Raw genomic sequence first — 243,458 nt, 5'->3', positions numbered from 1 at the left:
TAGTGTGAAGGGACCGGAAGGGCATATGGGCGCAGCTTGCTTGGTTTTGGATTTCTTACTACTGCTGTTACCATTCCTTGTTTAAGTTTTAACTTTCCTCTGATATTGAAATGTGTATAAAATGATATCGATGTCTTCATTAACTTAACTAGCTTTTGCATGCGACTCCGACCGCATGGTATTTAAAAAAAAACAAAACTAAGTAGCTTATGTATTTTTTCAGACTTTCGTCTACACCTATGCCAAGTTTTATCGATACCCGTTGAGCCGTTTAGGATACAAACTCTAACAAATATCCATCCATCCATCTAAACTTTCGCATTTATAATATAATATTAGTAAGCAGTAAGAATTAGAAAGATGTAAAATTAAAGCAACTTTCTTTATAAACTAAGTTAATCTAAGACAATCTAGTATGGATGTTAGGTTCAAAAAGTCAGTATAAGGGCTTGTAAGTTTTCATAAAGTGCGTTAATTGCCACAGTCAGTTAAGGGAGGCCCTTAGTCTTGATATTACGTTGAAAATTCACACTATAGGACTCTCTTATTGAGAATGAATTGCTGTGGTAAGATTTCAAATAAAGTCATTTAATAGTCATGTGAATAAATCATCTCAGATTATATCAAAAGTCAGAAAAGGATAGAAGATACAGATGTATACTTACGGGAAGGAGAGACCTTCAACCGTTAAGGTATAATTATGGCTTGAATATTATAACGAGTTATGAAACTGAGAGAGTTACCTTATGGGATATTATTCGTGTTTATATGTTTGAATTGAGTTATATTTAATTTAATTACAGATGTACATGAAATTACAGTATATTTACGTACTTTTGTTCTTACGTATTTCTTCGCAAGCGGTTAAGGATTTTTTTATAATTGTAATTCGTAAAATTTATTCGTTTGTAAGCGTCTTTTTGATCGTAACTTTTTACTTTTAGTGTTTATTTGTCAGGCTTGAATTTGGTAACAATTTTGTTAAATTAAAATAAATTTATTGAATGAATAAATCAAGGCAAATTGATTGTCGCTTTTTTAAGCTTTAAGTCAAGACATCAATCATCCCTTCCAAGCTGAAGAACCTTTTTATCATATTCCGAGAAGCGTCAGAATTATGGCTGTTTTACATAGCACCCCGGCTACCTGCTATAACGCTTGATTACAGAATAAAAAACCTTGTTAACGGACGAGGCTGTTTTTTGCAGTATCTAAACGAACCTTCCCACTAATCGTTTTATTGGGTTTGATGTTTTAATGATTAGTCGGCTTTCACGACTTCTGAAAATAATGTTTGCCATTTCGTTGACGTCATAATCATTAACAAATTTAATTAGAACTCGATGACTGAACAATGCAATTGCTGTAATTACAGCCTACGACTATGCAGAAATCCTAAGTTAATTTGGACAGTTCGTAATTTAGTAACAAAGTTATCACAACATAAAGCGTCTTTAAGTATGAGGAAACGGTAGAAACTGTTATGTCAATATTCAGAGAAAACCACCTTGTGTCGGCGTGTTTTTGAGCGCTTTTTAATAATATACGCTTCATAAATTAATCCATAAGTAACCAGCCTTAGCAGATTACTGTATACTTAAATACATTGAATGTCTGTAATTTGTTTTTTCATCTGCTAGATATTTTTATTTATATATATATATTTATATTTAAAAAAAGAAGGATCGCCGACATTACAAATTCACGTCGCTTTGCCTTCATCTCGCCGCACGTCCTTACAAGTAAACTCATAATTTACAGCCGCTCTCATTAGTATACGCCGTTACGAAGTCACTGCGCACACCGTGCCAGAAAGGGGCCGCCTAACAAAGCTATTGAAATTCATATTTTAACGCTCAAACTGACCGCAGACCGCTATATGTCGTCCACCCGGTTACAAATTTTACGCCCAATCGATATCGATAAAAATTAATACATCACTCGGGAACTAAGCGATGCGTACAGTAATGTCGATAAGCTAAAACCGACCCAATCGTTTCGAACCCGCCGCCCGATATTTCAACTATTCGATAAAAGTACGATAAAGCGGTATTTCGGGTGAGCTTTTTGCGAGCGGTTACACGAATGTCGCACGGGTGACCAACGCAGACTCAAATGGAATTCGAAACGGATCAACTTATTGCTCTCGATCGATGATTCGTTTTTTTCCTCTATAGATTCGTACATCGATGACTCGGTCGGTTCTCACACATTGCGATGAAGACATAAAAATTTTGGAAGTCGCCTGTCGGTGTGTCAAAAGGGGACCACATACGTTAATTTCGTGATATTTCGAGAAACTCATCTCGTTGCGGCGCTCCCCAAATTGGTGGTCCCTGACGCCTCGCATCGAGCCATTATTTGTGGCCAAATAGCCCGCCGGATCGCCTGAGCGTGATCACCAAATCGAGCCGTTTTGTTTTTGCTTTATCGTTTCTTTTTTGCCTTAAAAACGTGTTTGTTTTCGAAGGAATGGGCGTATAATTGTTATGGTGATTCGTGGCCGCCATGACACAATCTCGGCGAGGCGTCCCGCTGATTATCTTTGATTAATAACTAAATAACTACGTTAGGTTATTAACCACATTCTCCCTCCGTTGAACCGGCCGCCGGTTGAATCGCACGCTACTAAATAAAACTACAATAAGGGTTTTAAAGCAACTATTCTGTTATTGCTAAGTATTTTTACATTGAGTCTATTTTCTATATTCTTCTAGTTATGAACACCATACTCAGATACATAAAATTTAAATATCCATGCATAAATCAATACTCAATAAATGAGTATTTGATTAACATAAAATAAATGTCTATGAATCAACGAATGCTGGACGATGATTGTTTTATGATCGCCTCAAGCAATTTATTTATTCTAATAGATGTTTTATGAGGATTTGCATAACATAAACTTCAAAATAGTTACTATATTTCACTATAATATTATGTTGATTTTTAATGTTTACTGTTATTAGCATTTTAAACTCAAAGTAAAAAATAAATGTACGTAGTTCAAACAAGTTCAATCAAGTAATATTTCCCTTTTTAAATAGCAATAAACTTGTAGTAGGGATGAGCTATAAATATACATTTTTGTTGGCCTGTTAAAACTTATCAAGAAAACGTTTATCGTACTAAACGTAAAATAAACTCCACAAACGCGCCGCTTATTATTTTGCCAACAAACAAATTTACGACTAACAGCTAGTAATAAAACGAGCAATAAAAGCCCGCTGGTTAGTCACATTATAAGGGAAATGTGATTATTACGCCGAATTGCCAAAGATAATTAAAAAACAAATAGGTAATATTAAAAAACCACCAAAACAAAGTTGGTAATCTATATCCAAAATTGAAGCGCTTAATGAGGTATGGACTACCGATCTTACTTTCAATTTTATTTATTCAACGCGAAAGGACTCGCGGGCGAAAGCCAGTCGTTTGGTACGGGTTTACAAAGTGCATTTAAGTTAAATTCTCGTAATGCACCATGCCCATGTTTTTATTAATCACCAACAGCGATAAATAGGCAGTTTATATTCAAAATGCTTCTAGCGCGTTGACATCTCAATTTGCAGTTATTACCGTCCAGTATGACTAACCCGGCTTGATTGGTTGCCTTATAAATATGCGCTGTATTCCATTGTAGACTTATTAAATTCGAAATAGATTGCGGCGACTTTTATAGTAGCTATAAAATACTGATTTCAAAGGATCGGATCGTTAGATGTGTTTATTGGTTCGCTAAAAATATTTTTAATTATTTATGCCAAATTAGTGAAGATATATCTTCAGGTAGAGCTACATTTAGCTATTAAATATTTATATGACCCTAAATAGTATGATGTTTATTACTGATTTAGACCATCTCGAAGACATCTGCTTCTTTTATTTTGTCGCCGTTTGAGCATCTTTAATCAAAAACTTATTTATTAAATATTTAAAGACTGTGTTAACTAGTTTAGTCAGTTCAATGTTAGAATATCACCACTGTTCCCTTAACCTGATGTACGTCTTTTCAAATATCTTAACGGACTAAGATCATCTGTGCGCTGCATTGTCTGCCAAACCTATATGCCCTGCCACACCTTCGTGTAAAAAGTCTTCTGTTCAAGCTCGTCCGATGTTCAGAGCCTCCAAGATATTTGACAACAACTATACTTTAGTAAGCTTTATATTACAATTGAAGGTTACCTAGGTCACTACACCATTAGTAGATTAATTACCTGATAGACTTGTTTAGTAAAGTTTTTATTATTTATTAATCATTGTATTTTATTTTGCAGGTTTAGAATATCTAAGTGCAGCGAGAAGTTTACACCCTGAGTTACACGCAGGAAGTACGCTCGCCAGTCAAGACTTTCAGCTGAGTTTGGAAGGTAAGAACAGTTTAAATACATTTTTAAATGTGTTTAAATAAATTTTATATCGAAGTCGAAAGCAGCACTAATTGTTAATATTCCTATGTCTTTATGTTAAGATATATCTATTTAAGATTAATTTATTATTATATATTTTATCGATTTAAATTTAATTACCGTTGATAATTGAGCAAATATTGGCAATGAATAAACTAAAACAAAATTATTAAAAAGTACTAAAACCTAATTTATATCATTCAAAACCTATTTTCAAAAGACCAAATAAGATAATCGTAACGTATTAATTCCCTGAATGTTGCAGGATCAAGAATAGCATCACCGACAAGATTAAGATTGTCAGGGGGCGCGATAAGTGCGTCAGCGAACCGTAAACGGGCTGTATCCTGGAGTCCTTATTCTGCAGAGTCGCTGGACCTGGCGGCCGTCATCCGCGCCTCGCCCGCCAGCCTCGCCGTCAGGGCGCCCTCCGCCGCCTCCACCGGCAGCTATGGCCACCTCAGTGCTGGTGAGGATTGGATTAAGTCTTTCGGTAAATTATAGCCTTTTTACTTCTATTGCTAGTGCATGTTCAATTTAATTCTGTAGCTTCTCTTATATCTTATTTTCATGTTAGTTTTAGTTCAGTAGTCTTTCTAACGCTGAAATCCTAATCTCTTCTTAGTATGCTGTTACTTATTTCGTTGATTATTCTAGTAGTTGCATTGTCTGCTTCTAACTGTTATTTTCTAGTCGACGATGAATTGTCGTCAAAGCTGGTGCGACGGCAATTGGTACATTTGTAGAACTTCTTTACAAGTTTTTATGATTGCTTTATTTGTTGTAGGTGCGATATCACCAGCACTGTCGCTGTCGCACGCCTCGCTGGCGCAGCAGTTGCTGGCGCGTGGCGGTGTGGTTGGTGGCGGCGGCGTGCTGGCTGGCGGCGTGCTGCTCGACCCCGCGCACCAGCAGGCGGCTGCTGCGGCAGCACATCATGCGGCACACGCGCATCTTGTAGCGGGGATACATAGGTAATATACAATATCGGATTTGCCGACCTTGTGAGGTTTTATGAAGGTTGATGATCACTTCAAGTTGAAGAAGTTAATGGAATTTGAAACTCGTGTTTTTTTGGAACGTCGGTGGCTCAGTGGTTTAAGCATTTGACCTGTAATCTGCAACAGGTCTTGGGTTCGAATCCCGCCGTGTACCAATGTGATTTTCGATTTTTCGAATTTTCATATGTACATAATTTACCCGACGTTCTTACGGTGAAAGAAACATCGTGATGCAACCTGCACGTATCGGCGAAGAAATTCAAAGACATGTGTGAAGTCGACCAACCCCCACTTGGCCAGCGTGGTTGACTATGGCCTAGTCACCCTTACTTAGGGTAGGCTCCGAGCCCCTCGGTGGGGACGTATAGTGAGCTGGTGATGTGATGTTTTTTTTGTTATTACATTTTTCCTTTGTTTTATTGGTACTTATTAAGCCTAACTGTTGCTCACGTGCAATAAAAAATGTAACTTATGTTACTTACTGAAAACGTATGTAGCTGTTCAATGGTGCAAAAATTTTTGAAATCGGCCCTACAAAAATACAAATCATTCCACTTTATTATATTGGTTTAGAAATATAGATAACACATAAATATATTAAAGCTTGTTGTGATTGCGTTTTCCAGATCTCACATATCCTCGCCGACGCAGCTGCTACTCAGCGGCGCGGGCGGCGGCGCGGTGGAGGTGCGCGGGGGCTTGGCGCTGGACACCGCGCACATGCAGCCACACCAGCAGCCGGAGATCACCAGCGTTATGGAGGCTGACAGGTGAGATAATTCAGAAAGCATCAAGCAGAACAAGGGTCTTTTCAATATTTTTGGTCGTAGCTTCAACTTTGTTGGCCCCATATACTTTTTTTTAATATTCTAACAAATGACAAAAAAAAATTATAATTGTCTTCAAACCCATTTATTTTATAAATCTATATTTAAATTATTAAACTCGCCATAACTCACAAGCATTGTCTTCTACTTCACCAGCGCATCAACGGCGTTGAATCAAAGGAAGTCCCCGCAGAGTGTGATGTCACACAGAGAGATGCACAGCAACAAGCCGCTGTCGGCCGCCGCCGAGAGCACCGTGCACGACGGACTCGACTCCAAGGACGAGCCCGGAGACTTCATTGAAACCAACTGCCATTGGGTCAGTGGAAATGCGTCTTAATCTAACACCTTTCGCTAAGAATAAATGAATTGATCACCTCTTACTTAGGGTAGGCTCCGAGCCCCTTAGTGGGGACGCATTTTTTTTTTATAACATAAGGTGGCAAACGAGCAAGCGGCCACCTGAATCCGCCAAAATGGCGAAGCGACCGCTGCCCATAGACATCCGCAATTGCAGATGCGTTGCCTAACCTTATCCGACAGAGGAGGAGACGCACATAAAGAGGATATCTCCCCTTCCTATGTATCTCCTCCTCCGTTAAATCCACTTCCCCTTCCCATCCTCTCATAAGAAAAGGGTGGTAAAGAGAAAGGGACTTAAATTAGGCCTCCGGCACCACACTCATCAGACGAAACACGGCATTGGTTCCATTTCACGCCTGTCTTCTGTGTGGTCGTGGTATTACACCGGGCGTCCGGCCCTGCAGTGCTAAGATGTTAAAGCGGGCACTACCACTGTTAAATATGCATAGTGAGCTGGTGATGATGATGATGATGAAATGCATTAATGGTTACATTTATTTGATTCTCTTGTTTTAACTTTTACTATGTCAATTTTTCAGGTGGATTGTAAACTAGAGTTTCCAACACAAGATGATCTGGTGAAGCATATAAACACGGACCACATCCATGCCAGCAAGAAAGCGTTTGTGTGCCGCTGGGTGGGCTGCTCGCGGGACGAAAAGCCCTTCAAGGCTCAGTATATGCTGGTTGTGCATATGCGGAGGCATACGGGAGAGAAACCACACAAGTGTACTGTGAGTATTGATAATCTTGGAGAAATATTACCCATATCATCACTATCAAGGTTTTTAGATGGTGTACTAGTAACGAAAGATAGCATCATGTAGTATATTTGGTTGTAGACTAACAAATTACCTTTAAGAGATCACTTTTATAGGGTTTTACGAGTAAATAAGCATTCTTTCGGCCTTTTGATTTCTGATTACTCAAACTTGATTTACAACTTTTTTTTACGTTAGAAAAAGGGGCAATACGGAAAAAGATAAACGATATTGGCATTGTAATACATATCTTATTGCGTAGCTAATGTAAGATGTGCTTCCAGTTCGAGGGCTGCTGCAAGGCGTACTCGCGGCTGGAGAACCTGAAGACGCACCTGCGCAGCCACACCGGGGAGAAGCCCTACACGTGCGAGTACCCCGGCTGCGCCAAGGCCTTCTCCAACGCCAGCGACCGCGCCAAGCACCAGAACAGGACTCACAGCAACGAGGTATGGCTTGCTGTCCATGAAGTAATTCATTGCTAATCTTTATGGAATCTCATAGCATATAAAAAATACATAAATATGAATGTCACTAAGTCAAAGAAACTGTTACAACTTTTTATTTTTTCTCCTTTTTAACAGAACGTATAGTTTGCTTCAAAGTGGAACTTTTATTTACGTAGTATATTTACTTGTATTTATAATATTTTAATGATGCGTTTCAGAAACCGTACGTGTGTAAAGCGCCGGGCTGCACCAAGAGGTACACGGACCCCTCGTCTCTGCGCAAGCACGTCAAGACAGTGCACGGCGCTGAGTTCTACGCCAGTAAGAAGCACAAAGGTAAATGTCCACTTCACAACACTGAAGTAATATGAATTTGGATATGTATTGAGTTGTCACTAAGTTTTTGTTGTATAACTTGACATTAATTTGCAATTTGGGTCCATAACCTATACATAGAGAATTCCATAAAGAATTCCATTCAGAATGCTATTTGGTAATGTAAATGACATAAATTTTTTTCTTGCCTTACTTTTGTGCTTCGGATTATCTATAGTTCATTTATCTTTGGATGAATTTAATATGAAGTACGGGACGGATAAATGATTCTAACTGCTACTCTCCAGTTGTTAATGCTCGGTTTATACTCGGCCAGTACAGTGGGATAGTGCCGACGGCCAGTTACAAATTGTATGGATTCACTAGCGCCATTTAGTGTTTACACTATGCTAGTTACTCTACGCTTCTGACCAATTGTACTGACCAAGTGTAAATCAGACATAATAAATCACTAAGGGTAACATAGGACTACTAAACTAATATTACTCACGTGTCCTCCCCAGGCTGCAGTCGCGGCGACGACTCTGCGGAGTCCGGCGGCGGCGGCGCGGGCTCCTCGCCGCGCTCCGAGGAGGGCGGCGCTCCCGCCGGCCGCGGACACGCCTCCTCCGCCTCCGTCAAGAGCGAGAGTCCTGCCTCGCCGCTGCCGCACAGCTTGCACACTCCTGCGCATCAGGTATATTAGTATGGAGTCATAAAGCTTTTGCTAGATGTTTTCTAGAGACGTCCAATAGAGGGCGTTAATCATATTTTGTGTCTATTTTTCAGTTGTCAGCTCAATGCGGCGGAGAGCTGGACTTCGGTGGCTCCGGACTCGGCGGCTTTAGTGATGAGAATGGCGCTCCATACTTTAGACTTGATGGCGATGTGAGTATATGCAAAATTTTTCATGATTTTCTAGAGTTGACAGATTAGTAAATCTTCTAGGGTGTAAGGAAGACATGGGAGGGCGAAAACAATAGTTAAGAAGGTCGCAAAGAGAAAAAAACATAACAGTAACGTGGGGTTTAAACAACAAAAGATTGAAAATCTCTGATTGATAACTTGTGTAATCAAATGTTTACTATATTGTTTATAATGCAGGTGGAACAAGAAGTGGTGGGCGAGGTGGGGCAGCTGCCGCTGATGCTGCGCGCCATGGTGGCCATCGGCTCCCCGCGCGCGCACGCGCCGCGCTTCGGACACAAGATGGCGGCCGGCGCGCGCCTGCTGCACCCGCACGACCTGCCCGCGCCCGCCGCGCCCGGTAAGACACACATTTCATTATGATAATCTATTCATATAATAATGTAAAGATGCGGAAGCATCGCAAGAAATTATAAAAACATTATTTTATTCTTTACATTTGTCGAATTCTCAATTGCAAATGTCAAAATGACATGACATGATGACAAACCATTGCAATCTTATTTCCTTCATGTTGGCAACTTGTAGCTTATGGTCCCTTTCCCACATTAACGTTTTCATCCAATTTATTTACCCCATAAGTTTAATAGCGTAAAAATATATAGCCTAAAGCGTGACATAAGTGTAGGGATTTTTATTAAAGAAAAAATTATTCAAAATATGCTGTGATTGCTGATATCTTACGCCACAAAGTTGTGTGTGTTTACGCTTTATTATATTGGTACAAATTGGAGTGTGTGAGTGTAACATAGAAAGGAAAATTCCAGATTTGATGTGTCCCACAGTCCACAGTTCCACTGTGTTTCTGATGACCAAATTCGTATTTAAAAATGTTTGTACGTCCGCAAGCCGCGTTTGTTCCGAGTAATCTACGAAATGACTCGGCCGATTTAGACGGGACTTTCACTGGAGGGTAGCTGATGCTCGCGGAAATGTTACAGACGGCTATTTTTTTTTATTCTGACCTAACGAAATTTGCGGGTGACAACTTTTTACCCTAAATAGCTGAAGCAATATTATCTACATGATTTGATTTCTATTTTCTTCCTAGTGTAAATCAGATTTCTGAATTAATAAGTAGTCTTATTAGTTATGTAATTGTTTACCAGGTATCCCAGGTCGTACGGAGCTGGGCAGCACTAACGTGGCCGTGGAGCTGAAGACCGGCCTCCCCAACACGAGGCGGGACTCCGGCATCTCGTCTGGCAGCAGTCTGTACAGCGCTAGGTATGTTAACTTTTTATCGTTGCATATCTTCAGTAATCAGAGTCGATATAATGTTATTAAAGGGATCTTCACAACTCAAGCGGTCCCTACCGCTTAAGTAACTACCGAACGACTCTCCATGAGATCTTTATTTCTCTAAGAATTTGCAAAATTTCTTCATGAGAAATAGAATTCAAACTCTAATGCCATTGAATTGGCACTCTTCAGAACAATGCCATTTATTTGAATTCAAATATTTTACTAAGTATAAGGCTTTTAGTGAAATCATCATCACCAACTTACAATAGTTCCCACTAAGAGTCTTGAAGCCTACTTTAAGTTAGGTGTGACAATTCAATCACGCTGGCCCACGGTGGGTTTGGTTGAATTAAATGGAATATTTAATAACAAATCTATACGTGTAAGCAGGTCGTCAGATATATCTCGCAAGAGCAGCCAGGCGTCGGTGGTGTCTGGCGCGGTGGGCGCTATGGGCGCGATGGGCGCGGTGGGCGCGGGCGCGGCGCCGCGGCTGCTCGCGCAACACAACGTCTACGACCAGCTGTCACCGGATAGTAGTCGAAGGTACACATATAGCCAAGCCAAAGTCTTCCTTAACAATAAGGACTCTTTTTTCCCCCTTTACCCGTGAAAAAACTATTTAGAACTATGCCGACTCGTAGGACCAAGTTTTTAATGTTATTAAAATATCCAGTTTTTATTAATTTATCAATATGTTTGGCAGATCTAGTCAAGTGTCGTGTGTGGGGTACGCGCCGCCGCCCTCCTCCGCGCTCGCCGCCGTGCAGGCCGTCAGGACCTCGCAGGGGAATCAGGTCAGATATCGTTTAATTACACAAAGTTTTAACAATAATAGAAATTATCATTATCTATAGTCTAACAGCCTTACACATAAACGCGGTATAAAAGTAAACTTAGGAATAAACTGAATATAAACAAAATTTGTACTAATATTTGCTTATACTCCCTTTATTTAAGTTAACACCGCGTTTTTTGTAAGGCTGGCAAAGTTTAATTGAATTCATTATCATACTAGAAAAAAAAATTCTGTGGGAAGATTGTAATAATACTACAGCAGACAGCAATATAATTTATTTGCAAAACTGCTGCTGTAGATAAAACCTAAACAACGAATTATATGTAGAATGATTAGCATTATATAGCATTTGACTTGACACATTGGTAAGAAGTGTACTCTTCCGCTGTACGTGCCAACTTGAGTAGTTTGTTTGCAATAATGATGTATTTGTGCAGGCGGTGCTGCTGCGCGGCGTGACGTGCTCGGAGGTGCGCGCGGAGGAGCTGGCGCTGGAGCTGGAGGCGGAGGTGCAGGTGAAGCAGGAGGCGCGCCGCCTGTCGGAGCACTCCAACCTGAGCGACCAGCACGCCTACCAGCCTTACCCCTGCGCCGCTGATGAAGTCGTAAGTTAAACACCGTCTTGGCAACTGGCTCCGTGACACTAGCATGATGCGCGGTTCCCACTTGGCCAGTACAGTTGGTCAGTAGTAAAGTAGAATGTCAATCAACTGGCACGTGTGTTTGCTAACTAGCGTCAGTGTGTCTATACATTCTAAGACTGGCTATCGCAACTGTCCAACTGGCATTTGTCTGTTAGCCGTGGTTGTCATTGGAAAAAGTATATTGCCCATACCTGAATCAATAACAAATGCTATTTTTGTGCGAACAGGGCGACGCTCCATTCCAATTCAAAACGGAGGACGAGCACGAGGCCGTCACTTACAAGGAGTCGCGCTCCAACTCCACTAACACGGTCGTAACCACCGCGCAAGTACACCATCCCAACCAGGAGGTCAACTTGGAACAGGTAACTTACATTACAAATATCATGTTTGCTTTTTAGTAACTAGTAACAGATCACAGGGACAAATAGATCTTCGATTTATATGATTAACTACAAAATTATTACAAGCAAGTAATTAGAAACAAAGGTACAATTATATTTGTCTTTAGAATATCACATCTTCTTTTATTATTCAGGTGGCGGAAGGTGAAATGGTGGAGAACAAGCTGGTGATACCAGACGAGATGATGCAATATCTTAACCAATCAATATTGGCCACCGACACGGTAACACCAGCTAAGACGGACCCCTCAGCCGCCAGCGACCCCGACTCAAAGGACAAGGACCCGCCGACCAAAGACAACGCCGGTGACAAGAACACGAACAATTCCAGTGACAAAATCAGTGATGTCGCCACCAGTGACGATTCCCTCCTCAAAAACTTAGGTGCCATAGGAAGTGATCTCAACATAAGTGATATTCCAGTCGATTTAAGATCTTTAGACGTTAGTATGTCTGGTAACAGCGGCTCTCTTCTAGCTAAAACTCCGGAAGACAAAAGCGCTCCACTCCAGGAGCAAGTCATACCTGAAGTCGTAACGGAGAAATGCGACCAGGATTACACCAAACCGCCGACAAGCAACACACCGAATAATCCGTTACAATCTCTGCAAACGATGACAGCGAATCAAACGGAACAATCGAATAGGATGCGAATAAATAATCCTCTACCTCAGAAGACGGCGATGAGCCCGAAGACAATAGTGATGACCCCTCAGAATGTCCTCAGCCCGAGCCTAGCTCATAGCATGCTCAGTCCACAGAGTCTGCCGCACAGTGCCATGAGCCCACAAAGTGGGATGAGCCCACACAATCTCCAGAGCGGAATGAGTCCGCACATGCCTCACGTCATGAGTCCCCCCAGTGTGTACAACGTCATGAGTCCTCAAAGTGTCATGAGCGTCATGTCGCCTCAACACAACGCAATGAGCCCTCAGAGCATGCAAAGTCTCATGAGTCCACAGATGCCGAATCAAATGATGATGAGTCCACGGCATAACAATATAGGCAGTCCTATGTCTCAGAACATCGCCAGTCCCATGATGAATATAGCGAGTCCGATGAGCCACGGTATGGCCAGCCCCATGCACCCTGGCCTGCAGAGCCCGCTCACCAGCCCCATGGTGCAGAATATGTCAAACATGACGATGAACGGCACACCAGTACCCAACCAAACTCAGAATGTTATGATAAATATGAATCAACTCAACCAAAATCAAATGACTGCTGCTCCCTACGTGAATAATCGACAGACTTGCAACGCTAAAATGCCAAATAAAAATTATTCCAACGTTGCTCCTAATCAGTACCAAAACCAAAACTACGGACCGGCACCTCCTTATCCAGTACAGGTACAAAATCAAAACATGCGAAGTCAACAAAACATGCAACAGTATCAAATGATGCAATACAACCAGAACCAAATGCCGAGACAGGGACCGATGCAGAACCAACCCAACATGGCGTATAATAACCAAATGTTGAACTACCAATCCGTTAACTACCATAATCAAATGCAAACATCACGATCCTCGGCGATGAGCACCGACAACAGTACAAACATGAGAACCATGAACAGCTACTGCGACCAACTAAATCAAATGCCACCTCAAAATCTTTACAACCAGAACATTCAATATCCACAACCACCTCCGTACAACTCTGTTGTCAACGCGACCAAGGTGATGGGACCTCCTCCACCCAAAAACAATCACCAGTACAATCAAGCGATGATGAACAACAACCAATACTACAATCATCAACGACCTTACAACCAATGGGATTATCCGGGAAATCAGTTCAACAAGCACAACATGCAAAAATCGGTACAGAATTCCGTGAACATGTCTACGGGGAGTCAGAAACCGGTGAACGGGACTCGAGTATCGGTGAACTGCAACCAAATGAAAAACGACCAACAAACGGATTGCAGTATGAATAGCGTTCGCAGTCAGAATCAAACTAGTGAGGTGCAAGTATGGGACATTTCGCAATCACAGATCGAAGCTTCTAACGGTAGAAAGAAGAATCAGAACACGATGCGTCAAGACACGTACCAACGTACATTAGAGTACGTGGAGAGTTGCGAGAACTGGAAGAGTTCGGAAATGGTATCGAGCAGCACACACCCGCTACAGGCTGACAATATGGTTGTAAACGACCTGCAGACCTCGCTGTCATCATTTTATGAAGAAAATCAATATTTACAAATGATACAATAACACAATTTTGGACTGAAAATAATATGAAGTGATAAACGATCAAATTTTTTATCAAATTACATACTAAAATAGTACAAAAACATTTTGTTCGTTATAATGTCTCCGCTCCAACATAATGTATTTCAAAGTTTATTTTAAAATAGTATATATCACGTTGCTCTACAGACTGACTAATTATAAATTTCTAAATTTAGTTCGATATAAGATTTTTCAAAGTACATTAATTTTGGAATAAAAGAAAAGACAAAACTCTTCAATTTCTGTAAATAATATTAACTCTTATAGATCGTCTTCCATGGTTAATTAAGTACAATAATTAATTTAAGCTTGTTATAGTTAATTATTATAAATAATATTGTACAGTTAAGACATTTAATGTAACGATACAAAGGTTGACAGTGCCTTAACTATGAACATAAAATAGAAGTGCCTTTACATGACGATTTTATCGACTTGTAGTTATTTAATTTATAATGATCGTAGAAAGAAAATAGTTTTAAAATACAAGACAAAGGAAAGCTGACTGAAAGGACTGACCCTTTTGATCGGTAAAATGAGATTTTTCTTCCTATTGGGCCATTGGATCTATGGATTCGATCGGTCCAATGGGAAACACCTGACCGATACATCTATATGTTTGTTGAATAGAATTGGGGTCTTATTATGTATAAAATAAAAATTGAATTGTAAAATGTTTTAATGCCATTTACATTATTTCAGTCCAGTTACCGGATCCAGCTCTGGAATACAACTGGAAAACAATACTGAAACTTAAATATTGCATTTTAGTGTGGGTTTACAACATTCCAGTTGAAAGAACTGGATCCGCTGGACTGGAATAGGATACATTTTTAGACAATATTTTCTGAGTTAGAGCGAGCTAGCAATACAGAATTTCCTAATGGTGCTTCAGAAGTGAATCAACTCCAGTGAACATATGCAAGGTAAAACTTAACTTACTATGACTTTTGACTGTCTTTACAAATGTTTGAAAACATGTTGAGAATGTATGGAAACATGTTTTCTAACGGTTGTAAAGTCAGTATCCTTATGATTAATTTTTCTATAGAAATATTGTACAAATATACACTTTTTTTTAGAATTTTTTACAGGATTGTTAAATGTAATTTTTCTAGTGTTAGTTATTAATTGTAATCTTTTATTTTAGCTTGTTAATTAATGCAATATTCTGATACGTTTCTATAACGTCGAATCTCTTAGTTTAATTTTTATGAGATTACTAGATAATAAGATTTTGTTATATTTTTTATTATTTAAATAAAGATAAATGGTACGCACAAAATAGCGCTGTAACAGAACAAACTACTATTTTGTAATAAATTATTGTTTTTTTTTAATATTGTAAAAATGCATTTGTAAACCTGTGAACGATATTTTAATGAATTTATTGAATAAAAGTCCTTATCACTGAAACGTATATTTTTTTTTAACCAGCTTTCGACTGTGACTGCTCGCGTAGAATTTAAAAAAAGTAAGTAGCCTATCTGTTTTTGCAGACTATCTTATACATCTATACCAAAGTTCATTGAGATCCCTTTCGGCTACAAATGCTAACATCCATCCATACAAACTTTTACATTTAAATACTAGTACGAGTAGAATAAATTAATTCACAATAAATTTATGACAAGTTATTACAATTTTCATCTTTACTAAGATTTTTACTGTCAAAATACGTAAAAAGGAAGTTGTTATTCCAAAGTAATAAGAAGAAAGTATTGATATCGAATGAGGATAGTGTTAGGAATAAAATTAGTACCGTGCTATAGAATTGGCGCAACTCTAGATTATCGGCATAAACGTCACGTCCCTAGCTGACAGCTGTCAATGTCACTACAAGTATGGATAGATTGGCGCGCATCCTAAGTCTTGACGTGAAGTATTGCTCTGAGTTAAAAGCGACAGTATCAATTAAATAAGTTGTCTAATAATAGCTATAAAGGTAGAGGAAAACCGAAGAAAGTATGTATGGGTTTTGTAAAAGAAGATATGCTTAATCCTTAACTTCACTGAGCTTTTGTTGTAGCAAAATGAAATTGAGTAGCCTTTTGAAATATAATTATGAATGAAATACATTTTTAATAAGTAGTTTGTCACACTGGACACTGTCGAATTAATGGTTAAGAAGCTAGTGAATTCAGATATGACGGCTGATAGAGATGTATGGAAGAGTAGCACATATTGTGCCGACCCTGCGTAGGGACAAGGGCAGGTTGATGTTGAGTAATCGAATAAAACAACAAAATTCAGTAAACTTTAACAATTCTACATATCTTTTAAATTCAATTAACATTAAGTACAATTTAAAAAAAACAATATCCAATATTCCAGTGTATTCAAGAACGTTCTCTTAGCGATCATTCTTAAAAAACTGGAAAATAAAAACAGAAATAGAATGTGTTGTCGTGCACATTCCCGCCGACTACGTCACCGGCAGAATCGAAATAGACCGAGATTATTTTGGAATATGTTGCCAACACGCGTCAGCGATACGCCTAAAGTCTAGTCGAATGCTGCATTCGATATATACTAACAGTTTCACTGGAAACATTAGTATTACAACGATTATTACAATAAATCGAGATCATACTTTGTCAGTCTTGATGGATACAGACCATTCTTTCCTCCTGCAGTAGTTATGCGGTCCTGTCATCATAAGCTCAATGGTTCACCTTGAAGAAGGGCGTCTCAATGTTTTGATACTCATAGTCACAAGACCAAGGTAATACGATCATGTACCATAGAGAATTTATTTAAAACCAATTTTGATTTCCCTTTATTGACTCTGAAAACAAAACTGAAAAATATTCAATACTGCTGCCACTCTAAGAAGTGAAAGATTTCCATAATAATAAAATTTATGACACTCTGTGAGTTAAATCATAATAATATTATGAATGAGAAAGTTTAGATGGATGGATGGATGTTTGTTAGAATTTGTAGCCAAAACGACTGAACGGATTTCAATGAAATTTGGTATAGTTGTAGAGGATAGCCTGGAAGAATACATAGGCTAATCACTTTTGATTTTTTTTCGCGGTCGACTAGTCTAGTATAAAAATTAAAGATTGCATATTCTGAAAAATAGTTACATATTGCATGTCTCAAAATTCTTTTGACATTTGAACCTTGCATTTATTTCCACGACATCGAAATTTAAAAAATAAGTACGCATTGTTATTATCATCTTTTGTCGTAAGCAATAAAAAAGTATGGTACCATATCCAAATGAGTGGGATGTTAACAACCAACGTGTTGACGGTCAATAAAAATAGATTCCCATCGAAATTATAAAGAAATTGAGTAAATAAACCATTGATTGCAACCAAAGTTCACAAAGATCATAGTCTAAGAGTTTGGAAATTAAAAAAAAATCAAGAGTAACTCGAGATACAAGTATCTGTATTAACTTCAGTTTATATATAGACAGACCAAAATATCTAACCAATTAATAGCGTCCGTTGAAAAACAAAGATTCTGGCACTTTGTACAAACAATATGAGCGTTTTAGAGAAAATTACGAAATAACACGTTTAAAAGTATCTCTAAAATGTTGAAGCTGTAAACAAATATTAACCAAAAAAACAAAATAAATATTTAATTAGACAACGTTAATGACTTCAGTAGAATTTTCTTAAAAAGTTTCTCAAGTGTTTTGAATATTATTCTCATCATTAAAAATACTAACTAGAAAAAAGTAATTCAACAGTTGTAAATAGTTAAAATACAAGAAATAACTATGGAGTGAGTAAAGTACAATTAGCTGCACAAATATCTATTCAATTACAAGACTTTAGAAAGTAGGCTTTCAGTTCAAAAGTAAATGGTTGAAATCATACATCATCATCATCCCCTTATCCTACTCCCGTAGGGTCGGCGCAACAGGTTTTTGTCCTCCACAGAACTCTATCCGTCATCTCAGTCATCACTCCCTTTTTGATCATGTCACCTTTTACACAATCCATCCATCTCTTTCTAGGTCTACCTCTACCGATGTACCCTTCCACACTCAAAACAACGTTCTCCTTGTAACATGCGATTAATTCCTCCTCATAACATGCCCATACCATGCTAACCTTTTACTCCTTACCTTCTCTACTACGGGGGCTACTCTCAAACTTCCTCTAATATACTCATTTCGTATCTTATCCATTCGTGTTACCACACATCCATCTTAACATTCGCATTTCTGTCACATGTAGTCTCCTTTCATCCGTTCCTTATACATACAACATGCATATATATTTTTGGAACTGAAAGCGTATCCAAGCACCTGAAGTTTGGTAAAAGTCTACTTAGTATCTGATTGTACAAGTTGTGTGATGTAATGATTCAAAGTAGAAAATTCATGTATGTGGGAGCGATGATTCTACGCCTGATATAACATCGGCCGTGCGATTTAGTGCACTTCCGGCTTTATCAACATCGGTTGCCAGCCGCAGCTTTTATTGATTTATTATTTAACTTGTGACCCGCTCGAACATTGCTATAACAAATATTAATAGTCATATAATGTTATGAAATCAAAGGTATTGCGGATGTCCATAGGCATGGATGAACATCTCCGAGTTCCCGCTGCTCATTTGCCCACTTCTCTTATATATAAAAAACTATAGCGTTATTACAAAACGAAAATGTTATTTAAAAAGCCAAAAAACATTACTGCCTCTACTAATGACACGCCACAGAAGAATACAAATCAGATGCTACAACACTCCCCAAAACTAGTTCAGTCGATTAGACTAGCTAGAGGATAGGTGCTGGCACAATTTTTCGCGTCGTCTTCTCCAAGAAATCTAAAACTGCATAAATGAAATTATAAATAGTTGACTTACAAGTTTTATTGCATTTTTACACACTAACATCATGATTACTTGGACAGCGTCAGGCAATGAGGACGGCTAACGGTACAAGAATACCCACGAAGATGGCCGTCACCGAGGCTATCTTGTATTTGTGCTCGCGTGCTTTCACGTTCAGGTACGCTTCTAGTCTCAGGAAACTGTTCACATCATAATTCATCCGCTCGTATTCCTTTAGCTGGCTAATAAATCCAGGGTTGGGGTTGATGAACCTCCGTCTATTGCGCACGTAAGAGTAAGCTTCCTCAAATGTCAGTTGGTATTTCGCCATTAGATACGCTATCACGATCGTCGCAGAGCGCGAGACCCCGAAGTGGCAGTGCACAAGAACATTTCCCCTGTGAAGCCCTTCATCGATAAATGCGTTAGCCATTGGGAAATACGGCAGTAGATTGGTGTGCGGAGAGTCGTATGCTCTGATGAAGAGAGTCGCTACATGTGGGTTTGGGAAGGCCGACTTGGGTATCCTGTGAGTCTCGATGGTAAGGACATGTGTTATGTTGAGGGCGCGGATGACGTCCGCGTCGACCGCTGCCTTCGCGTTGCTGAGATAGAGGCCGGGCACGATCTGGCTGTAGCACGACTGAGTGCAGAGGTCGATCTTTTCGTACACGACCCTCCTGGACCACGACCTCAGGCCATTGAATGCGAGAACAGGGTTAGGGATGCTGAGAAATGCCGCAACTATTGCACTTCTCAACATCACCAATAGAAGTCAATAAAGTTATGTTATAATGTCCATTTTTCTTTACATTGTTAGGTTTCTGAAGTTTTTTAAATTTAAACATGTGGTTTAGTTAGTTCTTGATAATTTTGACGTGAATCAAATGACTTATTGTCATAGCAATTGTTGACAGCGCAATTTATATTTTTCTGCAAGAGCCAGTGGCTAAATGACAATGTCTAATCAGTTATTGATAGAGTTTTTATATATTCAAAGGTATTATAAAATTTATGCTCTATTTCATGTTGATCTGATTCCGTACTCTTCCTTTTTCCACTATTCGCACAACCGGAGAAACGCCCATTTCATTAAAATTCTGAATGGTTATGAATCACAACGATACTTGTCTTTAACCGAGTTCTTTATACAAGATTGCAACTTCAAAGCAATCCGAAAAATTGGAATGTTCATTACAACTAAACATTACAGATTTATTTTGGTTGTTCGCAAAACAAATAACTCGGTCTGTATACAGTGACCTAGATGTAACCAGGTCGGTAGTCGGAACGCGCTGAGTGCGGTGTTCGACGCCCCTCGTCTCACGCCTAATCACAACCGCTAATATAATTAATTCAAAACTATCTCAGTTAAGATAGAAAAGCTCTCGCTTTGTATTTATATTAGCACTAGATGGCGTTGTCCTATATCCTCAAATAAATGATACTCCTGGTTGAAAAGAACATTATGAAAAAATGTGATAAAAAAATTGCATTTATTAAACGCCCTGCATTATTTTAGTCCGTATTTTGCTAGAGAAAACCTGTGGTAAAATATTATTTTGGGCTATTGATACCTACAGAGAAGGCAGATGCATGAATCAATCGCCACTTCTCATAAAGCACTGAAGCAAAAACATAAGACTCGAGTCACGTATACAGGATGTATCCTACGCGATGTCTTTAGTTTTGTTGTTCAAGTGCAAAATAAACAAACTCTATGCCAAGTTCAACAATTAAATAATAAATGTTGCACCTACAATATTTATTATTAATCAGCGTTTACTAGAATGTATAAACAAGATTTATTTTCCTACAAATTATAACGGTAACAAACGAATACGAAGACAAAGCCAGTGTTAAAAATAACTATTTATAGGGTAAAGATAAAGAAAATATTCCAAAGGATAACACACATCAAAAAAAAAAAACAAAAAGTCGGTCAAAAACGTCTACATAACGTCCTTAAAATCTTAAAATCTTAGCTTTGTTTCCCGCCTGTAAGAAGTCACCGAACTTATTAAAAACGTTTATAAAAGTTTTTACAAAACATTTGTCTATTTGCATTAGTGTCACACCACTGGGACCTCCATTAAACCGTCAGTTTAATGTGTACTATTGGCAGACCATTTTGTCATCCGATAATTTAGTCGGTCGCCAATCAGTATGTATGAAGGAGCGCAAATTACATCAATTTTGTTTTATATGATTTTAGCTTAACAGAGTACGTAGTCTATTGGAACTCTCAGAGCATGCGCACAACACAAAAAATCCTTTACATAAGATAATAGGAATCAAAGTGCGACTAAACAGTTGTGCGATAGTTTAGTCAAACGTGCGCGCTCTTACCGTGTATTTTCATGCAAAATTTTGCTATTTCAAGAGATAATGTAATTAATGACAAGCAAAATTTATAGTTATTGAATTAGATTACTTGTTAGTTTATTATTTTCAAATGTCAAGGTTAGTTAGTCGTGATTTAAAATCACTTACAGATTACGATTTTACGTATGTAACATTTGCTAACATAAACACACTGTTAATGGAACATAAAGTCAAAATAACTTTGTATATTCAAGGTAGAGTGTTGGCAAAAACAAAATTATCCGATTTTAGTTCCATCAATACTAATAAACTGAAATAAAATATAGTGGAACCCTTCGGATTTGTTTTATGTTAATTAACTTTTGTCCGCATCGTCAATGTGTAATTAAAAACTGAGTATTTATGTATTTCTTTACGTTATCGAAATCTGTATAAACAAACAAATTTCTTGAACGGAAATTTTACATTTTTTTGGATCTAAAGTGAAATACACTATATATTCTACCAGATTGTTTCTACGACGAACTACATGCACATCTATTCAGCCGTTCTGGAGTTAACTAGTACAAATTGTTGTCCAAACTTTCGTATTTATAATATAAGTAAGATAAACAGTTTAGTATGTCCCTGTCTCATCTTCCATAACTCTCGATCAAAAGTTCTAATGCATTACACATTACATTTATGAAATGACATTAGTTTATGGAAGGTCGTTCCAGATGTCGCTAGTTGCAATTAATAACAACGTATTCTGGACCAATACCAACACAATAATTTATATTTTATGACCAAAATATGCGGAAATATTTGTGTGCGGTTTAGTTTTGAATTAGTACTTCTTTAAAACGTTGCAATAATGTAAAGATTGAAGTCTTCAACTGAAGAGACAGAAAACTATTGTCTCATGTATTTATCAGTATTCAGTTGAACTATATTTTTTTATATTATAAGGTGGCAAACAAGCAAGCTGCCTAAATCCACCGAAATGGAAAGCGACCGCTCTCCATACACATCCGCAATTGACGATGCGTTGCCTACCCTTAATTGACGGGGGAGGAGACGCTCTTAAAGTGGACATTTCCCCATTCCACCGTCAAATCCAGTTTTAGGCTCTACCATTATTAATATAACATTTAAGTGATGTACTAGAACGTTCAATTTACTGCGCAGTGACATTTTTCACTTCTTCAATCTCTAACGCACTCTAACGACCTCATTCAATCATCGACTTAACCTTTGCGTTAGCTCAAAATACATTATGTTGACGCTGACGGACGGAAGACAACACAAAATGAAAAACTTAAAATTTAACTTTTTACATATTCTGACTAACCTTACCTCTTACTATGATATCTTATCAATATTATGAATGCGAAAATTTTGATGGATCGATGGATGGTTGTAAGAGTTTGTAGCCTAAGCGGCTGAACAGATCTGGATGAAATTTTCCATAGACGTAGAGGATAGTCTGGAAGAACACATAGGTATTTTTTTTAATTTCACGCGGACGGAGTCGCGGGTGTAAGCTAATAATATTATAAATGCGAAAGTTTAGATTGATGGATGGAAGGATGGATGTTTGTTAGAGTTTGTAGCCTAAACGGCTGAACGGATTATGACGAAATTTGACATAGATAAAGAGTATAGACATGAAGAGCATCTAGGCTACTTGGTTATGTTTGTTTCTATTTACATACAGACGGAGTAGCGGGCGAAAGCTAGTTAATTAATGACGTTAGTGGAGCAGACAGAGTTTAAAAGATTCAATGCTCGTCTTGTTTTACCTGTGAATATCTTTCTCATAGGATTTCAAATGTCAATTATAACAGAAATCGCTTTCTTCACACTTGTAATAAACGATTTTCAAAATCACGACCACGACTAGTTATAGATAAGTTTTGTTTATTTTCTAATATTTAAAAAGAAAAGCTGGAATATCAAAAAATATACTTCTGTTTGTTATTACAGCTAGAAACAACTTTTGTAAAACGTAAGGAAAAAGAAATTTTTACTTATGATAATTGATATGGAATATAAATAAACTGTATTCAGAATTTTATTTCAGAACCAAACAATTTTATTTTCAGCGATGCAGCGAGAAGTGATTCCTGAAAAATGCGAAATTTGTTATCGGGAACGCAACGGCTGTTATTTACAAAATCTAATTTGTATCGTTTCAGATATAAATCATGAAGAAACACGTAAACAGGGAGTTAAATAGGATTACGAATGTGAAAGTGAAATATTTTGACTAAACGAATCTACATATCTTGTTAGGTCTGTACTTAATATTATAAAGAGAAGTTTGTTTGTTTGATTGTAATGAATAGACTCAAAAACTACTGGGCCAATTTCAAAAGTTACCGTTAGAAAGGAAATTTACTTTCACCGTTAGGAATGAAATTTATCTGTGAGTGACAAAGACTATGTTTTTTTTTATTATTTTATATTTCACGTGGACGGCGTCGCACGGTTGGTAAATTATTGTTTTGAAAACCAGGTCAAAAATAAGGTTAATAGCGGCTGCAGTTCAGTTGTATGCCTTTACTGTACCTAAAGTATACTAATCGAAGATTAATATGAAAGCCTAGGTATTAGGTAGGTGTTGTGAATGTACACACAATGGTGGATATTTTGGGAGTGCGTTAGGCGTCGTAGGCGGCGTGCGCGGCGACGGGCAGTGCAGGCTGGGCGGGCGAGCGAGCGCGTGGTGTACGCGACGGGAGTGAGTGGCCAGTGACACACGTGCAGTGCGACACGATTGTAAGTCAAGAGGGCGCTTTTTAATCGATTAATGCTACGGAGTGCTTCGTTGCTGCGCCGGCGATGGATTAAGTGAAGTTATGCTAACATACTAATGCATGACCGCCGCCGGCGGGGGATGAGAGCGGAATGGGCGAGTGTCGAGTGGCGCGTGGGCGTGGGCGTGCGCGTCGCGCGGTGTGGGCAGGGAAATTTGATAAGGCGATATGTCGGCCGACTGGCCAGTTTTGTATGCAGCTAGTGTCGGTGGCGCGGACTATTTTTGACCGGCGGCCGGATATTTCGGCTGTTCCCCGCCGGCGCCGGCACGAGCGGCCGTGTTTGTTAATCTTGCCATTTTCAAAGTACGCTGCGCACGCGCACCTCTTAAAAGATGTATGATTTCCAGGAATATCACAAAGTTACGCTAAAAATTGAATTATCACTTCAATTTCGCTTTGCATGTTGTGTACTTGGTTACATTTTTGTACTGTATGGAATTTTTTTGTAGGCAAAATGCACAAATAATGCAGAAATTTGCTTCCTAAATGTAAAACACATGTATCATATAATAACAATGTAAAAGAAAAATGTAAATTAAAATTAAAAACATGTATGTTAACTTTACATAAATCTTTGCTTAAATGACCCATCTCGTGAAAAGACATAAGGTGACATAAAACGCTCAAAAATAACTATACACTGAACAATTTGGTTCAAGGACATTATTTACCTGCCAAGTGCACTGAAGACACAAGCTTTTTACACTTTTTCTTACTCCAAGATACAATCTTTTGACTGTTCGACAAAAATTTATCGAAATTTGTCACCATCTCAAACTTAATATACCGAAAATGAATACATTTTGTTACTATTTCATTTATCAAATGACATTACAAACGAAATATATATCATTTTTTGAAATAAAAAACTGATGTGTTTGATAATTTGTCTGCTATTCAAAGGTTTAAATACCTCTTTCATCAATTTTTTTTAAATAAAAAAACAAAAAGCATTATTAGTTATAGTTATCTTAATTTAAGAGAAAATTATTAAAACAAACAACTTCTTACAAAACATTGTGCAACCACGAAAATATACGTAAAAACCTATTTTTGTGCGGAATCACTAGGTAAGTATTAATTTCGCGCCAGTTGTTTTAAATCAGGCGTATAAAAGAACTTTACAGATGATGTTATTTTAATTCTTAACAAACTAAATATTTTTAATATTAATTTGGCCGAAAAAAATCTTTAAGAATTGACTTAATATTCTAAAAGGTTCAAAACATGCGTAACAACAAATTGCCTTCGATTACGTATATATTAGACTACACAGTACATTACAATGGGTTTACACGTCTCTGGTTCTAGCGCTCAACTTACTGGACTGGAATGTTGCAATTCATTTGCTTGACAAATGTAATGTTATGCCTAATACATACTTGTACGTCAGATTATGCGAAAAGACTGATTTAAAATACTTTAACTAAACAATACATAAACAATGTCAATCACTTTCTCTGACATTATCCTATTGTAAACAAACTACCCTCCCACTCTACAATGCCTAGTTTGCAACAGTTTAGTAATTTAGTAACTAAACGTGTCAAAACAAGGAAAATTTAGACATGTAGATGACAGTATAGCTATTAAATTACTAAACTAATGTGAACTAGGCATAAGAGATAAATATAAAAAATGGGTGTTTCCTGTTGGACCGATTGACCTACAGATCAATCGCTTCTATGGTTTTTTTTTCGTATTGAGTCGATTGATTGAATCGATCGACCCAACGGCAAACACCCCAAAAATATTAACTTTACACGTTGTTAGAAAATGTATAGTAATTTTGAAATAAATTCAGAATAAACAATAATATAATTTCCATAATAATTTGTATAATATAGTTTATTGTAATCATTCGAACTGAGCTCTGAGTGGTACTAATAAAAAACGCTAAAAAAAGGCAAGGAGCATATATTCGGAATGGATAACAGTTAAGTCAATATACTTGCAATTAGATTATAACTTGTTTTATTACCAATTCTACTTCGCTAACTTCCTGCTATAAAATTTTCTATAAAGTAAATCACAGTTACGAGTAAAACCGGTCTATTATAGAAATAACAGGAATGAGTTGTTAGTAAAATAAGCAATAGAGTTTTGCTAACTAAATCCGTAGACGTAATTAGGTTGCAGACGACGAGCGCTGCCGGAACATGTGCGACAGACAGATTGAACGATGTCGATATGTACTAATTAATATTCTGTAAATGATAATTAATAGTTGGCATCTATTCGATTTACCTTTTTATCTAGACATCCTGTCTGTCCTGGATATTACAGTAACAATTCACATAAAAATGTGCCCGAAATTGCGCGCACAATTGTGCAATAAAAAAAGTGTTTTCACAAAAAAAATAGATAATCGCTGTTGTTAATCTTAAGCGCCAATAGCCCAATGGTTTGGGGTACGGACTACCGATCTTGCGGTCGTGGGTTCGAATCCCGCCTTTCGACTATTGTCCATAACCATATCCTAGCACAAGCTTAGAGCTTAGTTGGAGTAATTAAAAGAAAAATTAGTAAATTAACTAAAATCTACTAACATTTTTGAAAAAGAATCTGAATGAGTTTAAGAAGTACAGTTTACGTAAATAGTTTATTTATTATTTTTGACAGATAGAGATAATATCCCGCCCATTTTTATTTGACTCGTACTATTTGTGTTTACGTGTGACAACCCTTTGCCTAAATATTTTTTTTTTATTTGAAAAATATTAAAATATTTTTGTTAATTTACTAATATTTCCTTTAACCATTCCGACAAAACTCTAGGCTTGTGCTAGGATGTAGTTCACGACAATGGTCGAATGGCGAGAACCCTCGACCTCAAGATCAGTAGTCCGTACCCCAAACCATTAGGCTATTGGAGTTTTACAAAGTAGCATAAACAATATTGAAGTGGGACGTACATTTAACTAATTAAGTAAATATTCTTCTAAGGATTACAATATGAGAAAACACTATTGATAAATATTAAGTTAAAAAATATCAATAAAAATAATAAAGTTCTAATTGTAAAGTATTAAAGTATTAAATCTAGTGTAGTTTTAACTTACTTTTCCACATTTTACTTACTTTACAACTACAATATACATACCTCCTCGTAGCGCCGCGGCGTGTAGCATTACTCTACGTTTCTGTTTAGTAGAGGCCGTAGCTGCGTAGATGGCCCGTGGACCACGTATCTACAAGAAAAAATTACGTTTCGTTTTATTTTTTTAATTTAGTATTTTTTAAGATATGATATCAAATACAGATTAGGTTAGGTATTCAAAAGTTGTAAATTTTAACATAGCTAAAATGGTTATGTCCATACTGAAGAGCCTTTCTAAATTGACTTGCACCTTTTTCCATAGGCTTATGGTTTGAATTTTAAATAAATAATGGACACAGTTATAAAATCACTTTACATCAATTAGTTTCAAAAGAATTGAAACTTTATTTTACACTAGCTTTCGCCCGAAACTCTGTCTTCCAGACTATACTTTACATGTATGCCAAATTTCATCCAAATCCGTTCCGTTCAGGCTACAAACTTTAATAAATATCCATCCATCGATCCATCTATACATTCGTATTTATGATATTAGTAAGAGTAAGAAAGTAACAGTGTTAACAGTGGTAGTGCCCGCTTTAACATCTTATACTCGACCACACAGAAGACAGTCGTGAAATAGAAGCAATTTCGTGTTTCGTTTAATATAAGTGTGGTGCCGGAGGCCTAATTTAAGTCCCTTTCTCTTTACCATCCTTTTCTTATAAGGACAGGATGGGAAGAGGAAGTGGATTTAACGGTGGAGGAGACGCATAGGTAGGGGAAATCTCTTTATGTGCGTCTCCTCCTCCGTCGAATAAGGGTAGGCAACGCATCTGCAATTGCGGATGTCTATGCCGCCATTTTGGCGGATTCAGGTGGCCGGGTGCTCGTTTGCCAGCCTTACGTTATAAAAAAAGTAAGAAGTCAGAAGTAAGATATGTATAAACCACGTGTTGATCATTTGCTTACGTCACAAGTCATACGCCCGACTATAGTGCATCGCCCAATTTAATTCAATGAAATTATGTTTTAATTATTCTTTCTAGATAAAGTTCTATTTCGGTGTACGTGAAATTCATTAGACTATCTATCAGAGTTAGAAATGCCAAACATTTGCCAAGACTAATGTTATTTTCGACTGTTGAACGTTTTATTAATCTTTGAAGCATTAATATTAAAGAAATAAAAATATTAGGTTATCTTTACTTGAAATTTCAAATGTTATCTATACTATTGTAATAAAGCCTAAACACACACTTCTTTGTTGCCTAAGATGTCAGGAATTACAGCATATTTTCAAACAACTCTTTTTTTTAATAAAAAGCCCTACACTTACGTCACGCTTTTGGCTATATATTTTCACGCCGTTAAACTTAGGGGTAAATGTTTTGGATAAAAACCCTTATGTAGGAAAGAGACCATAAGTTGCTGCCAACATCAAGGAAGCAAGATTATCAAGGTTTGTCATGTCATGTTATTTTGATATTGGCAATTGATAATTTGACAAATGTGAACAATGAAATGAAATTTTTAATATTTCATGCGGATGAAATCGCATGGAAACAGCTAGTTAATAATATAAATGCAAAAGTTTGTATCCTAAACTGCTGGCCGGATCGCGATGAAATTTGGCATAGATGTAGAGGATAGTTTGAAAAAACACATAGGCATCTTATTTTTCTTTTAAGTTTTTTTCCCAACGAGATGGAATCGGGGTCGAAAGCTAGTATAAAAAAGTTAAGTAAATATGTGTAAAAATAAGTACACATTCAAATAAGTCGCAAATAATTTATGTAAGTAATAATTATCGTCACAAGTTATCTAAAACAATTATAATTCTAATATAAAACTATGTACAATTAATTTTCTAATAATTTCGCTGCCAAAACTGATTAAATCTGTTATCGTAAATCTTGTGGAAAACTAAATTTTTCGAGATCAATGTTTTTGATAATGCTATTATAGTTTTGTAAAATAATACAAATACAATTATTAATGTTTATTAACTTCAGAATCTGTATTTTAAATTTCGTTTACAACACGCAGCAATAAAAGATTAATATACGTTCATCTACTAACTTTACGCTTTTAAATATAAAACATTCGAAAAAAAGCGTACTCATCGATCTAGATCTTACGAAATCCTCCAGAATGCTAAAACAAAAAAACATTTGTCGAAATATTCCTTTATATACCTATCTCGTAAATTCAGAATAATAAATCACATTTTAAAAATATCCGTTTCACTAACCCCATCAATTAAGGTCAGTAACCGCAATTTGTTAAAACACAAATTTAAAATCACAAAGAGAAAATTTCTTTTGAAACTTTCGAAACATCGATAAGTTGCTAACCTTCAAATTGTAAAACAAAAATAACCAACCGCTGAACCGACCGACTATTCATAGAGCAAACGGACCAGAAGGCCTTAGCATAAATATTTTTCACACAAGATTATCACCTGTCCCACTCGCACTCAAGCGGATCGCCATCACTGTCTCCACCGACATGGCCGACGTCCAACATGTTACGAAATATAATTATGAGTAGTTATTATTAATAAAAGCCACAATGTTACTTTTAATCATCGACTATTTAGTAATAGTCGTAAATTTTGTTTACTTAAATTTTTGAATCGTAAATGATATTTTAATAATAACTGTCATATATTTGCCTTTTCATCTGTCACTTCGTATTAAATTAGAAAATCTAGAAACTGATTTTATCCATCTATCATTATCAATCTACACTATTATAATAAAGCGTAAACACACACTTTGTTGACTAAGATGACAGCAATTATCATCATATTTTTGAATAATTATTTTTGTAATTAAAAGCCCTACACTTACGTCATGCTTTAGGTTATATATTTTCACGCCATTAAACTTAGGGGTTAACATTTTGGATAAAAATTCTAATGTGGGAAAGAGACCATAAGTTGCTGCCAACATCAAGAAAGTAAAATTGCCGTAGTAAGGTAATTGCTATTTTGACATTTGCAATTAATTCTTTGACACATGTAAACAATAAAATAAAATTTTCATAATTTTATGCGGATGAAGTCGCACAGGAACAGCTAGTTTACATCATAAGAAGGCTAACGAGCTGCCATCTGAATTAGCCAAGTGACCGATTGCCATAGACATCTACAAATGCCGATTAGCCCCGTAGACAAAATGACTTTCGATTAGCTATGTCGCTTGTAGAATTAACAAAAGGTGTCAAAAAGTAGAGGAATGAATACGTGACTTATCGATTGTTTTTGTCAGTTCCTTACATTTTTGACTTTTAGATCAGCGATAGCGACAATAGAATGTTACTTGCCTAAGGGGGCTGTTTATTACAAAGGCAACGAATCTGTAATTTATCAAGTAATGCGGAGATTCATAATAATCGTTGATCACCTCGGTATTCTCCCGCTCATGTACTTCCTCATAGAATAAACAAGAAAATATGCACCACTAAGCATATTGTATCAGCATGAAAAAGCTAGAAGCGATGATAGCATTAGAATTGACAATATACAGAAATAACCGTATAACTATGTCATATTTAATGACCGCCATGCGCCAGCTGTTGCAAGTTCTTCAAACGCTCAAAAGCACGGAAACATTTATTAGTGGCTATTTAATAAATGTTATGTCTTTGGAGTTGAATAAAGATTTTACAATCGTCTTGTTGTTTAGTGGTGACTGTGGTTTTGATACAATACATTATACTACTTATTACTTTTGCTCGCGACATCTTCCGTGTGGAATTAAAAAAAATAGTAACTTATCTTTTCTTCCAGACTATGTTCTAAATCTATGCCAAATCTCAACGTGATCCGTTGAGACATATTGGAGAAACGTAATAACATCCATACATCTAAATATTCTCATTTATAACATTAGTAAGATAGAAACAAGGTGTTAATAGTAGACATTACACCGTATATATCTAACATATAGGATTAATTTCCGCTTTTTATTAGCACTATTATTCAGTCGTAGTGTACGTGACCCGAGACGCGTTTGTCTTAAAACATGTAGCTACTATTCTTCGAATTGGCTCGGGAATCATTTATAATTTTCTACTTGTAATAATAGACGTAAATCAACAAAGAACTTTGTTCGTTTTTCCGTGAACTTTTCTATTTAAACAAGCAAACTAGTTTATCGTACTTACATATCTGCATTGTCTTCACTGTTATCCTGTGTATTTTGCTTGTACTGTAACAAATGTGATTAGTTATTTACACAAACTGGCCGCACTGCTCTGCGGTAATACAGTTTTATACTAGTGTGGAGGGTAGCTGAACAATTTGCTATTAACCAAACTAACTAACTTCGCTGTAATACCTTTCACTTTTCTGTTTATGTAAATTTAATACCATCTGCAAAAAAGTTTGAGTTTGTGTAAAATATTTCCTATCAATAAATTTTACAATCATTTTCATTGTCTATTCCTAGAATATTATATGCAAAGAAAAAAATTTTAAGTCTACTATGCAAGTTTTCAGTTAAATATACTAAACCAATCATTTTCAGAAATATTTTCGCGATATTTCTTTATCCACCTGTAGTTTAACCTTAAAACTGTAGAGTAGAGCAAGGTTGGGTTATGATTTAAACAGTTCTTTCTTGTCTTGGCAACTGTACCTAAATAAATTCGAAGAGTTGAGTAGCGTCTCGATTAGTGACAATAACTCGTTCGTTCGTTTTGGCACGATCGTTTGCTTTCTCTGTACTCTCGGAGGTCGCTTTTAATTAACCGATGCGTAAGTGCATAAGCTATTAAAACGATCGTAGACTTTTGATTTTATTGAATCTGTTAGATTTGAGATATTTATTGATATTTCCTTTAGATTGATCTTCCAAAGTCTGACAATATACATTTTACTTAGATGAAATAGACAATAATCTTCAAAGATATTCCAAATGAAATTCTGCATTACAGATATATCCAGTTAGATCTGCAATGTATGTAAGAATTAAAGCTTTCTGTCAGTAGGAAATTTGGTTAGTTTTCCATCAGCTCAGATCGATTGGTGGGCCAACATCCGTCATTCGGCGTCGTTAAATCCAACCCGCTGTGTAACTGTTGGACTGCACTCGTTAAAAATACACATAAACGCGCCAATCAAATACCAGTTTACAGCTTCAACGAATTGCCTCTGCTCTGGTACCTTGGCAAAAATATACACCAATTTCTGTTCAGTTATGATTGCTGGAATTATTTATTTTCTGGTTTGTGTGTTTATTTTTCATGAATTTTAAATTTTTGAATCACCCGAACAAGTACAAGGCGCATTAAAAAAAGAGAGTTGTAAAATTTCTTAAACACCACTTTCTTTCGAAGTTTGGCGACACCGCGGCTCTAAAAAGAGAACGAGTGATCCTTCCAAACTTAGTGGTTTTGATTAGGGTTTTCAGCCGGGATGTGTATGTTGATGGAAGATGTATTTGTAAAACGCTGATGTAGAAATTGAGAAGCCGTTAGCGTGGTATAGATATATTATGAGGAGCGATGATGATGTCATAAAGTGGTGGGCTACAAGGGCAGGGGACGATCAAAGAAAGTAAGGAATGATTGTCTGAAAGAGAAAATGCGTAAGAACGGAGTGAATTCAGATATGACAGCTGATAGAAATGTATGAAATATAAACTGTGTCGACTCTCCGTATTGAGAAGAGCAAGTTAATGATGATTTTGTAATGCGCTCGGTACGTCTAACAGTTAAATAATTATTGAACAAGCGAGAGACTAGCCATCCTTACTCTCAGGGATGAAGACCGAAGCATTTTATTACGGCGTTTTTGTAATCGAAATAAACAAATATCCAGGTATTACGATTGAATTGGTCCTTCTTACATTGATTTCGAAACAACAATAAATACAATTGTTTATTAATTTGATATAATTATATGTAACGGAAGTTCTCTTACCAATATCAATGACGCAAGACTTATTCGTATAACGAAATCAAAAATAGCAAGTGAACTGGTTGATATAATTAGACTCTGTCAGTTCGCAGCCGTCACAAATAGTTCGTCAATGCATCGTAATGCATACGCCTTAAGTCGAAGGGTGCGTGGTATCTTTACTCTTGTAAATTTTCCTTTTGTTTTACAATTTACAATAGACTTTATTTATAAGCAACTAGCGACTTGCTCCAGCTTCGATCGGGTGGCAAAGGAAAATGCAAAAGTTTAGAATATTTTAGGACTAAAATTTTAGCATTTTAGGTGCAGTTATTGCATTCTCAGTTGTCATGACCCGACGTTTTCTTCCGCCTAAATACAACAATTTGGTGACATGACCTAATTTACAATATTTTACATACTTGTATTAAAAGACCTTTTTTTAAACATCTACTTTCGAAAATCAAGGTCGGCGATCTTGACAAAAAAAACATAAAACTTTCGGGTGCTTTTTCCGAACCACAGGGATAGTTTTTGGAGCTGCAGAATGGATCAATTAAAACTAGTCTTCAGACTCGTAAATAGTACAACGCACAATCGGACAAGCATATATGTAAAAGAATTTTTGAAATCGGCCCAGTAGTTTTTGGGTTATTTCAATACACTCAAAATTAAAAATCTTTCCTCTTCATTGTAGGCGACTGTTTTGCAGAGAAAGAAACGTATTGGTTTACGATAAAATTGATACACGCCAAATAGCGATCTAAGTATTTATAGTTGCATGTTGCATGAATCATACGCCAGGCATTACCGAGGTTACATTAGCTTATGCTATGAATATGTAACACGAATGAACATCATAACAATCAGCGTCTGAATACGCAATAACATAATCGCATACGTTTGGCAAATAATGCTCCAACAATTAGGTTTTTTGAAGAGAGCTTTTGGATTGATATTTGTTAATAAGTTTGTGAAATTCTAAAAGTCACCCAATTTAATCAGAAATTGGAAAAAAGTAATTCAAAATCGATTACACAAGTCTATAGTTGAATTCAATAGCATAGAAATATACAATTACTCGTATTATCCATTTTAAACAATTTTATGCTTACAACTCTGTAAGAACAGACTCGTCTGTGTCAGCAATTTTAAAAACTGAAACTTTACAAAAACGTATTGTTATTTTATATTTTTCATTGCAAATTAGGGGGATGTAAATATATTTTGGACGAGTATTTCGTCAGTAGAATCATGCTAATATCTAGCACAGATGTGAGCGACAAATGATCTATAGAAGCCAAAATACACTCGTTACTCATTAACTAATGATTCGTTGTTTATCTCTGGTATATATTTAGAGTTGGCTGTTTTCTTATAATTTCTTTCAGTGTTAATAGTGTGCGGTGTTAGCTATTAATAGTGTAAGAAATAACTCAAGAAACAGTCAAAGCTCTAGGTTAAATTGTATTTAAATTATTGGTAGCTATTTTTTGAAGAAACAAACTTGATTATGTTAAGATTGAACCAAAATGTATTTAAAATATTAATTTGTGTTTTAAAACACCAATGAACTGAAGATTAGATCAAATTGAAGGGCCAAAAACCTTATGTACCGATAAAGGAAGATTAAAGACAGAGAGACGATGTGTAAAATTGCATAAAGCCATAAGTCTTAAAAGGGATAAAATAGTGTGTAGATTGACCTTATGAATCCCATATTGCATCATACAGCACGTGCACAAAACATTTGCCAAATCACGGGATGCTTTACCAATTGCTCATTACCGAACGTAACCGATGCCGATGATTTCGATACCAATTAACGAAACACGTGATCGATAGTCCAAGAATCTTGCCAGTTGATTTTACAGTATCTGACTGGTGACTAATTTTTCTTTGAAATTGCACGAGGAAAATATATGAAAACTCTCTTCATCGTTCAACGATTTGTTTCATAATTACAGAGTAATTAATGTTTCAAACCAATTTGATGTCCTTGCCTAGTTTCTTAAGACCGGTGAAAACTAAGGGTGTGAAAAGGACGAAAAGTAGACCGTAAAGTTTGACTATGCGAAACGTAAATTTTAGGTTTCCTTCCACTGAATCGCTTAGTCAGTGTTCCGTACAGTACGGCACAACCTACTCTTAAACTACACATGCATTGGAGATGATGATAGAGGATAAACTTACCTTACCTACTCGATGACCGTACTTCAAGTAGCCCACTTGCACGCGAATATTTATCGTCCGTACCTCACTCTGTGCCCGACTGAACCGGAGAGGGATTCAAATCTACCCTCCTTTATGGGCGAATAAAAATGGGCCCATTTACCCACAATATGTTCGCCACTGAACGTGGTGAATTCGCATGATCTGTACCGAACAGTCAGTTATTCTGATTAATCGTTCACCTGGCCGTCCAGATGCCAAGCTTCGTTCCAGATGTAACACGTCACGAAAAATATATCACTCACAGTTTTGATTTATTTGCACCAAAATTAGTTTCAATTAGTCTTTGTGAAGGGATACTTACTAAAACGCAAACTGAACGCAGTTTCTTACTTTCTAGGTATATTTTTGTGTATTGCCGCTACTAACCTTTGACGAGCAATTGCACTAGAGACTGCTGGGTACAAATGTTTGTCACTTGATGGTCAATAAAGAAATGGTGATACTACTGTTTACAAGAAATCTTCAATCGATAACACTGGTTTACTATGCGAGATAGCTTATCAGTAGGGAGGGTTGTAGGGTAGTTCTATTGTATTGTAGTTAGATCACCAGCTATCTTGGAGGGAAAACACCTCTGCAACGGGCACGTCACAGGTGACGGACGGGGCGAGTTATCCAACGGACGGGTGCAGCGGCCCACGCGCATTCCGGCTCGCCCCGGCCCCGTCACCCGCCGCGCCCGCCTCGGCCAACAGCCAACATTTTCATAGTTTAGTTACGACTCCGACAACGACCCGACGCGTCCCACCGCCGGCGAAACCATCCCGATTTCTCGACGAATCCAGTTTCTAAAACCTTCGTCAAGTTCTCGATCGATCGTTCGATTTGTACTATTGTGTGATTGTGTTCATCTCAAGTGCTTTGTGTATCTATATTTGGATTACTTTCATCTTGATTTAATTGGTATGTTTTTTTATATTTCTTTATTTCTTCCTATTTCAGCAACATCTTATAAATTATTGTCTTTGTAAGAATCAAGTCAGATTTTAACTTAAATTATATTTTGAGTTGAGTACATTGAGTTTTGTTAGGTAATCGATGAAAGTTACGGAATATATATTAAAAGAAAAGCTCAACGTCAGTTTGCCCAACTCCGAGGCCTTCAGCAGTTACAGAAATAGATCGAGACGTTTCGTTTATACTTGTGAAAATTTTAACATGCCCACAACTACACTTCACCTTGTCCAAGTAGATGGCGCTGAACGTGTGAGTCACAAGCTAGTGTACCAAAGCTCTTGAGCCAAGGAGCTTTAGACAAATGATACTTGGGGATAAATGTATGTTCACGTCTTATGATTGATGATTTTGGATACTTAAATATTGATTTGATAAATATTATCAGTCACATACACATCTATCTTTTGTTGTCTTGTCCTTCAGATTATTAAGATTATTTTTTTTTCAATAACATTTCGGTTGTTTATAGTAATAAAGTCAAGTATGGTTGCTTCTGCTTTTACTATCCAGTACTTTTCAAGAACCACGAGTTTAAATGTGGCATGGAATTTACCTTTTTTAGCATCTGCAATATCAAACAAGGGTTTGATATTGTGTTTTTTTAGGATTAGATATTACAAACATGTGTTAAGTAGAAGGTTTCGTTACCATAGACGAAGTTTATGCGCGACTTCGTTGTAAGCTTTACTAACTTTTTTAGTTAAGATTTTGTTTTGATAGAAATACTTTTGTAAACTTAAAAAATTTATATTAAAGATAACTTAGATTCTATCAAAAAAAAGTATTCTGCATTTACTTCTTTTAAGACGTTCTTGGATAGTTTCACGACCTTGATTCCTTCAATCTATTGTCATTGATAAGTGGATGTGACAAGCCATTATCTCTTAGTAATATGGACTTCTTAAAACCTCTTATGTTTTTTTGTTTTCGATACTATCATTAAAACAAACTTTTCTATCTATAATGGCTATTTGTTGCTGTAAGTAGCGAAGGTTAATACTAATTTAATATTTTTCACTTGAGTGGCCATTTTATATCGATGTTAAAAATTTGACAGAAAGTATTAGGGTCATCCTTATATGTGTATAGTTTCTTTTTCTTTTTCGGAATTCTATCTAGGTTTCAAGATTTTTCATTTCTGATTTTAAGATAAATTAATTTTAATTGACATAGTTCCAATTACGAATATTACAACTTTCATTTATTTACTCTGTACTATTAAAACTAGAAGTATTTTTTAACACACGAACGATTCGAATATCGTAAAGAATGGCTTTATTTCTTAAAATTGGTTTAACTAGTATATTAAATATTCATGCAAGTAACACTAGGCTAGCTAGTTAAGTATATTACTATAGTAATCTAGATGCTGTTGACAATGTCCTTTCTTGTACTAGATATCTCAGATGCGAAATTTATGCACAAAAATGTTTAAAAACGAAACAAACTCGAAGAAAATAGAGATAAAACTAAATTTCATAGTTACGATTACCAATTGATACAAGCATCAAACGACGTATAGCTTCATTATAATTATACACGCTATATAATACTCAAATATTATAAAATCCACAATATCTTAATACATTGCATTTATGAACCTTGACTATGAGTATTCGTCAACTCATGTATGTACATACACATATATGTGGACATACCCACCTAGTGTTTCAGAGCCTACCCTAAAATTTAGAAGTGACTTTGCCATAGCCTACGCTGGAGCAGTGCGAGTTAACTTAACAGCCCCCTAAACAATGTGACTTTAGATTAGCGACATCGCTTGTACAATCGTGACAAGCACGTGACTTACGAAATGTTATTGCTAATCCATACTTTTTTGACTTTTCGATTAGCGAAAGCGATAATCGAATGTTACTTTGTCTGGGGCAGACATGTTTGAATTTCTTTGTCAATAGACTTGTGTACTATCTTTTGTTTCTGTTTAAATTAAATGGCTTCAGTAAGTCAAGTAAAGAAACATAAGTTTTTTGCAATTATTATACTATCAATCTGAAAAGTCTCAGTGTTTATTGTTTAAAATTAAATTTTAAATTTTAGAACGCTTTTGTTTTGGCCAATGTCCAGCTACGTCTACTGAAATGAAATGTTTTAGTTGTTTACGAAATTACTTTACGTATGCGGTCGGTGAAATGTTCTTTAGTAATCCCGATCAATTCGTAAAACTTGTAAAATAGGTGGATGGATTCCGCGAATATTTCAAGATACATGAAATAAAAATAACATTTTACGTGCTTTTGTAATACCGGCATTTACATACTTTATGTTAACTTTCACGGAGTAGTTAAACTATTTTTTTTAATTTCGTTAATAATATTACCAGATTAAAAAAATATCTGACCCAAGTTTTGACTTGCAGGAAAAGTTATGGTGTTATTTCTCTATGACCACCTAAACTAAACGTACAAATTACTCTATATTTATTGTAACATTACTTGTCAATATTACTTTCAAAAATGTTTATTATCATAACAATCGTTTATTGAAATATATTTAGTTGTTAAAATGATATTTCTGATTTATTAATTTTCCTTATATTCTAAAGCAGAATAAATAAAGCTATGGTAAAAACGATATATAGTATAAAAAATATAGTTCCTACATAGTACTAAGTGTTGCGTGCAACAATAAATAAAATATAAAAAAATTAAAAATTGTCTATGACAGTTGTAGTAGTGATTCGAGGTGCTCCTAGAACTCAGCAGTTTTAATACATAGATCCAAAAATGATACAGTCCACTCTCCGAACAGTAAGGTTTAGGTTGTAAATATCCCAGTAAAACCCGTTAACATCAAGTCATGAATGTAATCTACCGCCGATACTACGGCAAATACTTTACTCTAAACTGTATAGGAGATGACAACAATAATATACAAAACAAATATTAGCAAGAGAGGTGTTGCCACTATACTTGTCAGAAATGCAAATATCACATTGCTACGAAAAATTCTTATAATAAAAATCAATACAACAACCGTATCCATTGGTTTTTCTGCAGTACCCATGCATTTTTATAACACCGGAAATGAGGGCAACATGAAGAATAAGATACTTGATTTTATTTTAATTTCTTGTTTTTTTGAATTATTATGCAAATATCTCGTACGATCTAACCTCAATTTTATAACATAGCTATCGACTTACTGATCTAATGCTAATGACTAACATGGAAATACCGTGATATTGATAGTATTTTAAAATTATTCTGATGAAAGAAAAAATTTTTTTTACATACCTTCATCCATTTTTATGTATTTTGTCAAAGAAATTGTTACACCTCAGCATCCTGCGTTTAATAAGTTAATTAATCTCCGCTTAAGTAATTAAATCTTAGTGCTTTTCAGTCTCTAGACCCAGTAACTAGTTTTCTAAGTGTAAATCAAGTCAGTGGCTTCTTTTACCTACATTTGTAATGTACCTATCGAAGTTTGCTTATCGCCACAACCGGAGAAAGCAAAGAAAACTTTGCGCTTTCTTTTACAACATATAAAGCTAGATTATTTACCTATTTACGTTAAAAGGTACAGAATAGATTTTTTATTATTTTGCTAACCTATGAGAGTATTACTTGTGACGTAAATAAAATATGCACCGACATATATTTTTGTCACATTTACGACCTTGAACTCTATAAATGGATTATGTATAGTAGTAATATTTGGTAATAGTTTAACTTTGCCTTAGAATCATACATATCACGATGACGTCACGACAGAGTAAATCGTGTTTTGTTTCTAACAATGACGTAATTGTTACCAGGTGTGGGAGTTCGTGAGGTACAAGGAGGCTGTTGTTCCCGGCAGTAATGACCCACAGTTAGCACGATGGGGGTGTCTGACGATTTAGCCCCGAGCTTCACACAGAAGCCGCAGCTGCGCCAGGAAGATGACGGCAACAAGCTCATCTTCGAGTGCCAGCTCCTGGCCTCCCCCAAGCCGGAGATCAGCTGGTACCGCAGCGATGAACTCCTCAAGGAAGACAACAGAACTGCTTTTAAGTGAGTACTAATTTGTATCAATCATATATTTATTGTTAACTATGAGCGCTTTGTATCAATCATATATTTATTGTTAACTATGAGCGCGCACACCTTTGACTAAACTGTCACACAACTGTTTAGTCGTGTTTTGATGTTGTGCGATACTTTATTCAAAGGTGTGCGCCCGCACTAAGACTTGGGGATAAGAGTAGATTGTGTAACAGCGACCATTGACATTATTATACGGCCACGTTATTCTTCAAATTCCACTAAAATTTTGATGTCTGTCAGATTGTAAGCGGCGTTTACGAAGTTTTTAAGATTCGTTACAGTAATCGACCGAATGTTTATCAATTCCATTGTAACTAAACCGTTTTTGACAAACCTGTCATCATTCGATTCGTTATAACCTATATGTAGAAATGTTTCGAGTATTTAGTTAAAAATAATACAAACAACAATGAATTATTTGCTTTAGATTTTGAGTGAAAGAGTGCTGATATCGATAGTCACTCAAGACTATAATTTACGTTTTATCTATGACAATTATTTTATAGAGCACTTGGCAACCGAACATATATTATTTCTTTGATAATCGGTATACCGTTTAAATTTGTGTGTATGGACATTAAGGATTATGGTAATGTAAATCTCAAAAAACTGGAGTTGTTTTCTGGAGAGGTTGATGAGGTCATTGACCTACATTAAACTATAAATTGTCTATATAATTTACTTTTGCTATTTTTGTTTTTTACATTTTAAAACAAATGAAACCATGGTCGCGTCATGGGTAATCCGTATCTTTAGTCTCAACTGCTTCAGTTAATTATTAAAATAGTGTATTAATATTTCTGGTAACAATTCCAACTACGACACTAAGTAACGGTTCAATTGTATGGCATAATCCTTCATGATACTTAACCACTGAAATCTACCATATGTGTACCATATACCGATGTATGTGCAGAATCCAAAGTATCACGAACAACAAGTTCCTTGTGGTGCTGGAGCTTGACGACGTGATCGAGACGGACGCGGGGCTGTACAAGGTCAAAGCTAAGAACAAGATGGGCGAGGTGGCCGCCTCCATCAATCTTAACTTTAGCCGTAAGTTATATCATTATTATCCACACATGTGTAAGGAGGTATATAATTTTATTTAGCATTGTGCAGACAATGCTATCGGGTTCCGTGGCACATACCCTTTAACTACATATGAACTCAAATGACGAAAGACCATTCTAAATTCTTTTAATTTAACAGCGTCAAAATGATAATTGGTTAAGATTACATTTCCTGCAGGTTACATATGGAACTAATGTTTATTATCTTATGTTTGAATATAAATAGATAGATTAAATATCAATAAAAAAGACGGCTATTACACTAATACAATGTCTGATTATTATTTAGTTTATTAAATAAGTTTATCGCTGTTGTAAACCACGCAATTAGCCAATAAAGTTATTAGTTTCGACAAACTGTATCAAACATTTGTTAAAATGTTCGTTCGTAATCCAATACTAATGCCAATAAAAATGCCTTCGCAAATAACGGCATTAGTCATAGACGAAAATAAGTGACGACAAAAAATGACTACGGAGCACTAACCCACGCTTTTCGTTACGAGCCAAGACGAGAACTTTGGCAGAATGGCTGTTGGTAAGGAGTGCTTCTTAATATTCTACGATGACTATAGCCGTTGAAAGCTATGAAGATAACAAATGACGAATGATCGACCAAACAAAACATTTAGATAAAACACTGTTTGAAAATTCTATAAACAAAAGAAATATCTCCTATGAAAAATACATTTAGTAAAAGTTTATAGAATTTTCAATACAAATGTCTTACATTCTTATGATATAAATATACTGTATGTTTATATGATTAAGGAGAAAAATTACATTGAAGAGACGAGAGATAGTAAATATTACAATATTTAATTAAGCAGGAATAATAATAAGTATAGGAATAAAAGAATATAAATTTTCAAGAATATAGACCACTGCCTTATGTCGATCTTAAATCAGGTGCTCCGTTGTATAGATAATATTAACAACATTCCCACAAAAAATATGAAGTATAAAAAACTGCCGAGTCTCGTTTTCCCTACAAAAGTATGTTAGATGTCATGTAAGTTAGTGTTTATTATGAAACTTTGGCAATTACACCTTCTTCACTTCCTTTAAAGTACATATTATAAAAAATATATAATATCAAAGAGATTTATAGAATGCAATGTTACCAGAAAATGTTATTCTTGTATTCGGCTTTATATCTAGAAAAAAAAACTTTATAAAAGCTGTAAGATCTAGAATAAACCCAACACCTGGGATGTATTCTGAGAACATCAAGATAACATTTTACATCTGTTTGATGTTATTCAAATTCATAAACATTCGACTTCATCCGCTAAAATTGTACCATGCGATTGTATCTAGGCACTTCCAATTACTTCTATCGTAAATCAAGTTTGTATTGACCGATACTTTTTTATATTCCAGCCGCTGACGAGGAGAAACAGAAGTGAGTAAAATATATTTAACTATTTTATAACTGTAATAAAACTGTTTGGCGTCGGTATATAGGCCAAGTGTTTCACCTGATACTAAATGTTATAACCACACAAATGCAACATCACATCACATTTTTAAAAAGAAATTTAAAAAGTTCAATAGACCATATAATATATAGCAACAAGAGATGGATGGATTGCGTAAAAGGTGACATGATCAAGAAGGGAGTTATGACTGAGATGACGGATGATAGAGTTATTTGGAGGACGAAAAGCCGGTGCGCCGACTCTACGGGAGGAGGGAGGAGGAGGAGTAGGAGCACGGGAGACGATGATGATAATATAATAGATATCAACTGCAGTAAAACCGTATGCCTTGGAAAGTTCATTATATCTTGCGATGTGTATCCAATATTTAAAGACATAAAATCGATTAATCCTTACCTTGCTGTTTAAACAGACAAGTGGACGGCAAAGCACCGACATTCGCGCGCAAGCCGGCCATAAGGCAGGAGGACGACGGCAAGCGACTTATCTTCGAGTGCCGCATCGAGGCGACGCCCGTGCCCAGCGTAGTCTGGTTCCACAACACGACAGAAGTAAAACCAGGAGCTAGACATAAAGTAAGTAACATTGAGATTTCTTGCCATACTCTTGCTCAGGAAAGACCTCAGCAAAAAGGCATATTTGAATAATATTTACTAAATCAGTTTTTTAAAAAATCAATTTGAGTAAAGTCACTAATTTGAAAGTAACCCTAATCGAGTTTAGAAGTAGTTTTTATAACGTAAATGTAAATGAAGGTAAGAATTTTAAAGTAATAAGAGATGGCCTTGACCTCGATCCATTTGGCTGTAAACATAGACAGGTGTACACAAGCAAGACATTCGATGACCTACATCTGTTTAATATTATTTTATACTATTCTAAAAAAAATCCTTCTCGAATTCGAATAAATAACAAGTGAGTAGTAAATATTTAAACAGAATTTCTAGTTTCCATCTGGATTTTGGTCCTATATTCCAAAACTATAAAGAGCGTTTTTCAACCCGAACGGCATAACGTGTGCTTAAATAATTAGTTACACAATGATTTTCTGGTTTGTTCAACAGTTGACAGTAAGCAAAGACGGCAAGTCGTACTACGCGTCGTTGGAGATCAACAACGTGACAGTAGAGGACGCAGGCAAATATCGGGTGACAGCCAAAAACGAACTCGGAGAGAGCAATGCAACAATCAGCTTGAACTTTGACAGTAAGATTTTGTTTATTACTATTTATAAGTTTAATTTAACACTTATTTCGATAATGAGCAACACAAAACATGAACCGTAGCAAAAATATTATTTAAAAATGCATACTACATATCTATTTTATTATTACCTTTGAGATTAATTTACAATTGAACATTAAAATACTTTTTTACTTTCATATTGAAGAAAAAAGAAACTGTCATTTGTTAAAGTAATTAGAAACTTGCATAATGCTCATTAGCAGTATTAAAAATGCTCATGTTTAACTTAGCTATATGTGTGAACCTAATCCACTAGTCATAAACATTGTTAGTTCCATTTTTCACGTAGAATTTGCAGCTAAGCTTATACGATCATCAAACTAATACATTATGTTAAATACTCCACATGTTACACGATACCAGCTTATAAGTATGGTAAGTCAAAGTGGTCACAATTTAAGATGTTTTCTTACATATGACGAATGCAACACAATTTTGTACACTTTACATGTCTTAAATTCATATTATTTGCCACGTCATTTTGCTTTTCACCTATATTTACATACGCATGCCATTGAATACTCCATTTTACATCATAACGCATCCATAAACTACTTTCTAAACCAATGCTTTGATATTTTATAAATGTCCTTTGTAAACGGAATCTGTTAATTTTTGCTTCAGCACTTTCATCGTTTATTTAATGTTATAGCAATGCAACTGATATGCGTACAGTTTGTGAGATTATACAGTAGAATTAAAAATATAAAACTTAATCCGAATATGATATTTATATATTTTATTATAATAATATTCTCTTAGTATCCACAATTAACTTTATAATATACCGTACCTGGCTGCGTAATATACTTAATAAGTACACGTATCAAAGAAAACATCTTAAATAAGACATAACAAACAATGAGAATGAGAAAGCTGCAAATTTTAGTGAAAATGGACTAGTTTTAAAAGCTAATTATGAAATTGACACATTAGGCGACGAAGCCCCCGTGCCTGAAGACTCAATCAAACCTACTTTTACGGAGAGGCCCGTCATCAGGCAATCGGAGGATGGTACCAAAATCACTTTCGAATGTCGATGCGTTGGCAAACCGAAACCAACCGTCACATGGTAAGAGTAAAGATGATGTATGTTGAGAAAGCTGTTGTAAATTATGAAATTAAATAAACATTTAATGCACACAACAGGTACCATGGTAAAAAGATAGTTAAAGAAAGTAATAGATATAAAATAACGCTCGAGGAGGATCAAACTTTATATTATATGGCGCGACTAGAAATCATAGGCGTGGAAAATGCTGACAAGGGAGAGTATAGAGCTGTAGCAAAAAACAAATACGGAGAAGGTGTAGCAAAAATCAATTTAAATTTTGAAGGTGGAGATAAACCAAAGTAAGCTCTTAAATAATCTATCATTCAATAAAGAGCTTCAGTTAGGGATTTTAATAAATCTTTTATTTTTCAAACAGAATTCCCGCTGGTAAAGCACCAAGGTTTCCTAAAAAGCCAACTATTAGACAAGATGGTGACTTACTAATTATGGAGTGTATACTTGAAGCACATCCAATGCCAGATATTACCTGGTTCCATGGAGATACAGAAATTAAAGATGGTCCTAAAATGAAAATGTCTAGAAAAGCAACCGGAAAAGATACTTTTAATTTAACATTAGAAATCTTAAATCCGACTAGGGAAGATGGCGGAAATTATAGATGTAACGCCTTTAACGTATTTGGTGAAAGCAATGCCAATATTGCTCTCAATTTTCAAGGTAAAACTACAAACAAAATTCGAATTTAAATAAAAGTGTAGATACGTACGCATACAGGAGCATGCATGTGGGCCTTTGAGCTTGTTTTGCAGCATGATTGGTTTTTTTACATTGTTCGATGCTTTAAATGTTTAATGATTTAATTCTTTATAGGTGGGGATGAAGAAAATGGTTTCGCTCCATCATTCATCGAGAAACCAAGAATTATACCTAACGAGGATGGTACGTTAATAACAATGAGGTGTGTCTGCAAAGCAAAGCCGGCGGCAGAAGTAACGTGGTACAGAGGCACAACGGTTATCAAGGCTAGCAGTAAAATTCAACTTAAGTCGACCGTAATTAGCGAAGACGTTTATGAACTAGTATTGCTCCTATCAAACCCTACAGCAGCGGATGGTGGCGCGTACCGCTGTCACGTAAGAAATGAATTTGGCGAAAGCAATGCTAATCTAAACTTAAATATTGAGGCTGAACCAGAACCTGAAGGTGAAGGGCCGTCATTTGTTGAAAAGCCCACTATTCAGTCCAAAGACAACGGTAAATTGGTAATCATGGGTTGTAAAGTTAAAGCTAGCCCGAGACCAACAATTGTGTGGTATCACGAGGGTAGAGAAATAAGGGACTCGTCGAAAATTAAAACCAGGGTCGAAGTCAAAGAAGATATTTATACAATTATTTTGGAACTCATTGACCCTGGTATTGATGACTCCGGATTGTATAAATGCAACATCAAAAATGAACTTGGAGAGCTCAATGCCAATCTTACGCTCAATATTGAAAGTAAGTGCATGTTAAATATGAGTCAATCAATTTTACAAAGATGTTGTTCAGAGACTTATGGTATTTTGTTTTTATTCTAGTCATTCCAGTTATCAAAGAGAGACCAAAGATCATTAAAATAGTTAAGAAGAAGACTGTGATCGTTGAATGTAAAGTATTAAGTAAATTTGCACCTTCTTGTACGTGGTTCAAGGAAGCAAGTGCAGTCAAAGAGGATTCCCGACATACCGTATTGATTGAACCACTGAGAGAAGTATAGTTTTTTGTCAAAATAGTTATTTATGACATTATTACAAAACAGATAATTATTTACCAGTAACAATGTGTTGCAGGGCGAATTTACGGTTAAATTAGAAATTTCAAATATTTCTCAACAAGACAAAGGCTCATACAAACTTGTTGCCAGAAACGAGAAAGGTGAAGCTACATCACAGCAAGTTGAAATAACTGAAATTCCCGAAGAAAAGGGTGATAAACCGTACATCATTAAACATCTAAGAAGTCTGGTAAGTATCGAAGTGTTTGAATTTAATCGATGTTAGTTAAATACTGATAGATTTCGTAAACTTTTACAGTTAATCCTTAAACGCTGAATTTTACTTTTATAGGCAAGAAAAGAAAATGAAGAAGCAGAATTTGTAGCTGTTCTCAAAACATCAGATCAATCCTGCAGATGTACTTGGTACAAAAACTCTACAGTCATCAGAGATTCATCTGAGGTCAACACTTCCTTTGATGGTACTAACGCACGGCTGATCATCAGAAAAGTGTCGGTAAAGTACGTCGCAAACTACCGAGTTGTTATAAGAAACGAATTTGGCGAGGACGAATCCAGCGCTGATCTAACTCTTGTAGAGGAAAAGGTAATTTTTACTACTACTATGAACTTATAACCGAGTTTCCATTGAGATTTTTGGCTTAACTTTTATAAAACGAAAATATAGAAAAAGGTATTGCCTCATAAAAGTATTGTTACATTTAATTTCTGTCAAAAACATAAATTAACTATCAAATTAACCAGAAATCGGATTTATACTATTATAACTAATATATTGTGTATGTTCTGATTTTATTGAAAATTTAGTTTAAAAGTCATATATTTTTAAGTGAATTTAATAACCTATCTGCTTCAGAAAAAGAAAAAGGAAGAGGAAGAAGAAGAAACAACTGTTATCGAAGAATCTGAAGAGGAGATGTCTATAGTAGAAGAAAAGTCGGTTATTGAAGAAAATCATGTAGACGAAAGGAAAGAGGTAAGTGTAAGACAGTTTTTTTATATATTTTTTTATTCTCCAATTACAATTACGATTGTTGAAGCGAATAAAATACGAAAACTTTTTCCAAATTCATGTTTATAAAGAAAGCAAATCGTAGTAAAATAGATTATTTAAAATATAAAATTGTACTTCTGTTATAAAAGGAACAGATTCAAAAGCATGAAGAGGAAACGCAAATAATTCAAGAAAAGAAATCTGCCGCGAAGAAGGTGACAAAGAAAGAAGAAACGAAGGTGGAAGAAAGCAAACAAGAAATGAAGATTGAAGCCAAAAAAACGGAAGCTCAAGTAGAAGTTAAGAAAGTAGAAGCTAAGAAAACTGAAGCGAAAAAATCTGAAGCTGAGGTAGAAGAAACCAGGAAGGTATTGGAAAAGAAAACCGCTAAAACTGAAGAAGAAAAGTTAGCGTTATTAGAGAAAATTGAGGAAAGAAAGAAGAAACCAGAAGCTGAACCTGAAGCCAAAATTGAGGGTATTCCTAAACTCAAGCCAGTGAAACCTAAAGAAGAAGAAACCAAAGTTGTCGACGAAAAGAAGGAGACTACCAAAAAGGTCGGAGAGAAGAAGAAAGTCGTTAAAAAGAAGGTTGTTTCTAAAAAAGAGGCCGAGGTGAGTAATTTTAACAATCATGCGTTAATTTATGTTAGAACTTACTGTTGTAAATATTGAGCGTGTATGTATTTTAAATAAGCCATATCAAACTGTTTTATGTTGTAAACAGCCAACCACCATAATAAAAGTTACAAGTTACTAAGGCGTTTTGTAAAAGTACTATAGACGGCGTACCGTGACACATTGTGTAAATTTACATACAAATTCTTACTTACACGAATCATTTTGTTTATGTTTGTTGTATTAACGTTTAGATGTGCTAAATTGTATTTAACTGTAGGATGAATTCGAGTTCGAGGATGATTACGAGCGTCCAGTTTTGGAGAAATACGAAAAAATTACACCTACACCACTTTATAAAAAACCTAAAAAAGATGACATTCCTAAGGTAACTGCCATATACACTTACAGTGAAATAATTCGAACTTAAAATTTTAAATTAAAACATGCGTATATGAAATAGGGTAAGCGGGGGTCAATGTCTGAGAACATTGAAATTGAAGAAATCGAAAGTGAAGAAGAGCCATCCTTGGCTGGACCTGTACCTGATAAGAAACAAAAACCTGATAACAAAGAAAAGGTAGAAAACAAAATAATTTTATTCTTTACATAAAGTGTTCAAGTTACTAAGCGTAGTATTATTATATTTTTGAAATTAAATACGTAGGTTGAAGAGGAAACAAGACGACCTAGTCTTAAAAAGGGTATTCCAAAACCAGAAGAGCCTGTGGATGAATTATCGAAAGTTAAATTATCCAAGGGCCCAACAAAACCTGGCCAAGTAGAACCAGAAGAGCCGCAAGTTGCTCAGGTTAAAAAGACAGCTAAAAAGGTAACAACGGGTTACTTTTTCCTTAATTTACACATTTTGTGAAACCTTCTTAACTTTAATTTTATGAATTTTAAAGCCCGAAGAAGAAAGAGAGTACGTCGATGATTACGAAAAGCCAGATTTAGAGAAATACGATAAAGTATCGCCAACAAGCACAGATAGAACTAAAAAACAAAACGGAGTAAAAGAGGTACAGAACGAAAATCTTTAACTTAATTTCGTTTCCATTTAGTTGTTTTTTTTTTAGTAAGAATACGTAATTTTTGTGCAATATAATGATCGAAAATCTTAAAACCCGTACTAAATTTATAGGATGAAATGATTGTCGACGATTATGAGAAACCAGAATTGGAAAAATATGAAAAAATCAGTCCTACGCCTAAGGGCAAACGAGGCTCTAAAGAAATTCAGGTATAATATTAAAAGGCAGATTTGTTACTTCTTTATATATTTCACATAAATATCGTTATTAATTTATTTTAAATATGTTGCTAATTGTCTGTAGGATGAGGTGGACATAATGAAAGGTAAAATTAAACCCAAAGATAAAGAAGACGAACCACAAATCCCAACACTACGTAAACGTTCTGTACCTAAAGATAAGGTAACCTCTATTTTTAAACTTTTCTATAAACTAAATTATTCGAAAACTAAAATAACGTACCAATGAATCTTGCCGCTCAGGACGAAGATAAGAAACCCGACGAAAAGCCAAAGAAAAAAACTGTGAAAAAAGTTGAAACGGGTACTAAAAAACGATCATCTATCAAAGAAAAGGAGGTACATGAAACTAAACATAATTTACACTTAATATGCGTAACATTTAAACTGACATTATAACACTTTAACAAAATATATGGTCTGGTAGTATTAGGATAATACTTTGACACAAAATAATAATTCGAAACTACAAAAAATAAAACTATGCTTTAATAACTGTACCGCAAAATATGTTGTTATTTAACAGTGGCATATGCTTAAATACTATTTAAAGTGTAACAATATTACTTACATATGGAATGATAATATTGCTATACACTTGCTTCTATGTATATGTACATACGTATATACATTTGTTGTGCTTACATGTGCTAAACTGTATTTCAATGTAGGATGAATTTGAGTTTGAAGATGATTACGAGCGACCCGTATTGGAGAAATACGAAAAAATTACACCAACACCATTACCTAAAACACGTAAAAAGGATGACACTCCTCAGGTAAATACACATTACTCTTTTACACTTATTGAATTAGGTACAAAATACACTTTTTATTAAATCGCAACTTAAATAATAGGAGAAACGGCCATCGGTATCTGAAAAAATTGAGAGCATTGAAAGTGACGAAGAGACATCGGTAATTGAATCAGTACCGGACAAAAAACACAAAATCGACAGCAATGAAAAGGTAGATATGTAAAAAAAATACGGTTCTGAATAAAATCTGTATTATAACAGATTTCAATTGGTTACAATAGAATAGTAGGAAAAGGTTCATTTTTAAAATTCACATTTATATACGTAGGTTGAAGATGAAATAAAGCATCCTAGTGATAAAAAGAGTATTCCTAAACCAGAGGAATTAGTTGATGAGCTATCAAATATCAAACTATCTAAAGGGCCATCAAAACCTGGTGACGAAAAACTTGAAAAACCACAAGTTGCTCAAGTTCATAAGATAATTAAAAAGGTATCAACTAAAACATTTTTCTTTACTAATTAGGCACGGTTTCGTAAAAAAATACGATAATTTAACTTTATTTTGTAAATTTTAAAGCCTGATGAAGAAAGAGAGTACGTTGACGAATACAAAAAGACAGATCTTGAGAAACACGACAAAGTATCGCCTAGAAGTACAGATAGAACTAAAACTAGAACAGATTTAGATGAGGTAATGCTTGAATCTAACTAAAAAAAGAATAAAAAACACGTATGTAGTTTAAATTAATCTTCAATTCGCATAAATTTATAGGATAAAATGATTGTCGACGATGACGAAATATCAGAATCTGAATATGAAAAAGTTACACGTACAACCAAAGGCAAACGTGATTCTAAAGACGTACAGGTAATAATTTGTAGGAAAAAAAAAGCGAGTTAAGCACATTTCATTTTTAATTATGAAAATTATTATCTCTAGGACGAGGTGGATATTATGAAAGGTAAAATTAAACCCAAAGATAAAGAGGACGAACCACAAATACCAACACTGCGTAAACGTTCCGTACCTAAAGATAAGGTAAAATTTGAGAAAGCAAAAATTTAACTTATGAGATTAAAAAAAAATCACTTTAATTCAATGACACTTATCGTTTAGGGTGAAGATAAAAAACCTGAAGAAAAACCAAAGAAGAAAACCGTTAAAAAAGATGTTACGGTTACTAAAAAACGTCCATCTATTAAAGAGAAGGAGGTACACAGATTAAAACATTGCACACTTAACAAACTTCACATTAAACACTCACAATTGTTAACACTAACAAAATAGTCTGGTAGTAGAACAAATTTTGGAATAGAATAAAATTTTTTTTCCATAAGAATGCTATGTCAAATTTTATGAGTTAGCTAAACTAAATGATTTAAGATATAGAATTATATTCAATTAAAAACAATATACATTTAACACGTCCAACGTTAGTCTGATGCGATTTTTAACACTGTAACAAAACACGTGATTTGATAGTACAGAGATAGTTGTAGTGTAGATCTAAAGTTGAACAATTCAAAATTGTAAATATTCTAGCTTTTATAACAATACCGCAAAATGTTTTCTTATTTTAACAATTGCGTATGCTTTAGTATATAACATTGTTACATATGGAATGTCAATGTTGCTTATACTTGCTTTCATGTATATATATTTGTTGTGCTAACATGTGTTACTGTATTTCAATGTAGGACGAATTTGAGTTCGAAGATGATTACGAGCGTCCAGTATTGGAGAAATACGAAAAAATCACACCAACACCATTACCTAAAACACGTAAAAAGGATGACACTCCTCAGGTAAATACACATAGTACACATTACACTCACTCACTTTTCTATTAGAATAGAAGTATAAAAAAATAATGCAATATTAAAATAATAGGATAAACGGCCATCCGTATCAGAAAGTATTGAAATTGAGGATGTTGAAAGCGAAGAAGAACCATCCATAGCTGAACCCGTATCCGATAAAAAACCAAAATCCGACACCAAAGAAAAGGTAGATAATTAGTAATATCGTTAAAAACGTTTTTTATTAAGTTTAAATCTTTTTGGTATATAAAACCGTGTATGTTATGTAGGATGTAGATGAAACCAGACGACCTAGCATTAAAAAGGGTATTCCCAAACCAGAAGAGTCCGTGGATGAACTATCCAAAGTTAAATTATCCAAGGGTCCAACAAAACCTGGCCAAGTAGAACCAGAAGAGCCGCAAGTTGCTCAGGTTAAAAAGACGGTTAAAAAGGTAACAACGAGTTACTATTTCGATGATTTTTAAAATATATTTAGCACCTTCTTAACTTTAATTTCTAAATTTTAAAGCCCGAAGAAGAGAAAAAGTACGTTGATGAATATGAAAGACCAGATCTAGAGAAATACGATAAAATATCGCCAACGAGCACAGATAGAACTAAAGTACGAAGAGATTTAGAAGAGGTAAAATCTTCTCTAACTTTCACTTAATAGCGCAATAGTAAATTTTCTTTATCTGTTTGCTTTTAAAGTTAAATTGTCAAAATTACTTCCAATGTACGTAACTTTATAGGACGAAACGATTGTTGACGAGGACGAAAAATCTGAATTAGAAGAAAATGAAAAAGTTAGACGTCCAACAAAAGATAAACGTGGTTCTAAAGATGTACAGGTAAAACATTGTAGGAGATAAACAAAAAAATTCCTACATTGACAGTGTTTTATTTTTATTCAAATGAATCAAAATCTTCTGTCTTTAGGACGAGGTGGATATTACGAAAGGTAAAATTAAACCCAAAGATAAAGAAGAAGAACCACAAACGCCAACACTGCGTAAACGTTCTGTACCTAAAGATAAGGTAAACATAAATCTAAATATAATTAATCAAAAACTAAAATTTATACTTTATATAAACTAAAATAAAATTAAAACTTGTCACTTAGGACGACGAACAGAAACCAGAAGAGAAACCAAAGAAAAAAACGGTTAAAAAAGTTGAACCAGGCACTAAAAAACGACCATCGATCAAAGAAAAAGAGGTACACAATCAGAGAAACAACAATTTACACATAGTCAACATACGAACACTTCCACTTACATAACATTTAACACTTAAAATTATGGTGTGGTAGAATCAGGGTAACATCAGCGTAAAGATTTAATCTGTTTGCTTTATTTACGATCCGAAAGCCCAATTTATTTCGCGAATCTTCTCTATTTTGTTTGCTATACCTAAAGATAAGTATACTAATTTGTTGTCGGCATGCATGTATTCAGCTCTCTGTTTAAAAAACATACAAAAGGATGTTTTATACTATTGTCTCGTTGCATCCAAGCTTACTAATTTTAAGAATTATATACATACGGCAACTTTTTACTATTAAGGTTTCTGTAGTACTCATTTTCTGCTCATCTAAATGATATATTATAATCTATGATTATTACGCAGCACCACTAAATAAAAAATAATCGCCTTCAAATATAACATCTAGATAGATTGTAATAGTCTATTCAACATTTTAAAGGTTATGGAAGAAGAATTTGTCGATGATTACGAAAGGCCAGTACTTGAAAAATACGAGAAAATCACACCAACACCAATACAGAAAAAGAAGAAGGTATATTGACATAAATCCTTACACTTTATCACATACAAATAAACTTTTAAAGAATACTCACCCTATAAATTTCAATGTATAGGACGAAAAGAAACCAGATGAGGAAGTACCTTCCGAGTCATTCACATCTAGGCGACCTTCTGCTAAAGACAAACCAGAGGTACGAACAGAATAAAACGTTTTAAGTCATTTAATCAATACTATTGACAATCTTACAACTTAATATACACTCTTTCCTTAGCCAATGGATGTCGATGAGGAGGTTCAGTTGAGTAAACCGAAAGCTCCAACGAAACCGGCACCTGAAGATGTCTCACTAACACACAAAACACCAGCAGAAATAACTCCCACGGTTGGTATACACAAGCACTGTTCTTATTCTTACAATGATCACATTTAATAACGAAATACTGTATAACATAGGAGGACGAGGCTGAGGCGAAATTAAACGTCAAAAAGCCAGAAATTGTCGAGGAAAAAACATTTAAGAAACCATCTATTAAAGACAAGGGCAAAAAGGTATGATTTAATTAAAGTTAAAAAGATTTAGCTACAACTTATTTGTAAAACAGCGTTAGTAAGAATTATTTTTGTTCAATTGTAGAAGTAATTTTTTTGTCCTATTTTGTTGTCTTCATATTTAAAATTATACGACTATCCACAGACTGAGATTTATAAATCTCAAATTGTTTCACCGTCAGATATTTTAAGGAGAGTCAGTGTTATCACAAAGGTATTTTTGTATAAAGAATCTATAGAAAAAAATACACATAAATGCACAATAGCACTATCGTAAATGTTCGTGGGTAATTAAAATCACAATTTAGCTAAAATACACCGCCCTAGTTCCATAAATTGCAATGTTAAAGCACTTAAGCAGTAAATAACTTGTACAGTCTTAAGAGCAATCGTTCTTCAAAACACTTTTTCTGTTTGTCCTATTCTTACTTAATACTTTATCCCACTATTCTTTTCCTTATCGGATAGATGAATCACTTTTCTTTTAAACATTACTTTGTACAACTCTGCTGCACTATCTAACATTTCTGTATATAATTTCGGGGTCAGGGTGAGGACACAGAAGAGTCTGTCAGTCTCACCAAGCCTCGCACTAAGACAAGCACAACTGCTCCGGAGGATGCATCTCTCACGCACAAGACACCAGCTAAGAAAGAGCCTACGGTACTACCACTTTTTCAATTTTTAAATATCTCAACCAATCTCAAGTTATTCGAAATTTTAAACATCACAAAATAATGTGTTAATCAATTTAGGAGGGAACTGAGGCGGCAGCACTTAAAGTTAAAAAGCCAGCTGTTGTCAAGAAAGGAGTCAAAGATGACAAAGAGGTAGAATAGTCAATCAAATTTTACCCTTAAAATGTATTTACAGAGAGTGTGGAATTTAATAGAGTTTAAAATGGTTGAGATACTTAAATAAGTACACTAACGAATCTCTTTACGCATGTCTTCTAATATCACATTTTGAACACTGCACCACCAATCTAACTCGATAGAACCTGCATTAATTATTATCAATTATGCTTTAAATAATTTAGATATCCGATATTAAACTTATTTTGATTCTTTAGGAGCCTTTGGCAATACAAGGAGGCAAATTTGAAATACCAAAACTTAAGAAAACAGTTAAGAAAACTACAGACAAACCTAAACAAGCAACACGTAGTGAACAGGAAATACACGATGGGGTAAACACTACTTTATGAGTATGAAAATGATGTCATTTTCTTCTGTACTTGTATCTACAAACTTCAATCTTTTGTACATACTTTATATTATATGTTTAAAATATTACTGCACACGTATATACACAAGAATACCTTTCCTATTTCTAAATGTTCACACACTGCACACACCTACTCTTAGCTTACACACCACATTCGTGACGTCGATTGCCTCAAATATATTTCGTTGTTCCTTCAATCTGTGGCCTTATGTTTTTGTGGTCGTCGCAAGTCGCATGCTCTTTTCTTTTGTCTTTTTTCGCAGCTGTGGTATGTATGTGTCTTTTATGTTTAATTTTTTTACAAAGCCTTATCATATATTTATAAGCTCTCTTTCTATCTTGCATAACTGCTAAGTTATGTTCTTGAAAAATCACTTACGATATTAAAAAATAATTCAATTTATGTAATTTTCCAGTACGAGCTTGACTTTGTCGACGACTACGAGCGACCGGTATTGGAGAAGTACGAAAAGATTTCTCCCACGCCTACAGTCAAGGAGAAGAAAGAAAAAGAACAAACAACGGTGAGCAACAAACGAGAATTTTAACTGAAACTTATAAGAATATTTCTTTTACTTAATAAACAAAAAAACTATCAAAACAGGTGATGGTAGCACAGGCACAACATCAAGCACAATACCTCGAAGTGAAGGTAGAAATAAAGAAATTCATGTGTGACCCTACAACAAAACATCTTTAAATATGGATAAAAAATTAGCCTTGTTTCAACATCAGTGTTTTTGTTTTTTTAACTGTAACTATTTAAAGATGTTGGACCCAATGTTCGATTCCATTTCGGTTGTCCTGTGAAAATGGATTTCCTTGACAAACCGACAAAAGAATGATGTCAATGTAAATAATCATGAAACTTTTTGACCGACTTTCCAAAAGAAGGAAGTACGCAATTCGTTCGTATATTTTTTTAAGATTGTACAGTACGGTATACGCATCCATAGAATTCAATTCCAAAGTGATTAACTCTAACATACCGATTGTTCTTAAAATTTTGGAGAACGACACGATTGTGTTTCTTCTTCAATTGTACTTCAGGTTTTAATTCTATTTTTTATTTCTCTTTTTAGACTGAAAGCAGAAGAACTTCGGTTCAGTCAGAGGTAAATATTTCCAACATATTTTAATAGAATAATCCAACGATTGAAAAAAAAAGGTGCATGAAGGTACAGACCAATTATATTAATATTAACTCTGTTTAACAGATGAAAGAAGAAATCAAAACCGAGAGCCGTAGAAGTTCCATTATTGAAAACAAAGCTCTTAAGGTAATTTTTTAAAGTATAAAGGTAACATTTGTAATGTAAAAACAGTTCAGTTAAAATATTTAAATAGTTTTGTAATCGTGTACTTTGATCCAAAGAAATTAATGTTACTAGAATTTGCAATAAATTTTTTTACACATTATTTTTACCACAGCTTACAAAAGAAACGGCTGAAAGCAGAAAGTCGTCGATTTCTTCAATATCTGAACAGCAACAAGTATCCTCTGTGCGCAAGGGTTCACTTAAGGTAATTTATGAATTTTACACAAAAAAAACAGGATAGATACACGAGCACAAAAACATGAGACTTGAAAAAAAATTCAAATCCCGTTTCCATGCAAGTGGCCAAATAACACTAAAGATGTGCCTTATTAGTCTAGAATCTAAAATTAATCGCCGGTACGAAGATATGAAGGCACACGTACTGAAGTCGCAGTTTATTGACATAGTATACTAATACTATAGGCAAAAATATAGTAATAAAGAAAGCTATACTTAGTTTGAATTAGATATTTTACAAGATCTGTTTTTCAAATTTCGCTTACGAGCTTCCCGCATTTCCTTAAGCCAGATCCCAAATTTATATTTACACTTTGAAGTTTGAAACATTAGTGCTAACTTATTTTTATTGGTTTCAGTCATAAAATTAAATATACAGTGTTTCGCTTACTTTAAAATATTTTACGTAGTACATAACTTTAGTATTTAAATTTTTTTTTTAGTCCAGTTGCGTTTTGATTGATGCTTTTAGTTCCATCAGAAACGTATGAGCGTGAATATATTTTTTTCCTGCTTTATGCTTTTAGACCGCCGTAAGAGAATCTGAAGTAAATGAATTAGAGCAAATAAAACTGAAGGTAAGATTGCTTATTAGATGTTGAGCATGTGTTAGAAATATATCTGAAGGAACTGTGAAGAACTTATGTAAATACAAGTCCATGTATGATTTATGTATTGTTATAGCTTTATTTGTGTGTCCTGTAAATAACAATCTCGTCAATAATATAAAACGTACCTATAAAGATATTTTGTTAAAAGAGGTAAAAAATCTTATTTTCGAAAATTAGGATGACGTTGCTAAAGGCAAACCAGAAGAAAAACCCGACGAACAAACAGAACACACAACAGAAACACCACACCCATGGCGAACATCTAAACCAAACACAGAGGTATACAAACATATACATTTACACACAATTACACAATATATTACTAGTCTACAATACTCATTACAACCTTATTACCTTTGTTAGGAAACAAATGACAAATCAACACCAAAACGCAGTGTTAGTTTAGACCAACCTAGGAAGTCATCCTTCCCCTGGCGGCGATCAAGCAGAGGAGAGGTAATACACATACAAGGTCCACTATAAAAAATGTTATACATTTACTTAACAAATATACTTCAAACAGGACGTTGAGGATGACACAGAAACAAATACAACACAAACAAAAAGAACATTACACAAAACACCGAAAGAACCTACACCTACACGACGTGATTCTAAACACGATGAGGTATATTTGAAAAACTCTTTACCATCATTTTTATCTAATGTTCGATATATTCAATTAAATTTTAAAATATGTAAACAGGAAACAACTGAAACTAAACCAGATACGGACAAAACAACAGATAAAAACGATTCCATAGAATCTAAGTACCCATGGCGACGACGTAGCCTAAAAAAAGAGGTATTTAAGTTAATTAATTTCTAATTTCGTATAAAAACATCTAAATCATTAAAAATCATAAATTCTTCTCTTTAAAAATAATGTTTTCAATTTTTAAAATAAGACATAAATAGATTTCTTAGAAAATATTGTAAAAATAATTATTACACACAGGATGTTATAGAACCAAAATCAGATAAACCTACAGACATCTCACCCAGTCTTTTAGATAATAAAAAAGACACGGATAAACCAATTAGTAAAAAAGACAACGAAAACAAAATTGATGAAACGGATACGTACCCATGGCGCCGATCAAGTACCACGAAAGAGGTATAATTTTCAAAATTATTATTTTTTTATTCTCATATTCTTTAAACGTCTTAATTACGCGTTAAGATACTAAATATACATATTAATTTTGTTTAGAAACCAGATATATCTGATCGCAAAGAATCAATTCCGAGTTCTGAGACGAGTGAACTAGTTGAGGTATACAAAATTATTCAATTGTTATTAGATACTCGTTTATCCATTTGTACATAATTAAAAATTATTACAACTTGTCAGGTCACTGATATTAATAAGCCAACAGAGCCCTCTTACCCTTGGCGGAAACAAATAAAAAAGGAGGTAAACAATTAGTAGAAAATTCGTAAAACATAATAATTTTAAACCCAAACATAAAACACTTTCATCGTGTTCTTTAGGTTCCGATATTTATCACACCAGACGATGACACTAAGCAAAACGAAGTACCTTTTTCATGGAACGTTATTCCTGAAATACCACAGGTACACGCACATTACTTTTACACACAAAACATTACCTACAATTACACAATATAGCTAATATTAATACAAATTTAACTATTAGGCAGAACAAACGCCAGAATTGGAAGACAAATTCAAGCCAACACTACTCGACACACGTGACACTGTACCATGGAGAAGGGCTAAATCCCCTCAGGTACACACACACCTTTATTCTATGTATAATCAGCACGTAATCAGAAGTAAATAGACTCTTATATAATACCATAGAAAAGTACCAGTCTCTAAATCCGAATTCAAAGTGCAATTTTTTCGTTTAGTTGATGGACGCTACCTCGCTTCTGAACAACGACATTGGTTTAGTTTTTCATTCCGATGCCGTGCTGATTATATTACTCACAACATTTTTAACTCCTGCACCAACACCTTCTACACTATTACACTCTATATTAAAATTAACACTACTCTAAATAAAACAAACAGTCATAACTTTAAATAATTTCAGTAGTTAACAAAAAAAAAATAGACAGGGCAATTTATACCTAAGCAATTATACGGTCATTCATATCGTCTATTCTATAGGCTGAAGACAAGGAACAGAGCAAGCCGACTACATTAGAAACACCGCCTAGCAGCACTCCAACACCTGATGAGGTAGAGCCTCAAAGTAGATTTAGCAGCAAAATTAAAAATTCACAAAATTTTACAAATAACATGAGCACCAAATTTTGCACCAACTTTTGATTGCACAGATTTTTATATCGTCACAATTGGTATTTAGAAGAGCACACGTAGTTTTAGATAACATAAAAGTAGATAGTATAACTTATTGGAAATTACAAATTGTAGGTATTATATGACAATTTAATTGTTTGATTAAATATGAAACGTAAGTATGAAACTAACTAATAACATATATGTTTCTGTTAGCGATATCTGCATCTTTTTATTTTACTTTTTTTCATGTTTTTAAATTTCCCGCTTCAGCTATTGCTTCTAATAATTTTGCACAAGTTTAAAATATTCGTTTCTGTATAAAAATAAATGTATTGTATTATTTTTCACGACTTTCACAGGATTGGTGGTAAGTTATTTGTTACATTATTGAATTATAAGTCAACTTTAAGCAATCTTTTGTATAAATTGTAACTGTGATTTTAGGTATTTTTTAGAAAATCTTACATTTTCAGAAACGGATTTTGCAGATATTTCTAGATTACTCATGTTATTTTAATTACAGAAAGTGGCAATGAAGGAAGAAAAGGTGGAGGCCGAAGTGAAAAAGGCCAAAGCTACAACAGTTAAGAAGAAGGCTGAAGAATTACCAGAAATCCCAGACTATGAAAGGCCAGACCTTGAGAAATATGAAAAGATTTCGCCTACTCCCACTACCAGGGAGAAGCCCGAAAAGGATAAGGTAATGTTAAAGAAAATATTTTGATAGAATAAGCCATGCCGACAATTTGTGTAATGAACACAATCTCTGTTTGCTGTTTTGTAGCCGGCAGACAAACCGAAAATCGCAGAAGTCAAAGCTCCTGAAGAACCACCAGCACCAGCTGCTCCTAAGATCAAAGAGCCTGAAGAGAAGCCAGCCGCACCTAAGATTGAAGTTGTACATGAAAAATCACCTAAACCGGAAATGCCCAGGAAACCTTCCCTATCACCCGCTCCCCCCGGTAGACGTGGCTCACTCATTCCTCCCCCGGAGGAAATGGGAAGACGTCCTTCTCTCATCATCAGCGATGAGGTATGTATTATGATTTTTAGTAAATTGTCTGTAATCAAATATTTTAATTTCCCTTTTTACATAATTAAATCTTTAGCTACATTAAAATGTACATCGTCACTTTTCTAAAGGTATGAATAAGTAGCTATACATAATTATGACATACAATTTAGAATAGTACGTTTTATTGCTTAGTACAAACATCAAATTACAATTCATCTTTTATTTGTTAATATTTTGTAATTTGTATTCAATCGTAATTAATTTTGATTTTTGTACTAAGCTATACAATTTTGAGCCCCTTTTGTAGTATAGTATCCTACTCTCTCAAGCCGAACCCGTAACCTTAGACACCTTTGGTTATATCCTTTGAATTACGCCAATAATCAGCAATTTCCACGACACAGCTTTGATTTTAAACTTCGTTCGCTTGATTAGCGTCGAAAAGGTTAGTTGATTTATACGGATTTAAAAATAGTAGAGTCCTACACTCCCCGCTTTTAGATATTTAGACCTTAGCATTCACAACGAGTTTCACAAAATACACCAATACAGCGACAGAGCGTTTGTGTAGATATTAAGATCGTACAAAACATAATCCACAGGAGAATAGAAAACTAAGACCTGGTGAGGTGATCGAAGACAAGAAGGTAACAGAAAAACTGCTAAGAATATTACGTGAATGCTATACGTTAAAAATAACGCCGTGATGAGGATTTAACTATAATTGTCAACGAAATCTTAATGCATTTGCATCTGACGCGGTTAAAAACAACTCATGCGTGGGTAAAATTGGATATTCACATATTTTTATCTTTACCTCATTTATCCTTTCAAAGTATTTAAATTTTTAAGAAATACATCAATATGTGACTATCCACATTACCCATTAGTTACAATACTTTTTCTCGTACAAAGCACAAAGCTATTGCACACACTTTTGAGGTTCAGAGCACAAAATAAACTGCACAGCTTTTACGCACGTATGCACACAGAATAACGGACACACAGATTGAACATGTATTTCTAAGCAGAGCGTATTACAGACATTAACTACAGCGCAAGTTGTATGGGAGAAAGCTAACAAAGATTAACAATATGATGACGTAATACATAACGTAATAACTTATGCACTAGCTGTTGCAATCAAGCACCAAATAATGATTCAGAGGCGTTAGTCTAGGCAGGTCACTCAGGTTCGGCATCAGAGAACTAGGTAGGGCACACTGTCATGTCTAAGGGGGTTATTATCAATATTTTTTAACAACAGGTCACGAAATTACGTCCTGGAGAAGTTTTAGACGAGAAAAAGGTGAGATCGTTTGGGTCTGGTCACTTTTAGGTGGACGCTGCTCGCTTTTGCAAAGCATTTTGTTTAGTTTTATTTTTTCTATACTTCAATTTCACCCATGTTGTATGTCTCTACGGATTCTTTATTGTTATGTCGTTATGCACAACTCAATACACAATTTTACAGTTGAATTCTTAACTTCTCACAATTTGAATATAAAAATGAACATGTTAAAGAACAAGTAATTTCCCTCACCATCTTTCTCGTTCTTTGCTATCTTAGATTCATCTTGTTTCTTTTCTATATCATGATATAGTTCTTCTAGTTTGTTCTTTCTATACTATTTTTCAATATGTGCCCAAAATCGTCGTCTTCACAAGCCGCTTTGCTGACCAGCGGTGTTCTCTATAAGCAAGATCGCTAATGCAAGTTAATTTAACTCGCTTATAAGAGATCTTGGAGATTCTCTTATGAACTTTGCTTTTTAGTTTATTTACTAAAACAGCTTCTGTTTTCGTTTCGAATTTCCAATAACGATCGATTTAGAATTTATTAACTTTCCGCTAATGTAGTGAAATAATTTATAATATTAGAATGCTGCATCTATTAAAAGTTAATTTCAAAACTTACATATTTAAATTTAATCATACATCAATAATTTTTCACTGGATCTCTCATTTCCGAGAATTAAAAACATCTCACGATATTTCATTTCAACAGAAAGGGACAATTTTCATAAACATGACGGCAACAACGGCAACAATACTCACATTTAACACTACATAAACACACATTTGTACAGAGCACATGTTACTTTAAGCGCACAATATTAACAGAGAATGTCTTACTAAAATGATTATTTTTTTCCCCAAAAAAGAAACGCGGCAGGCCGGGTGAACTATCGGACGAGGTATAAAATGTGTGAAAGATATATGTTTAGAAATTATATGTCATAGAAAAAACTTTTAGATACGTGGCTAACATAGATTTTTTTCAAAAGTGATTAATTTTTTTTTAATGCTCAAGCCGAATTTTAAAAATGTTACCAATTATAGACAGGTGCAGACCCGAAATAATTGGTTTAAATTTCACTCGCTGTCCAATTGAATAATATTGGTTCTCACTTTGTTCATTTTATGTAAATAATAGTTACGATACATACAATATAGAGCAACTAACACCTGGTCATTCTAACTCCTAAGTTGTTAACAATTTAACTATAATTAAGTACTAGAATTGTCACAACGTAAAAGAAGTTTTTAAAACAAGAGCTATTTTAGCTTAGTAAAGCGAGCGATTTAATATTTCTATCAACTAAAGGAGTCAATAAATTATCAAAACTTTTTTATGTTATGACTTGTGAAAATACTGTGATAAATGTTCAAAAAAAACGAAAAAAATGACAATATTGTCCGTTAAAATTAAGCCGCTTATTCCGTGCAATAAATAACTGTTCCGCTTTCAATGTAATAAATCACAAATCTAGAACTCCGTATGCATCCGTACTCATAAATCTAGCATGCTGCTAACAAAACAACCACGATATTGATATCGTCAAAATGTATTCAAATATGTATTTTAATAGTAGAGTTGAAGATGCCGCAAAATTTTCAGGGATGTTCCTTGAGTATTTTTTTTAATATAAAAAGCTAGAAAAAAATAAATTAGACTTACCGGAATGTTTTAAATAATGAATGTCTAGTCTTGATCTGAGCTAGAAGTATAGTCAGACTATTCTGATGATTGATAATTATTATAATAGATACAGCTGTAAAGGTAGGCCAAGAGCGGATTCAAGGTGAACTCAAAATGCACCCTTAACCATCGCGATTTGGCATCTTGACTGAGTTATGTTCAGTACGTCGCATTGTTAAAAAGATATTAATCTTAACGGAACTCGCTTGTCACTTTTGAATATTATATTCCAATGCACGTGATCTGACGATTTCATGGCATAGTATTAATTACCCAAAGTGCAATACGCGTTAATGCAAGCTTTAAATAATCTAAATTAGGTCTACAATTCTATCGTTTAATTGGAGAACCTTATTTCGCTTTATTTAGCAAATATTATTTAGTGTACAAAAACAACAAACGATTTTAAACAGTGTAACCGATTCCGTGCAACATTGGCAAACAAATCAATACAATTTAAGGTCGATATAGATACAAGATCGCTATGCTGACAAATATAGATACAAATATTTCAATGACAACAACAGAATTAAACATGTTATTATTAAAAACAAGGCACGCCCCACAAATAGAATGTTTGGGAAGAGTGATTGATAGACACATTTATGCAGGAGATACGAGAATATACTGTATAGTGCTGCGTGGGACGACAGCTGACCAAAGTGTGGCAGCCGACGACCATATCCAAAAAACACTTGGCATGCCTAACGCCACTCTCACGGTCAAAATAGTTCACGATCAATACGAGAGAAATCGGATAACCAAAACTATCAAACCCTTTAGAACGGAGTACATTTAGCAATAGATTAAGCATTTAATTTCAATGTGTTCTACATAGCATTATAAGAAATCTTAAAGAATTATCGTTTGAGATTTAAGTTATAATATACTAATACTGGCAAACATATCTATTTAATCTGTTTCCAATTAGCATTTAAAATGACTTGAATGTTTAAAGTGTAGATCTCTAAATATATCTTGATATATCCTCTGCTTAAACTATGAGAAGATAATTTAAACGTAATAGTTTAGTCATATTTTTAAGAAGCAAACGCACTAGACAACATGGAAAATTCAATATACTGTAATTTATTTGGAATACATCAATGTCAATAAAAACGTAAGATCCCAACGCAAGTCAACAGTGGATCAGACATCAGCTGGCGACGTTTTGTACATATTAACACGGACGTTCAAGTACATACTGCACGAATGGCTCACCTTAATCTGATAATTAATTGAATTGGTCCGTTGATTTGTGTTGAGCATAAATAGATGCCCCCCCGTCCCCCGCAGCCCGCGCACACCCCACTATCTGTCCGCGACGCTCACCTCAGTCTTTTGACATTCGCGCCCATTTTTACACAACGATACTGATCGAACTGTCCCCAATCGAAACTTTTTTCAAAGTAAAAAAAATATTTTTTACAAAAAACCCCAAAAGAGGGTGTAACACTTATAGTAAACTTAAGCATTTAATGATAATTGTTCAGTGGATATGAACGAAACGATACTAAGCCGGGAAAATAACAAAATACGAAATGTTCATTATAAAAGTTTCCTATTTCGCAAAAGATATTTATAATTCATCTGTGATAAGTGACTGTGATTCAAAGAACTCTGATTATTTATATTTTCTTTCGTTTTGTGGCATCTTTAACTTAATTTGTTGAAACTATGACGACAACTATTGTAAAAAAACTTTCAATAACTACACTTAGTGTAGAATCAACGCTAGATGTGGTAAGTATTATTTTAATTCATGTTAAAGTGCGACGATTTATTAAAAGTTATTATGATTAGCAGTAAAATGCGAAATTTCTTACTGCTTGGAAGATTTTAATTTCTGGTCTTGATTATTTACATATCAAAAAGTATAAGGATGTAATGAATTACGATAGTTTTGTTAATCGTAATATTACTAATTAACACTTGCGCCATATATATCAGGAAGTCCAGATCTTCATTGTCAGGTCATTTGGCGAACGTTCATGACGCACTGCATCTGTCATAACGTAACTTATGGCCCTTGTATTTAGTTACAGGGCCATTTTTCAATCTAAATATAATACATTTCGTACGATTGAAGATTTAATGACTTTTAATATCGTCGCTGTTAAATTTTATATCACTGTTATATTTTAATATCTTTGAGATTTGTTCTAATTAACTAAATTTTATTCAATTACTAGTTATTTAGTAGTTCAGACAAATAAAGTATTGAAATTGTCGATAAAAACAATATGCCGTCATAGCTATTTAAATGTGATTAACATTATAAAGTAAAAAAACTAGGACACTTTTTAACATCAATTTATTGTGTAGCGACGAAAATCTGGCGACTCGAGAAGACCATCAGTACAAGACTTGGAAGGTCTTATCAATAAGCCTTCGACGCCTCTGAGACCGACTGGCAATGATGGTCCACCAGTCATCGTTGATGCTCCAGAGAGCAACTCCGCCGTCGAAGGTGACATTAAAATTTTTCATTATTTTCTTCTACTAATTATGGGCGTCACAGCCATGTTTTGCTTTAATAATTCATTACCTCTTATGTTTTCTTCCAATTTGCACAGAATACCTTACCAATATGGCCGTTGTATCGTCGAGCTTTTTGACATTTTGACATCATTTTGATTATTAACATAACAAGCACAATTACGACATTTTAAAACCATGACATAAATATTTTAAAATAATGTTTTAGATCACAATTACAAAGCTTATATCTTTATTTCAAATTATGACAAATGGTACTGATTTATAGCACAGACTAACAACCTTCAAGAATACAGAATACGTCAAAATAGTCAAAAAGCTAACATAATGATCAACTAGCTTTCTATCGCTTGGAATTAAAATATCAAAAGTGAATAGTCTATGTGTTCTTCCAGACTATCCCCTACGTCTATGCCAAATTTTGTCGTCATCCGTTCAGCAGTTTAGGCTACAAACTCTAACAAACACCAATTCTTCCATCCACCTAAAATTTCATTTATAATAATAGTAAGATTATAGATTTTCCTTCACACTGATAATTACCTCCGAAAAGTTAAGTTACATGGACAGCCTACCATTTCTAACAAAAAGCTAATTTTACTATCTCTACCTTTCGTCAACCAATTAAAAAGATACGGTCATATTATTCATTTCTTGACGCAGTGCCAAATGACGCTAGAAAAATTCCTACACCTGAAATCTCAGTTGTGATAAAATAACACATTGTAAAAGAAAATTAGATAAACCGCATCTTTAAAAAGAACATCAAAGTAGAGGAAATATAAATGAACTCATTTAAATAACAATTTTTGAAAAAAATGTCTCCGTTATTACTATAGATAACGCAGCCAGGAGCATAAACGTACCTCGAAGGTATTTTAAAAGCAAAAAATAAATGTGGAGATAAAGATGTCACTTTTTACTATGATAAACTCACATTACCACAGCTGCTATTATTACAAATAGCACACCCACTACTCAAAATGTGTGATTATCAGTTGGAGACATTCTATTTTTTTTTATAACATAAGGTGGCAAACGAGCAAGCGGCCACCTGATTCCGCCAATATGGCGAAGCGACTGCTGCCCATAGACATCCGCAATTGCAGATGCGTTGCTCCCCTTACCGTGGAGAAGGAGACACACATAAAGAGGATATTTTCCCTTCCTATGCATCTCCTCCAACGTCAAATCCACTTAGCCTTCCCATCTTCTCCTCATAAGAAAAGGGTGGTAAAGAGTAAGGGACTTAAATTAGGCCTCCGGCACCACACTCATCAGACGAAACACGGAATTGCTTCCATCTCACGCCTGTGTGGTCGTGGTGTTACACCGGGCGTGCCGACCCATTCGTGCTGAGATGTCAACTGATAATCTTAATTCTGCAATAAAACGTCTATATCCAAATTTATCTTATAAACAATCACTTCTGTTAGTTCAGATTAAGCTAGTGCAATATTGCTTACCATCATTATTTTAAAATTACCTTTTTCTGGGAACAGATCAAGTTGGTTACCTCTCCATTTTGGTGGAGGGTAAACCGCCGCCGACATTCAAGTTCTACAAGGGAGTGACAGAAATTATCGAAGGAGGCCGTTTCAAGTACATCACAGAAGGAGATACGGGTCGTATTACATTGTGTATGAGAAAAGTAAAGCCCAACGATGAGGGTAAATACAAGGTTGTTGTTAGCAATATCCACGGTGAAGACTCGGCTGAAATGCAACTTTATGTATCCGGTAAGTTTATTTACGCTAAAAGACTTACGTACCAGACACAATTCGTAATCCGAATAAAAAATGTCAATTGTTATTTAAGTAATTTAAAAGATTATTTCTATAATATATCTGAAAAAACCTGCTATATTATACAATGATTCAAATTTGGTTGTATTATAAATTATAATTATGTGATTAAAAGTCTGGTACGAATTTGTGTATTAATAGATGCCAGTGGTATGGACTTCAGAGCTTTGCTCAAAAAGCGGAAATACCAAAAATGGGGTGAGAAGAATGACGAGCCTGATTGGGGTGACCTCAAAGAAGTTGAGAAACCAATTCCACCTCTAAAGAAAGTTGAAAAGGTAAGTCTTCTAGAAATACGTACGAAATATGGATACCTTAGTGCTAAGAAAAATAAGGGACTGAATGGCCCTTATTAGCAAAGCGAAGGTGGTGATATAAATTCTTAAATAAACATTAAAATGGAGAACTGGCAGATTATTTTTCAGTTTTAGAACTCCATTAAATGAGAGAGATAAACAGAAAAATATCGGCCGGATCTTATAAACAGAAAGTTAAATAAAATCTTAAATGTATTTTTAAACTATTACAAATAAAAACTAATATAATAATTAAATTCCGAACCTTAACTAGTAGAGCTTCCAAATTAGATTGTGTTTAACCAATGTTTACAGTTTCCGATTGCAATGATTTGCAACCCACAGTTAAATTATGCCTCTTTCAATTGTCGATGTTGTTGATATCATAAAAATTCATGTGCGATGCAATACCGAATCAATTACGTGCTCGTTGGTACATTCTTAATTTTATACTGCGGCTTTTTTTTTCTCTTCAAATTATGTCCATAAAATGTAAGCTCAAGTAAACATCGAATGCATCATGTTACAAATTGATCCATAGGGATTAGAGACCGGTTACTTCGAAGACGATGGCTTCATTGTGGTCGTCTCAGAAGGAGTCGAGATCTATAGATTCCCGGCTGATAGACGCAGAAACTCTTCAAACTGGTCCTGGGTTAAGGTCCTCGAAAATCATTGTTCATTCCGCATTACAACATTCAAACTTACACATTTTACCTATATTTTATTCTTATGACTATTGAAAACCTCTTTGAGTGCACTTTTAAAACGACACAAATACGTTTTTATGACAACGTCAATGTCTGTAATTTCAAAATACTATTTTGGCACAATAGTGATTTCTTGGAAAATTCAACGAAAATGGCAGGATGGTTGTTTAAAAAATTAATATATCACTTCAACGTTAGTACTATCTCTTCTGTAATTAACTGTACGTGTACTTTTAGCTGTTACAATGCTCAGATATATACACACCACATAGCTTACTGACATAATGGCTTGGTGTCATATTTTCAAGTATTTGAAGTGTCACATATAAAGAGTACATCATCATTATTTATTATAAATTCTAGGGCATTTATCAAATAAGGAGACGTATGTCTCTTCCCGAAATAATACCCGATTGGCCCGCATTGATGGAGGCTGTGAAATCAAAGGTTCGATAAAATGAACGAATAAAAACAAACCTAAAAATACAATAGACTCATACTCTTTTAAAATAATGAGACAAATAAATTGCATTTAACGTAGTAACTATTATCTTTCTACTTTTAAACCTTATTTTAAAAGGGTATAAGATCTATTTTAAAACATGGAATGATTTAAATAAAACGATGAATAACAAATAAACTAAATTTGTCCTCTAAAGTTGATTTTATTTACGAAGTAAACTTGTAAACCGAGCTTTGCCAAGAATATTTGTATCTGTGTATTGGTGTATACCATTATTTACATAGTAAATGGAGTCAATTTAGAGCGATTTAAATAAAAATGGCTAAATAATGAAGTTTTAAATAACTCGCACAGTTTTTGTATCACCACCTCATTTCACGTTTCTTTTTAACTTCATTTTAAGGGAATGTAAGTGGAATGAAATGTAATATTTATTGTCTCTTGCGTTGTTGTCCGTTTTGTTTACAGGTTTATCTGTGACGTCGGATTGAGGAGCTTCTGTCACGTCATTTTTTTTTCAAATATTATTTCTGTTCTCATTTTAACACGTTCCGTGCCACTGACTCGATTGTAGAGTCCGCTTTTATTTAAAAAAAACGTGGCATAGAACATGTTTAATCATTATTTCTTCCGGTGCATCCGGTGTTTGCCAGATTTTGGAATTTTTGACAATTTATTGTGCTAATTAATTGAATTATTAATACAATTGTAGATGATAGTTATTTTTAGTTCAAATAGATTATTAAAACTTGATTTAGTTATAAATTAGTGGGACTAAAATGAATGAAGCCGTTAAGGTTTTCTACTAAAATTAGGATAGTAATTTTAGTTCAAATTAATCACTAATAAGTACCAACACAAGTCTATAAATTGTAAAGAAAGAAAAGTCACTAAGAGTTATGGATGTTTTATAGAAATCGCATAGTAGACGGACGTCTCTGGCAGAACTGATTCCGGATTGGCCGGTACTGCACAAGTGCAAAAGAAAGGAGGTTTGACAACGAGCGTTTCTTCGTCTAAGACGACACAGTGCATTTCGTGTTGTATGCAAATTATTGTCGCACAGAGAAATATTTCACGAAACACGTAAACTTTTTGTCTAGAAAAAGTAGAAAATGCCTTATCCTATACATTAAAAAATGTTACTAGTATTATTGAATAAAAAAATCATAATAACTATGCGTATGAAGTTCGGAGCAAATATAAAAAATGTGAATAGGACATAATACAGTAGAACCTCGATAAGCTGAAGTCCAAGAGAAACACAAAATATTTCAAATTATAGAGGTTTTATGTTATCAAAGGTCTATGTTGTAGAGGATTTGGGCTCTGATGGGAAGGGAACATATTATTTTTTGAAGTTATAGAGGTTTTTAAGTGACCGAGGTTTTAGTTATGGAGGTTCTAGTGTATATCAAGGACAGATTTTTTAATTTAAATAATCAAAAATCGATTTGAAAAAAATCTCTTAAGCAAGCTTCTGTTGGTTAGATACTTAATGCTTTTTTTTAGGTTTTTGTCAAATTCTTTGCGGCTAATTCAAAGTTTAACTTCTACGGAATAAATCGATCAGAGGCATATTTTCTGCTTTATCTAGTATTATTTATGGAGAAATGTACACTTGTTCCGTTGTATAAATAGCACAATATTGTTCCCAAACTTATTCTATATGTCAGTATTGCAAAAACTTTTTCAGCACATGAACGAAGATATTTTCAGTAGTAGCACAGAGCACAGGTCACATTGATGCACAGATATAAATGTATAAGAATTTTATTATGTCAAATGCCAAAAACGATGGAATTCAAAAAAAATGTTTAATTTGAGATTTTGGTCTGATTTTTTCATCGTTTTTGGTTTGTAATTCACCATTATGTAGTAATTCAAATCGTTACAATTTAAGCACGTCTATTACAATGACGAAATTCCAATTTCTGTACAGAAGCATGGGTTTTGAATTGAGGGGTGATGATGACGAATGGCTGATGTATCTAACGCCTCGGTACCCCACGTCGATTTCATTGAATGTGCGTTTGAATCGTTGAGGTTAAAAATTGAGGGTATTTTCGTCAGCACTGGCAGCTTTTGGTCTGAAGAGCACATTTGTTTATCGCACACGAAGATCCTTTAATCTTTATAGTTTAATTCATTGGTCACTGACATTGTTTTCAGAAACCTGAATCTTTCTTGAAGCCCCTTGTTGATCAATCCGCGAAGGAGGGTAAAGATAAAAAGGTGACATTTGAAGCCATTTTCACGAAGCCAAATGCTAAGCCCAAGTGGTTCTTCCGTAAGGATGTAAGTATCTTCTATATTTAAACGTTAGTAACATTTCTATGCATTTAATATTTTACTAATTATACTTTTTGTAAAGGAACTTTTCCCGGGCTCTAAGTATAAGATGACAAATGAAGGAGACTCTTACAAATTGATCATCATGAATCCTAAAGTAGAAGATACGGGCAAGATTACAATTGAAATTGGTGGCGTTACAAGTACTGCCTTCTTGCAAGTCGATGAACCAGACCCGACGTATACCTTCACAAAACATTTGAAGAAAACTCTTACTGGATACACGAAACACGAAGTGGTTCTGGAGTGTGCGGTATCCAACAGCCTGGCTATCGTATCTTGGTGGAAGGGTGAAAAGAAATTGGAAGACAGTGATGAATTCCAGACTTCCAAAGATCTATCAGGCGTTTGCAGATTAATTATAAAGGCAGCGAAATTAGAAGACGCCGGTAAATACATGTGCAAAATAGAGAAACAACCAGACAAGACTGAAAGTGAAGTTAAGATTATCGGTGAGTTCATGAAGCTTAACATTTGATAGAAAAACTGATAACATTACTTTTTAAATAACTTTCTATTACTCATGTTTCCTTTACAGAATATCCTTACAAATTCACCAAGGTACTCAAGTCGCAGCAGGCTATAGAAAAGGATACCATCACCTTACTTTGTGAACTTGATGATGCCATGGGTGATGTTAAATGGTTAGTCAAACATTTCTTATATTAAGTATTAAAATTTGCAAGAAATAATAAATGTAATACTTGTTTATTATTAATATTTCTCAGGTTCAAGAACGACCAGCCACTGAAGGCTGACAAACGTGTCTCGATTGTCAAGGAGGGTCGTAAACGTAAAGTGGTTATCAAAGACGCCAAGGTTACTGATGCTGGCAACTTCAAATGCGTCAGTAACGCTGATGAGACTGCGTGCGAATTGATCGTCAAATGTGAGATTTTTTCTACGTTATATTGTAGTCTTATTTTTATTTCACTTTTACTAATATTTTACAAATTTCGTTGCAGACTCGAATCGCTTCAACAAGAAGTTGAAGGATACCGAAGCAGTTGAAAGAGACAAGGTGGTGCTTGAGGTGGAATTGCAGGACCAGACTGCAGAGGCCGTTTGGTCCTTCAACGGTGCACCCATTGTACCGGATGAGAGGTACATTTGAAACTACCTATGTGTAGATACTTTAGCCATAAATTCGTACAATTTTACTAAACATTCTATTATTGAATGATTATTAAAATCAATTTTAATAATCATACTATTATATTTGGTACATTTTTCATACTCTGATTAATAATACCCTAATCTCAACAGAATCGAAATTAAGAACCTGGGCGGTGGAAAGCATCAACTTATCTTCAATAGGCTAGAGATGGAAGATGACGGCGAAATCCTTTGTGAATCCGGAAAACTGACATCATCATGCAAACTTACAGTTAAAAAGGGAGAATCGAAGCCATCCATTGAATGTCCTGATGAGTTTAATGGACCCGCAGGACATCCCTTCGTTATTGAAGTGCCGTACAAAAGTAAGAGAATATTAACATTCTAAAAACAGAATGTTAAGGATAAATATTTTCAACTTATAAATGTACTATAAAAATTGTCCTTTACAGTTTCAGGCACACGTCAAACTCCAATTGAGGCTAAATTATTCAAGGATGGTAAAGCCCTACCAGCTAAAGAAGTTGAGGTAGTTGTAGAACAGGAGAAAATCCTTTTCAAACTCAAAAAGCCAACGAGAGAAGGATCTGGCAAATACCAGATCAAACTGTCCAATGCTCAAGGAGAAGATTCCAAGGATGTTACCATTATCATGCAGAGTGCGCCAACGCCACCACAAGATGTTGAGGTCTCGGAAGTATTCCAGACATCTTGTGTTGTTGCATGGAAAGTCCCACAAGATGATGGTGGATCACCAATTATCAAATATGTCATTGAAAGACAGGTAAGAATATACGTATTCTAAGATCCTTACAGTAGTTGTCAACAGTTCTCTCTATTTTCTATAAAATGGTAAAGGGTTTTTTTAACAATTTTACAATGTAAACTTTTACAGGATCTGTCGCTGAAAGCTGGATGGGACAACGTTGCTGAAGTCGCGCACGGACAACCCACTAAATACAAGGTTGAAGATCTTATAGCAAAGAAAACATACAAATTCAGAATTCGGGCTGTTAATAAAATTGGATCAAGTGAACCTGGAACCTTCGGCAAGCCTGTTCTCGCCAAGGATCCATGGGGTAAGTAACTAACTACAAGTGCCTTAAAAGTTTCTCTTTTATATTTATCTTACGATGTTATTTGATATTTATTTAAATCTGGGATCCTACTATCGTTATCCTTATTTCTAATACTTTTGTAGATGAACCGTCGAAGCCAAAGGGCGTAGAACTGAAGGATTGGGACAAAGACCACGCTGACCTTAAATGGCAAAAGCCTGACAACGATGGTGGAGCACCGATCACTGGCTACGTCATTGAGTATAAGGTACGTTCAGCTTCTCTTAATTTTTTCGATTAAGTCTGAGGAACAAGATAAAGAATAATGTCACTTTTTAGGAGAAATTTGGCAAAGACTGGGTAAAGGGCAAGGAAGTGGATGGCGATTGCCTAGAAGCAACTCAAGACGGACTTAAAGAGGGATGCACGTATGAGTTCAGAGTCCGTGCCATTAACAAGGCAGGTCCTGGTGAACCTAGCGACAGCACAAAGCCGATTGTTGCTAAGTGCAGATTTGGTAAGTACCGCGATTTTGAATGTAAATATCTGTAATAATTTTCTTATAGCCGAATTTTGAAACGAAACTCTAACACTTTGTCTCGTAACCGTCGCTTACAATCTCTTAGAAGTCAATATTTCAATGAAATTTGGAGTTAACTGACGCATATTATGGATGTTGTTTTAACATTTGACCATTTATTTATTTCAGTCAAACCATATATCATTGGAGAAGGTCTTCAGAGTATGATTATCAAAAAGGGACAAGTCATTTCCTTTGATATTAAATACGGTGGCGAGCCCGAACCGGAGGTTAGATGGATGCATGGGGAAGAGGTAAATATTTCGTCTATAATTTTGTCATGTCATTTAAATACAATCACAAAAACTGTTCATATTTCACTAATCATTTTTTACAATATTCAAATTGAATTTCGTAAAGTTGTAAAGTACTGATTGTGTTTACATTAAAATTATATTTTAATTGGTTTAATTATTTAAAAAAAATAATATTGTTTTTATTTTCTCCAAAAAAGAAACGTGGCAAGCCGTACAGGGAACAGGTTAGCTGGGTGATATCGATGTTGCATTTCATAAATGTTTTTAAAAACTTCTTTCACACGTTCTACTTTACACTATCATGTGGCTAACTTAACTACAGACACTATTTTACTGTTATATCTCAGTTGTGCCTTATTGAATGAGAAGGAATATTTACTCCTACGTACCAAATATATGTTTTTTTTCAATAACGCATAACTGGCAACAAAAACTCGCAAGAGACGCGATCATTAACATTTTACATACAATATAAAAGCTTTCGATGTTGTACCAACACTTTGTTCTAAAAAATATGTGTACTTGTGTACGCACATATGAGGTTATACTTTTATTTGCGGAACGAAAAGTGTTTAATACAAATAACGCCGTAAAATTACGTTGTTATTTGTAACTTTTAAATGGTCAACGAAAATTAAATTAGCAATATGATTAACTAACATTATCAAGGACGGACGCTAAAAGAAGTATGACCTCAAACTCAATGTCAAACGTCACCAATGCGCAAAGAAAACATGACAAGCACATGGTGGTAGGTCACGCACATTACGAAAGATGACCATTCAGTCGAATTTTGTTTTATTATTGTCTCTATATCTTAATAACAATATTACATTTTCAACAACGTGACATTATTCAATAAATGTCTACAATTTCTAACTAAATCTATATGTATGTATTTATTGTTTTAACACTCGATGTTGTGATTCATCGCAAACGGTTTTTCATGGTTTATTTCATATTTTATTGACTCTACTAGACATTCATCATAATAAATGAAATGTACCATGAAAAATTAAATGCGACGTACGGTTTATATCTTTCTTATACATTTGTTAATTATAGGAAATTCGTGACGATGGAGAACGTATCACCATCGACAAATATGAGAGGAACACCGTACTAACTGTAAGAAAAACTACTCGTATTGACAGTGGAAAATACAAATTGGTTCTTACCAACTCGTCTGGTACTTGCGAAAGCATTGCTGATGTGGTTGTTCTCGGTAAGGATGCAAAAATAAACTTCTTTCTAATCTATGTTAATTTTCACTTCACTGGGCATTAATCACTTGTTTATATTCCAGACAAACCTAACCGACCGAATGGACCAATTGAAGTTGTTGAGATTCGCGCTGAAAAAGCAACTGTCAAATGGCAAAAGCCTGATGACTGGCAAGGGTCAGATATTACCGGATACACCCTTGAGAAAATGGATTTGGTAGGTTTATTTGAATTATATATAGGCAAACTTGTTTTCCTTGTGTTTGTTTTATATAATATCATGTATGATTGGTAACCGTCGAAAGCACATTTTAAAGAAGGAACATGTTTAAACTCTTAAAGAAAAATGGTAAGAGACTGTTTTTAAATGCTGATATTACGGTTTCAGGATACTGGCAACTGGGTACCATGTGGCGAATGTGGTCCAGAACCTACAGAGTTCACGATCAAGGGTCTGACACCAAATCACAAGTACAAGTTTAGAGTTCGAGCAGTTAACAAGGAGGGTGAATCAGAGCCCTTGGAAACTGATGGAGCCATTGTTGCAAGGAATCCTTACGGTTTGTTTCTAATTTATTTGAATTATTACGGGTAATAATGTTTTAACAACAATGGCTTGCCAAAAATCGCGCTGGGCGCTAGTTTCTATACATCAGGGTTAACGTGTGTAGGTTTAATCTAAAATGTAATTTAAAAAGTCAGTTTTTCATTATGAAACCCTTGATGTTTGCCTCATTTCCTGGTTTTTGCATTTTATATCTAGTTTTTGGTAAAATCAAGTTGTAAGATCGTCTAAATACAAATTGAACGCAACCAAAGACAGCTGTCATCCTGTCTATATACTCTTTGCCTCGAACGCTGTCACTTTCATGCTGTTTGTGTTTTTGTTTACAAACAAGATATTTAAAAATTTTGGGCGCGGAAATAATGAAAATGAATTTCATTAATTGTTTTCTTTTTAATCAGACCCACCGAAAGCTCCCGGAAAACCGAATATCGTCGATTATGACAACATGTCGGTTACTCTACAATGGGAACCTCCAAGTGATAACGGAGGTAGACCGGTACTGGGCTACGTGATCGAAATGAAAGACAAATTCACTGCTGATTGGATAGAGGTAAGCTATTAATAAAGCTTTTTAAAATTAGTATTCAGTTTATGCAAATTTCTACATAAGTTTTACCTTTGAACTTAGAAGAATTAACCAACACAAATATACCCTCAATTATTTTTTTTTAACAGAAATTACTTTCTCTGACAAATATTACTACTACTATATGATGATAACAATATTGTCACATTATTAGAAAACTTTTTATTTGTAAAAACTTGACAAAGAATTTGGCAGATTGGACAAATCAGATCACTTACATTTTAAAAGATTTAAAGGATTGAATATTTACTATAACTGTTTATACCTCTTCAGGTTGGTAAACTAACAGAGCCCAAAACGGAGTACAAGGTTGAGGGGCTCAAGGAAAAGATGATCTACCAGTTCCGAGTGAAGGCTTACAACAAGGCTGGTGTGGGTGATGCTTCACAGCCAACTGAAAACCACCTCTGCAAGCATAGGAACTGTAAGTACCAATTGTTTAGTAATAGCTGTTGGCCATTACTCCGACATGAATTAAAAATCAGGCAAATAGCTTATGTGTTATTCCTGACTATGTTCATTTGATCATTCATTCATCCTTTCATCTAAACTTTTGCATTTATAATATTAGTGATTAGTAATATTTATGTGCTCTCTCGTGTCGGAAGCCAAGACCCACTTTGGGTCGCTGCGCCAACGCAGTAAGTAAGTAAGTAATATTTATAGAACTCTGTCTTAGTTAGGCTCAACCTTCACAATACTTTTCTATTTGTATTTATTTATGTGTCTTTAATTATTGTGTATAAGAATTTATAACAGCATATTATTATACAGGGCAGTTTTATAATCATAGTAATAATGTTTCTTGTTATTTATAATAATGCTATTAAATCTTAATTTACAGTGAAACCTCGCATTGAGCGCAGTACATTCAAGTCTGTCATCATCAAGGCTGGTCGTACACACAAATGGTCAGTGGATGTGATTGGTGAACCTCCACCGGAGACCACTTGGTAAGTTGATAACCAGTATAAGTTATATGCTCAACTAATTTTTTAAATATATTTATAAGTAATATGAGTTTTTAAAATATTAATACATAATTCTATCCTTCATTACAACTATTACAAACTATATTGTAAAATAGATTAACTATGTTAATACTGGCTATTGCCTGTGACTGTCCATGTGGATTAAAAAAAAGCAAGTAATCCATGTGTTCTTCTAAACTTTGCTCTATCATTTATATCATTGCATAGAGGTCCATTCAGCCGTTTAGGCGGCAAACTCTAACAAACATCCATCCATCGGAAAACTCGCATTTATAATATTAGTTTGATTTCTGAATTGTGACCAGATATTGGATTAATATTGCTATTTTTATGCTTACTAAGTTAAGATTTCTGAAATCTCAAAAATTTAACCTTATCTCATACCTCCAGACGATTGAGAGTAACACCTATAATTCTACCAGTGTGACCTTGATTTACAAATTATAATTTTATTTTACTTTATTTGTTTTATTTTATTTTATTATACTATAATCTTTTACAAACAGTTTCAAAAAGTTTTAGCATACTATTCAATCTATATTTGTCACTTCCAGGTCATGGCGTGAGAACATAAAACTAGTTAATACCGAGCGTATTAAGATTGAGAATAAAGAGTACCACACCGACTTCACGATAGTGAATGCGGTGCGACGAGACACTGGAAAATACACGCTGCGTGCTGAGAACTGCAATGGCTTTGATGAGGAGACTGTCGAGTTGACAGTACTGAGCAAGCCAAGCGCACCTAAAGGTATTTTGGTTAATTATACTTATAATGAGATAGATTTCCCATGACTCCGTCTGTGAGGAACTAGTAATTACTAAAGTAGCCTATGTGTTCTTCTAGACTTCTCTATATCTGTGTAAAATTTCATCCAGATCCATTTAACTGGTTAAGAGACACCAACATCCATCTTAACTTTCGCATATTTGTAACATTACTAGCTGTTCCTGTGCGATTTCATAAGCATATAATTATTTTATTGTTTACATGTGTCAAATTGTCAATTGCAAATGTCAAAATGACATGACATGACAAAACTTAGCAATCATGCTTCCTTGATGTTGGCAGCTTATGGTCTCTTTCCCACATTAGAGTTTTTACCCAAAATATTTATCCCCGAAGTATAATGGCGTGAAAATATATAGCCTAAAGCGTGACGTAAGTGTAAGGCTTTTTATTAAAAAAGAGTTATTCAAAAGTATGCTGTAATTGCTGACATCTTAGGCAATAAAGATGTGTGTGTTTACGCTTTATTATAATAGTATAGATTTCCATTTATATTTATTGAAAATTACAACAATAAAAAAATAAATTATTAGTAATAATTTATTATTTGATATTTAATATTTAATATTTAATAGAAAATGGTTTAAAGCATTGAATTCTTGGTAGCTTATATTATTATTATTTTAAACTAATAGTATTATTAAATACATTTAGATTCTATTTAGAGATTCTGTTTCTTGTATTAAGGATTATAAAATATATAATCCAAGAAACAATGTCTAGAAATATTGTTATTTCTTGTTTGTGTTTAAATTGTTTGTCTCTTTCCAGGACCATTGGAAGTAACTGACGTGCACGCGGAGGGCTGCAAGGTGAAATGGGAGAAACCGGAGGACGACGGCGGTTCTCCTGTCAAGGAGTACGAGCTGGAGAAGATGGACCTCGCGACTGGCAAGTGGGTCCGTGTTGGAAGGTAAGGCTTGTCATTATTGTTTTTTTTTTTAAATTAAATCTAGGTTTATTAAGTACTAGTTAAGCACAGCAAATTGAGTTACGGCGAATGACAGTAGTACCGTATTTTAAGCTGTGCTGTGATGATTTTTTTTTATTTTGTAATTCAACTATGTTTTATTGTTGAATAGTGGAAATGAAATAGAGATGAACTAGGCCATAAATATAGGTATTGGGAACTTGTATTTGTTTATTCCAATAATTGTCAAAACGTAGATATTTATTATTATGAGAAATGGAATATTAACAACCATGTAGTCTATTTTTTATTATATGGTTATCACCGCTTAGTGTGTGTTCCTTAGCATTTTGTAGGGTAGTCGCAAACTTCTCGATTTGTGTAGTACATGTTATATTTATCGTATTTCAGAGTGGCAGGTGACAAGAAGCCACTGGAGATGGAGGTGACAGGTCTGGAGCCTGGCCACCAGTACAAGTTCCGCGTCACCGCCGTCAATGACGAGGGAGATTCGGAGCCTCTGGAGACAGAGCGCGCGGTACTCGCTAAGAACCCATACGGTTAGTAAATTATAGAAAAAAATACATTAAAAGACATTTATTTTCATTTTCTGACTACTGGTCTAAGAACGCGTACGCACTTTGACTAAACTATCGCACAACTGTTTAGTCTCGCTTTGATTCCTATGAGCTTATATGGAGCGCACACTATTGGATTTTTAGTTGTGCAACTAAACAGTTGAATTGACTGCAAAACAATCGACAATCGCACAACTGTTGTGCGATAGTTTAGTCAAAGGTTTACGCTCGCTCTAAATGTAAAATAGTCATTAATTTTTTTACAGATAATAGACATTATAATTTTGGAACTTGTATCTGAAAAAATACATTTTTGTAGCGTAACCAAGAATGTAATTTCTAAGGGCGATTCAATCAGCTAGATAGTCTAGGCTAGGTCCAAAGGGCAACTATCCACTCTAATTATTTAGTCGAAGTGATACATCTATGGTACACAATTTAGATACCCGGGGGGGAGTGGGGGAGGGGACTGTCCTTTGTCCACGTCCATAATTTTTATATAACGTAATAATTTACTCGCAGTATTTTTACATCAATTTTACTTTTTTTGATTCCCTAAGGGTAGGGATAGGGGGATACTGTCTTTTACCACGTATCTGATGCTGATGTAATAATGCAGATGTATCGGACAAGCCTGGTAACGTGGAGGTAGCAGACCACGACAACCAGAGTGCTGATATCAAGTGGGAGCCTCCTGCGAATGATGGAGGCGCTCCCATACTCAAGTACATCATACAGAAGAAACCTAAGGGCGGTGACTGGGAGACTGCAGCTGAGGTAAGAACATGACATAAATATAACTTAAAAACACTAGTTTTTGTAGTACTAGAAAGATTTCTCTGACGGTTATTTATATTTCTTGAGTTGAAGCGATACCTCGTTTCACAAAATTTTCTTCAAGATAAGGATGGGAAAGGAAGTGCTTTTGACATTGTTGGGGAGGCACAGGAAAGGGAAATATTCTCTCCTTGTGCGTTCCTTCGTCGAGTATATGTAGGCAACGCATCTGCTGCTGATGTCTATGGACAGCGATGGTTTCGCTATTTTAGCGAATTCAGTTGGCTGTTTGCTAGATTATCACCTTATGATATAAGCATTTGGCAAAATTCTCTGTCTTTTATTTAGACCTATCATAACGGTGTTTACTTACTTTAATGTGAGCTTTGTTTAAAATTTTCAGGTGCCAGGATCAGCGACATCAGCTAAAGTGGACGGTCTGCCCGAAGGCAGCGAGTACCAGTTCCGTGTGATCGCTGTCAACAAGGCAGGACCCTCGGAGCCATCTGATGCCACAAAGATGACCACAATCAGGCATAAAGCATGTAAGTAACGTTATTGTAGAAATTATTAGATAATAGCTACTACCAGCGACTTCGTACGAACGTAATTAAAATGTTAAATCGTTGTTTTCGAGATACGATAAAACAAGTATTTAGTTTTTGTTATGAAGTTTATATGGGGATCCATAACACTATGTCTTTTTAAATAATTTATATAATACTAGCTTTCGGCCGCGACTGCGTCTGCGTGTATTTAAAAAAAAAAGTGAGTAGTTTATGTGTTCTTCCAGTATCCTCTATATCTACGCTAAATTTCATCTAAATCTGTTCAGCAGTTTAGACTGCAAACTCCTCTAATAAGCATACATCCATTTAAACTTTCGCATTTATAATATTAGTATAGATTACAGTCTACAATGGCGCCATCTATAGTTCAAATGCTACATTACACGAATATTTGTGTTTTTTTTTTAATATTTTCATTCGTATTTGCAGTGAAACCCCGCATCGACCGCACTAACCTGAAGGCGCTGGCTGTGCGCGCTGGAAAGCCCATCTTCTTCGATGTGAACGTGCGCGGAGAACCCGCACCTAAAGTGCAATGGTTCCAGAAGTGGAAGACTGAAGAGAAGGAGGTATTTACTTATAGTTATAAAAAATGCATAATGGAAACCAATATAACTGCCAGGTCTTTTCATCTCATCACCTTGTTCTTGTTCCTATATAGACAATATGTACTGCTCGTCCATACATCTCATCAGTTGTCATATCTGAATTCACTTCCTTAAGCATATCCTCTTTTACATTATCTATACATATTTTCTTCAGTCTTTGTCTACTTTTGCAGCCACCATATACTTAAACGAGCAGTTCCCGTGCGGCTTCATTCGCATGTAATTATAAAAAAAATATTTACTGAATAAATTTGTGAAAATTTTATTTGCAAATGTCAAAATTCAAATGCTAAAATGACAACTAGGGCGTTTAAAATTAGACGATAAATACCGTTACCATGGCAACCTGGTTCCTGAATGTTGTCAGCTTGTAGGTTATAGTCCCTTTTACACATGATGTAAGTGTAGGGCTTAAAAAGATAATTATTTAAAAATGTACTGTAATTGTTGACTTCCTACATAACTAAGTAGCGTTTATTTAAGATTTTTATATTAGTATGTTAGTATCACAATGAAAAACCAACTCTATCACAACACACTAACGTTCATATTCCCTTACAGGTGACAGAGAACGTAATCAACGTAGATTACAACACGAAATTGGACATCAAGGAGTCAGTGCGGGCTATGACCGGCACGTACAGGATCCTGGCCACCAACGAGCATGGCAGTGATGAGGCTGAGGTGGAGATCACGGTGCTGTCGGCGCCAGGCAAGCCTACAGGACCCCTCAAGGTCACCGATGTCACCAAGAACGGCTGCAAACTTGCCTGGAAGAAGCCAGAGGATGATGGCGGTGAGTATTGAAAGACTAAATGATGAGTCATTAAGAATACCTTATTTTTATTTTGACCCAGAGCTCCAGTTCGTTCTTTCTGATAATCTTAAACGATGTAAAAATAAATATTTATTTTTAATTCCAATTATAATGCTTTCTTTCAAATAAAATAACAGTGTAGGAAACATAACATCAATTTTGTAATTTTTTATCTATATCCCTTAATTCTATATTCTAATGTGACGAACAACTAATTTAAAAAAAAAAACCTACTGAACTAGTTTAGAGAAAAATACTTAAGATTTTGGTTTTTGGGTGTTGGTAACATTTTTTTTGGTCCTAAAAGCTCCGAATTAGTGGTTAATAAGGTAAATGTTTATTTTCAGGTAAACCTGTCACTGGCTACGTGGTAGAGAAGCTGAACAAGGCGACAGGCCGCTGGGTGCCTGTGGGGAAGACTGATGATACGGAGATGGAGATCAAGGGTCTACAGGAAGGAGAAGAGTATGAGTTCAGAGTGCGTGCTGTCAACGAGGAGGGAGAATCCGAGCCTTTGAAGACGGACCACTCTATATTAGCTAAGAATCCATACGGTTAGTTTCTTTAGAACTAGCTTTTGCCCGCGACTCCTTTCTTACGGAATTAATAAAAATAAAAGTAAGTAGATTATGTGGTCTTTTCGATTATCCTCTACGCCTATGCCACATTTCAATGTGATTCGTTTAGCAGTTTAGGCTACAAACGCTACCAAACATCCATCCAAACATTCGCATTTATAATATTAGTAAGATTTAGAAGTCTGTATGGTTTAGAATGGGGCGTGGCGATATATGTATACGCCTACAATGAACATGTATCAATATAAATAATACAAGATTATCTCAAACTTTGTGTCTTCTTGCGTTCTATCTCGTTGTTAATGAATTTTATTTTTATCTATACAAAACAGTCCATTGTATAAATATTTATAGACATAACTTAGAAATTTATAAAGTTCTAGTAGTATTATTCAATTCAGGATAGATAAGTCCATACATAATTTTAAAACTAAACGCTTATAAACGTTTTCAAAATTCTGTAAAGGACGCTTTATAAAGAAACTAGCTGTTCCCATGCGGCTTCATCCGCATGAAATGATGTATTTTATTGTTTACATTTGTCAAATTATCAATAGCAAATGTCAAAATGACATGACATTATAAACCTTGGCAATCTTGCTTTCTTGATGTTGGCAGCAACTTATGGTCTCTTTCCCACATTAGGGTTTTTATCCAAAATATTTACCCCAAAGTTTAACGGCGTGAAAATATATAGCCTAAAGCGTGACGTAAGTGTAGGGCTTTTTATTAAAAAAAGAGTAATTCAAAATAATCCTGTAATTGCTGACATCTTAGGCAACAAAGATGTGTGTGTTAAGGCTTTATTGTAATAGTATAGATAAGTCCATATATATTTTTTTAGCTTTATAAAGTACAGTTTTGTTACATATAAATTTCTGATAGAAATATCTGTTGTGTTAGATATTCCTGGCAAGCCGTCAGTGCCGACCATCGAGGACTGGGATGTAGATCGCGTGGACCTGAAGTGGGAGGCGCCCAAGAACACTGGAGGCGCACCCATCACTGGATACATCATTGAAAAGAAGGAGAAATTCGGACAGTGGCAGGAGGCTCTTGTTACCACGGTAACTTACAAGTTCTAACTTCTTTATTGAAGTATAAGGTTACTCATGACTAAACTATCGCACAACCGTTGTGCGATTGTCGATTGTTTCGGAATTAAACTGTTTAGTTGCACAACTAAAAAATCGAATAGTATGCGCACCTCCATATAGGTTAGTTATAGTTAGGCTCATAGGAATCATAGCGAGACTAAACAGTTGTGCGATAGTTTAGTAAGGTGTGCCTGCGTTTTAAGCTAGCTAGTATTTCTTTGTGTCTAAATATTATCGTGTAGGGGTTATTTTTTTTTATAACATAAGATGGCAAACGAGCAAGCGGCCACCTGAATCCGCTAAAATGGCGAAGCGACCGCTGCCCATAGACATCTGCAATTGCAGATGCGTTGCCCCCTTATCCGACGGAGCAGGAGATGCACATAAAGAGGATATTTCCTCTTCCTATGCATCTCCTCCATCGTCAAATCCACTTCCCCTTCCCATCCTCTCATAAGAAAAGGGTGGTAAAGAGAAAGGGACTTAAATTAGGTTAGATTTATACAGGAAATTTCAGATAATTTTATCAGCATATTAGATTTATTAGATTTATCAGTAGCAGCGCCACCTAGCGCATCATTTTAAACTATAACAGCCTTACAAATAGTACAAATTTTGCTTATACTCGGTTTATTCCTAACTTGTATTTTAGCTAAATTATTCCAAGACACGAGTACAATGGCATTTCCACTGCTACGAGTATATCAAGCAATAATAACCCTTATGGTACTATATTTACAGACACCGGAGTGCAAGGCGCGTGTACCAGAGCTGCGCGAAGGCAATACGTACCAGTTCCGCGTGCGCGCCGTCAACAAGGCCGGCCCCGGGGAGCCCGGAGAGCCCACGCAGCCGCATGTCGCTAAAGCAAGATTCTGTAAGTCATTATAAATTATTTATTTATTTGTTAATAATTTATTAAGGCGTATTTTAGGTAAGGTTTTATTTGAAGAGATGGTAACCCTCCTTATTACATTAATAACACTAAATGCCACACTCTGAATCGTTTAATGGTCACTAAAGTGTTTTAGTGTAGATTTATTACAAGAAAACTATACTAAGGGACTGCTAAATAAAGAATTACCAAAAATTTAATACACCAGTAAGACTAAGAACAAAACTACACATCTCAAATATGTCCCCACAAATGGGCTCGGAGCCTACCCAAGTTGGTGACTAGACCATAGTCAACTATGTTGGCAGTGCGGGTTGACACATATCTTTGAATTTCCTCTCTGTTATGTGAAAATTGCATCGCATAATTTTCTTTCAACACAAGGAACTCCGATAAAATACAGTAGAACCTCGATAACTTAAACCTTGGTAACATAAAAACCTCTATGACTTCAAAAAATAATATGTTCCGTTTCCATCAGAGCCCAAAACCTCAATAACATAGACCCTTGATAACTTAAAATATTGTGTGTATCTCTTAGACTTTAAGTTATCGAGGTTCTACTGTACATGCCATTTTTAAAATTAACTTGAACATGTAAATTTCTGTTCTATGTTGCCAGAATAAACTGTACTTTATTATGCTGTGTTAATTTTTATTTATTTTTGTATTTCCAGTGAAACCATACATAAACCGCGACAAGATGGTGGCGATCCGCGTACGAGCTGGTACCACCATCAGACTGGATGTGGACGTGAGAGGAGAACCTCCTCCGACCAAGACATGGACATTCGCCAATAAGGTAATTAAAATTTACTAAAGATATTAACTAACTGTAGCTCGCGATTTAGCCCGCGTGAAATTAAAAAAAAATATATAACCTATGGTACTCACTGATAACGTAGCTTTTTAATGTAATTTGAAATAAGCCCAGTAGTTTTTGATTTATTTCAATACGTACAAAAATACAATTTTTTCCTGTTTGTGATAGTACTATAGATTTAAAATACAGCTAAAACCTCCAATACTTTCTCTTTCTCTTTCTCTCTTATTTTTCTCTTTCTATCTCTTATTCTTTCTATGTCTCATATGATTGTGTTTTTAAACCATTGTTTTTGTAAATATTGCAGGTGGTCGAGACCGGCCTTGGTGTGAAGCTGGAAAACGAGGACTACAACACTAAGCTGCAGATCTTCGAGTCCACCTGGAAGAACTCTGGCATCTACACGCTAAAGGCTGAGAATGACTCCGGAGTAGATGAGGCTACCGTTGAAGTTACCGTACTTGGTAAGTACAAATATATTAAACTGCATCATAATTTACTTTGTAATTTAATTATTACTAGCTGTTCTCGTCTTCTCGCTTCATCCGTAAATTGTAAAAACTTTATTTTATTGTATACATTACGCAAAAATTGCAAATGTAAAAATTTAAATGCACAAATGACAACGAAGACCTTTGCTATTGGATAATTACAGTTACTATGGCAATCCTGCTTTGCAACAATTGGCTTGTAGTTTTTATTCCTTTCCCATATGAGACTTTTCAATTTATTCACACTCTAAATTAAACAGCATGGAAATATGTAGCCTATAGCGTGTCATAAGCTTAGCTTTTTTTACTAAAAAAGTAAAAGTAAATTATACTGCGATTGCCTTCGTCCCACATGACAAAAAAGTATGTCTACGCTTTATTAAATTAGTATAGACTATTCTCTTAGTTGTCTAACGAAGCATATTCCACTTTCAGATAAGCCAGGTAAACCTGAAGGTCCTCTGGAGGTGTCAGACGTACACGCAGAGCACGTGAAGCTGAGCTGGAACAAGCCGAAACACACAGGAGGATTGCCTCTCAGCGCATACGTGGTGGAGAAGATGGACACCCTCACCGGAAAGTGGGTGCCCGCGGGTACTGTGGAGCCTGACACTACTGAGGCTACTGTCACTGGTGAGTGCTGTTTTACCGACGATTACGGTTGTCAAAAATCAGATATGTGTACTGTTTTACCGACATTTGCTAAGTCATGCTTGGCTTACACTTGGACAGTAGAGCTGAAACGTAGCGCACAAAAACTGGACTGGCATTCAACTGGAGCTAAGCGAACACTAGCAATTTACAACTAGCACTGGCCAAATGCGAACCAAGTATTACATGCCGATTGAAACTTGTGGCTGACGTCGTTAGTTCGGACTGTTTTACCGACATTAACTGAATACATTTAACACTGTTTTATTGACATATACAAAAAATTTAAATATATAACCAAATTAGTCTTTCGGTTTGGGCTTTGGTTACCTTTGAAACACTAATTAACTACTAAAATCTATTGTCCACTTTTAAACGATTTTAAAATGTGATTATCTGTCTTTTGCAGGTTTGGAGCCAGGTCGTACCTACCAGTTCAGGGTGAAAGCTCTGAACGAGGAAGGTGAGTCGGAGCCCCTGGAGACGGACCACGGCATCCTGGCGAAGAACCCGTATGACGTGCCTGCGGCTCCCGGCCTGCCGGACATCGTGGACTGGGATGAGAAGTCCGCTAAACTCAAGTGGGAGCCCCCCATCAGGGACAATGGAGCACCCATCACGGGGTACATCATCGAAGTCATGGATAGAGATAGGGGCGAGTTTGTTAAGGTATGCTGATTTTCTGGTTTATCTACATTAAATTTAATTATTGATTTATAATACTAGATGTTTCTCGTGACTTCGTCTGTGTAAAATTAAAAAGCTTATGCTATTCACAGTCTACATTAACCGTGAATAGCATAGGCTTTTTAATAGTGAAAGTTTTTTTTTTAAATCGGCCCTGTAGTTATGTTATTTCAATGCATACAGAAATACAAATCTTTCCTCCTTATAGTATTAGTATAGATTGTTAGAGATAAATTTGAGGATTAGTAATAAAAACAAAAAAATGTGAACAGAATTACAGGCAGTGTAAACCAAAATAAATTAGTTAAAGCAGTTATTTTGGACCCGTTTCTAAATTGCATTGTATGTTAATGTGTTTTGGTTGGTTTTGGCTTTTTAAAAGCGTGATTTTTCATAATCAAATATTTCTATAGGCCGCTGAGATCCATGGCAACATCTGTCAAGGCACCGTACCCAAGCTGGAGGAGGGCAACCAGTATCAGTTCAGAGTACGCGCATTGAACAAGGCGGGACAGTCGGAACCTTCCGAGAACACCAACTGGCATACTGCTAAACCACGATTCTGTGAGTATTATAAGTACTACACGCCCACTAAAACATGACATGTGAACTATGACGTCAGAGTTAAATAGAGAAAGGAAGGTTAAATAGGAAATAAGATCACAAAGTGATCTTTTAAAGCGATACGTATTTGATGATGTATTTTTTACTCTTTCACTCGAATGTATTCATATAAGTCTGTTTCCATTGTTAATAAATTATTTCTCTCATTCCAGTGAAACCGCGCATCGACCGTACAAACCTGAACCCATTGACAGTAAAGGCTGGATTACCAGTGTCTTTGGATGTGAAAGTGTTCGGTGAACCACCAGCCACGGTGACCTGGCACTTCAAGGGTGAGGAGCTGAAGAACGGCCCCAACTTGGAGATCATCAACGTGGATTACAACACCAAGTTCCTGATGACGAAGAGCAAGCGCGCTAACACCGGAAAATACGTCATCAAGGCCAAGAATGAAGTTGGTGAGGATGAGGCCGAGATCGAAATTACTATACTTGGTAAGTGGAAGGTTCTAGAAATGTGTTTTGTTTCATACTAGTACGTCATAGACGACTGTTTCTTAACATTTGATAACAATTTTTAAATTGATTATAGCTCTTATTACTGAGGGATTGTGTAACTCAGAAATTATGAAAGAATTTGTAAAATGAACCCAGTGGTTTTTCAGTTTATTTGTAACAAACATACAAATTTTTGGTGGCTCAGTGGTTTAAGCACTTGACTTGTGATCTACAGGTCTTGCGTTCGAATCCCGCCATGTACTAATGTGATTTTCGATGTTTTCGAATTTTCATATGTATGTAATTTACTCGACGTTCTTACGGTGAAGGAAAACATCGTGATGCCTGCACATATCGGCGAAGAAATTCAAAGATATGTGTGAAGTCAACCAACCCGCACTTGGACAGAGTGGTTGACTATGGCCTAGTCACCCCCTTATTAGGGTAGGCTCCGAGCCCCTCGGTGGGGACGTATACTGAGCTGGTGGTGATGATACAAATCTTTCCTCTTCGGGAAATTAGTGTATAATATATGAGTAAGCAAATTTACTTCGTGATAATTAGTGTTTTAATACTTTCGGTAATAAGGTTTTTAAATAACTCGAAACTTTACTAATTGTAATGTTATGAACAACATTTTGTCCGATTGTATTAACTGATTTGTAGTTTCTTATACTCTTTTAATTATTTGTATTTATTATTTCCAGGCAAGCCATCTAAGCCCAAGGGTCCATTGGAAGTGTCCGACGTGACAAAGAACAGCTGCACACTGACGTGGGACAAGCCGGAGGACGACGGCGGCGCGCCCATCGAGTACTACGAGATTGAAAAATTAGACCCACTTACTGGTTTGTTAAATATTATATACTAGCTGTTTCCATGCCGGTTTGTGCACATGAAATTATAGAAACGTTATTTTATTGTTTGAAATTTTCAATTGCAAATGTCAAAATTCAAATGCATAAATGACAAACATGGCAACCTTGCTTCCTTGACGTTGGTAGCTTGTGGTTTTTGGTCCCTTTCCCTCATGAGTTTTTTTCAAATTACTTACTCCCTTAAGTTTAATACCGTGAAAATTATAGCCTAAAGCTTAGGGCTAAGTGTAGGGCTTTTTATTAAAGAAAGAATTATTCAAAAATATACCACAACTGCTGACATCCTACATAACTAGGTAGTGTGTTTATTTTATTATATTAGTATAGATTGATACACAGAAATGTATACAAATGCTTGTAATAATGTAATTTTGTGTGTTTCAGGACAATGGCTGCCGTGCGGCACCGCTAAGGACTGCAAGGCGAATGTCGCGGGTCTGCAGGAGGGCAAGCCTTACAAGTTCCGTGTTAAGGCTGTCAACAAGGAGGGAGAGTCTGAAGAACTCGAGACTGACAAACCTATCATCGCTAAGAACCCATACGGTAACTTAAATATAACTAGCTTTCGCCCATGACCGTCAGTGTGAATTAAAAAAAAAAAAAACAAAAGTAAGTAGCCTTAGTGTTCTTCCTGAATAAGTTCTATATCTAAGCCAAACTTCATCCAGATCTGTTCAGCAGTTTAGGCTACAAACTCTAACAAACATCCATCCATCTAAACTTTCGCATTTATGATTTCAGTGTAATTAGGTTCTCGAAACCATTATCTTTTGCAGAGTACAAAAACGTAATGTTAAAATTATTACCAAGCTATTTAGAGGAAATATTAGGGCATCCTACTATCTACATTATTGTATTTTATATTATAATAGGCGTTCCAAATATAGAAGTTTCTCTGTATGTTAATGTTTGCCAAATGTAACGTTTTCAGACGAGCCCGGCAAACCTGGTCGCCCTGAGCCCCGTAACTGGGACAAGGACTTTGTGGACCTCGAATGGGCCCCGCCCAAGGAAGACGGCGGCGCGCCCATCATTGGCTATATTGTACAGAAACGAGAGAAGGGTGGAAGGTATATATACCCTTCTTATAAAGCCTCTTTGAATAGTAAAGCTATGAGTAATTCATCTTATATGTATTACAAGCTGTTGCTCGCGTCTTCGTCTGCGTGATATCAAAAAATATAGCCCATGTTACTCACAGATAAATTACCTTTCTAACGGTGAATGAATTTTTAAAACCTGTCCAGTAGTTTTTGAGTTATTTCGAAACATATAAAAATACAAATCTCTCCTCTTTATAATAAGAGCATTGACCCGCAATTCCGTTTGCGCGGACTTAAAAAGAAACGTAATTAGTCTATGTATTTTTGCAGACTATTCTCTACATTTATGTCGAATTTCAAAGAGATCCGTTCAGTAGTTGTGGCTAGATCCATCCATCCATCCTTTCCCATTTGTAATAATAGTAGGTTGAAAATGTTTAAATTATGGTTACAGAACATGGCAAGACTGTCTGAAGACGAGCGGCGAGCGGCCCACAGGCCGTGTCACTGATGTTGAGGAGGGCCACGAGTACCAGTTCCGTGTGATCGCCGTCAACAAGGCCGGCCCCGGAGAGCCCTCGGAGCCAAGTCGATCTGTCATCGCCAAGCCTAGATTCTGTAATTATCACTAATTTCCACATTCAAAATAACAGCATTTACTGAAAACTAGCGGAAATTATAAAAATTTTATTTTACTGTTTCCATTTGTCAAATTCTCATTTGCAAATGTTAACATTACTGTTACCAATGACCTTGCTTCCTTAATGTTGGCAGCTTGTAGTTTATAGTCCCTTTCCCACATTTTTTTTTAATTTATTTACCCCCTAAGTCTAATAGAGTGAAAGTATATAGCCTAAAGCGTGTCGTAAGTGTAGGACTTTTACGCCACAAAGTAGTGTGTTTACGCTTTATTATATTAGTATAGATTCAGTTAAATTAATCAATAATTTGTTTACAGTGGCACCTAAAATCGACCGCAAATACCTACAAAAGAGAAAGATCAAGGTTGGCCAAACCCTTAAGATGGAGGCCGATGTGAAGGGAGAGCCCGAGCCTACCATCACCTGGACCTTCAACGAACAAGCCCTCAAGACAGAAGAAAGGCTGAAGATAGAGAACAAAGACTATCACACCTCGTTCTCACTGCTGAAGGTGACCAGAGCTGATAGTGGCAAGTACACCGTCACCGCCAAGAATGACTCCGGCACTGATACTGTGGATGTGGAAGTGTCCGTTGTTAGCAAACCTACTAAGCCTAAAGGACCATTGCAAGTAAGTACACAAGCTGTTGCACGCGTCTTCGGCCGCGAGGCAAAAAATGAATATAGCCTATGTTACTCTGATAATGTAGCTATTTACCGGTGAAATAATTTTGAAATCGTCTCATTAGTTTTTGAGTTATTTTAATACATTCAAAAATATTAATATAGATTAGTCAACCTCAATACATTAGTGCATAGTGCATATCAGTGGTAGAGCCTGCTTTAACATCTTCGCACGAATGGCCGGCTGCCCGGTGTAATACCACGACCACACAGAAAACAGGCGTGAAGTGGAAGCAACTCCGCGTTTCGTCTGATGAGTATGGTGCCGGAGGCCTAATTTTAGTCCCTTTTCCTTTCCACCCTTTTCTTAAGAGGAAAAGATGGGAGGAAAAAGTGGATTGGACGGTTAAGGAAATGCATAGGAAGGGGAAATGTCCTCTTTATGTGCGTCTCCTCCTCCGTCAATTAGGGTAGGCAACGCATCTACAATAGCGGATGTTTATGGGCAGCGGTCGCTTTCCATTTCGGTGGATTCAGGTCGCGCTTGCTCGTTTGCCACCTCGTATTATAAAAAAAAAATATCATCTATACAGATAATAAAATTGATCAGTCTGGAAGTTGTATCTAAAAATCCATATTTCGTTAACACGCGTGGCTGATGACGATTTTTTGTCTGTCTGTTTAGCTATGTTTATTCCTCGGAAACTGCGTTATTTGACTGGTGCGGTAAAATTGTAGTCTAATTTTCTTTTTATACTGCGCTATCAAAGTCGCGAGAGACAGCTAGTTAATATATGTATTGTTTCCAGGTATCTGATGTGAAAGCAGACGGCTGCAAGCTCAAGTGGGAGCCTCCAGAAGATGACGGTGGTGAGCCTGTCGAGAGCTACGTTGTTGAGCGTATGGACACCGAGTCGGGCAGATGGGTGCCCGTCTGCACCACCAAGACCCCGGAGGCTGACGTCACGGGACTCAACGAGGGCAAGGACTACTTGTTCAGGGTGAAGGCTGTCAACCCTGAGGGAGAGAGTGAACCGCTCGTCACTGAAACCGCTACTACAGCTAAGAATCCTTATGGTAAGGCTAACTTCCTATGCGGCCTTAATTATAAAAACATTATTTTATTTACATTTGTTAAGTTGTCAATTGCAACGTTACCTTAATAACATTGCTTCCTTAATGTTGGAAGCTTGTAGTTTATGGTCCCTTTCCCACATGAAGGTTTTTTACCAATTCATTTAACCCCTAAGTTTAATAGCGTGAAAATATATTGCCTAAAGCGTGTCGTAGGTGTAGGGATTTTTTTTAAAGGATGAATTATTCAAAAATATGCTGTGATTGACTCCTACGCCGCAAAGTAATGTGTGTTTACGCTTTATTATATTAGTATGGAGTATATAAAATGGTCACTAACTGACACACTTACAGACTTTTTGGTCACTTAGGACACTTAATTCTTTGTAGAGTTTGTGATTAATTGATTTCTCGTTTAGGTGAACCGGATGCACCTGGTAAGCCAGATATCAAGGACTGGGACAAACAGCACGTGGACCTCAAATGGGAGAAGCCTGCCAACGACGGTGGCGCCCCCATCACTGCATACATCGTGGAGAAGAAGGACCGCGACACCGGCAAATGGGTGAAAGCTGTTGAGGTTAGTTTTCTTATAAAACATACTTACTTAGAATTTAATAATGACTGATATTGTACAGTTCTACTTGAAACGTGAGAATTGGATAAGTGTCTAAATGGCTGGTCCTACTAAATTGTAAATTGTCTGATAACAATCGGATTTTGTTCGCCTATCTGACAGTGACGTCATTTTTAAACTATCTGAGCCTCTATCAGCCATTGATGGGACAGGCCTTAAGACTTGTTTATCCAGGTTCGACTATAAACTACATAGTAAAGAAATAGTACGTATATTAAGACACGTTGATTCTATGTCAAGCGATATGTAAAAAAATGAATTTATGTTATTACTAATACGTATACGTACGTAAACGGGCACGTATACGTATACGTACTCTAATTTTGTATGTATGAATTTTCAGGTCCCCGGACACAAGACAGAGGCTCGTGTGCCTGATTTAATCGAAGGGAAAACATACCAGTTCCGTGTGAAGGCGGTCAACAAGGCCGGCCCAGGCAAACCTTCGCAAGCCACAGATAACTTATTGGCTAAGGATAGATTCGGTTGGTTTTCTTTTTTTTTTCGTTTTATCCTTTAACTTGCTCTGGTCCCCTACAGTCGACACAGTATCTACTGCTCCATGCCTCTATCAGCCGTCATACCTAAATTCACTCCCTTAAGCAATCTTTTACACCATCCAACTCCTCCAAAATCCTCGTGGGTATAAAAATTGGTGTTTTCGTTCATTCTAATGTAATTTTTTTGTGATTATTTCCAGCCCCGCCTAAGATTGACCGCACCAACATGCGCGATATTACCATCAAGGCTGGTCAGATGATCAGACTTGATGTGAAGGTGAGCGGGGAACCGCCACCGACCAAGACATGGTATGTACTGCAGTTTATATCTTTATTTTCCTACTAGCTTTTGCCAGTGACTTCGTCCGCATGAAAATAGTAAAAAATATAGCCTATGTTACACACAGGTAAATTACCTTTCTGATGGTGAAAGAATTTTTCAAATTAGCCCAGTAGTTTTTACATCAAACAAATACAAATCTTTTCTATTATTAAGATTATATTAGTATGGATTTACAATAACATAAGTTTTAAAACAACTAGAATGATAGAGTAATGTTTTTGATGATCATCCAAATATTAGAAAGAAGTATGTCATATTTTCATGTTAGTATGGTATTTGCCCGTCATCATCCGCACGGAATTAAAAAAAAATATAACGTATATTCTTTCAGACTATGATATACATTATGGAGATACTTTAGCGGATTTAAAGATATATAGTAACAAACATCCATCCATCAAGATTTGAATAACATCCATCCATACATTTTTTTTAATTTATCAGTTTTATTGTGCAAATTACTCAAGGCCATATAATTGCAGGTTCCAGAACAAGGAGCGTCTCTCAACACGGGACGATCTGTCCATAGACTCGGAGGAGTACCGCATCAAGCTCTCCGTGGTGGTGGCCTCGCGCAAGCACAGCGGCACATACGTGCTGAAGGCTGAGAACAGCAGCGGAAGAGATGAAGCCTCTATTGAGGTGAAGGTCCTGGATGTACCAGCCAAGCCTGAAGGACCGCTGAAGGTAAGATTAGTGTGGGACTACTTGAATTAATTAATTTGATGCGTTAGAAGTTTGTAGTAAAACGTAACTTGTGAGTTTATAAAAAAAAGTGTGGATGTAGCTATTATACAATGACTAACTTGTTCGCGACCTCGTCCACATTAAATCAAAAAAATCTTGTCTATACTAGTATTATAAAGAGGAAAGATTTGTATTTTTGTATATTTTTCACCAATAAATAGTTAGGTTATCGCTGAGTAATATAGACTATATTTTTTATTATTTTGAATTTCATGCGGACGAAGTAGCGAGCAACAACTGGTAATAAATATAGCGCACATATATTTAATATGGTTATAAAATTTCTGAAATCTTTCCAGTATAGTTTATTCTTAACGTACAATAATTTAAATTTTACATATATAATATTACATAGTAAAAAAAATAATTTAATTATTATTTACCATTCTACGTATTCTTAGAATTTTATCATATATAATCATCTAATTACTGTTGTCCATAGATATCGGACGTGCACAAAGAAGGCTGCACATTGAAATGGAACGCGCCATTGGACGACGGTGGCGCCCCCATCGACCACTACTTAGTGGAGAAACTGGACACGGAGACCGGCCGCTGGGTGCCCGCGCTCAAGACCAAGGACCCCAAGGCCGAGGTGGAGAACCTGGTGCCGGGACACGAGTACAAGTTCAGAGTTTCCGCTGTTAATAACGAAGGTGTCTCTGAACCTTTGGAGGGAGAACATTCGATTATCGCTAAGAATCCCTTCGGTGAGTTAACATTTTATTTGTCTTTAGTCTTCTGTTTACTGTACTGTGGAAATAAATATTTACTAGTATAAGCCTCATATTGTAGTCATAATTACTACATTATATACAGGTGTTGGTAACAAATTTAATTTGACATTTTAATTTGCTTAATTTCGGACTTATTGCATTCGGTCAAAGACGCAGGAAAATCTTCCAGCTAAAATTATAAGTCTGTTATCGACTCTCACTCAAAACACTCACTCAAATATATTTAAACGACTAGCTGTTGTCCGCAACTATGCGCGAAATTAAAAAAATAGTAAGCAGCCTATGTCCCAAAGTATGATCTACATCTATCAAATTTGGTCAAAATCAGTTAAGCTGTTCTGGAGATATCTTCTACCAAACATCCATCTAAACTTGCACGTTTATAATACTCTTAAAATGAAATGGTTCCAAATGAATGTTTTCAGACGAGCCCGGCAAGCCTGGCACGCCGGAGGTGGTGGACTGGGACAAGGACCACGTGGACCTCAAGTGGCAGAAGCCCATCAAGGATGGCGGAGCGCCCATCACCGGTTACATCATCGAGAAGAGAGAAGTCGGCTCACCCAAATGGGTGAAAGCCTGCGAGGTAACATATCTAGAAGTTTGGACTTGTAAAAAATTATTAGGAGTTCCCGAGTGGAGAGTTTACAAAGTTATACAATAACTTTCAATTGCAAATGTCACAATTCAAATGCACAAATAAAGAACGCCGTTGACATTAAAAAATATAATAACTTTAACATAGGAATCTCGCTTCTTTGATGCTATTGGCTTGTACTTTTTGTCCTTTTTCCGCATGACAGTTTTGTCAATTAATTTACCCCCTAAGTGTAATATAGTGTAGAGGTTTTGATTAAAAAAGGCGTAATTATAAACATGCTGTGATTGCTGAAATCCTACGTAACTAAGTGTGTGTTTACGCTTTATAGTATTTATATTACTAGCTTTCGTCTGCGACTTCGTCCGCGTGGAATTAAAAAAAAAACCAAAACAGTAGTCTATGTGTTCTTCCAGAGTATGTTCTACATCTATGCCAGATTTCATCAAGATCCGTTCATCAGTTTAGGCTACAAACTCTAACAAACATCCATCCATCCATAATATTAGTAAGAGAGTATAGAAGTGTGAATGTTTTGGCTGTATATGCTAATTTATATTTCCAGGTTGGACCAAATGATAACGAGAAAGCGACAGTGCCGCACCTAGACGAAGGCGTGGAGTACGAGTTCAGAGTGAAGGCGGTGAACGAGGCCGGCCCCGGCGAGCCCAGTGATGCCAGCAAGTCCGTCGTGTGCAAACCTAGGAGATGTAAGAAGTTATTTTTTGGACAATTAGAGAATGTATTTTAAAATCCTTTCCTTATTAAAGGGAACTCTAGACGCAGTTGTTTTGCTTTGATCATTAAGTTAGTTAGTTTACTTTTTATATATAGGACACTATCTATCGCCCGCGACTGTATCTGCATGGTATTAAAAAAAAAGCAATAAATAGCCTATGTTTTTTTTTTAAACTGTAGTTATGCTAAATTTCATTGAGATCCATTCAGCAGTTTTTTTTTTATTTTATTTATTAGAAAGGTACACCAATTGCATGTTTAACGTATACAATCATTATAATATACTGTAGAAGAAGAAAAAAAAGCAGAACATACATTTACACTTTGGCATTTATAATATTAGTATAATATAATTGTATTTATATAATTCCAGTGGCACCAAAGATCGATCGTCGTAATCTGCGTCCCATCAAGGTGCGAGAGGGCGAGCCTATCGCGCTGGACGTGAAGGTGACGGGCGAGCCCGCACCCGACGTCGTCTGGACCCTCGCCGGCAAGTCCGTCACCTCGGGTAACGGGCTTAAGTGTACGTACCTTATATTAAAAATACTACTTTATTTATTCTTTAATGCGCTAGGGTAGCGATCCAAAGGGGGTGTTGGCCTCCGACACGAGAGTGACTCTTTTGCCAACTCAATATTGCGTTGTTGAAAATTAAAAATAGTTTTAGTTATGTTTTTAAACCCTGTATCATAGATTTTATTTATATATGATATCATTGGATGTCAAATAGGCTTGAGGGACAGATCTACAAGTCCATCGTAAGACCTGTCGTATTGTATAGATCTGAATGTTGGGCCACCAAAGTTGCGGATGAAAGGAGATTGCATGTGGCTGAGATGCGTATGTTAAGATGGATGTGTGGTGTGACAAGATTGGATAAAGTTAAGAATGTGTACATTAGAGGAAGTTTGAAAGTAGCGCCAGTGGTGGAGAAATTGAGAAGCAAAAGGTTAGCGTGGTATGGACATGTTATGCGACGAAATGATGGGGACATAAACCAGAAAGTGTTAAGATTGAATGTGGATGGCTACAAAGGAAGAGGAAGACCGAAGAAAGTATGGATGGATTGTGTGAAAGAGGATATGCTTGAGAAAGGAGTAGTTTCAGATATGACAGCTGTTAGAGATGTATGGAAGAGCAGCACATACTGTGCCGACCCTCCGTAAGGGATAAGGGCAAGTGGATGATGATGATGTCATTGGATGTCAAAATAGGATTATTAGTTTGTTGAATTAAAAAATGTTTTTGAAACATTTTCACTTTATAATTGAACTAGCTGTTGCTCGCGACTTCGTTCACGTGAATTTTAAAAATAGTAAAATATATAGCGTTATGTGATTTAGCGATAACGTAGATTAACGGTGAAAGATTTACTAGGATGGAAGCAGTAGTTTTTGAGTTGATACATACAAAAAACCAAAAATACAAATCTTTCCTCTTTGTAGTTAGAATACTGTTCTGCTATACTTAAAATTGTCTTCTGGAGACTCGTTCCTGCTTAAAAATATTTGATATTTTCTATAAATAACCGGTTTCTGTGCAGTGGTGAATGTACCTTACCTGAGCAAGTACCAGCACGCCAGCCCGCGCCGCAAGGACTCCGGCACTTACAAGATACAAGCTGTCAACAAGTACGGACAGGACACCGCCGAGCTGGAGATCACTGTTACTTGTAAGTTAATTGTACTTCTTGACTTTACTGGTAACTTGAACATGGGGGGGCAACCCCTTCATAAATAGAAAAATCTAAAATAGTTATGAAAATTACTTCGAATTATATTAATGCTAGCTACCCCTCAGACTTTGTCTATCGGCTAAAGAAATGTAGGAACTATTTAAAGGTTATGAGAATATAGAAAAGGGAAAACAGAGCTGTTACATTTTTTATATTATTTGTTACGCTTTTCTGAACCAAAATCCATAGAGTTGTCCTTTTCAGTCTAAACGGTAAATTGCACTTATCTTTTCAGCGAAACCGGACAAACCAGAGGGACCGTTAGAAGTATCTGATATACACAAAGAGGGCTGCACGCTGAAGTGGAAGCGGCCCAAGGACGATGGAGGGGAGCCCATCGAGGGTTACCTGGTGGAGAAGTACGACACCGAGACTGGCACCTGGCTGCCAGTCGGCAAGACCCTCGGCAACGTGCCTGAGATGGAGGTATATGATTAGCTAGCTGTTTTCGTGCGGCTTCATTTGCATGAAAAACCTTTTTTTTATTGTTTAAATTTGTCAAATTCTCAATTGCAAATGTCAAAATCACCGTTACTCTAATAACCTTGTCTCTTTAATGTTGGCAGCTTTTAGTTTATGGTCTCTTCCTCACATGAAGGGTTTTTTTACAATTTATTTACTCCTGAGTTTATTAGCTTGGAAATATGTACTTTAAAGCGTGTGTAAGGCTTTATATTAAGGAAAGAATTATTCAAAATATGCTGTGATTGCTGACAGCCTACGCCACGAAGTAGTGTGTGTTTACGCTTTACTACATTAGTATAGTTAAATCAAAAATATGCATTGAATGTGCGAGCGAGAGAACTAGCGATAGAGACGAACAATCGATATACGAGTTTCTTCTGATACTTTCTGCAAACTTATTATAATTTTTGTAATAGGTTGACGGTTTAATTCCTGGACACGAGTACAAGTTCCGTGTGAAAGCTGTCAACAAGGAAGGCGAGTCGGAGCCGCTGGAGACATTCGGCGCTATCGTCGCTAAGGATCCATTTAGTAAGTTATTTTAATGTACACTTTACTAACTTTTTGACTGTCAATGTTGTTCTATGTTTCACCATAAATTACTAGGTCCAAGACTAAAAAACAATAGGAAGTACCCTATATGGTCTCCCAGACTATGTTCTACATCTATGCCAAATTTAATCGATCGTTTAGCCATTTAGGATACAAACTTTGACAAACATCCATCCATCCAAACTTTCGCATTTATAATTTTAGAAAGATTGTTTCGATAACCGTAATTTGTCTTTTTTATAATGAAAGATGGCAAACGAGCAAGCGGCCACGTGAATACAACGGAATGGAAAGCGACCGCTGCTCATAAACATCCACAACTGCAGATGCGTTGCCTACTCTTAATTGACAGAGGAGGAGACGCACATAAAGAGGACATTTTCCCTTCTTATGCGTCTCCTCCACCGTCAAATCCACTTTTCTCCTCTAGGTCTAAAATCCGCTAATCGTGACATAAAAGTTTAAGATACTTAAGTTAAAATATATTGGAACATTGTCTAAGTAAACTATTTAATATTACGCTTTCGTCAACAGCTGTACCAGACGCGCCGACAGCGCCAGTGCCCGATGACTGGTCAGCCAACCACGTGGACCTGAAGTGGGAGGCGCCGGTATCGGATGGCGGGTCACCCATCATTGGTTACATCATTGAGAAGAAGGACAAGTACAGTCCGTTGTGGGAGAAGGCGTTGGAGACTCACACGCCTACGCCCAGTGCTACTATTAATGGGTAAATGTTAACCTATTTAGAAAGGATATATTTTTGAAATACTAGTTGTTCTCATGCGACTTCATCTGCTGGAAGGGAAAAAAAATATGTTATTGTTTACATTTGTACTTTCAGTTGCAAATGTCGAAATTCAAATGCACAAATGACCACTAAGGTTGTTAAAGGTTTTTTTCTTTTCTGCTATTGGCTTGTAGTCTTTGTGTCTTACTCGCATGACGGTTTTTTTCCAAATTATTTACCCCCTAAGTTTAAAAGCATAAAAATTTAAAGTCTATGTGTAATAGGTGTAGATATTTTTATTAAAGAATTATTCAATAATATTTTAATTTCTGACTTTCTTCATAACAAAGTCTGTCTATGCTTTATATTACTATAATTATTGATAAAATTGTGTTGCAGCCTAATCGAAGGCAACGAGTACCAGTTCCGCGTGGTGGCGGTGAACAAGGCGGGGCAGAGCAAGCCGTCAGAGGCCAGCAAGACGTTCGTGGCCAAGCCGCGCTTCCTCGCGCCCAAGATCGACCGCCGCCATCTGCGTGACGTCACGCTCTCCGCTGGCGCCGCGCTCCGACTGGAAGCGGCTGTTACTGGCGAGCCAGCGCCTGCTGTCGAATGGAGGTATTATACTTACGAAAGTATGTATGGATGGATATAAGACTTTGACTAAACTGCAAAACAGATCTCAATAAGTTTAGATGGATGAATGGATGGATGTTTGTAGCCTAAACTGCTGCACAGATCTCGATAAAATCTGGCATAAATGTGGAAGATAATCTGGAACACATAAGCTACTTACTAGGTTTTTTAATTACGCGCATATGAAGTCTCAGTTAAAAGTATGATTATAAAAATGATATTTTAGTCAGCACTTGAATGGTGCGCGAAGGGGCGTGTCCCATATTCAATTAGGCTCCGCCCATATCTATAATTTTCTTTTGCGACATTCCCAACTGGTATTAAAATATTTACCACTTGTTTAAATTGATTAGTTTTATATGTAGATACTCTACTAGAAATTAAGATATTTATCAATTTATACTCTATATTATGACATAGATCTTGAAAATTTAATCTATTCAGAAAGAAATCAAAGTATGACTGAAATTCATTTGTTTATAGATATTTTTCAAAATGTTATATACTTAGCTATTTTATGCCTTTCTAATACACTCATTAAAGTATTATTTTTCCTCACAGATACCAAAATATGCCTCTGCGACCATCTAAAGCGGTGACCATCGACTCACCTGAGTACTTCACCAAGCTGGTGATACGTCCGGTGCGACGCGACGACTCCGGAGAGTACACCGTCACTGCTGTCAACTCCAGTGGCAAAGATACCGTTACCATCAACGTGGTGGTCACTGACAAGCCAACTAAGCCTGAAGGACCACTACAGGTGAGGTTTTATATTCCAAGTTTAAAGTTTAAAGAACGTTTTATTAGTTGTCTAAATCAAGTATTGCATGACTATAGATTTTTTTCCTAATAACTCACACTTATAAAATATCACATATACAAACAAAAACACATTTTTTTAGTTATATTGATTTTTCAAATTTGTTTCATAAATATAGAAAACCGGCGTTTCGCCTCCCCAAAACAACTAGATATGTAAAACCTAGACGTTTTAGTAAGTGTCTATTACGAAGCCTTGGCAATGGCATATACACCGCCATTTTGAAAGAATGCCACATACTGTAAATCTTATTTTTGTATAAATCTAAGCAAAACTCTCTTGGATTACGTATTTTAATTTGAAAATTAATTGTATCGGTAAGGCTTTATAATAGACACTAACTATAATAACGTTGAAATATGTTGAAACTTTCAAAATGCTGTCATCTGAATGGATTTAATTATTTTTTTTATAAATAAAAAAATCCTTTACTATTTCACTTTTGAAAATATACATTTCATGAGAGCCTTGGCTCCTGCACTAGGTTCCCCTGTGCTGCAGGAGCCAATTCCTTATTTGTGAAGAACAATACATATTCATAAGTGTCTTAACGTAAAATGCAAAAAAAAAGAACATTAAATTTACCACAAAATGAATGTTTGCAGATCTCTGACGTGCACAAAGAAGGTGCGACACTAAAATGGAAGCGGCCGAAGGACGACGGCGGCGCGCCCATCGAGTACTACCAGGTGGACAAGCTGGACACCGAGACTGGCTGCTGGGTGCCCTGCGCGCGCTCCGAGGAGCCAAGTGAGTGCACCTACACTATATTTAATTTACATTAAATGTGCTTCATGTTGCACCTTACGTAACCTGTCTCAAAGTAAATCTTAGTATAGATATGGATTGGAATAATATTATAATAAAATGTGATTTTTTTCCTAATGTTAATTATGAACTTACATTGATTGTTATTCTTTCGGTATAAGCTAAGTCACGTTTCAAACCAAATGCAATATTATTTGAAGAGTATTTCATAATTTTAATATTACCGACCACAAAAATCTTACTTCTTACTTATATTATAAATGCGAAAGTTTAGATGGATGGATGGATGAATGGATGTTTGTTAGAGTTTGTAGCCTAAACGGCTGAACCGATTCCAATGAAATTTGGTATGGATGTAGAGGACAGTCTGGAAGAACACGTAGGCTTCTCACTTTTGTTTTTTAATCCTACGCAGACGGAGTCGTGGGCAAAAGCTCACAATCGCTTTCGTTCATAGATTTACGATTAGTGTGTTTTCATATAATTTGTTTTTGTATCAGAATGCGAAGTAACGGGTCTGACGCCGGGCAAGGAGTACAAGTTCCGCGTGTCTGCCGTCAACTCGGAGGGCGAGTCGGAGCCTCTCGTCTCCGAGACCAGCATCGTCGCCAAGAATCCATTTGATGAACCTGGTAAGATATGCTAAAGCAAATTAATTCCTAACTAAACTGAAAAAAATACTTTTATTACTCTTAATTGGATTTATACAATGATATGTGTTTTAAATGACTACACAGTAGTTATCAGATATATTGGCGGCTCTTAGCTTTGCGCGAGTCGCCAGGGTACTAAGTGCGGTTGACCTTGACCATACAAAATATTTGAAAAGAACTACGTATGTGTTTATTTATTTAATGCCGAAAGTAAAATTACATACGTATATTTAAAGTGCAATGTATCGTAAACCTTCAATTCAGTTTTATTTAAAATTTAATTTTCTATTCCCCAGGAGCGCCAGGCACACCTTCCGTGACTGATTGGGACAAGGACCACGTGGACCTCAAATGGACCCCGCCGAAGGAAGACGGCGGTGCACCCATCGAGGGTTACATCGTGGAGAAGAAGGACAAGTTCGGCAACTGGGAGAAGGCGCTGGAGGTGCCGGCTGGCAAGACCACCGCCACCGTGCCTGACCTTGTCGAAGGTCAGACGTATGAGTTCAGGTTTGTACTATGTTTTATTACTATTTTATGTAAAGACTGGCTTTCGCCCGCGACTCCGTCTTCTTGGAATTAAAAGAATAACAAAAGTTAATAGACTATGTGTTCTTCTAGATTATCCTCTACATGTATACCAAATTTCAACGAAATCTTTTTAGCAATTTAGGCTACAAACTAATAAACATCCTTCCATTTAAACTTTAGCATTTATTATATTAGTATGAAAGTATTTCGGAGTTCAAATATCTTGTCACTGCTCAAAGTAGATGACCTTGAACCGCCATAAATCTTGAAACCCATTCATTTATACCTTTCACGACAAAGAATTGTATATTCAGGGTGCGAGCGGTGAACAAGGCGGGTCCGGGTGAGCCCAGCGACAGCACACACCCCATAGTGGCCAAGCCGCGCAACATGGCGCCCAAGATCGACAGGACCAACCTTATTGATATCAAGATCAAAGTCGGACAGAAGTTTGCATTCGACGTCAAGGTTGGTGAAAACGATAACGAGTTATTTTATTTTAGTTAATATTAGCTGTCCACGCAAACTTCGTTAGCACTGAATTTAAAAAATGGATATCTATAATATTCCCGTGCCTCTACCTTCAACCAGCTACTTTCAAGACAAGGTCCCGACAAAATCGGCCCACCCGTTATAGAGATAGCCTATAATATGCCCGTCCATGTCCGCTACCCTCCAGGGAAAATCTCTTCAAAATCGGACCAATCTTTTCGGGGATTACCCGGAACAAACACGGTTTGCGGACAGACAGACTAAAATGTTTTTAATACGATTTTCGTTATCTGCAACGCAAATTTCCCGAAATCTGGATTTTTCTTTTCATATTACAGACACTCCAATTTTATTATATGTATAGATTGTTAATGTACAGAGAACTAATTTCAAATTATCTTTAGGTGTCAGGTGAACCGATGCCGGAGACGAAGTGGTTCTTAGCTAAGAAGGAGGTGAAGTCGTACGGCGACATGAAGGTGCAGCACTCCGACTACAACACGAAGCTGACGTGCAAGGCGGCCACCAGGTCCGACAGCGGCCGCTACACCATCACCGCGGAGAATGTCAACGGCAAAGACGTGGCGGAGGTCGAGGTGATCGTGCTCAGCGTGCCCAGCCCGCCTGGAGGACCACTCAAGGTACTTTACTAAAATATTAGATAAAATGATGACTAACAGAAGGAGCTGCAGTGAAATTCTTTGAGAAACAATAAATTAAATTTTGGCTTTTTAGATTCTCCTTTGTCAAAGGTAAAGCCACCAAAATGTATATAGAACCTTTTAGAATGTACGTATTTGTAGGTGCGAATTCTAAATTCTCGACTAGAAGAAAAACACCACAAACTACGACCCATACATCAATTTTACTGTCCTTAGTGAAAGTTTATACTACTAAATCCATACGATGTGATTCCTTTAGTGATCAATTAATGACGTATTAGTATATTAGTGCAGTATTTCAATATTCATACACTTCCAGGTATCAGACGTGCACGCAAACGGTGCGAAGCTATCATGGAACCCGCCGGCAGACGACGGCGGCCAACCCATTGAGAAGTATGTGGTGGAGCGCATGGACGAGGCCACGGGCCGCTGGGTGCAGGCCGGGGAGACCCTCGGCCCGGAGACCAGCCTGCCGGTGGACGGCCTGCAGCCCGGACACAAGTACAAGTTCAGAGTACGTGCTGTTAACAGGTACGGTACTTTACTATGATTTTTTTATTATAGCCATTACTCCCTCTTGCGGACTATGCCAGACGCGATAAAAGACTTCTTCATAATTTAGAAATCTTCTATTGTTTTTTTCAGGCAAGGTAAATCAGAACCTCTCACGACACCACACGCTACTGAAGCTAAGAATCCATTCGACGTGGCCGGCAAGCCCGGCACGCCCAAGATCAAGGACTTCGACAAGGACTTTGTGGAGCTGGAATGGACCCGCCCAGAGACCGATGGTGGAGCTCCCATCACGGGATACGTCATCGAGAAGAAGGACCGCTTCTCACCAGACTGGGAGGAGTGTGCTCAGGTACATTTTAAAAAACTGTTGTACAATTTTGTATTTAATTGTAATATATTAAATATTTTAAATATTTAAGTTCTTAATGAAATTTTAACGTCCAACTTATTTTCAGATCGAGGGCGACGTAACTTCCGGTAAAGTTCCCGACCTCATCGAAGGCAATACATACGAGTTCCGCGTCCGCGCCGTCAACAAGGCCGGCAAGGGCGTGCCCAGCGACGGTACAGCGCCGCATCTCGCCAGGCCTAAGAACTTACCACCCAAAATTGACAGGAACTTCATGTTTGATATCAAGATCAAGGTCGGACAGAACTTCGACCTTGAAGTGCCCGTGGCTGGAGAACCGACGCCAACCAAGGAATGGCTGCACGGCGACAACGTTGTCCTTAATACCGACAGGATCAAGATTGTCAATGACGCTCACACCACCAAGTTCCGTGTGATCGACGCTAAGAGAGCAGACTCAGGAACATACACTCTTAAAGCCAAAAACATCAACGGCACCGATTCTGCTACTGTCAAAGTGCTAGTAATGGACGTGCCGACGGCGCCGGAGGGACCGCTGCGAGCAGACGACATCACGAAGTCTGGCTGCTCGCTGCGCTGGCGCCCGCCTAAGGACGACGGCGGCTGTGAGATCACACACTATGTTGTTGAGAAAATGGACCAAGAAAATCTCCGCTGGGTGCCCGCCGGAGAAGTGCAAGGTTGCCACATACGTATTGATCATCTGATTGAAGGACACGACTACAACTTCCGCGTCCGCGCCGTCAACAAACAAGGCGAGTCGCAACCGCTAGTAGGCCAGGAAGCGATCACTGCCAAGGACCCGTACGGAACACCAGACAAACCTGGCACCCCGGTGGTCAAAGACTGGGACAAAGACCATATGGACTTGGAATGGGTACCGCCCAAGAAAGATGGTGGTACTCCAATCACAGGATACATTATCGAAGCCAAGAAGAAGTACGGACCTTGGGAAGTCGCAGCCACTGTACCTGGAAACCAAACTACAGCTACGGTACCAGGATTACAAGAAGGAGAGGAGTACGAGTTCAGAGTTATCGCTGTGAACAAAGCAGGTAATGGTGAACCGAGTGACGCATCCACTCCGCAAGTGGCTAAAGCCAGATTCTGCGCTCCGCACTTCGACAAGATGTTGCTCGCTGACAAGACCGTCAAGGCAGGACAACGCATACAGTATGAGATACCGATCGAAGCATCACCTAAGCCGACAGTCGAATGGCAGATCAACGGCAAAGTTGTTCAGCCATCAGATAGAATCGACATTCAAATTTTGCACAACAGGGTTATCTTAGACATTCCATTCTCCGTCCGCTCCGACGGAGGAGTTTACAAACTGACATTGAAGAATGATCTTGGAGTTTGTTCAGCTTCGGCTCAAGTCACAGTACTAGACAAACCGTCCAGGCCGGAGAAGCCGCTCGTGGTCTCCGATGTTACAAAGGATTCGTGCTCGCTGTCATGGAAGGTGCCGCTCGACGACGGTGGATCACCAATCTTACATTATGTCATAGAGAAAATGGACTTATCTCGCGGTACGTGGTCGGATGCCGGCATGAGCACCTTCCTTTCCCACCAAGTGACAAGATTAATACACATGAAGGAATATCTGTTTAGAGTGAGCGCAGTTAACGCTATCGGTCAATCTGAACCTTTAGAATTGGACCGCGCTATTGTAGCGAAGAACGAATTCGATGAACCTTCCGCTCCTGGCAAACCTGTAGCAACAGACTGGAGCAAGGATCACGTAGATTTGGAATGGGCCGCACCCAAATCCGACGGCGGTGCACCCATTACTGGATACATTGTCCAAAAGAAGGAGAAGGGAAGCCCGTACTGGGTAAATGCGGTCCATGTGCCTTCTAAACAGACCAAGGCAACGGTGCCAGATCTAATAGAAGGTCAAGACTATGAATTTAGAGTTATCGCCGTCAATCAAGCCGGACAATCTGAACCTAGTGAACCTTCTGATATTATCACTGCCAAGGACAGATTTGTCGCACCTAAAATCATCACACCACTTAAGGAGGTTCGTATCAAGGCCGGTCTTATTTTCCACGTGGACGTGGACTTTATCGGAGAGCCTATACCGGAGGTCAAATGGACTTGCGAAGGCAGAACTGTGGTAACCAACGAGAGGACTACAGTCACCTCGGTGGGACATCACACTATTATTCATACTGTGAACTGCAAGCGTTCAGATGCTGGCAAATACAACTTATTCTTGAAGAATGACTCTGGAACTGACGAGGGCAGCTTCGAACTGATCGTATTGGATGTTCCGGGAGCACCACAGCCTCCATTCGAGTACGAGGAGATCACTGCTCAATCTGTTACCTTGTCATGGAAGCCACCTAAAGACAACGGCGGCAGTGAACTTACCGCCTACGTCATTGAAAAACGTGATCTAACTCATGGCGGCGGCTGGGTTCCGGCCGTTACTTATATCAACCCTAAAAATACACACGCAACTGTTCCTCGTCTCTCCGAGGGTACCAAGTACGAGTTCAGAGTGTTCGCAGAAAACTTGCAGGGTCGGTCCGAACCTCTCGTGACCGACAAACCTGTTGTTGCCAAAAACCAATATACCGTACCTGGCAAACCAGGAAAACCAGAGCTCGTATCTGCGGATAAGGACCATATTAAGATCAAGTGGTCTTCGCCAATCTCGAACGGTGGCTCAAACATTCTAGGCTACGATGTCGAAAGAAGAGACAAAGCTACAGGCAGATGGATCAAGGTCAACAAGGAACCTGTTAGGTTCAACGAGTACGAAGACGATAGAGTACAAGAAGGTCACCAGTACGAATACAGAGTATCTGCTGTTAACGCAGCCGGACCTGGTCAGCCTTCTGAGCCGTCTAATGTTATCATTGCTAAGCCGATGAAGGAGAAACCGAAACTGTCTCTTGACCACCTCATCGGTCGTAAGATTAAGGTTCGCGCTGGTGAACCGATTAATATTAACATTCCAATCGCAGGTGCTCCGACACCGAAGATAACCTGGACCAAGGGCGCCATCCCGCTCGTTCCTTCACACAGACTTTCCTCTGAGACTAGTCCCGATGAGACAAAGCTTAGCATTGAGAAGTCTACCAGAGACGATGCTGGCAAATACACTATCACTGCAACTAATGAATATGGCAAAGACTCTGCTGACATTGAGGTTATTGTCGTCGACAAACCTGGTATACCGAAGGGACCATTGTCATGCACACCTGTTACACACGAAACTATGAGTCTGACCTGGTTACCGCCCACAGACGACGGTGGCAGTGAAATTACTGGCTACGTCGTTGAGGTTGCGGAATTCGGTGTCAACGACTGGCGCACTGTGGCCGGTTTCTGTCCGAAATGCTCGTTCACTGTTAAGAATCTAACCGAAGGCAAGAAATACGTCTTTAGAGTACGAGCTGAGAACTTGTACGGACTCTCCGAACCGCTGGAGAGCAAGCCGATTATAGCTAAACTGCCTTTCGATCCACCTGATGCACCAGACACGCCTAAGATCACTGGCTACAGTGCAAACAGCTGCTCCCTTGAATGGCAACCGCCGACTAACACTGGCGGAAAGCCTATTACCGGTTACAACGTCGAAAAGAGGGAACGTGGTGGTGAATGGGTAAAGGTTAACAACTATCCTACACCCAACACGTGCTACACCGTCCAAGACTTACGCGAGGGTAACCGCTATGAATTCCGTGTTATCGCAGTCAACGAAGCCGGCCCTGGCAAACCCAGTAAACCGACCGAACCTATTATTGCACAAACTCAGAGGCTCAAACCCAGCGCTCCCGAGGCACCTAAGCCCGACAGAATCACTAAAGATTCGGTCACACTCTCGTGGAGACCGCCAAAGAGCGATGGCGGCGCTAAGATTAAGGGATATATCATTCAACAGAAGGCCAAGGGAGACAAAGACTGGAAAGACGTTAACGACACACCTATTCCAAGCCTTGTTCATACGGTACCGAAACTCAAAGAAGGCGAAGAATATCAGTTCAGAGTTATTGCCGTTAATGAAGTTGGCAATTCGGAGCCCAGCAAACCTACTGCCGATATTACGATTGCAGAACAACCGAACAAACCTTGCATGGATCTCGGCGGTGTGCGTGACATCACCGTACGCGCTGGTGAAGATTTCTCTATTCACGTGCCTTACACCGGTTTCCCGCAACCGACCGCATCTTGGTTCGCCGACGATAACCTCCTTGACGTCGACCGCGACTCGAGGATATTCCAGAAGATCACACCGGACTCCGCTTCGCTCGTGGTTAAGAACGCCAAGAGATCAGACGGAGGCCAGTATAGATTGCAACTCCGCAACCCATCCGGATACGACACGGCCACGATCAACGTGCGCGTCCTCGACAGACCAGGCAAGCCTGAAAACCTTCGTGCTGATGAATTCGAGGGCGAAGCGCTCACGCTTTACTGGAATCCGCCTAAAGACAATGGTGGCGGAGAGATCACAAACTACGTTGTGGAAAAACGCGAAGCACGTTCACCCACTTGGACCAAGGTCTCCGGATACGTCACGACACCGTTCCTCCGCGTAAAGAACTTGACCGTTGGCAGGGACTACGAGTTCAGAGTCATGGCTGAGAACCAATACGGCCAATCGGAGCCAGCGCAGACTACCGAGCCGATCAAGGCGAGACATCCGTTCGATCCGCCAGGCCCGCCTGGCGTGCCACGGTCCGTCGAGACCACGGAGTCATCCATTACAGTCACGTGGTCCAAGCCACGCAACGACGGTGGCTCCCCGATCACCGGATACATCCTCGAAAAGAGGCTTATCACAGAAGACAAATGGACAAAGGCGTGCCACGCACACATTCCAGACACGACGTACCGTGTGACCGGGCTGATCGAGAACCACGAGTACGAGTTCCGTGTAAGCGCAGTGAATGCAGCAGGACAGGGACCATACTCGCAGAGCTCGGACGCGATCCGCGCCTGCGCCCCGCCCAACTGCCCGCGCATCACCAGCGACCTCAGCCTGCGCGACATCACCGTCATCGCCGGCGAGGAGATCAAGATCACTGTTCCCTTCACCGGCAACCCGAGACCGAAGGTAAATTTATAGTTTATTAACTACCACAACTGTAACTATAATTAAAATGTATTATAATTCCTATGAATAAAATGCTTCCTACATTCTCAGGTGTCATGGATTGTGAACAACGACGAGGTGTTCCCGGACAACCGTATCAGGTTCGTGACGTCAGACCGCGACACGGTGTTCCTCAACAGCAGCGCCAAGCGCTCCGACACCGGCTCCTACACCGTGCAGCTCCTCAACTGCGAGGGCTCTGACAGCGGTACCTGCAGGGTGAGTCACTTTTTGGTTACTGGTGTAATATTAAAAGATGTATGGATAAACTGAACATATATATTCTTTCCTTCTGTTATGGTTGGTTGTATATTTCACTTTTATAACCAATAACATTGTTCCACAGGTGCTGGTTGTAGACAAACCATCTCCTCCAGTAGGCCCTCTGGACTGCTCCGACATCACGCCGGACACTTGCACGCTGTCATGGAAACCACCGCTAGATGACGGCGGCTCTCCCATCACTAATTACATTGTAGAGAAGCTGGACAATACTGGCGTAAGTATTTATCTTGTTTGAAAATAACTTAAAATGTAAAGTTGTCTTTGAAGATGTTTGGACTGTGAAAACCTTCGACTTAGGAATTCAAATCAAGTAGGAAAGAAACTGAAGAACAACTAAACAGTGCCAATGATAACTCAATAGATTGATTAAAATTAATTTCACAAATACATATTTTTTATTGTCATTTTTACGTTTTTTTTTTAACTTACAGGTGTGGTCGAAGATATCTTCGTTTGTACGCAACTGTCATTACAATGTAATGGGATTAGAACCAAACAAGAGATATACGTTCCGCGTTCGCGCTGAAAACCAATACGGCGTTTCTGAACCTCTTAGCATGGACGACTCTATTACTGCTAAGGTTTGTAGTATTCTTTTTAATAGCATGCACTCGAAAGACTAAATGATCGCATTGACCAAAATAAATTAATAACACAATAAAATTTTGGATCCTTTAACAGTTATCTATTCTTTATTTGTCCAAAACAACATTACCAAAAACAACTCTCATAAGCCAATCTAAATATATGATTAATGTTTTTATCTTGTATATCTTTGTATATTCTTATTATTAATGTTAATGTACATGATCCAGTACTCGTTCACTGTCCCGGACGCGCCGGGCATGCCGCGCGTGCTGGACTGGGATGGCTCCACGGCCACCGTGTCGTGGGACAGGCCGCGCTCCGACGGCGGCGCGCGCATACAAGGATACAAGGTCGAGTTCAGAGACGTACAGGACAGCGTCTGGTCCAGTGCTGACTACCTCGTCAAGGAATGTAATTACCAGGTCAGTGGATTTCAAACGGTGTAAATGATGATTGCAAACGCTTATCACCATCATCACCAGCTCACTATACGTCCCCACTGAGGGGCAGGCAGCCTACCTTATGTTGGAGTGACTAGGCCTTAGTCAACCAAGCTGGCCCAGTGAGAGTTGGTTGACATCACACGTATCTTTGAATTTTTTCGCCGATATCTGCAGGTCGATGTTTTCCTTCACCGTAAGAATGTCGGGTAAATTATTAAAAAAATTCAAATATTACATTGGTACATGGCGGGTTTCGAACCCCTGTAGTTTACAAGTCAAGTATCAAAACCGCTGAATCGCCGACACTCCAAACTCTTGTTGTCACTAACTTGCCCTTATCGTCGACACAGTATGTGCTGCTCTTCCATACATTTCTATCAGCCGTCATATCTAAATCCACTTCCTTCTTAATCATAACCTCTTTCACACAACCCATCATTCTTTCATCGGTCTTTATCTTTGTAGCCATCCACTTTCTGGTTAGAATTACAAAAATAACATGTAGATTATAGATTTCACACAAATTTATCCAGGCTTACAATCTGGAGCCTGGCCACGAGTACGAGTTCCGCGTCCGCGCGAAGAACGCGGCGGGTCTGAGCAAGCACTCGGCGAGCTCTGCGCCGTTCCGCGTGCGCGCGCGCGCCGCCCCGCCCTCCGCGCCGCAGAGCCCGCGCGTGCTGCGTGTCGGACGCAACTACGTAGACCTCGTGTGGCAGCCGCCCGCTAGCGACGGAGGTAATATACTAAACTCTACATATCTTGTTGCAAAATGTCTGTCTTGATTGTAAAATAATAGCTGGACTCTTCTTGGCTTATTCAAAAAGCACTACAAGTTAACAATTTTTTGTTGTACAAAAATATCTGACTTCTGTCTTGATTTATACTTGTGTGATGGTAACGATGTGTACCCAAAGATGTTTAATATATAGACGAGAGATAATGAACGAATTATTTTCAACAGTACTTTCTCTGAAAAGTATTCCACCTCCTGTCCTGTATTGACATTTTTAAAATATAATAAAGGAGACATAAGTTCAGACTTCACACACTTCACACTTCGTATTGGAATGTCTTTGGTTAACTGGCGAAATTGAAATTTTCTTCTCTTAAATGTAGTTTTTTTTTAAATGCCATAAATTGAAACGGGTAGTAAATTGAACAATTGAAATGCATCATCATGCATTCACCACGAGGTGTCAGTTATTGTGGGCGTGGTGTAACGGTATACGTGTTCCAGGTTCCCGTATAACCGGGTACATAATCGAGCGGCGCGAGACGAGCAGCTCGGTGTGGCTGAAGTGCAACGACTACAACGTGCAGGACACCAGCTACACCGCGCTGCAGCTGCACGAGCGCGCCGACTACGAGTTCAGAATTATTGCTGTTAATGCTGCTGGTGAGTTTGTTCTACCTTACCTTACGTACCATACGTACCATACGTACCATATCGACGGTCTCTTAAACTCAAGTAATCTTAAATATCTACTAATTTTATAGGAGATTACATTAAACCCCAAACATCTGCAATTTGTTTTATATTTATCATCTTTTCTGTTAGAAATATATAAAAGTGTTGTACAAGCCTTTTTAAAGCAGTGAAAGAGTTGACAGATATCATGAAAAAAGAAAAGATTTATATCATATCAAATGTCTTTATGACTATGGTTAAATTTTACTGTATATAATTAAAATACTTGATTGCTTTGGCGTTGCGGATGTCCATGGATGTCGGGTTAGTTAATGTTATGCTATTCGCTGCTTGTTTGCCTCTTTTTTAATAAAAAAAATGTCAGATATCAAGTACCAAGCAAAGTCATGTATGTTTCCAGGTAAATCTGAGCCATCCAGTTGTACCACACCGGTGCGCACTGGAGAGGAAGCTGGCGGCGTCAAACCGGAGTGGCTGAAACCACTGCCGGCCACGCTGACAGCGCCGCTGGGCCGGCCCTACACGCTGCAATGCCAAGCCAGTGGCACGCCAGTACCAACTGGACGCTGGCTCAAGAATGGCCGCGAGATCGTGCTCGGCGCTAGGTATATTGCGGAGTCACGTGAGGGTACGCTGAAGCTGAATATCCTGGAGGTGGCGGATGGTGACGAGGGTGACTACACCTGCGAAGCTGTCAACAGCCTCGGATTTATCTACTGTATCGCACATCTTAAGATTGGAAGTAAGTGTATTGTAAACTGACTGTAGTCAGCATTATAATTGGCATCTTTGTATTTATTTGTCTTCTAATTAAAGTGAAATTTTTATACTAGTTCTTGCTCATGTTTATGTCCGAATTAAATTTCAAAAAAGTAAAACAATAGCCAAAGTTACTTAATGATAACGTCGCTTTTTTGTGAAAAAGTTCGAAATAGGCCCCAAAAGTTTTTAAATTATTTCAGTACATAAAAAAATATGATTCCTCTTTATAATATTAGTATAGAATCAAACTTTACGCATTTTAACGATCAAGGTTTTTAGATAAAAAATCATTTGGATTGTAGTATTGTTTAATGTAGTCTTAAAATGAATGAATGACTGAATGAGTAACGTAACTTAATGAATGAACGTCCCCAGGTCCACCTCGCATCACACGCATGCCGGGCGACCTCCACCTACCGGAACACGACAACACAAAGATAAAGATCCTGTACACGGGCGACCAGCCGGTCGACGTGACGTTGTCGCGTGACGGCCGCGTGCTCTCGGAGACACCGCACTTCAAGTACACAGTCTTCGATGATTATATTCTCATCTTTATCAAGGATATTACTAAAGATGATATGGGTAAGTCCTTTAGATATCTTATTTAGATTTCTGTATTTTACATTTGTTTAGTGAATATAAAAGTTGTTTTTTTTTTATAATAAAATTGACACGCTTTTGTTCTACATTACAATATATATGTTTTTATCTCCAGGTATATACAAATTGACGATCAAGAATAACTCTGGTGAGACATCAGACACGTTCTCTGTGACCGTGACCGGCTTGCCAGGACCACCACAAGGCCCGCTCGAAGTGAGCGATATAACGCGTCATACGTGCACGTTGTCATGGAAACCGCCCGCATACGACGGAGGGCTGCCAATCACGCACTACGTGGTCGAACGTATCGATGTGTCTGGTACCACTTGGATAACCATCGCGTCTTCTGTACGTGATACTAAGTTCACTGTGCACGGACTGACAGAAGGACAAGAGTACAACTTTAGGGTCCACGCCGCCAATGATAATGGAATCGGACCAGGATTGGAAGGTGTCAACCCTGTTAAGGTAATGCATTTTTATAAGGACTCTTTTGTTAAGCATTTTTCCTCTTTAGTGTCTCGAAAAACTCTTCCTAAACTTCTGTCAGACTGAAAATCATTTGTCATTTAAACAATCTGTTAGCGTATACTTCTCATAGCAGTTCAGAGAGCGAGAGCGTCAATTTTCAATTACTTAATTGAATCATAAACGTATAACTTGTAGGCGAAGGCACCATTCGACCCGCCATCAGCACCAGGCGTGCCTAAGATCTTAGAAGTGGGCGGACACTTCGTACATCTGGAATGGGAGAAACCCGAAAGCGATGGAGGCGCTAGGATACAAGGTAAATGGCAGAAACAAGAAACTCACTTAACTCACACCTGTAACACAGAGGGGTAGGCAGAGACTACGTACTTCCTTTTGGCTCAATTCTAATAGCTCACACGTATGATCTAGATTCATGCATCCATTTATATACGCGTCTTAAGTTCTGTTTTAACAAAAAAAAAAACAGAACACGTTTTTAATCATCATTATCATCACCAGCTCGTTATACGTCCCCACTGAGTTGCTCGAAACCTATCCTAAGTTAGGGTGACCAGGCCATAATCAACCATGCTATCCCACTACTGGTTGACACGTTTTTACCACATTACATTATAAAAAACCGTAGAATAATATTAAACGTATATTATCCAGGTTATTGGGTAGATAAACGCGAGGTAGGGTCTAGCAGCTGGCAGCGTGTGAACGCGACGCTGTGTCTGCCGACGCAGCTGAACTGCGCCAACCTGGTGGAAGGTCGTCAGTACGAGTTCCAGGTGACGGCGCAGAATGAAGCTGGAGTGTCCCCGCCAAGTACTGCCTCGCAGCAAGTCAAGGTCGTCGATCCTAAGGGTAAGTTAACCTGGATTTGAAGGGGGGACTGGTGGGTGGGGCTTAAATAACTGTAGGAGGTTAAGGACCTGTCCCACCAATGGGACATGGGCTGATAGCTAAAAAATGACGTCACTGTCAGATAAAGTAACAAAATCCGATATTTCCATCACATATTTTACTTAAAAGTATAATAAACTTAAGTACTACGTATATCTATCATAAAAGAGAAATAATAAAAATGGAAAAATAAACTGAAGGTGTTTTGAACATTTCAAATGTTTTATTAAAATTATAATTCTTGATGTAGACATATCAAATACATGATTGTGCAAAGCTTTATGTTTTATGTGTACAGCGGCAACGCCACCTGAGATCGTGAAGCCTCTGAAGAACGCCAACTGCATACAGAACCACAACGCCAAGTTCCAGTGCACCATCACTGGATCACCTAAACCAACCATCACCTGGTATAAGGGTAAGTTCTCACAGTATTCGATTAGATACAAGTGTCTTAGCTTCTACATAACACGGAAACGAAATATTTTATGTACGTTACTAGCTCACTATACATCTCCACTGAGGGTCGGAGCCTACCCTAAGTAAGGGGTAAGTCCTTAGTCAACCACGCTTGCCCCCTGCGGGTTGACTTCACATATATCTTTGAATTTCTTCGCCCATAAGTGCAGTATCACGTTGTTTTCCTTCATCGTAATAACGTCGGGTAAATTGTGTAAATACTCAATTAATGTTATTTAACTAGTTCAATATCATAAAAGTTAATACTGACTCTAGTTTAAAAATGAGTGTCTTTTGATCTTTTTTACAAGTTTTAAAGGGATATCAAAGTATTTTACGTACTGCACGCATACGTGCGTGCACGTATACCTGACTAGGTTTTATTTAATTATCATGGGTATTTTAATTCAGGTCTACAACTTCATATTAATTATTCCTTACAATAAATATGTGTGTTTGTTTGTCGTAGGTGCCCGTGAGATAGGCAACGGTCCGCGGTACCGCATCTGGAGCGAGGGTGACAACCACTTCCTGACGGTGGCGGACGTGTTCGGCGAGGACGCGGACGAGTACGTGTGCCGCGCCGTCAACCGCGCCGGCGTCAAGAGCACGCGCGCAGAGCTGCTCATCATGAGTCAGTTGACACATATATCTATACTATACTAGCTGTTGCACGTGATCTCGTCCACGTGTAAATAAGAAATAAGGCCTATGTTACTCACAGATAAATTACCTTTCTAACGGTAAAAGAACTTTTAAAATCGGCTAGTTTTTGAGTTAATAAAATACATTCAAAAATATAAATCTATCCTCTCTATAATATATAGTAAAATGACAGCAATCACTGTACATTTTTGAACAAGCCTTTTTTTACAATACGCTACAGACTATATATTTTCACGTTATTGAGTTTAGTAAGTAAAATGGAAAAATAACCGTTATGCGGGAAAGGGACAAAACCATAAGTTGACAAAATCAAGGAAGCAAGGTTGCCATGGTAACGGTAATTGTTATCCAATATCAAAGGCATCCTGTTTGACATCTCGCTAGAGATAAGCGAAGCTAACTAAGCGTCTTTGATACAAGAAATAATATTTTCATTTTCTTTTTCCAGCTGCACCGAAACTGAACGTTCCGCCTCGGTTCCGCGACACGGCGTACTTCGACAAGGGAGAGAACGTCGTCATCAAGATCCCCTTCACTGGCCACCCCGTGCCCAAGATCACGTGGGTGCGTGAAGGAGAGACCATCGAGTCTGGTCTCCACTACCATGTCGAGAGGAAAGGTACGTATGGACACTTAAATCTGTTTAAATAAGGTCGTCGGTGACTTTCAGGGCCCTGAACAGAAATTGACACCAAAAGTCAGTGAATTACAGTAAAGCCTATCCTCCTTTCTTAAAAGTTACATTTTAATTAAATGTTCTTTCAGAGCGCCACGCTATCTTAACAATCCGTGACGCCAGCAAGATGGACTCCGGTCCGTACAGGATCACCGCGGAGAATGAACTGGGACAGGACTCGGCTGTTATCAACATTGAAATTAGTGGTATGCATATATTTCAAATTATTTTATATAACATTTACATGCCATTTATATACCTGGCATTATCTAATTTACTTTTTAGTCGTAAATTTTTTACGAAAAAATGAAAAAAAAAAACATATTTTAAATACGAACTTTCATCACTGTTCGTTCTTTTAATCGATGTCATTCGTTCTCTCGCTCAGTCATTCATTCATTCGTTAATTCCGTAGACCGTCCGGACCCGCCGCGGTTCCCTGCCGTGGACAGCATCGGCGTGGACTCGCTGGCGGTGAGCTGGCGCGCGCCGGTATGGGACGGCGGCTCCGACATCACCAGCTACCTGCTGGAGAAGAGGGAGCACCCCATGACCAGCTGGATACGAGTCGGCACCACCAGGTTATTATTATATACTACTAGCCTTCGCCCACGACACCGTCTGCCTGGAAATAAATAATATAATAAAAGTACAACGATTAAACTATTACATCTATGCCAAATTTCACGGAGATGCATTCAGCCGTTAAGGCTACAAACTAACCAACATCAATCCATCTAAACTTTATTTAAAATATAAGTAAAACAAGATGGCAAACGAGCAAGCCACCTGAATCCGCCAAAATGGCGAAGCGACCGCTGCCCATAGACCAGCGCAATTGCAGATGCATTGCCTACCTATACCCGAAGGAGGTGAAACACATAAAGGGGATATTTCCCTTTTCTATCCGTCTTCTCCACGGTTAAAACTAACTTCTCATCTTTTAAGGAAAGAGAAAGGGCTATTAGGCCTCTCGCACATACATTCATCGGACTTTATGCGGAATTGCTTCCGCCTCCTGCATTTCGTATAATGTTAAGGTTTGCTAAACTGTTATTTTTCATGCAGGTTCACCACAATGGCGGTGACGGGTCTAGTCCCCGGCAAGCAGTACGAGTTCCGCGTCTACGCAGAGAATATCTACGGCCGCTCGGAACCCAGCGAGCCTACCACGCTCGTACAGACAAAGTCCATCATCAAAAAGGAGTTCAAGAAGAAGGAATATCCAGGTAAGAAACTGCCACACAGTCAATGAATAAATACTAAGGAAGACAAAGTTACGCAGAATTAGCTTTAATTCGACGGAGTTTTTTGGAGCAAAATAATGTTATGTTACCAACACACTAAATCAAACGCGTGTTTATCTCTAAACTATTACAAAAGATTTTTTTAAAATTAGATATTCGTCACACGATCGAATTATGGGGTAATGAATTTACTAGTGTATTTTGATAAATATTTTAGACTCAAACTTTATTTAAACTAGTCTAAGTTTATCTTTTAAGACAAAACTTAAGTTGAGGTTTTATAAATAGATACGAATGTTTCTAGCACAAAACATACTAATATAAATGCGAAAGTTTAGATGGATGGATGTTTGTTAGAGCTTGTAGCCTGAACTGCTGAACCGATTTCAATGAAATATGGTATAGATGTAGACGATAGTCTGGAAGAACACATAGGCTACTCACTTTTGTTTTTCTTAATTCCACACGGACGGAGTCGCGGGCGAAAGCTAGTATATATATTATGTAGCTCACAAATTAAATCATAAAATATTTATTTCCAGTGGATGAGACAGGCAAACGTATCCGCACTAACGCGGACCACGGTCCAGTGAAAGACTACGACAGCTACGTGTTTGACGTGTACAGCAAATACGTTCCCCAGCCAGTGGACATCAGCACTTGCTCCGTGTACGACAAATACGATATACTGGAGGAGATTGGTAAGTAACACACACACACGTGAACAATACGCATGTACTACACGCACACACGTATGCACGCACGACGTATACGCACTCAGTACGCATGCATACAACGTACACGCACTTGTAGAGTACGCACATGTTTATGAATTGTGACCCTAAATGGTTATAGGGAAGTGTTTATAATTGTACAATTTTTTTTAACTTGTGTGGTTTGTATATTTATGAAAGACAGACGTTTTGTATTTAGATATTTTTAGTTTTATAAGACTAATATAAAAAACATGTTTTTGAAATGAAAGATAAAATGCATGTTTTTGCATTATTTAAATGAAAAAGAACAAGTTAATGATTTAAATGTACTTAAAATGTAGCTTTAAATTTAAAAATTTAAATATAAAAATTAAGCATGGTAATAAATTAGAACTAAAATAGACTCACGAAGTTGTTTGGGAGAGACTCCATGGTTGAATAGTTCTTAACACTAAACTAATATTGTAGTTAAACATTTTGAACTCTAAATATAAGTACAAAGTGGTGAATTTCGCAGGTGACTTCGTGAGAGCCTCTTCTAAAAGGAAACGCGGCGCAGGTCTGTGTGTGAAAGGATCGATGTAGTGCATCTCTTTCTGTCTGCATCTCTCTGTCTCACACGCACACCGCTATTACAGTTTTAAATATATCTAAGAAGGTTTATTTAGACAAAACTCATAGATTAAAAAATATAGATAATATAAAAAGTCTAAATCATACCTTCAAATTATTTATTGTAATTTTTAAGCATGAATTTTTAGTATAATTTTATTCGGAATGATTATTATAGGTATTAATTTTAATTACTTATATATTTAAACATATAAATTAGGATATATTTATGTAGATTATGTATTAAGCACGTTTTTGCATTTCTATTGTCACGTCTACTACAGATTTAAAATTAATGTAGTTATAAAAAAATTAAACAACATAAAAACCGATAAAAAACACAAGCACGAATTTAAACTTTAAAAATATAACTGTAGAGTTTTATTTAAAGTAGAAAGCACGTAATAAAAAGACTAAGGGCCTGTCCCACTGGTTGATGAGGCTCGGATAGCTTAAAAATGACGTCACTGATAAAATCCTATTGTTATCAATTTACAATTTAGTGGGACAGGCCTTAAGTACGAATTTAATACTTATATAGTACACAATAAGGTGTAAGTTCGCAAGCATGAGGTGGGTGTAACTGTTGTAGGCACAGGCGCGTTCGGCGTAGTGCACAGGTGTCGCGAGAGGAGCACCGGCAATTACTTCGCGGCTAAGTTCATACCAGTCGCCGGTGCGATGGAGAAGGAGCTCATCAAGAAAGAGATAGATATAATGAATCAGCTACACCATAGGAAACTGATCAATTTACACGACGCCTTTGAAGATGATGATGAAATGGTTCTCATATTCGAATTGTGAGTATTTTGTTTAAATTGTCACATTTTGTGTCATAAAATAGACTTATTTTGACGAGAAACTTTATCGACTTTTAAGAGCCAATAGCGGTACGCACTACCGATCTTGCAGTCGACGGTTCGAATCCCGGCATATTGTCGTGAACTAGCAGGAGCTTTTTCAAGCCTACGTGGAATGGTTAAAAGAAATATTAATAAAACCACAAAAATCAACTAACACATTTATTTAAAAAAAAATCACAGCCAGTCCTGTTTTTTTTTTTCAATCAAAAATAGCTTTATTTTGTCTATTGTCTATACATACTAACTATAATATCTGTCAGTTTGTCCGGCGGCGAGCTGTTCGAGCGCATCACGGAGCCAGGGTACAGCATGAGCGAAGCCGAGGCGGCGCACTACATGCGGCAGGTGTGCGAGGGCGTGCGCCACATGCACGAGCAGAACATCATACATCTCGACCTCAAGCCTGAGAACGTCATGTGCCAGACGAGGACCGGCACTGATGTTAAGGTAAATTGCACCTTATTGCTATAGCAGTAAGTATTATTGTCAATATTGTGAGAGTCATTCTCTAACCGGTTGGAACTGGTCTTCTAAGTATTACTTTCTCTTTACTCCGGAGTCCCAATTTTACTCCCTTTCCCGTTCCACCCTTGTCTTATAAGGAAAGTGTTTTGACGTTGGAGGAGATGCATAGGAAGGGGAAATATCTTCTTTATCTGCGTCTTCCCCTCCGTTGATTTATGGTAGGTAACGCATCTGCAATTGCGGATGTCGATGGGTCAGTCGCTTCGCCATTTCGGCGAATTTAGATGGCCGCTTGCTCGTTTGCCACCTTATTGTATAAAAAAAGTTGTACTGTTTTTTTATTACTTAAATGTTAATGGGCGTGGTTCTCTAATTTTAAGTTATCCTGTGCATCTAACTAGACGATTAAGTTGCTATTTTTGTCAAATTCAATTTAAATAGTTAACATTTTTAACAGTTTTACATTTGATTCTAATTATGATTTGTTTTTTAGATCATTGACTTCGGGTTAGCTACAAAATTGGACCCGAACGAAGTAGTGAAGATATCAACTGGCACTGCGGAGTTCGCTGCTCCGGAGATCGTGGAGCGCGAGCCAGTCGGCTTCTACACCGACATGTGGGCCGTCGGCGTGCTCGCTTACGTGCTGTGAGTATACCGCGCTAAGTGTGGGCTTACACTGCCTTGAGCCCATTTGTTAAGTATTCAAACGAGACTCAAAACTTCACATAACCACAGTTGACCTCGACAATTATGATACTATCTTTCGCCCGCTACTCCGTCAGTGTGGGATTTAAAAAAAAAAACAAATGTGAATAGCCTATGTGTTCTTCCACACTAACCTCTACATCTATGCCAAATTACGTCGATATCCGATCACCAGTTTAGGCTACATACTCTAACAAACATCCATCCATCCAACTGTCTACAAAATTCTAGTGTATGTTACGTTTAGAGGCGGTCTTTTAATTTTGAAATATCTCATAGATTGTCCGGTCTATCGCCGTTCGCTGGTAACAACGACATCGAGACCCTCAAGAACGTGAAGGCGTGCGACTGGGAGTTCGACGAGGAGGCCTTCCAGCACGTCTCTGATGATGCTAAAGACTTCATCCGACGTCTGCTTGTCAAGAATAAGGAGTAAGTCATACAATATTAAACATTCATACAAAAATGTCATACAAGCAGAAAGTCAAATATTTGTGATGTATTTAATTCTTTACAAGTACTTTTAATTAATAATTTAGCTGTATTAAATTAATTGTTATTTAGACAGTCCCGATGTATAAAACTAGATTAAGGGATTTTCCTATTAACAAAGCGTTGTCGTTTAATGAAGGAGTTTTTGGGATACTAATGGCGGTTTTGGTGGACAATAATCGACTACCTGTTACCCGCGAATTCGTCCACGCAATATTAACATAAAAAGTAGCCTGTAGTATGCCCGTCAATGTCAGCTAGTCTTTAGTGAAAGTCGGGTCGAAATCGGCACATGTGTTTCGGAGATTACCCTGAGCTAAGGTAGCTTGCGGACAGACATTTTTTTGTTTTCGTTATCAGCAACTAAATACTTCATCTTCCCGAAATCTGGATTTTTTTGATACCATAGACACTTCAATTTTATTCTATGTATAGATGTATAGATTATTTACTAATAAAATGTTGTTTTCCCGTGTATAGGAAGCGTCTAACAGCACACGAGTGCCTGGCGCACCGCTGGCTGGCGGGCGAGGGCGCGGCCTCGCGCACCGCGCCCGTGCCCGCGCGCCGCCTCGAGCAGATGCGCGACAGGCTGCGCGCGAGATACCAGGTCGGAATTCAACCTTATTGCTATACAGATACAGTGCTATTTTATTTAACACAAAGATATGTTTTTAAATATTAAGTTTCCTCTAACCAAGCTCTAGGTTTGTGCTAGGATATGGTTCACAATAGTCGAATGGCGGAATACGAACCCTCGACCGCAAGATCCGTACCCCAAACTATTAGGCTATTGGCGATATACGATGGTTTTTGTTAGTATTGAATTAGTATCTGAACTGTGATTTGAAGGACATATCATTTTTGGATATATTTTGTTACAAGAAAGAGACAAAAGATGGACTCTTCGAGGCGTGGTTAATTTTGTATTATACTTTTGTTTTGAAATATTAATATCTTATTATAATATATTAATTATTGGATTATTTTTCTTGTAGAACTGGTCGTCGTTCGTGTTGCCCATCGGCAGGCTGAGTGAATACAGTTCTCTTCGTAAATTGCTCATCGAGAAATGGAAGATCTACGATGGACAGTTCGGTAAGTAATGTATATAATTGTTAAAACCATAGAGTCAATTTCAATTTTTCTACTGGTGCGAAAGAGACCTCTATACAAACATCTACTTAATGGAACAAAATGTTCGAGATTTTAAAAAAATATACGATTTTCCCAAGTAAATATCTTATGTTTTACTAATATTATAAATTCGTAAAGCTTCAATGAATGCATGGATGGATGTATGGATGTTTGTTAGAGTTTTTACCCTAAACTGAATGGATCTGGATAAAATTTAACATATACTTGAGGAGTAAAAGGTTAGAGTGGTATGGGCATGTTATGAGGAGGGATGAATCACATGTAACAAGACTGACGTTAGTTAGACGTGACATGATCAAGAAGGAAGTGATGTCTGAGATGACGAATGATAGAGTGTTTTGGAGGACGGAAACCCTCCGGGAGACGGATAAGGCAGGGGAGATGATGATGACGTTGCAAAGTCTTCTTAACTCTACGCAGACGGAGTGGGGAGCGAAAGCTAATATGAATGTATTGCAGACCGGCGGCAAGCCGCACCGCGGTTCGTGATAAAGCCGCAGTCCGCGTTCTGCTACGAGGGGCAGTCGGTGAAGCTGTACTGCCGCGTGGTGGCCTGCGCCGCGCCCACGCTCACCTGGTCCCGCAACAACAGGGAGCTGCGCCAGTCCGTCAAGTTCATGAAGAGGTGCACTTACTTTAACTTGTTTCTTTTACCACCCCTTTTGAAAATCAATGATTTTTCAGCGACCCACATTTTTATACAATTTTAGTGAAATTTAAAATACTGTATAAAGTAAATGAAATTACAAATTATACATTGCCCCCCCCCCCTAACCAACATCAACTCCCCCCATTTTTTCTGTGACCCTATAACGCCCCGTTCTTGGTTTCAAACGCCCCCAAGGAGGTGTTGTTGCCCACTTTGAGTAACACTGCTTTATATTATATCACCTTTATTTATGTACTGTCGGGGAAACTGGTGAATTGTTAAAATATCAATGAGTGAAAACTACAAATTTGTACCTATATCTACCTATTTAACAGTGGTATAACCCGCTTTAACATCTACGCACTGTGGGGTCGGCTTACCCCCACCAATACCACGACCACACAGAAGACAAGCGTGAAGTGGGAGCAATTCTGCATTTCGTCCCATGAGTGTAGTACCGGAGCCCTAATTTTAGTCTCTTTCCCTTTCCACCCTTTTCTTATTGGTGAGGATGGAAAGGGATCGTGGATTTGACGGTGAAGGAGACGCATAGGAAGAGTAAATATCCTCTTTATGTGCGTTTCCTCCTCCGTCGATTAGGAGTAGACCACACATCTGCAATTGCGGATGTCTGGGCAGCGGTCGCTTCGCTATTTCGGCGGTTTCAGGTGGCCGCTCGCTCTTGCCACCTAATGGTATAAAAAAAATCCAGAAATCGTATTAACATCATTTTTTTATACATGGTATTGAAATGTAATTGTTGTTTGCAGGTACTCCGGCAACGACTACTACTTCATCATCAACCGTACGAAGCTGGAGGACCGCGGCGAGTACATCATCCGCGCGGAGAACCACTACGGCTTCCGCGAGGAGGTCGTCTTCCTCAACGTGCAGCGTGAGTCTCTCTGCTCCCACTCTCTCCTCTTCTCTCATCCTCTTTACTTTATCTCTACCATTTGGACAATTAGTTATCTTGACTTATATTACTAGCTGTTGCTCGTGACTTCGTCCGCGTGAAATAAAAAATAATATAACCTATGTTACTCACAGATAAATTATCTTTCTAACGGTGAATGAATTTTTGAAATCAGTCCAGTAGTTTTTGAGTCATTTCAATACATACAAAAATACAAATCTTTCCTCCTTATAATAATATGGAAAGGAATTTTTACAAAAATAATTTACCTTTCATATTTTATTATTTTCTATTATTTTAGATATTTATATTATTTTAGATTTCGTTAACTATTACGAAAATTTTACAGACAACAACTAAAGTTTGATTTTATAAGTAACTAGTTGTTCCCATGCGGCTTTACCCGCATGAAATTAAACCTTATTTTATTTGTCAAATTATCAATTACAAATGTCAAAATGACATGACATGATGACAACCTTGTTTCCTTGATGTTGGCAACAACTTATGGTCTCTTTCCCACATTAGGGTTTTTATCCAAAATTTTTACCCCCTAAGTTTAATAGCGTTAAAATATATAGCCTAAAGCGTAACGTAAGTGTAGGGCTTTTTTTTAAAAAAAAAAGGAGTATTCAAAAATATGTTGTAATTGCTGACATCTTAGGCAATAAAGAAGTATGTGACGCTTTATTATAATAGTATAGAAGTATAGATATTGCTTTAAACATGTATGTTAGCATTAAATTAGCATGTTTATATCAGTTTCCGTGTCTGAGAATAGTTTGTTCTCTGAGTTATTGCTGTCCGCTGCCTCAACAATTGAACGATAAATCGCACGCGTGGTAATATTTATAGCTCTCCCGACCAATAAATGTCACATCAAACACTTGGACCGTACGCCTCGCACTAAATATATGTAAAATAGATAATTTCAATACATTTGAAAAAAAAACTACTAATTCAGTCTTAAACTATCGTATTAATTTTTAAAACTACTTGCAAATTATATTTGAACGGTAATAATAAATGTGAAAGTTATTAGAACAGGATATCTATACCAAATAGATATAAATATAAATACATTATTATGCCCACTCAGGCTGAAGTTAATTTCATTTTGACTATTTTTACTTGGTTTTACTGTCGATATTTTGCCACCTGTGATTGTTAGATTAATTCGCGGTCCACACTTAGCCAGTACAGTTGGTCAGTAGCACTCAAACTCAAATTGGCGCCAGTGAGTTCATACAAACTATGACTGGCCGATGCAACTATCTATCTTTCTGGTCAAATGTGAACCGCGTAAAGAGTGACTGTGTAAAATACTTTTACACATTTTTTAGCCCGACATTTTTATTATTTATTTAAACATGTCTGTTTCTAATTAGTCTGCAATCAGCCTAATGTTAAATTGGTTAGATAGGTGTGTTGTTTTGTACCCAATTGTACATTTGTGTATTATATTGCAGCGGTGCCGCGAGTACAGCGGCAGCCCGCAGCGGAGGCGCCGCGTCGCCGCGAGCCGCTGCCCTACACGTTCTGGCAGGAGTCCAGCGAGACAGCGCCCGCTTTCACGTTCCAGCTGCGGCCGCGTGTGATGCAGGCGCGCGACACCTGCAAGCTGCTCTGCTGTCTTAGTGGCAAGCCAACACCCACTGTTAAATGGTATGTCGCTGACCACGCACACATGTACATGTATACGCCACTCCCACATACTGAGAACGTACACATTACTTGTGATTTTTTTATACACTGATCAGATTCGTTAAGTTCTCAAAAAGTACTTTCCTGTAGCTTACTAATGGTTTATCAGCTACATTTAACTATTCCGTGTTTCCGATCTACGTAACTTCAGTTTTACTCTGATGAAAACTTAGGTCAACCTAACACTAACGAATCACTAAGTAATGGTAATATAAATGGAAACCTCAGCATAAGCAATTTTAAGTAATCGTTGAACGATTCTTGAGTATAGTAAATGTTTTGTTGAATTCTTTAAAAGAAGTAGCCGTTGGCTAAATGCTGTTTCTCAACTCAAAAGAAATATTGACAACATATAAAATAAAATAAAGGAAATAAAAGAATTCCTTTGGGAAAGCATTTATCGTTTTCATTACAAATAAAATTGTATCCCTCCAGGTACAAGGACAAGCGGGAGTTGTCGAAGTACGACTACAACATGACGCACTCGGACGGCGTGGTGACCATGGAGATCGTGGACTGCCGGCCCGAGGACAGCGGCAAGTACACCTGCGTCGCCACCAACGTGCACGGCACCGACGAGACTTCCTGCGTCGTCATCGTTGAAGGTGAGCCTGCTAATGTAGACCCTGTGCTAGAAACGATAGGGTTTATTTTTGTTTCACTCATACTTGGCAAGATTGTTACGATGGAAAGGGAATTTAATGTATTGATTATGTGAGGGGGGGGGGGGAAGGAGGAATCAGAGACAGTTTATTAGTAAAGAGGTCACACACACTTCTTATATAAATGTGTAAGTTTGGATGGATGGATATTTATTTGTACGTTTATCTCCATTACGCCTTACGGATTACGATGAAATTTTAATGTAAGCCTGGAAGGAAAAAAATAATAGTGATTTTTTTGTTTTTTTTTTTGCACATATAGAAGTATTGGACAAAAATTAGTTACGAAATAATTTAAATATTGTTATGATTATGTGTGTTTGCAGGCGAGGTAGTGAGCGCGGAGCAGGCTCAGCTGGCGCACAAGTTCCTGCACTCGGGCGACCGCCGCTACATCGAGAAGCCGCTCAAACCCGCGCCGCAGCCTATCATCACCAAGACAAAGGTATATTAAAACTCAAAATGGACGTTTTTTATCTTTTTGTAAAGAATTCAAGTCATTAGTTGCAATTAAGTTGATTTTAATAACAACACCATCTATTGGCTATGATCAAACAACTTTGATATGCACGATTTTAATAAATTGCAGTCAAATTACAAATTTTAATATTTAGAGTCAAATAACATTATAAGAAACAAATTGATGAAAAAGGAACAGAATCTGGCTTTTAGCTTTAGTTTATACGAATTTGAACCTTATTGCTTGTGTATAAAGGTGACAATCGACCCGCCGAGCAAGTCGCAGGCGCAGACGCCGCGGCCCAAGTACTCGCCGCAGAGCTCCATCGAGCCCGCCAAGAAGAAGTACGGCGCCAAGCTCGGGGACTCGGACTCCACCTCCTCACGCTCCAGGAGCGCTACCAAGGAACTAGTCCGTAAGTAACACTTCAGTTTAAATTATTGGTACTAAAATTGTTTAATTTCTATAAAGTGTTCATTGTATAGCTGTTACAGGACTTGGGTAGCTAGGAAAAACATTTCGCGGTAAATGTAACGGAGAAACGGTATATTTTATGACAATTTACTTAAACTAAAATAGTAAATATGTAATGCCAAAAAAGAGCAAAAACTACAAGCCTTTAGTAGCAAAGAATGAAAATTGTTAGCCTATGTTAAAAGCCTTTGTCATTTATGAATTTAAATTTTGTCATTGCCATAGAATGTTTTACAAAATTTAAACAATGAAATAAAAGTTTTCTAATATACGGCTGAAGTAGCACGGTAACAGCCGGTGTATTACTGTTGAGAAGAAATTGCTCCCGTACTAGAGTAGCGGCCCGACACTAGAATATGGGCATACACGTCCCATCTGCGGGTTGACTTCACACTTTGAATTTCTACGCCGATATGTGCAGTATCACGGTGTTTTCTTCACCGTAAGAACATCATCATCATCATCATCCTCTTTATCCTACTCCCGTAGGGTCGGCGCGACAGGTATTTGTCCTCCAAATAACTCTATCATACGTCATCTCAGTCATCACTCCCTTTTTGATCATGTCACCTTTTACGCAATCCATTCATTTTTTTCTAGGTCTACCTCAACCGGTGTACCTCCACACTCATATCTAACGTTCTCCTTGTAACATGCGATTCATCCCTCCTCATAACATGCCCATACCATGCTAACCTTTTACTCCTTACCTTCTCTACCACTGGGGCTACAAACTTTCTCTAATATACTCATTTCGTATCTTATCCATTCGTATTACCACACACATCCATATTAACATTCGCGTTTCTGCCACATGTAGTCTACTTTCATCCGTCCCTTTTACTGACCTTTTTTACCGTAAGAACGTCGGGCAAATTAGTTAGTGAGTCGGTATACTGAAGTAGTACGTTGTTATTAATATATTGTGTAAAAATATTTATGTTGTACTGTACATCAGTGCCGGCGTCCGACTCGTCGATGTGCGCGCCGTCGTTCGCGCGCGCGCTGCCGGGCGCGGTGTGCGCGCGCGACGCCGCGCCGCTGCTGCTGTCGTGCAGCGTGCGGGGCGACCCCGACCCCCGCGTCGAGTGGTACAAGGATGGGAAACCACTGCACTCATCAGACGTAAGTACACCTGTAGCTCGCCACCTCACCCGCCTCAATTTAGCCTGTCACTAACCAATAACGTAGCTTTCTAATGGTGAACATTTGGAGTTATTTTAATACATACAAAAAATACAAATCATTCCTCTTAATGATTTTAGTTTTGATAATCTGGTGAAGTGGCTATTCGAGTTTCCAAAAACAGCAAAGTGATAGACAGATAAACACAGAGACATCTGTATTTACAGATATGTAGTCTACCAGGTATAGCATATTTCATTGCCGTCTTTCTCTTTATAAGAAAAGAGCGGAAATAACAGAAACAGAAATAATCTAAAATTGAATAAAAGGCTTGCAATACCCGACTAATCAAGAAAAACGCAGAATGACTTCCCCCTTCAAGTCTTTTATATTTTATTTGCAGGCTCTACCATTATTGACTTAGTTTATCTCTATTAATATAGTATATATGTATGTTGCAGGTGGTGAACCTGAAGTACAAGAACAGCGTGGCGTCGCTGGCGATAGCGGAGGTGTTCCCGGAGGACGAGGGCGTGTACTCGCTGAAGGCCATCAACAGCCAGGGCGAGGTCGAGACCAAGTGCAACGTCACCGTCAAACGTTAGTAACAAACTGTCGTACTCAGAGTTATTAATCGGTAACTAAAAGAAGCCTTAACACTTAATAACTGAGGGCAGCAGAGTAAGTCACTTTTCTAGATTTTTATATACAAAACAGAAACTTAGAGAGTGCAGAATGAAAAAAGTACTGGCTAATAAGGGCCATAATTTTCTGTAACAGCCAATAGATGGCGTCTAATTATATTTTTAATTTATAGAGAAAATCATTAAAACACATTTATGTATTGAAGACATGTTTATCAATATGTTTAGCGGCGGAGAGCACGCCCTCTGGCGGCGTCAAGTTCGGTGACAAGCCGCCCAGGATCGTGGACCATGCGGTGTCACAGATCGTCAACGACGGCGATGCTGTCACGTTGTCATGCAGGTTGGATATTATTTTATAGCACAATATTACACGTCAATATATCCATTTATGTGTGAGTTATCCTATTCAGTTAAAAAAAATCAATTTTATCTGTTCTCTGCGACGCAAAAGGAAAAGAAAATCCCATTTAACCTATTTATTTTGTCGATATGATCGGCCCAATGGTAAATAATGTTAAATTTGTATAGGATCGTGGGCGCGGAGAGATTTGACGTAGTATGGCTACACAACTACAAGGAGATCAAGCCCTCGAAGGACTTCCAGTATTCCAGTGAGGCTAATATACACAAGCTGCACATCGCAGAGATATTCCCAGAGGACGCAGGTCAGTTGTTAACAAGATAATATTTACTGCGATTTCCACGATGTATTTCCTTGTGAAGTGATTTTTAAAAACAGTGCCGTCTAGTGAATGTAAAAGGTTATGTTTATACGCTACACTCAGTAAATGTAGACTTTTATAAAACGAATTACAAACTCATCGGTTATAGACAATGTTGGTGTTATCAATTAAAACAATGCTATTTTTAAAATAATCATGGAGAACTAGCGGTTCTCTAGACTTCCCCGCGTAAAATTAAAAATATAGCCTATGTTACTCAAAGATAAATTACCTGTCTAACAGTGATAAAATTTCTAAAATCGGCCCAGTAGTTTTTGAGTTTTGAGTATTAAAAATACAGACAAAAATACAAATCTTTCCTTTTTATATTAGTAGAGTAGTAGGTATAGATTAATTACATTGTTGACCAGTGAAATATTTGCATGATTTACTTGACCAGTAGATAGATCAGGCATTGATTGTATATATAAACTGACTGGCGCCAGTTACTGTTCAGATTTTGCTAGTACATGATTCTACTGTCCAGCTGTACTTTAATGTAATATGTTACAGGTGTGTACACATGCGAGGCGTTCAACGACGCGGGCGAGTCGTTCTCGTCGTGTTCGCTGGTGGTGCGCGTGTCGGGCGAGCCGGCCGCCGCGCCGCAGTACGCCGCCTTCCCCGCCTCCGCCACCGTCGCCGCCGCGGAGCCCGCCCTCTTCACCGCGCAGCTGGACCAGGTGACCATCTCCTCATCCTCGACTTGCTTCCGTTACTGAAGGAATAGCTCCAAGATCATCCTTGAATGGACACATCCATCCCTTTCTGTGCCAACCTCTACCGGTGTCTTCACACTCTTACCTCATGTCATACCAAGCATAACTTAACTAGTCATGTACATATTATTCATGTTTTAAGTCGTTCAAACAATAATAGACACCCTAAATCTATCTAAGAAATATTCAGATTGCTTAAAAGACAAGTCCATTTTGGATTTTATTTAGTACACTGTAATATTCTAATCAAGCCGTTTAACTTAATACCAATGTTAAATAAGAATTGACTCATATTTAAAACATTTCTTGTTTTTAGCCACCGCTCCAGCTGCAATGGTTGAAGGACGGCAAGCCTATCGACGAAAGTTCGCCGCGGTACAAGTTCACGATGGAGGGCTCCACATACCAGCTGGAGATCAGCAAGTGCAGCTCCGAAGACAGTGGACAGTACCAAGCACGCGCCGTCGGCAACAAGGGAGACGCACTCGCCGCCTTCTACCTCAACGTCGTCGACAACTAGGGCCCGCATCGCACCCTTGCGGCATCCCAACAATTATACAAGCCTGCATCTATATTATCTCGAATATCATACTGGAATACGATTTTTTTTATACAATTCGGAGTCTAATAGTGTAAAGGAGTTTTTTTATATTAAATTATTTATTAATATATTAAGTAAATAATAAGTGTTACCCTATCGAATGCCTATGAGAAGTCGCTTGGAAGATCGAATCCTCGCTCTCTAGTCACTTTTAAATGTTATTTTATTTATTGTCGACATTATCAGTTGTTACGTTGTTTATTTAAAATATCGCAGCTTCTCTTTGAAAATTTATAAGCTTGAATAATCAATGTTGCTTTAGTTTTGTGTGAGTGGGAAGCGGCGGCGGCTGCCCGCCACCGCAGCCGCCGCCGCGCCCCGCACCACAGACTAAATATTTTTATATAAATTGTATTATTTAATTGTACATAACTTATATCATGCGACAGCGTAATTTATAAATAAATATGTATACCTTAAAAATTAAAATGGAGTTTTATTTTTTAATTGATACAACGTTATTTAAATGCTTAAATTGAAACTATTTTATGCATCGTTCAATAGATGGCGCTAACATACTTATGCGAGAGTATTTGGAAAGAATCACTTATTTAACAATTAAGCTTAATCTAAAAAAAAAGAACTTAAATATCTCTTAAAATCAATTAAAAAAAATAGCGAATTTAAATATCTCTGCTAATTAAAAATGAATTTGAATATGTTCTAATTTTTATTAAAATAATTCTTGAAAAGTGTCAGTTCCTGTTTTCCTATGCATAATTCTATTGATACTTTTAAATACATTTGATCCATAAATATTTTAATTTTTGAAAAGCACATGAAGCCAGACGCGAGCGCTAGCTGGCGGCAACAATCGGTACATACTTGCATTCCGAACGTGACTTAGCACTAACTCCCATCCATTCAAACAGATCTTATTTTAAAATATGAAATCCTCAGAAACGAGTTGAGACGTCGATGCTTTTATTTCATTACTTTTTTTCAAATCAGAGCTAACCGGCTATAAGTCGGAGAGATATTTTATTTATCATTTTAACGGCCTACTTCGTATAGAAGAGGCAAATTAGTCAAATGAATGCAACAGGATTTTTAGGTTAATTAAAACAAGTTAATACCTTAATTCTTTATTTAGTTTTCTAAGAAAAACAATTGATAAGGGCAGGCACAGTATAATCGTATAAGAGAATATACTTTTTTAAGTACTAATTAACTATTTTTATATGAACATAAGAAAATTAATATTCTTAAAAATTCTTTATAAATAGTTTAACAAATTTGACTCGACTTCTGTGCGTGATTGTACCCTAATTCATTCCAAACTCCATACAATATGGTTTATTACGAGATAATATTTAAATAGAGCCATTCAGTGAGCGCAGTAACAAATTCTAACGCACCAATTAAAGATTCGTTATGACGCCTGCCCACTGCTGGGACTATAAAATGCGTGTATCACAACCGATTCATATACAAGACCATAATAGTAAAATTAATGCTCAATAAAACAGTAGCGTGGACGCCGGCCTCTGACCATTAACCCGTGTTCAAAACGCTATTAAAAACGTGGAATTAAAAAAATAAGAAAAAAAGTTCCGAAGACAAAAACCGAAGGCGGCCGGCGAACGGAACAAAAAGTATCATATCTCCATTTCATATTTCAATATTTATCACGGGATCGTTCTTTTTCGAACAAAATTCGAAAAGGGTATGCTTTTGGACTTTTTACTCGCTGTCCGTTCGTTCGGTTTCTCTTATTATAAACGAGCGCGCGAGCGGAGATACATTTTTTAAAAATCATTCCGTTTTTGAACTTCTTACGCGATTCTCGGTCTTGGCGGGTTGACGTTAGATTTATATGGATACGGTCAATTACGATATAAAACAATTTAACAGGAAACAATATTCTGTAATTTTTTGCCACTGTTATTTATTGGCTCTATCACAACAGCAACTTTCGGAATCTTAATTTATATAGCATATATTCTATTCTAAAATAAGAAACAAATGTTATTTAAGTCGTTTTGTGTTGTTCTGTCAGTTGAAGTCTAAAAATCCAATATTCAAGGTATTTTTAATAACATAAATACGTATTAAATAAACATTCAGAACCAAGCTTAGCTCTTTCTCAAATGCCGGCAGGCAAATGGCGGCCGGCATCTGCAGTTCCTCTGGTGCGGATGTCCATAGGCGTCCATGAACACCTCGTTACGCCTGAAGCTTGTTCCCCTTTAAATGAAAAAAAACGTCCTTAGCGATAACTATTTTAACATCATCTCTTACGAATTGTTTGAAAAGTATTTACTGCATTAAAAATGAAAGTCGTATCCTTATTATAATAATTACAATTTAATGACGCTCCTTCATTCACTTCGCGTCTCACTCCCACATGAGTGCGTCTCGCTCGCACGGACGGAGGCTTTTATATAAATCTTGTCTTGAGTGCATTAATCTAAAACGATCTATGACGGTTCATTATTTTATTCAAAAGGTGTTTGTGTCTGTAACAAAATACCGCAATAGCCCAAACAATTCAACATTTATTTAACTTTCTTACTCTATAGCGTACATTTTTCCCTACAATATATACTCATGTCTAAACATAAACTATAGTTCTCTTCATTTGAAAGCTTAAAAGTGTATAAAAATCTAATGAGTCAATCTATATAAAAATTAAATATAAAATAAGTCTAGTTATTGAGCGTAAGGAAAAGCAGACAGATATGATAGAGCACTCTCTTTTTACCATCGCTGTCAATGGATCATTGTAAAATCGCAATTCAAAATTGACTCCTGTTTTCTATTTTTGAAAAGTAACGCTAGATGTCGCTAATTAAAAATGTGTTTTCGGAAATACGCGAACATTGAATTCTCTGCTATCTATACTAGTATTATAAAGAGGATAGATTTTTATTTTTGTATGTATTCGATTTACGTAAAAACTACTAAGTCGATTTTAAAAAAATCTTTTACCATTAGAAAGGTAATATATATGTGAGTAATAGGTTATGGTTTTATTATTTTTTTAATTTCTCGCGGGCGAAGTCGCGAGCAACAGCTAGTAATAAATAAAAATAATTGGTTTTGATATTAATAAACATACATATACAAACGAGAATGTAAAATATTCATTTGTAAGTATTTTATTACTTCACAACGAGAAACGTCGAAAAATTTATCGAGATTTTGTTAATTTTTCTGTAGTCATTCGTTACGCGCTTTACAGCTAAGGATTACTATGGAGTCGTAATTGTGTAAATATTTTTTTTCTTTATAATTGGTAAAGTAATCTTAAATAATTCTCGATATAAAACTCGAAAGAAAAACAAGAAATGCATAACATAAGTACATAATATGAATGTACAACTTAAATTGTACTTAGCTTGATAAGTAACACAGTACAATAACTTAATTTTATATCAAATAGAGCATTTTTTTCTGAATAAGTCAAAAGTTACCTTTTATTTTGTTTTAATGAAATAGTAATATTCAGAGCAATACTTGTAGAGCCAATAATTATTTTTTTCCCTAACATCGACTCCATGTCATGCTTACGTCCTGTGCTCGGTACATTATCAACGGGCGTTGGTATCGTTTATTTGTGCGATCGGCACCAACTGATTTAAGGCGAGTGTGTCTTCAGTTCGATTCCATACGCTCCTAAATACATCTATCCTTATTAACCGCATTACACAAACGGTTATAATAATCTTTATGTCTAAGGTAATAAAGTTTTAACTTGCTGCTACACGCTTAAATGTAAGTTCAAATTATAACAATTTGAATCAAGAGTTAGATAAGCGTAGAATGGATTTAATTGTAAATTACTATTGCCGCAAATTATTTGATGTTCTTTTTGCTTGGTATGAGGCGTACTCTACGCAATCTATCTATTCCTAGCTCTACTTTGTATATAGTATCTGTCCATATGCTTCCAACCTTGAATACATGCTTGAAGAACATGTACTTACGTTACCAAAACCAAATCAATTGCCCCCTCCCATTGCGTCAGATCATGGCGCCACAACGCTTAGTGGCAAGCAATACTAGCACATCGCAATACCAGTACATCTCTTCTTCCGCGATGCCAGCTTGTCTGCGATGACGGAGGTTGGCTCTCAAGTCTTCAGCGCCTCCAAGCTGGACTCAGTGGTGTCCACTCAACCGCCACCTCGGCCAGCGCTTTACCACGGATCAGCCTGGATTCCTGTAAGATTTCCCGTTGCGTCTTAGTTTTGGTGATCATACTAATATTGTAAATGCGAAAGTTTAGATGGATGGATATTTGTTAGAGTTTGTAGACTAAACAGATGACAGTTTACGAAGAAATTTGGTATAGATTTAGAATACAGTCGGGAAGAACACATAAGCTTCTTGCATTTTACATTTTTTTTTATTCCACGTGGACGGAGTCACAGCTTCATAATAATTTAATATAGACCAATCATAATATCAATTGCTAAAAAACATTAAGAATGCGGATTGATTTTGTCCCCTTCGTTTTTCGCTTGTTTCTTAGTTTGACACTACCCTTTCGTCACTTCCCTTCAATATTAATAAATTGATTTCGATACCTTAAAAGGATATTTCTTTAACATAATCGTAGGGCGCTGACCCCAACACTATTGTCTCTGGCCACACAAAAGCCGTTTAAAAAAGTTCCCGATGGAAAAAAGGTCAGATATTCCGTCATTGTGGAGCCTGTCATTGATCATTTTTTTCGAAAAAAACCTAAGAAATTCCGTCCGCGTTCAAATTGAATTTTGCCCCAGACTGGTATAAATAAGATCGCTCGGACAATGTTTTTCGTGGTTTCTGGTTTTCTTGACGGTTCTTTGTTGTGGGTTTAGGCGGCGAGTGTGGGTAACATCAGACGCAGTTGACGTTCTGAAGTTTTACTTATATTTTAGGCTTATATTCAATGAATTTAAGTTACCTAATTATTTTTTCATATTTTAACTATTGTTATTTTTTATAAATGAAACTACTTCAGGAAGGAAAGATTGGGTAAAAAAGCGTTAAAAACATGGACTAAAAAGCTTCAACATTTTCTATGTTAATAGTTATCTGTGAGTGAAAACAAACTTTGTTTAATGTCTTGAGAAGTTAGAGTATTGTTAATGATTTTTCACAATGATTTTGATCCATGTTTTATATCTTCGTAGACCAGAAGAGTCTATACTATGTTGACCACGCAATAGAAAAATTAACAGATTTCGTTATCGTTAAGCAAGTTCGGTCTATAAATATAGCGGGGCAATGACAAAGGGGTACAAACGTACAGACCGACGTACCTACAACAATGTTCCTCTTATTTATAAGTAAAATATGTCGAACATCCGCGCGATCGTACTGCCTTCACCCATACATATGAATTTTATGAATCGAGAACAAAAATGGCGTGGAGTTGATATTGTTATTATTTTTATAAGTTGGCGTCATACAATAAATACTTGCGATCCCTAAATTGCCTAAGTAAATTGGCCTATTTTATTGAGTTAAATGCTAGCCCACAAGATACCCGTACGGTAACATGACATCTTAGTGCGTTAATCTCTACATCATAGGAAATCTACGTGGACTTTTAGTTAAATTATGTAATTTGGATTAGTGAAAAAAATTCAAAGGACCTACTTCGATGATTTTTAAGAACTAAATGTAAAGAATTCAAAACTGTTAGGGATATGTTTATGGTCCGTTCTAAATGCAAAATTTGTAGTAACATATTTTTAATTAATATTTGATCCGGGGAGCGACTCCGCGGCGCGGCAAGGCGGCCGCTCGCGGCGACGTGCGTCGATTTATGCCGATACTCGATAATTAAAAACAATCCGCCATATTGCTTTTTGTCTTTCGTTTTATTCCCCCTTTCTGTACGTCCCTCATTTGATTGTCTTACTTTTGGCCTTTTTTCCCCGCGATGTTTAAAGAGCTTCGCCGTTTTTGCATTAACCCCCGCTATCGGATCGTCTCGACCGCTTTTGTATCGCATTGAGACGTTTTAATTTATATTTTTATCGTTTACGGGTATATGTGTCGGCTCAGGCCGCGCTCCTTTATGCGCGCTGGCTGCTTGCTTGTAGGAGACGGGTGTAACATCTGTTGATTTGCAAACATCTAACGTACGTTTTATGCCAATTGAAGAACCGCGATACATTTTTCTCTCTTCTTCATACAAGGTAGATTCACTACGTAAACGTTACTATAGTTTCAATTGTCAATTGTTATGTTAAAAATATAGAAAGCCTTACCTATACATGTCACTGTCTACCTCGACTGACATTGACATCAAAGTAGTATATAAAAATTGTAAAATATATACATAACAGCTATAATAAGGGAGATCTAAGTAATCAGTGATTTCGTTACTTTTTAGTGTATTATTTTTTTTAAGAATATTTTACTTTTAGTGTATTTCATTTAGAAGTCGGTTCTGTTTTTTAATTATTACAAACACGTACAACGTAATTGTTATAGACAGACAAAATAACTTTATCTAGCAATGATCATACAAAGTTTCTTGTTTAATACGTAGCATTAGAAAACTAATTTAAAATCAATAAAAAACATCTTAAGAGCCAAATGTCCTGAGTTAGTCAAATGATTGCATTTTTTCATTATTTCTATTAAAAAAAAAACTAGGACAATTTTTTTTATCTATACCATAATTATCTTTTATTGAAAGTTACCATCGATTCAAAGAGTTATGGTCTCATCATAATTGTGTTAGATAACGAACTTCTATTATATCGCGACGTTTATTTGAACTAAAAAATACCAATATTGACCCTTGACAAAAAGAAATTTTGCACTTTTTCAAATTTGAACACAAAAACTATTCGATAAAAAGGTCCAGGTGCAGTAAAGGGTTGTTCAAAGTTTCCTCTCCCTTTCTAATCCAATATGTTTATGTTCTATCTCACTCTGTAACCCTTTACGAAAGGGTGGAGTTTTTTCGGGTCAAATCTCGTGTTTTCTCATTGATTTTTTGCCTCATAATGAGATATTGTATTACAAACTTTTAGAACTTTAAAAAATTTAAAACTCTTGTATGAGTTTTGTGTGGTTTAAATATTCTTTTAAAAACTGAAATCATTTAACAGACATTGTCTAAAACCAAATGGTACGTTAATAATCGAAGGTTTAGTATACAAGAACGATTGTAGAAACAGAAGAGTTTTAAAAGCCTAATCTATTCAATAACAATTAACATCTAATGACGTATTTTAAACAGATAGATGTGTCTAATTCGAATGATACAAGCATTCGTCACGCTCTGCCTTCACTGCGCCCACGCGTTTTAATTTTTATAACGAAATGAACTCCCAATAACAAACGACTATCATTACCAACTCTCCAAACTAAGAATAAGGAAACTAACGGTGCTATTCTGTAAACATGCGATACAAAAAAATCTTCAATTGTCTTCAATACGCCTACGACTTAAAATATTGAATACGACGCGCGAGAAAAATATAATTAAATAGAATTGTAATTGTGTAATATGCGCTCGCGACGCCATCTTCCGAACATCTGTTATTGTCAACACACCTGAGCTCAACTAGGAGTCCTACTTCTCTATCTAACAGTATAAGATCGTGTGTGTGCGAGTGAGACGCGAACAGTAAATCAGTTCGGTAGAGATGTGGAAGTGACAAAAAACTCACGCTTCCTGTGTCTTTCGTATCATTTGAAAAAGGAATAATGTTTTTATAGAACAATCAAAGAAAGCAGATGCTGCACCGTTAAAATTTAAGAAAAGGTGTGAACGCTTAAGACTTTAAAGTCTTGCTGTGATAATGTATATTATATTGTGCTATAAATTGGCTCCCATCAAGTGATTTTTTGTAAATTTTTAAGACAAAGAAATGTCTTAAACCGCATAATAACATTACTTGTAACCAAATTAACCATATTTAAGAAAAGCTAACGCATTTACCACCCATTAGGTAAAAAGCAAGGTGATGGGTAAGTTTTTCTTAAAGTAAAAATGCAAAGTAACATAATTAAACTCATATGTAACTATGTAAACTGTTAATTCAAAATCAAACCGTAATAAACAATGAAGTACAAATATCGCATAAAAATTAGAAAATAAACACGCACAATCTGTTAATTTTACTTATACTGCATAAGCCGCGGAGTTTTGACGTATTCCATACAATGTGGACTTTTTAACAATTCGAAAATAGAATGTTTTTAACGTAACCCTTCCATATTTGACATAAAAAAAGAGTTTTTATATTTAGAGCTGTACGCGGCCGGCATGTGAATGTGTTTCTTTTGAATTGAAGAACAGCTTAAAATGGTCTTCGATTCGAAATTCGAAATGTGTATTAGAAATAACGGTTTTTCTTCCGTTTCTTGTTTCATTTTTTTTTCCATAGCACATAAAATGTCGCAAAACGAGGCTGAATAATTTTGTTAATTTATCATAATTCTTAACATATTCGAAAGTAAAGCCTGGCTGAGTTATATGTTGAGTCTGACTTACGTGTTTTCAGATATCTTCTAAAACTACTACTACTGATTAAATTATTGATTAACTTTATACGATTTTTAGTAAGTATAATATTTCTCAAACTTACACTGAACGGTAAAAAATGTAAAAAAAACATTCAATCACTATGATTACATTATCTATGATCTCAAAGATATCGGGTGCGTACACAATGTATAATCCCGTAGTTGAAAGAAATCGTACATCAAAGGGGTAATTTTGTAGCAAAAAGTGTTCGTTACAAAGTAATATTTTGACAAAACTGCGGAGTCATGTTACTGGTGTGTAGAAATAAAAAAAAACTTTTATTATACAGGATGTGAGAAATGACGTTACATCAAAAAGGAAGTATTGAGGAAGTTGTATGATGAATTGTCACAAAATTAATATCCAGTAAAAAGCAGAAGACATGCCAGTCACTGGCACAAAGTTATACTTGCCAGTAAATTGAACTTGCATTTCAGTTTATGAGACGAGATGGAGACGCGTCAGTCAATTTTCGACCACTCCCACAACTTGCCTGCCTGGTGTTAGTGTTTGTACATGCTTGTAGCTGCCACCTGCAAGAGTGGTACTGCTATGGGTCTTAACATGAACAAAAATACTAATAACACAGAAGTCATGTTACTCTCAAACATCAGGAATTGACTGAATGTCTGTCTACATTTCTGAATTATTGACTTCTCAATGAATCTAAATAAATGAAATGAAACTAAGTTGTAGACTTAATTATAAAAATAACTTTCACAACAAAGTTATTAGTTTAGTTATAAAAATAAAAATAAATAATCTGATACCAGCCAGTTCGTATTACTTTAGTTATTAAAATTAAAATAAATAATCAAATTATACAAACCAGCCAGTTCGTACAAAAAAGTGGGATTTTTGTATTATTTAAAGTGAAGTTAACTTCAAATGTTAATTACTTCAAGTAATTAACTATCAAAGATAACGATTACAAGAACAAATACATTGATTTCTTGTCTTAACAAAATTGTATAGCATTTCGTAATAATTTAACACCGAGGACTTCTACGAAAAAAGCTATTAAATTTTATTGTTGTCATTGGAAACACGAAACTATTTTAATTTCCGTACGACACCGCCTCGTTGGCAAAAACACGACAGAATTACGAGATATTTCTAATTAGAGAGAAGGCGGGAGACGAGCAGATATGCGGCCCCCAATGTTCGTTATTAATTTTTTAAAAATTTAAACAAAACTGACATTTCTCGGTTCGACAACAATGCCGGTCGTTTCGCGTGGCATTTTTGCTTTAACATTTTTGACAGCGCTTTAAGTGTGAGGGAGATAGCTACATTTCTATTTTTAATTAGACAAGGATAGATATACATTAGAAATTTTGGAATGGAACTAGAATAAGTACTTTTTTTTCGGACACTGGTAGTTGATTGTAGTTAGCTAGCTTTGACTTCAAGGTTTTGGGCTTTTATTTCAAGACGAGACAAAAAAAAATAAAATCTCTTTGTACAACGCACATATAGTTAGTGTTTATAATTTGTTCATTCACAAAACGTACCACGTCTGTAAGAAGTCATAGTAAATTCAATTTACAAGACATCGGAAATAGAAAAAGCTATGAACATCTGTTAGGTGATGTTTTTAATGTTTATTAAATGTAATTCAGTACAAATAGAATTAAATATAAATTAAGAAAACATGTCTTTATCAGGAATTGTATTAACATTAGTTTAAGATAAGATCTCGCTGTGAGCCTGAGATAATTAATTAAAAGGAACAGCCGGGGCGCAGCGCACTGCACCGCGGCTGACATCGTTTTATGCCATCATTTTGTAAAGCGGTTCCACTGTACATGTGTCCGTTGAAAATAATATAGATGATAAAAAGATAACCTAATAAGGTATTACTTAACTTACTAAAAAGAAATTAAGCTACAACTTAGCGTTAGAAGTTAAAAAATTAACGAAAACCTATTGAAATAAGTGAGATAACATACAACAGACGTCAGTTTAGTAGTTTTTTTGAGCTAGATTACTATAAAGAGTAAAATCCCACAAAGCTAACTTTTTCCTAACTAAATAAACGTTCTTATGAAATCGTTTTGTCTAATTTTTGCCATCCGTGAACTAATTGCTTTACCCGAATTTCCCCGGACAATAACAAAACATTACCGAGCCGAACTTGATAATTACAACATTTTAATGAACAAAACTGTCATCGACAAAACCAAATATTTAAAAAACGTAGTTACACAGTTTTCCAAGCAGCGCCCGCAGTACCGGACGCTGCGTATTTCCGAAAACGCGCGCTTTTTGTTTGCGCGTAATTTTCTGAAAATGCATTCGAACGCCGCAAAGTCAACCACTAAATCGATGTTGTAATTATACCTATTTCGATGATCGACTTTTTCATTCGCTTTGCTCACTTACCGATGCACCGGTTTGTATTAATTTCACCGCATTCGATTGTACATACGAAAAGTTGGCCGATGCGTTATTACTCGCTGTTTACGATGTCAAATCGATTATAAAAACATATAAGGAATACTAATACTGCTTAAATTGTCTTTTTTTATGTTTAAGTATTTTTTAATTTTCATGCGAATAAGTACGGTAAGTTACTAATAATAGAAATGCGAAAACTTAAATGATGACTTGTCTGTTAGAGTAGCTTAAACTGCTGATGGATTTCAATGAAATTCGACATAGATGTAGAGTACATACTGGAAGAACACATAGGCTACTTTTTTTTCCACGCGGAGGGAGTTGCGGGCAAAAGCTAGTAATGTCATAAAAACATTTCTTGTAAAATCGAACTTATACTATTTAGTTTGAATTGTCAAAACTCAATTTTCGAATAATTTTTATACAATACAAAGTACTCGGTAAATTTGATTAAAAAATAAAGAATTTGAACCCTGGATAGGCTACGGGGTACGCGGTGACCCACCTGCTAAATTTGAAAGGAGACACAATAGCGCGGGCACAATACGGGTCGACCCTCGCCCTTCGCGAGCATAAAAACCAACTGACAATTGCGAAAAAAAGCGAAAAGATGGCAAAGGTGTCTTATTTTTTAAAGAAAAAACTCCGCCAAGGTTAAGACCCATGGGAAAGAGTTAGATACGGTTTAAAGACTCCCTTTTTTTGGAAGATATCTTCCGCGTTCCATTTTTTTAACGTAACTGTTTTGCGAAGGGTCCCGTTGTACAATTGTGCAGTTTTTTTTCAACGTAAATATCAAGAAATTCACCCCTTTTAGGAAGCAGGATGATGCGGGAGACGCGTGAGATAGTTTCCTTTTTTTAAGAAATTCTGATTTATGACTGTTTGCTGTAATTTGAAACTTTTATAGACATTATTCCGTTGTAGGAGATTTTAATAACGGTTTTGGTGTGAAATATGTGACTTTCATCTTTATAGCTGTTTAAAAAATATAATGTTTCTTTTTATTTTTAGATTTTTGGTACATTTAACTCAGATATCGTACACTACAAAATTCTGATAAATATTTCTATTTTATAAATATTATAAATGCAAAAGTTTAGATGGATGTTTTTTCGAGTTTGTAGCCTAAACGGCTGAAAGGATCTCGACAAAATTTGGCACAGATGTAGAGTATTGTCTGGAAGAACACATAGGCTACTTACTTTTGTTTTTTTTCCACGCAGATGGAGTCGCCGGCAAAAGCTAGTATAACTATAAACTTTAGCATGATTGAGTCTTAAAATACATTCTTTCGATAAGCAAAAATCTTAAGGTCAAAGTATAATCGAAAAATATTGCTTTAAAAATCTTAGAAAGTTCAAATTATTGTACTTAACAATAAATAAATGTGATAAATTAGCGACAAAGTCGTACTATTGTGGTATTTTTTGCGTGGCTCAATCAGAGTGTATTGTCCACCGCCACAATCGTGTGTACACGGCCCCTCGGTGACCATCTCGCAGAAAAAAATATAAAAAAGGTCACTTAGGGGTCACAAGTCACACGATTGGAGACATTCTTAAAGGGTCACGCATTCTTTAGTATAATTCAATTAGAATGAGGTCAAACATTCGATACCCTTGCGAATTTTAAAGGGTTTTCTTTCCAGAAATTTGTATTTCTTGTATTTGTAATACGAGTCACGTGTGACCGCAGGTCAACTTTTTATTTAAACGTTTATATTTTTATTGTTAAACTTAAAAAAGTTCTTCCCACACTATTCTACAATTTTAAATTAAGTTACAATATAAAAGTAAAACTTGAAGGTATTAAAAAGGTTCTGTAAGTTTATTTAAGGGTTATTTTTGAAAATCGCATTATAAGAGTACTAGCTGTTCCTGTGCGGCTTCATCCGCATGAAATTATAAAAATTTTATTTTATTGTTTACATTTGTCATTATCAATTGCAAATCTCAAAATGACCTGACATGGTGACAACCTTGCTTCCTTGATGTTGGCAGCAACTTATGGTCTTTTTCTCACATTAGGGTTTTTATCCAAAATATTTACCCTCTAAGTTTAATGGCGTTAAAATATATAGCTTAAAGCGTGACGCAAGTGTAGGGCTTTTTATTAAAAAAAGAATTATTCAAAAATATGCTGTATTTGACATCTTAGGCAACAATGAAGTGTGTGTTTACGCTTTATTATAATAGTATAGATTTGCAAATAAAATCGACATTTTTGTTATTTATGTTAAAGTAGCTATCGCCCGTGAATATGTTCGCGTGTAATTAAAAAAAAAATAATAGCAAGTTTCATCGAGATTCGTTCAGCAGTTTACTACATACTCTAACAACAATCCATCTATCTAAACTTTTGCATTCATAATAATAAGATTATTTAAAGTAAATAACTCGATAAAAACTAAAGGAACAAAGTAAGATATCCTTGGTAAAGTTAAAATAATTCGCTAAGTACTCTTAAAATATGAATCTTCAAATCGTAAAGGTATTTGAATAATAACAGGAGAGATATGTGAAACTATTATAATTATTTCTTTATAGTAAAAAACCGGGTTAATGTAAATCAACCTTGGAGGATTCCATTGAATCACGACCTCTGCACACCCCAGATTTGTAACCAGTCTCATTTCCCACGAATCACCCCAATTTTAGGGTTATCATTTTACGCCCGACGAACAATTTAAAAAGTGGATCGCTCAATGAACTGTCTTTGATCTTTGTAACTTTTTTTTTTTACGCCAAATGTTTAAAAAATTCGCCAAAAAATATGTGACCCCATTTCCTGATGAGGTCTCGACATTGTGAACCCGGTTTAACCCTGTGTATTTTGAAATTCGATCTGGTTAGTTTTTTTTGCAGTAATGACGTAAGTGGAAAGGAAAACTTTTTTACTATCTTTCTCGTGAGAATAAGTAAATTGCATTTTAATTATTATTGCCTTATCTTGTTTATAACGGTTTCTTAAAACAGACAACCCAAAACTTATAACATTTGCTTAGTGGTTAAAACTATATTCACAGGTGTCAAAATCGTGTACTTATTCAATCCTTTACCTAAATAACACCTGATAGGGACAACTATGAAACTCGATTTTATTAGACAGAAAAACATTACTTTTGACACTTAAAACAATCATCATTACTCTAACCAAGTTCTTAATCTATATTATCTTTGTCTCTAATGTTAAAAGTAGAATTTTCGTTTTTTTTTGTTTTGAAATAATACTAAAAATTGCGACGTTTTTAAACTACGTAACCAATGAGTAATACAGGCTGCTTTTTTATTTTATAAATTCCACGCAGACGAAGTCGCGAGCAACAGCTATTTACTAGTAATTTTACAATTTTTACAGACCAGTAGAATGTCTACTGACTATTGTGTTTCTAATAAAAATACTTTATCAACATTGTAGTGTTATAGTTAATTATACAATTCGAATTCAGTCCTATATTTATTTATTTTAAAAGTTGTATTGCACAAGGTAGAGAAGTAAGGAGTAAAAAGTTAGCATGGTATGGGCATGTTATGTGGGATGAATCGCATGTTACAAGGAGAACATTAGTTATGAGTGTGATACACCGTTAGAGGTAGACCTAGAAAGAAATGGATTGTGTGAAAGGTGACATGATCAAATGGACTGAGATAACGTATGATAAGAGTTACTTGGAGGACAAAAACCTGTCGTGTCGACCCTATGGGAGTAGAATAAGGCGGATGATGATGAGTTGTTTTGCACAAATATAACGAATATACATTTACGCAATACAATTATCTAAAAAACACTTATTATTACTGAAACATAATTTAATTCAGACATATGAATATAGAGTAGTTGGAATTTTCACAAAATTCAACGACGTTTGTAAAAACAATTGAATTCTAATTCTAAAGATGCAGTATTCCTGGCGCCAAACTATTAAACTATTAATAGTTAATAATAATAAATCTTTTAGCAATAAAAAATCAAATTATTTAATAGCTCTACATGCCATTTGAAATCATCAGAAATAATTTACGATATTAAGCTTCTATAAACGGATCGACAGATCAACCGGTTTGTAATGACATATTTTATCAGTAGTAAGCTATATTAAGTTTTTTATTACAAAAACAGCAAGTCGGTATATCGTTTTTTCTTATCAAAGTACAATTATTTTCCATAACTTGAATTATATCGCACAATGTTACTGTTTATGCGATTCTCTCATGATATCGATATAAAAACGAGGGCGTAGAGACGATTCCCGGTAAAAAGCACACGACTGCATCTTCAAGGCTAAAAATAATTTCCAACGTTTAATACAAAAATCGCAATAATTAACTTCGTTACAGCCCAATAAATTACAATACGAGAAAGAAATGCTACACGATTACTCAAACATGAACATTTTGCTATCTTAATAGGATTGCGAATGTGTGGGTGGTAGGGATGTTACGAACGAATGATATCGATGTTCTTTTCGTGTAAGGTTTTCTAAGTTTAATGATTCAGTTAAGTTAAATTAAGTATTAAAGTACGTTATGTGTTTCGGTAGAAGTTTAATCATTCTACCAAAATACATAACTATGTATCTTTGTAAATTTTATTTAACTAATTTATTCGTATTCATGCCTGAAAGAAATACAATTTAATTTAAAGTTAATGCACGTTGAGACTATAAATTACGAAAAATATTGCTTTATTTTAGAGATTCATAAATATTTTCTTAGAAAGAAATGTGTTTGAATAATTTGAATCTCATTGAAAAAAGTTTATTATGCTATTTGTAAATCAAATATATATATCGATATCGATAAATTTAACAACCGCATCCCATATCAGAGTTCTCGATCACAAATACATTGGTATGATTTATTGTTAACACGAATGCAACTCATGTGTGGAGAGTATCATTGTACGGAGCACACACACATATGTATGGATTGTTATGCGTTCGTCCGATCGAGGTGATCCTTCGGGATCTTTGATTATACACAAATGGACTAGACAAAGTTCAGACGTTGTACGAAATAAATTCCTTTCCCGGTGTAAAGTAAAGATGTCAATACCATTTGAACATACCATATGTCATTTATGTAAAAAAATGCGGATATTAGTATGATAGTTAATGACTTAACTTAAATACGTAAACCGAACAACCAAACAGCTTAGTATAAATGTTGGTTTTCATTGGATAGATTGGTAAAAGCTCGACAGATCCTGTCTCTTAAAAATCAATGTTCGGGATACGCTCACTTTATGGACTGGGATCGTGTTGAGGTAAGATGGACACTGCACGTGCGTGGATCAATATGATCGAATATTGGAAGGAATTGGGTCATTTTTTGTAAAATAACATTTGTATATTGACCGAAATTGGTATTTTTGTCTAATGCTGGATAATACTTTAGCGTGTCAAAGTTGTTTAGTACAAACTCACACTACACATATTTTTTGCCATCGAAATACGTACGATATCTATTCTTTGTAAGAGTTCAAAACTTTACTCACTTATGTATTTTATGTTTTCCTTTTATATTTAAGTAAGTAACTAATATTTTAGTACTAGCTTTCGCCCGCGACTCCGTCGGCGTGGAAATAAACAAAAAGTAAGTAGCCTATGTGTACTTCCAGACTATACTCTACATCCGAGATCCGTTCCGCCGTTTAGCCTACAAACTCTAACAAACATTCATCCATCCATCGATCTAAACTTTCGCATTTATAATATTAGTAAGATAAGATTAAAATCAGAATTAGATAGAGTATTGGAAATACTTTGTAGCTCATCGTCTCTCTGTCATTTTCGTCCTCCAGTTAAAGACAATTTTTGGGTATCAGTCTAAAAGTATAAAAATGCCTCACAATGCGCTTTCTTACGCGTAGAAAGGAACGAGAGTCGCGCGCAACACCCGCCGTTGACAGACGCCGCGCGTTTCCCGCGCAAAAATAGACGCTGACATTTCGCGCCTTAACTCACTATCAAAATGTAACTAATTATAAACAGTGTCTAGTGCACTTTGTTACAGCATTACTTTGTTATGTTTCAAGAACTCAATTTTTAATATTGGCATTTTATTTTTTAATCTATCACGGAATGTTTATAGAAACACACAGGATGTTTTATTCGGTGTGTTCACGTTTTTTTTAAAGTCTTTTGACAATACTTGACTCTCTTGTCTGATAAAAATATTTTGTCTATACTAATATTTTAAAGAGGAAAGATTTGTATTTTCGGATTTTTAACGTTTTGAAATAACGCAAAACTGGGCCGATTTAAAAAAAAAAACCTTTCACAATTAAAAAGCTAAACGTTATCGCTGACATAGGCTATATTTGTAAATTTCACGTGGACCAAGTCGCAAGCAACAGCTGGAAATTAAATATTTTCAAAAGTTTAAGAGAATCTTGTGAAATAATAGATTCTCGTATATCGTCATTTATTAGAAAGGTACTACATGTATAAATTAAAACCAAAATCTAGACCCCCATGTTCAGACCACCGTGTTGAATATCGATGTTTTCTCAGTATTTAATCAAGAGAAAGGTATATCGGATAGCTTCTGAGAACATTGGTCTACGCATTTAGGTATAAACATCCTATGTCTGGATTTTTGGTATCAGTGTGATGCGTGGGCGCAACGAATACCGTCTGCAAGAGATAGCGAGTGATATGTACAAGTCATGTGATTTCACGCAGCATAACTTAAAGGTTATGATAATTTTAAGAATGCAATTTGACAATATGATAAATCTATAAGATTTATCAATTTTACTATGACCTATAACTGTTTTATTTAGATCATAAATCTATCTATAAAGTATTAAAGTTATTTAGTACAAAACTGCAAACGAAAGAATCGAAATTTAATACTATCGCACAATTTATACTGAATTGCAAATCGATTATTTATTCGTTTCGTTAATGTAAAATCGTCTTTAAATTCTGAAGAATCAATTACAAAATTGGGCAGCTGTGACCTTTAGTTCTCAGAAAGTGACGACAGAGTCGAACAATTTGGATCAATATTTCGATAACTTTATTCTAATAAATACTAAATTATTAGAGATTGAACCCTAGGACTGAAAATAATTGAATATCAAGAATAGTTTTTATTAATTTGAGAAGATAAATGTCGAAAGAGATGGAATAATGGAGTGTTAGATGTGTCTATTGCACCAGAGACCACCGAAGGTGTTTTATTGTGTACAAACCTCACTTAACCCTGTCTTCCCCCCAAGAAGGGTATCTTTTGGAAGATTTACCCCGATACCATAAGTCATTGACATCAGCAGAGGTAGCGTAAAGCTTCTAGATACTTGTAGAAATAAATGCTTCTCTAACCAATAATTAAACCGCAGTTGCTTATGGATAATAAACTTTATACATCGAATTAAAACATATATCCATACTTTCGTCACTTTTTATAACAACTTACAAACTTATGTTTATACTTTTAGTGACGAATCAATTGAATTCTCAAACAGACATTAAAAACAATTACAATAAGAAAATACAATTTCTTTAAATCGCATCAGGAATTCGGGTTTGAGAAGTCGATTAAAAAACTATAACCAGTCATAAGGAGCCGGCGCTTCCGCTGGGGAAATTAAAACCGACAGAAAAAGCAATTAATTGATCTCAAAATTATCATAAAGATTACTATAGGAAGCATCAGACCGGTTACTACCATGAATATTGAAAGACTTTGTTATTTCTTCTGCAATCTAACATCTATCTTAGCTACAAGAAATGATATGAACTAACAACTGTTACGAGTTTGTAACGGCCTTTGAACTTAGTTAACCAATAAGAAACAAATGAAAATGAATTTGATGCGCTGTAGTGTTGAAAGTTTCAGCTAACTTACAAAATCCTTACTTACAAACAAAGACATGAATAAGGTGTCTATGAGACTTAGATATGACATATGTTACGACTAGATCTACTCGTAGAATCAAACTTGAGGCATAAGAAAAATCTGTTAATATTATCCCCACATAGAGTACAGTCGAAGAAATTTCGTTTTTTTTTTTAATTACGAACAGCCGGCCGGTCGAAGGTCAACACTCCAAATACGATCCAGTTCGCGAACGGTACGCAACGATGTTTATAAAAAAAACAAGAACATCTTAGCGCCCGACCTCACAGTTAACCCTAAACTGGGGAGCCTTTTCTTACGCGTTTTTTGGCGGAATTAAAAGAAAAAAAGCGTTGCGTGTGTCGCGCTTGAAGCGAGGCCGGTATTCGCGGGCTGGCGTCTGTGGCGCGCGGTCGCTTTATCAGGCTCTGGACGCGTAGCCGAAATTTTACAGGAGCGCGGGAAAACTCGACTCGACTTTTTTAATTTCGTTACCGAATTTCATACATAACAAAGAGCGACAAGAACGCATTCGCAGCGCAGATTATTTTCAATAACACGTTCGTTGTTTATTATTATGATTCTTACAATTTAAACTGATGTATATTGTTTAAAATATTTCGACATTGTCGGAATATTATTGTGCGATTCGTTTTAATTGTTACAACACAAGGTTGAGGCGATGTCCGAATTGGTTTTACGTATTTTGTCGAATATGAGATAAACATTATTGATAATTTTCGCGGAGTAGTCGTGCGCGTGGTTTTTACGAATGTTTTTGCGTGCGCCCGCTGGTGGGGGTAGGGTGGGGCCTCCGAAGACTCGTCCCCCTCTATCGAGTATTTTGATTTAGTTTCCGAGACTTACGTAGATGTGGCAATTTTTTTTCAGTCGCGTGTGTAAGGCGCGCGCGACTGCCTCGTGTCCCCTGACTCTATAAGTTTCGTTAAATTTTCGATTTCTCCCGCGCTTCAATACGAACTTTGTTTTCAGGTTTACGTAAAGTAAAGTTGAGTTGATAAGCGACAAAAAACTTTTTTTTTGCTTTCGGAAAACTGTGAAAGTGTACTTTACGTGAGTGATAAAACATTTGGATTTTGTTTGTGCTTCATAAAAACATTGGTAAATGCATTTTCGTTCGTGTTTGGATGTCTTAGATTAAGGTGAGTTACCTATATTATAACTTTACTTCAGTACTAATTAACTTTCCCTTTATTTATTAACTTAAATAATGTGTAAAAATATCTTAGAAGTTCAAATATTAACAAAATAAAACTTTGTTGTATATTTAAACATTATGTAAATGGAAATAATAAAGCAACTAAACACAATTATAATACGTTAAGTAAATTAGAACTTCAGAAAAGTTTCTTAGTTCAAAGTTGAAGCTTTTGATACCAAGTAAAAGTTAGAAGAGTTAACAAAAAGTGTAAGAAATTGAAGGCTAAAGAATACTATTAACTGATACACTAAAAAATAGATACAAAAATAGGATAATTTCTAATTAAATAGTTGGTTTATGTAATAAATATGCAAAGATCTATTAAAATAAATGATAAACTGTATTTATACTACCTTTAGAATATTAATATCTATAAGTCAAGTAGATTATAATATATTTTATTATTAACGTGTATTATTATTATTAAAAGTAATTTCTAAGCGACGCCGGGGTAATAAACTGATAAAGTTCAAATACAAGCAGCTTAATTTGTAACAATATTATTTACAGTATCAATAAATAGCTTATTTATTTAATAAAATAATGTCCAGTCTATATTACGTGCAATAAGTAACTTGCAAAAAAATTGAGAGCTTTTGAAAGCTCTTTACTTCAGTTAGTTTTCTTACGATTTAAAAATGTTAACGTAAGCTTGTTTTTAACAAGTAAATCTTAAATTTATTTATGTGTAGTTTATGTAATATGAACAGAGCTTTATATCGCAGGCCGTTAAAGTTTCTGAATGGCATCCCGCAAGCTCTATCAGATATCTGAGAGTAGATAAAGGACTATATCTAGAAATTTCAGGGTCGCTCGGGTCGCATGGTTTTGAAACCGTGACACTTCAGAATGGTGTGGAATTTTATAATAAATATTTGATACCCTATAATTCACCTTTATCTTATTTGATACAGGTTTATATTTGAATTGATTTTAGTTTTATTTTAAAGAAACTTATTAAGAAGAGTTCTAGTGAATTCTTAAGATAGTTATTTTTAGATAAAAGTCTATTAAAACTAGATTAATAACACCTTAGTTTTCTAAAAACAGATTTTAAAACGTAAATGTCTGTAGACAAGATTCTGTCTGTACAGTGACTGTAATAGTCAACGCCAAGTCTAAAAAGTATTATAAGTTTTGTCTCATTCTATTGTAATATGCTAAATAAGGACACGCATATAAAATATTTGTACAGTATATAGATACCGATGTTTTTAATATTCAAATCATCGCAACCTTTATGAATTTCTAAGAAATATTTCGATATGACGAACGCTCGCTGTCAAATATTTTACTCATAAAGTTACATATTCCTTGTACAATTTAATTTCTAAGAAATATTTTAGTATATACAGTGTTGCAGAGAAAACATTAATCTGTCTATTTGAGTTTCAGTTAACTTTTTTCAGCACCTTTAATAAAAGAAATTTAAGCTTAGCTTACAAGGGAAACAGACTTGTCAAGTTATTTCAAGTTTGTTAAAATCTTTCAGACTATGCATTTATTTGAAATATGTAGACATTATGAAATTCTAATCCAAGTATTTTCAAAGTTTTTTTTTTTTATTTATATAAATAACGGTTAAACAATGTTTACATTTTCCTATAATCCCTATCTAAAATATTTTGTATGTTTTATTATAACGATCCGTCCAGCCCCACCGTAAGAATCAATTGGTCACAAGTTAAAGACGCGTTCGTATCTCGTCTTTTTTTCACTCTCAATCGTTGTTAATTCAACTGCCAGGATTTAAAATTGTTGAAATATTTCAAGGAATAACAAGCAATAATTCTAATAAAACTAGAATCGTTTATTAATTGTTAACAGTTATTTATAAAGACTTCAGTTTTACTGACAAAAACTTTTTTAACTAAAAACTATTACTTTGCCAATTGCGACAATAGAATTGTGGGACGTGGATTTGACGCAGGTAGGATCGCATAGGAAGAGAAAATATCCCTTTTCTGTGTGTCTCCTCTGCCGATTACACTTAGACAACGCATCTGTAATTGAGGGTATCTGTGTACATGGCTTCGCTACATCGGCGAATTCAAATCGCTGTTTGCTCGTTTGCCACAATGTAATATAAAAATCACGGTAAATTAAAATTGTTTTATTAAGCCGTATCATTTTAGAATGTAAATAAAGTTATTCGCAGAAAGACAAACATACAATTAAGATTAGTGTACCTAAGTTACTAGCTTAAATCTGTCTTAAAAATCTAATTTAAAACAATCACCACCAAGTAACTTTCGCCTTGTTTTATATTAGTATTGTTCTAACTTAAAGCCTGTATCTTCAACAATCCGACATCATTTCGAAAGGTTTCAGAATTGACACGTTCACCTTTACTTTGACAGATGAAGCACGCACCTCCGGTATCATACGGTAGTACTAACATAAGTATTCAAATATGACATTTAAATATGACATTTTATAGAGACCGTACCGATATTTGTCTAATGCTGGGTTTCTGAATATTCCATTTACATCATCACCTGTAATACATTAGTGTTAGATTTACCTATTTTACCTTTGAATGGAGTAAAACTCAAGTTAAGTTCGGAAACGCATTGAAGTTATCGAATGAAAAACACTAATGAGTGGTTAAAAGTAGCTGGGAAATCGGCCTTAAATTTATCACACTAATTTTAAACCGTCGATCTATTTAAAACAATTATTGCTCATAATTAAACCTAAGACAAACCAGTTACTAAGTTCTAAAAGCTACTTAGCGTTTTATACTAAAACTACGCTAAGTGGTTACCTCAGTAATCATTTCGTAACTAAATCCGGTAAATTATTTAAACTTCTTACATCATTAGTTTTGGATCTATAAAGATTTTTCCTATTAAGTTTTTACAACAAAGAGTAATAATTTTAATACAAATTTTGGTGTTGCTATAGTCATTATTATGGCTTTCCAAACACGTTAATAATTGACGTAAAGGTCAGCATTAAAATATAAATTGTAATTTGTTTATAATACGCAATTCTAAGAAGTGGTTAGTTTTTTTCACATATAAAAGTTTCTATTTTAATTTAAAACGAATTGTTAGTTTCCTCATTTAACGAATGATAAAAAGTACATAAATGTACTGATTGTTCATTTTCCTCAATTATTGTTGGTTTGAGTAAACTATCGCACAACGGTTGTGCGATTCTCAATTGTTTCGCTGCCCATTCAACTGTTTACTTTCAGAACTAAAAATCGAGTAGTGTGCGCTCCATTAAGGTCATAGGATTCAAAATGCGATAGTTTAGTCAAAGGCTCTAAAAGATTGACTACTACAATACACGTATACCGATATTGGGTTTTTTTAGTAAATAATTGCAAAATCTAAGTGACTATTTTCTAAAGAAGAGCCTTGAAACACGAAAAGCCACTATAGCTTTTATTCTCCTCAAATTATATTTATGCACACAATGTTATCATAAATTAAATTATTACTGGAATTACCGAGAAAAATCCTTACTAATAAATATGAAACTTTGGATGGATGTTGATTACTACATATCTTTAAAACAGCTTAATGGACCTCGATTAAATTAAGCATATGTAGATATAGAACATAGTCTGGAAAAACACATAGACAACTTATTTAGTTTGTTTTACATATACGCGGATGAAGTCGCGGGCATTAACTATTACTTAACACTAATCTATTTTGAATTTACAATTACAATTACAATTAATTATTCTATGTCGCTTAAATCATTTGGTTAACGTCACATTTTGCTGTATTTTTACTTCTGAATTTGCGTTAATAGTCCTCCTCCCGTTGATATCTGATAGGAAAAGTAGTCGTGTTGGCTGAGGTCGGCGTTCCGTTCATTCGGTCATCCATTCACCCATCGGTCAGGATTTCGACCGGAAGTACCTTATCAGGCGGCGGAGGTGACGTCACCAGCTACCAAACAATCAATGTGAGCCGAACGTGATTGTTATATAAATAAAAATTATTATTTTTCCAACCGCACTTCTCCGTAAAACAATGCAAATGTTTGACTTTTGGTACAATAAACGTTGTTCGTAAACATTACACATTTGCTGCAGGGGTCTTAATGCCCCTTCATTAAAGGAACAAGAGAGAGAAAAAAAGTAAAATCACCAAAGGCGGGCGCGCGCCGCGAACGCCGGCAATATTCAAATACTCTCACGGTTCTAACTGGAATCGCGTACGTGTATCATATATTACTTCCAATTGTCATTCCAAAAGGCTTTCCAATAAAAAATACATTTCCTAATTTACTCGGACCCGAATGTTGTACGCAGCATTGTGTCGGAACAATGGGGATTGACTCACGTCACGTGATTCATTCAAATTTCGAACGACGTTATTATCGAAAATCGAAAAACATACGTTAGCTATCGAACGCGAAATCATTTTAACTGACAGTTTATTATTTGATTTTTGAAACGCCCTGTATTTGCCAGGTTCTGTACCGTTTTATACAACTTTAGTAACCTATTTTAAGTCACTAGTTGATCCTGAAAGATGAATATAAAAAATTTATCTTTTTCTATTAGATGCTAGTTACAATTTAAAAAAGGCGTGTAAGTGTATCTGTAGAATTTCTATACAAAAATAAAATTACAATTATCTTTTATTATTCCATATTTGATGTGATGTCCGCGGATTCGAAGCCAAGAGAGACTAATTTAATATTCCATCTTTAAATATTTAAACTTGAAGGAATCATAAATAAACGTTTATACAATTCCGTTCAAAAGACATGCCGTTTATTGTTCTTCGGATTTAAAAAAAAATCGTTACATTCTCAAAACATTTAGACAGAAAAATTATTCGTTAGCAAAATGTACAGTATTTACCTCGGTAACTCAAACCTCGACAACATAAAAACCTCTATTACTCAAAAAATAATATGATTCCATCAGAGCCCAAAACCTCTGTAACATAGACCCTTGATAACATAAAACTTCTATAACTTGAAGTATTTTGTATTTCCCTTGGACTTTAACTTATCGAGGTTCTATCTTAATGTTAGATAGTCTTTGGTTACTTAAGCATTTCCTTAGTGTAGATTATAAAGGGAGAATCCCTTAGTGATTGTCAATATCTACCCGTAGTAAAACTCTACTCCTCCATTTGAATGAAGGAATCCTCTCCTTCAAACAACAGTTTGTTAGTTAGTTAATGTTTACTACACAGAGTTCTAGTCAGTACTAGAACTCTGTGTAGTAAACATTAGTAATTGATTTAACAACTATATTAATAAGGCTAGTTATTTTCAAAACATACAAAAATGCATTGAATGCAAGATTATGGCTCGAAACGAGCGGCCCTTGATACCGCGACTCGGCTCTATAAAAAGTTGGCGTTGCTTTATGGTCATCAAAGCATAGAGACAGATCCAATGAGTTTCTTACGTTTTTAATGATCTTCATTATGCCGTAAATCGATAAGTCGACTGTCTGATGTTTAACGTATTATAAATCATTTGAAAAATATCTAATGTCGATTCTAATAAGAATAGACAATTTGATTTAGTACAAACTGGTTTTTCACCTTATTTGTTCCTATATTCAATTGTGATTTTTATTTTTAAATCTTTGTTTGTTTGATTGTAATGGATGGCCGGTTTTAAAAATTTTTAACCGTTAGAAAGGTATCTGTAACATAGGCTATATTTTTAATTATTTTGAAATTTTGCGCGGACGGACTCGCGGGCAAAAGCTAGTAAAAATTAACTTAGTAATATTATAAATGTCAAAGTTTAAATGGAAGGATAGATGTATAAGATCTCCGGATGGGGGTCATCTTTAAACTATGGAAGAATACAAAGTCTACTAAGTTTGTATTTTATATCGCGCGGATGCAGTCGCAGGCAAACGCTAGTTAATAATTTATAAAGTTCGGCCTAGACTAATTTTAGAATAGTCTGGTCTAGACCTGCCTCGTATTATATTACTTTATACTATAATGTGATAAATGCGAAAGTTTAGATGGATGGATGGATGTTTGTTAGAGTTTGTAGCCCAAATGGCTGAACTGATCTCGATGAAATTTGGTACAGATAAAGAGGATAGTCTGCAAAACCACGTATGCTACGATTTTTTTTTAATCCAAGCTTACGGAGTCGCGGGTGAAAGCTAGCTAGTTGAAAAATGTAAAATTATGAATTAATTCCAAGTTCATTATGAAGCACACAAAGTTATATCCAATTACTTATAATGCCAGTCACACACGTATAGAAGAAATATAAATATAATAACAGATAAATAATAATATGCACGTATAAAGGCAGTGACACACTAAGTTGCAAGTCGCACCTGACGCAGGAACCGCGACACTACTTTCCTAGTTAGGACCGTTAGCGCTTTCCTGCCATTGTCTATGATAACCCTACTAAGTTGTGTTGTCATTTACAATGCTTTACTAATAAGAATATTTTTAAACTATTCAACTTTTCTTAAAAAAAACTATGGCTTATGTTACTGAGTGAAAATATAGTTTTCTAATGGTAAAAGAATTTTTAAAATCGGTCCGGTAATTTTTGAGTTTATGCGGTACACAAAAATACAAATCTTTCCTCTTTATAATATTAGTATAGATATGTTTATTCATACCCAGTTACAGGGTATTTATTTAATTTTTACGTAATATATTTAAGTACAAAATAGTTCCCTTGGGAATTTAAAACTTTAAGAGCTGGCAACCCTATGTACGTATAAATCGCCAATTTACAATTGTAAGTAACAATTAATGCACCGTACATGGGCCCATGCTCCGACATGACAGACGGACGGCATTAGTCCTGTTATGGACAGATCCTCTGAATTTGCTTTATTTATGCCCTTTATTATTGTTATTTAATGGTTTCTTACTCGGATTAAAGGAAACCTTTAAGTAGGAAATCGATGTATATGCAACCTCTTTGCTTTTGTTTTAACCGACTGATTAAAAAAAAAACATAAATTCGAAATTCAAATTATAGTAATTGTGGATCCTTAACAATAAAGCTTGGTTTGCATTATGCCAATACAGTATGTCTTTTTCGCTGGCTTTTTAAGGATTTCCAATCACTAACGCCAAATGGACTATACATCATGCCAATTGTAACGCTACTGCCCAACTGGCTTAATGTGAACCAAGCACGGGATCATTTTGTGACTAAATTACAAACTTATCGCAGTCTTTTCTTAAAGTATCGTATTTATTTAAGACAAATAAAGATTTATGTATGACAAGATCGAGGCGTGTTTCGCAAGAGAGCATGCCATTTTGTATTTTGTTAAAAATTAATGTTGAACAATAATTCAATTTTGTCATCGCGTAATAATTATCATAATAAACAGACACATCGGCGAGTCGTGAATCCAACTCGTCCCTTTCTTGTACTCCACCCGTCCCACACTTCCACACATGCGCCGCTTGTTAATTTATAAACAAACAATTTTCAATCTTATCACAATTGATTAAAGTTCATATTAGTTTTAACTATCAACACTTCAAGAATTCAGCTGCACGATTGCAGACAGTTTAAAAATGTAAGCTAACAGCATAAAAACAAAGTTGGAATTCGCTTGTTCATGAAAGAATGCCTTTCAGTATGAAATGCGAAATGGATTATTTTTTTAAAAATGGAATTAAGAAGAGACAATAACGCTCATTGTTTTTAAAGATGGCGGGCGGGACTCGTTCAAATATGAGAATATTATTCCGACATGCTTTAACATATAATTTTAATTTATGCATTTAATTTAAAAATTATTATGTTTGATCCTACAGCACAGTGGTTAAAATATGCAGCTGTTGCTCTTTGGCCGTGCATGTCAATTCCAAATTTAATTCTAAAAAAGAACGTAGTAAAAAATATGTAATTTAGTTTTGTGAGAGTTTTAATAGCATATACGTAAAGTGGACGATAAAAATCGATCAAGCAATAAATCTGGCTATAAAGTAATTCTAATTAAAAAAAAACAGGAAGCGGGGTATTTGATCTTTCTCCGTCTGATTCCTTTAAAAGTAATATATAATTAATAATTATAGATTTAAAAGCTTTATTTCCTGAATAACGAGTCGATTCTAGGACAAAACATTTATTCATTGCATAATGCCAAAATTCCACTTTTCTATTCAGCTTGCGGTAAAGTGGCCTTTAATTCTGTCTCTTTTTAATTACGTATTCCAAGGTTACATGCAACTCTTGAAATATTAGTTCCTATTAAATAGTGGATTACTACAAATACAGTTTGAAACCGTTAGGCCTAGGATATGTTGATAGATCAAGATTATTAAATCCTGTTGTACATTATTTTAATTGTTGATTAAATTAGAATTAATAAATAAGTATAAATAAAATCAAAAGTAAAATATTATAGTTACTATTTTTTATATCAATAAATTATAATATTAAAAATAGTAGATAACATAAAATGTGGTTATTAAAAAATACTGGCTGGTTAGACATAATCAAAAAGTTTTTGTCACATTAAAAAAATACTTACACTACAAGAGTCTTAAAGTAATAAGATAGGTTTAGGAGGGCACCTACCAATCAGAATAGTATTCGAAATAGTTTTCATATTTTTGGAGTCATAGAGAAAGCTGTCCTTTGCCCCCTTGGCGACTACATCATGGTACAGATTAAAAAATGCTCCTACACTATACAAATATCATCCAAAATATTTCGATGTCGTTACGTAAATCTTCTCGCTACCGTGATAGTCCCTTTATGTTTCTTGACATGTTCCATCTGTCACATAGATTACAATGACACGTCACACGCTTCCACAAACTTGTGTAGTAGTAATTTAAATAGAGCGATCCCTCAATTGGGGTTAATTCCCGTGTTTAAGGAATATGTGGAGTATAATTAGTGCTGATGTATACTCGAGACGGGCCTCAATAATACTAGTAAATTGATATAAATATGAAACGAAAACTTCGACTTAAAGAATTCGACACACAAAGGGTCAATAGATGGCGTATATCACAACTTTATAGAGAAAAGATTGGTGTATTTGTCCATAATAATGAAAGAGATATCCTTTTTTTTTATAAAAAAAAGATATTTTTTTTCGTATTATTTGTCTGAGAATGTAACCTACCATCAGAGTTTTATGACCAGTTAGCAAGCTATCACCGCTCTTTACAATGCAAATTGGACTAATAAATATTCATAAACATCAATACTGTATAGAATTAAGATATAATTCAGTTCGTATTGTTCTTGTATGCGATTAACATTTTATGGTCATTTAATTGATGTTCATTCATGTAAAAGGAATATTTATACAACAAACTAGTTAGCACACTTTATACCATTTAAGTTTATAAACAACATTCAAGTTCTCAGGCAAAGAATTATTAAAAAAGTAAAACATTTTCATAAACCAATTTTAGTCTTCGGCCAGTAACTAATGCATTCAATATTTAAAAACAATATAAAAAATAAAACACTGGCTGGTTATTAAGTGGTTAGATAAAATAAAAAATCAAATTTCGAATTCAATTTACAGATGATGCGTTCTAAAACTTCGATCCGGAAATTTCAAATATCCAACTAACAACATAAAGAGAGCACGTTTGCTACAGACGGCTCACAACGGCTTTTTACATTCGTGTAGTGTCGTCTTTTTTGAACACATATTCAGATGTGTAATGATCAATCTCCGGGCCTCGTTGAATAATAATAATGAAAGACTTTAAAAAGAAAGAAAAGAAAGAGATTTAGGAGGCATTAATGCATCGTTCACTAAACCGTTCGCTGTATGCTCTTGCGCATCCTCGGCGCATTAACACGGACGAACACTGCTCGCTTATGTATGTAACTTATATTGAAGCAGTTTGTTAGACCTCTTTGAGTGTATTCAAATTATACTTATTTCTATTTCATGTATCTTTCTTTTTGTTAATATTGAATGGATAATTTTTTACACATTTTGAAGTAAACGGATCTTACAGACACTGGTACATTATAGTCAAATAGCACATAAGCAACACTTGATTTCTTTTACTTGCGCGCAGACGAAATCGCGGACGAAAGCTAGTAAAATATTAACTCATTGAATTTTTTTGTAAAAAGCTATTAAAAGCTTATGAAGCTTAAACTTTTAAAAGTATGACTTAACTTTTATTACACAATGTAAGAACTGCTAAATCTTAGTCATTTTCAATATTTCCGTTCAAGTTTAAAGCTTAACATAGTAAACTAGCTATGTCTTAAGGGATAGAACACATTAGTAATCGAATAGCGGCTACATTAAACTTATTATTTATGTCAATAAAAAATCGGATATCGATAAAATTACTTTCACATCACTAGTACAAACATATGCGTTTGATTGACAGATCTCATAGCTCTTGATATGCGAACAGGAAATTGAGTGAATACAAACTTTATTTTAAAATTATGGGTAATACAAATTATATTTAAATAAAGAAATCTGAAAGGCCAAAAATTCGTGATTTGAAGTTATGCTTAGTTACACTCCAGTCCAGTGTTCGTTACCAGTGCTGGATTATAAATTAAAAAATGTAAACCCATACTGAAACCACTAGTTGCGTTCCAATATAGTCTAGCGCTGGAAATGACGCTGGCTGGAAAAAATAAAACTGAACATTTGTAATAAAACATAATATCGATAAAAAAGAACCAGAAATTACAAAATCTATGCTACTGGGTCCAAATTAAACAGCACCCTGTTTTAATTCTAATCACCATCTATTAGTTTTTTATTAAACCTTCGACAAATATGAGGTCCGTGACGCGCAATAAATTCTTTATACATTTTTAATTAAGATCAAAATATTGTACAATTTAGTTCGAGCTCGGGGTCAACACACTACCAAGTATCAGGACCGATTTATTGAGGTCCGTTGCGGTTAACATCGAGTTAGTGTATAAGTGTCTAGTTATATCGGTCACATTGTAACCACTCGGCATCACCCATCAATCAATGGGATCATATCTCCACGAAACCAGCCACGTTTAACATTATGATTTTATAAGTTTGACTAATATTTTATTCAAATTCTAAGGTTGATTGAATGTTTTTTTTGTTTGAGTTCATAGTTTTATGGTTATGAATCGGTAATAAATATTACAGTCATATAAAAAGTGTTTGCTATTACGAGTATAATGCTGTATTAACTATTTTAATAAATAAACCCATGGAACAATGTATAGTAAATTAGAGCGACATGGTACCTTTATTTCACACATAACTATATCATTTTAAGAGTTCTCGTAACGTTGTTGTTGCTTGATGTTACTATAAAAAAACATACAGACGAATTGAGTACCTCCTTCTCAAAAGAAGGAACTTCCCAAAGGAAGTGGGTCAAAAACAAAGTTCCTTCGACCTTCATATTAATGGCTTTAAAATGTCCCATTTCCATAGTACTATGGATACTAACATGGATTTTAGAATATATTTAAATAAAAAAGAAAGTAATATAATTTGAAGCGTTATCAAGATCTATTCCGACGTTCAGTCATCTCCCCACACGGCCGTCATAATCCATCTCGACGCGTTCGATATTTGAATCCACTTCGAATTTGGGCCGAGTTCGAAATATGAACTTTGTTACGTTTCGTTTTTCAATTGCTTCACTTACTTATATTTTGAATTTAGAACGACGCGCCCGAGATAAAGAGTTCAAACGATTTTTTTCTTTTCCATTTTGAAATTCGAAGTATTTTGAAACTGACAGTTATGTTGCCATGCTTTATCATTCAATATTCATGTTTCAATTAGGTATTTTTGAACAGGTTTTTTAGAGTAAAAATAAATAACTAGTACTTATCAGTAAGTACTAACCTTCGCAGTTAAACGTGAATCAGAGAACGGTCTATCGTGTCATTCTTGTGCGTATAAAAGGCGATAGAGAAATCGTCGTTTAGCGAATTCCGCTCGCGTGTCCCTTACGTAAGGCGCATTGTGCGCGGGGCCGACACGCGCCATTTTCACGTATTCGCAATAACGCGCGGCCACCCCGCGGCCACATTCTTTTACCAACACTCGATAGTTAAAAATTCAATTCCATTTAACTAAAACGTTCCTATATCGAATATTTTTTTTTTCAAATCAAATTTTATCATGCCAGCAAATTGAGTTTCATTGTTACTGGCAGCTGTTATTTTTATTTGGTTTGCGCTATTAGTATGTTTAAGGTTTTAATAGTGCACACACGATTTCTCGACACCTTTTTTAATTATACTATTTTTTTCTATATCCGATGAACGACAGAAAAGTATATAAATTTTTAAAACAAATAAATTTAGAATAATAAAAATAAAGAGTGTTTAAAAGCTATGCGAATTCTTACATAACTGTATTCAAACATATGCTATTTAATTTTAGCAACAAATGGTTTAGAATAGAAAATCATAAAGACAGATAGTTTTATATCCGAAATACATATTGACCGACGTACAAACAGCATGAACTACATTTAATTTGGCATTTCGCAGGCAGATGCATTTGTCATCGCAGCGGCAACTCGTAAATCTTATCTGCGACAGCTCGTTTTAAAAGCGGAAAAATCGAATAATCGTTAAATAACATCGATAAAGTCGAACGAAATAAATACACGAAACATCGATTTTATTAATGATTTTAATCGGCTCTTAAAATCAGAACTTAATTATCTTTTGGAGTTATTTCGGCATGTATTAAACCGCACAAAGTAATTTTGAAATTATTTTCATACACTTTTATATGACACTAGCTGTTGCTCGCGACTTCGCCCCCGTGAAATTAAGTAAATAGTACAAATATAACCTATTTTACTCAATGATAAAGTAGCTTTTTAATGCTGTAAGAATTTTTGAAATCAGTCCAGTAGTTTTTGAGTTATTTCTATACATACAAAACTCCAAAAATATATATCTTTCCTTTTTATAATATTAGTTATTAGGCACATATTATAAAATTGATAAATGCACATATAAGACCATATATTTAGTAAATGCACGTCGTGAAATTGTTACTCTATGCAAGCACGTGTCGTGCGTGTTAACTCGTCAAGGGTCATCTGAAGACAATGCTTGAAGCCTTACTGAGGCGCGCGGGGGGCGGGAGTTGTAATTATTCCCCGCTAGATGTCAGGCCACGCCCGCTATTGTGGTTCTAAATACGAGCTTTTATGGTGACTCCAAAGTTGCATATTCAGTGTTGAACCGTAACGCAGTTTGTTGGCTTGATAGTGATGTGACTCGATAATCGATATAATTTTATCGATAAGTATGCGACAAACTATTTGTTGAAAATTACACATCTATGTAAAGACACAGTGATACTGGTTTGTATTGCCTTAAAAATATCAAGGGAATAGAAAAAAAAACGATTTATTTAAAAGGTAACTTACATAAAATCAATTCATCAAACTTGCATCATAGTTCCGTAAAACCAATCCCCTATTACTAACCTGTCTATCTCAACATTCTAATTTTAAAATTCCACTCAAAGCTTTTTAAGCGGTTATTTCTCAAACGCGTGTTCAAAGTCAAACATATTCGTTGTAGGATTAGAATAAAATTATTGTATACGTGATGCATGGAGCAGATATGGATCAAAAAGTAGTGAGCGGTCTATCGCAAGTTAAAACGCGCCATCCATCTCAACTTATCTCGAGCACTCAAAATGTCTATTTTTAAGCGAAAACAAGCGGTTCGTCGGACGCGAGTAGGGTTACCATTTTTTTTTAATTTACCAAACGCCAGACATTTTATTACGAATGCCTATTTCTGAGTAAAAAAAACCTTTAAAAACTTTATTCATGGCTACATGGAAACAATAAAACGTTTTATTCGTCGCTTGTGCGCGCTCCGACTTGTTTTTGTTCCTGCTTATACAGCGAAATATTGAACAACTTATTTATAAGTTTATTTGTTTCTTATAACTTCTGTTGAACATGGATAACTGTCTTCGTATTTTTCCAATGTTACACTTTTAGAGATCATAAAATATTTACTAGACAAACCATTTATACTTTGGTATCTAGAGTAGTCTTGACGCGTCAAACTTCAATAGCATCTAATAAAAAGAGGGAATTCTCGTATAATCAAGAAAGATCTTCAAACTAAAGTTTCAAATCATCAAAAATATCTATGTTAAAATTCCGTAGAATTGCATTTTACGCACATTACTAAGAAAGTAAAAGAATAATTGACGAATTTAGATTGAGTCATATTAGTCATATTAGATTACTCATTTATAGGTAAATTTTGTTCAAATCTGATCTAATTATTTCTTTATTCTCTACATTTCTAATGCCTTATCTTTTTTTTTTTTGCCTAATCTAACAAACTTAGTTTAAAGTTAACCTCTAACTATGATACTCATATTCAGTTTGAATACTTTAACTTGGAGGACTCCTTTAGTGAAAGATGAGGTGATAAAGATGGATACCAACCAAGAAAAAAATCAAGTACAGATTTAAGTGCTCTTATTTATTTTATACTAGCTTTCCTGGCTATCCACTACGTCTATGCCAAATTTCATCAAAATCTGTTCAGCCGTTTAATCTACAAACTTTAACAAACATCCATTTAAACTTTTGCATTTATAATATAAGTATGATTCCAGTATAGCATGGTAACCCTAGAATCGGGGCAAATGTAAAAATTTCATATCTCGAACGGTCGTTACTGGTGGAATGATTGATTTTATTGCTACGAGTTCCTGAATTGATGTTTCGGAATCTCGTATCGTATCGGCTTTTTGCTCGCCCGTGTAAATATTCGAGGCCGCTCTTCAATTGATATTCAAACAATTACTGTCATAAAGTTCCAGCATATTCGACTTGAAACGCTGTACAAGACTTTGTAACACACTGTAGTTTGTTAAGGACTCACAGACTATAAATGCACAGGCTATAGTCATGGTATTTTGTGCCTCTTCGATTTTCACCATTATATGCTGTCGAACAGTTTGTAACAGTGGCGAGAATTCAAACTTTTGATAGAGATTTAATAACTGTCAGTAATATAAACAGATATGTTTATGTCGGAACTAACTATAGCTGTTATTTCCAATCAATGACCCATCCATTTTTAGAGATCAGTGTAAATAATTAGTTGCTAAACGTAATTTTATAAAATACATTTCTAGAGAAAAGAAGGACATATCTATTTTATTCTTATTTCCTTAAATAATTAAGTTAATTTTGGCGCTATAGTTTCTGGAATTACACTCATCCTTGTTGGAAAACTGAATAAACAGTTTGATGTTTTAATATTTCACAATCATATTTTTTATGTTGTCTTAATATAATTGGCTGAATTGACGGTAGATTGGTGCGGATTGTAAATCTTAATCAAGTACTTGCGAGTTTATTAAAGGATGTTACATTGGGTTTTATCTTGTTTTTAGGCGTTCTGCAGACGAACTTTAGTTGACACTTTATGAATATTTTAAAGTTGACAGTTGCTTCAACCAAGATTCCTGGCATAAAGAGGTAAGGAATTTTCGTCTTTTTGCGGTAATTGGTTAGGGAAACTAGCTATTTAACTTAGTCATTGTATACGTTTTCAATCATCCGGATTCGTTGAATTTAAACACCAAGGTAATCTGTTTCTTTAAAAGTTGCTGTAAAGCGCTTTACCATTTCTTAATTAACATTAAAAGTTTAACAATTTAACGATTTTTTTTTTATTATTTCCTTATTTATTAGTTAAAAATTTAAGAAAATCTAATTTCATTACGTATGACTTACAGACACACCAGATGTATCAATATTGAGTGGAAACAGCCGACCCAACGAGACTATCGATGTTTTTATTTATTTTTCTTAAACGCTTTATGAGTATGGACTGGCAATTGACTAATTTTAAACTGTAATGTACCCACACTCATTAATAATTCCAAATTATAAACAAATGCCTTTTATAGATTTTATAGAGTATATTTGTTTTTATAATTCTTATATTAATAGACCGTAATAAAAGAAATCATTCAATCTATACTATTATAATAAAGCGTAAACGCACACTTCTTTGTTACCTAAGATGTCAGCAATTACAGCATATTTTTGAATAATTCTTTTTTTTAATAAAAAAGCCCTACACCTACGTCATGTTTTAGGCTATATATTTTCACGCCGTTAAATTTAGGAGATAAATATTTTGGACAACCCGCATGGGGGATTGAGACCATAAGTTGCTGCCAACATCAAGAAAGTAAGATTGCTAAGGTTTGTCATGTCATGTCATTTTGACATTTGCTATAGATAATTTGACAACTATAAACAATAAAGTAAAATTTTCATAATCTCATGCGGATGAAGCCGCAGGGGAACAGCTAGTCATATTATATTTATGATTAAAACCAAGCTGTTTTATATAAGTTGGTAGAATTCTAATAGTTGATGTAAACGAATAAAGCACCAAGAAATGTTTGTCCGTTTTCTTGCTTTGTTTTTATTCTATTGATCGTATTAGAATTATTTCTGGTGGCAACACTTTTGCTGTAAATAACGTTCTAACATCGAAGTGTGTTGGTTGTGGTGGAACATAGATCAATCACTAGTATAAATTTAGATCTACAGAACATTGCACTGCTAAATACTTTTCCATCTATACTTCTATACTAATCTAATAAAGTGTAAACACACACTTCGTGACGTAAGATGTCAGCAATTACAGCATGTTTCTGAATAATTGTTACTTTAATAAAATGCTCTACACTTACGACACGCTTAAGGATATATATTTTCACGCTATTAAACTTAAAGGGTAAATAAATTGGAATAAAACCTTCGTGGGAAAGGGATCATAAACTACAAGCTGCCAATATTATAGAAGCAAGGTTATTATGGTATCGGTAATTTTGATATTTGCAATTGAGATATGACAAATGTAAAAATGAAATATTTTTTTTTATTTTTATCCGGATGAAGCCACACAAGAACAGCTAGTTTAATACTAGGTAAGATACTATGTATTTAATAAATAAAAACTTTCGATACAAGCAGTTGTTTGTGCAGTGTTCTAAGAAAAATGTATCGATAACAAAATTTCGAATACTCCAAGTCGCAAATTGATGAGGCTTGTTTTTCTTAGGTTGAATCAATTGAATCGCATTATATATATTATTTGCAGCTTGTTTGTAAAAAAATGATACGTTGTAAGTCTAAATATTCATTGTTTTCAATTTATGTTTTTTTGTTTTTGTGCATTGCTCGTTAATTGTTACTAGATCGAGATAGATAACGTCCGTTGGGCGTTCTGTAATCTAATGCTAAATGCACATTACTAATAAAGAGTTTGTTTAAACAATGTCGCAGGTTCGTTAAGAACCGATGCGTCCAATCACCAGCGGGCTTATGAATTTGGAATTTGCCCGTTTTTAGCCGCGCTCCCATTCCGCAGCGGCAAATTAAAAATGTAAGAATTCTCGCTTGCAGAAGGAATTTATATTTTATTTCATTTCATTAAAATCCGCCATCTTTTGTTTCCCCCGGGGCCGTCCCGATCGGAATTCATATTTTTCTGTGTTTTGTTTCAGTTTGCGAGCGGCGTATTGTTTTATTGTTGTGTCCTAAACGCTCCGTTTCTCGTCCCGGAGGGAGTAGTAATTATTTTCTTATTTTTGATGAATGCGCCCGTCGAATTTTAAGACGTCTTTTAGTGGCGATTAAGAGCGCGGTTATTATTCTGTTTTAGGGGCTCTATTCTGCTTTTCATTTGTGTGCGGGAATTAAAAAAAGAACGAGCGTGGCTGTCAAACTGACGTTTCGGTTTTGATTGCTTTCCATTGAAACGTTTGATACGCGTTACTATTAAACGGCACGTCGAGGCACAGATGATATCTTCGTTAAAATAATACTGGTAACATTTCACGTATGTGTCAGCCGCTTGCGTAAGACTTTCCGTCTCCCGACAACTTGGGAGATTACACATTACTCATCAATCTCAAATAGACTAGGCCAATCTATCTATTGTTCTCGTGACATTTAAACCAATTTATAAATACAACGACGTCTAATAAATTCTCTATCTATTTGCACGCTTAATTATAAATTTCTCTTCATGTCTGTGTAGATATGTGTCATTTTTTTAAGCTATAGCAGGCTAAGCAACTAAACTTAAAGGTTGGAATTAACAAAGCTTATTTATCTTTGATAATTTTCTAAATAATAATTTAGTCGGTTATTGTAATTTTCTAAAACGGACTGTATAATTAGCCGCGCAGCTATTATTATTGTAAGTTGTTACATTGCGGAATGATTAACGACATAGGGTTGAATATTGCATTATCTGTGCGTCGCACCTACTCGTATTTTGAATTTGGAATAGAACGCATTCCTAATTGTTTGTGTCGCGCTCGCTGGCATTTTGGCATACGCTCTAGCGCTATCGGCCGATGCGTTTTCGTATTTCGAACGTCGCTTTGTATTCGAATTTAGAAAAGAGGATTTATGTTATTTTGTTTTCTTTATGTCGTTGCACTTCATTGTGTGCTAATGTAATTGTTGCTGGCTGGTTATTGTGGTAAATATGAACGCTAGGGACGTTACGAAATGTCGTTCGGCATTCGCACGGACTATCGATCATGTAAGACATTTTGCTGTACCACATTCCATGATCCTCTTACTACAAAGAAATGCTTATAAAAATAAGCAATAATTATAATTAACAATGTAACTATCTTGCATTAGTAATTAGTGAGCGTTTAATTTTATCTTCATTAGGATGATTGTAAAATTTGCCAATACAAAGTACGTAAGTAAGATTATAAAAACAACTGACTTAATTACAATAACTTATTCTGGCAATACTTGACAGTATCGAATGGAGATCCGTGATCTCTACCTACCCTTCTAGGTAACGGGCATTAGTAGTTCGTCCACTTTTGTCTATACCTTAAGTGATTTATTACTTTGAATTTAAAAATTACTTTTAGTAATCTTATAACCAACTGTCTAGCACAAAAAGAATAATGTATAACATCGCATTAAAGCGTACGAACAAAAAAGGTAATTTTTCTTCACGAGAAAAATGTTGGCAACATTAAAAAGTCTAAAATAAATTCCAATGAATGTGTAGAATAGTCTTCAATAGTTTTATCAGATGTTCTCATCCAGTTTATCTACTAGGACGGGTAATTACGGCCGATGTCGCCTCTTGTGGTATTTATTGGGTAAAAAAAAACATTTAAAAAGATCGAAACGTTTTAAAATTGGTTCATTACAAATGTTCCTTATTATTTTATATTTATGTTCGAAGCATTGTGATGGTGACATTAACGATAATGATTGCCAACGTTATTGTTTTTTTTTTTTAATAATTTGCACAATTGACAGTTAAATTGCTAGTTAACAAGATAAAAATTATCTGCAGCGCAAATTTGGGTAATTATTATTTTGTAATTATTAGGGAAAGGATTATAAATAAAATTTGTATTTTTTTTTGTTAAAACGTACACCGAATTCATACGAAGTTGGTTATGAATTTAGTGTACAATTTCTTCGTCCTTGTGAACATCAATTTCAAAAGAAATTAGTGTACACTAAGGTTTACTATTCTACTCACATTTTTGTCGTGACGTATTTTTCTAATGACATTTTATTGATGTTCTTTGAACGATTGACGTAAACAATGTGTCAAAAGTTATCACCAAAGGCGTTGTATGACGCACTTAACATTTTCATGCAACTGGGACATAATAATGCAAGTAAACACAAATTGCATTCGGAAAGCATTGTGCTGATGCCAAAATAACATATTGCCAAAATTCGGATCTTGTACGGATTTATAGGCTATTTGCGTTTCATATAATTGTCACAGATATTTTTGTGTTATTTATATTATAAGGTCGAGACAATTGGCTTTTATGTATCACAAATAACATGATTTATAGTATTTTTTCCAGAAATTCAACTGAAAGAGTTACTTAAGACTGGGTTAAGCAGAATTTGCACACAAAACTAATCTACTAATTATTTACTTACTAGCTTATGCCCGCGACTCCGTCCGGGTGGAATTAAAAAAAAATGAATAGCTTATATGTTCTTCCAGAATATCCTCTACATCTATACCAAATTTCATCGAAATCCGTTAAGTCATTCGGGCTACAAACTTTAACAAACAAACATCCATCCATCCATCCATCTAAACTTTCATATTTATAATATTTATGATTGTTAAACGATTATCACTATAAAATGAGATTAATTATTGGCTGGAGATATTATTTTTGTTTTTATTGAAATGATTCCAATTTTAAAAATTAAAAAAAAAGTGTTCTAGAATTGAATGCATTCGATGTTCGAACGTCATCTAGAAATAGGGCGCGTTTGCAGCAATTATTTTAGGTCTGTCTTTCTGAAAATTGGCAGCCGTGTGAGATCTTTTGCGGGCGGTATTCGGTTGAGAAACCGTTGTGAACCCGTCCAGCGTAAAATGAGCCGCATCGCGCCCCCAAACCACAATTTATTGCATGCAACCGAGACAAGGGAGATGTGTCTCGTTTAAATGGACACGTTATATAAATAAAGTACTCCGATATGCGAATAATAGTAAGTTCATCCGTCTCGGTGCATTCAATGCGGAATCAAATGTTTTCATTTTTGTTTTTTATGCTCTAAATAATATTAGTAATATTTAATTATTTACATCAACCTCATAATGAGACTGGAATATATGCCGCGTGTAAAACACTGCTTTACAATCGACACCGTCAATCATAAAATCCAAGTAACACTAAAACAATACTTTATAAATTATTTATAAATGCAAGAACATCTCAAATAAAAGTTTCCTATCGGAATAAAATAAAAAAAGCAAAGCATCGTAAAGGTTCACTATCGCTATTAATTCCTCTACAATTTAATACCATAAAGAGAAATCGAAAAGAAAAAAGCCAACCAACGCCGTCGCGGGCTGAAAATTTACATTTGTAATCAGAGCCATTAGCGTCTACAATAAACTGCATTGACATGTGGGGGAGCGTGACGGAGCTAGCGCGCTAGACGGAGACCGGTAGCGATGGCGTAGCCTCAGCAGACAATAGCGGCGCGTGCGCAGAAAGAACGAGACGGATGTATGGGGATAGAAAAAGACGCGTGTATTTTCATTTCTTTCGTTTATTTTCAATAAAAGGTGCGTTCGGATATTATGCGTTTGCGAAAAATGCGTTCAGATTTATAGTTTCGCTTTCCGCGTAGTCTATTATCGTATAGCTGGACTGAATATTGTGCTCGTTGATTTTCGATGTTGCGTTGATATGCAAATGAACGTTATTTATTGATCCTTTTTACATTTTATTATCTGCATTTTTCATAAAAGTCGTTACAGCTCTATAAAGCTTTTGTTTGTACTGGTTCTTGATTGTAAATATTTCGACATGGTTCGAAAATGCGTGGTATAATTTTTATTGGTCTCTACTTAAATGTTATTATCAGAAATAAAGTTTTAACTACAAACATGCTATAAAATATAAAATAACGTCTATGAATAAACCACCTGAATTTAAGGAGGAATAAAACACAAATCGAAACATTTATATCAAGAGTTTGAAACTTCAACAATCGTAATGCATTTTGTCATAGATAAAGGAAGGGAATAAATCTTAGATATCCTCAAGTAATAAGTGACAAATACATAATTTATTTTATGACACAAAACAATGAAAATAACTCAGCATAATGTATAACAGAGCGGTTGGCAGGTGCGTCGTAGCAACACAAGAAACTGCGATTAATATGAAATACATTGCGCACGCACGCTTTTAATTAATATACTATTTTCAGTGTAAGATATTGTTAGTTACATTGTTACATTTTCTAGAGAATTCCAACTGATAAGAAGAGTCAATAGAATGCTAGTTACATTAAAAATACAATAGTTTTTTTACCAAAGAGTTAAAAATATTTTTTAAACATTTTTCGAAACAATTTCAAAATAGATATAGTTTCTATATCGAGCAAGTTAATTGAACATTATCGACAAGGTTTATTTACATTTTAATATTATTGTAATACTAAATAATGGTATTAAAAAAAGTAAGTAGCCTCTGTGTTCCTCCAGACTACGCTCTACGTGTCAAATTTCATCAAGATCGGTTCAGACGTTTAGGCTACAAACTCTTACAACCTTTCATCTAAACTTTCGCATATCTAATATTAGTAAGATTAGTAAGATAGATATTATTTTAGACAAATCACAGTAAAATTAACAGAGTATAAAAGGAAATGTACAAATCACGCGGGAACATCAAGTATCGTAACATAGAGAATTATTCGTAGCATTTGAAACAACAAAACGCTACATCGGAAATAGCCAGACGTCTGCCGCGTGCTCGCTTTTGTATGTTAGATGTTATTATAGTTTAATGTAATTTATAGAGAATTAGAAATTATTATTATTCTACGCGATATAAATGTTAAAATCTTAACAAGGCTGTCGTGGACCACATTCAGCCTTGGCGTCAAAATCTATACTAAATTATAAAGAAGAAAGATTTGTATTTTTGTATGTATTGAAATAACTCAAATACTACTTGGCCGATGTCAAAAATTATTTTACTTTTTATTTTTATTTTACGTAGACGTATTAGGCAACGCTTGTAAAATGAAGTAAGAAGTAAAGTAGATTGCGAATATAATTGGATGGATTTTAGAGTCAGGCAGATGTGAAAATTAGGAAATGGTAATTAGGAAATAGCAGATGAAAACCCGTAGTTTCTAAGATTTTTATGCATTAGTAGCGATCCGCTTTAGCAGCAACAAAATTCTTATATTTTTTCCGCCTTACAAAGATTTTTTGTTTAAATGTTTTGGGAGCCTCTTAAGTATAATAAAAAGTCTTTCCTCTTATAATGTCAAAACCATACATCTACGAGGATATTATGTACAAGTAAATTGGTTAAATAAAACTTTACTCGACAAGATTATTTATCTGTGTACAAAGTTCTATAAACGCTTTGATAAATCTGTCGTCTGTCGATTTGAATTAGGAACGAACGCTTTACTTGTATTTGGAATACATTTCGCGCCAATATCAGTCGTGTTGTCGAATTGAATTTCAAATTCTCGTTCCATGAATTGAATCGTAGTTAATTTATGATTATCACTATCTAATAATATATATTTACTTCCTTAGTTTTGATAATTACGTTTAGAACAGGCGTTCAGCTTTGACTGAACTGTCACACAACTGTTCTGGGATTATCGATTGTTTCGCAGCCAATTTATCTGTTTGCACAACTAAAAATCGAGCAGTGTGCGCACCATATAAGCTCATAGTAATGAAAGTGAGACCAAACAATTGTTCGATAGTTAAAGTACCAAATAGGATGGTAACTATATGGTTATTAGATATAAATAAGTCTAACAGACAGTAGCTTCCTCTTCATAGAGTTGCAGTAATTGTGAATCTAGTCATGCTGTGACCGTCGCGGGCAGACACCTCGCATCTGGGACGCTATTGGCATAATATCGTAAATAAGACACGACACAAACGTTCACCGTTTCCTAATCATATTCAGGTGAAGTACCATCGTTAGTTAATCATTGGTTAAACGTATGACGTATAACTGACGGTTATTTTATTCTAATTTGTATCTGTACTATTCCAGGAGTCAAACTTTAAGCGCTTGTTGTTAATGCTTGATTGTTTAAATCGTACAAATATTTCACGCGGACGATGTCGCGGGTTAAAGCTAGTAGTCTATTAAATTTTATTTTATAGCCGCACAATGGTATACTCTAGTCGTTTATATTTACTAAGTAAGACTTTAAGTGAAGATTTTTCTATTAAATGTACATTAAGGGTCTGCTAAGAGGATTTTTTTATGTGAGAATTAATCTGGACCTAACATGATATTTGAAAGGATTTTTTTTCTTATTGTGACATATTTCAATAGGGTTATTTAATATTAATTTCGTTAATAAAAGTGAATTATACATTTTTTGTATATTTTAGTTATTTATATGTTCAAAGAGCGCTATATTCTACAGTAGAGGCGCGGTAATCCATACACTTTACAACACAAGTGATCATAAAACCGTCGTAAACTGTACTGGCTATAAACACCGCATTTCCCCCACTTTGTAACCTTTACATGAACATTTAAAGGGGATAAAATTTAATGAACCTCTATTGTAATATTAAGCAATTGTTTTAAGAAGTTATAGGAAATCTTCTGATACTTCTAAAGATAATTTATGAAACCTTAAATATATGCAGATGTGTATTAAATATGACTAAATAGTTTTGGCCGCGACTACATTCGTAAATTAAAAAAAATAGTAAATGTTATGTTTTACGTCTCTAACAAATTTCATTACTTTTTATAGCGTAGTACCAATTTTCCGGAAATTTAATTTTGTATTAAAAATTAAAAAAAATCAAGATCCGTTTAGAACTTTTTGATATATAATAACAAATATCATTAAAAAAAGTAATAATAATATCAAGTTTAACGTAAGTTTTTAAACGTTGTCCAAAATTACATTCATATTCTCATTAAAAAATAACTCAATAAGAAATACTGAGAATTTAACGCAATCATAAAGAATTTTAAAACATTATTGATGCAAAGTAAAACAAACCGACAAATAATCAATATTTGTGATTGTCGCCTCTTTGTCTTTAACAATGCATTCGACACTTCCTTCGATCTTATCAAAATTATAACCAACGTAAGAATATTGAGATTGGATTCTCCGGTTTCGAGATTATATTGTAAATGCCTTATCATTAGTGTTTTTAATTTTAAACTACTCATTTCTTTCAGTTTGGGAAATAGCAAGGGTTTCCTCAAGGAACTTAACTCGGGCCAATCTTAATTAAATTTAATTTTCTGGTGTTTCTAGAGCGACAGCGTCTAATTTATTAATTCAAATTTTGAAGATATCTAGAACTCATTTCTGGAACAATCCTTTATGCGTAGATCACTATTAAATTCCATCATATGTAACTAAATTCACAAAAAACATTTGAAGGTGTGTGTTTTTCAGAAATACCTCAGTCAACTTTTTTATGTCCCTAGAAGGTGTCAATGAACTATCTTGTACTCTGTATAATGTACTCTGAGTTGAACTTAATTCGATTAGGTTAGAGTTTGTGATGCTTCATAAATGTAGATTGAATATGACATAATTTTGACATCGAAATACAGAAGGTATTATAGCAATTTGGCTCTAGACTAACTAGCAATAAGATTCAAAGTCGCATATCGTCATTATTTAACACGTCAATGAATTAAAATAATATTTAAGCAAATACCGATCTTTACGTCTTGGATATAATGATTAATATTGCTTGAATATCTAACACCTTGTTACCGAAATGTATAATAGAAACAAACAATTTTATGTCATAACGTGTGTGAAATAAGGTTTAAAATAATTTTACCTGGAGCTTGTCTAACACAGCTGGTCAAACCCAACATTTTTTTGAACTGTCACATCTAATGCGTAAGATTACGACGGATCGACGTAACTATTCAACTGCACATCCTGTAAATGAAAATAAGATGCATTTTAACATCCATTACTCATTTCGTTAGCAATACCAGCACACTGGTCTATCTAAAACGAGCAATTTATAATAAACAATGCGGTTACACTTCCTAACCGCATGTTTCCCTTATTCCTGTGTAAGGACGTTCACCCGAATTTTTTTCCACGTAACTGATCCTTTTTTTTTGTTCCGGTGTTTTTTCTTCGTCTTTAATTGTAAAGGGTTTTGTTAAGATAATGTTGACAAGTCATTTTGATTAATTGTGATATTTCTTTTGTATTTCTTATTGGAATATTTTCTCATTTATGTTATTCATTTCGTTTTTAATTTATATAGATGCGATAAGTTCTTAAAAGTTGATAAGTGTAATTAAGTTATATTCAACTTAATAAATTGGAAGTCAATATCTTTAAATATAATATCGAAGACAGCAAAAATTACTTAGAAAACGACTGATCATTATCAAATCTATTTTGAGTAAATATTAAAAGTTTAAATAAGTAAAAACCATCTATAATAGTTTAGAAGCTTTAAATGGATTTTATTAAACCCCTTTTTTAATCAACAAAACACGCATTGATCAATTCAACATTACTACACCCGCATACAGAATCTTACAAAAGTAACCCTTTGTCCCGAAATACACCCACATTACCCTCGCCCTAAGCTAAAAATTGTTCCAGAAATATTAAAATAGTCAAAAGAGTTAAAATTAAAAAAGGGAGGGTAGTCACAAAAAACGTATAATCCCAAAACCAACACAGCTGAATGATTCTTACAATGACTAGTTCGTATTGAATTTTAAAACGAGTTAGAGCTTTAAAGCGCTTGATGCAGACGAGTTACAGCGATATTTAAAAATGCTTGTTGAAATAAAAGAAATTGTTATAAAACAACAAATATTGAAATAATAGCTTTCGAATGCGACTCCCTCCGCATGGAAGTAAAAAAAGAAAAGTAAGTATGTGTTCTTCCAGACTATCCTCTACATCTATACCAAATTTCATCGAGATCCGATCAGCCGTTTACGGTACAAACTCTAACAAATATCCATCCATCTAAACTTTCGCATTTATAATATTAGTAAGAATTAGTAAGATATTCCTAGGTGATTATTAAATACGTTATGTTAGTTAAATCAAATTCAAATATACGGATAGTAATTTCTTTGTTCGAAATTCAAATATCATTTTTATTCGCAGTGAAACATTTTATTGAATCCGATCGAAAAGCACTGGCAACAAAGGAAGCCGCATGACGAGAGCAATTTAAAAATGGTGGGGTTTCGCTTTTAGTTCCAATTTTAAAAAATGAGCCTGCGACGAGTGATTTGACGATTCAAACGGATCGCAGGACGCTATGCGAGAGGGCGCTATTATTTAAAAAAGGGTAAAATGTTACATGCATGTCGATTTAAACTTTGTAATATGGACATAGATGGTTTATCTATAAAATACAAGTAAATACTGATATAGAATTATTTGTGTTAATTTTTACCTTATCCATTTGAAAATATATTTTCTCACAAAATTCTTCGTTTCGTATGTTATGTTACATCTGATATAACGTTCATATGACGCACATACCGAAATTATTACTCAATATATTTAAAACCATGTGCCTGCAACAAAATTTCAATACAAATTCATTCAAAGCAGATTGTGATTTAATGAAAGAATGCTCTCAGTTCTAAAATTAACAGCTCGAGAGAAAACAGATTTTGAAATGTTCCCATCCACTTGAAAGTATATTACACTTTTAAGTAATTTCTCCTCTGTGCATAAACCCCTCGCGCGTTCGCTCCGGAATAATGCCCACGCACACATCGCCCGGCCGCAGATGTTGATTCCATAAAATAATATTTCATGTAAAGTACTAATCCGACTGAGGGCGGAAGGATTGGGTTCTATTTTAAAATTTTATAATTTAATGCAGTACACACACACTTTGAACCCCTTCTTTACATTTCACAATGACTTTTAACGTACTTTTTACTTTTAAAAACATAGATCAACAAAACCATCAAAGATTAAAAGGAAGCACAAAGAGACAATTCGCATTTAACCTTTAAACTCGTTTACATCCCTAGTGGCCATTCATCAATTAAATTTGACGCAGGACCTTGTTAAGAAAAGGGTATAAAAAAAAAATAAATCTCGAATCGAGTTTAAAAAGCTCCGTTTCGAAGTAAAGAATGTTGTGTACAATCTGGGGTTCGGACAAAAAAGTGACAACAGATAAAAAAAGGGAACACAACACGGCCAAAGAACAGATTATCAGCGCTAAAAGGGTTGCTCCCGCGCTCTCCTCCTTTTGTTCCTTCCAAATTCAAACTCCGGCTCCGTACAAGGCGCGTTCGAATGCGGATTCTATTTTTGAATATTCTACCGAGAATTTTTAATTAATGCCGCTCGGCTTCGCTCGTATAGTAATACTAGTGATATATTACGACTTTGCTTGTAATATTATTTTTATTATTTTTTTTGGTCTAGTAAGATTAATTCAAAACTAATTGGTAACGTGGGACATTTATCAAAAGTGTCGACACGTATCAGTAATTAATTTTAATGAGATTCAAATTGACTTAAAATTTATCGTGAATCCCTGAAATATTTTGTAATACATTAATAAAATAAAGGTACAAAATTAAATGTTCGACAAACACAAAAAGACATGGCAAGTTTTATTATATCTGTATCGGTTCGCAATTCTTTTTAAATCGAGTCGATACACAATTTTTGCGTTCGATTTCTGCTTTTTTATTTATGTTGTGCGATAATGACGTTTCGCTTTAAGTGCTTTATTTCGATTGGCGATTTTATTTCGATGTTCTGCTTGAAGGTCGGTAGTTTTAGTGATTAATGGTCGAGATATGTGGAGTGCTTTTTAAACGAAATATTGAATTTAATGATGTTTTGTGGAACTTCACGATTTGTTGTTTGATTTTGCGCGTCACATTTTTTAAATGGCAGATCGATAGCCGCTTTTAGTTAGTTTTAACTACATCATTGTATAGCAACGAAACATAATCACTAAAGGCTTTATATCTACATTCTAGAAATCTTAGTTTTTTGCAGAAATACAGCCAAGTCACTGTTAAATAATGTCTAGTTAATGATTCTAATATTAAGAATAACACATGATGATTTTAATCAACAATTTTATGTTATTTGACAAAACTTTAAATCGATTTTAATAAAAATCGATATCGATCATAACCTTTTAAAAGATCTTTATTGACGATCAATTCCGTGTCCATTGCCTCCAATGAGCCCTTATCAGACCAATAAGAGTGAGAATGCCACAGCTTAGTGAAGAAGTGACGTTTGATTACGACAAAGGACAATACAGAAGTGGGCCCTATATGACACATTGTTACTCTGTGGCAACTCGCGCTTATGAGTAACCAATAAGTCGCATTAAGGGTCACTTAACGCACCATCAATGCAACCAGCATACGCAAGTCGTTGACCCCGATACGCAAATAGGGACTTCTTATTATGACACCGATGCCCCTATAGTTGTATAGTGCAGTGCATCCAATACTACGTTATTAAGCTTCGAATCCCAATTAAATACACGTATAGTAATTATTAACAGAAAAATCTTCTAAATACATCACTAATGGTAGTTTTATAGTTAAAAAACTTTTATCATGTACTCCGTTGTAGTAAAGTTTTTTTTTAATAATAGACTTCACGTCATTTCGAAGCAATAGTAATCATTCGGCCGTATAATGGCCTCACTTAATATTCCATTTTCGAAAATATTTGAATCGTCATGCTCGTTCTATTCCTTTGTATCGCCACCAATAGCTGCCGGCGGACGGCTATCAGATTTTAAATTTGGAAGCGATCGATCGGACATTCTTATTGGGTTCCAAATTCAAATTAATTGCTGCGTTCGTTATTAAATAACTCAATCTAATTTTGTCGTTAGAATTTTTCGACTGGACGAAGGGTGCAATAAATGTTTTCAAACAGCCATTCCCCTATTTAAAAAATATACATTTTACATAATAACATTCAATTATTATCAATATCTTTTACTAATCATGTCCTTTCTTGTTTCCAGGTATTACATTCAATCTGCGCAATGTTAAGAAAATTCGCCCACAAAAGGTAAAGCGAAACACAAGAATTGTCACGAACTGTTCCGAGAACGAATGATTTCAAATCCTAATTGGAATACATACATAAAAATATATCTACATTTTACTGTATTTTTATCGCGTCTACCCCACGTGTAATTTTGTTAGTATCCCCTTTCTATGCCATTGAACTTTTTAAAAAATGGAAAGCGGAGAGCGTTCCCAAAAATAATTGATGTTAGAACTGGACTCACCCCTTTCATAATCTCGTTGCACTGCCGGGGATCGGGCGCACACATCTACGCAGCCGGGGATGCTCAACTTACGGCCTGCAAACATTTATAATAATTTTAGTTTAGAAATAAATATGCTTCATGTTACCTTATTAATTCTTTTATTCCATTAATTTTTAATTAATTAAATATACAACTAATTAATTGTCTAAGGACTTACATTCTTCGCAATGTACGCTGTGTCGCGTCAAATCGTATTTAGCATTCCTCTCGCGCCTACTTTTGAGGTCGTAATTTTTACTCGCGCTTCGTAACGGCCAGTATTAACGATTTAATTAGAACGCAACCGTAAGCGAATAATTGCAATAGTAACACCTGGCAGCAAACGACAAACAACAAATAAAATAAAAAATAATAAATCTACTACAGGATGTTTCAAAAACATATTTTTAATCTTTGTAAGACGATACAATTTAAAAGGTGTTACCAACCATATAATTATAATCAAGCTATCGATAGAAATGAGGTATTGTTATTAAAAAATGGTGTTTTTGTTCGATCATTGAAACAAAGCCTTTAGTAATTCGTATGAAGTGACTTGCATTTGCTTCAGTCGTTTTGTTCGTTCGTCTGTATACAAAACGATGTATCTATTTATTCTTTTTTTCATTCGAATAATTTTCGTTCATAATTATCATGGTCGGAGAGATTAGAGCGTTTTAGATGGACGTTTAATTTAAAAATGAATTATTTGATCGAGTAACATTATCGATGGAATGTTGCCATGCTTTAGTAGAAAATTTTAATATCTTAAGTTGTATTTCCGAAAATGAAAATTTAAAAAGCATTTGATAAGAAACTAAAGCGACTAAACTCCGAAAGTGTACGAAATGAATTATTTATGAACATCTTTATACATGTTGGTTAGTTTCGTCGCAAAAGCGTGCGTTTTCGCGGATAAATTCATCAAAAAAAGACCTTTTATATTGCATTAACATTATTTATGTCCGAGTACCGTGCGAGCGACACGAAAATATGATCGTCCAGCTCTCGAATATCGATTGTATTAAGAACTGTAAAAACTACGTACCTTTTTCATCAAAATATGTTCCGTACATTCGTAACCGACCCAAAAATGTATGATGTTTTCTCACAATTCTGTCAAGAACGAGACGAGAATTTTAAGTTTTTGTAATGGAATGGAAGGTTTCCAGCTTCTTAAATCGTAATTTAACATCTGTTTAGTTGATAAATGCTAGTAAGATCTGTCGTAGTTAATAATTAGGTTTTAAAAAGTCATCTATGTTATTGATAGGATCTAGTTTGACCTATAAGAGTCTTGCATAAGAACAGAAAGAAGATTTACGTAGTGCTACTTGATATAATCGGATCATAATTTTTAATGTACTTAATCGTAATATTAATCGATTCGACAATAGATACCAAATCCGATTCTAAGAAATCACTAGCCATTTATGATTACCATATCAAGTCGGATAAAAACATAACTTTTAAGGGCAATCCGAATTCGCTCGATGATCGGATCGTGAGATACTTAACAATGCCATTATTGTGTTGTTAAAATAACTGGCATCGAGTATGCTTAGCTTCGGAAGTGTTTACGCGTTTTTTCGCCACTCTCTGAGATCGTTTTCGACCGAAATAAAACGCTGTGTTGACTTAAAATTAACTCATTAACGATTTCTTCATTTCGGGGAGTTCAATCGAAATCGATCATTAAAAGATCGATTTTCTCGAAAATGGCAACCATAAATACGTGACTATTATTTTAATAATCTGGTATTTTCAAATAGGAACATCTCTATAATAGTCCCCCACTATAACCAATGCGTATTAAAATTTGAATACAGAATAATGTTGGTCACAAAAAATTCTAATGATTATGCCATTGTTACAATCGACACGATATTTTGGCTATCGCATTTTAATATCTATGAACGTTTCTTTTTTTACATTATGGTTTCCTGGTGCCAGTGTGCGTTACCGCCCTATACCATAGAGGAAAGGAAACTCTATGGAGTTTCCTATTCTCTTGTGCGTTGCCGCCCTAAGCCAATGAGCGGATATTGTCGCAGCGTTCCAATTTCGAATTAAAAAAAATAACAATCGGGAAATGGCAGCACGTCGCGGCGATAACGTACGCAACGGATTCTAAATTTTAAATAGTTCCATATTCAAACGCCGATTTCGAATATGGCGCACGGCGATTGTTTCCCGTTTTCGCTGGCACTTTAAGCCCGGGCGATAGTTTTTAATATGCGGGTTACGCATGCGTTATTGAAGTTTCACAATGGTTCCGAGTGGCAATATGGCGGGCTAGAATTGCTGTCCATATAATTGTGATTTCTTTTTTATGAGTATACATTTTATGTTCTACGTGAAGACACTTTGATTTATTTATTGCTGCATATCGCCAAACATGTTACATATATATTTACAAGACGAATAATGTACTTATTATTGACTCTACTATAATATTAAGAATTCTCTTGTAAGTGTTAATTTGTCCCAATAAATTACTATTACCGTTACAAAAGTATGTGACATTGATTACTTTTAGTAATTTGAACACAATAAAAGCTATAATTTCGCAACTCGTAAGACCTAGTTCGTATGCTTGAGGTTAAATTAATTTTGCGCAACGGCAACACTTGTAAACGCGGTTTCATAGGAAACGTGTCTCAGTTAACTATGACGTAGTCAACCGCTAACAGAATGTACAATTCGTATACGAATCACGTACAGAGAAATTTTTCATACCGACAAATATGTTATTACGACTTTCTATACCGTTTTCGGTTTATTCAATTTTATCGATAAAATTGACGATCTATCGATATCGATGAACAACACTATGAATAATGCATCTAACTACTGTTCGTTAATAAAGAGTTTTAACTAACAGTTTTTTGTATAAAATAATAATTTCTTTATTCACTTGAAGGAGATTGCGGATGGTTTTAATTCCCAAGCAGATACTGTTAAAATAAAAACATTAAAAAATACATCAATTTGTTTCCTGTACCGCTGACGTCACTCCCTAAAAGCCCTTTATGATCATGATGACCAATTTAATTACTAAAGCAACGCACATATTACATTCCAATCAAAATTCAACCTAATTCCTGTTGTATTAAAAGTGTTTTCCGCACACAAACTTCCACAGTCCCGTCAGACGTCGCAACAAATTGCCGACTTCCTCGAGGATTTTTATTTTTATTGATAAAGCGTCTCGGGACAACAATTGGTACGGATTTGGTCTTGAATTGGTTGAATCAGGGAACGGACCCGATTGTGGTACGTTTAAATTTTATATCAGTACCAATACTGAAGGTGACCGACATACGTATGGTATGTGCGTAACAAAATAATCTATTACATTATTTATTAATTGTAATATGTTACTTTGTTACAACAATAATTTAAAAAAATCTTAACACGTGTATGGACATAGACATATGAGAAATATACTTAACTGACCTATGAAGGATTCAGTGCTTAAGAAAATCTAATTTTCCGTCTGAAAATGAACATTGTTTCTGTTTTTTATTTCAATGAACTTTATGCATGTGTATACTCACCTTAATTCTGAAAGTAATCGAGTTTACCAAATATAATACGGCAATGTGGTTAAGTTGAATGGTGTAATCGTCTCATAAATTTTATTAGACGATCCCTCCTTCTGGTGTTTTAATGAACTTCTTAAGTGTTCTATAAATGGAAATTTTAAGATTTATAGCATCGCCCGTGGTAGAAATAAGTCTGTCGATGATATTATAATTACATAAAGATGTATGTATAATCTATATAAATTAAATTCAAGAAACTTCGAGAGTCTTTCTGACTTCACACATCTATTTGAATTTCTCCACAGATTTATGTCGCATCACGATGTTTTCCTTCATCAAAAGAACGTTGGATGTTTACTTTAAAATCTAATTTTCGAATGAACAATAAAATTTATTATATATTTATTTTTAATCTGGATATCAAAACTGGGATAAAAGGAATGTAAACTCTATCTCGCCAAACTATTTAAAATATCACCCTATTTTTTTCAAAACACTGTCCGCGTCATTTTCCACAGCGTCCATGACGCGTCCACTTACACGACCCTATCGAAAAAAAAAACAAAATAAAGAAGAGAAAACTAAAAAATATATCAACGGAGGGGACTTTAAAATCGTTATTATAATCTCGGACGCCATTTTGCCTATCGTGCTGGGGACGCGCCCTTCAATTTTAAATCCTTTTTTCAACAAAAACCCCTTTGATGTTTATGCGTTTTGGCAATATCTCCCGCTCGGCTAGATACGCGACATTTGGCCATTTCGAGGATTTTACTGATGCATATTTTAGATTAAAACTTTAATGCGATTCAATGCTACGTATTCGATACTTAAAAAAATACATACGACAACGTTCAAAAATATAAATTAACGTAATTATTTTATGAAAGCTTTAGTAGTTGTAGACACTTTCATATCATACTAATATTGCTATGTAAAAAAAATATCAAACATTTAATTCAACAGTTTGACGTTTGACAATTTGCTGACAACTTCAGGTCGCTACCGTACTTGTAAGTATTCATCCTGTGAATACTGTGTACATAATATAGGTATGATTCATTTAAATACAAATGTGAATCATAAACAATCTTAATCAACTGATTGAATTGGCCTTTATACTCAATTTATTGATTGAAAGAATTAAAATGATAGAACCATGTCATATTATCAATAATAAACTAAATGATTTTAATTCGAAAAGTTTCTGATGCAGTATTGTGTAGATAATAATTTCTCCCGAATACGATATATAGCGCTTCTTAATATCTGACATTTTTGATAAGATAACTCATGAAGTGCCTTTACCTCATTTAATTATTCAGATAATGTTAAACATGGTTATTGTAATCTCCAGTACGTCAACAGTCAACGTAGTTAATCATTTAGTCTGCGGTACAAGTACTTTGTTTCACGATGACGCGCTACACGAGGCCTCCGCTACAGACACACAGACTGCAAGACTGCGTCCTACATCACGCGGACGTCGGGACAATAACAATCAACGCAAACCGAGCCCCCCTATTAATCAACTCATTTAAAAGACAAACATCGAAAGAGAAAAAAAAGACGTGTGGGAAAATGTACGTATCCGTCTCACGCATTCCAAATTCGAATGAATCTTGACGCGGCCAAGATATGAAAAGAGAATGAGATTTGAAAATAGAACGCGCCATTAGGAGCGAACACAATGGCCTTCTCATTGGTCGATTTGAAAAAGGAACAATTTGTTAAACGTCAAATATGAACTTTTTTATTTACGCCGTAATGAAACACCGCTCGCTATGATGCCTAGTACACATCTTACTGACGTTTTTGTCGGATCACGCCGCTCGTTTTTCATTTGTTTTGTGTTCGCGTCCGTTACACTTATTAATGTCGAAATTAAAACAAGAATCCGACTAACAGATTGAAATGCCACAGGCGACAAGATTATTACGTTACTTAAGACGTTCGGTCACGAGCTCGCTCTACTAATTAATAACATTTCGTTCGTGTAAAATGGCAACACTCTCCGGTGCACTCGCTAACTGTTCAAATGGAAAAATAAAAAAAATAACCATCTAATATTTCATATGTAAGATTCAAAGATAGTTAACTCCGTGAGGTTTTTTTGCGTTCGCTGCCTACGTATTGTCTATTCACTCTTGTATTTAATTTTGTTCTCGGCCCGACTTTCTAACTAACAAACGTTTATCGAAGATCAACAACACAAGCAATGACATGGAACTATCAATATTTCTAATAACTTTTAAAAACAAAGTATTAGTTTCATATACCGCCGTGGACGCCATATTAATCATTGGAACGAATTTCCGTACACCATGTCATACGGAGTTCGTTTATTAAAAATGTGACGTATCAAGATCAACATCTCATTGAAAGCGATAGATAGATACAGAGTCCGTAGGTAAGAGCGGGATAGACATGTGCTGACATTTCAACGGGTCATCAACCCTACTGGCGTCCTGCTCTAACTAGAATTCGAAGATTTGATTTGAATTGTTCCTAATTTGAAATATTGGCTCGTTCGATCCGGGCATGTTGAAGTATGAAGTTTATGTTTCCTTTACTTTTTTTTAATTTATATGGTCTGTTAGATAATGTTCGGAATAGAGCTTTGTTGTTATCAGGCTTCCGTTTGATGTCCTTAATAGCCCGGCGAGCTATAAAAGAAAAATAAATTGTAAAATAACGTTAAGTATTTTTTTATCTTCACAAAGATTAATAAATAGCAATCGTTTCCATAAATAATCCTCGATCGCCAAATCGAGATTGTGGATTATTTTTTTCCATTTCGTGGGTTTTGTATTTCGCGTTTATAACTGGAAAGTTATTTGTTATTGAATTATGATGAATATGTTCTCGGGCCGCTGCGGCGGGTTTCGTGTTTTCTTGAGCATCGAATATTTTATATGCCGCCGTTAAAAGTAAAGTTTTATGGCATATAAAATTTTTTATGTCAGTTCAGTGTTTGCCATCGACAATGAGCGGATGAATAAGAAGGGGCGTAGTTGTAGATGCGACCCTAAGCCTTTATTAAAATGCACGGACACAGTCCCTATACGAAACAAAAGCTACAAAAATGTTAAACAGCGAGTATAGGAGAATCATAAGAGGTCATAACTGGTTATTTGGATCCATTTATGGCGATGTAATCCTATTGTAAGATCGCGGCAGGCGCGCGTGTGCGTCCGTGCGTCTGTACGTTCGTATGACGTATGCATACGTACATACAAACACCAGCGTTAAAATGTGTTCAATCATTAATTTCGCCTGTAATTGAACGAGTTGCGATCTGCGCCCGCAAAAAGCCGATGTTTCTCCGAATCCGAACGAAGTATTAAAGTGTACCGATCGGATGACGGGGCTCGAGCGCTGCGAATTTATACGTTCATAAAATACTTTTGTCAAATTTACGCCGGAGTTCCGAATAAAGTGGACGGGGCCGGTGGACGTCGGATTCTTTAACGAAATCATCGTCTACGCCCGTTTTTCTGTCGGTTATTATGTCCGAAGGCGAAATACGCGAAAGATATTTTCGCTTTCCATTAATAAGGCGCTACGGCCTCGGGATTCTCACGCCCGTATACGCTCGTCTAGATGAGAAAAAGTCGCCGATCGAAAAGAAAGTAGCGGGTACATCGGTGGCTGTCGATAATTACTTTGGAAGTGAGCCTCTACCGAAAACGCATTCATAGCTTATCTGAGACCGATATCGGGCTACTTGAGCGGCCACTTTTCTATTATTCATTAGCTCATTGTTGCGCGGTGGAGGGGACGCCAGACGCCGCGCTGCAGCGACCTGAAATTCGGTAACTGACTTTACATTAATAATTACTTCTCAAAATAATTCTAACTTTGATGCACGACTTCGATAAAAGACCAGTACGGTCAGCATAGCTACTACGATACGAACCGTGCGCCCGCGCCATAGACCAGCGATGACAGTAGTTCCACTTTGAAAATAATCATATTTTACAAAATGCAAAAAAAAATGATTATGTGCTTGGAAAAATTTGAGAAATAGACAAAAATATAAAACATAATTTTTTGGTCTAAAATGTTTATTTATTAATAGTCTACATTGAAAATAAACAGGGTAATGATATTTTTTTGTTAAAACCGTTTAACAAAAAATACTACGGAACTCTTATAATACAATTTAAAAATGTAAAGGCACGTACACACTAGAGCTTACGGCTTGCATCACCTAATCGATATCATTCGGTGTCAGAATCGATCACACAGGATTTAGTGGCGGGCGCAGATTAAACAGTTGTTTGTTGACGTGACGGGACATCTGTACCGAGCGTGACGCAACCGTACCCGTTCTGACGAAACTCGTGATACCGAATCAATGATTAATGACGCCGGCCGTTGCGGGGAAATTTTTTCGGTACGTACTAACTACTGTCTGTGACTATCGTATGATTGCGAGACGCTGATTGAGATAATCGGTAAAAAAAAACTAATAATAGTATACTACTCTACCACAACAACATGAGACTTTAGTACGGTGACGTCACAGCTCATATTAACGAACTTTGTTTAATTGCGGCGTAATCAACAGTGCGACAGTCTACAAAACAATTTACTTAGACTAGACTAAATAATTTATACAGACTGTCTAGTAACTTCAGAATTCTGATTTCAATTGTTACTTAAATTACAATAAATATACACAAACTCACGTTTATTCGTAGAAATTCTGCTAACCGTAGGCACGTGTTCTGAAATAACCGGGGCAAATATCAACAATTTTTGTCAACCGTATCTAACAATAATTAGACAATCGAACATGAGATATAATCTATGCGAAATAGCGAAACCTCATTTGCATAGGAAATGGAATTCGAGTGGGTATTAGAGGCTTTGATATATCTGATTGTATCATACAGTTACGTGGAAGAGGAAATAGTGTAGGTAAGCTTGACAAAAAATACCCGAGCAATAATATCGATGTACTAACAACTTTGGCATTTTATTTTTTAAAAATAGATGAAATTGTAACAAAATGATATTACGATATTCAAAATGATAATGAAAGTGTGCAAAATTTTAAGGGCCATTCCCACCACTGGTTGCTAGAGGCTCAGATAGCTTAAAAATGAAGTTACTGTCAGAGTAAGGAAATCCGATATATCCATCACATTTTACACGTTGGATCAGTCTTGTATGAACTTGACGTACTTAACTGATAGCCAAAGGGGCTTATTTTTGCTAATGTATTTATAATTGAGAACATGTGGTACAACAGTTTTTATGATATCGTCTAATTTGTTTAATGTTACGTTAAATCATCATTACGAACAGAAGCAATGACTGATAGGATTCTATTAAAAAAAATCAACATAACCTCAAAGCAACGTAGCAGTTGCGTTTAAAAAGTCGCGCAATCATCGACTCAATTGAAACGATTTTTATGCCTCCGTGTATAAACATAAGAAATAAAATACGTTGTTATGCTAACATGAAATTGGCCCGAGGCATTTACGGTACAAACTGTGCTCCACATACCTGCCCTGTCAGAATCCGATTAGAAATTTGGCTTTGATGGAAAACTGTTATTGCACGCCCATTACTGGCCATTCGAGCGTTTTGTGTGTGAAAGATTACAGATTAGAACTTGTTTGCGTTGGGTACGACGTCTTCTTTCACTTTTGTAAACGACCGATTAATATTTAAGACGGTAAAATGACGTTAGTATTTTTACTTATCTCGATTTAAGAACGCGGCCAAGGAATCGATTTAATACAAGTGACAGCTAAAATGTTACCAGAATGATAATACAAAAAAATTACAATAATGTAAATACCTTCTTTTGTTTTTCACTTTTTAAATGTAAAAATACGTTAATGAATATCCGATATACATCTAAATGTCTGACTACCTTGTTTCAGTTAAAAGTCGTGATAGTTTGTTAAAAATTTAAGTGGGTGTTTAACAGTGTCGCACGTGAACGATGTTTATATTTCTCCCAAATCTTTAAGTCAACAGTCAGAAAATGAGAAAATGTAAATTTTTAGACGGCCGCGACTGACGAGTGTTTGCCTCTTTCGTGTTCCTATGTGTTCTCGACAGCGGATATAAATACACAAAACTTTGATTTTAAGAACAACACTAAACTGGTACTTGTAATGAGTTGCTCAATTTCATAATGTGGTAGAAAAATGCCATTGTACTTTAACGAATTAATTTTACTTCATAAAGTGTGAAGCTAATGTTAATTTTATTAATCTTAAATATTTAATTTTATTACCATTTATGTTGGCGTATAAATATAACTGGCAACACTCGTGTTCCTGATCGAATCATGCCTCACGTATGCCGAGGAATTCGAATTTCAAAAACTATAATGATTGATTGTCAACCAATGACAATCGCGTATTCAAATTCCTATACCAATTTGAATGTGAAACGAGTTCTTTTTCCTGTTGGGCCCGTGCTGTACGTACTCGTACAGCCAAGTACAGTAATACAATAACCAATTATTATACCATATATTTTTTTTTGGTACTCGACCGTTTGATTATTATTTACATAGAGTTGAAGCTGTTTAAAGTAAGATAGTTAAATCAAAAGGCTCCTTGTGGCACAGGAAAGTAACCTAATATAACTTATAAGTACATTCGACACCGCTTTAACAACTGGTCGTTCGTTTAAAAAGCCATATGTTTATCTTATAATTATTCCGGTGGTAGTGTGTGTGCGCGGTACATGTGGGTGTCTAAACATGTAATTAAAGTATGGAAATAGTACATATACGTTTTGAAGTGTTTTCTCTATAAAATATTCGAGTGGCTGGGAACACTCTTGTGTCGATGACCTCTGATTTTTTTCACTTCTTTAATAACAGCTCTGTTTACTAACTTACGTCTGTAAGTCATGTTCCTTTTCGAGGATTCTCGAAATATCGACTCAATAAACTCGCCTATAAAAAGGTTTAAAAGGAATTTTATGCTTTCGGACGTTTCTCGGAATCGCCGTATGCATGATATTTTAGTAATGCATCAAGTTTTGTTTTATAAAATATACAACAGCAGATGTGGGTAGACGTAGAAAAAAATTGTTTATTACCGTAACAAGTCCGACAAGTAATTTGTCTGCTTGTTGCGAAATTTGATTCGGAGAGTTGTTTGTGAGGTCATTAATCTCAATGTGATCAGAAAGTGTGTGTTTGTTTGAAAAATATAATTTGAAACTGGATCGACTTATAACGTCCGACCTCGAAAGCTATAAATGTTTTTTTTGTAATTTATACTATAAATCAGTACAATAATAGAAATTAATTAAAAAAATGTTTTAACTGTTTTAACAACAAGCATACTATGATAGTTTTGGGGTCTTCAGTAGCTTCAAAAAGCATTTTAATAAATAAAATTTTAGGCTACAGTACATTAACATAATCAAATAATTTAGTTGAAAGTACATTAAAAAATAAACTTATTCTTTGCGCGTTCCGTTCAGAAATAGTTGCTAGTGATGACGAAACATCCTTACACTTTCTAATAATTAAACTATTTATCGAATAATCCAAATTAGCATAGAACGTTGTTTAAATTGATTTGTGTTACAAAAGCTCGTAACAAATATTTATAGTACAAAATAGATCGTTAAAGCTAATGTAATATGGTTTTAACAAGTTATATTGCTTTTTCGTGCAAGTTGAGTATTTTGTACCAAATAAAAATAAACTAGGACAATGGTACGCCGCTCGCCTCACGACCGCACCACGGTAATTGAAAATAATAATTGAATTCGAATTAAGAATACGAAATCAGAATGGAATAGGGTTACCATTGGCTCAAAATTTACAAAATTCAATAGCAATTTTACAATAGTAAAACACATTACTTCGAAGGACTATACTTAATATACATTTTTTCCCTTCATTTTATTTGTAAGCATTTAATTAATATTTTTATGTTTTATCGTTAGAATTTATTGCAAGTGATATGTTAACCCTAAACAGGAGCCATATTTAAAATCCGCGCGGTTACGTTCTACGCGTTGTTTTTTTTTTAATTGAAATTTGAATTTGGAATCGTGTGTGCTCTCTATTGTGCGGCAAATGGAATTTGTGTTGCGTATTTCGTTACTTTATTGGTGTCCATTTTTTATTGGTATCACGTTCCTACCAAATAGTTTATTCAGGCAGGTCTTTTTAATATGGACAAGTATGATAGGTAATTCATTTTGCAAAATTTTAAATAGAGATCTTTGCTGATAAAATTTTTACCATTTGATTACGTGTTATGTTTACGTAAATGTCCGTTGCTCAAGATTGACCTAGAATTTGTTTTATTCGAATGAAAAAAGTAATACTTAGATCGCGCGAAGTTACTTTCGCATTGATATTTATTGAGTGGCCAGCAACAAAATATATGTGTCTAGGAATGTGTGTGTACAATCGGTCGAGCGTGCCTCGCGTAACAATCAATTCACTTACACCGGAAATTTATGAATTTAAATGAGAAAAGTGTTAGGAATTTAATGATGGGCTTCGAAGTAAACCGCGCCATGTCTTCCTGGTGCCCTATTACATAAATATTGAATAGCTCCATTGTTTACTACTTACCTACCAACTGTGCTCACTTTGTTGCCAACTTATTTTATACCAACGTATCATGTATATTTTGTATTTGACAATTATTATTACGCACAAGATGTGTTACATTTTGAATTATTATTCAAATAAAAAGATAAATCATCAACCTGCATTTGCCTCTACAGAGGGTTGGCACAGTATGTACTGCTTCATACATCTCTATCAGCCGTCATATCTGAATTCACTCCCTTAAGCATATCTTTCACACAATCCATATATACTTTCTTCGGTCTTCCCCTACCTTTGTAGCCACATTCAATCTTACGTTCTTGTTTATATGACCATCTCTCTGGATAAACAATTTACCTTACGGTATAGTATTTAAGCTTTACCTTAAGGTATAGTAGGTAATAAAAGTTTAATAGATACTTCAAGGTGTACGATAGGTGTTGATGAATCATTTTCGCGCCCATACATGAAGTTAATGTGTGGTTTTATAACAATATTTTAATAGTTGAGCAACGCAAGCGAAGCTCATGCCTAATTAGGTTACATATGACAGCTACAAGGCGTGGCCTCTTATAATATAAGTACTATGACATACGGACGCACAGCGAGACGGTAATTCTCCTTTGTATGCTAATACAGAATTATCTAGCCACTCGAAATTGTAATCTTAAAACTCGCTTCGAATTTCTTCATCCGTTGTTTAAGAATTGTAACTGTGCTCTCAACTATTTGACCATATTTTTCTGAGAAATGTGATATTATTTCTTCAATATATTTAGAAACTTTAATGTTTATTAATCTTTTAGGTAACAAATGACTAATGAAGGTATAAGTTTTATGAAATAAATAAAAAATTAAAAAGAAAAACTCTTTAAATTAGATTTATGTTGGTGAAATTTGAAAATACGAAAGTTTAATCCGATCTCTGTGAGACAGTTCGTGATCTTAGACTTAATAGTTAATACCGCGTGTATTGTTTGATACTCTTTGATAAAACTGGATTTGATTACTCTATGAATTAAGTTCGGTAAGTCGTTTGAAAAGTGGCAACATTTAACAATAGATACTCTTTGACAGAACAAATGGCGGGAAACATGTTTGATAGTGATGTAAAAAATATAGAGATGTTCCGATATCGGTTTTGAATATAATGAGGCAATCGATTCGAAGAAACATTGAATAAATAAGCTTTGATATTTTATACGCGTAAACAAAACTGTGAGATGTGACACTCAGTAGCAAAACAATAAACAATGTGGTCATACAAACTCTCAATGCCCTCTCACAGCACAGTTTCATAAATTTCAACCATTGAAATCATAAATAAACAGAACGATTAGATCATTGTTTAATACACTAAAATGTTTTTGATAATGTGTTTTGTATGGCGGCATAACCTAAACAACATGTCATATTTTTTTATCTAAATTCTCTTTAGGTATTTATATAAAGTCTAAAGCCGAAGCCTTTACCGAAAACTATGCCCACTTTTTTTTTACGGAAAAGCGTCAGTCATTTTTAATCTGTCACTGTCACCCTTATTAAATAGTGATGTGCTCACCGGTTTCAAACGCTGGATAGTTAAACGTTTTCGAATTAAATTATAAAGTCAACGTACTGAATTGGAAAAAACGCGCTCGAATTATGATTTAAAACGTGTTCGGGAGAAACTCGACGTTTCTAAAAATGAACATCTAGCGGCGACTGCCGTCATTATACATACGGGTAATGAGGAATTGACACAAGAGTAAAACGGACATAGAAGATATCAATCTATACAAGGCTGAGACCGTTGATTATTTCTATATAAATCAATGTTTAAATTAAAAATTTTACGTGTGACTTATTTTATAAAAATCAAATAGTTACAAAGTTAGAAAATCGTTCAGGGTATCTAATTTACTGCAGTAGAAGTAACGAACTTAGTCTAGTAACCAAATCTAGTTACTAAATCTGTATATCAAAGCTTTATGGTTTATTATAGAAATTTCATGGGTTGAATGTATTATTGAAAAAAAAACTTAAACAAAGAGCTTTTGGTAAGGAAACATAAATTTCCCAAAATTATGAATCTTAACTAGTTTTTCTTATCATATTTATGAAATTTAATTTGATTCATTTTCTAAATTAAAGTTAAAAGACTTTAATGACCGCCACGCTCCTGTGTTGAATGAAGATAGTGTACTTTATAATAATATAATGTTTCAAATATTTCAAGGCCGACGTTCCCAGCTGTCAATCATAATGAGATATCCATCTTTGTCGGATTTACATGTTTCCTTGTATAGCCATCTCGCTCCCCCGCGTACATTCGATGGTCCGAGTCCAGTTCTTTATTTGAAAATTTGATTTTAAATGTGGAATGAATAAGCATTATCTTAAAGAATCTGTTCTTTTATTTGAATTTTAATTCCTTTTTTCCGCCTGACTACCGCTTAACTCATTTTTTATTTATTTTAAATCATTTCGTTTGGTATTTTTGTTTTCGGTTTTTAAGATTTATTACTTAGCGTTCACGTATTAATTTATTTTTAATTCGTTTTGTTTGAACGCTATGAATGAGGTAAAAACAAAATTCTTTATTCCTAAAAAAAGATGGGTTCCATTTTTAAAATGACGCATAACCTAAAAACGGCAGATTACATTCTTATTAATTGTTACAATTTATTGTTTGTGTATTGTATTTGTTTGAAGAAATTTGACGCTTGCTTGTCGTAGCGCATGCCAATAAAAATATCTTTAATAAGAATTTGTCGAGTTTGTTATTGTAAGATAAGTCCGCTGCGTTTCGATACGTTTTTAATTGCAGAATAAGCGTCTGGTAGAGAACCCACACATTGCTTTTCATGATATTTTTTATAATACTCATCTTAACGGAAACATACCCTATTCGTTTATAATAAGATTTATAATTGAAAGTGTACACTTAAATATTTGTTTAATTCGACTTAGCAACGATTTATGACTCACTTGTACTTGTAATTTTAAGAGTTCTTTAGTTTTTATAACGATTTATTATATTTTACGTAATATTACGTGCTTTATTTAGTTTTTTTTATGACCATGGTGTTTACATGAAACTATCTTAAAAAGTGTAAAACAAAACAAAAAAGGCATTAGTTTTCGTTGAATTTTTTCCACCAAAAATTTTTCTTAAGCATTCAAATCAGACAATACTTTAATTCCAAGCTATATCTGATATACATTTCGCTACATGAATTAATGATACCAATAGCTATATACAAAGAATTGATATTAAGACCACCGTGGCTAGACCCACCGCACTCGATAACGCTGGGCCTACGCACAAATCTGCGAACCATCGCAGGTAACGTTATACTCAAGATATAAACAACGCAAAACTGTTATACAAACAAGAGGACCTTTTCTTCTCAGAAGCATTCGCTATATCAAAACACAACCATACCATTGTAAATTTACCGTCACATAAACAATTGCTAGTCGAAATTAAACCTTATCACCTTCAAATAAGGTACATGTATGAATTTCGATATTCCTAATTGTCAATTGTAATAAACATTTGAATTTAAGTGGAAACGTTTGAAACTAGAACGTGTGCGTTGACGAGAATTTAATTTGCAGTTCTGTTGATGAAATATAAATCTTATTTTACTGAGAATAAGATTTAGTATGCCTTAACGTTTGGTGTTATTGAGATATGTAATTGTTTTATTTTTTTTGTAATGGCTACCCCGAAAGCGATGTTGAGTCTGTGGCTCTAATGCTCTGATTACAAAAGTATTTATTTTATTGTTAGCGGAATAATAAGCTGTAACAATTATCTCTGAGGTTTTTATAAACTAATTTTTAGTTACGTTAACAAACATTTAACGAACTGTTTAGGACTAACCTAGTCTCTAAGGGTGAGTTGAGTTTCTGAGGTTAGTGTTACTTTATAAATATAAAGTAATGATCGTCATTTACCTGCCAACGAAGGCCTGATAGACAGACGTTCAGAATGCGCCCGAGCAATGGCGGCCGCGTGTGGAATATCAAATCACAATGAATTACTGCAATAATAGATAGAAGTACGATTAATTATAATTCATACCGCTAACCATTATAAACAATAAACTTTGTTGCATACACTTCGTTGCCCAGTGGTGGTCATTTTTGTAATACCTTAAAAAAGGTATGTAGATAAAATACAGAAAAATCATACAAACAATGTTTTCAAATCATTAGCTGTAATTAAAATAAAAAGAAAAAAGCGTCATATCAAAAGTATTTTGTAAAAGCACTCGAATCGAGAAATAATTTCTTTAAAAAGAATTTGATTCGTTTAAACATCAATAAAATAAAAACAAACGATTTGATTATTTGAAAATGGAACGCCAAAAAAAACAAAAGGCCACACCTGCCAGCATCATTCTATCTCTTATTAGCAGGTCACAAATTCGAGTCGCATGTTTGGCGAACGGCCCGTGTTTGTCATTTGAATATTCAAATGTGGCGCTAATCTATTTTATAGGCGAGTTTACGGCCTATAATGATCACCTGTAGAATAAGCTGGAGTTATTCGCTCGCAGCGCACCACAGAGTATTAAAATTTATGTCATGGGTGTACACTAGTGTTATGTCACTATACATTATTGTCTATGCATCGTTGAACTATTTTTATCTATGGCCGGAGATTGTGAGATGTAAAATAGTTATTACATAACTAGCGTTCGCCAGCGACTCCGACTGCGTAGAATTAAATAAAAACGAAAATAAGTAGCGTATGTGTTCTTCCAGACTGTCCTTTTCAGTTATGCTAAATTTCATTGAGATCCTTTCAGTCGTTTGGGCTAAACACTCTAACAAACATCCATCCATCCATCTAAAGTTTTCCATTTATAAAATTAGTAAGAAGAAGAATATATGTAATTTGTTTCGCTTACATAATTCAATTTAGAAATAAACACCAAGCTCCGTGTTGAAATTAAGCTTGAATTATTGTGAAATTAGTAACTTGTAATTTATTATTTTAAGAAAAAAATGTTTTGCATTTAATCTCCGAAACTGAATAGATTTTGAAGACTTTCGCTATTAAAAGTTGCAAATTATCACTGCACATGGGAAGGGTATGGATATCACAGAAAAGATATGAAATATATATTCTTTGACAACCAGACACAATTTACAAATAAATTACCAAGTTTCTATCATCATCATCATCCACTTGCCCTTATCCCTTACGGAGGGTCGGCACAGTATGTGCTGCTCTTCCATACATCTCTATCAGCCGTCATATCTGAATCTACTCCTTTCTTAAGCATATCCTCTTTCACACAATCCATCCATACTTTCTTCGGTCTTCCTCTTCCTTTGTAGCCATCCACACTCTTAACACTTTCTGGTTTATGTCCCCATCATTTCGTCGCATAACATGTCCATACCACGCTAACCTTTTGCTTCTCAATTTCCAAGTTTCTATAATTATTACAAATGTTTTTTTTGTATTAAAGCCATATATTAAATCCAACCTCTATAATTGGACATTAATAGGCGTTGAACACTAAATCACAGTTGCTAACATATTGTGATCGAAGTAAGTTTTGTACAGCACTTTAAATTTAATAAATTAATACTATTTTGGTAAAAGCGATACGCAGACTAATTACTGCCTATACGCTTCCATATAACAGGTCGTTAACGTTTTGTTGTAAGTTAATAAAAAAAAAAATCAATCGCCTGCAGCGCATAATAAATTATTGTTCGAAACTCGCCGATTTTAAATTAATTCGTATAGAAAACCGATAAGACATGGTCTACAGTTTACACCCACGCGGCTAACATAATCTAATTTAATTATGTCGGCCGCTCGGAATCGATTCTATCGATACATCGATAGCTAGAACAATTCGATGTCTCGATTATATATGGAAAGTACTCGATTACGTCCGATGTACACGCGCTTGCATTGTTGTTAAATAGTTTATTAGCAACTACATTGTTTATAGGCTTTTAATATCGATACTATTTTGTTGTAGAATGTTATACGCTTGTTTTTCAATCTATTGGAAGCACAAATAAGTTTAACACATTCTTGAAAGTTAATTTTTTGATTCGAAGAAATATATTTTTGTATATTGTTAGGCGTATGAACCAAACATGGTCGAATGAATTGAAAACAAACGGCTAACACGTAACCTTATTATAGGGCATCGTTCATTATCCTCAACACGTATGAACCTCAAGTAAATCCATCAATGCGTTAACAGTCGCCATAAATGTAAAACTGGCCTTTTTCGCGGCAGCCTTGCGCGGAACAATATCCAATAATAACAATAAAACAGTCACAATTACATGCGCAGGCGCATTATTAATATTGATCGGATACCATCATGGCGGATCCAAGATGGCCGACACACGAAGGACGACGGAAGTGGCTTAAATGGCGTTATTGGATATGGGAAAATTTTCATAAACTAAACATGAAATGTAAATTCTTTTATTTTTCTAAATAAGTCAGGCACTTACATGATGTACTCAAATCTAAACCGAGGTATGATATATTCGTAGGAGATTTAAGTAAAATCTTGCAACCAATCTCCATTAAATACTTCGACTAGGACTTAGTTTTGTTTTAATTGTCCTTTCGTATATAATTACCATTGATTAAAGGTATCTGAGATATTCATCTTTCGCTGTGGGTGTTACTGTACTGGCTAAAACTAATACTAGATAACTTCCTTTACTACAGACAATATTTAACTAACAATACTATTACAGTATTATTCAATACTCCTTACACATTTTTCCTAAAATTTGTAGCTAAGATTTCTTTTATTAAATCAGAAGACTGAATAATAAGCACGCAATCAAAAATGTTACTAAAATGCGTTACTACTGAAATTTGAAACCTTCATTCGTTTCAAATTTCTTAATGAATAAAGCCTCTATCACAAAACAACATTAGAACGCTGCATGTCTTAGAAAATGGTTCCTGGATCATTCCAAACTAATCGTATAAAATGGTTCGAATTCGTGTGTGATTTTCTAATAAAGAGATCAAATTGTTCAACATTGACTATACACCTCTAATGAAAGTCGTCTTACTAAACGACTTTACGTAAGTTTTGTCGTAACTTTTCGTGACAAATTATCGCAATGAATACAAGATAGGTATCACAAAGTCTTTGAGCTTTCAACTGTAATGTGTAAGCTCTAACAAAGGAGTAACTCAAAATCAAAGCAATTGCTAAATCCTTTTATATCCGTTTTATAACTAAATGTTCACAAAGGTGTTGCTCCACTAGAGTGGACTAACTCTAGCTTGTAATGTGATATGCTTACATTGTCAAAATATTATGTTGATTCCTACTTTTTTTACTGTTTATTTTTTTCTTTTATAGTATTGTATATTTGCAAAAAAATAGTAAATTTGCAAAGCAACTAAATAATCCAAAATAATAATATTATATTTTTTGTAAAAAGATTATAAATTCTTTAATAGTCATCTAATTTAAAGAGTTTTTTTTAATAATTAACGTATAAAATTTCTATTCAATTCGCTATACCCGTTGCTGTTACACTATAGTGTGGGTGTAGCTTTAACGAGTTAATTACATCGAGTCTGACCTTTGCCTCTTGTACGGCAAAAACTATTTCTAATACTTCATTAACAGTTTAATCATGAAACAATACGTTCTCTATTACAATTTTGTTGTACCAAACAACAATAGCATGTTTTCATTGAGCCGCATTCTTTAGTTTATCAACCAAGGCTAGTATTAGGTTGTTTTGTCGTTCTGAAAGTATAAATCTTTGATAGTTTATGATCAAAATATATGTTTGTAAATAGATGAGGTCGTGCGTATAGGTATTCTAAATATGTCTCCCACACGGCGGGACTGATAAGGACTAGGTTAGGGAGGAACGTAAAGTAAAGCGTAGACGGGTTTTAATTCTACGCAAACGAAAACGAGAACAACAGTTAAGTACACTATAATGTAAAATGCGTCGGTGGGTCAGTGGTTTGTACACTTGACTTGTAATCTACAGGTCTTGTGTTCGAATCCCGTCATGTAACAATGTGATTTTCGAATTTCATATGTACGTAATACCCGACGTTTTTACGGTGAAGGAAAACATCGTGATGCCTGCACATATAGAAATTCAAAGATATGTGTGAAGCCAACTCGCAGTGCAGCGTGGTTGACTTCACACATGGCCTAGTCTCCCTAACTTAGGGTAGGCTCCGACCCCCTTAGGGGACGCATAGTTTATTGTACGCAAAACACTCAGTAAAACCTATTCCATAGTTTAAATTGTTTATATTTTCATGTTAAAATTGTCCTCGTGAGATATGTCACGTTCTATCACAAGTTACTGGACCTTCAAAATACTAGTTACAAAAAAACAAAGTATTGTTTCTTAGAAAACACGAACACGTCACCGTCATATTGACATTTAGTTGTCGATATCGACAACCGAATGCTGTGACATCTATAGACGGTTTTATCGATATGTCGATCTGGCGGATGCGAGGCTGCACTATTATATTTTTATTTGTAACTTCGTTTACTTTTATTAATTGGATACAAATACTTAAATAGTCAAGCGTTTTATTTAATATATTTTTATCTTACTAGTGGTCGGCCATTGTTGAGTATAAGCAAAATCTATTATCTAAATTTTAATTAACTTAAAAACATGTAGAGGATAGTCTGTGAGAACATACAAGCTACTTAATTTTTGTTTTTTTTTTTTAATCCAGACGGAGTCGCGGGCGAAAGTTACTAATATATATTTTTAAAATAATTAATTTGGTACAGACTTAATCATAAACGGTAGTTAGCATTCTAATGCAGATGTTTCGTAAGTACAGTCACGAACAGCTATCGGCCACTTACACGAAGTGTTACAATAAACTTTGTACAACTACCTACACGTAACTATATTAAAGCTTCGACAAATTAGAGATCCGTCTACTAAAAAACCTTTCGCTTTTCAAAAATTCAAAATATATTCACTTCTGTAGACTGTACGTTATTTTAACAATAATTATTGTACTAACAACGGTGGATTTTTATTGTTCAAACACTAATAAAAATGTCTTTGTAAAGGAAACAACATTTTATTTACAAGTACAATATACATGAAAATTGTTAGTCTTTCTTGTCGGTAATAATATAAAAATAAATTATTGTCAATACTAAAATGTTACGGAACCCTTTTACCAACATAATAATCCAGCTTGACTCTATTTTAAAAATTGTTCAACTCGCCTCAAATCATTCAAGCGTAATGTCAAAATATAAGTCATAACCGGATACGGACGATATTATAATTAACTTAGCATTTAATAACAGAGTATAAAAGTCACACGAATAAATAACAAGAATTAAAATACAAGAGTAACAGATAAAGAAATGAAATGAGTCTAAAACACGAGTTCTATATATTCAGCTCTGTCTTTCTCTTTGAAAATAAAAGAGATAGCAATATGTATATGAGTTTCAGCAGAAACTCGATGTAACTTTTAAATAGGATTATCTAAAGTTATTTAAAAATACAGTTATAGTTAATGTACCAAATTGCGGATGTTAACTGGTTTTGTAAAACAATCTAAAAAGATGATTTAAAGACAATTTCGCAAAACTTTTGTTCTCAATCGGAAAAAACAATCAAGCGACATCCTTTTTGATGAAAGTCGTTGACAGTCTATTTATTTCTCTTTTACAATTTTTCATTATTAAATCAATTTTATATAAAAATCCTAAGTAACAAGAAATGTTGACCAGATAAATCATTGACATTATTGACTTGTAATAGATTATTATTAATTGACATTACAAAACTAAAAAATATTGATTCCATGACATTTTCGATGTAAGATACCGGAGGAGAGCCGAAGGCCACATCATTGTATTAGATTTTAATAAGTAATTGTACACCAAAAACACGTTACCAATTTCGACATGAATACAAGTTATTTTTTTATCAACCACGACTAGCGTTAGCGTTCTCATATTCTCGAAAATAGATCTTATAATACGTTGTTGATTATAATTAATTTCATACAGTTGATCGATGCGTGTTACACGTTCAAGCGGTTTTTTTCTCCGGACCGTATTTTTAAATTACACTATATTACGTCAATTCGTCTAGAAAACTGATATATTTTTTGTCGATCAACGCTTTACGCCAAATTCGCATGTTTGTCAGTCTTTTTACAGCATCAAATACCATGACGAGATTTAGTCAATTTAGTTAAAAGTAATCTCTCATAATAATACATTATTATATCTCGCGTTATAGAAATTGGACTAGATATGTTATTTACGTGAATAAATTAAAGTTCTGTTATCTAATTTTAGATTAAAAGCTTCGATTATAAATGATTTAAGACGTTTTTTTTGTTTCAGATGATGTATATGGCTGATTCAGAAGACTGATAAATATTATATCGAAGCCATACATAATGTACTCATGAACAAAATCCTTAGGTAAGCATCGTATACGTTATTAAATATAGCAACGTGCGACGATCCATACGAATTCATTATTTTCAAACAACAGAGAGAAAATTTAAAAACGAATTCAAAAACATTCCACAGTATTCAGCTAATCTCATTGTCAACAAAAGACTATTGTTAAATCCAGATACATTGTTTCAATTTAAATTGAACGAAAATGAATCACTGTTATGATTGGACGCTAAAATGTGTTGAATTAAGTTTGATTGTTTGTATAAAACTAAAGTTGGACGTATTGTTTTCGCAGGACGGGCTCGTTTCAGGTTGTGGTCCTCGAAAGAGTCCAAATACTGCAATGACTACTGCGATGGCAGCCCACCAGGAATCTATACACGAGAGACTTCAGCCAGCGACGGAGGAACCGCTGTACTTGCACCATGGAGCCGCATCCTGGGCCACGGAGGCATCGGATAACCACGAAGACCACAGCACCGATATGTCTCCTTACTACAATATGCCTAAAAGAAACAAACGGAAGAACTTCAAGCCCAGATGTGCTCCTAACGCGACAACATTCTCTGATGATTCCAACGGAGGACACTGTACCTTAGAGAGCCCAGTCAATGGCAACGATAGAACCTCACCGGATCAGTTGGTCGAAGATGAAACTGACGATGGTACCTTTGCAAAAATTGGAGTTAAAAACTTCAATCTTCTAAAAGGAGGAGCAGTCGATCTCAGTAGAAGATTAAGTACTGATTCAAATGAAAACATAGATTCAAATTATCAAAATAGTTTAGTCGATGATAAGAAAGTTGATACTTTCCAACGTTCTTATATACATAGTTTACAAATAAATCAAGAAGCTGAAAGAGACAGGACCGTGTTGAACTTTAGCAATTTACAGAACAAAACTTTTTGTGCCAAAAATCCTTTTGCTATATCTCAATTAATTAAAACTAACTCACCTCCTAGAAGAAGGGAATCTGATTCCGACGATGACAATAAAGATCATGATATTAACGCTAATGAGAGATTGGGAGAAGTTCAGGAACCAATGGAAATGGTGGAACCTCAACAAAATGGTGATGTAAATAATACAACAAATAGGATCTTAAGAGACTACGCTATAAACACTATGAAGGAATTTTTAGGAATTTATGGACTGTCTTCTAATGAAGTAGCTGATGCTATTAGCGGGCAAATACGAAATTTGGAAGCACTACAAGGTACAGTTTTCTTACTTTTAAAAATCATTTACTGCAAAGAACTTAAGCTTTTAAAGGTTTCATCCCTACATTTGTAATGAACGTTTTCTTGTTTTCAGGTAAACCGATAACTCAGTTGCCTATGAGTTTGAAGCGCAGACACGATTCAGGCGATGGCATTGACAGGAGCTTGAGAAGGTCGTCATCAGCGACTGAAGACGAGGGCTCTACTAATATAACACCACCGAAAACGCCGGACAATGACATAGAAGCTCAAAGGTAAAATATCACTAGTCAAAAACTATAATATTTTCAAATCACCATCAACCATGGGAATTCCCTAATGTAGACTTAAAAAGAAAGTAAATAATGTCATGTAAACATGTCTTTATTATTGTAAGCAATAAAAATACAGTAAATTCCGCCAAACAGTGTTAAAACAATTTTAATAAATAATCAAATATGCCTTTTTTACTTATTATTTATATATATTCAAAATAAATCAATTATTTTTTTATGCATGAACCTAGGTAAAGGCCTAGTCCAAAGTTTTCCATAATAGATTTTACACTAAGTAACCATAAATTTTATTGCAGTTTAGTTAGGGTAAAAAGTCTTGTCTTTTGCCCTTGATTTTTTATCTTAATAAGTATTCTTTTGTCTTTCTTCGACAGACAAAGAGCATTACAGATAATCAACCAGCAATCGATGAGGTTATTTGGCAGATCTCAAAGTCAAGAGGAAGATGGCAGCGGCTCTGATGATGGAGACCAGACTCTTGATCTGAGTGTATCGAGAGACGCGGATGGACAGGTATATCATTTATTTTATTTGATAATTGTGGTATATTGAATGTCGGTAGATGAAAATAAACACTTGACAATTCACATTCGAATTTTGTAGTTTTTGAAGTTTCGTTTCTCTTATTTACAAATATTACAATAGTTATTTTTTTTTACGTTTTAGATGTAATGATTCTCGGATGTACTTTCGGTTGAAGTACAAGAAAGTTTTAGGCTATATTTTAAAGATGGAAGATATTAAAAGTTGGTTTTCTAATTTTAATTGTTATTTCAATTTAGGAACAATCAACGACATCTAGTACTGGCAACAGCGTGTCAGAGTTCGAGCAGCAAAATATGCTTATGAGAAAGAATTTAGAGGATTTAGCTAATTTACAAATGCAGGTATGATGTAATTGACATCACGTTATTAAAGTTTTATCCATTTCAAGTTTATAAGCTTGTGAACATGTTGAAATAGGTTAGTTTTGTAATGATATCGAATAGTTTAAATTAATATTTTAGTTAAATGATTGCAAACATAATTAGAAATCAAAATGATCACTGAAAATAATTGAAAAATCGCTATAAATTCTTACATTTAATAACATTTTCAGGGTTTCTTCCAAAAACAATCAATGATGGATGCAGACGATTCGCAAGAAAGAAAATTACAAGCAAGTGGTAAGTATTAAAAAATATATAAAAAAACACAATTTCTTATGTTTTACTTCATAACCATGAATCTTACTGTCATTATAAATGCGAATGTTTAGATGGATATTTGTTAGAGTTTGTTGCCTAAAGTGCTGAACGGATCTCGATCATCGCACCAAGATATATACCACTATAATACTAAACTGTATGGTTACTTCTGAGTTAACTAAATCTAACAGAGTTAGGGTTTAACAAACGTGCAAATTTCGTATCTGGAACATTTCAGTGTGTCTGCTAAACTCGACATTTCTCAGCTTCGCCCTAATTAGGTGCACTTAGTATGTAACAGATGGTTGTGCCTTGAAACTGTTATGTCTAACCGAGCCTTAGGATTCAATCTGACAGTGTTAATTTGTTCGTTCTTTGTCATCTGTTTATTTAAAGAATCTATTTTACTAACTACCTACTTTATTATTGGCCATATCTCTTGAAACACGGTTTTAATTAGTTAGGAGATAGAGCTCCACTGATTTTGTTAAAAATTGTTTGGTTGCCATTTTTTTAGTATTGCTTTTAGGGCATATGCTATTTTTTACCTTATAGTAATATTGTGTCCTTAATTTGTTTAAACCTTAGTAAAATTTACATAATGTTTCAAAATGTCTATTAAATTTATTGGTTCAACCAGTATAAATGGGACTCAGTAATTTTTAGTGTTATGGCGGTAAAACGCTAACATCTTTGCCTTTTATTATATAAAAATTATGATAGAATAGTTACGAGCGGTAAAGTTAAGGCAATTATCAGGTTATTATCCTAGAATATTCATATAATAATTATGGCTGAAAAAAGCAACAAAAACATACAAAAAGTAGTCACATTACTTTGTTTCCACAGTCAATAATAATGAACTGTTAGAATTAATTAGACGAACAATTCCAAACAATCATTTGAATAACGACCGCGTACACAGAGTAAAAATAATTTCTCCAAAAACGCGTGCATTTTTTACACGTATCCGTGAAAAGTGACATGCCACTAATTTATTCTGTGATCGGCTATTTAGGATGTTTCTTAATTATCGATTCCACACAAATATTTAATCTGTACGTTGAACTGTCACTGAGACAGTTGGAAAGTGTCGTGAGATATTTGACATAAGCCATTGAACGTAATGCCGCTATAAAATACACTTTTGTTTGTTCTTAATTAATGATGTGGAAATTTCGATGTCTGGCTTCGTTCTGGCAATAAAACGTTTGAATTTAATATCGATAAATTTCAATCTATACTATTATAATAAAGCGTAAACACACACTTCTTTGTTGCCTAAGATGTCAGCAATTACGGCATGTTTTTGAATAATTATTTTTTGAATAAAAAGCCCTACACCTACGTCACGCTTTAGGCTATATATTTTCACGCTATTAAACTTAGGGGGTAAATATTTAGGATAAAAACCCTAATGTGGGAAAGAGACCATAAGTTGCTGCCAACATCAAGAAAGCAAGGTTGCTATGGTTTGTCAGCGTCATGTCATTTTGACATTTGCAATTGATGATTTGACACATGTAAACAATAAAATAAAATTTTCACAATTTTATGCGGATGAAGTCGCAGGGGAACAGCTAGTCTATTATAAATGCTCACCAAATTAATATTCTACCTACTTTCATTATAATAATTGAAAATGTAAGGTTATTTTTGGTTACTTTACTTAGTTTGCATTTGTAGAGTGTACTATTTTAATTCTTCAAATGTTTTTTCTGGATAATAATATTCCTTGGAACATTATAACTAGTATGAGCCCTTAGCTGACAACTGTTCTATTAATCTCAAGAACAGTCTTTGATAATACAAAAAAGATTCAACAATATTATAAACAAATTACGTCATAAGTAATGTTCATGTTCGGGCTATCATCAAATTCCGTGGAGATCGTGTTAACGCGCGTAACTTCCTGAGCGGGCCCCCGGCTGTAATTGTAAAAACCTCGGCAGCTCTAATCCACTTCAATAGAGGCAAATTCACTCAATTGAGCTCCGGCCAGCGCTGGGAGAGTAGCTAGTAGTAGCGCTAGAGAATAATACCATTCAAACTTTATGCAAGCCGGCTAACACATTATTTTGACTCCTAGTTGCTAGTGGGCGCGCTTTCCTGTTCCCGCAGGCAAACAATCATCTGCGAAGTCGTACGCTCCCAACTAAGTACGAGCTGCAATAAAGTTTGAATCTTTTAATACATCAACGATACGCGTGTAGGTAGCAAGACGTGAGTAATTTAATCTCATATTCATATGATTGTATTAACGAATGTATTTGTTTTGAAGTTCTCATAGAAAACTTTGTGCGAATTACTTCTTATTACGATAATATTGTTGCACCATAATTTTCAAAATCTTTTCTCTTCTACTCACTAAATTTCTATTATTCGCTATTACTCGTAAAGTTTTATTTCTCATACAAAAATTGTCACATATAATTATACATTATTTCACACCGTTAAACTAGATTCGAGTTTATTCAAATTGATCGTTATTTTAACTAATGCAATGAGAAGTTTTAGTGTTTCCGTCAATCACGTCTAGTTCCGCGGCCGAGTACTAAATTGGTTCGTAGAATTCCTCGCCTGGGACGGGTGATGGCCGGGGGACGGCCGGGGGAAGGCCGGGGGACGGACTGGGGATCAGCGGGGATAAATAGGCAAATAGCGTTTCCCATTTACTGTATAATAGAGCAGCTTCAGTGCGTCCGTCCGGTGCGCGGCGATTTGTTCTTGATTGTCGTGCGAGCTGTTGTTGCGACACGGCGTATCGCCCGCGCTTTACTAACGCACATCAAATACAATTACACGTACACACTACGAGTCCTTTAAATAAAATAATCTCCCTTTTACGACAGCAGAATACTTAAGTCATTTAAATATGTACAGCGTCTTAAATGATAAGATCGCGCTTAAACTGCAAATTCCTTTAAAATTAAGCGTCGCTTTTAAAGATAATTATTTAACATTCGTTTCAAAACCATCCTTCGACCACATCTTCACCTTGGTCTAGGTGGGATAGTGGTCAAGCGCTGGTTTTTGCAATTTAAAAAAATATTTTGCTGTAAGTCATTCTACACTCAGAGTTGTTGGTACTAAAGAGAGGACCTTGCTCGATAGAGCACCAGAAATGTACAAGGGAGTTTTTAGGTAATTATCAACATGTCTAAATGTGACATTGTTATGTAAGTTTTTTATGAAATTAAAATAAAATAGAACACGAATTGACGTAGAATAATTACTTATAATTTTTGCACAGATTATCTATATTTTCATCATATAAGACCAGTCGAAAGCTTTAATTGTTATTCATTTTTTCTGTACTAACAAATTCGTTTTAAAATTCAACAATGGTATTACCATTCAGACATACATAGACGCGGCTACGTTTTCATTCATGTGTTACTTTCGAACAAATTAATGCGGAGTCACATAGTATCATGAAATGTTTGAAGACAATGCGAATTCAAACTACATATATACATATATATTACAATATTAAATCGTTATTGTTTGTTGGTTTGTTTTTTTATTTATATAAATCTATTTGAAAAGTATTAAGAGAAAGATTTTGATTAAGTTAGATTATTCGATTACGTTCATAATATTGTTGTTAAAAATAAAAATTAAATTACAACAGTCATAAGAAAGTAAGAAAATGATGTATCGATTATTCGACTCGATCATCGATTATCCAACTTGTTAATATTCATAAGGTTTTCTGTCCTTGTTTAACATAAGACGAAAGTGTATTTGTTCCTGTCTAACTGGCTACAGACCGTGAACTCCTAAGGCGATAGAGTTATAATTTATTTAGTAAAAAATCGTTAATTACAGTCATTAAAACGCGGCTTCTAACATATTTCTGATTATTACATGTTTGTGAAAATATATTTATCATTATATTTGTCTGCGATTGCTTTTTAGGGTTCCTTGAGTCAATTGATGAAATTATTCATACTAAGTACAGTAATAAAGTACTTATTTAATCTATTTTAATTTCTTGTCCTGCCTTTAAATCACCAATACAACACACGCATCCTAGAGGGGTAGACAGGGACCATGGAGATTTAGAACTGTCTTGTCACACCGTCACATATTTTTCTGGCTTCTTTGTACAATACAATTCACAAATATAATAGTACGCTTCCGCTCGTAACTCCATCCGCGTGGAATTAAAAAAACAAAAGTAAGTCGCCTATGAGTTCTACCAGACTATGCTCTACATCTATGGCAAATTACATCGAGATATTTTCAGCAGTTTAGGCGGCAAACTATAATAAACATCCATCCATCTAAACTTTCGCATTTATAAGTGAGATTGTTAGGAAATTACAGTTTTTCATGAATAGATGATAAGTATCCTTGCATTGAAGGTTAGCATGTGTGGCGCATCCTCCACTCTTTTGTTAATTAACCCGGCCCCGCTCCGCATATCCTTGCGACGAGAACAGAGACATGAATGGAGTCGAATTAGATTAGTAATTTTTAATATTATTTTTATAAAGTCATTTCTGTAGAGTTTTTGTTTTCAATTTAAATCATAATTTAGTTATTTTTTTTATTGCCGCCGTTTTGTTCTACCAAAACATACAACATACAACATATTGTTTCTTATTTTATAATGTAGTAAATCTATCAGTCGAGGTTTTTAACCTATTTTTACAGCATTCTCATTAAAACTAAAATCTCTTTACAATTATAATATTCCTAATTTTATTTTGTTTATTAAGTTAACTTTCTCCACGTGTTTAATCTATGTTTAATCTCGTATACAAAAGTAAATCTTTATACCTGTACAAGGTATAACGAAAAAAAAATCACACCTCCACGGATTTAATGCGCGTATAATTTCTTTGTGGCACCGCGCAGAATGTGAGCAGACGTCATAAAATATGCATTTCTTCGGATGCTCGCGCGCACCACGCACACTAGCGCCATACGCGCACACTAGCGCCACTCGTGAATACACACACGAATATATCACTTGTAGACATAAAGCTCGATGCACACAAACTTACGATCACAATAACTCAATCGGCACACAAACGCATCGCTTTTGCATATTCATTTGAGTCTTGCAGTTTGTATCTTTGTATAAAATTATAATGCATTATGTGACCCCGGCGAGGCGTCTTGCTCGTTTTTACTTTATAAAAGGACCTAGTGAACGTGTGCTTCGAGTTTTTTTATCAACTCATAAGGAATTTCAACTTTAGAGATGAAATACATTCTGAGAAATGTTATTTAACACCTCATTAACATTTTGTGCCTCATTTACTTGTTTTATCTCTTTTGTAATTCGATTTGTATGTCCTTAACAATAGTGTTATTAATGTTAGAACATAGTCTGAAAGAACACATATGTTACTTTTTTGTTCCGGGGGGAAAGAGTCGCGGGTGAAAGTCTACCTTTATAAACTGCGAACAAATTCCATTATTAACCATTCAAAATTTACATAAAAACTTTAACATCCCGATAAGTTTTTATAACAAAATAAAAATTGTAATGTGTCCATTGATCTCTATAAAACCACTGTTAAGTGATTAAACTTTACAACTTAAGATAACTTAATGAAGGAGTATTTGTATCGGATATATTTAAATACAACGGAAGTGATTTTAGTACTTATTGATTACGAACAGGGCTTATGTAGCGTAAGAGGGATGAATCGCATAACCAAGGAGAACGTTAGTTATGAGTGTGGTACACCGGTAGAGGTAGACGTAGAAAGAGATTGATGGATTGCGTGAAAGGTGACTTGATCAAGAAGGGAGTGATGACTGAGATGACGGATAGAGTTATGTAGAGAACAAAAACCTGTTGCTTCGACCCTACGGGAGTAGAATAAGGAGAAAGATGATGAACTTAAGATAACTTAAGAATACAACGGAAGTGAATTTAGGTCTTATTGATTACGTAAAGAGCTAACGTTGCGTGTGCGCATACTTGAATGACTGTCCTTTGAATCCTAATCACTTATTTTATGCTGATTTTATATTTTGTACGTGTTTCGAGTTACGTGGATTCATTTCGTCGACTCGCGTGTAAATATGTTTTGAATTTTAACTTATGAAATTAGAAATATCACGCACAATAATACAATATATTTATTAATATTGAGTACATACGATAATAAATAACAGATTAAAACTATTTTACATATTTATAGACAAAAAAATCATTCCAGTATTTTTTTTTAGTATATCCGTGTTTTTCCGATATTTCATATTTATTTGTAACAATTTAAATTGCAATTAACTTGTTTTATTAAGTTAAAAAATACATTAAATAAAAGTACCAGATGCTTTAGTATCGTTTACGTCAACTGTTTGATCGAAATCGATTGTCGATAAATCGCGGGTCGAATGAAAAAGAATCGATTTATGTGCGAGTGAAGTGACATTTGATATTTGTTTATATCTTTTAACTCTTTTATCTGTACTTTTAATTAAATCTATATTAAAGTATTTCGTAATAAATAATGAAAAGTTATAGGCAGGTCTATAAACGACCTATTCCAGTTTTTACCACGTAATTAAAGCCAATTTTTATCTACGTTTTGGTTCTTTGAAGATGTAAAATATTCCGCTGTTATCATTACTAGTTCGAATCTAATAAAACTGTTTTAAATTACATAAAAATGTATGTTTAAAAATTAATACATTAAAGTTAAATTATCATTAAAAATATAAATCTAAGTCAACTCGAGTTTTAATTAGAAAGGACGACATTCCATGTCTTACTTGCTATCGCTACCTCGTATGTACAATAAATTAAATTAAAAAAAAAACAATCACGATCTTAGCAATACAAAGCTCTAATTGACTACCAGCCATCATTCGTACAGACAGACTAAAAAGAGGCAACTAAACGTCAAGCGCGACAACGTAAACAGAGCAAAAACCAAACAAGATCATGCGGAATCATTTACTCCAATCACCGCTTGCCCAGCGGTGGGAAGGGGTACGGGAAGGGGAGGGGACGGACGAACAAAGACGAGGATGTACCGACATCGGTCCTATTACAAATCTCCATAGGAATTAATGTCCATAAAGATACTGTTTGCTAAGTAAAATCAAAAGCTGGTCATTTTGAAAACTGTGAAAATAAACATCGTTGTTGTGAAATTCTATAAAAAAAATATGCTATTAAAAATAATTTATAAATATTTTACTATGGGCAAAAATCACCTTTCAAAGTACAAATAAAAATAAGTCACAATAAGTTTTCAAAATGTATTAAGAAAACACTCTTAAATGTTTAATTTGAAAATAGCTCTTATTCTATATTTCTATGCACGCAATGTCTATTACAATACGTAATGGGGTACAGTATCTCCGCTGCAACACATCTAGATCCTTTATCGATCGACGGATCTCAGTTTGATCTACGCACGCGTACGTTAATAATTATTTGCGCTCTTTCATCCGCCGACTTGACTTTATGACCGCCCGCGCCGTGTAAACGTCTCAAATCATATTGCCGTGTAATTAATGGACATTGCGATACGTAATATGGATAATTAAGTGTACATCACAATAGTTATCGAATGGTTACTTCGAAAGATTTTGTAAAAGATCCTATGATTGCGCCTTTTTGTGAATAATTTACACTCAATCAAGTAAAGCATATTTTGTACCGCTTTTCTTCTGTCTATCCTTAGTTTTAGAGTAACAAATTACAAGAAAAAAATGTATTAGTTAATAAAATTAAAAAGTAAACCAAACTAAACATTGTTAAAATATTTTTCACAATTGGCTTTCTATCACCATCAAGTAATAGGGATAGTTAGTTGGCTACTGGTATATCTATTCATTAAAAAATGTGAATGTTTCTAAAGCAGTCTAATACAAGATTCATGTAAATCAGAGTTTTACGTAAGAATATCGCAACCAAAAGTATGACGTTAAAAATGTAAAATAACATTTACAAGAAACACATCGAACAAAAAGATCCCACGCCGCTGATCCGTATCCAACAAAAGAATATTCATCATAAGCGGAAAACGTTTAAAACATTATTCCCAATCTCGTAACAACAATAACCTAATCGATCGCGGGGATACGTTCTTAGACATATACTTTATCGTGGCATCTCTACGAAATAACGCAATAAAAAGTACTTAGTCGACAAACATATATTTTCCATCATCATACACTAACCGTAACAAAATTCAACTGTATTCCCAAAGCGTTAAGAATCATAAAACTTAGTAGTACCTTTTTTAAACGCAAATTTATTTTGTGACTGTTTGTAACGTTAGAAATGACGTGATTCATCTCGGTGTCGTACAAATCGGGTATGATATTGTATTTTGATTCAATTAGTTAAGCGGCAACTTCCATATTGGACCATGATATAAGAATTTGTTTGGGAATCAAACTACACATTGAATATGCGATCTTGATGTATTAAGCATTATTTAGACATGATATTTTGTAGCTTTTCTAAATTTATTCACTGTCAATCTGTCTCTCTCTGGATAGTTTCCTCAGTTCTAAGGGTCGCGAACTCTTTTCTTGTCCATCTCTCGAAGTGTGTTTCTTCATTCTGTACGATTCGCTCTCCTTCTAAAAGATTCTTAAAAGAACTTTTTCTAAAAGAATTTTTTAATAAAGATAAATCTCTAAAAGCTATCAAATAAAATTTAGTTGTTGAATATCTTTATAGACTGTACAAAAGTTAAAATATTTGATTTCGATAAAGTTATTATTAAGTCAGTTTTGATGATAGATTAAATAAGTAGGAATGCGAGCACAAACGTATGGCTACAGCTAGAGGCAAACATAAAACGTATGTCAGCTAGATCTTTGTCCGTTCGTACACCCATTGCCCCGCCTCATTACCTCCTCTAAGCGATATACTATGAAATTTACTAGCACACCAAACAAGACACCGGCGTACCAAGATCTCCCCTTTCAATAAAACTCTCTACACACCAATCAGTGCTATATACCACGTTATATTGGTCATCCGACGTTGATCTTTCATGTTTGCATCGAGCTAACAAGTTTCTTATAGCAATGTGATACAGTTCAAAATGTAAAGAGAATTTTGCTGGCGATGATATGTCGGAATTTGCACTAACAGTATGTGAATACTAACCACATTTACATTTTAGACATACTGCGAATAAATGTCAATTGAGACGAGCGTGTACGCACGGATGCAGTGAGTTGTGGACAGTTAAAATATCTGATCGAAGACGAGCATGAACAGATCAATCTTAATTGATGTCTCATTGTTGGCAGATGTGATTATAAAATCTGATAATTATACAAGAAAAAGCAAATAAACCACTAAATACACAATAGAACACAGATAGTTAAAGCAAGCGAAGATTCTTCTACTAATTGACACGATAATAGGACTTAAGAAGTCGATGTATTTATGGGAATTTAAAAGCCTTGACTATTTTATCGTTCATCTTAAACCGTACCTTCAATCAAAGATACGTAGCGGATCAAACGACAACATTTCGCTGACATTTATCCATTTTCCACTTAACTAAATGTCAGTTATGGATTATAAGATCATGGAACGCTTTTAAATAAGTGACCGCAATTGTTTTGTTAGAGTTTGTAGCCTAAATGGCTGAACGGATTTCGATGAAATTTGGTATAGATGTAGGATAGTCTGGAAGAACACATAGGCTATTCACTTTTGATTTTATCAATACTACACGGACGGAGTCGCATGCGGAAGCTAGTTTACTATAAAATCATAATTATAAAAAAGGATGGTGTACAGATACAGAACATAAAAACAAGGATAATGCTACCGTAATAAAGGTGAACAACCTACAAATAAAACTTTATTACGAAGTTCAATTATTAACAAAACGTTACAAGGTATTCAAAGCTGGTTATAACGTCAAACATGACAAACATCATTTACTGGCAAGTAGCAAAAGTCATGATAGCGCAAGACCCAATGGAGCAAAAAATTGACAAATTATCTTAATTTGATTCAGGGAGGTATTGTAACTTATCTGTCTGGTAAAACTTCAACTGATACCATCTGCCGCATTTGCAATTCCGACGTTACGAAACGGTACTGACTGACGTAGAAAAAACTAAAATATAAGCTTAGAAAGACAGCAAAGAAGCCGTTTATTACTATAGATGAAGTCATTTTGCAACTATAAAAACTAGTCGAGTGTAATAAAAAGTAATTACCAAATGCTGTTTAGAAATTAGACTCCCGATAATTGGTTAAATGCTAGCTGAAGAAGTCGCGGATCGATGCAGTTCAAAAACCTCGCCGGAGGAAGTTACACACCCATTTTTTTTTCTCTGAATCATAACTCTCAATGCGCCAACAACTTTCGTCGATCACAAAGTAAAGTTCCATTGAGTGAATTCAAAAACCCATTATGTAGAACATTATGAGGACCCCATTGTTTCGGCTGAATGAGCCGGCACAATATCTTACGAAATTTCCTAAAAAACCACCTTCGTATTATAAATGTTTATTATGTCGATGGAACATTATCTGATGCGGTCTCCGCGGCCACCATTGTCTTTTTGTTTTCTCCATCTTCGTGTTTTATAGCTCGGGCCGTTGTCAAATTAAAATCGACGATGTTCAGAACTGCTTAAAAATTCCCGAGCTTCTCTCGGACTAGTTACAACGCCGCTCTCGTTTTATCTTTAATCTTCCCAAATTAAAGGCAATAAATTCGTTGCTCGCATAGCTCATTGACGTCTAACAATACCCATTTTTCGATATCATTTTCGCACAATCTTTTACAAAATCGTGAGCTATTAACGCGGTTAGAAACCTACGGTTCGAGTGATCTCTCTAGTTCATTAATAATAACCTGCTCTCACTAAAACCTCGTCCGCTACAATCACGAGAGTTCATGCACGACTTATGTAACATACCAAATTATCAAGCTGTATGTTAACGTCCATTGTGTTGTGAGCGCTAATCTACATAAGTATAGGTATTAATTCGTCTTTCAAAAACGATTTTGTAAAAAAAGAAGCAGAGGTGGTATTTCGTCAGCGAGCGGTGTCTAACAAATACACAGGTTTTAATCTTCCGACGACGACGGTGAACACAAAACCAAATTTTCAATACAATACCACGTTCGTACAGGTTTGGTACGGGCGTTTCGTATTTGGGAGTAGTTGCGAGCGCAAAAGTGTCTTGTGCTACGATTTGTATCAGATTTTTTGATATTATATAACTCGAAAATCTAAAATAGACCTCCTTGAACACAAAACCAGTACAGACAAATAAAAAGTTACAGATCAAAAGTCGAATGTATGTTGTAGATAAGTAGAACTTGCACTACATCTTATTATTAACTGATAAAATCAACGGTATATTAAAACGAGTCGATTTATAAAAACACTTTCGTGATGTAATGTACTCGGACGGAGAGTCGACGATCACTCACAATAGCGAGCGCTCTAGAGTGACTAGGAGAAAACATTGATTAATTACCATAATAATTTATTTGATACTCCAAAACTTGATACGGGGAGGGGCCGGTTACACGAGCGGGACGTTTAAGTTCATTTTGAACTAAAAACTTTACAAGAAAGAGATGCAAACGCAAACATACCAACGCTAGTGACTTGGAAGTTATTAAATGTTTCCTATATGATGAAAACAGTACATTGTTTTTTGAATATGATGTATGAAGGTGATTTAACTGTTCCGAACAAAAGAATCAGTTTTTTGGTCGGGGAATGTTTGAATGTATCGTTAGAGGATATTAGCATGTTAATATTTTTAGTTTATTAACGTTGTTTATTTTTTTTAGGTCTTCTATCTGCATTGAATCACTTGGATCAGGTTCGGAAGAATTCTTTACAAACAACAGTGGATTATTCCAGATACGTTAAAAGGTTTGTGTATATAGTAAATAATCATATACTAATATACTATTATAATATTATAAATGCGAAAGTTTAGATGGATGTTTGTTAGAGTTTGTAGCCTAAAGGACTGAACGGATTTCAATGAAATTTGGCATAGACGTAGAGGATAGTCTGGAAGAACACATAGGCTACTTAGTTTTATAATTCCTCGCGGGCGAAACCTAGTAATTATGTAATATTTTAAACGGAATCAAGTATTTTAATATGGTAGAGCTTTAAAATCAAGTGCTATACAACATCGCCGAGACTTTTTGTGTTGTTCAAACAATACTATTAGTCATATCTCAACATCTGGCAAAATCGTTTCCACAGCTATGACTTACTTGTTTTTTCCATTGACGATATTAACATAAGTCATGAATTTATCTGCCTAAAGTTTTTATATTATTATAAGTTTGCTAACAATGAATTGTACAGTCCAAACATGTGTCGTTGGATTTTGTTTTTTGCAAGTAATTCTCATATCCGTAATCTAGTTTTTTTATCTATTACAATGTATAAACCAAGGTACTTCTAATGTTTTTGTACAGGATCTTTGAAAACCAATATAAATTTTAGATTATGTTGATCTTATCAGTTTGACTAGAGAGATTTGATTCGTATAGCTTCTAGCTTCTTTAGGAATGCTATATAGCTTAAGTTTATTCTTAACTAGCTTCCGCCTGCGACTCCATCCGCGAGGTATTAATAAAAACAAAAGAAAGTAGCCTATGTGTCCTTTCAGCTCTTTAGGCTACTATCCCTATCCAGAAAGTAAGCTTAGTAACATGTGGTTTATTTTTTAGATACAGTTCAACGTTAGAATGCGGTTCATCTTACTGCAAGGATCTGGGCTATCGAGAGCACTTTCATTGCATGGATTGCACTGCGAGGGTCTTTTGCAAGAAAGAAGAAATGATCAGACATTTTAAGGTAAGTTGTTAAAATATCTTAAAGCAAGTCTTTAGAATGGCCAACATTGCCTTCAAGCTGAGTAAAATTTAGAAATTGTCTTGCTAATAATTGAAACATTTATAAGAGCTTTCTAGTTATGTCTTGTAAATCTTTATACAAACTATATAATTATTAATTAACCTTTTGCAACAGTTCCAATGTAAGAGGTTATTTTATTTCGTTATTCTTTTGTTGAATAGTTATGTAATTTATTACAAATACTATTGCATCAGGCTCTCAACAATTGATAGACGATTAATCTTCAAGCTTGTTTGTTTTTTACAGTATGTTTGCATTAACCGATTCATAGTTTTATTTTAAGTTATTTTAGTTTTTTATTTAACACTGTCGTAATATTTGCCAAGCAATCATATGAATTGATACTTTGTCGAAGGCTTTAGAATTATGAATACATTACAATGCTATTTTAAAAGACAACTTTTTATAAAACAGATGTAAATTTGATTATGTTAACTGTGTTTAATATAATCTAAAGCAAGAATTCTTATTTACCTTGAAACAACGTGATTAGATTAATGAAAAAAGTTAGTTTCACTGTAGTTCATTTGCGTAATGTTAAAGTTCTATTATTTGTTCAGTGGCACAAGAAACGTGACGAATCTTTAGCGCACGGTTTCATGCGTTACTCTCCCCTCGACGATTGCTCCGAGAGATTCAGCGACTGTCCTCACAACAGAAGCCAAACTCACTATCACTGCATCCAAGATGGCTGCGATAAGGTATTTATATATCTATTATTGATTCCAAACATCGAGAATTTCTTTATAATCACATTTATCAAAATATTTCTTATTAAAACATATCGTTACATTCAAAGAACCAATTTCTTCAAAATCAATATCAAAAATGTGTTTTCCAGGTGTACATATCAACGTCTGATGTACAAATGCACGCGAACTATCATCGCAAAGACTCTGCCATTCTGCAGGAAGGCTTCCAAAGGTTCAGAGCAACTGAGAGCTGTGCTGCACCTCATTGTGTATTTGCTGGACAAAGAACTACACATTTCCACTGCCGACGACCTGGATGTACATATACATTCAAAAATAAAGCTGATATGGGTAAGTTTACTTCTTTATCGAGTAGAGTCTCGCTCGAAAGTCGCACTATTTGTGACATGATGACAATTGTTTCAAATTACCTTGAAAACATATAAATAAACAGAACATGTTCCACAGAAAAACACAAAACTTACCACATCAAAGATGAAGCCCTATCAAAGGACGGTTTTAAGAAATACATGAAGAACGAAGCCTGTCCCTACAGAGACTGTAGATTTAGTAGGACTTGTAACCACATACACTGCATTCGACCACATTGCAACTACGTTCTGCACTCAAGCAGTCAGATTTTCACGCATAAGAGGAAACATGAGCGAAAGGAACAAGAAATGAATTTCGGGTGAGTGCTTTGCCGTTACTTTCAATCGTATACTCTAGCTTAAACATAGTTCAATGACGGAGTGCCACAAGGTACCATTATGGGACCCGTACGATTTTGTGAATTCCCATTTTACTAGCGTAGAATTGCCTAAGACATTTCGAAATTGTTTAATTTTAACTGTAGATAACGTTTATTCATTTTGTATCGTAGGCTTCCAACGTCAGTGATCCAGAGCGCACTGATGCACCAGGGTGCGGATCTAAGCATGTACTCTCCTGGAAGTAACCTTCATATAGATGATGATATGTCAAGCTCAATGCTTGATGACTACTCTAATCCATACGTAAGTAAAATAATAATTAGATACAGGAACCGATATTAACAAAAGTTGATTCCTTTCTAAATATAAGGAATTAAATGGTCGAGGTTTTAATCTAGGATAGTTATAACGTGTTTGTTAATATTGCAGAATCCAGCGTTAGTAGATGAAGTATCTCGGAAATATATAGAAGTATTCAATGGCAGTAAAGAAGCGGAAGATAAATGTAGCAAATGCAGCGCCCTCAACAAGCACTATCATTGTTTGTTCGAAGGCTGCAAGATGGCACACAGGTAATGACTATATCTATATCGTATTTTATACTTGTTTGTACTATTAAGAGCAAATTTCTCGAACTCCTAGACCTGTTGATCAGATTTTTCCCTTTTGGAGTATCAGTCGTCATTCATTGTGTTTTTGTACTGTTTCTAAAGTCCCTCTTTTTCTCTAATAGTTGTCACAATACAATGGTGAAGCACGTCTTAGAACACGAACAACAAAACCAAGTGACGGATGCTTACTTCATGACGTTCTCGCGGAACAATCCCTGTGGGAACTCCGCCTGTCAGCACATCAGGGACATCACGCATTACCACTGCACTTGGGTAAGATTTCAGTATTGATTGGTTATACTAATTTTATGTTTTGTTTAAATTTATTCAAACAATAATTTATTTTTTTCGTTTTCTCACAGGAAAACTGTGGTGCTGTAATCCTGTCATCTGAAGAACACCCATTCAGACGTTTGGAACATCATCGTCAACACGCGATTCTCAGCCCTATGTCACCAAACCTAGCGGCTAGATTCGCTCCAAACTTTACACCTCAACTCTCTGCTCAATTACACCCAAATATGGCGGCCCAATTAGGTCAAGTGCCGAATTTACCAAATCTCCCGCCAAATCTTGCTCAATTGGCGCAGATGACGCCAAGTCTTTCTTCTCAATTAACGCCTAATCTGCAGGCGCAATTAAATCTAGGTCCAAATCCCAGCATAGTGCCACAACAAGTCAACCCATCTAGTTCTTTAGATGAAATGTTTAGCAGGAAGAGAGGAAGGCCACCAAAGAATAGAGTGGTTGAAGTTTGGACAGATAATGTAACTCCTCAAGCCATTTTTACGTCATTCAAATTACCAAAAAGTAATCAATTGCCACCAGCAGTGCCGTCCCCGGTCATAGCTACTATTGAAGAATTTCCTGTAAGTATTAATATACTACTAGTTACTAAAAAACAATCAAAACTTGTCTATAAAAGCAATGTTTTGAATATTTTTTATTTCTTGCAGAGAATAAAATTCCAACACTTCGAAGTTTACACAGTACCAGACACTTGTGCGCAATATTACCCTAACTGTCAACTAAGGATGACCAGACTACACTTGCATTGCTTCAACTGCAGCTTCACGGGAGAAACCCACATCATTATGGAAACTCATATGAGAGAATCTCACTCCATCTCACCCCTTCTAGAAGGATTCGATTACTTCTCATCCTTCGAACAATGCGGTGGGAAGAGTTGTTTCAAAAATCAACTGAGATCTCACTTCCATTGCGCCCAAGGCAACAATTGCCCAGCAATACTAACTCAGTATTCAGCATTAGCTACACACAAACACGGAAGAGGAACTCCAGTTATTAAAAGTGAAACAGATCAAGAGAAATCATTTGACGAGGCCAAAGATTATTCTATAAAAGAAAGAGCGTCTGCTGATAGTGTTAGTTCTATGAAAGAACACAACGAATCTTATACTCCAACTAATTTCTCTATAAAGAGTGAATTTGAAAGGGAACAGGATAATATTTCGGGTGAGTATTATTTCAATATATAGCTCTATCAGATTCCTTGTATATTAATTTCTTTACATAAGAAAAACATACAGACGAATTGAGTACCTCCTTCTTTTGGGAAGTCGGTCAAAAATGATGTGTTAATGAATAAGAATAATTTGACATATTATCTTAATTTCAGTAGTAAAAGCGACTGGAACGTTTTATCCGTCGTCACATCTCCGAAGCAACACCTCATCACCCTCACCGAGAAGCATTTACGATGCATCACCATCAAAGGACATGAAGCTTCGTATGGAATATGAACAGAAAAGACAATATGAGCCTCCAAAGCACTCAGGACCAACAATACCACCATCATGTCACGATCAAGCTTGTCCCTTGAACAAGAATGCTGGAGGAATGAACTTGCATTACCACTGCCCTCACTGCAGTCAGGCTTACGTGGATTTGAAGTTGCTTTTCAGTCATATGATGAAGAAGCATAGCAATACTATGGAACAAGGACCTGTTGGATTGCAAGCGACTAAGGTACAATTTCACCTTAATAATAAATAAATCTCCAATCTCTGTGTAATACTACATTTAAATCTGATACTTTAGCCAGTACAATCCTTGTGATAGTATTGCTTAATTAAATTTATATTATTTTATATTACCAGGAAACTTTAGAACGGGAGTATCCAGAAATTTCAATACTACCATCCACCGCGTCTTCCTCCACTGCTGGTCAAATGCCCTCGCCGAGTCAAAGACCAACTAATCCAGCTGAGCAAGTAAGTATTAAAAAGAATGAAGATATTCCTGAACAGCTCTTTCATGTCTGTTTACTAATATGTTACTAATTGCAGGTTCAAGCGGTGCAAAGTCTTCTACTCCAGCAGTACCTGGCAGGTGGTCGCAAAGGCAGTCTTCAAGATCAGTTGAAAATGCACCAACAATACACGGCCTCTTTGGCGGGTTTGCCTGGCTTAGCACAAGTCGCATTATTCTCACAAGGGTAAGTTAAATGTGATTGTCTTCTAAACTTCATTTACCATCATCAAACTATTTAATAATTTTCTTAATACTTCTGAATCAAAAAGCTCTGCTCCTCCAAGTTTCCAACTTATCTCTTCTTTTGTATCTTTTGGGTAATAGTGTGTGGCATAATTAAAAGATTATTTGTTATTCCAGAGGGTCACCGTTCCCGCTGTACCCCACCATGCTTTATCCGCCTGAGCTGCTGTTGGAACAAAGTCTGATGCAGGGTCACGGAATGCCTCCAGGCATGGACAAGGAAGCGGAAATGATTGCCAAATCGTGAGTATTTATAACCACTTAAGTACTTTTAATACAACAAATTATATGATAATTTTAAAATAGTTTGTTCAAGTAACCAATAGGGGCTAATAACCATGTAAATTATGGTAATTTAATGTGATTTAACGGTATAATTTGTTAGCAGGCGAACCCATACCACCAGAGGCCCTCACATGCGTGTCATGAAGGATGAACCAATTCCTGAAGGATATCTGAGGTTTAGGTTCAATGAGGATTGTGCCTACCAGCACTGCGGCTATAGGTGAGAATGCTTTAAATGAAAAATTCATTTTTTAAACATGTAAACAACGTAATATTAAATTTTTTTTTTCTGTAATAATATTCTAATAAGGTTTTCTTCGGAAACTTAATCAAATGTTTTATTTTCAGAGAACATCAAACTCACTTCCATTGCACTCGTAAAGATTGTGGCTATTCATTCTGTGACAAGACAAGATTCGTTCAACACACAGCCAGACATGAACGGTATGACATCATTATTTTGTGTATTTAAGTTGTACAGAAAACCTTTTTAAACTACTCAGTTTTCAAAGCGTAAGAAGACCCTACGAGCGCCATCTAGCGTACCATTGTCATAATGCTATTGCAAGCTTTAAGCTTTCAATAAAAGCTCAACGAAGACAAAGGAAATTTTTTGTTTTACAATTCTTCTTACAGATGGCGTTAATTTATATTTTTACAAGTGTTGAAAACTATTAATATTTGTTCAATGTAATAAATTACGGATTTATTTACAGATTGGATACGCTCATGGGTGGCGACTTCCAGCAATACAGAGCGAACGTCTACTGCCAGAGACCAGAGTGTCCACACGCCACAACATTCGGTAGGTTTTGTACAATGCGTGTACGATAACACGAGACTTTAATCGAACTGAAGTCACATCAGAATGCTATTTTATCTCTATCTAGCGACTAACTATCATCTGGTTATTTCCAGGAACAGGGCAGAACAAGGCGTCGCATTTCCACTGTTTGAAGTGCGATTTTGTGTGCACTGACACCAACAAGGTGGTCGCACATCGCCGCCAACATCAGAAACTAGACTCCATACAAGCGGCCGGGTTCGAGAAGTTTCCACCAAGCAAAGGTTAGTTATCGAGTACGTTTGATTATTTCATATTTCACTAGAATTGTTACTGTGTTTACTGACAAATAGGGTAATGTTTCTCGCGAGTATAAGTTTTTATGCATGTACATGTAAATTTCAATGTAACGGTCTACTGCCTAGACTACTGAACCGATTTTGATGAATGAGGTGTCATCCGTTTGGACCTTTTCTCCGGAGTGTCATAGGGTATAATTCATTAGCAAAAAACGACAAGAGGGGACTCGAGAATCATAATTCTGAAAAAAAAAAATAAAAACTCGAGTTCAAATTACAGTCGCCATAACTTTTTTTAAATGATTCTTCGCAGAGTATATGAATACTATGTAGTCAGTCGTTTTTTTTAATCAAGTTTATTATAATCAATTGTTTATTCCAGGTTGCGGTTACGAGCCTCAATGTATCCACAGCAAGAAACAGACCCACTATCATTGTTTGCAGTGCGGTTTCGCGGTGCTTGGTTTATCGCAAATGACGTCACACAAGTACAAGCATCAAGAGGCGAACCTCGGACCGTCCACTAGCGCCAACTGACCAACTACATCAGTGACATTTAATGGAACTTTTTAGTGTGTGCTTCGGAACGTAGCCGCTTATAGTATACGAAATGTTGATCTTAGAATCATCTAGTTTTTTCATTTTAATTCGGACTTTTATGTAATTTCAGCTTAAGGAAACAATTTTTAATGCTTCTACGTTTGATTTTTTTTAATGTTTTTGGTTTATAAAGATCCGAATTTAATATAAAATCTATGAAAAAATTATCCATCTAAATCGTGCCTTAGATGCAAGTTTAACTAGTGTACACACGCGGCGAGTCGTGTGCCAAATATCTTGTAGAAAAAAAACTATATGAGAATATTAAATTAATAAAACTCGTAGACAATAACATGAGATATCTAATAATCATAACGTACAGTGGTAAAAAGTGACATGTGTAACGTAATGTTGTGTATAGTCTCATGTTATCGTGACCGGGTTATACGATCGTGTGTTCAAGTTGCTAAAATGCATTTTGCATTAATATTAAGGTTTACAAATGATAGTGCATGTTAAGTGTGTATTTTCCTAAACTCCTGACCAATTTTTTAGGTGATAGTTAAAATTTAAAAAGATATTTATATTTATTACTACCCCCCATGAAAAAGACATTTTTACGGATAGTATTATTAATTTAGATTTCGTAAAATGAAGGCAATAATTGGGTTTAGAACACCATGTTGTGCCTAGAACAGACAATACATTTTTATGATAATTCCTGATATTAGTTATTTAGGAGAATGTCAGGGATTATCGGAAAAATCATAGATTAAAAAAACGAAAGTATATTAAAAAATATTTAACAAAAAAAATTGTCAATTTTATAAAACATTGTAAATAAGAATAGATTATATATTATCAGAAAAAAATGCTAAATGTTAATAATTGTTACGGAATATTGGAATTATAGAGTTGTATGAAAGTAAACGATTCGAATATGTACAGAACGAGTGCTAATTTGTGATTCATGAGGTAGCCATAAAATGCCATATAACTTCATACATATTTTTAGATATAATGTTAAAATTTCTAAATTCATTCGATTTATAAGATTTAAGAATAATCGAATTTGAAATGACAATATTTATAATAAGTCATTTAATTTTGTAACTTAATAAACCAAAAACACCGTGAAATAGACTTTACCTTTGCATTCCCGTTGTTTCCCGGAAACTTATCAAACCATTCCCGTGTGTAGTTTTAGCGGGTCATTGACCTGTGACCGACTTTGGTTCAACCTATTCCTAGCTTTTATCAGTATTTTGTTAGTTTAAGTCCTATCCTATTGTTCCTATATTACATTTCATTTCTAGTGAGCGTCCACTAGCAACAACTGGAGAAAAACGCATTATTTCAAAATACTGCAAATAAACAATGTAACACGTATTGCAAGTGGAAATTCACACTATCTTGTTTTGTATCTAATCTAAATAATTTCTTTTATTAATGTAAATTTATACTTTTAAGGCACTATCGGCCACACTGAACTGAATTTTTCAACATCAAAATTTAATTGAATTTCGTGTTCCATCGTGGTGTTATAAGAGGTGTTATTCAAATGTTTCAGTATATGGCCATTTGTCCTATCTTTAAAATAGTCCGTGCCATAAATTTTTTAGTCATGGTTTTGATGTTTAATTTTTACGTAAACTAGGTTTCTGTATCAACTAAATAATTTTACTCTCCGTGCGTTACGTTTTTTGTAAAACTTAATTCTCTAGTTGTCTGTATTGTAGATTTCAATTCTCATTGGCAAGTTATTTTCTATCATTATTGGTTGTTACGAAAACATTTGTTTTGTTATATAATTTTATGTTTCATGTTTTTTTTTTCTTCTCATACTTTTACGTTTTTGTCTTTCACAGACTTCTTTTAATATTAATCAAGTATTTATCTTAGTGTATTTAGCGTAAATTTTAGTTATTAAAAATAATTTAAATTCATCCTTAAATACAGTATTTTGTCAAAGTAAATGAAGTGTGGTGTGAAATATTAAATAAAATTTCGATTTGTCGTACAAAATTATCCCTTGTTTATATTTAATATGTAATTATCAGAATATATACGAATTATAATTTAAGCAGTTTCTTTCTATGAGATTAAAATTGGTATAAAATAGTTTAGCGTTGTTTACCTCATGAGTTCTAGAAATTAAATGAGAATATACAAAATTTTCTTTGTTTTTTATTACTTTTTTATCTAATTTATTTCAATAAACAGGCTACAAGAAGTAGCATGCTAACTATCGCCCGTGACTTTCAGCAAGGAATTAAAAAAAAAAATAATAAATAGCGTATGTATTCTTCCAGATTATGTTCTTTGTCAAATTTAATCGAGATTCATTCAGCCGTCTATGTGGTAAACTAACAAACATCCATCTAAACTTTCGCATTTATAAAATTCGTATTGTAACTTCTGCCGCTTGAAGTTAGAACGATCTAAAACCTATGACTATGATTTTTAATTCCTTCGTTCAAAGCAGCGAAATCTTTTTTATGTTATAAGGTGGCAAACGAGCAGGCGGCCATCTAAATTCGCCAAAATGACGAAGCGACCGCTGCCCATAGGCATTAGCAATAGCGGATGCGTTTCCTACATAAACAGGATATTTCCTCTTGCTATGCGTCTCTTCCACCGTCAAATCCATGTTTCCTTTCCATCCTATTGTTAGGAGAAAAACGGTGGAAAGGAAACGGGACTAAAGTTAGGCCAAAACTGAATAAATTACACTTTAGAAAAACCGACTAAAAGAAGAGTTAATATAACAAAGTATTCTTTCATGTTAACGAAAACGAAATGAAAATTCTTACATAAACAATTTAATTTCGTTTTCAATCTTGGTGTTCTTAAATAAATCCTCAAATGCAAAGTTCAGATTAATTTCGTACCGAGGGAAGCGCCGCTGACTGTCGGAGCTCGCTTTTGTTGAAATAAACGCCTTTTGTAGCTACGTCTTACAAAATTACAATTCAAAAGCACAATTTACTAAGTTTACCTTAAGTATTAAGTTTCTATACATTTCTGCTAATTGTATAAAGATATATGATGCCTTTAATAGACATGTCGTATACAGGTGCTACAAAAAGTTGTATCAACCTGTATTTTTTTATTGAAACATAAGAATAGACGCAATTCTAGTCAAAAAATGTATATAAATCTATAAGTAAGAAGTACATAACAAGAAGTATATACAGATAATAAAATTGGAGTGTCTGTTTGTAATATCAAAATAAAAATTCCAGATTTCGGGAAGATATTTGCGTTACTGATAACGAAAATCGCGTTTAAATTGTTTGTCTGTCTGTCTGTCCGCACGCTGCGTTTGTTCCGGGTAATCTCCGAAACGGCTGGGCCGATTTCGACCGGAATTTTACTGAAAGATACCTGACATATACAGGCATTTTATAGGCTACTTTTTTATCTTAATGTTGCGTGGACCAAGTCGCAAGTATCATAGAATGTCGAATATAGACAAACTATATGTAATTTTCGGCGCGATCTTTATATTTTTTGGTCAAGAATACATATAAATATAGTAGTTATCGAAAGCTATAAAAATATATGTTTAAGAGTACGTCGCATAGTATATATTCACAGAAAACGTAACGTCAATGGCGCTTTTCCATTGACCCTCCGAGTCGGAAGAACGTTCGTAAATTCATGTAAACGAATATTACAAAGGGAAACAAAACCACAATTATTAATGTATTTATTTATTAAGATACTTATCACTAACATTAACAGTATTTTAAATTGTAGAATTTAACTTGGACATTGTAAAACAATATTTCAATAAAATTATATCCTTAACCTGAATCTTCAATAACTAATTGATTTCCAAATTCATTGTCAATCGTGAATTAATTGTAGTTTTTTTATAATAATAATAATTAGATTATTAAATGTACAAATGGAAACTACACCGGACTCCGCCTCCCGCGGGCATCGGATCGATGTGACGCATGCGCAGACCGAGCCGCAGTATTGAATGGACCCATTCATAGCGCCTTCAGAATGAACTCTCTACGTATACCGCTCACGTAGCTATGCTCAACCCGGCCAGGACCACTACACATCATATTGTCTGCGAATATAGTAATACTTATTACTTACTAATATTAGAAGCTAGATGTCCGTGTATTTAACGTTGCCGAGCTATTATATGAAAATCAAAATACGCTCTACATTATTACTGAATTAATTCTGTATTCTTATGCATCTGTATTATTATACATAATCTCGTATTTACAAAATCAAGCCCAAGCTCAAGTCGAGGGCTTCAAGTAATATCCACATATGCGTTTTATTCTGTTGCTTTAAATTTTAACGTACTTTAAAGGGAAGTTAATTTTTATGTAATTATCAAACTAAATCTACACTAAAAGACACGGTTGTCAATTATGAAATAACTAAAAGTACTTGGGTCAATAAATTGTAACAAGATGGATGTCAAATTCTATTTTTAATTTGATTATTTGTTACTTAATTTCTTTAGTTACAAAAGCGACCAAAATCCAATTAAGATAAATCTATTTTCAGACATGAATTAGTTCGGAAGACATTTTTATTTTATATCTATTAATTTTGTTAATTAATAAATTATTTAAAGGCTCTTAGTAAATTTAAACATACCCTTTTATAGTGTCAACAAAATATACCGTAGACAATTAAGTAAACATAATTAGGTCCTGTTCAAGGAAAAATGATTGATCACATTTGAAACGCTAAAATAATCTCTTTGTTAGATTCGGCCTATTTTTGTCCCCAAACGAGATCCATCGATCACACACGAGCTGTGATACGATCGAGGAGGACGGAGGGTTTCGAGGGAGATAGTTCGATGACATTTAGGTCAGACTCACAAATCCCTTTAGCTATACCTGTTGTAAGGTGAAATGTATTTTAATATGAAAATTATACAAATAAGATTATTACATTTCAATAACATCTGAAACGCACAGGGGTATGCTTAGATCACAGATTTATATTTGGCGAACCTACAATTATCTTCCATATCTACTTATAATAAATTTGAGAATATACCTTTGGTATATTCGACATGACAGAGCAAATTTATTTTGTCGGAGCTTAAAATTCTATTTGACCTATTTCGATATTTCACGGAGTGAGCTACTCTTAGCCTGAAAATATACCTTTATTTCATGAAATGAATGAATTACATTTATGTAAGTTTATTTTTAGACCAGCTGTTGCGCACTGATAGACAAACAGACAGACATAAAAATTTAAATGCCAATTTCTTTATGAGCAACGCAAATACTTCATCTTCGGGAAATCTGATTTTTTTCTTTCAAAATTACGTTCAGACACGGCAATTTTATTATATGTACATATAGGTAATACAATAGTCGAATTAAGTGTGAATAAGTGCTGTTACTTTTACTATGTTTTCTAAGGAAGGAATATTTTTAATCTGTGTTCACTTTGCGTTTCTGGTCAGCTAATATCACCAGAAAACTATAACGATAAAAGTAATAACATTTGTATGCATAATAAACGATCTATAGAGACATTAATTCAATAAAGCGTAAAGCAAACATCACACCAATTTACTCAGTGAATCGTCTGGACATTGATGAATACAGTTTGCTTTTCATTTTGAATGTTAATTAGACGTCAACGTGAGACCGGATTATTCCCAAATATATTTTAATACTAGCTGTTACCGTGGGACTTCGTTCGCATGAAGTAATGAAAATTGTTTTATTGATTACATTTGTCAAATTCAATTGCAAATGTCAAAATGACATGACATAATGACAAAGCATGGCAATATTGCTTCCTTGGTGTTGGCAGCAACTTATGGTCTCTTTCCCACATTAGGGTTTTTATCCAAAATGTTTACGCCCTAAGTTTAATGGCGTGAAAATATATAGCCCAAAGCTTGACGTAAGTGTAGAGCTTTTTATTAAAAAAAGAATTATTCAAAAATATGCTGATATTGCTGACATCTTAGGTAACAAAGAAGTGTGTGTTTACGCTTTATTATAATAGTATAGACTAGCTGGTGCTGGCGACTTCGTCCACGTTAAATTTAAATGATTAGAAAAAATATAGCCTATGTTACTCAGTGATTACGTAGGTATTTAATTGTTAAATATATTTTAAATCGGCCCAGTAGTTTTTGAGTTATAACAATACATTCAAAAATCCGTAAATACAAATCTTTCCTCTTTATAATATTAGTATAGATGACAATTTGATGTGATATGTTAGTATGGGATAATTTAGTTAACAAATTCACTTAGCTAAATTTACACTGATTTTGAAACCTCATTTTAGAGAGATTTTTTCTAATCCCAGTACTGTGATCCACGGTATAAATATATATTTTCTCGATAGATTACGTGGGTAGTTTTCAATTCCGAGCTCCATTACTTGAGCTAACCATTCGAGCTTGTAAGTAATAAATGTCGTATCCGTTGCAGACATATTGAGTGCCTACGTTCTGCCTTCACTATGTTTTACTCGTACTGCAAACAACATTTGTGTTGGTCCCTTCTGATAGAGTTATAAGTTTTATAATTGTTACTGCTTTTGGATGTAACTATCTTTAACATATTTTTGAAAATAGCTTTTGCTTGCGAAAAATAGTGAATATAGCATATGTTACTACGTGATAATAAAGCTTTTTATTAGCGAAAGTTTTTTTTTTAATCTGCCCAGTATTTTTTTAGTTAATATATTGAATACAAAAATAAAAATCTTTCCTCGACTGTGTCCAAGAATCAATCAGGCTTGAATCCCATTATACCGTAGAACCGCGATAACTTAAAGTCCAAGGGAAACACAAAATATTTTAAGTTATAGAGGTTTTAAATAATCAAGGGTCTATGTTATAGAGGTTTTTGGCTCTGATAGGAAGGGAACATATTATTTATTGAAGTTATAGAGGTTTTTATGCTAGCGAGGTTTAAGTTATCGAGGTTCTATTGTAGTAACCTTGATTTTCCTGTTTTTTAAATGTTTTATTTATCTTTTTTTATTAATTAATCTTGTATTTTATTGCTTTTTTATCAAAAAGTGAATGAGAATTTAGGCACCTACTTACCTTTTAGTTACTTATCTATTACCGTTTATTTATATCTAAATATAACTTTCGTAAAAAGAAAATAAAACTACGAAAATATGAATCTATCATTACGTAACCTAAACATAGATATTGACGCAATAAAGATATTTTCAAACAATATAAATTAAACACGTAGGTTGTTTGAGCTAAAAATTTATTCTTATAATATTTTTATTGGAAAATCAGAATTAACAAACGTGTGAGCGTTAAGAAGCTTGTGGTAGCGAAACGTCTTGAGGTGAATCTCTTTCAAGAAAGAAATATTTTCTATTCATGTTCGCTTTCTTATAACTTACGTAAGTACGGTATGTAAAAAGTAAAAAAAAAAAACAAAATCAAATATCTTGTTTAAATCTTATAGAACTTGATATAAATAAACTTTGTAACTAAGTTAACCTATGAGATAAGTCTATATAGAACTTTAAAATGTCGTGGTTTATACAAATATGATATTCGTAAGATACGAGTTTGTACCACGATTGGGTTATTTTAGCTGACTGCCTCCAGTCAGCCCGTGAACATGGCGACGCAACTGTGCCAAAATATCAAAAACTAAAACAACTCAATCGTGGTAAGAAACCCGTATCATACGAGCATTATAAGATTAAAATTTTTGGACGCTTCCAGTGGGACCATACCCTTTCCAATGACCTGTACATATTTGCACTTGTACACCGCCCTCGTGCTGGACTTTATTACGTTTAGTGAAATAGACGTTTTTACTTTAAATTTATAAGTAGTTGATTAAAATACAAAATGCGAATAAAAAAATTTGGTCGATATAGAAAATTATCTGAAAAATAAAACCATCTGCAATTATTTTTAATATTTCATCATTTTTATTACTTATCTATACTTCTATATCTATATCTATATCTATACTTAATATAAAAAAGCGTAAACACACACTTCTTTGTGGCGTAAGATGTCAGCAATCACAGTATATTTTTGAATAATTCCTTTTTTTAATAAAAAGTATAGGGGACACTTACTTCAGGCTTCAGGATATATGTTTTTAAGCTATCAAACTTACGGGGTAAATAAATTTGACAAAAACCCTAATGTGGGAAAGAGACCATAAGCTGCTGCCATCAAGGAAGCAAGATTGCCATAGTAAGGTAATTGGTATTTTGACATTGCAATTGATAATTTGATATTTCATACTAATATTATAAATGCGGAAGTTTAGATGGATGAATCGATGAATGTTTGTTAGAGTTTGTAGCCTAAACGGATGAACGTATTTCGATGAAATTTTGTACAGACGCAGAGGATAATCTGGAAGAACGCATACTCTACTCGATTTTGTTTTTTATTATTCCAAGCGGACAAAGTCGCGGGCGAAAGCTAATATGTATAAAAAATGTATCTAATCTATCTATCTAATGTATTTATCTGTAATGTATTAAAGACGGTTACAGATGACCAAAGTTAAAATAGGAAACCATTCCTAAAACGACGATTCACAATCACTTTGGGAACGGAATAAGTTATCTAAGTTGTAAGTTATATGAAAGTGCAGTGCAAGCAACAAACTTGTACCGCAGGAAGCTTCGCAGCGTGGGAAGTTGCTAATCCGTCGCGAGTTGCCGAAAAATACTTTGTACTGAGTTTATTGTTGAGAAATATCTTACTAAATCCATTCTTTGTTGTATAAGGAAATTCTAGAAATAGTATATTTATTTACACTATATGTAAGCTTGAGCGATTATGAATTGTAATTTGTTTTGAGACAAGGCCCAATTTTAGCCCCTTTCCCGTCCCACCTTTTTCTTTAAGAGAAGGATGGATGGGAAATTGGATTTGACGGTGGAGGAGACGCATAGGATGGGAAAATATCCTCCTTCCTTGATTTAGCTATGGGCAACGGTTGCTTCGCATTTTGGCGGATTTAGGTGGCCGCTTGCTCGTTTGTCACCTTTTTGTATAAAAAGACTTTTAAAAACTTTTTTTAATTAATTAAGTTCCCAATTAGCTAAATAATTAATCAACGCGTGACAATATTTAAATTATAATAACATTGCGTGTTAATTTTTAATCCTTAATGAAATTAAAAGCAAAAATTCACGTGAACATAAAAGCCCACAACGATAAAGCTACAATGAGACAAAGCTTTCGTTCCGTTCCGTTCATTTTAATGCGGGCAATTCACAGTTGTCGCCGTTCATAAAATAAAACAAAGACTTAAGATAACATTGTGCTCACAATGGACTGGATCCCATTTAACCCGAGTTTCCACCGCTTGCACCGGGACTATCCAGACCTTAGTTACACGTGCACTTTTATTTTATTTGTTACTTTCTTCTTGTTTTAGATGTTACAAGTATGTAAAAAATATCCGTCTGATGACTGTATGAGTTCTTTTCTCTTAACATTATTTTGTTGTAAGGAAAGGATGGGTAGGGAAAGTGCATTCGATGGTGGAGACGCACAGGAAGGGAAAATATCCCCTTTCTGTGCATCTTTTCCTCCGTCAATTAAGGATAGGCAAGGTATCAACAATTAAGGATGTCTACGGAGAACGGCCGCTTTGCCTTTTCGGTGAATTAAGGCGGTCTTTTGCCATGTTATTAGATAAAAAATTGTATGAAATTTGTTAGTGTGCTTTTACACCGGTAGAGGCGCTGCACAGCAGTGTACTTTCTCGGCAATTTATCGTACTACGCTTACTATACTTAGTAACTTGTAAATCGAATCACATTAATTGCTTTAATACTAAATAATACAGATATTTTAAAACATATTTTATCTTTTAATCAAATACTATATTCTGCTACGACTGGTTACTGAATTATTTTGAACGCATTTTATTGTTGTTCAAATTTGATCTATGTTCTCGAGCTTTTATTGTTTTCGGAACATGTTTTCGCATAATTTTTCAGTACTTTTCAGTGATACTTCTCTGATTTCTATTTATTTGGAACAGCAAAAATATAATTCATTTTTCAAAAACATTTTCCTAAGTGATTAGTTACATTTTTGGAAAAATTCTTCCGTAAATTACAAAATTTAAATGTCATTGAAAAATTTCTCAGCACTGTTTAAATAGTAACACATTAGCTCCTTCGAGAGTCGTTTATCTCAGTAAAGCTGAATAGAGCTGGTGTTCAAAGGGAATTAATTTGAGAAATCTCTCAGGGAATTAGTTTGGGGCTAACTCCGTCTACGTCCGCCATTGTGTTCCCACTGTGACCGAACATTTGAATTCACACTCAATATTGAGTAAAGCGACAAAGCTGCCGACACCATACTACTAATGCTAGTTACACACGTTGACAGAACATTCATCTCCCCCACCTTATCCCACTCCCGTAGGGTCGGCGCACCGGGTTTTTGTCCTTCAAATAATACTATCATCATAGACATCACTCTCTTCTTGATCATCTCGCCTTTCACGCAATCCATCTATGTTTTTCTAGGTCTTCTTCTACCGGTGTACCTCCACACACATAACTAACGTTCTTGTTACTACGTTGACAAAACATTGTGACAGATAAAAACTGTGCTTCTAGTTTTAAATAAAGAAACACGGTACGGGTTCTATCCATGCTAGCACCCTGGGCGAGATTTGTACAACGCCCCCTTTTTTTCAACTTCAGGCTTGTTTTACTGACTAAAATTCGCAGACCTGTGACGTCCATTTCTGTCACGCCCAGGGCGATTGACTAAGCGCCCTACCCTCATCGACACTAAAGTAATTATTTTATTAGGAAAACGATTAAAAATGTATTAGTGATATTAAGTTTTATATGTTATATGCTTGTCACTTATTCACGTGTGTTTTGACACATTTTATTTCAGATACCTAGTTTTTTAACAGAACATTTATAGTAGACTTTCGTTCAAAGAATAGCAGTACTGCAATGCCTTGGTGTGTAACTAGCATTATACTTCGAGCCACTAGAGACTCGCCCCCGTATTGATTTCAACTCCCTCTAAATAAACACTATTTTCTCTTTTAGGGTTCGTTTATATTACAGGCTCTATGGACTTGTATATTTCTTACAATACGAAATAAGTCTAGCATACTGTTAGACTTGTTTGTAATTGTTAATAGTTTATTATTGTAGTGCTTGTTATAGACGTAAAAATAATATTTGTATGTCCAAAGTGTACCATCAATAGAGTAATGATGGAACTTTGATATTGTGATTTGATGGCAGAGGATAGTAATCCTAAAAAAAAGTAGTAAAACGTTAAGTTGTTAATGAAATTTTTACCTTGATTAAAAACTCTACCGTGTAGTATTTGAACTGGTTCTTAATTTATAGAAAGGTATTTGTGGACAAAACGTTTTTACTTATAAGCAATATTAAAAAATAATGGGCACAAGTCAACAAAGTTACTCATTTCTTATTGAGGAAAAACAATAGAAGTTCGTCCATTGAAAGCTTCAAGAAACCAATTATTACTTTGCCCGTTTCCTTTGTGAATTTTCCAATATTATTTTAGCGCAAATTATTCTCAGCCATTGAATAGTTCCCTCATCTCTTATTGATGAAAATTCGAATTCGAAATGTCGAAGAGGAATTAATATCGAATATATTTCTTTGGAGATTTAAATTAATATTTCTATAGATAAAAGCGGTGAGAACGTTATAAAAATAGAATCTTTTTGCTCGGATTGCTATACTTTCGTGCATATACTCTTAGATATGTCGTGGATCACTAATTTTTATGAGATTTTATCGTTTGTAATAACTTGATAAATCCTAAAAATGGCAACGTAATTACTATTTTGTAGCAGATAAGATAAATATGTTTAAAATTTTTGTTATGCCTACGTTTTCATAGTAAAATATTTGAAAAGCGATATTAATATATTGCAAAAGCATTTAATCAAATATGATAGGAATTCAAATTATTAACACATTTAACGATGATTTGGGTTTGATGGATGACCGCAATCTACTAAAATTGTATTAATTAGTAAAGATTTTGTACATTCTCTGATACCTTGTTGAGATCTTACGTAATTTTGATTCTTATCTTTTTTTATAATTCCATACTAAATCATCAGAAATATTTCGGGGAACCTCAACAGAGTTACTATTACGAACGCCTACTAGTTCTTCCTTACCACCGGAGAGTACGTGAGCAGGGCTCTTAGAGCTTTGTACTCCATTCTTGTTGGACACATAGAAATTGTATAAGACCATCTCGTTTCACACTACACCCACTCTCGGCCCACACCTACGTAGCCACAGCGAAGCTACAGGCCCTGTTTTTCAGCCCACATTTCAGTCGCACCGCGGACGCGAGTCAGGCCGGTTGTGTGCCGGAAGGGGACAATTTTACAATTAGCCCTTATCCAACGATCGCCACGTCAGCGATGTCTTTTTGAGAGAGCCGGAGGGGCTCGAAAATTTGATATTGAAAAATCGATTTTATTTAAAAAAGATTGAAGAATCGATTCGATTATCGATACTTTGAGTCAAGAACACTTGGCCAAGTGTTTCGTGTCGCAGGGGACTGTCCAACAGGTGAGTGCTTAATTTCACTTTTGCGATACATTGTTGTATGTGTTTATATTTTATTTAAATAGTGTGCCTTTTTTTCGTATTTCTTTTTTTATTCTAAGGTAACAGATGGAGACGTAACTTGTTTTTTCTACTTTTTTAAAATATGTGTACATTGTATAAGTATAAAATTATAATTAGTTAAGGAAGTTATCTTTATATATTTACTAGTTATAAATAATGTTTTATAATTGAAAAAAGCGTCGATGGCTAGCATCACTTCTTCAATTAAAAATGTGTTTAACAGTTTTTTTGGATTTCAATTAATTTAAAAGCAAGTTGAAAAAGAGGTAATCAAAATTTTTAAATTTTGTAGGAATATTCCACGATTATGCATCGACCCACGTGTATTTTGAACAAAATAAAAGAATACTTTAATTTTTATTACAAAACACTTCGAATATTGCGCAGAATTATTATGTTTAATCTTAACTTATGGAATACAAACAGCGCCGAGTGAAAAACTAGTTACAAAATAAAATTAAATGAATTTTATTTAAACATATGGATAATTTATTTTACGCAAGACACGCATCGTATTTAAACCCTGTTTAAATCAACGACATTTATGAAATCGAACTGCCGTTCTCAGAGTTGTTAATAGTTACTTAATATTTCCTTAGTGAAGATTTCTCTTACAACATCTACAGAAAAGGTAACCACTTAGTAACCAACTACCAAATTTTGTCAATCCAAACATGGAATTTCTATTTGCCTTGCTTACAAGGGTTTTTTTGTCTGTCTGTCCGCAAATTCGCGTTTGTTCCAGGTAATTTTCTATATGGGTGAATACTTTTTCACGAGACTAGAAGCTATCCCATGCATAAGGAAATATTATGCTGCCTACTTTTATGCTTTTTTACTTCACGCTCACAAAGATACGGCGACCGCTTGTTAAACATAAATGTCTTATGCACGGTTTCCCGTTTCCGAACCACCTAACTTGAGTTTTACACCGATATAATAAATGGAGACTTCAGCAATCCGGCATTAAATATTTTTGACGTCATGATTTAGATACCGGAAAAACCCATTTGGTAAAAACCCCTTACGAGAGACGAATAATTGATCTAATAAATGAATACGTCGCGGTTTGCGCATTTAAGAAATCAGTAATTTTATTTGCATTCCCACGAACATTGTGTGAAACTTCTCTCTAGTAGTATTGTATCACTTTTTATTCTCCAACACCAAAAAATATAACACAAAAAGCCATCATATGGATTTTTTTAAACCGTTAACAAAGAAATGGTATCGGGTTTTCATTTCATTTAGTTAACGTGAAAATACTGTCGGCGCGGGGCTCGTAAAAACCGATGTACTAAAAAATATTTGACATTTTGTTGCATTTTTTTTTTTTTTTTTTTTTT

General features: G+C 35.3%; 5 protein-coding genes and 1 long non-coding RNA gene across 20 annotated transcripts in view; 4 read left to right on the top strand and 2 right to left on the bottom strand.

Moving 5' to 3' along the window:
- LOC106111406 (transcriptional activator cubitus interruptus) overlaps positions 1 to 15,765 on the top strand; it is a 93,292-nt gene extending 77,527 nt beyond the window's left edge. For 4 of the 6 annotated variants that reach the window (XM_013293478.1, XM_013293477.1, XM_013293479.1 and 1 more), the window contains 18 exons: positions 4,284 to 4,376; positions 4,681 to 4,908; positions 5,203 to 5,389; positions 6,043 to 6,186; positions 6,400 to 6,562; positions 7,146 to 7,340; positions 7,652 to 7,816; positions 8,035 to 8,152; positions 8,656 to 8,828; positions 8,921 to 9,019; positions 9,236 to 9,398; positions 9,908 to 9,912; positions 10,164 to 10,285; positions 10,694 to 10,849; positions 11,010 to 11,100; positions 11,540 to 11,707; positions 11,974 to 12,111; positions 12,285 to 15,765. In XM_013293478.1, coding sequence (XP_013148932.1) covers positions 4,284 to 4,376; positions 4,681 to 4,908; positions 5,203 to 5,389; positions 6,043 to 6,186; positions 6,400 to 6,562; positions 7,146 to 7,340; positions 7,652 to 7,816; positions 8,035 to 8,152; positions 8,656 to 8,828; positions 8,921 to 9,019; positions 9,236 to 9,398; positions 9,908 to 9,912; positions 10,164 to 10,285; positions 10,694 to 10,849; positions 11,010 to 11,100; positions 11,540 to 11,707; positions 11,974 to 12,111; positions 12,285 to 14,369 — 4,493 coding nt within the window. In that variant the 3' untranslated portion in view covers positions 14,370 to 15,765. The remainder of the gene's footprint in view (positions 1 to 4,283; positions 4,377 to 4,680; positions 4,909 to 5,202; positions 5,390 to 6,042; positions 6,187 to 6,399; positions 6,563 to 7,145; positions 7,341 to 7,651; positions 7,817 to 8,034; positions 8,153 to 8,655; positions 8,829 to 8,920; positions 9,020 to 9,235; positions 9,399 to 9,907; positions 9,913 to 10,163; positions 10,286 to 10,693; positions 10,850 to 11,009; positions 11,101 to 11,539; positions 11,708 to 11,973; positions 12,112 to 12,284) is intronic. The other 2 variants (XM_013293482.1, XM_013293481.1) reach the window with 2 other exon arrangements.
- A 3,448-nt stretch (positions 15,766 to 19,213) lies between these two features.
- Positions 19,214 to 19,961, bottom strand: LOC106111327 (dual specificity protein phosphatase 1B-like; the record flags this gene model as incomplete). Its single annotated transcript, XM_013293353.1, has 1 exon — positions 19,214 to 19,961. A coding segment is annotated over one exon (687 nt), but the record flags the coding sequence as incomplete, so codon positions are not given.
- Positions 19,962 to 36,219: 16,258 nt separating this feature from the next.
- On the top strand, positions 36,220 to 60,519 carry LOC106111279 (muscle M-line assembly protein unc-89-like). The gene is made up of 58 exons (XM_013293304.1): positions 36,220 to 36,407; positions 40,240 to 40,477; positions 41,427 to 41,566; positions 42,967 to 42,988; positions 43,438 to 43,600; positions 44,090 to 44,231; positions 45,207 to 45,342; positions 45,420 to 45,623; positions 45,701 to 46,002; positions 46,156 to 46,782; positions 46,863 to 47,035; positions 47,115 to 47,288; positions 47,391 to 47,645; positions 47,916 to 48,035; positions 48,203 to 48,667; positions 48,951 to 49,058; positions 49,134 to 49,250; positions 49,338 to 49,502; positions 49,579 to 49,692; positions 49,815 to 49,913; positions 50,008 to 50,106; positions 50,187 to 50,282; positions 50,615 to 50,722; positions 50,802 to 50,912; positions 51,030 to 51,194; positions 51,282 to 51,395; positions 51,477 to 51,572; positions 51,645 to 51,743; positions 51,822 to 51,917; positions 52,403 to 52,510; positions 52,596 to 52,712; positions 52,795 to 52,959; positions 53,037 to 53,150; positions 53,260 to 53,358; positions 53,447 to 53,545; positions 53,631 to 53,726; positions 54,213 to 54,305; positions 54,388 to 54,465; positions 54,547 to 54,657; positions 54,729 to 54,824; positions 55,374 to 55,487; positions 55,580 to 55,654; positions 55,897 to 56,013; positions 56,468 to 56,575; positions 57,134 to 57,166; positions 57,269 to 57,331; positions 57,483 to 57,575; positions 58,135 to 58,185; positions 58,396 to 58,497; positions 58,582 to 58,674; positions 58,742 to 58,846; positions 58,925 to 59,023; positions 59,177 to 59,335; positions 59,432 to 59,494; positions 59,573 to 59,635; positions 59,713 to 59,796; positions 59,879 to 59,971; positions 60,358 to 60,519. Exons 2-58 carry the CDS (start codon positions 40,305 to 40,307, stop codon positions 60,517 to 60,519), a joined length of 7,536 nt encoding a protein of 2,511 aa, XP_013148758.1. The 5' UTR covers positions 36,220 to 36,407; positions 40,240 to 40,304.
- Positions 59,592 to 135,605, top strand: LOC106111340 (twitchin). 8 transcript variants are annotated; one of them, XM_013293367.1, is made up of 109 exons: positions 59,592 to 59,635; positions 59,713 to 59,796; positions 59,879 to 59,971; positions 60,358 to 60,429; positions 61,016 to 61,192; positions 61,277 to 61,525; positions 62,775 to 62,816; positions 63,673 to 63,705; positions 66,816 to 66,960; positions 68,492 to 68,728; positions 68,936 to 69,072; positions 72,436 to 72,561; positions 72,638 to 73,067; positions 73,154 to 73,259; positions 73,344 to 73,504; positions 73,581 to 73,719; positions 73,882 to 74,096; positions 74,184 to 74,515; positions 74,627 to 74,810; positions 74,933 to 75,057; positions 75,129 to 75,306; positions 75,499 to 75,623; positions 75,824 to 75,850; positions 76,692 to 76,851; positions 76,933 to 77,066; positions 77,238 to 77,409; positions 77,816 to 77,967; positions 78,277 to 78,427; positions 78,848 to 78,956; positions 79,550 to 79,746; positions 80,557 to 80,698; positions 81,107 to 81,255; positions 81,893 to 82,050; positions 82,454 to 82,595; positions 83,049 to 83,188; positions 83,789 to 84,023; positions 84,392 to 84,598; positions 85,526 to 85,689; positions 86,461 to 86,596; positions 87,292 to 87,416; positions 87,745 to 87,901; positions 88,364 to 88,561; positions 88,989 to 89,248; positions 89,680 to 89,830; positions 90,043 to 90,324; positions 91,035 to 91,175; positions 91,590 to 91,748; positions 92,137 to 92,275; positions 92,703 to 92,866; positions 93,207 to 93,520; positions 94,323 to 94,590; positions 95,007 to 95,167; positions 95,568 to 95,709; positions 95,925 to 96,033; positions 96,550 to 96,754; positions 97,257 to 97,524; positions 97,977 to 98,137; positions 98,715 to 98,859; positions 99,261 to 99,413; positions 100,434 to 100,562; positions 100,861 to 101,051; positions 101,507 to 101,621; positions 102,177 to 102,372; positions 102,772 to 102,990; positions 103,570 to 103,771; positions 104,437 to 104,581; positions 105,100 to 105,231; positions 105,549 to 105,762; positions 106,098 to 106,251; positions 106,680 to 106,916; positions 107,257 to 107,471; positions 107,586 to 107,805; positions 107,912 to 112,900; positions 112,991 to 113,158; positions 113,286 to 113,438; positions 113,656 to 113,805; positions 114,040 to 114,234; positions 114,789 to 114,993; positions 115,496 to 115,654; positions 116,088 to 116,429; positions 116,825 to 117,034; positions 117,168 to 117,523; positions 117,722 to 117,842; positions 118,199 to 118,396; positions 118,734 to 118,853; positions 119,364 to 119,528; positions 120,009 to 120,179; positions 120,326 to 120,442; positions 120,652 to 120,817; positions 121,305 to 121,465; positions 122,026 to 122,184; positions 123,404 to 123,611; positions 123,935 to 124,121; positions 124,633 to 124,787; positions 125,127 to 125,279; positions 125,820 to 125,949; positions 126,338 to 126,437; positions 126,957 to 127,122; positions 127,917 to 128,041; positions 129,532 to 129,727; positions 130,202 to 130,371; positions 130,755 to 130,873; positions 131,144 to 131,303; positions 132,321 to 132,487; positions 132,949 to 133,087; positions 133,360 to 133,474; positions 133,663 to 133,799; positions 134,370 to 134,539; positions 134,892 to 135,605. In XM_013293367.1, the coding sequence occupies exons 5-109, from the start codon at positions 61,025 to 61,027 to the stop codon at positions 135,093 to 135,095; spliced, it is 22,884 nt and encodes a 7,627-aa protein (XP_013148821.1). In that variant the 5' UTR covers positions 59,592 to 59,635; positions 59,713 to 59,796; positions 59,879 to 59,971; positions 60,358 to 60,429; positions 61,016 to 61,024; the 3' UTR covers positions 135,096 to 135,605. The 8 variants fall into 8 exon arrangements, with proteins under 8 accessions (XP_013148821.1, XP_013148825.1, XP_013148824.1 ...); XM_013293371.1 differs by lacking the exon at positions 62,775 to 62,816; XM_013293370.1 differs by lacking the exon at positions 63,673 to 63,705.
- A 782-nt stretch (positions 135,606 to 136,387) lies between these two features.
- LOC106111380 lies at positions 136,388 to 194,153 on the bottom strand. Its single transcript, XR_001226165.1, has 6 exons — positions 194,007 to 194,153; positions 193,181 to 193,219; positions 184,918 to 184,992; positions 180,466 to 180,569; positions 139,106 to 139,341; positions 136,388 to 137,363 (listed from the first exon to the last, which is right to left on the bottom strand). It is a non-coding gene; the product is annotated as an uncharacterized LOC106111380 (long non-coding RNA).
- Positions 154,313 to 231,650, top strand: LOC106111378. Of its 3 annotated transcripts, XM_013293433.1 has the most exons (27): positions 154,313 to 154,471; positions 154,905 to 155,074; positions 207,423 to 207,503; positions 207,781 to 208,702; positions 208,801 to 208,960; positions 209,356 to 209,494; positions 209,764 to 209,868; positions 210,081 to 210,147; positions 221,943 to 222,027; positions 222,846 to 222,972; positions 223,593 to 223,733; positions 223,874 to 224,075; positions 224,193 to 224,415; positions 224,608 to 224,740; positions 224,867 to 225,009; positions 225,171 to 225,321; positions 225,411 to 225,917; positions 226,005 to 226,524; positions 226,688 to 227,037; positions 227,169 to 227,282; positions 227,358 to 227,506; positions 227,683 to 227,808; positions 227,951 to 228,070; positions 228,199 to 228,294; positions 228,567 to 228,655; positions 228,769 to 228,918; positions 229,316 to 231,650. In XM_013293433.1, exons 4-27 carry the CDS (start codon positions 207,829 to 207,831, stop codon positions 229,468 to 229,470), a joined length of 4,926 nt encoding a protein of 1,641 aa, XP_013148887.1. In that variant the 5' UTR covers positions 154,313 to 154,471; positions 154,905 to 155,074; positions 207,423 to 207,503; positions 207,781 to 207,828; the 3' UTR covers positions 229,471 to 231,650. The 3 variants fall into 3 exon arrangements, with proteins under 3 accessions (XP_013148887.1, XP_013148888.1, XP_013148885.1); XM_013293434.1 differs by lacking the exon at positions 154,313 to 154,471 and having other exon boundaries at positions 154,743 to 155,074; positions 228,775 to 228,918; XM_013293431.1 differs by lacking the exon at positions 154,313 to 154,471 and having other exon boundaries at positions 154,744 to 155,074.
- Positions 231,651 to 243,458: the final 11,808 nt, after the last annotated feature.

This window comes from Papilio polytes, unplaced genomic scaffold (genome assembly GCF_000836215.1).
Source record: "Papilio polytes unplaced genomic scaffold, Ppol_1.0 DF824169.1, whole genome shotgun sequence".
In the NCBI taxonomy this organism is placed as follows: domain Eukaryota; kingdom Metazoa; phylum Arthropoda; class Insecta; order Lepidoptera; family Papilionidae; genus Papilio; species Papilio polytes.
Note: the sequence above shows the minus strand (reverse complement) of the source record. Positions and strands in the feature narration are given on the sequence as shown.

Coding starts and splice junctions, on each gene's coding strand:
- LOC106111378 (XM_013293433.1), top strand. CDS start 207,829: ATGACTACTGCGATGGCAGCCCACCAGGAATCTATACACGAGAGACTT. Junction 223,734..223,873: donor TCCAAGATGGCTGCGATAAG/GTATTTATATAT, acceptor TGTGTTTTCCAG/GTGTACATATCAACGTCTGA. Junction 227,038..227,168: donor TTGGATTGCAAGCGACTAAG/GTACAATTTCAC, acceptor TTATATTACCAG/GAAACTTTAGAACGGGAGTA.
- LOC106111279 (XM_013293304.1), top strand. CDS start 40,305: ATGGGGGTGTCTGACGATTTAGCCCCGAGCTTCACACAGAAGCCGCAG. Junction 44,232..45,206: donor AATCAGCTTGAACTTTGACA/GTAAGATTTTGT, acceptor TTGACACATTAG/GCGACGAAGCCCCCGTGCCT. Junction 58,498..58,581: donor CATCTAAACCAAACACAGAG/GTATACAAACAT, acceptor TACCTTTGTTAG/GAAACAAATGACAAATCAAC.
- LOC106111340 (XM_013293367.1), top strand. CDS start 61,025: ATGAAGGAAGAAAAGGTGGAGGCCGAAGTGAAAAAGGCCAAAGCTACA. Junction 105,232..105,548: donor GAATCCATTTGATGAACCTG/GTAAGATATGCT, acceptor TCTATTCCCCAG/GAGCGCCAGGCACACCTTCC. Junction 132,488..132,948: donor AACCACTGCACTCATCAGAC/GTAAGTACACCT, acceptor TGTATGTTGCAG/GTGGTGAACCTGAAGTACAA.